This window comes from Lepisosteus oculatus, chromosome 23 (assembly GCF_040954835.1).
Source record: "Lepisosteus oculatus isolate fLepOcu1 chromosome 23, fLepOcu1.hap2, whole genome shotgun sequence".
Classification (NCBI taxonomy): domain Eukaryota; kingdom Metazoa; phylum Chordata; class Actinopteri; order Semionotiformes; family Lepisosteidae; genus Lepisosteus; species Lepisosteus oculatus.
The window spans coordinates 8,255,094-8,492,750 of record NC_090718.1 but is presented as its reverse complement, the minus strand read 5'-3'; the positions used below and the strand labels follow the sequence as shown (position 1 = coordinate 8,492,750).

Genomic DNA, 237,657 nt, shown 5'->3' with positions numbered 1-237,657 from the left:
GGCCCAAATTTTGGCTATCTCCCTGTTTGGGGAGGAGCCAGCCCTTCCCCATCTCCCGCCCTCTGCCTTCCTCGCTACCCTCCACCTATGTCCCTCCTGAAACGGGCCCAAATTTTGGCTATCTCCCTGTTTGGGGAGGAGCCAGCCCTTCCCCATCTCCCACCCTCTGCCTTCCTCGCTACCCTCCACCTATGTCCCTCCTGAAACGGGCCCAAATTTTGGCTATCTCCCTGTTTGGGGAGGAGCCAGACCCCACCCAATCCTGCCCTCCTCCCTCCCCCCCCATAACCCCACTACCACCAGAGGGCAGACCTGGAACAAAGCAGAGAAGCAGCCATTGAAATAAGACATCCATAACACCATAAGGAAGTGAAGCACTTTTGTTTATTAAAGCACCAAAGACAGACTCCGGTGTGTTCCCCCGGCAACAAGGCTCCTTGAGTCTTTGACACGGTCTGAAACAAGACATGAAAAAGATCAACATTAGTGACACCTCAAAGACAGCGTGTGAGAAAATTTCCCCCTTTCCCACAGCATTGAAGTGAAAAACGCCTGTTGACAAAAGAGGGAAGAAGAGTAATAATCTTAAACCTGATAGTCAAATTATTTTGCATACTTGTCAACAATTGGCTTTTTCACCAGCCGAGATTGAGACGCCAGGCAACTCAACACTTTGATTTCAAAAAGCCCCATTCATTAAAAAAAAATAGCAAGGTGAAAGACTGCACAGTTAATTTCCAACAACATACATTTCTCATCACAGGTAAAACTCTGGGCAAGCACAAAGTTCTTTTCCTTAAACACTTAAAATGAGTCTGTAGTCCTCAACTGTTAACATGCAGGCTGTTTGGAAATGCACATAAAAGCTAGGCAAGAAATGTGCCACCATAGCCAAAAGCACTTCAAATCTGACCAGGTTCAACACGGAAATCCCTCAGACACGTATGAACGATATAGCAGGATGACAGCTGTCACAGAGGCCTCTCTCTTTTGCCACAAACTGAAGAATCAGTCTGGCAAGAGCTTTGTGATTCTACAGGAGTTTCTTTTTCTTTTTCTACAGAACCAAACCAAGAACTTCCAGGCCAGGAAGACTATACCAACATTAGTTTTTTGCTGTAACTGTGTGGAATAATCTCTTACCTGGCTTAAAAGGTCTTGGGAATCATGTTGCTTCTCTTCGTGGTGAATCAAGCTTCAGGGGTGGGCTGCTCAACACTTTCTGCACCTTGAGAGGCAAAAGTAAACAGGGTGAAATTAAGGCAATGACCTCCATGTCATACCTGCTTGTTCCCAAGCTGAAAGAGTCCTCATGCCCTCACCCAAGGAAACACTGTTTCCACTTTAACAAGTGAAACTTAAAAACATTACACTAAAAATAAACATGTGGCTACAAAACCACTTCAAGCGCCTGTTTCTCTTCAATTATTTCCCATAATTAATGCATATTGTGGTCTGACTGGATGGCAGAACACATCCTCATATCACTATAGATACACCATAATATTCTATGTAATAGCAGTAATGTTAAAGTTCTTTACCTTCAATTATTTCTTAAGAGCAATATAACTTTTGGGGGTCCTGCTATTTCTAAAACCAAAAACACAAAACATATGCCTGGTTTCAAGAAAGCAAACCAAGAGCACAATGACAACACTTACCGGCTGTGGAAACAGAGTGAATCCCGCTGGAATGAGGCTTCAGCAACGGGCAGGCCGTGGCAAAACTGGACTTGCAGCAGTTGTGTTCATCAAGTACTGGCTCTCTTTGTTTAGGGCAGAAGACAACACATGCCATTTAGCATGCAAGTCTTACACAAAACATTTCAAGAGCTCTTTTACCCAGTTCACATGTACTGTTGCTCTGCATTACAGTCAATAAATATGATGCTTTTCTTCAGAATGTGTCAATAAAGAACTGCTTCTTAAAATACCAACATGATTTCACATGGACATGAAGCAGTGTCTCAAAGTGATGCATTTGGCGGGTAAGAAGAGAAACAATGGTGCACAGACAAGTCACTGATTCATGGCAAGATGAGTCCAGACCAATTCAGGTGGCTACAGCCAAGTGCAATATTGAGGATATTTAATCATCACTGCCTGTGCACACCCGGACCCGGGGTGCTATCGGCATGGAGTTTGTACCTTATCCCTGTGCTCATCTGGGTTCCCTCCGGGTTCCTCCCACAGTCCAAAAGCATGCTGGTAGGGTAACTGGCTTCTAGGGAAATCTGCCCTACATGTGGCTGTGAGTGTGAATGTGCCCTGCGATGGACTGGAGTCCTGTCACGGGTGTACCCTGCCTTGAGCCCATTTCTTGCAGATACAGACTCCAGCTCTACCTCGACCCTGAATTGGATGAAGCTGTAATAACATGGATGGGGCCTAAACACATCTGCACTTCACTTTGCACTACTGTGGCTGGCCTGAAGTCCCTTTACACCTGGAGTGCCACTCATTCAAGAATGAAGATCAAATTGTTAGCTCAGTGTTTATTATACTAAGCATCAAAGGAAACACTTTCATTAAATATGCATCAATATCATGAATAATGAGTAATGACACAAAAAAAATGATTTAATATGTTATCATGATTAGAGTGACTGTTGCATGAGCCCTAACTCACCTGTTCGTGGAGAGCGCTGGTCAGCTCACGACGTGGTGATCTGTCCTGTGGAATAACAAGCCTAGTGAAGATCAGGAAAGAAAAGCACAAATTAACCCATATGCCTTATACATCAAGACAATGCCTTCCTGTCACTGGTATGTGGAGGCCAGATTGTTCACTGTCTTCTACTGTTCAGTAATTTCTGTTCAACATCATTTTCTAACCCACCAAGACATCACAGACAAACACCATGAGGCCCGAGTGTTACAGTCTAGCTGCTATCAAACTCCTCTTGTAGTGCTTGATGGCACCCTGGCTGCACGGTGCTACATGCCCATGTCCTGGGTCCTCACTACCTGGCCTTTATGCAGACTCATCCTGAAGTGACAACATGCCACCAGGACAGTGCATGTTCTCCTGCTGCTCTGGTAAACCCAGCTGACGTGCAGGATGAGAACCAGACAGTCAAAGCCATGAAGGCCCTACTCACCAGACGAAAGCTCCGCTGAACACGTAGATTTCAGTGACCAGCGAACAGGCACGTGCTTGTCCAGGATCTGGGAGAGAGAACCGAATCCCTCCAGACAGTGACCACGGCACGCTGTAAGACAGGCACTGCAGATGTGCAGCTTGGAATGTGTGTCCACACACGACACTAGCATGCGCCTTTCAAAGGAGACCCCCTGTTGATGAGAAACATTCATCAGTAAGCATTAATCAGAATTGACCGATTATAAAGACAAAAAAAAAGTCAGTGCACCTGCTACACAGATCGCCACTTTCCTGACAACTATCTGCGGCAAAATAGCAGTTATGCACTATTCATTTTCATGCTCAGTACCATTTACAATGCTTAAGCTTTTTTTGTGCAATGTGTTAAGTAGAATATAGTTTTGTATGTAGTGCTAACGCTGACAATTCATATACAAAACCATAACTTACCACGTCAACAGATCCAATGAAAAAGACCACAACTCGATCTACACAGGATTTACACGAGAAACAATAAGAATAGTTAAACAAGTGGGGCACAAGAAAAGAGCAGAGTTGCAAAATCTCTAGGTAGGTCATATTCACCCTTTTATTTCACAACCGCCAGGTAAAATAAAGTGTATTTAGTGGATTCTAAAACGGAGATTTTCTTACCATTTTATATTTGAAAATCGCAACACGCCGGCAATTCCGAACAATGTCCAACAATTCCAAATAAATAATAATTAACTGGTTCCAACACCTTCAGGTCTCGGTTGCAGCAACTGGATGGGACACAGAAGTTCTGCAAAACGACACCAATAAAAATGCATTAATATTCAACAAGGTTTGGCTAAGAAAATAGTTTCAACTCCTTTCCTTGCCGAGGGAAACTTCACCCCCGTTCAAACAGCGCAGAAATACACTGTTCACTCAATAAAAGGACATCTTTCTGAAAAGTATCGTACCTGAATGAAACCTCAAAAACAAAAACACCGGATTCTAGCCCGTTTTGGGCAGAAAAATGATATTTTAAAGTGTTTCAAAAGAGAAACATTACCTCGCAAACTGCCAGCACCGCCATCTTGAATCAGACCCACGCGTGGAAGGGGAAGAGAGCCGCACGCACTCGTGGGGAAGTTATGCCAGGTGGCAGTGACGTAAAACGCCGCCAATATCTGCAATTACGTCAAATCTTCCATTTTTGGAACCCCCTTTTGCCTTAATCCCGTGCAATGTTCCCCATTCTTAGGGGTGTGACCTAGAATGGCCACCCCCCTAAAAATACCGGCCAGGTGCAGACCCGGCTGCTGGAAAACGCACTTCGCCGGTGGAGCGTGATCGGACCGTACCCGGGTTGGATTCGAACCCGCTCTGAGCGAAGAGGTGCCGGGGGGGCTCTAGGCTACTCTAAGCCACAGGGTTTAGAGCCTGGTTTCCAATAGCTGCAACACTGATTTTGCCCGCTACGCCACCTGGCCGGTGAACACGACCTGAATTTGATCTTATTTGAACTACACGCGGACATTTATTAACTAAAAAAAAAATAGAAACATTGGAATTACTGTAAATCTAATGCCTTATGAAACTGGGTGTTTTTTAAGCACGCCCCCCAAACCGAAGAAATGCTGTAATTTTGAGGAACAAATAAAACGTTTAAAAACATTATACGTTTCATCACGTTCTCCTATTGTAAAAAATAAATAGCGCTCTTTCAGCGTGATGATACAGTATATACAGTCCTATTCGGGGGGTAACCGCTGCATTCATAAAGTTGCACGCTACTGTAGGTTGTTAATCTTTATTCAAAATATTTTAATTCATAATTCCAGTTGGATTGCTTCCTATTAAACAATTTTTTACACAATTAAAAAACCTAAATTTGAAAGCCAATTCACAGCTTCATCTTAATCTTGGTGCCTTTTTCCAATAAAAACTGGATGGCCGATCTTTCAAGTGGAGAGCCATAATCCAGCAGGCCTTCAGGAGGATTTCAGGTAAACAAGAAATATATATAAACTTCTGGAAACTTGCATTATGTACAGTATCTTTCCAGTCTGGAGGCATTCATATGATATGAGAAACAGTAGTATTGGGGATTTCCATGCAGATTCTGGTCATCAGGAGTGACTAGGACGTCCTATTTGAACAAAACTGCACTCTCAGGTTAGATAAGCACCCATCACTGCAGAGTCTGTGTATTCTCCCCCAACACCTGCCACTCCTACTGACAGCCCAAGGATTCCTTGATCCATATATACAAGCTCCTGGGATAATTCTGCATTGCTTACTTTCTTGTAGTCTTGTGAATTACAGTACATTTGCTTGCTCTTATTTAGTATACATGGAAGCATTTTTTGTCTCTTGTATCATTTTATTACGCAAAATGTATTTAAGGCTCTGGGCCATTTCAGCCAGTGCTGACATTTCTTAGGGAACCTGCTTGTGTATTATTTGCCTACAAGGAAACTAATGGTTATTCCTGCATGAGAAACCAAATTGTACTGTACATTGATAGTTTCAAAGTTATCTGTTGGTTATTCCTACTCACACATACTGTATGTATTTAAATCTAGTAGTATGTATCGTATATAGATATCGATATTGATATCGTATATAGATAGGCAAACAACTTTTGAAAATGTTAGTGCTTAAAACCTCCAAGGATTTTTTTTTAATTATTAAAAAAACAAATTTTCAGCCCATAATGTATCCACCTAGCCAACAGCTACATATTGTATTAATGTATATTTTCAAAGACAGATCCAGTCATGTTGTATATTGACCTACTATTTAAATACGTCACACTTGTATGAGGAAGAGAGAAGTATAGTGTTGCATTGCCTTGAAATCCTGCAAATTGTTAAGGAATTATTCATTAGTTTTCTTAAATGTATTTAATCAGTAAGTTCAGTAACCCCATCTACTTATTGCACATAACTTAGTTTGTCCTACTTCATGGTAGAAACTGAGATTTCATGTTACTTTAGATAAAGATGTGATCAAAAGACATTAATCTGTAAATCTACTGTATTTCTTTTTAAGGAATTTTATAAAGGAAGCAAATGTCTTGAATTTGTATGCAATAACTGTAATTGTGAAAATAAATACCCTGAATTTGTCTGCAATTGTTGTAATCCCAAAAATAAAACTAGAGAATTTGTTAATAACTGCTGTAGTTTTGAAAACAAGTGCCTTGAATTTGTACACAATAGGTGTAATTGTGAAAACAAACATCCTGAATTTGTCCACATCTGTGGTAACCTCCCAAAAAACATATACAATGCATCTGTTCATAACATCTGTAGTTTTGAAACAAATTCAGGGAGTTTATATACAGTACAATCGTATTTCTTGCCAATTACAATGTCACGAGTGGCTAGCACTGCTAGATGTATTTGTCAAGTAAAACATCGCTCTTTAGGATTTGTAAAGAGATGCTTGAACTGGTGCTTGGTTTGTGTTGAAGCTCAGTATCAGATAAAAAAGAACTAGATTCCCAACACACATAATATTTACAGGAGTAATCCTTGCTTTTTATGGCCAACACTTACACAAATAAATATTCAGGATACTTAATACTTCTGAAAAAGTATCTCAGATTTGCTCCAAATCTTCCTTTGTCTTCAAGATGTAGTTGTTGGGAGCTGTACTAATCAGCTGTACTAATCTGTATAGAACCTTCCAGAGATTTGTGTGTGTAGCCTGAACAGCTTAATTGCACACGGGAGGAATCCATTCAACTAACTTCTAAAGGCCATTGGATGCACCAGAGAAAAGGGAGCGAATACATATGCAATCAGTTATATTCTGTTTCAAATTTATAATTAATTTTGGTGGAAATGCAGAATTATATCCTTTGACATACTGTAGTGTGTTTTGTGTTGATCAATGGCAAAAATAATCACAATTTATTACATCGTGATATCATATTGTAGCATAATAAAAAGTGAGAAAGTCCAAGGGGGGTGAATACTTCTCATAGCCACTGTATGTTGTCAGATGTGTTTTAGTAGTTTCAATTTTTAATTTCCTTAAATCCAGTATGATGAAGGGTTCAAATCCCAGGTGAGATTTGTATTCCTGAGCAAGGGACTCAGACAGATGGCTCCAGTAAAATACCCCGCTGTAAAATTGGGTGAACTCTGGAATAAGTGTCAGTCAAATAATCTAGGCCTATTTTAGCCCATAGTGCAATATCAATTTCTTTCTCTCTGTTCTTTTCTAACATCTTTTCTTCCTGTGCTTGTACAATTTATTGTACATCATGTGAGGAGAAGTTGATTGGACCAAGTACTGCATTGTCAGCCATGGCTGCTGTTGTAAGAGGCTTCTTTCTAAAGCACTTCAACATGTTCTCATGGCCCAGCAGTATCCATCCTCTTCAGAAACCTCTTCTTTAACTGGCCAAAATATGAGAAAACCTGAGTTAACATGTACAGTATTAATGCTGTTGGCTGTAGGGGTGAAGAACTTAAGCCAGACTTCTGCACTTTCCCTGTGCAGAGTGATCCCCAGGTCTCAGTCCTGTTGAGAACTGTATAAAGCTGAACTTAAAAAATAAAATCCAAAGAAATGAAAAAAAAATTAATTCCCTTTCTCTGCGTCCTTATATTTGTGTCGCTCCTCCTCACTCTCATTGATTTCCATTCCAGATGCTGCTGCCCTCATCAAAACCACAAATGAAGCCACTCCTGCTGGAAACATGGCACAGACCAGTGCTGCAATACAGGAATTACTGCATATGAGGGGGGCCGTGGCCCTGGGTTCAATTACTGGTGTTTTATCTGTGTGGAGCTTGTATGTTCTCCCTGTGTTCGTGCGTGTTTCCTCTGGGTGTTCCGGTTTCCTCCCACACTCCAAAGATGTAATGGTTCATTGATTGGCTTCTGGGAAAACTGGCTCTGGTGTGAGTGTGTCTGTCTGCACTGCAATGGGCTGATGTCCTGCCCAGAGAGCTCCCTGCCTTGCACCCACTGCTTGCTGGGATAGACCCCGACTCCCCAGAGACCTTGTCCTGGATAAGCCAATTAAATAAATGGATGGGCAATTGTTTATGTGGAAAACACACCATTTCTTGTTGAAACTGTTTGTGTAGTGAGCGTACTGGCACATTTTGGCTGCCGTTGCATCATCCGGGTGGGTGCTGCACACTGGTCCTCATTGCTTTGAGAGGAGTGTCCAGAAAAGCACTATATAAATGCAAGGAATTATTATACTTTAAGGGCATGTTGATTTTTACAGTGTAGAGATTTAGATGGCTATCTTTCAAGGGGATTTCAGTCAAATAAAAGCTAACATCTTCAGTTTTTATAATGAAGATGAATAACACTAAGTTTATTCCCCTTTCACTGATAAATGGCATTGCTATGGGGTTGATCTAATTTAGTTAACGGTAATAATGCTAAACGCTATGAGATAATCAATTTAATTACACACACAGAACATTAATGAAATTGGAAGCTCATAACAGTTTGGGTTTTGTTAAAACATGAGGTTGCTATAAAGAAACATTGCTACCTTCATCACTAATAATTCAGGGCCATTTTATTCCCCGGTAAATTAATTGTGTTGGTTATTAAAAGTGACAAGATTAATTAAACGGACTTGAATTAAAACATTAGGAATCCATCAAACAGAGAGTATGGTTTGATGGGATATAATTAACTGAAATAGAACTTAAATTGTATTGCATTCCATTTGCTTCTGTGGATCAGAAGAGAGTTTGGGTTTCTGAAGAAATGCACTGTCTATCTTTCTGAGATTTTTAGTTTTTCTTTGTCACTATCCTATTGGTTTATAGGATTTACAGGGCATATAATTATTGGAATGTATATAACATTTACAGTTCAGCTTCAATGAAACTAGAGACAGTTAAGAGAAATCATCCCTTTCGTTTTTATAATTCCCTAAAGTTTATATAACTGCTGAAAAAAGAAGCTCACCATCTTCTGCCAATTTATGAACCCCTCGGTCTTTTGCGGTGCCTGCTAGGCAATTTAAAATGAATTCAATCAACTCCTCTGTCACAGAAATGGGTTGCTTGGTCTGTGCAAAGAGGAAAATATTGACAAAATGTCTAATGGAAGGGAGTGCCCATCTTATTATCTCCACAAACATTACATTATCAGCTTTGTTACTGGGACACAAATGGAAGAACAGCACTGCTGGATTTAAACTCATACACCAGAAAATGTGCAGCTAACTAATCTGTAACACCACATGGAAATGCATCAGTTCGTGAAACATGGCATGTGTCAATGTGCAGAGGCTGTTTCTGATTTTGACAGGCAAGTGATGATGTGAGTATGGAAACAATCAGGAGCCTGGCTTTGAGATGGAATGCCATAGGCTTGTGTGTGACTTGCAGTCAATGCATAGATGAATGTATTCATGGTATCTGAAACTGAATTCAAATCTTTGTACTCATCAGCAAATGTATGAATTCCAGCTGAGATTCATACTTGCAGTATAGATGCTAAGGGTTGGGGGGCCATCTTTTATAAAAGCCACAGCTATCTGTGTTATAGGGAATCCCAATATGTAGTTAGAACACTGTAACTCTTAATCTTACTTATCAGCAGTTTGAAAAATCTCTTTTTCATGCTGCTCATTACTCATACACATATACTTGAGTATGCGCAATATGTCAAACGCAATAAATACAGAGATTCATATTCTGTAATAAAAATGAATTCTAGAAATTAAAAGATTTTTAACAGAGTAGTGTACATTAACAGTGTAGGCCCCTTCTTTTGTTCCCAGAACAAGCAGGCTGCTCAATAACTTGTAATGAATATATTATAAGTGCAGGTTATTGAGTATTTTGCTTGTTCTAGGAACAAAAGAACCTCATAAGGCCAGACAAGCTGCACAGGACATTTCATTAGGTTTTGGTCTGGATGGAAAAAAAGCTCAACGCACCTCCTCTTCACTAGCTAGCAATGTAGTGGCTGAGAGAGGGTTTCGACTGGGCGGAAGAAAGAGCCTACCAGCAAGAAAACATTGCCAGTTTGGGGCTTAGTATCCTCATGACGACAAAGGAGAATTTAAATGAAACAAATCAGAACTACCCAGGCTTTTAAGACACAGCTGTAAACTTAAAAAAAAACAACAACTACATCTGCCTCCTTTGTGTGTCAATGATCCCGAACGAAGATACTGTACAGAAACACACAAACAACAGCATAGAAGAAAAACAGTATTGTATAATTACGATACGCCAAAGGTCATATGTCAATGGTGTTAAAGCATTGACGATTCATACCTTATTTAAAAACACAGTCAATATGTCCTCAGCTATGTTTATTTACACTGTATAAGCATAACACTTTATACAAACATGAATCTGAACCTACAGTGTTGTTTCAGAAGTGCGTGTGTTAATATGGAGTGTCTTTGGAATCCCCACAGATTCAGATCAAATGAGAGTAGATGGTGAAATCATTCCTCTGTCCTGAATATGAAGGACACCGCCTGAAAGAATGCTAGTGTCAAAAGTGAAACACTTGAATTGCTTGAATTTCAAACTCTCTCCGTTGAACATTGTTTTCCAATTGTTTGTTTGAGCCAGTAAGAATTGTCAGTTTATGTATTCATGTTTCAGTTCACAGCTACTAACTGGTCATCTACACACAGGGAAAATGAGGAATATTTGACAGACTCCTCCAGCCTGACCACCTTCCAGTCATTTATAGCAAGGTAGACATGTAAGCTGGGTTTGATTTCCTTATCCAAAAACAGCTCTTTAAGATATAATTTCCCTCTCCTCTTTTAGCTCTGTGATAAAAAGTCTCCTAACTTCATATGAAACAAATTGATAGGCAGATTCATAAAAATGTCCTAGTTGTCACTGATCATTATTTACAGAATATACATTAAATTTGAAATCTAGGGCATCAGGATGAAACCATGAGAAAAAACACAGCCCAGTCTAAAAAATACATCCTGAGTCTGTTTCATCAACCAAGTCTTTACAAATCCTGTTTTCTTTGTAGTTGGTAATGGTAAAGACACTACACAGGTATGATTTGAAATATAAAGACAGGGATAAAGCCTGAAAATTGATTTGGTTTTTAAACATTAAAGTACTTAAAAACACAGCCTAAATTATCATGGTAGTGTTATGTGAGTCATACCATTTAAAAATCAACATCTGCTGTACTTTATTTAGACATGCAGTTTGATCTGAATGATAAAAAAAAGGATATTTTATTTTTCCAGCTGGAAACACTGTGGTTCAAATCAAGCTGCCTTTTAAAAGTAGGCAATAATGGGACGGCCTTGTTCAATATACCTTAATTATTTCTTTCTACATTAACTGCATTCCATTACAAATGTTAATTCGCATCTGGTAGGAAACCAATCTTGGTAAATTTTACTGAGAAACAAAGGTTCATAGATCCTTGCGATAAAATTGTCCGCCACTGCTTCAGTAGTTGCAGATGTATGGTGGTTTTTAAATGGGAATCAGACTGCATCATTGGTGAAGTTATTACAGTAAGTGGAATTAAATAATTGAAACAAATGGTGTTAATTAAATAATTGAAACAAATGGTGTTAGATGATAAGCAATTGGTTTTGTTCCAAGAGGTAGCAAAGATGACGAAATAAAACTTTTAAACATCTGAGCATACTGTAGGTGCGATCTTTTCTTTCTTTTTCCATTTTTTGCTACAGTTTGTTCATACAGTACCCAGATTCCTGTGAACATTCTCTAGTGTTTTTTTTATGTAAGGCATATACAGTAGATAGGAAGCTGTGCTTGCTAACACGGTAGTAATTAATCAGTAGATGTCTTACTGTAGGATACCCAGGTCAGCATGCAAAGAGCAAACCTGAATAAGAGCATATTACAGAAGCAAGAAGAGTCCTACTGCCAGACCAAAGCTCTATCCACTGCTGGTCTTCCTGTGTTAAAAAGGCTTTGTGTCAAATATATACTGGGTCTTCCAGAGTCACTCCCCCTGAGCATTGCTCTCCAACAGACTTGTCATTCATGGATAGTTCCTTAGTTCTGTAAGGATCTCTCTACTCTTGTAAGCTTGCAGTCTTTTTAATATTGGATTAGCGCTAATTAATAGATCAAAATTTAACAGATTTTTTGTGGGGTAAACTATCATTTGCAATTCCGTCTCACTTCAGTCTATCATTTCATGAACTCGTGAGATTAATTGGCATTCCAGACCGGCATTTTGCTTTCCAAAAATGTAAATGCAATGTAAAGTAGCAAGACAGCATAGCCTTCTCCTGTCTTAGCAAAGCAAGGCAGCATCGCTATGCACTGAAATAACTTAATAAGTGTTTGATTTGAGCACCTCCATTTGTAAAAGAATAAATACTGTTCAGATACCATTTACAAGCATAAATCAAATAAGTACAATAAAAAGTTGAGGACTTTCTGACTTTCTGGTATAGAGGTCAGTGCATTAGCCTCCAGTTTCTTTATCTGTAGTGATCTGCGTTTACATTTTTAATGGGTTTCCTTTTAATAGGTTTCAATTAAAATAACATAGCTTTGGGCCCGAGTGGGTAATATACAATTTGGCAATGTTTTGGCAGCCTTTTCATGGATGAAGTTCATTAGTTGGAGCAAAAAGTGTGTTGTGAGGGGAAGATCTCTTGATATTTGATGGCACAGTGCCTGCGTGTTCACACACACAAAAACTAAGTTGAAGAAAATTAAATTTTCTGTAATAAAGTACGGACTGCCAGCATGCAACTGATGTTGTTTACCCATGGACTTGCAAAACCCCTTTCAGGAACTGAAACAATGAAAGCATGTTTCTAGGTCCCCACTGCACACCACAGAGAGATAATTCTTTATGCAACAGATTGTATATTGCTGCAGCGCTAGACTGAATCCCTACCCCTGCACTCTAATATTGGAGGAGCTTTTGTAAGCCGTCCCTGAAGATGCAGGAGACAGGTTTATTCCTTTATTATTAATTGCAAAGTTGCCGGTGTAACATTACTTTTCAGACACAGTGAGAAACAAACAAATACAGCAAAGCAGAAAATGTAGTCAACTGCATAATTAATCAACTGAATGAGCTTTTGTGCCATTAAATGTACGTTCCCTTTTACAAATATGTAGATAGGACATGAGGATCAATAAGAAAAAGCAATAATTCCCTGCAGCTGGCAGAGCTTGTTTCATCTTTAAAGACCCCAAAGTGCTTTACATCCATTGCTTTAGTGCTGAACTCACATGGGTAACATGAGGCAGCCCTTCTTTCTTTCATTCATTCATTCAGCACATTCACCATCCAGCAGATCAAATGGAGAAGTGAGATATTGCTTCATCCATTGAATATTAGGAAGGCCAAGGTGTTCAGGGGCAGGGGAGAATTTATCAGGCACCGTCGCTCTCTCATTAAAAGTGCCGCAGGATTTCTAATAACAAAAGTATTCAGGATCTTGGCATAATTTCTCATCTGAAGGTGCCCCTACTGCTGCATTAGACATGGAAATTCTGCAATTGGAAATCTCAGGGGATTTCCACCTGCCAGTTTCCCAACAGCAACAGCAGCACTAGCCTGGTTTTCCCTGAAGCTCTCCCATCCCAGTAATGACCAGGGTCATCCTTCGGAGATCTGACGAGATCAGACCACGAGTGGCAATACTACTGCAGAATGGAAGGACTGACTCACGCTCCTGACAGAAGGGACATCATGGGTTCACTGCTTTGATAACTATCTCCTTTTGCAAACACACAGTATATTCGGTGAAAAACCCAGCTGACTGTTCAAAACTTGAAATTTGAAAAAGTGAAGAAGGAGAGGTAAATTGGGTCATTTCATATCTCCTTTGAACAGAAAATTACATTTCTCTTTGACAAAATAATATAATAAAATAAATGAGAGATGTATCCCAGAATAGATCACTTCATAAATTAAGACCCAAACACTTGAAATATCATTATAGAAGGATGGGGTGGAATATTCATTTTTCACTTTTGATCATTAAAAGTTCCTAGTTCTTGGTGCCAGAGTAGAAACTTTGTGTCTCTGAGAAATGAGTGTAATAATAATAAACTTTATTTTATATAGCCTCTCAAAGCGCTTTACAGAAAGACACCAACAATAAATAAAAAGAATGCACAAGATAAAACACAATTACAATATATAGAGGAGACCGTGGGTGGTGGTACTAAGAAAAGCAGAGGGGTGAAGAATGGAACCAGTTCAGTAAAGGCTTTTCTAAAGAAGAAGGTTTTGAGTCTGGATTTGAAGGAGTTTAGAGAAGGTGAAGCAAAGAACATAACATGTAAAAATAAAGATGTGAGCGCTCAGGTACACCCAGGTATATATTGATGTGCTATTCTCCAAAACAAGTACGGAAAGCTAATAAAAATTCACGGTCTTTGCTCATTAATTATTTTTTTTCCTGATCCACAATGCCTTTTAATTGAGATATATATGTTCCAAATCCTAAATCCTGAATCCAAAGGTTTAACCAAGTGTCTTGTATTCTATAGCTCAAAACAGTTTCCCCACAGTAAAACTCGAAGAGGAGAAAACGATAAAAACAACCAATATTTGCATGGTCTTTGACCAAACAGGCATCTAGACAACAGTCTGTATTTAATTCCCCAAATGTCCTTGTATCATTCAAACCATAAATGGGTGGCATCGACAGCCATTTATCTTTTAATACCGGACTTTTGTTCTGCCTGACAAATTACAGTAGCTTGGCAGGGAAAGCCTGCTGCAAGACTTAATCTCACTAAGTGTGGTAGTCATGTGATTTGAACATAACGTAAACAAACAAATTGATCAATACATAAACAAATGGATTAATTTCATTTGCTCAGGCAAATATCCTGGATTCAGGAGTAGGTACTTTATCATGGATGGCAAACAGGGCACAACCAATAATTAAGACTCTGTTTTACAAATTTCTGTGGTGCACTACTGGAACAGCTTGACACATTGGGCTGGGATAATGGCGTATTACTAATGCTATCAATCGTAGCAGAGTTCCAGCCTGTTTATCTCTGCCACATTTCCAGATCCAATGGAAAAAAAACACGGAGGCAAACTGGAACTGCTGACCCAGGTAATTCAAATTTCACAGTAGTTATCTCTGTTTAGGTCACTGTTTCAGAGCCTCTTGCTAAATACATTGAGCGCTTGGTTGTCACATTCCTGTTCAGTTCATTTGACTCTGCTTTCTAATGTTACAATTACTGTACTAATTATACCCTTCTGTGGTTCAAAAAGGAAAGGCTTGGCACACGCTCTGTCTAATTCTGCTTAGTTTACTCTAAGCCAACAGAAAGTAGCTTTCCATGATTTATTGTGTTTTCATATAATGTTCTGTGTATAAACTATGCTCATTATAATATAGCTTTATTTTTCTTTTTTTTTTTACCTTAAGCGAAGGGATAAAAAACGATTCAATCTGTTGACACTGACAGAGCTAAAGGATGCTGTTTTTTTTAATAAATTGCTATAATTTTACTAGACGTGCTGCGTGCAGCTGTTTGTAATATTGTTTTTTGCCTTGAAGCCACTGTGGTTAAGAGGTGCTCATGTAGGCTACTCATGAACAAGCAGATGAGGTTTTGCTGTCATGTGAACATGTGCTCAACAACTGCACATTCTGCAGTCATGACAATAATACCATTTGCTATACATTAACATTCCTCATTTGAGTTACAGTACGTTTGAATTATTCCTTCTCATTTCCAGAGTTCAGACCCATCAATTAGGTGGTTAATTAGCATACGCTATTCGAAACAGGTTGTAATGTGTAATTCATGAGTGGAAGATCCTAGATGTCCACAAACACATTTTAGACTTGTGTAGTGTTTCACAATGATTTTGATCCATATGTCTATTATAACTGTATATTCCTATATAAGGGCTGTGGACACTTAAAGTCTTGGAAGCGTGGGGCACAAAGTAAAACACACGCAATCTCACCAATAGTCTCAGAGACACCAGTTAGCTTTGTCTGTATGGAAACTGGGAAGAAATCCCACGGCAAAATGGGAGAACATGCAGAATCCATGCAGAAGGACCTACCTAGGCACAGAATCAAATTGAAGAGCAATGAGTAGTGTTGTGTCCAACAAAGGAGACACCTTACCTTTATGACATATGCATACGGGAGCAAAAGCCGATGAAGCACTGACTCAACTTATTGATACAAAAGGATGCTTTTTATACAAAATCACAAACAGAAAACCTACCCAGAACAGCTCCAGTACAATTCCATGCCATATATGGTGTAAAGCCAAGGCTGCTAGCCTTGGTATGTGATAAACTGTAAGAATTGTAAGAATATCCTTGGGTTCCTTTTAATTATTGTTTAAGCAGACATTATGTACTTCTAGATTCTGTTAATCGTGGCTTAAGCAGATATCGAAGTAGGAGTGCTATCCACCAAAACACGGTGTTGCCTACTTACCTTCCTGTATTTTTTTCAGCAAAACACTGTGAGGATAAAAATAATAATGGTGCCAATTCTTTAAGGCAGTATGAGCGTTTAAAGCCATGTTTGTCATTTAGTAACTTAAAATTTATGATACTGACCAGAAACCTTCAGAATCCTGATCACAATGACTCGAGGTAAACAATCCATGAACCGGCCGTATGAAGTATCAATGCACTCAACCCATCTCCCTGACATGCTGTCCAGACGCCCTCCTCAGTATTAACATCACTCCTCTCTACGCGACTGCATGACTACCAAATGGTGTCTCTTCATCAAGAAAGAAAACTCAAGAGTCAAAGAAAACTCTGAGTGAAACGATAAAGCAATGCAGGACGTCCAAGATTTTTTCTAATGCTGTATATTTTAAGGGATTCAAAATGCTAAGAGAGGAGAGAACTTTTTTCACTTTAAAAAGCGGAAAGAAAGTGAGTGTTTCTTTTTGCCACTATAAAAAGCTTGTTACTTTATAATATTTATTCATCTTTCATTTGTCTTTTTTTATTTTACATCAGCCTTGAAGCCTGTGTTAATGTAGTTTGATTTAATTGAATCTGATAAGTAAAAGGATTTGATCAATGAGCCTAATTATTTCACTGGGAGTAATAGTGCTGGATCAGTAGTTGAAATTTTAAATATCCCAGAGGAAGACTTCACACAGTTTTTTTTTCATTGAACCTATGCATATATATGCCTAAAGCAGAGTATCTTTTCCCTGTTACAGCAAGTTGTAATATAGATGTTGACATTCGATAGTATGTCTTGACTTCATAATACATTACTTGGTTGGTATCCATCAAAGGTGACAACTAGACTGACAGGGGAATGAAATGACGCCAGGATTTTTTTTTTCGTGGGTGGTTGAACAAAGCAATTCCGAGCAGATGACTTCAAAGGAGATCAAAGCAGAAATCTTTTGGAAACACTTGGAATGCTTAAAGAATAACTACCTGCAGATAACACTGCGCTTACTCTTTCAAAAAATATACTGTGCCTTGTCTATCTAACACAGCGGAGGAATTAGGAGGTTAATAATCTAAGAAGGCAGTTCTCACACTTAATATTGCAAAGTTTGAAACTGTCTTGTTAAGGCCAGGTAAAGAACAGAACCCAATGTAAGGAGATAGAAGATAAGAAGTTCCCATTTTAAGATAAAGCAAGACTGAAGGCTTAATGATAGTTACCGTTTTCCCAAATTATGTCAGAGGAAAAGGGATTGTAATTATCCAGAAATGCACAACTACAAATACTCAAAGCATGTCAGTGTACTGAGATTGTTACCATTATTTCAGCTTAACCTATTGTCTTTACAGCATAAAGGATTGTAGAAACTGGGAATCATGTGGTTAAAGTTGACATTGTGGTTTTCTTTAATTAAGGGACAGATAGAGATATTACATAACAAATGTGCAACATAAGCCAAATGGTCTCCACTCATTTGTAGCCTTCCTTACATTCTTATGGAACAGAAACAGGTGCAGGAATGACTAAATATACCCATTTCCATCTTGACAGACTGCAGGTGCTTCAAAGGCACCTGGAGATACTGCGTTTTCATACCATGTGAACTGTTAACCCAGAACAACGGGGAAACGACAATGCCAGCTTCAGCACAGACTCTGTCAGACCAGCCACATTGTTAAACCAATCAAGAGCACTTTAAAGTACCGTCACTTATCCCTGTGGATCCATCAGAGGACTGAAGCATTTTTGCTTTAAGGAGAAATTAAAGCATAGAAAGCTGTAAAATGGAAAAACACTGGCTGCAATTCAACCATCACAGTAACAGTACCTTGTACAGCTCACTTCACTTCATTAAGCTCCCTAAATACTGTACATAGCATAATGAAAGCCTCATAATGTGCAGCACCAAAACCAAGATGTTTTCAACAATCCAGAGTGCATTTTAAGATTTTGTAGGTAATCTATTAATTTAAATACTATAGAATAATAACAATAACAATAACAATAACAATAACAATAACAATAATAATAATAATAATAATAATAATAATCTGATGTATAGTCCAACATATTTCAACAGTATAGCTCCCCTGACAGAATGGAGTATTTTCTCATGGACTGGGCAGTTACTGTCCAGTGAGTCTTTGGGAAATGGGATGAAACTGAAGTACTCACCGAAAAGCTTCAGAAACATGAAGAGAACATAAAAACTGCAGAGAGGAGATGAACTGAACTCAGGAACAAAATGCTAACCACCATACCAATGTGCTGTCCATTATTGCAATTAGTAATATTGTTCACCGGTCATGCATTTTTTGTTTACATAATTTGATGTCTTTTGCATTAGTCAAATCCTAAGCTTTGTGGAAGGATTTTAATTCTCAAAATATCAAATGAGTTTTGCATGTAAATGTGATATTCCTTTGGAAGGCTCAAAACTGCAATTCATTATAAGGCTATCTATTATTGCATTATGACTGAACTCTCCAGTGCTTAGAAATTCCAGGGAACACTTATTGCGAAATAGTTCATGATTTACTGCATGCACAGTTTATCTTAATTAGTAAAATTCTCAGTTGTGTTTTTATTGGCCAATTAGGAATGTATATGTTAAAAAACTGTCACATAGTGACAGGCCGCAGTTAAGTGTTTTTTTATGGCATTAATATGTGTTTAATCAAGCAATTCAGATCTATTTTTAAATTCTACTGTTGTACAGTACCACATTTTCATATCAATAGTCCATATACAGTACAGTATGTAGTTATATAGTTCAGTACTGATTGTAAGTTGCATATTAAATCCCGTGAGGGTTTTCCCAAAACGTGTGTAATTTGGTCCTCTCTAGAACACATTTAGGCTCCAAGTGTCCTGCAGTTTCTTCTGGACTGAGTGACTCACAAGCAAAAAAGTGAGATCACCAGGTGCTGCTCACCTGAGCCAACCTCACACATCTATCGCTGGAAGCCTGCAGAATGCAGCCAATGAAATTGCCTTCAGTGCATGTAGTCCTTTTATTTTAAAACCATGATCAGATGGCAAGTGCAGGGGGTTTCTACAAGAGACATGCAGACTGGAGACGTGCTAAAGCATCTGTTTTGAAATGGTTCCTATTTGATAGATATTGCCTTTTTATTTATTTGCTCTTGCCATTTTGCTTCATTATGCTGTAACTCAAGTTGCAAATGAATTTCCTTCTCTTCCCTGTGCAACCCTTTACAGGGATAAGAAATGATTCATGATCAAGTTTGTCACACACTTGGAAATTGCACAAATTATTATTAAAATTCTTGGCTACTGAACAAAACTTTTTTTTTAGGGGGGGGGGGGGGGTTTACATACCAGAAGACCAGTTGACCAGCGTATTCTGTTTTAGGCTAATCTAGCATGCAGTGAGACAATCTAAAACCTGTCTTCCTCTCCTGCCATTATTTCTCTCAATTAACAGCTATAAAACTGACACTCTGGGCAGTGAAGACAGCCTGTTGATGATTTCAAAGAAGGGAGCTTTCAGTTCTAATAAGAAATGCAAGTGAAGCAGTCCCATTTACTGCTCCCTTTAACATGAATTTAATAAAAAAAAAACAACTTCAATTTAAATTAACATTAACTCACACTTGCATCTTATCTCAGAAAGAATTAAGAAGTCAGAATAGCATTAGGCTGATTTTTGGATGAGTGAACTTTCTGATGCAGGTAATATACTTGCCCATGGCAGCGTGAAGCTCATCTTTCTGACTGTCAGCCCAGAGAAGAAATGAGCTTTGAAGCATCAGAGCACTTTATTGTGTGGAACTTGGTGGTGCCACAAAGCATGTATTTTTAATGCGTGTTTTGTTGCTGTTGCTGGTGATAAGTGTTTTTTTTTTTTGTAACAGATTATCACAGTTTGATACGATAAAAAAAAGTTTTCAGGAAATAATTCATTAAAACATTTACACCACATTATACATTTCTTTGCTCAATACCCTTTTCTCAATATACTCTTGAAATGATAAATACATTAGCAAGTTCCTTTCAAATATAGTCCCTGTGTTTTCCCGAATATCAAATCTTATAATTCGCTACAGAGAGTTTTCCAAGTGGACCAGTTTTATAGGGGTTTTCTTGTAAATAGATTTTTTTCTCATTATTTCATGCCACAAAACCAAAGGGCCACAGGGAAAATCCTGTTTTCTACATGCTGTTGATGAAAGATTCAACCATGATCGCATTCATTAGTAGTTTGAGTAAATGTCAAAGAGATGTGATGTTTCATGTTGCCAAAAAGCGAAAATCCACTCATTAAGTTGGTAAATTCACACTTCTTATGCTCACCCCATGTTTCTGGTTGGAAGGTTAATAGTCCTAAAAGACACACATGAACATAAAACAGCTCTTCATTTAATGCCGACCCTGTGATGGGTATAAAGTAGATGATTCCAATTTTCATCTTGTCATTCTGGATGTGAAAGGTGAGGTGTTGGCTCTGCTAGTGTTTTTTTAATCATTCTGATGGCTTTGAGAGCTCTTTCCGAAGCTTTAATAGCGGGGGGGAAAAAGAAGAAAAAGAAAGGCACATCCTTTTGAAGTCTAATCTAATTCAGCTTATTTGGCCACAATGACAGCCTTGTATTACTAGAATTAAAAGAAGAATCAGCACTGCATTGTCTTGATGTTAGACGTGTCGAATTACAACAAGGCATAAATGAAACCAACCTATTCTGAAATGCGCGAGAAACTTCATGAAACTTTAACCCCTTAGTAAATCAAAGCAAACTTCCTGAACAAATAAGTGAGACCCTTCTACACTTTTCACAGCTTCACCATGAACATAGAGTATTAGTAGCTGCACAAATGACCTTCTTTAATAATATTAAGAGAAAAAATCTTCATTTCAGTTTAAGTCTTGTCACAGGAGAAGAATAATTTGTCTTTCACTGTTATCTGTGCTTAAAGGAATAGTATAAAAACTACTGTTAGAATTAACTTTAGCAGAAATTAACAATAGGTCACATGATACTCAACAGTTTGTATCTGCAGGTAAGTTTCTCTTACAGTTTATGAACCAGGGAAAATAAAACAAGTACAATATATGCAAACAAAAACTGTAAAACTTGAAGTATGCAGAGGGATTACATACATTTTGTTTCATTCGTCTTTACCAAGCACGGGTAAATCTTAAAAAATCTTAAATAATGGATCCAATGAAAATTCTTAATGAATTGCAAGGTAATATATTCTGTATGCGTATTTTTCTCTGCTACTTTCACGAACTGAAACAGATTTAAAGATTTATAGACGAGGTGAGAAATCATGTCCTTTTTATCCTTAGTCTAAAAGTTACTTTACAAAAAAACATGATTCCAGTTAGTATCTTGAGTCTGAAATGGTCTGGTGTGCTCCTTTAACTGCGATGGTATTAAAAAGTCAAGACTTTTTTTTTCTTTCTTCTTTAATATGTCTTGTGGAGTATTATCTTAGTTCAACACCTGTAGTTCTCACAAAAAGGCATCTTTGCCCATGCACCAAGTATCTGTCTTAATTGGCACTCAGAGGAGATTCAATTTGACTTTGTAGCTCTGCCACCTTCTGTAATCTCCCCCTTTTTACTTGGAAGTCTTGTCTTCTGACCCTCCTGGGTGCCTTTCTTTAATGTTGTGTAATCTCTGTGTTTGCAGCGTGTTTTATTTGAACCGCTTTAAATGATGGTCTCTTTTCCTTCAGGGCAGCTTGGGCTGTGTCATCTCCCTGGCTCACAAGGAAAGGAATTAAAATTTCCTTCTTACCTAAAGGGGAAATATACAGCTCCCTGGCTTCTTGTAAATTAAGGTGAAAATTTAATAAGCACAGAGCCGTCACCTCACTGTTGCTTTTCTTTGTCAAATTAAATTAATGTTAACTAGATGGGTTTCTGGTTCCTGTTTTTTTTCTCTCTGATTTTATTTTGGTAGCTCGTTGCTACAAAAACAGAAAAAAGCCACATCTTATTGCGAAACATATATGATGACCCTATAACTTTCGTGTCATTCTAAATAATTGTATTGATGGCTATTACATTTCTTTTATTATTTTGATTACATTTAGTTCCTGCTTATATAATAAGAACCTGTTTCACAGATCTGTTTAGGAAAGGAGAGCTATTCTATTGAAACACATTCATAGCACTGTGCATTCATTATTTAGGCTCAGATCTATGTTGTCATAAAATCAGCCTTATTGAAAAAGGAAAAGACAACAATTCAGATTACTAAATTTTATTGTACTAATTTTTCAAAATATCAAAATGCTGTTTACAGATAAAAAATAAAACTACAGAGATATTGTTATATACTCAGAAATGCTAAAGGATTTTTTCATAAAAGGAAAATTCAATTTCCTGTGTGATTTTCAGTTTATCTTTTTTAAATGGAATCCTGGCTTTGACCTTCTTACATCTTAGGAAACACACCTTTTAGACAAACGTAGAAAAAACAAATAAAGGTTTATTCTATGCTGAAAAGAGAAAAAAGGAAACACAATGTTTCAGTTCTGGAGCCTTCTTCAGTGTGAGCAAGAAAAAACAAGTGGCCTATCCTCTATCATATACTGTAGGTAAAACAGGTCTTATGATACAATGTATTAGGTAATTATGTAAGTATATAAGAACATTATATGAGAACTGATGGATTCATTTTGATAATTTAGGGCTGTCGTGCTGAATGTTTCAGTCAACATCACTATCATTAAATAACTGGCTAGATCACTAAAGTAATCTAATAAACTTATGTGTGTTCACAAAATTTAATATTTCAAATTATTACAACTCTCATTTACTTTAGACCTTTCTAGGGATGCAACTCTGTCAGTCAAATAAATAAACCATAAACTCATCCACTGTCTCACATTTTCTACTGAGAATGCTTTCAACTCTCTTGCCCTAAGTAAAGATCTTTGAGGGTATTTGATAGTCACAAAAGAAATGTGCTTTCTTTGAGACATAATAAAAGCTCAAGACTTCAGTACTCAGGCAAAGGCATGAAAACTGAATAGTACTGACAATTTTATTGTATATTCTGTCTTTAATTCAAGTGATAGACTAAAATGGAAATAAGAAACAGGCAACAGTTTGCTTCTCAGTAGTAGAAATTTGCTTTTATGAGCAATGCAGGAAAAAAAAACCAAGATGGTACAAATTTTATACATTGCTCTTATTTAAATCCCATACCAGAAATCCAAAAAAAAAGGCTTCAAAGCAAAAGGAAGAAAACAACTGAAACAGGTACATCTGTATAAAATGAAAAAATATTGTACATGTAAGAAGAAAAGGAAGGAGAAGTTTAAGGCAGGAAATCCCATGTGGACCAAAGAATGAATGATCAAATCAAGTTAACAATGCTTTGTAGCTCCTCTGTTCTTTTCATGTTTTGTTTAAGAAGCACAGATTTCCCCTACATCAATCCACTGTTTCTCTTTCATTCAGATTGTGACAAGGAGCATCCAGAAGTAGTGTCAATTCAACAGGGAAATGAAAGACACAACAAATCAGGCTTTTTAATCCAGTCCTTTGGGAGGATTTGTTGCTTTTAACCCCTCCTCTCTTATCTTGGTCGTATATGATCCAAAAAACAATTCTTATGTTGTTTTCACTTTGGAATCCTGTTTTGAAATGTTAACAGGTATACAAAGTATCTCAGAGAAGAAAAAATCAGCTAAGGAGAGTTAACTCAGCTAGAGTCAGCTAGGGGGTGTTAGTTTGGTAGTAGTCTGAGACTGATTTTTTAAAAATAATTGGAGACCAGAATGGTGGTGACCATATAATGTAGTTGACACTATAGTTTTTTTTTCTTTGTCTGCATAGACTGAAAAAAACGTTACTATTAGATTTGGCAATGCCACAGATTATATTTTTATAATAAAATGATTTGTTTGCAGAGGTGCCAGGCTTTCATATCCTCAGAGTTAACCAATGCTCTTTCTGTGTTCTTGCCCTGAAAAGAAAGAAAGAAAGAACACATTTCTGTGTCTAGCGCTCCACAGTGGTATTAGAACTTACAGCGACATGAAGTATTCAGCATTAGGGTGCTTACTCTGAATGCACTGTACAATGTCCCAAAGCAACTCGGCACGTCTGTATGGTTGAATCATTACTGAGATTGGGGCCATGAGCTTTCACATGTGTTGCATTGAATTAAAATCATCTTCTCCATCTGTTATCAGATGTAACTGAGGGTAGATGAAAAGACAGGGTTTTTGGACTGCAGCTTTTGAAAGGGGTAACAATGTCTATGCATTATACATATTCATTAAGTTCAATTTCATATTGGTAACTAAAAAGATAGATGGGCTGGGTGGCATAGTGATTTAATTAATATTCCTTTGAAACTTCACTCAAGGAAGTCTAAAGAACTTGCACTTATCAAAATCAATCAATCAATTAATCAATCATCTGTTTCTGATAAACAGGCCGACAATCCAGGAAATCATTTGCAAAGGCAGAATTTTACCTTCTGAATTCTTAACATCAAAAACTGCTTTGCTATGATCCTAAAACATGTAGTCTGACATTTATTATTAATCTAAACTTTGTTCATCCAGGAACACAGACCTACAGACATGCCATTCTATCAGCAGGTACTGAGGCATCACAGCACTGAAAAGCATTGTAGTGCTAATTGTTAAGAAAGGAGATGAAATAGATGTTTCCGAGACTCTTGTCAAAGAGGAACTGTCCTTGCATGAAAGCAATACCTGAGATGCTGTCAAGCTTGTTGAGATAAAGTGACAGAACCAAAAACTGAAGTGAACATACAGCAGCAAAAGAAGTTGGATGGGAAAGAAAGTTCACATAAAAAGGAACGCGGTACAGTAGATCTAGCCTTTCAGATAGTTAGCCCACAGAAGGAGGCAGGAGCTAGCCAAGGGGTGACTATGCTTCACAAAACAGCGATTGACGTCTTATTGCAAAATGACAAGTGTATTCTTATAAAATATATATATATAGTATGCAAAAGAACAAGTAATAGGTTTATTCCATGCTGAAAAAAAGAAGAAAGAAAACACAACGTTTTGGCCGTGGAGCCTTCTTCAGCTGTGAGGAAGACAGGACAGTAGGCAACGGTAATGTAGCGGGAGAACAAAGGCTGGGAGAGAGGAGGGGTAAGGGGCGGGAGCAGGGGACAGACAGAGAGGCCAATCAAGAGGTGTGAAGTCAGAATAGGTGTGGAGAGGTGTGAAATGAAACCTCCAATGAATGGAGAAAATTTAGGAAAAAGTCTGTCGTTAAGAGAAGGGGGAAGGTGTGATCCTAGCTGCAGGATAATTTTGGTTTCTGTAGTTGTTCTGATGTATGAGTTTGGAAAACCGTCTTTGAGAACACATACGGAGAGATTAGAGTGGTCATAGCCATCAGAGGTGGAATGGGAAACAATGGGCTTGGAGAGATCTATAATCTTCACTGCCCTAACACGTTCTCTGAAGAGAGAGAGTCTCCAAGTCTCCTTCCTGTTTCTCCACTTAAAAAATCAAATCGAAATGTATGAAGAATAATACAAAAATGAGGTAAAAAATTATGTTTTAGCAGCCAATCTCCTTAAGCACTGTCACAGCGGACAGTGGAGGCAAAACATTTCCCATTTGTTCTAGGGACCCTTCGGGCAGTGTTTGAGGATCAACTGGGGTCCCCAGAGTCTTAACTGAGTGTCCTACTCTAGACTACATCCTTCAGACACATTCCAACCTTAACACCTCTACTTCTTGTTCCATTCCAAGTCCTAACACTGAACGCCTGTGATTAAAATACTTTCTTACAACATCAAAGCTAATACATTTGGGTCGGATCTAATCGTTATCAAAAGTGCTGAAGAGATCCATAAAAATTGTTAATTATACTAAAATATCCTTAAAACATAATGCATTTAACTTTTTTTAATTTGAGAAATATTGAAGTATGTTACAATTATAAATATTGTTAGAGAAAAATAGCATAACTGCACCTCAGCTACTGTGTAATAGCACAGATGCCATTTAGTCACAGACTCATAACCATGTAGTGACCAATACACTAATGAGCAGTAGTTTTTTTCATTTTTTATGTTAAAAAAACTGAAAGTGTGTTCTACATTTTAAGGTTAAACCAAAGACTATTTAGCAATTCCAAAATTCACAATTTATTAAATTGACTTCTTTGTCACCACTCATTTCCAGAAAAGACCACACGATTCAGAACCTCAGCCTTCCTTACCCACTAACACAGCCAAAACATGACTATGTACTGTACCTGATTGAGTTATTCTAAGATAATAATGAGGGAATTGTGTCAGATTCTGCTTTTGGACTGTTCTGAGAAGTTAATGAATTATGATTTTAAGCTGGAAGCTCCTTGGCAAGAAAAATGAATCTGGCACATTTGTAGCATTCAGATTCAAATTTAAGTGGAGGAAACACGCTCAGGTTTTCTCGAGTGGCCGTGCATGTACCGCACTCAAAAAGGTTGAAGTGTTGCCTTTTTTGTTTCTTCTCATACAGTCTCAATGTACTGGTGACAGCTCTTAGCTTTCACTCTTTCACTCAGTTGATATAACAAATTCTGACTTCCACTCAGTCTGAGCAGGTGAAAGGACTGAAGAGACTGATGTTTTTTTACACCTTTGTTTCTCATTTATGTTTTATATATGTTCAACACGTACAGGTGTGTACACTGTATATAATATAAAGCAAAGACAAATGAAAAATTCATAGTGATAGCACGGTGTCAGTTTTAAATCAGGAAACCTTTCCCTTTCCTGCACATCTTCTTATAATCCAAAGAAAAACACCAAAAATATCTTTGGATGATCGTGAAAATATTAAAAAAGTGGGAGCGAACCATGGTCAAGAAGAAATTGTAGATGGCCCTGTTTCATTAGGTAAAATTAAAATAGTTTCTGTATAATAAAACATGGCTTTGAATTGTTCCTAACAATTGAAGTGTTTTCCGCTGGGAATACTGGACAAGAACCTACAGTAGCTAGAAGAGCTGCACCACAGACATGGGTGGAACAGACAATATCAGTAATTCAATAACAGCTTGTGGTATGAGGAGAGAAAGAAATCTAATCAAGAATATACTGTAGAATGCACAGAAATTATATTGGAAAGGTCTTTTTATCATTTGCATATGGCTTTAGCTCCCTGAAGGAGATTATATACCTATCTATCTATAAAAAAAATGTTGTACACAAGGTTTAAACGATTTCCTTTCAGGCCGCTTTGGATAAAACCCTCTTCTCATGCTGTTTAGAAAGCAGTGTAATGTGGCACATTCTTTTCAAAAAAGACTTTTGTCCAAAACATCCTGAAATAAATGGGTTTTAACTTTTTGAAACCTAGTGCACAATGAAAAAAAAAACTCCCTTTTCTCTTTCACTTTTATTTGTAGACACTGCGACGTACACAGAACAGTATTTTACAGGGAAGGTCTTGTAAGTCAGTTGCAGTTGTTCTACATTATAAAAATGAAATAAAGAGTGACTGCACGCTCTTAAAACACACCATAAACCTGGCCGTTTCTCCTTGCAAGATACACATACAGTACATCCGTTCCACTGTTCAAAGTTAGGCACGTCATGCTAATGAACCTTAATAAGGGGCAAAACAGTTATCTGTGGCTGCCAGCTTTTACTTTATACATGCACAAGACAGAATTAGAAGTCTTTTTAAATGATTACACTACCATCAGTGTTCTGAAATGGCAAGAGCCAATTAATATTCATTCCAAGCCTCCATATCTATAATCATTATTATGTTTTTTTTTCTCTTTTGTTTTACAATTTCTATTTAAAATCCTCTTGTTCTAGCCCATAAAATTGACCATTCTGACTAAATTATTAATTTTTGGAAAATGGCTTTATAAGGAGAATGGGAAATTTGAACTCATTTAAAATTGCAAATAGCCCCTTTCTCAAATACAGTAAGTATGGAATGTATAATTGATAAGAGGAAGCATATTCTGAGAAGGGGCTTGTTCTTTACAAAAATAGGTTTTATGCTTGGACACATCAAGACGACTGTGTGCACTGTGTAAATCACAATTGTGTCGCAGACAGCCATCCTGGTTTACTGCAGCTGCAGTTTGCTAAAATTACAAAAGGATGCCCTATCAGTGAGGCGGTAGTGGTATGACCTTCAGAGCACTGTAAGTGAAATCAAGCACCATTACTACGTGATTTGGTCCTTTTCTCCAACACAACAATGAAGAATGCAATTACAGAAGCCTGCTAATGGACAGCTTTTAGAAAAGCCGTGAAGTTAATGCATTGCAAAGCACGCTTTAGAACTGGGGCTTGCCATAAATTATGAATGTAATAGGACGAACGCATGTTTGGGAATGGTTCTTAATGAATGAAAGGCAACCTATTTCCCACTGAAGTGGAAATGCAGTGTGAAGACCAAAAATGAAAGTTAAACAACAGCATTGTGAGCTTTTAATATCAGGAACTGGAAGGCTGGTTAACCTAAAATAAATGAAGTCTAAAGCCAGGAGTGCCCAGTGAAACCAGGAACCCTCCAAGGAAGAATGAAGGTGGATACACTTTATAAGCGGTCTATGAAATTGGGCATAATATTTCAAGTCTCCAATCAACATAAGTGCTTTTCCTGAGTATCAGAATCCAAGATCTCCAAAGTCACCTTTTTACTGGATGAACTGCTATTATTATCCACTCACAAGTTACTTCCCAGACAGTCCTGGTGTAAGAGAACTGCACTTAGCACAGTGGCTTTGCACCGTTCAACACAGCCTGTCCTCAGTCTTGCTGTCTTGAAAGGATCTGAGCTCCATCTGTCTTTTCACACCTCTTTTTCTGTTTGTAAGGCTTCAGAGGCACTCAGTACATTTTACTATTTTGTGCAGTACACAAGGATTTCTGCTCTTATAGATTTATCTAGGCTTTATTTCCTAATGCCATTTCCATTTATAAGCTTTCTGTGTATCTCAGATGCTTAACCTCGCACTCCATGTGCTGAAAAGTTTAAAATACAATAGAGTTTATTGATTGTGGTGCTTTAAAGTGATCCTTTTCCATTCTGTTATGAGAACATGCATCAATGGGGAAAAAAGCTGACTATGTGAAATGGTACTACTGCTTACTAGAAATAAACAGAATTTGGAAGAGATAAAATTTTCTAACTCATACACAGAAAGTAAGAGCTGTTTATGGGTCCACAATTTTTCAGCTTGTTAATTTGTCTTAGTTGTGGAGCAAGATAATAAGATATCACTTGATATTCCATTGGCAAAGTTTTTGAAAGCCTTTTTTTAAGAGGCTGAATTGAGATGTAAAGCCATTAACTGATTGTGGTTACTCTGAAACTCTGATGTGATGTGTTACACTGTGATGATTGAATTATTTAATTAAGACATTCTATTTGTGTCTCCTGCCCTGATAAAAGACACCGCTGTGTCGAAACTTTGTTTTGGCAGAAAACAATAAAATGGCTTGGTTTTTGGCACATGGAATGAAAAGATTAATTCGGGAGGGTCCATGGACCTGGCTGTAGACACAGTGAAATTACCATTTGTAGCTGAACTATTACGGAAAACTGTGATTGGCATTTTCTTTTCTGCCGTTATGTTTCTACCCACATTGTCTATCTCTAGGTGAGCACTGCATTAAAAAAAGGACTAATGTTATTTCACTGTGAGATGAGCTGTAACAAATCTGAAGCAGCTGGTCGGTTTCTCTGCGTCCTTCAGGAATTGTCAACCTCTCGCTCGGAGTGGAGAGCAGGGTCTATGATGGCAGTGTAATGAGAGCTCCTCCACATTCTCGTGTCGGGCCACATTCAGGCTTCCCCAAAGGAGGCATTGTTTCAAAAAGAGCGGGATATCAGGGAGAATGGGTAATTAAATTTCTGCTAAGATTCGTTTATTTAATCATTTCTAACTTAGCATGTGGTAGGGCAACAAGCGGTGACACAGAAAGGGGATCTTGCAACAAGTAAAATGTCATACTGTTCCCACCCCCACCCCAACTCTGTTTGCTGCCTTACTTTTATACACAGAAGTACAGTAAATTGCTTACAATAGTCTGTTAGCCAGACCTGGGTTTCAGAGTTACATACTCCCATTTAGGGACTGTATAAGTCTAAGTGACCTAGTAAAAGAAATCTGGTATATTTGGTCCCTGCTAAATTGAGCCTTTGGTAAGTTTTGAAGGAATCATTTTTTTTTTATCCATATCATGGGAGTTTTCCATACAAAGCTCCTACAAAGTTCCTACTACTCATCAATTATTCACCCCAGAATTGAACTGAAGATGACAATTTCAAGTTGTACTTATAGTACTCAAATTCTAATACTATTCTTTAGCCTTTACTGTGTTTTTTACTCTGAGATACTAGATAAGAAAAGGGGGGAATTGAATTTGAATGCTACAACAGTGCCAAGTGTATTCTTCTTGACAAGTGACTTCTAGTATTTTAAATCACAATTCACTCACTTCAAGAAGCAAACTTTTCTCTCACAAGGTGGAGCTATATTAGCAAGCAGGCAATCTGACAAAGTTGGCTGTTACAGCTAATGGACCCCGTTCTTTCTATTGCAGAATCATAGATGAACTAGCTATATACATTTCAGAAAATGTGTGCATGTGTTCTTCAGCTCTCTAAGGTTGGTATCAGAGTTCCAGCAGTAGCTCAAAGTCTGTCAGCTTGTGTATCATCGCTATATTATATCCTCTCAACATCAAACGCAACACGCACAGGCTGCAGTATCTATGGCACAAAGCTTATTCCCCCACCTGCAAAGAACACCTGCTACTCTGTATTGTTAAACATCATTCAGTTTCCTAAAAGTTCGGTGATTCAATATTTTTATTTGTGGATAAATGGGATCTAAACAAGCTGAAAAATGTTTTACAGATGCTTTACACACTCCCAACAAGAAACCAATTACTAATCTGCAGACTCAATTCAAACTCATTTATTAATGCCTTAGCCATCTGGCTGAAACGATTATGTACAAGGAAACATCGGTCATTAATGAGAACTTGTGAGCCTTGTTTTTGCTTACTTTAATGGGCATTTTTTCACTGAACTGAAAACCCCAAAAAATGTTGCTGTACATACTGTAATTTCAGCTTTGTTTGCAAAGCAGATGAAGAAATTGATTAAAGGAAAATGTATACTTGTTATATATTTCAACTTGGCTTTCACTTTGCTTTCAAGTAATACACATGCAAATAAATATTTGATTATTTATTCTGCATTTGTCTTTTAATGGCAAATCACCATGTGTACGAATCTGATAATATTGTTTTGACAAAATAATTTTATTTAAAGGCTCTGAAAAAAGCAGATCTGGCCATACTTGAACATTATTTTGTCCTGACTGTGTAACTTATTAACTGGTTTAAAATATTTTCTGTTGCCCAAAGTGCTTTGTTTTTTTTTAAGCACTATATATCTTTTGTCACAATGTTATTGTTTATGTGGATCTTTACCTCTGGGACTCTGATTGATACATTGACCAGATGATAGAAATGTAAATTGTCAGCTGGTGAGTCAACTAATCAATAGGTCACCTGGGGTACTATCCCCTCTTCAAATCATAAAGAAAGACTCTCATTTAAGTCCATTTTGAATGAAGAATGAGTTCAGTGATTTATTGACATAAATCACTAACCAATATTTTCTCCATTGTAGAAAGCAACTAAATTGGCTGATTTAGACATTCAGACAATGTTTAGTTTGACGTGAAAGTGATTTTTGATGCTGATGTTCTGCCTCTGTTCTCCTGATAGGTTCATCACAATTTCCCACAAACACATCAGATCACTTAAACTGTTTGTCAATATTCAGCAAAAAAAAAACAATTGTCCTGCACTGACTTAACTTTCTGTTCAATGAAGTAATTGTGGTTAGAACACAATATAATGTTCAGCTCATTTGTCAGAAAAGCAGTTGTATTCTAGTCACGACTGCCCTTACCAGTGAGACATTGTGGAGTTCCAATAATTTTCTACCCAGGAGGCCAAAGGATTGAATGAATGTTGAATCCAAACAAGAAAAAAAAGCATTTTCTTTTTAATAAAAAAGCATTAAACATGATGAAAGAATAGAGGTGCTTCAGTACCTCAAGCTTGAACTCCTACGATCTGGGTGTATATTAGCATTCCCAATCAGCAAAGTGAAGCATGGTCTCTAGAGCAAACACAAGGCTTGCTGTAGCCTGGGGCAAAATGGCTTTTTAATGGCATGATTTGGGAGGCAAGTTGGCAAAGTGTCTAATCGATGTTGAGGTAATTGACAGTTTTGACAGAGACGATGACACGGCTCTAAATTAAAGAGCACACCGAGAACATCTTCCTCCTGGAAAGAAAAGGAGAGATGATTTCTCTGTTTCTACCAATTTACTGCGGGAGGGAGAGCCGTTGCACTGCCATCTTGCTCAGTCACTCCTGCCTCCAGTTTTCAGGAGGTTTTGAGGCTGTCAGCGGTGCCTTGGGGGTGCCCCTCAGCTTGTCAGTTTTGAAGGGTATTAAGCTGCATCTACCGGAAGCATCTTACCTACACACATGCTAAGGAGCTGACAGCCTTCAGACAACGGCAATTATTTCACCCCTGTTTTTAAATAAATAGAAAACAAGGTCCTTTTCTTGTTGCAAATTCCCACCAGATACTGCTGTACCACGAACAGGCTAGGAACCTCTAGTTACTCTGGCCACAAAAGTGATTATATTTCAAGAGGTATGCACATTCAAGTGTAGGGAATGTTGGAAGGCAGTTTGTGCGCGTGTGTCCGCAAGTTGCAACCCGCGTGTAAATACTCGCTCATTAGCAAGCTTTTAAAAAACGGGGCTCAGTTTGATCAAAGGCCAGTTCTTGACAGTAGGTGCCCTGGAAGAAACAGTATTGAAACTCGCGCAAAATAAAACATGCTGTTCCAGTTCATGTTGGTCCAAATTACATAACCATCAGAACCATATGATTTCTGGGACTTTTCACAGCAGAAGCCAGTACATTACAGTTTGGGTATTAGGATATCTTTACTTCATCTAGCAACGTATTGTACCTGAGTGGTACTGAAAAGTATTCGGTTTATGGAGAAAAAAAAAGTTGAGAAAAGGCAAATGTGCTCTTAAATCACCAGCTGTCACTTGTTAGAAGCCTTACTTATTTCTGAAGAACTCCACGCAGCTGAGGTCCCCCTGGCTAGCCTTATTATTATGTACAGCAGTATGCAGGGATGAGCTTCAAATAGAAATGATAAGCAACTTATAAAAACATTTCTGGAATGTGAAAATTGAGCTTGTACCTTGGCCCAGTACTTTGCAGATGAAAAGGCACTTCATTAGGAGTTCATTAGAACCATTAGAACAAAATGCATTTAGTACGTCCTTTAGACAATGTGTATTCTTTGTTATTTAGCCCCAGAATAATTAAATTTTTGCAAACCGGGCACTTCTGCTCGATTTTAAAACGATGTATGCATATAAACATTTTTGAATCATCAATTTAAATAAAATCCAAATAACACTGCAAAAGCACAGCTGGGTTTCTTATCAACACACACTTACCAATACCAGGCCACATCCTTTGATGTGAAATGGCAACACTTCATTTAAAAGTTGCTGCAGAGTGGCTGTATAATCCCGTCATAAATGCTATACAAGACATTACAATCACATGCAGGATGTTTTATAGGGACACGAGCCAATGACATAATGTGTGTGGATCAAGTGACATTGAACGAATGCATCATATCAAGCAGTAGAAACAATGCTTAGACAAATGTCATGATTGCTTACGCACACATTATGAAGGCATTATGAAGCCATTATGCAGCTTCATTTAAATAAAGCCTTATCCTTGAAATTCTTGTTTTGAGCTAGAATTTTGTTTCATACAGTACTTTGAAGTCTGCATAAAGCATATATGAAACGTGCCTAGATTCTGAGTTTTGTAGGTCTCCAGTGCAAGGGTAGCAATTTGTTTGTACTGGGTTAGCATTGACCCCAGTCTCACCATCACACATTTAGAGGATTCACTTCAATTGTTCAGTTTTATTAATACAGTATGAAACCTCAATTCACCAAAGACGCTTTGGCAATTAACGCAGGCAAACTATACTGTATGCTGCCACCTAAGAAGGATAATAAAAATGTCAAAATGGAGATTAATAAAAATACCAGGGACCATGTTTCTGGAAAGGAGTAGAAAGATGTTTGTTCAAAAATGTTTTCTGACATCAGTTTCCAGAACAAAGTTCAGTGTTTCAGAATGCAGAGATTCTTAGCAGAATACAGCAGTGGTAATTATAACTTTGCAAGCATTCCTTGAATTCACCTTCACCCTCTTGCTCTCATTAAAACACCTAACAAAAGAAATAAACCACCCACGATGAAATGTCAAACAATTGTGCTATTGACAGTGCACAGCTATTATTTTTGCTGCTCCCTTTTCACAAAAGAGATTCTACAAAAAAAAAATGACGGACATATTCTAAATGTCAGTAGTATTGCAGGCAAGAGCATTATTCACTTACGCTACACACACATAAAATATGCATTTAATTTATGTGCAGGTTAACATCCCAAAGCAGGGATGTATTTGCCTTTTAAATCTTCAAAGGACCACTCATACTATAAGAAATAACACCCTGTCAAAGAGCTTAGGGTTTGTAAGTCATTATCTTCTCCCGGGGTGGAGCTTTTGTTGTTGTTATTATGGTGTTTGCATTCTATAACATAAAAAAGTAAGAGAAAACTTGTATATACCTGTAGCTACAATAATCTTGAGCTTTTAGTGGATTAAAATCCTTAACAAACAATATATTACATACAAGCTTGCACATTCCTTTAATTCCTAAGGAAATCATGTGTAGTTACTGTATGTTTGCTGATAGGGTGTTACACTCTGTATTTAACAAAAATCAGCTGTTAAACATGAGAATGATAATAGCTGTATAATTCACCACCTTGAAACATAACTGCATACAAACTTCAAACAAATCCTTACATCAAACATACTTCAAAGCCTTATTACAGATACGATATGTATATTAGGCATGCATTAAGATAGTAGTACTGTAGAAGTGCAAAACTTTGTTTATTCTAGTCTTGTCAAGTTATCAAGACTTCCGATAACCTCAAAATATATATTTTTTATGTTTTTAAAAAAATGGTACCTGTCCTGTGGTATCACACACATACATGTCAATAGCAAAGGGAAAAAAACCTGTAAATATGAGACATTGCGTCTTGTGCTGCCAGACAGAATTTCCCCAGAAGTGAGAATTTTTGCAGGCAAAAAAACATTCCTGCATTCCTGATGGTCCCGGGTTCGGTTAACCTGCTAATGTGACAGCAGACTTTGTGCCTATAGCACATAAACAAAACACCCGGAGGAAATGACAGTCTTCAGAAAATTCTGTGTATCACTCTGCAATGGAGTTTGTATAAAACAATGGCACTGCAAGTCCCTGACAGCTGCTAAAAGCCTCTCATTCAGGCTGGATGGGGTACATATTGAGCAGCTCGTGGTGCATCTTTCCCCCACTCTCATTCCCATTCTCATTACAACTTCATTGTGTTTACCCCTGTGAAGTTCAAAGAAATTGTATGCATGGCTACAGTTAGACTCTCCCCTGAGACCATCACAAGACTTTATAACCTTGTGCAGTTGGTCCCATCAAAGCGGACTCTCACCAGTCTATGTCTTTTGTAGCTTTATTATTCCAATCACATTTTTATAGTTTATGGGTTGCACCACAAAGACACTGTGCAGCTTACATTTCAGAGTTAAACGCCTTTATTAAGTGATGAATAGTGGTCTTAAAAGGAGGGCTTGATCGTACACACTTAGAAGGTAGATTATATATTGTGCTCTTGACAAATTCCGGAAGGAAAAAGATATCAATCTTCTGTCTTCCAGAGACAAAGCTGAAAGCACTCGGGGGACTGAAATAGTAATGAAGACCAACATGGCAGAAATCAGTTTTCCACAGTGATGTACCTTTTGAGTTATTAGAAATGAAAAGTTGAATTAAACAACAAGAAGTAACCATAATTAGGGGTCAGAAACATATTTCAAGATCTTTCTTATTTCAACTTCAATTTCTATGACAGAATACACTGCAAAGACTAATAGATGAGTCAGCTCCCAGAATGCCCTGGCTGTTTTTAACAAATTCATAGAGTTAACCTATACATGATTGAAATTCTGGATTTGGCAGTAGTTAAAAAAAAGACATGAAAAATTAATCAAGCCATTATAATATTAATTCAGAGCAATGATTTGTCCATTATCTGATGTTGCTTGGAAATAACAACTGCTTGAAGTAAAATCCTTCAAAAAAGAAGCTTTAGACCTACCTTTTAAGAATGTGATAATCTTACTGTAATGATTATTAAAGAATATGTCTCTGGAGGTACATGAAATTTTGCTTTTTTTTGTAAACCTTTCCCTGTTTTTCTCCCAGAATCATCTGCCATCTTATGATGACTAATTCTTTTCAGGCTTTCAGAAACTATGTTAAAAGGCAAATATTCTACCTTTAAAACATGTTTTTTGATAAAAAAGACAAATGAAAGATGGGCCCTTTTATATCAATAAAAAGAGTTGCAGAAAGGTGAAAGCCTGTCTGCTGTTTTATGTTTTTACACTACTTCATTACTGAACACATCATGTCTACTCATTTATATTGTAGAAGCCATTGCCTTTCATCATTTTAATGCACTGTTTTAAAAATTGTCAGATGACAGCCCTGTGCTTCAGTTGTCAATGTCTATTTAACAAATAATTTTTTTACAGTACATTCAACATTTTGAAGTTCATACTGAAATTGGAAGCAATTTACATACAAGCTGCAATGGTATTGTTTAATACACCCCCATCATATAAATGAGCTGATCAACGAGGAGCAGCTGTCTGATCCATTAGGATCCAAAGTGTTGCAAATGACAAGTCTTTGAGAAAAGTATAAAAGCTGCACTTGGGGCACCAGTGGGGATCAGTTCTCCTGTGCTTGTAACCTTGAGGTTGTGGGTTCAAATCCCAGGTAAGAGACTGCTGTTATGCCATCAAGCAAGGAGTTTCACTCCTAGCTAGATAAATGGGTGGATGTTTAATTTGGTTTGTGCCTGCAAAATGTTAATTCTTTAAAATATAAAGAACCAATGGTAACAACTATCCAAAGAATTGTATTGTCTTTTAGTTTAGTATTGTATCTGCAAGAGAAGTACACCAACAGGCACAAAGGGAGAGCTTGCACTGTGCAGTATTTCAGTGCCTCTGCTGGTAAGATTAACAGAAATTAACCTATTTACCACAAAGATGTAAGATTAACTAGTAACCTGAAATTACAAGAAAGGAATGTTAATCCTGAATGTTTTAGCCATGTCACATGCTAATCATTCAATATAATTGAAAGCTTTTTGTTTATCCAAATACAGGACCATGTATCTAAGGGCAAGTACTGTTTGATTGCACTGTAAAGTTTGATCAAGCAGAAGTTAAATAGGATTTAAATGTCAGTAATGCTCAAATGTTAGCTCACTTTACATGAAGACAGATAATTGGGGAGAAAAAATAACATGGATTGTTTAAATATTTTGCAGGTTTGCCATAAGATGCTTATTCAGCAGGAGCAGAAGCTAAACACAGTATAGTAATGCCTATTTGAATGAATATTAATTCCTGACCACCTACAAAACACTGGAGCTTCTCAACCTTCCAAAATTCCCTTTCACAAGAAACAGCAGCATAATATTTTATAAAGTAGGAAATTCCTGCTATAGTTTCAGTTCTGTAGACTGAATCAAATTTTGTCCTCTTAGTGAAGTGAAAATGTAAGTTAACATTCACAATGGATTAATGCTGAAGAGATCTAGGGCCTGGAAAACAACTCTGACAGAGGTTCTGTGCATATACTCAGTGACATAGCTATCTTGCAGATCCCAGAGGCAAGCAATCATTACCTAGCATCTGTTTTCATTGGTAAACTGAAATAAGCCTTTAGCTTCTGGTTAACTCCGGATGTCAATCTTGCATTCAAGGAACTTACTCAGAATCCAAAATGAAGAATGAATGGCTGAATTTTAATTTAGGGTTTAAAAATTTCTGATGACTGTGGAATTTTTTTTTTTTAATGGTGTACATGGTTGCTCTATAATGTAGGAAAGAAAGCTAACTATAGTTAGAAGGCTGGATTTATTGACTGTAGCTTTACCAGTCTTCCATCCAGTAATGGCATAAATGGGATGACGCAGTTAGATATTTTGTTTGCAAAACTGACCATGTTTGTCTTCCCACATCCTGGGTTACATTCTTTCATTCACACAAAGTTTAAGAGCTGGATTGACCATCATAATCGCCCAGTATGGACCTGGTTGAAAACATGTGGGACAAACTGGCCCCTAATGATCAACGGTAACCTATTGAATCGCAAACCACTATGGACCTGTTGCTGGGTCTGAACCCTCATTGGACAGCTCTCCCACAAGACCTTGTGAGATGTCTGTGTTGGTGGAGGCCTTGTAGATTTCAGGTACTGTATGCATCACGGGGCAGGTACTCGCACATGGTTTGAGGTATCAGTGACCGTTTCATGCTTTCGAGGCATCTGTTACTTCAGTCAATTCATACCAACATCCTAAATCATGCATTCTGCAAACTGATAATTATTTATGTAATTTCTCATGAGTCCACGTGTTTAGTTCTAAACCAAATTCTTGTTGTACTTTGTTTCAGATTCCTGTCAGGAGGTACTGTACACCTATTTTTCATTACGATTTTTAGAAGGAAAAAACTTCTAATTTACAATAAGATTACATGTGTACCAATTAACCATAATCTTTAAATTGAGATACAATGTTCTCACAGGACCAATCCAGATATTAAAAACTGGGATGGTTTCCTTAAGGAAGGAGCAATAATGACAAATGGAATCCCTTTATGCACAAAAGCAATGTTCCCAACACCAAAAAGGCTATAAGGACAGTAGCCCACGTGAAAATCACACAACCATAAAATATTCCACTGTGGTTTATAAATGGTTTTAATTGCTGGCCTATTGATTGACATGAGAAATAACTGAACTGTTCATCTTATGCATCCATTCAAACTCCCTCTGTCACATCATAGATGGCTTTTCAACACCGCTCGAGCTGTGAACACAGAAATGTTCCTGATCGAAACAAGATCTTGATTTTTTTTTTAAGAGGAAAAATTAGTTGAAAATCATGCTGCAGTAAAGCCCTCTGACAGCTGCCAGCGAAGACACTTCAGAGACATATTTGTGTCAGTTAATCATCAAACCAGAATTATAAATAAATGTAACTAACAAGTGTTCAGAAGTCATTTGCAATTTCACGGATTGGGCCTGAACATGAGCTATTTCCTCTGCTAGTGAAGAGTTAGAGAGCAGCCCCCATTTCCTCCCTGTACTCGCAGCTGAGCAAGCTCACTCTCAGTGGATTACAGAGCCAGCCTGAGCACGCTCCCCTGTCGCCACAACTCACTTCATTCATCCTCCATTAATCCCTCTCCTAAATATGGGCAAGGAAAAAAAAAGTATGCTAGAAATAAGAGGAAGAACCAAAAAAAAAAGGTTCTCCCTGCAGTAACATTAACATACATTCTTGTACCTACTTATTAAAATGACAATAGACCCAGACATGATGTAAGAACAAAAATGTCACCGATAGGATCCCAAGACATCAGAAATGACCAAGAAGAAGACCTCCGGTAAAAGCGAGTCTGACAAGGACAGCTGAAGGCAGCAGCTCTCAGAAGAGGCAGGAAGACGTATATTCTGTGTGTGTGTATATATATATAAGGAAGCCTTTTCCAGTGAATGCCTTTTTGAACCAACCACCAGCTGGTAGAGTTAATGACATGTAACATCTACTACTCTGCTTTGAGTTGCTCCTCACTCTTCACTGCAGTCTCGAGAGAATGTAGTTTTACTGAATGAGATGGGCTGCATATCTGAATACAAAGACAGGAAAGGCAAAGGTAGACTGAAAGCCGAATTGCAAAGGCTACATGGGCAGAGTATTTAGGGGTTCTGCACAAAATGATTACGGTTTATAATGTGCAGTGTATATCTCAGTCAAGCTCACAATTATTTACTGTACAAAATAAAACGGAAAACAAAGAACAGCAACAGTTCTGGGTAAAAGCAAGCCCGATTTTCCAGGATGTTAAGAGTTTCCCTCTGTGAAGGAAAGGGCCCTGCATCTGGAGTGTTCATCAGCTTGGTCGCTGTTTTACCAAAGTTGTCATGGGAACAGAAGGACTAGATTTCTGTCTCTGATTGCAACTAATAATTATAAAGCTGAATATGATTCTGAAAAGCAGCCCCTAAAAAAAAAAAAAAAACAGTAGTGGTGTAATCTCACTAGATGTACATATTTTTTCTGAAGTGCTATAAAATGCCTCACAGATGTGGATTGACGGACCTGGCATTTTAAGTGGCTCTCCGCAAAATCCTCAAGTATTAAGTTTGGCACCATAGGTCATTCTCTGGAGGTGGACTTTGCGAGACCTTGATTAAATGATGATGATTTTGTTAATATGTTTTGAACTGAGGTTTTCCTTTCAGTTTAGGGAGGTGAAGTGCAGATAACTTTAAAGGATGCTTTGTGGGATGGTAGTCATACTTCATACGAAGATGGATCCACACCTCTCTCGCACTCTGTCAGAGAATTCGTTGAAAGCTTCATTAGCTTCATGAATCACACACTGAAATACAGTGCTTAACTCAAAGGGCATTTTAAGAAAAATTAGATTTTAAGGGAAAGTATAAAATAACACTGTTTAATTCTTTATTATTACTAATTATTTTTCAGAAATGAAGAAGAGGGACAGGCCACATGTTCCACACTCACGCAAAAATTGGCTTATTTCAAAATACAACCAGAACTTCACTACAAGATAATAAAAAGAAATGGGAAGAATATACTGAAGTGTAGCTTCTCCTGGTGCCCAGATGTTCTAGGTGTGTTTTAACAGTACTTATTGGGAAGATGCAGGTTTCTGGTAACGAGAGGATGGAAGAGTGAACTTACAAGTTCCAAAATTTCATATTGTTAAAATAAGACCAAAGAGATTACATGGTACAGTTAATTTGATCTAAGTTTAAAATAGCATGTACAGTAGTCCAATACAAGTTTGCGGTGAACTGGAACCTAACCTGGCAGTCAGTGGACACAAGGGAGGATATATCCAGGGTGGGACACACACACACCCTCGCAACCACATAAGCATCTATGGGGCAATTTAAAGAGGCCAATTAATAGTCTTTGGACTGTGGGAGGATGCTAAAAGACCCACAGAAGCCCCCACAGTCACGGGGTTAAACATGCAGGCTTCACACATAAGGCACTCCAAGTCAGATTCGAACCTGCAGAATAAGAGCTGGGAAGTAACAGCACTAACTGTCATGGCACTGTACCACCTTCAATCAATGTCAACTGCCCTCTAAGATAAGATCAATTTATTGGCTATATACAATTTCTTGCATTAGGAATTCATCTTTTCACATACCCCAGCTTGGAGTCAGAGCACAGGGTCAGCAATTGTACAGCACCCCTAGAGCAGTTGGGTTTAAGGGCCTTGCTCAGGGGCCCAATGGAGTAGGATTCCTCTGCCAGCCATGGGATTTGAGCCAGCGACCTCAATTGAGCAAGCCACCAGCACAGATCCTTAGCCACAGTGCCACCGCTCCGCCCAATAAACTCAGCTTCTCTTCGCCATCTTGATTTCTAAAATATGTTATTTGCGTGCCATTCCAACCATTTGAAGGGCATTCTCACATTTGAACTGTGTTTGAAACACACCAGATACATTTGATTGTAGAGGGAGCTGCACTGCCATCTTAATACTCAAAACGGGTTGGCAATTCGACAGTGTCAAATGTGTCAATGTGTTTAGAACTGAAACAGAGACACACATAATTAATGTCACCTGCTCCCTGGGGTGATGAATTTGTTCTCATGTTGGCTATACTGTGCTGGGATAAACACAATTTAACAGATTCTAAAAGTCAAATGGGACAGGAACAGCGATATCCACATGAAAGAGGTCAATGCAATACTGTCAGTACCTTGTGAAATGTAATGAAACACAACAGCTTGAACGCATCTGTTGTGATAGGAATTATAAATCATGGTTTTGTTTAAAAAAACAAAATATACAAATTACATGACATGCAAAGGGCTTTCTCCTTAAAGTTACTCGATATTTAATAACTCTGCTCTGCCTCAGAAAATGTTTTTTTTTTTGTCAAGGCTGGCAGGTCACAGGGATTTCAAGTTGTTTATTGTTTTTAACGCTAAGAAAATGTGTTTCTATAAGTGCTGGGTTAAAAGGCCTAATGATTTGATTTCCATACCACATAACCTCTGATTGCACATCTAGAGTCTAAATGAGAAGCAGAATGGTGCACTTGTTTCTGCTATTGAATACAGTTCAAAGGGGCTCATTCTGTAAAAGCACTTGTCATTAAAACTTAATTTGTCTGCTTGATTTTGTACCCTAATCACTTCAATAGTTGTTAAGGGTGATTACAGTGACCTTTCCAGTTCTGCCACGGTTGAAACTAGTTGAACAGGGGCCAGGTCTGTCTGAAGATCCACCATCTGAAGCAGCTGTTGACAGCTTATCGTCGTGGTTTGTCAGGGCTTCAAAGGCATGTCTCCTGTGAATGTTGCTGCTTTTACACCTCTGACCTTCAGCCTGACCCATTCCATTGAATATTGACAAACTGGAGTATTTATCAGTGGCGTTCAGGACTGGCTTTTACTGGACTTGACTTGAATTAAGAAGGACACATTGATATCTTGCTACATTCAGGGTACACCACCGATTGCCCACCTTACTCCCAAGAAATGATTCATAGAATATTCTTTGTGTGCACAGAGGAGGTACTGTAAAAGGAAGACAGATTCGTGCAGCAACTACAATTGTATGCTAATAACAAACACTTTCTCCCTCTGTCAGCCCACATCTTTATTTTTTAAGAACCGTAAACATCAAATGACATCGCCAAATAGTGTCTGCAGACTTCTTAAATACTAAAACTTAGTAGTGTCAAATTTAGTTTTTAGAAAAGTAGCATAATGATGTATTTCATGAGACACTGTAGTGTAAGAGGTTTTTTGGATGAAATGTTAAACCAAGGTCCTGAGGAAATGGTCATTGTCTGGAATTGTTCAAAATGTTGTCTGGTATTGCTTAATATATTAGATGAATTAACAGCAAATTCCACTTTGGGTTTATATAATCAGACCTACCTAAAGAACCCAGATAAGTCAATCTGTGAACCAAATCCTTACATTTTTCTACCTGATCTGTAGTGTAGTGGGGCGTCTGGTGCATAATCCATGCTTTGTGTCTCTCAGGTACCAGGCAGTAGCAGTGATGATAAAAGAAATACAGTAGGTTCCCAATATGTAATGTTTGTTGGGGTTCTTCAGAATGAAAACCACTATACTGTATATACCTCATTGCCAATTATCCAAGTGCAAAACATGAAGATCTTCGTACACTGCACACAAGACTTTCGCCTTCATAGATTACATTTTAGATTGTCCTGGAGAATGTCTTTTTCCTCAGTGCACTTTATTGGTCTTTTCCTTGCACACTGTAGCTAGGCAATCCCTCAGGCTATATTACATTTACAATATCTTTAACTGCACTGAAAAGTACTTTACTTACTGGTTCTTGCCAGACATTGTAGGATCTAAGAAATTCTAAGCACCAATCGCAAACTTCACAAGGAGTTCAGCAAAAATGTTGTCATTTTAATTCCAGATAGTTCAGAACATAATGAAGGTATCAGTAAAATTTAAAAATGATGTAGAAGAAAAAGGAACCTTAAATATACTTTTTTGAGCTTCATTCTGATAAAAAAACAATCCCCGAGTCCTTAACCTTTATTTTTGATCAGAACAATCTCAAAAGACACACACAGAAAACAACAGCTATGCATCACTCTTTGATTCAGGTAATGGAAAATGAGTCAAACCTACTGCAGTGTCTAATTGCTTATTACAGTAATTTAACTCAGCTCTGCTGAGCAGACTCCTCATTTTCCATGCATCCTAAGGTTTTGGCATGCCCTGGAGTGCACGCAATCAAATATTTTCTTCACACTTTTAACTCTTTTATAGAGCAGCGCAAATACTTAAAACAATAATAAAATGCCCTCTTGCATTTTAACAAAACCTGAGCCTTGCTTTAAAACTATACTTAGCTCTTCTGAAAGAATTACTTAATGAAATTGCATTTTTAATGGAACCGTGTGTCCTATGTTAAAATAAGCATTTCAGAACTTTTAAATCAAAAACTTTCTGTACAGATAAAAAAGTGAAGTCAGATCACGGGATAGACTATCTAGATGACAGGAGCCAGCCCTGAAGAGACTAAGAGTAGGCAGTTAATGCAGTCTGTTATCCTGAGAGAGCTGGAGCTGCACACTGTATGAGCAACCTCATACTGACCACCACTGCAGCGATGCAGCACACATGGTGAAATTTCATTTTGAAGCATTGAAATTGTTTTACATTCTCCTCCACAACAAGCATAACTCAATGTTAAACATGAGGCTTTTTTAACGCAAGATAAATCATTCATAATATCCTTGTTGGCTGAAATTGTTATGCATTTAGATGACTGCTGTCCAGACTGCCCTTACAAGCATAAGTGATCTGTAAATATTTATGTGCTTTATTATAAAATCATACATGTACTGTATCTATATATTTATATATGGATACATTTAGTAGAAGTAGGTTTTAGTTCTCTTAAGCCTATGTGAGACATTGTGTGCATATTCACATTGATTCTGGAAACAGTGTTAAACATGTAAAAAACATGAGTTTTTTCAAATGAAATCTGGTTTCTAAAATGCATTTTTGGCCTGAAATGCTCATCATCCCTATTAATTGCAAATATATAGACATTGGAAATAACTTATGTTCTAAATGTTTCCATTTCAGGTCTCAAAGTAATCCTTAAAAGCCATGGTTTGGAGATTGAGATCACAAGAGCTTATTCATTGTAGCTGCATTGCCCTTTGGATATTGGTAAACTTTATTATCCAGGATCTAGCCTTTTTTTCTCTCAATGAAATAATGCAGAGTATTTTAATATATAGTATAACAACTTACATAGCAAAATGCATTGTATAATGATATATCTGCCGAGTGCAGAGAAAATGTTTATTATTACCCTTTAGCATTCACATTCCTATTGTAATATTCAGACAGAATTTGTGCTGTTCCCTGGTAGACTGACTATACAGGTGGATGTACAGTATTGAACACTGGCCAATAAAATTTCAATAAAATTCCAGGGCATGCTACCATACACTATGCAATTCTGTAGAATAAAGGACAGGGGAGTTATTATTTCCAGCAGCAGCACTGAGGTACTTGAATATTAGGACTCACTTCGGTGGATATGGTAGATCTTTTTATTAAGTTCATAAGGAATAACAAAAACAGCAATAACAAGTATCTCTTTCAGATTTCATGCCATCAGTCTTTCAGTTTTATATCTTCCATATTGATATTAAAAGTCAACAAATGAAAAGGCCATGGTGGGGCACTTTTCAGTTTTGTAATACATTAATTAAAACGCAAGGGTGATTGAAATACATTACCTACAGTGCTGGTGTAATAAAGAACACAGTGCTGAGACTCCCTCCACACCAGCCTTGTACGATTCCGGTATGGGATACGTTAATTCCATCTCTGATAACACCACCGGAACATCTGCTGTGAAAGGCTGGTCAAATTAACATAATTCTTTTGAAAGATCAGCCCTTACCCCCGAGGCCCTCAGACGCAGTTTCCCAGACGATCAGTCTCTCAGATCTAATTAAATTCAGCCGAATTCGAGTACGTACTGATGGGTGTTATCTGCAGCTGTCGCTTTGCAGATCTGAAACCCCCATCTTTACAAAGCTTTGTCATAAAATCAATACAATCTTTTTTTTATTAGAAGTATTATGATTATGATTCATCAGCTGGCTGTGACTGGTTGAACTCATCAGAAGAAGCAGCAGCAGAAGGAGTGTAATCACTCAGCGTGTCTTTCTCCCCACCTTTCTGCATATTTTAGGCATTGACAGTGAAGGCTTGTAACACAAAGCCAGAATCCTGGACCACATTTGTACTGGCTTTTGCAAAGAAACCGTGCTACCTTTAAAGTATCCCCCCTACATTTACATAAAAAGCAAGGAAGACACAAGAGGTTGTATTTGAGATACTGGTACACCCTTCCACAACACAAATGGCTTAAACCTTTTTCCAAAAGACATCCTATGGTGTTTTGGCTGGGTTAACTTTACTTTTCCCCCACAGATTTTCAGTGCAGTTCTATGTCGCATAGTTTTGTAACATTTGACCCCTGGGTGTAGTACTGTATAAATACCGGAAGCCTGACTTTATGTAATCTAAGAAAGTAAAGAACAGTACAAGTGTGTACATAGAGTGTGACAAAAAAAGTGTCATCTTGCTGGCTGAGAGAGGACATTCAGCATGTCTCCAGAATGCAACTACAGATATTTAGGGGTGTTTGTCCATTATTTACTCATTTATATCAACTTCTGGTGTTTCAATTCTGCAACAGCTTAGGTTCAATATGAGGGAGTGAATTAATTTTCATCTTTTCCCATGAAGCTTTAAGAAGCCTGTTCCTCCCGCCAAGCAAAAGTAGATCTGATTGTGCAGAGGATCAAAATGTTTGGAAAAATGTCCCCTACAATTTTGGGCTGCCAAAAATTGTGTTAATGAAGACTTTACTTTCACACACTGCTTTGGGACTCAGATAAAAGCCAATACTGGATTAATTTATCTACTTCATTATTATGTGTCAAATGACAGTAAGTCAAATTACTGCTACTCCAAGTCTCCGAAGGCAAATATTAAAGTGATATGTCCAGAAAAATAAAATGGTATACATTTTATCTTTGAGCTAAAAGTCCTACATTACAAACTACAGTACTATAGTACAAAACTACAGTAACTACAGTACTGCAACAAAATATACAGTACTATATCTTTCCATAGTACTGTATATTTTATACCTTGTTAAGAACTAGAAATGTAATTATAAGGATATATCAAGAAATATAAAGGACAGATAAATGACAAAATATGCACAATATTATGAACATCATGTTACTTTGAAAAATTCCCACAAATAAAAGAGACAAAATGTTCATAATTAATGGGTGTAAGACGTGAACACATTCAAGTTAATGGAAAACTGAATGGGAGGCCCAAATAATTTTATTATATCCAGCTCTTAAGTAGTTCATTATAAACAAAGCTTACTATTTCATGATTAATATCATTTTGTGTGTTGGATACAGGTTTTCGAAACGCAATGACAGATTTTTTCCTTTATTTCTTATGTTTTTTTTTTCATTCTGAAAACACTTAAAAGAAACACCTGTGAACTATAATTAACTACTAGATTTCTGGCTAGACAATGACAGCATTCACTACCAATAAGAGGAATGTGGAGTTTAATTTACAGTATGAGCAAACAGATACCTGTTGAATTTCGGTACAAATGCCGACATGACAACAGAAATCAGAAATCACAAAGGCAGCCCTTTTGTAGGTAACAACAAAAAGACAAGGAGCAGTTTGAGCCATGAGACCAGATCATGGTCCAGAAAATATGAAATAGACTGAGACAAAAGGTATTCTACAGTTACATTGTACTGATCTAACTAATTCTGGCTTGGAAACAGGTCTCTGGGAGCATGTGATGGTGACAGAAACCCCTGAATGACCTAACAGGGTATACTCTCCTGTGAGGGGCATAGTAGCCTACCACTGCTGTAGAAAGGTGCTGTGTAACTCAGCGTAGAAAGAGTATGTTCACTCACTCAAAGATACATTTATACCACATCATTTCCCAATATTTTAATAGATTTAGAGACACCTCCAAGTCATTTAAGATACCTTTAAATGTTTAAAGATATAAACAAATAGTTACAGCTTTTTATAGTTATTTTAGATATAATTTAGAGACATTTCTAAATGATAGTTTGACTTGTCATAGAGATGGCAAGTGTGTCTCAGCTTGGGATGAACAGCACACACAGCAGCTAAATTTAGATGGTATTCGAGAGATCGGTAAAACCGCTAAATAAAGTCACGTTTCCAAACACATTGGAAGACAAAGTACAGTGTCTACCGAGATTATCAATGTTTCTCCTCTATAGTCTTATTTTCTGGTAAGTGCACTCCTCTTCATGCCCGTCATATTTTCTTCTTTTCTGGTCTTTGTTAATGAGCTTATGTTTTTAAAGATGGCAGAGGAATTTGTTCAGTCACGTCCTTTTAGATAACTTTTTATTTCACTGAAAGAAAGCTGTGGCTAAAATGGTACATAATTAATTGTACCCTCATGGAGTTGTTACGTTAATATTATACAATGCACTAGTACAGACTCAATTAGAATATTGTGTCCAATTTCAATTTTGGTCATCAGGATGCAATTAAGATATTGCTGCATTGGACTCAATCCAGAATAACAGCATTTTCATTTTCATACACTGACACGCTAAAAGGTCGTAATCTTTTTAGTCTTAAACATAGATGACTATGAGGGGACCTGATTCAGAAGCAACAGTAAAAATCGAACCAGAAAGATGAGCTGGAAACTACGGGGAAATACATTTTACACCAGAGGAAAAGAGGTACTTCTTTGTGTAAAGACCTGTGGGATTCTGGAACAGCTATCCAGCCATGTTGTTGAAGCTGACATACAGGCTCCTTTCAGTAAATGCCCAAATGAGATTCCCGACTCAATTAGCTACTAGCAATCAAATGAGCTAGATGGCTCAAATGGCCTCCTCTCATTTGTTACCTTTCTCATCTTCTTATTTTTGCTGAGAATTTCTTTAGAAAAGTAATGAATGTTGTGAGCAGGTGGTTGTCGTATAAATGCCCGAAACTAAATTTTTATCCATCACGTCCATTAATTGCCTGTCTCAAATATAACCTTTAGCCTTTACAATTCAGCCTTAAGACATGAGAAACGGTGAATACATCTATCTTACAAGGCTGGATAGAGAGCGATATAGCCTAAGATCATACTTGGCTGTGCTCATTTGCAAAAATTGCTTTTTTGGAAAAAAGTACAGCTACATATTGCTAGTGCAACACTTGTGACAGATGCCTCTTCTTATTTTAAAAACCCATTTATTTAGATGCCTTCTGCACTTTATCCCTTCAAGAGCAAATGGCGTATGAGATAATAAGGAATTAATAATAGAAGATGATGAAGATATCGTTAACATGCTAAATTAATATTTCACACAGGTTTTTACAATAGAAGACTTCAATAACATACCTGATGTTATAGAACAAGCTCCTTAACTGACACGGAAGTTCACCAAGGACTAGGACAGCTAAACCCCAAAGGACTCACCAGGTCCTGGGTATTTTCCAGTTATATCCAAGGAAATGAGGGATGTTATTCATAGATCCCTATCTAGGACATTTCAATTATTACTTAGACTTGGAACTGTACCCACAGACTGAACAATTGCAAATGTAGCACCACTTTATAAAAGGAGGACAGAACAGAACTAGGAAACTATAGACCAATTCAGTTTTACTTCTGTTACAGGTCACATCCACATTAGAAGATTAAATACTTAGAAACAATGGCATTCTAGGAGATTGCAAACATGAATTTAGAAAGTGAAGATCGTGTTTTAATAATCTGCGACAATTCCAGGAAGGAGAGCAGCTAAGTCTACAGCATCCTATGTAGATTTAGAGAAATCTTTTAATAAAATACCTTAAAAAAAAGGTTTATTTTCCCTGATATTTTGTCAAGTTTGGGTTCAAGTGTTCCTCATTGTACTCAGGACTCCATTGTATTCTGTGATGTCTTTTTCCCTTTTTCTGCTAGTATTTTACTGATAATACAGACATTTCTCATAAAGGGTTTATTCTTGAATAACTAAAAGAATACAAGAAATGCATGTGAATCAAGAACTGATTAACAAACAGGAAACAGTGCATCATCTTGAGGGGCTCAACATCTGGACAGATGTAAGCAGGAATGTGCTGCAGGGATCTGTTTTGGGTGCATTGCTCTTCCAGATCTATATCAATCATTTAGATTCTGATATATGCAGAAAACTAGTTATGTCGACAGGAGATCTAAAAATAGAGGGAGTGGCAAACAGAAATTGTTGCAAGGGAATTACAAAGAGACTCAGACAAAATTATGGAATGGGCAGACAGATGGCAAATTGAATTGAACATTAATAAGTGCAAAGTGCTCCACACTGGTAGCAGGAATATACACTTAACATATTGCATAGCTTTTTCAGAGCTATAGGAAGATACTGAACACGTGAAAAGGAATCTGGGTGTTGATTCAGATTCTCCTAGCTCTTCTCGAGACAAAGTGGGAAGTAAGAAAAACACAAACAGAATGACTAGGGATATACAGGTAGCATGGGATTTAAATGGATATGCTTACTACTGCTTTGGAAAACCTACAGTAAGTCAATTACAATATTGGGTTCAGTTTTGGTCACCACACTACAAAAAGTATGTGATATTACCCTTCTCACCATTCCTTCTCCCACCACAGTGTGTTAAGGAAGAAGCCTGGGGAATACTGGACTATTAGAACTCTATACATAAGTGATCATAAGTATTGAACACATTCCTTTTCAGAATCTAAACTATGACATGGAATATAGAGCTGCTCTCTGACATTAAAATAAAGTTTCCAAGGGTGTGCTTCATGCAACAAGAAGCAATATTGATCACAAGTTCTATTATTATATCATGCTTATAAATCTTTGTTATTGAAAAAGTGGCTCCAAGAAAAGAACCTTTTATATCCATACACTATAAATCCACTGACATTTCTCTTTTAACATCTTTTAACAGATTCTGCTGGGATTTGTTTTATTCTTAAGCAGCTGCTTAGTCACTGTTCAGAATGAAGCAGAATAAAGTCAGGTGCCCAGCAAAAAAAAAAAAAAACATGAACAACTCTTGTAGAAACATTTTGCTAGACTTTTTTTTTCACACTTTTCATAATGCAGATAGTGAAATGAAATGGAGAGTGCACCCATTTCATTTTTTAAATGAAGACTTTTCTGGTTTCTATGCCAATTTAAACGGAAATCTTATTTTCAGTTCTTTTAAAATTGCCTCCCTTTGTATCCCCTAGCAGAAAAGCAGCATCTTCTGGTTATCATAAAAGTATAGCACAAGTGCACCTTTTCAGAATTTTAATACACGTATGAATAAACAATAGATTGTCACTCCTCAGGGCAGTTTAATGAAGTGGCAGGATAAATTTCTGCAGCTCTGCCTTGCCAGGTAATCGTTTTTGCTCACCTGCTGTCTGGAAATGGATGACACGAGGGACCAAAATTGATCAAATGCATCTTTAGGCAAAACAGACATTAATAATGTTTTCAAGAATGGAGATGGTGGAGGCGGAGGAAGGGGGGGGGGGGGCGGACAGTGACTCTGCTAAAAACAAAAACACCCACAAGGTAACATATCCATATTCCAAGTTGCCCAGAGAAAGAGTCGGCTTAATTTAGTTAAAATGGCACGACAGGAAGAAAATGGAACAAGTGTATTATAATTCAGTTATATTAAAAACACAAATTAAACATCTCTGATGTCTAACTGTATCAATATGTACCCAGTCAGGAGGAGTTTAATAATAGTCACCTTACAAAACCCATTTATTAGCTTTTACCAGCTGTATAAAGCAATGTGAGGAAGAGTCTGAAATGGAATTGGCGACTGTTAAACCTAGAACATGAACATAAAGCAACACATTTAAAGAACCCACATTACAGAAAGCCCAAGAAGAATCCTCAAACTCAATAAGAATGAGTAGTATTTATTTTAGCACAAGACACGCTATATTTCATAACAGCAAAAAATAAATTAATAAAATGAACACCTTTATAACCCATACTACTTATTTCAAACTTCTAAATATGTCATGTTTAAAGAAAGCATTTCTGAGCACATTTGAGACACTGAGAAAGAGCAATATCCAAGGTGTTTTCTAAAGAGCCACTGTTAATAGCCTAAGGCTATTATTGGAAACCAAACAAAGAATGAATTATTCTCTACAGCCACTGGAAGATAGTCTCAGTAGATAAGGATATATTGGTTGAACAGTAGCTCTATACTGCCCTGTACAGTAATCATACTGTGAATTACAAAAGCCAGATAAAAGCAGACAGGCTGCCTTTGTTGATGATAATCCATCTCCTTTTAAGATTTATCATGACAAAAAATTAAAAAGAAGGATATCTGTCATAGCTGCCTCGAATGCAACAGTCCTCTGGCATCTTTTTGAATATTTATAACCAACAAACTTTTAACTTTTAAATGATGTGTTCCTTTACTTCAGTGAGCTGTCAGGATACAAATGAGGCACACAGCATCCCACGCGTTCAAGCACATCACCGGCATAATAAACTCATTTTACACAGCAAGGGATGAAACACAATTCCAAGTTCATATAATATATAATACATGTATAACTACATTTGAATGAGAAACCAGTCCTAAGAACAGGGAGTGTTGCACCAGGGTGTCTCAGCCAGGACATGTGAATGTACAGTAAAAGCTAGTGTGGTTATGAGTGTGTTTATGGGGGCTCTGTCAGTGTTGTGACAATAATAATTATAATTAATCTGAACTAGAATGGAGAAACACTTGTTGCCACACTGCATTCATAGCTGTGATGTTATTCTCCTGCTGTTGTGTATTATTCATTATCTGTCCACGTTTTTCAACCATTTTCAGCAAAACAAATGATTTAACATGCCTTCGCGTAGGTCAGTCTCGGAGAGCTCAGCTTTCTATTTTGTTGTCTTTCTTTCCACCTTGGTAATAAACATTAAAATGAAAAAGAGTATTATGGAAATGTTTTTATCATCTTTATGTCTTTTTTGGCAATGCTTGAATAATTTTGCATATTGCAAAATGCCTTTATACTTTGCAACAAGATTTATATAAGGTACTTTAAGTGTGTTTTAACTGCACGTTGCAGTGTCACATTGTGATGTTTTGTAAAAGACCTTGTAGATAATGGAGAGAAGTGCAAAAATGAATTGGTTCTAGTGCTTGAATTTGTACAGCAGCCAACATACAACAATAATATAGCCAAAGCTCTTTGACGGTGGAGAAAAAGAAAAGGTCAAGGTTTTGAAATCATGATTTAGACACTGAATAAAAACCTGTGGAGAATGCAGCTCTCAAAACTAATACTGAGCATTACAACACTGAAAACAAGCTTCAGTGGAATATCACCCAATTAACACCCAAGTAGCAGGCAAAACTACCTTTGCTTGCAAGGAACTAAAACTGTATGCTGTATTTCTGTTGGTATTTCAACCAGAACTTTCCCGGAGCATCTTTTGCTGTGCACAAGCAATACGGTGACAAAGCCATCAAGTGAATAACAATACTCCAGTTTGACTAGCAAGACATCCCATAAATAAAGCAAATCACCACATTCAAAACTGTCCATTTTTTGTCAGAATGGCCTAATAAGATGCCACTTAAACCTTTATCCAATCCCAATAATGTGCATTTCTCCTCACTTTAAGTGGAGGGGCTGTTAAAAATAATAATAACAGCTTTAAAATGGGATACAGCAGCCATGTCATCCACACAGTAGTCTTGTATTTTTAAGTTTGATAACTGCTCTGTAAATGTCAAAGCCTGCAGCCTTGATTACTGTAGGAAGCAACCACCATTCTTTTCTGCTGCGAAGTGCAACAGGCAATATTAATGCAGCACTCATAGTGGACAACAATGGAGGGAAGGGATACTCAGAGCTCTCACTGCAGCAAGCCAGTCGACGGCGCTGAAGCAACAGATTTTATCTTGAATGCTGCTGCGAGGAAAGAGTATGAGATGAAGGAAAATGAGATGGCTGTAAACCTTGCAGGTCATCACTACAGCTGCAGATAAGGGAAGGAGGCATCTGTACTGAAAGCATAAAACCCTGAGAAATGTTGAGATCTGTACCTTCCTCTTCCACCCAATTCTTACAGCATTCTAACATAATAAAGGTGAAGATGGCTATCCTTATTATTAGTGTCTTTGAAATACCTTTAGTCTCACAATTCCACAGGCAGTCTTATTGAGGTTTTTCTGAACAACACAAAGTCAGCACCTGGATTTTTTTTGCACGCAAAATGTTAGTATCAGAGCACAAAGACTCCAAGTAAGCTGTTGCTATAGAAACTGATTTTGTTTCAGAAGTGGTAGTTAGGCTCAACACACTACCATGAAAGTTATTACCAGTCATTTTCATTTCCGTATTTTTTTTTATTTCAGTTTTTCCTTAGCTGGGACACTCCACAAATAAATACCACAGGCAGGAAATACAGTAGATACATTTTCAAATTTCTCTCATATTCTGTAAGAATTCGGTATTAATTCAAATGCTTGAAATGTGTATATGATATTTTGTTTCATTGGGGAAAAAGCAGAGAATGTCCTGGCAATTACAGTTACCACACAATCAAAAATAACAAATGTAAAAATAAATACTGCAACATAAATAACTTGATCTAAACCAGGAATTCCCATGTTCAAGTTGGAGGCACACACTTTGGCACAGTGTCATGTCAGTCGAGCTCTCACGTGCCTGATTGATCCCTTAATTGAGTTAATAACAGGAATTACAAATCTTTCTTTTTCATTCCCCGACATGTTGGAGGCTGCCTTTTTATTTTGTCAATGGTTTCCCTTTGTTACATTTACGGTAACTAAGCTTTATCTTTCCAATTTGGGAATAGAAAAAAAAAGAGATCTCGAAAACGTCCATGTCAAGAAACCTGCCAGTTCGATGTAAGACTTATTTAAAGGGGTTCGGCTGGAACGAAAACAAGCAGGCCTGCGTAGAGCCACAGGACCAGGGTGAGGAACCCCTGTTCTAAAAAACAAAGACATACTCATGTAGTATCATTGCTCTTAAGTGTCTCCTCAAAACACAGTCACTTAGATTGGCCTTGTAGATCACTCAATCCCCAGTGTACTGCTCTTTCACACCTACTGACACATACAGTACCATTGTACTGTATATGTATGAGAGACTGTGTTTTTGTACTTATTTACATTGTATCTGACAGAGTACCGCAATATAGTACTCGAGTATTATTAGTATGTTGTCATTTCCTCATATAGATATTTGAAGGCCATGCAAGAGAAAAGGATCAGTGAAATGAATATACTGTATGGTAATGGCTATCTTTTACTGGAAACAAGACAGGAAACTAACCCATCATGGATTTGGGTACATATGTACATTCTGTTAACACACACTGCATGCTTTCTAGAGGTACATCCAGAATGTGTTGATGTTTGGTTGAAATCTTTCATAACTTTTAAGGTTGTACAAAGCACCACCAACCACAAACCTGTGTTAAGGACTCGTCTGAGATACTGTACTCAGAAGATCAGAATATATACTGTACTGTAGATCTTACCTTTGGGAATCTATATGTTCTTTATGTCTTATTCTGTGTCAGTACCACTGCACATTCCTCTGCAGCAAGTCCATAGCATGCGTTGCTCAAAACGCAGACTCTGCGAATCTATAGATAAGCACAGATATTTTTTTGTAGGCACTTGCCATATAAACAGTATTTTTTTTTATTTTCCTTAAGATGCATCTTTGCCCATTATAGTATTTATTCGTCTACTGCATGCTGCAGTCTTTAAAAGGAATGAGCGCATGTGAAGTAAGATTAAGTATCTGAACAGTTAACCACGGAACTAGCCAGCTGCGAAGAGCTGTGCCTTCATCATTAAAGTTTATGTAAAACAGATAGCTCTCACAAGTCTTGCCCAAACGGGAAAATAAATCTCTTCTCTTATACGACATCGCCCTCTGCTGCACTGAGCGCTGAAAAATTATTGGTAATAGTGATAGCAGGAAATAAAAAAAAAATGATTTGAGAAGTAAATGTGACCAAATTTAAGTACACATTTTGACATTAAACTTTTCTAATAGATATCTTCTATTCCCTAATGACAAAACTAATTTAAGTACGCTAAACAACGTTTTTACATTTGTAGAAGGGTCATGCAATTTCGAAAGTAGCGACGCACGTTCTTTTTTAATTCTAAATTCCTGAAACCCTCCCCCGATACATATGATTATTGGATAAAAAACTATAAATTCTTACTTTGATTGTATAATTACCCAACATTGGCTTCTTCATTCCGCTGAGAATTTTGCAATCAGAACACACGTGACTTCACAGGTGCAGGGTGAGTGGGCTAATTTATTTTGGCTGGTAGGGCCTGGAGTTGTTGCAAGCTGTTTTTCCATCAAATTTATTACACCGGTTTCTGCAGAACAACGTTCAACAAGGTTTTGCAAAGTTGAGTTGTGTGCGATTTTAGTTTTAGGCTGTGGAAATCGCGAAAGGACATCTCGTTTAACATGCTGTTCTTCCCTAAAAACTTTTTGTATTTTGTGGTTCACTTCCGAGTTAATCTCTTAACTCTTAAATTCTGTATTCTTCTGATCACCTAATGCCCCTTTTATTTACTTCTTTAGCTCGGACACCAGGGACATCATTTTGTTCTTTTTCTAACGAGCAGTGTATGAGATACATTTTTCATTAGGATGGCATATTTTCATAATGCTAACAATAGGAGCGTTTACATGCATATTAAATTCCTATTAGTATTCCGGATACTTAGTATTTGAACAATGTATCCAGAATACAGAATGACAACATTGTTTAATAAGTATCGTATTCTGTACAAGGGAGTTTTTTTTTCCTGTAGCAGAACCTTCAGAATTCAATATATACTCATATTTTATTACTTTGCTTTTCCAACACGCACGGTCTTTTCTTTGCCGTTTTGAATATTTATAAGTTGTTGCACAAACAGGCCATTACAGAAATCCCTCCTCATTTCCCACTTAACCTAACGTTAACTTGTTAGCTCTTTAAAGCAAGCTCCAAAAGAGTTTTGAGTACTTTTACTTTTTTTTATTTCCTTCAAAAGTTAGTTACTGGAGAAAGTAATGGAATTCACTATTATATAGATTTATACAATATTTGCTGCCTGATGTCTAAACGTCTGTGGACTGTACTCTGCATCTGGGAAAACATTAAGGTCTTTCAAAGAAAAATAAGAGCATACTGTAGTCAGGTGCATTATTTTAGTATCATAAATTCACAACGTTCTTGTCTAACAAGATAAAATTAATTTTGACCTACAGTATGTTATTTGGGTCTGCACAGTTCTTCCAATAACACAAATTGAACAGGATTCATAGTGTAGCCATTGTCCAATTTAATTTTCTTTTAGGAAATTGTTAAACGTTTTCTGCCAGTGATACATGACTAAAAAATCCAAAAGGTTGGAAGGAAGTGCTACTGCTAATATAGGCACTGTCTATAGACTGACCAGTCACTTCAGAGGTTTGCTTTAATCTTTCTTCTCCACAAATATTTCCTCAAATTTTCGCGTCTTCAACTTCCAAAACACACAGAGATATCAACGACAGCCACTTTGGTCCATATAGTACTTGCATGAAAACAAGCTTCAGCTTCAGAAACAAATATTACAGTACAATCTTTTTGGCACACACTAAAGACATCATTCCCAAGCCATCTTTGACATCTTCTTTTGTTATAGAAAAAGGGTATTTTTTAAAAAACAAACATCCCCTTCCAATAAATGTATTTCAAACTACAGTGATTTCATAAATTATTACATATCTTACAAAGTTATACAATTATGTTCAAAGTTTTCTTGAATTAGAGTTTTTGATAATTTGTCAAAAATCTTTAGATGAAGACAAACCTTTTTCTAGGCACAAAACTAAATCTTCTGACATCCAGGCAACATTTCGAGAATGGCAACAGTCATGTCACACTGACAACAACATAATAATGTAAAGCCAAGCACAATTTTCAGAAGAGGCAACAATAATGGTTACAGTATGATTGTTAATGATTCAACCAAGTATTTTTATTCTATTTAACTCTTGTTTTCACACCTTTATAGCAGCATTTTATAGAAACCTTCTGATAAATGTTCAGTTAAAAACTCAAAACAGTTCTTTTTTTTTTTAAGAGCCTTGTAGCTTGTTCTTATTTTTACCTCTTTTAAAAACTGTGCTGTGTTACACTGGTCTGCAATGAGAAAAATAACCATTATTCATTACTGTAGTCTCCATCTGGCGTTATACACCACATGAGATCCGGAGACCACCTGTTCCTAATTATTACCACATTTGTTCCATTTTATTTTCCTTTAAAAATCCTATAATCTGACAATGACACAAAAAACAAGTCTTAACGGATACATAAACAATCTGGAGAGAGCAGAGTTGAGCATTTCAATCATGTGCTAGGAACGACATCGGGGAAGCAAAGAGTAGGTATACCCGCACATTCTTACAGTTATGTTTTGTCTTTTTCGGGATTATTCCTTCTCAGGGTTACACAAAAGCATCTCCCATCTTCACAAAAGGCAATCATCAGATGAATTCCCCAACAATTTTTCTTACGATTACAAAGGTCCAGAGCTAAATGTTCAACCAACCCCTTTATCTTTTTCTGCAGTATTGTGCACTTGGATGTTTTTGGATGTGGTTGCTTCTATACAAGAAATAATTTCGCATCAACCAATTAAGGACACCCACATTTTCTGACACCCATAAAAATGTCCCAAGTGAGAAGCCATACTCTTCTCTTGATATTTTGTACATTTATTGGTGCCAATAACACTTCAGATAATCCTTTCCAAAGGCCTTTACTTTTACAGTTCAGATAATACACCTATATGTTTTTGTCCAGTCTACTAGAAATGTTAGTGATTCTCTTCTATTGAAATTCATATTTCTTCTGAAAGGACACACTATAGTCTATAGTATAGAAGATAAAATTGTTTCTTACTGCTGTCCTGCATCTAGTAAAACATATGTTTAGGTAACTAGATTGAGTTACGTTTTTATTCAGCGAAACTATATTGAAAATGTATATGGGTGTGAGAATCATCTGGAGTTTTGTATGGAATGACACACATCACTAGTGACTATGATCGGTGATAGTTGGCCAGCTCAGCAGTGACAAGGTGGACTGCGGAGAAGCAGGCAGAAGGAAGCATAGTTGCACTGTTTGCCGATTAAAGAATTCGATAAGAAAGAAATTGATCACAATGCTTCCCAGTACTGGTCCTTGATGCCCACACACCTGCTGGTTCGTGTTCCAGCCCAGCTCTTGGTTATTGAAACCTTGATAGACTAAAGATTAATCTGAAATATTTCATTGTTTTCAACTCTTGAAAATGTTGGGAGATTCTTTTCAATTATGGCAGTGTGCAAGTCACACATAGGATTCCCAATTTTCTTAACGGAACAAAACCAGTCAAGCAACTTACTTCATTTACATCTTCAATTGAGTAATTAAACCTGGTCGGGTAATGAAAACCAGCAGGTATCTAGGCCTCTTTACACTAGCATACCACAGCAGTCCACCTGAATACCCAAAAAGGCAACATCATGTATGAGGGGAAGGTCTACAAATTGGCCACACTGCTCCGCATTGACTAATGGAGCACAGTGCATTAAACCACTGGTACTATTTGTTTTTGTGGCTCATTGAGTCCCCATTTGAATGGCCACTGTTGCTACTGCCCAGTTTGCCTTCTCCTCTCAGCTTCCTGAGGACGTCATGAGGTCCTTTGCCCTGGTACGAGGAGGGGTGCCGGTAGGATCTCCCGATGCGGTCCCACAGGGTGAAGTACTGGCCGTAGTTGTAGTCAAAAAACAGGTGGTGGTCGGTATGATGGGCTGAGCCATTGATGATGGGCTGCAGGAGACTGGGGACGCGGTAGTCCCCATCGTGGATGGAAACAGTCCAGACATTCACAAACACGTACAGCCCCAGGTAGACCACCTTGTGCAAAGGGAAGAGGAAGGGGTAGATGTGGTAGGGCAGGCCCTGCAGAAACCCATCCACAGGGTGAAAGGCATGGCTGGCGAAAGGAGTAGGGATCTTCCATACGTGGTGGGGCTTATGGAAACACTGTAACGAATACAAATACAAAATGTGATAGAGCAGGACTGCCAACAGCAGAAGACCTGATGACCTGCTGTTTGAAACGCTTGGGAATTGTGAACTTTCTGGAGCTGTGGCATTGCTCAAAGCTAGGGAGGGGGACAACTAACCATCGCAAGGAATTCGCTTTGATGTTGTTGTTGTTGTTTTTAATGCATCTAATGCAACAAAAAAGAAGAAGCTTGGTCTCTTCGGGAAATTATGAAAGGAATGAAAACCGCAGATCAGTGTAAGAAATGCAGGCATACAGCAGGCATCGAGACAAAGGAAAAAGCTTTCTAAAGTCCAGTGGGATTTCCTGAGAGACAAAATGGTGATAGCTGATTGAGTGTTAGTTAAGAAGAAAACAAAATGGTCAATACAATACAGAGTCCCAAAGCTCTTTCATACTTGATCAACAAGGCATAAGCAGGATTTTATATATAGCTCTAGAGCAGATATTGTCATAACCTTTTATCAGACACAGATATATAACAGTATAATCACGTGACAGCACTCTTTTTGTCTCCACGCACTGCAGGCTTGCAGTCACCATTACCTTGTAAATGAGTTTGTGGTGTAGAAACCGATGGATCCAGTAGATGCACATATCCGTGAAAAACAAAAAAGAAATCATGCTGAGGATGACTCCAAACCAACCTGCAACACAGAGCAATAAAAAGCTTGTAAAAGTCTCTTTGTGAACATAACTCACAAGATCTTCACAGCACACGTCCTGCATGTTCGCGTGTTGGTTCAAAAAGGAATGCACCCCCCACCCCCCCAACATCCATTATAGCAGTATCCTACCATATGGAGAGTCGCTGATGTTGTCATAGAGCTTGCTGAAACCTCTGACCTCTGCAAAGAACAGGGCGACTGTGGGAATACTGATCCAGGGTAAGGAGCTCAGGGCATACTTGATCTCCCGGCACACCTGATTCTGCATGGAAATACACACAGGCTGTCAAACGTGCAGGCAAGAAAAAACAATTAAACACATCAAGATGATTCAAAATGTGTACTCCAGCTTCTCAGACCTCCCAGTGATTTGCTGCTTATCTCTCTTTGGCTATGCTCAACTGCCCATCCCATGACAAAAAGGAGTGGAGCCCTTTCCTCTATGGTCCACTTTGTACAGAGCAGCTCTCTTACAAACCCCCCCAGGGGTCAGGTGAAGAGGATTTTAAGAAGAATGTGCGGGGCAGTGACTCTCAAACAAAGGGCCATGAGCTCACATCCTGAGTGGGACACTACAGTCAGATCCAGTTTGCAAAGTACTTCACTCGATATTACCGACATTGCACCAGAACGCCCTGCTATGTTAAGCTGTACTCAATAGGTTATCACTCTGAGCAGTGGTCAGAGATCGGGGCTCATAACTAGCAGTTTGTGGGTTCTGGTACACTGCTGTCGGGCTCTTGTGCAAGATATCTTGCCTGAATTGCTCCAGTACGATACCCAGTTACATACAGTAAATGAATGCGAATCTAAGCTGCTTTGGATAAACACATCATTGTAACTAAGAATGCGTTCAGAACTCATTTGGATTAAATAAAGCATAAAGAATAAATAATTCAAAATAGTAACATTACAGCTAAACTAAAATCCGACTGTGGCACCTCACAAAGGGCAGCACTAATCTCTTCAGTTTTCTGATGATTAAATATTAGAGGCAAGAGGTGGCTTATTTAACTCTTTTAATAAAAGAAAGGTTTGACGTGACCAAGACTAAAACAGTAAGTGCTGTGCTTATGAATCAGAAAAAAAGATCATCTGTATGGAGGGGTTGGGGGTGTGTGACAGATCTTTTTTATCGTGTACCTCAAGAAACTGGGGGTGCTTCATCAGGCTGTGGTCAAAGATGAAGTAGAAACTCAGAGCCCCCAGAACCAGATAAAGGAGGGCGGCACCCAGGTTGGTCACCAACATCAGGCCAATGATCTGTCGAAGAGGCTCATCCTCTGGCCATGTACATGGGTAGATGTAAGGCGTGAAGAAATAATAGTCTGCATAATTCAGCACTAGATCCATTGCTTAACCTGTGAAAACAAACACGGAAAATACAACCTGCACAGTGCACAGAGAGATATACTTCACACGCCACACACACTGTATAGATATATACACCAGCTGTCCGTTTCGCATTATTGTATTGTATTGTCTCTAATGCCATTTTGTAGCAACAGGACGTACACTTATTACAGTGTGAACTAGTAAAAGCTAGTTTACGAAAAATAAAAAGGCACTGTTCTTTTGACAAAACTCTTACACAAGGCGGACAGAAAAATACTGGTGTAAAAAATTATAGCGCGGATATATAGAAAATGCACGTCTTCCTTACTTGCTTTTGTAAAAGATTTGTGTTAATGCACTTTTTGATTAGCTAATGAAATAAGGTCTCGTACTTTCAAATTTTCACGTTAAAAGGCGACATCGTCTTGCACTATCAATTATTCAATAGCAATAATTCAAAAGACCCGAATACTTTGATCTGAGCTTATAATAAAACACCAAAGGTATATTGTAAATACGCGAAGGCACAATATGGCTTAATAAACCAATGCACTGACAGTACCTTCGTAAATCTATCAAGCACTTTAATTTAACTTAAACTCCACTACTTACAGTAACACTGGTAAAAATATATTTCCAACAAAATGAACACCTACTATATCAACACTGCCTAACCTCTGAAGTTGAAATACTAGTCCGTAACTGCGCATCCAAAGCTCAGCAATCGAATAAGACTACTTAAAAGACTATAACGATCTTAATTGTCTCATTCATGTGAAGCGAAGGTTAGCTGACTTCGGTAACAGCATACTGTACAAACGATCCTTTAAATAGACAAAAAATAAACTTGCTCGGAAATTCAACTCTACCTGCTTAGGTGCATTAATCCACCATCACAGGAATACTGCGTGAGTGAAGTAACCAATCGCCACCCTCTGGCAGATTCAAGACCAAAGCACAATATTTTCTGCTACCCAATAAAAGTCCAGTGTAGGGAAACGCATGTTAGTTTACTCAATTTGATTGGATTACAGTCTGGTCTGACTGTGATGTAAAAACAGCACCATTGATTTAAAGAGCCATAGTTTCTGCGGTAGATAAAGTATCGATAAGGTAATATACAATAGGTGCATACGAAAGCATTGATCATGTGAATGATCTTGCACGGCTACATAATTTTCTGAAGGAGGAGCATATTCCACCACATTTCGTTAATATGCTGTATGTGTGCGAGCATGATATGGCCTTGAATATACGGAGACCTGGTATTTTAATGTAGATATAAATGGCATATTTAAATAAAAATACCACATGCAAAAATAAACCCTTAAAAATCCATTGTCGAGTCGTGTTGCTTTAAAAAATAAGCGTTCCCTCATTAAACGTTTCACAGTACCTTCACAGAAAATACAGGGAGTATAATTCTGCCATCTGAATAATTGTGCGCTTGAATCTTCATTTAAGGATACAGCCTATCCTGGTACCTTTGCAAGGGCGAAAACGCTGTAATGTTCAGAAAGATTATTCAAGAATTATTGTAAGACTTGTCCAAATACGCGTACTCTAAAACCAGAGTGAAATAAGATATTAAATTTACAGTCATCTGTAGTCTAGGAACCCTTTACTAGAAACGCACACATCCGGGGGGAGTATTTTGAAGGACATAAAGCAGTGACGTTCAAATAGAGCGACGAAGGAGGATGTGTTTGTCAAGTTGTCTTTAAACAGGAAAGGTGTAAGGTAAGCGTAAATTTAGACTCCACAGAATTAAATACTTGTGCCTTCTTGTAAAACGCAGTCACCAGATTAATACAACAAGTCGGGTCTGACTGTGGCTTTGCGCAGCGATGGACAGCGAAGTTCAGCGCGATGGAAGGGTGCTGGACCTGATCGATGATGCCTGGAGGGAAGATCGATTGCCTTATGAAGACGTCACCATCCCGCTGGTAAACTGGATCGTTTTTAAATACACAAGATTAAATAAATCTGGAGATATCCCGGTGGGAGTTTACTCCCACCTGAACCTGATATTCTGGCGTTTTATCTGTGGATGACCGTTTAAGAGCCTCCTAGGTTTTCAAGTAAAACAGATTAAGAATGAACTCATTGCACGTTTCCTTCTGAAGTGGACCCCTCGTTTGATGTGCAAATTACATAATCCTCGCGTTACAGACGATAAGTGTCGGTAAGGAAAGAAGAGAGCTGCAGATTTAATCACTGCAGTACAGTACGACGCCAAGCGGGTTAATTATTCGGATAGTTTAAAGTAGTTTGTCGGTGGAGAACGTGTAATGTGATCTTCATTTTTTTTTTCTGGTGCAGAGTGAACTTCCTGAGGCGGAACAGGACAATGGTGGGTCAACCGAGTCAGTTAAGGAGCAGGAGATGAAATGGTCAGACCTGGCTCTCCAGAGTCTTCACGAAAACACACCGAACACGGGCAGCTAGCGCACTGACCGTGCAGCTCGGAACTGTCCCGGTTGTCTTTTATCCCGGCTGGCTTTTTACCAAAAGCGAGAACAAAACAATCTTTATCAAGGGAATAGTTGGATTGTCTGTTCGACTTGTCTTTCACTGGTCCCTTCACAACAAAAATATACTCGATGTGTTTAGAATGTTATTTTGGTTACACGATTCACGCAGTGTTCTGTGACCTGTGGAATAATATAGAATTGTAAGTGTTACTGGTGTATGATGGGGGGAGTCTTCGCAAGTGTTGGTTTTCATTGCTGTGATCGCTGCAGTCTCCAGACAAAGTCCTAATTGCTGGGTATTTCAAAGGCCATAAATGACAAACTGACCCCAATGTAAAATGAAATTGCAACTGTGTGATGATCAATGTTTATAAACCAACTTGCAAATTAAAGGATTGAACTATGTAAAAGTGTAGATTCCTTGGAGCCTGGCCAGATGTCTTCCAAGCTTTGTGCATTTATTGAAATTAAAGATATATACTGATTGGGGGAAAAAAAGAAACACAACACCTCCTCCTCCACACTCTCTCCCTCCCGTCTGCGTGGAACAGGCTGAAGAGTGACTCATCCGTGAAGAGGACCCGATGCCACTGCTGACGAGTCCATTGCAGCCTCTGTGTGGCCCAAGCCAGTCGGGTGTGATGTCTAGGAGGTGTGAGCAGAGGGCCTCTGACAGGTCACTTTGTTCTAAGGCCAGCAGCATGGAGCCTCACTGTCCTGTCACTGAGGTGGGCATTGTGTCTGCCGGCAGGTTCAGCAGCAGTACGGGTGGCAGAGCTGAAACGATCTCTCAGATGACCAGTCTGATGTGTTGACCGTGCTCTGGTGTGGTCACTCAAGGACAACAGCTATCCTATTGTAAAAGTAGTGCTGTATAATGAAACACTGGAATAACAATTTCCACTAGTACAATTAAATTGCACACACACGTTGTGACTTTTTCCCATTGTTTTAATTTTTTGTCCATTCTTAATATTGTTTATCCAGATTACACTAGTACAGATTTTTAGAAGAGAACGTCAGTATTGTTGCCACACTGGCTGTTGAACAGATTCATAAATAGTTTTACAATGCAGTGTCCCTTTTTCAAATGGAAACCCCAATGTTTTAATACAAAAAGATCAGGGTGGCACTGGTTCTATTTTTAACAGTACATGAACTCTGCACTACAAGATACGACGACTCCAGCTACTGGTTGATGGAACAATTGCGCTGGCATATATGGACCAGTGTGGAAGAGAGATGTTCCTTTCCTAGCAAAAGTCTTTAGCATTTACAATGCAATCACTGTTTATAGGGAAATCAGTCTGTAATCCAACAAAGGCATAAGTCATTTTAACTTTGAACTACACCATGTGTTCTTTATATTAAAAATAACTGATTTTGATAAAAATTATTATATTTCAGATTTGTTAGAAAATACAGGTTTTCTGTTAAAAAATATGCTAGTTTTTGCAACAATGGCAAATAAATTAGCGATTGGCAACTAACACTCAGAAGATCTGCTTCTCCCTTCTAGCAAATTAGACATACTATGGTTTTGAAATGAAACATTTCTAACATAATACTATCGAGCTATTTGTATCTCTTCCTAAGTGCCAGTAATTTATATTCTAAATGGATTAAGACACTTTTTGCTTGCTCATTTTCAGTTATTGTTGAATGCAAAATAATGTAACTTCAAATACTTGGGAGTAATATACTGGAAACAGTTTTGATGCTGCAGCCAGGTGAAACTAACCATTCTGAAATAATGTACAACACAAATTTTACATTCAGGATTATTTGCTTTGCAGACACCTTTAAATAGGTAAGGTGACTGATAGTTGGCCACTACTGCATGATCTTAAGCATTTGCATTAAACTAAATGCATCGATCCCTTTTCATTTCTGAAACTGTGCGGACGTCCCAGTCAGTATCTGGACCAAAACGTTACTGTACCATGTATGGTGATGACAGCTAATTGAACAGTTTTCCTTTAACTTTCATGTCCCGTATCTGTCATTAAATCAATCCAAAATGGGCTGTTGTACTCGGCACTGTGCACTTTGTTATGTAATGCATACTGACAGAAGCAAAGACATTCGAATACATCTCTTAATCTGTAAATATGAAAAAAAAAACGGAACTTAAATTATATACTGTCAGAGTACATGACAGCAGGTAAGCGGCAACATAAAGATCTGGAGATGCCAGTGGACATTGAAGTTGAGGGTCTTTAAGACCACAGAAGATCTTTACAGAGTGATGTACAAATCTGATGCCAGCATTCAGGTCAGGGAACCATGTTGAAACCATGGGCTCATTTAAGTAGTAGACTTCTTATTGCATTAAACTACAAGGAACCAAACAAGGCAGGTGGGTCAGTTAGCTTCTTCTCATGAATAGCCTTAAGTTCTCAAGTTCTTTTGTTCACATTGAAAATAAAATCTTGCTTAGTTTTTACTGCTCTTTTTTTTCCTCCCCCATTATATATTTCTATACATAGGAATTCAGACTAATCCATTTTTTTTATCAAGTGCCACTGTACAATCAATGTATTTTGAATTGTCTGCTAGTCTAAGGTAATCTGAATTTGAAAAAGTAACACTGCATTCTTCCAACAAAATGCTTCAACAGTAAATATAAAAACAGCATAAATAAAATTTTAATTCACCGCAAATCAAGAACATTAAATTTCTTCATTTATGTATTCATATCCCACAATACAAGTTTTTAATATTTTCCAGTACATGAAACGAGATGTTTTCACATTGAGTACAGGACTATGTGGGTGTTTAGCCAGTCTCACCCTATTTTAGGGAACAAATAGTCTTAAATGTGGGTTGGGGGTGGGTTGCTTCCAAATTGTATAATGCCAAGGGATGCTTTCTGCTAGTCAGCAGACATCTTTATCTGATAACAGCAAAATTTAGAGGACTTCACATACATAAGACACACACACACAAATGTTAAGTAGAATATTAAAATTTAATTATGATCCTCTGCCGTAAAGTATTACCATTTTGTAGGTAGTGGCAAATGGTCAGGCTTATTATGCAAATGAAAATATAAGGGTGAAAACATAAAATCAAAATGTTAAAGCCAGTAAACACCTACCCCCCACAAAAAATGCACATTATACAGAAGCAATAACTTACAACTATGTTAACACAGCAAGGAATGCACTCGCTGCCTTTTTTAAGGGGCAGCGACTTAATGGATATTAATAAAAAGAAATTGTGAGTTTTTCCCCCCAAAAGGGAAAGCTAAAGAAAAGCAGAAAAAATAAGCTTAAAAATCATTTTGATAAACTATTATTTTAAGCCACAAGACCATCCACATACCTTACCTGGAGTCACAAGCATAACTTACACAAATATGTGGCTTGACCATTTTTGAAAAAAGACTGCATCTGACATGAATTAGAAACTCTTGTGATGTGATGAGCTCTCTTGAATTTTCACAGTGACGTACGAGCTGTATTCTAGATCATTGTGCATTGTCACTGGAATGCACAGAAGGATATAGGATATAGGAAATGAGAAGGGTTATCTTAGCGCTCCTAGCATTCACAATTACACAAAAGATTTTTAACCCTAAATCATCAAAGTCAAATTAGGAAAACCACAAGATCAATTCACTCATTAAGAGATCTTGGATGACAAAACCAAAACTAGATGATACTGGACTGGGGCCAAGTTCATGCAAAAAAAACAAGGATTTTAGGCTTTAGGGTCTAGTGCTACTGCTACTATAATGGCCACCAACATATCAAAAGTGAGAAATTACATACTGTTTTAGATGCAGATGCATGGTATACATTTTTATGACAGCACCTTCACAAGTGAAGAATAGTAAAATAAATGCACTTAAAAAAGTAACAAATGGCAGCCTTCCTTGTTAATAAATTGGGTTTACATGTATCAACACAATATAGCCAACTGATCATAAATGGATCAAAAGAACACACTACATTGTGATTTCAATCATCAATACGACTAATAATAATATTAATGCCAAAAATATTGTAAGTTAGGCTTTGCAACGCCCTTTCTATTTCCTTTTCTTATTCAACTAAATCAACCTCCTAACATTTGGTCCCTCTTGTTTAAAATGGTTTTGTAGTACACTCCCATAAACATTTCAGTTTATCTGTAGTCTTTTGCCAACCCCACAGAAAACAATGCACCAAGAACATGAAAGACTGTTGAACACATTGTGTTAAAACAGACCTTCCAGCAAGTGAAGGATTGCTGACTTTCTTAAGCATCTTGCATCCTCTTTTTAAAGAACTAGCTTTGAAATGGCAGATATCTTTACTGTAGGCCCCCAACCCAATGTGATGAAAGATTTAAAGACTGTCCTCCTTAAATACACCCCTTGGTCCTGTACACTGTAAAGGAGGGAGGTCACAATGAGTTATACAGATTACCTCCCTGAACACGTTGTAACATCCAGATGGTACACAATGGAAAGCAAGGTGGTACAAGGAACTGGTCTGTAATACAGACTGGACATGCATTTCTAAAATGCAAACCTTTTTTTCTCCCCCCACCCTCCCCCTTTTCTTAAAAAGGAAACAAACAAAACAACAGAAAAAACAAAAACCCCTTTAGCCAGTAGTTTGTTGTTTGCTCCCCCCTGTAAACTATACATAAACACCCCATTTTTTAGTAAGTCACAGCTGTGTGGCATTATAGACAACGGAAGAAACTATGGTACATTCGATTCATTATAAAGTCTTTTGCGTTTTTTTGGTGCTTTTTCCCCATTTCTTTAAAAAATACAAAAAGAAAAACGAACAGGTGACAGTCCACTGTCCTGCAGAGGCTGCTGATTTTTAATCTTTAAATTTCACCTAGTTTTATTTGTTAACTACCAGTTTCTTTAGGTCTTAAACTCCCTGCGTAGATCTCTTACTCGGCATGGATCTCTGCTTCGGGCCTCTGCAGGGACAACTCTGTCTGAATGAAGGCGCCCTGCCCCAGGGCGGTAGAGTATGTCCTGCTATTGTGGGAGGGTGCAAAACTAGGAGGGGCGAAGCTGCCAGCACCCACCACGAGGGTGCTGCCCCCTCGGGTGGGCACAGCAGCTGGCTGTGTTTGGGGCTGAGGTAAAGGATGATAGTCATCCAAGTTATCGTACTGGGACAGCACGGTCATGGTGCTGTGCCGCTTGCCGTGCGGCTGGTAAGTGTATGACACTCCATGGTCCCTATCTGCGTTGTCCTGGAGATGAGGAGCAGGGTTGGGGGGGTGATGGTAGTGCGGATGAGACCCTCGGAGGCTGTGAGAGCGCTCGGGCTTGGAAGGGGCCACAGGTTTCACAGGGACCACCTGTGGATCTTCCTCTGGGTAGCCGCCAGTGGTTTTGATCCTCACCATGTGCCTGTCTTGCTCAGGCCGCTCGTAGCGGGACTGGTAGCTTCTGGCCTCCGGGTGCTCCTGCCAGTGCCTACTGCTGTTGCTGCTACCGCCGCCGCCCATTTGGTCGTATTCCCCTTGCCCATTCTTGGGATCTGGGCGATTCAACTCTTGCTGCTGCTGCTGCTGCTGTTGCTGGGGAAGACTGCGCTGTGGTGGCTGTGGCTGATGTGGATGGTGCTGCAAGGTCTGGACATTCCTGGGCCCACTCTGCTTCTGCGAGACAGCCGTCTTGTCACTCAGTCCGTTGCCCTGGTAGTGCTTTTCGAGCTCAACACACGAGAGGACCTCGTTGTCGGACAGAGGGTGCCGCAGGGAATGCTGCGTCGCCATTGGCCCGCTGTACCGGCTGTCCTTCGCCTCTGCAGCCATCAGCACGGCTTTTCCGGGGTCTGACTTGCTTCGGAGGTGCAGGATCTCCACACCCCCCAGATCCCCTTGCAGGACCGGGCCCACGTTATCGTACTGCGACATCACCGGCGCCTTGGCCTTCTGCCGCGCTCTGCTCTCGCGCCGAATGGAGTGCATGCGAAGCTTCTCGGCTTCCTCTGGGTCCCAGGCCAGATAGACGGGCCCTCCCTTGACATCAGGAGACGGGGGCATGTCGCGACTTACAAAGCTGTGCTCTTTTCCTGGCGGCACAATATGCCTCGACAGGTAGTGGTAGCCCGATTTTCCACCCACCCTGCCTAAGTGCGGGGCCAGGTCACGGCTGGTGAGGGAGTGAAAGTGCCGCAGCCGAATGGTGCCGTAAGGGTCCACATCATAATAGGGAGCATCCAGAGGGTTAGCACCCGAATACGGGCTGTAGCGATAGTGCACCCGCCCATTCTCGAAATAGGGCTGCAGCTGGGTGACGTGGTAGTCTGACTGCGACGTCTGTGTGTAGGGTTTGTACTGGTAGACCGGGCGCTGGTAATAGAAAAGTTCGTCATCCGGGGGGACCTCGGTCCGGGAGATGGGCACCGAGCGGACAGCCGTCGGTGGCACGTGGAGAGAGTGAACTCTACGGATCGTCGGGTACGCCGCCGCCCCATCGCCGGGAGAGTAACCCAGCCCGCGATGGCCCGAGGGTCCTGCAGCGGGACTGTATTCTGCCCTGTGCGGAACCCGCGACTTGATGGACTGATGGAAGGACTTGGGACCCAGAGTGCTGTAGCGACCATCCGCCCGAGCGCTGTAGAGGACCTGGGGCTCCGGCTTGGAAGGGTAGGATAAGTGCGGCGGCACGCTCTCCGGCCGGTAGTGATACGGCGCGGAGGGCTGGCCGGTGGCGGCGGCGGCGGCGCGGTGATGGTAATAACCTTCCCCGACAGGCTCTGGGGCGGCCTCCGGTTTCGAGTGGTAGAGATAGACCTGCTGGAGGGCAGACGATTTCCGGGGGGGGGGCGGCGGCTGCGGCAGGGCTTCCTCCACCGAGGCCGGCATGGAGGCCTCCGTCAGGATGGTGTGAAAGTTGGAGGCGTTGGCGGCTTCGGTGCCGGAGAGGGCGGCGGCGGCCAGCCTGCTCTCGATGGAGCGCACGGGCGGGGCGGGCGGGGCGGGGCCACAGGAGTGATACAGAGGAAGAGACTCTGCCCGAGGGTGAGGGGCGGGGGGCTTGGCCGTCTCCCGAGACTTCTCCGCGGGGTGGGGGGGCCCGGGCGGGGCAGGGACTGAGCGGGCAGCCGGGGGGGTGGAGTGGGGCTGGGTCGCCTGGGCCGGAAGGTCAGCATGCTTTAGCTGAGGCTGAGGAGGAATCCCTCCTGCTGTCTGCATCTAGGAAGCAAAAGAGAACAAGACGCCTGTTACGTACACCGAGACCCGTTTAAGAAAGCAGGTTGGTTTCTACATTTGACCAATGTGAGTGAAGGTGAGGTGAGGCCAATTCAGATGCTGACATGGTATGAAGATTTGAAAGATTTATGCATCTAAAAGACAGGGGTGGGTATTCTGTTCTAACAAAACTGATGCTTTAATCAGATTAAAGCAGATGCTTTAACCTTTAATCTGATGCTTCTGATGCTTAAAAGGGAATGTTTTCTTTTTTGTGATATATCTGCATTACTTTCAGTTTCAGAAATGCCATCAGGAGGAAGAAACAAGCAGAGTACCCAACGAGCCGCAGTTTACAAAGGCACTTTGAAGATTGGAATTCAATTCGCATTTCCATTTCTGTTCACCTTAGAAAGTTTCGGCCGGCAAGGGAATAAACCTAAAAAGAAAACGACCCACTATCGGTTTGAAAAGTTTGTTTCAGTCATCGGGGAAAAAAACCAAACAATCAAAGGTTTCTCTTATAAAGGCATCGACAAAGGCACTGCGGGTTCATGCCTGGATCAGGTCACCAGCCGACTGGAACTGCAGCAGGAGGGCAGGACCAGCACCTCCCAGGTGCTTACTGAGGGACACACCTTCCCTCCAAGCGGCACCGAACCTCCGGCACGAGGCTGTGGTGCCTGGGACATGCTAAGGTTGGAAGGCTGGTGGGTCACTTCCTCATTCTCCCAGGTGTGGTTGTGTGGTTTGTAGCTGCGATCCAAGACGTGAAAAGCCCCCAACTGGCGAGTCCCAAATTGCGCGTGTATAGAAAGGAACAAAGCGTCTTTAGCTTCCTTCCTATTCTGCAATGTTTTCATAACCTTCTGCCCTCCAACACCTCTGATTTAGCCGCGCTCGTGTTAACGGACAAATCTCCATATTACAAGTGCTGTCCTCCATTACCTGCGGTGACAGCGTGGGAACTTCCTTGACGGCAGAGCCCGTGGTGGGGGCTGGGCTGCTGGTCCCCGGCACTTGGCCCATCGCAGGCTGCGGTCTCTCGGGGCTCCTGTGCGAGGGTGCCGCGGTGGCAGGGGGGCCGGGGGGCGCGGCAGGCTGGCTGGGCGTCGTCGAGACGGCGGCTGTGACACCGTCACGGCCTTGGCTGGCAGGGGACACGCTAGGCAGGTCGGCGCCGTGGGCAGTGCCAGAGCTCACGCCGGGGGCCGCGGCCTGGCTCTCCGTGGGCGTGCCGGCGAGGGCGGAAGAGGAGGCCGGCGCTGGAGGCGCGGCCCTCTCCGGCGGGTCGGCGGCAGCGTGGGACTGAAGGGGCGGCGGGGGAGGCCACTCGATGATGTCCAGTGGTTCCGGCACCCTGGGAGGGGAGGTGGGTGTCGGGGGCTCAGAGGGCCTCCTCTGGGACTGTATGGAGGCCTGCTGCGCGGACTCGGCCAGGGCCAGGGCAAGCATGCGGGCAGCGTTCTTCGGAGGGGGAGGGGGGGGGAGGAGGGTGACCGCGCTGACGGGGGCAGGGCCCTGCGGAGAGTCCAGAGCTACGGCTCCTGGAGGAGGACAAAACAGAGGGGGCTGAAGGTCAGGAGAGTGAAGGAAAGGCAAGCTGGTCTTCCAGAAAGGAGAGGCGACGGGGAAAAAAAAAATGAGCGCTTGGGTCTCGGTCTCGTTCATTTCCTAAAGAAGGGGTTCTGAAATCCCACCAGCCTGCCTAAGAAGAAATACCAGAAAAGGCCAAACATACGGTAAAGGGTGAAAAACAACATGAACTGTGGATATTTTAAAACAGGAAGAAATATAATGAACTGCAGTTTTTAAACAGTATGTAAAAAAGCTTAAAATCACAGCCTTTACTTGTGTAAGAGTATAAAAAAACAAGAGGACAAGCAGAAACTAATTCCATACCAAAAAGTCTAAAACAAAAATGGCTGAAGAGCTTTATTTGGGTTATTTCTTTTTACTTTTCAGTGTGGAGTTAACCTCTTGTGGTTCCTTTGCTGTTCTCAGGCTGGCACAGTTCCTCGCTCTGAAATCTAAAAGTTTGCAGGCACGGGGCACTAGGGAGGACTGCAGTACAGTCTGTGAAAGGACACGCGTTGTAAATAAGATTTGATTTGAAAAGATCCAAAGAGTTGAAAAATTCCAACACCCGTGTTAAAATACATCCATGTTTCATTATTGAATATTATTGAAATTTTGGAAGAGCATTTCAGATAACAGTGAAGTGAGTTTGGTTCTAACTGAGGAAATCCTGAGAGGCTGCAACTGAATCTACCTTTGACTCATCACACAGCTCGACTGACGAATGATTAAAGATGAACCGAATGATTTAGCAGAGTAATTTCCAAATTGTAACCAGCTGGCTGAGCTCATTCTTTCACCCTGGACTCCTGTGGGAATAATGCATGCTTTTAACCACCCACCTCCAGACAAGAAAGGACATGAAATTCGAATTTGCCATTAAATCTGCAAGAAATGGGCTATAATAAAAATAGGCGAACAAGACTAATTTATTTTATTAATTTCCTGAGCTTAGAAAGCAAGCACTGCTGTTCCAAAATGCCTTTGACTACATGTTCCCTGCCCGTAATTCTTACCACAGCTTCATTGTTGTCAATTACACTGCACTCTTTTCATGAATATTAATCTTATTTCTTTGTCTGTTCTGTCGACATCACTTTCCTGGTGACACGAGCATGAATCACAAAAATGCACCATTTCCAATGTAACTGAATTTTTCTTCAATGTATTTTTTGCTTTCTTAAGTTACAAGCTGCGTGAAATTCAGAAAAGAAAGTATTTTCCACCACGCATGATCAATATCAGCCCTGATTTTGGACTTCTGCAGGTCCTGTGGCTTTGAGGAAATTTATGTCTTTTAAGACGTTCAATACACTGGGTCTGAACTTTAAAAAAGCTCCTCAAACATTTTAGTTATGAGACAACTGCCTGCTTTCAGTAGAATTTAAATGCCTTGTGTCATAGTGTGCTTGCTTGTGATTGCATGAAGCTCTTTCCAGAATTATTTACTGCATCTGTGTTTGGAGAAAATTGTTTAAATAGCTGTAATATAAATACTTTTAATCTAAATGATCAACATAAAAAAGTACTGTGTTGAAGACCACTTTAAAACCCGAGTAAAAAGTTAAAAATTCAGAAAACTGAAACAGTCCGTAATTTTGATGCACTTGCTAACTGTTTCCATCAAGCTGGACATGGAGTCTTCACTCTGCACCACGAAGTGAAATATTTAGAAAACACTCAGAATAGTTTTTCGCAGGTCGAGTTGACGGAGTCGCCATCACTCTCTTCGTTCAACAACTCACCGCCAGAGGGCGGCATAGTCCACCAGTACTCCACACTCCCAATTCATTTCATAGCTCTATGCCCCCCCCAGAAAACCAGAAAACCCCCCACTGACCTGGCTGGGCGTGACTGCAGGCGGCCGGCTTGGCCTGCTCGGGTCGGTCTGTGATGGCCGAGCTCCGGGCCTCTGAGGCACAAGGGGCGGAGAGCTTGCTGGGGACGTCCGGCTGGCAGCCCCCCGCGGGACGCGGCTCGCCGCTCTTCAGCGGCATGGGGGGCGGGGAGGAGCGGCCCAGACCCTGCGAGATGGGGGGCGGGGAGGGGGGGAGCCCCCCGATGATTTCGGAGACCCGGCTGGGCACCGAGATGGCCACGGGCTCAGAAATCGTCAGCGGCGGGGGCGGCTTGGCGCACCTGCGACCGATTTTGGGGGAGAGGGCGTGGGCCACCTTTTCGGCAAAGGTGGAGGGAGGGGAGGAGGAGGAGGTGGGGGGGTATTTCTTGCCCCCCGCCCTGTCCTCCAGCGCTGGGCTGAGGTCCGGCGAGAGGAACGGGCTTGTGAATTTCTCTGGGGAAGGCGACATGGGCTCTGATCCACTGGCGCTGCCAGGGCTCCTCCCCAGTCCCGCCACGTCCCCCGCCTCCGGTGAGGGGAGGACAGGCTGCGGGGGGCTGCACTGGAAGGACATGGGGTCAAAGTCCAGGGTGGCCATGCCGATGTCCGGGGGGCTCAGGTCCACGTCCTCGGTGGAGCGCGGTGGAGAGATGAGAGCCGGGACCCGGACGGGCCCCTCGTCCCCGTCGCTGTCCTCCTGGGGGACATTGTCGTAGGAGTTGCAGTGGTGCCGGCTATCCAGCAGGTCTCCGTTGAAGGATGTGGAGAGAGCGTCACTGCTGGACCTCGGCCTGCGGGGCCTGTAGACCTTCGCCTCTCCTGGGTGGGGGGGACAGAAGCGTTTTGCCCTTTACAAGAGGGACAAGCCCAACCAAAACCCTATGTTCACTGAGTAAACACAAATAATAAATGAAAAAAAAATCTCATTTGTATTCTGTTACTGTTCACGTTTGACGCCGCTAGTTACTAATCTACATTTACATCAAGTCTTTCAGAGTGAATCATTCCCATCCTCATCTTGAAAAAAGATAATTTCATAGGTCTATTTTTACAAAGACACCAATGTCTACCATGCTATGAAATCACAATTATTAAGTGTCTTGAAATGCCCCAGTGTACCTCCCAGCCCTGCTGTTCTGCCGACTTCATTGAGAAATTCAGATACATGAAGATCGCGGCTCCCCAAAACAAGACACAACAGATGAGCAGACAGAGCAGAAAACACGTCTCATGTCTGGCTTCCAGGCCAGGCTGGGATGTGCGTGCTGTGTCAGCAGAGCAAGCATCCAAAGATGAAACAATAACTGCGAAACCGGTCGTTTACCTTCCACATTGTGCAGAGAGGTGAGCGACTCCTCGCTCTTGGCGGATCTCAGCGTACCCGTATCTCCTCTGCCGCCTGAATTGTGACGGAAACAAAACGAGGATGTTCAAAAGACATTTTTACAGTCAAAGGAAGAAAAAAACTGACCGAAAACCGAAACAAGAACCAAGCCAGTAAGTGTGTTCTACGCCACGTTCTTCGTTAAGAACCACGAGAGAAGGAACTGTACCGGCAAGAGCCATGGCCTTGATCTCATTGGGCTCGCTGGGGTTGCGGTGGAGCTTGCGTTTGGCCATGGAGGAGGACTTGCCCAGGTTGAAGAAGGATCGCCAGCTGCCCACTGGAGATTTCTTTGCCTTGGCGGGAGGCCTCTTCCTGTGGTAGGAAGAGTTGGTAGAGAAGATTAGCAGCACTCGATTGGGGAAAAAAAGGCAACTTTCACAGACCAAGGGTGGCTTAAGAAATAAAAGATGCTGTATGTACATTTTGGTGTGTGCCTATTTGCACACATACATCTTAGATAGATAAATAATGACAGTGGTATATTACACAGTGGAAATGATACATAATTCTCAGAAAATAGTATTTTATGCTTTTTTGCTCAATTACCCCAAGACACTTTCTCAGAAGCTGTTCCCCTACAACTGGAATTCTCAATCCTTCCCAGTTGTGCATCTATGCAACTCCAAATAACTATGTGTTTTGTAACAAGGAAATCTGAAAGGCAGTCATTTGTTCTACCTTTCTATTTTACAATTTCAAACTCAAACAGCTCAGAAATGACTTTCAATTCATGTAAGGCTTCCATATAATAAACACAGTGTGTTTTTTTGTTTTGTTTTAGGCTTCCCAGAAACTACCATAAAAGACAGAATACCAACATGCCAGCTGTTGCACAGTATGTTATGGCATTCTAAATTTTCTCAAAAAAAGACCGTTAGTGGTTGAGCATTTACTGCAGAAAAGTGCCCTCCTAATCAGTAATAAAAATTACAAGTCACCCTGGGATGATCAAGGAAATCTTACTAAATGAGATGATAATCTTGCACACTAATAAGCTTATTCATAAACCTAAATTAAAGGCACTTCATGTTTGTTTAGCTTGCTTTCACGAACTGCTATGAGAGCATTATAATTCTCGTTTGTTTCTCTCCTCTTTATAAAACACAGCAGAAGTCTGCAGGTGGAGGTTCAGGCTTGTCCCAGGAGGTTACCTCTCAGTGGGGAATTCTATGACAGTGTGGAATTTGCCCTGCAGAGCTGCTGGCCCTTCTCCCACTTCAATGTACTTGCTGTCGGCTGTGACAGGGGAGTTGATCTGGGCCTGGGTGCGAGCCTGGGCTTCCTCCAGTGTCAGCAGCTTAGTGGAGGGAGAGGAGACCAGCAGGGATTTGGGCCGAGACAGGGAGCTGTGGCCTGGACACCAGGAATGAGGACAACGGAGAACAAAAAAGGAAAGGGAGAGAAGGATTGTTTAACTTCAGGCACAGTTTTTTTTCCTCCCTCCAAAGTAACCACAAGCTAGCAACAAAGGCTACTCAAATGCTTCAACAAATGTTTTTCTTTTCACGACTAATCTTCTTGACAGTACAAGAGGAAAATGCAGTCTGATCAAACTGCAAACCTGGGCACTGGAGACAAGGTGGGGAAGGGGTTTATTTTGCTAGACTGGCATACGCCGTATTTCCATGGTGCAGATTCAGAATGAAAATGCTGCGTATGCTTGCAAAAGAAACAGGGAAGCAGCTGAAACCCAGAATTTACAGTCTCTCCCTCTGGCCAGACCTTTTTCTGCCTCTGCCATCATGAAATGTTTTGTTAAAAGGTGTGTTTTGCATTAACAAAACAATACGAAGATGTTTTAATGCGTTTTAAATTCTCAACAGTTTTAAGCCCAGATGTAAAACTCAGCATCACTGTTCCTAAGTAACTGACAGTTCTCGTGTTCTGATAAGTGGGAGAAGCGTCCAAGTGTGTGGGCAGCAAAGGAACAGGCAAAACTGAACGCTGAAGAGGAAAAAGGAGAAACACTCCAGGTGTTGACCTTCCTTCAGGTGTCGCCTCTTCAGCGTGGGACTAGTCAAGGTTAACTCACCTGCTCCTTCTCGGATGAGCGAGCTCAGCTTGGGGCTGAAAAGCACGTCCACGTGGTTCAGAATGAATTCCACCACAACCGACTGGATCCGCACCTCCATGAAGGCGGCAGTGCCGCTGAAGCACGCCGACTCGATCTGCTTGGACCTGAACAACAGAGAAACACACACCCATACCGACATGGGTCAGTAACGGGGCAGTGGTCAATGAAAACTCCATAGCGCAAGTATGCAAAGCACTCCACTGGAATTCTTTTACAGCCCTACCAGCAGCATTAATGACACTCCACATAGTGCAACACTCCCATGTTTAAAACTATTCAAGGTACGAAATGACACTTCTGTCCACATAATCTTGTCTTCCTCTCATTTAAAAAGTAACTCATAAACCTCATCAACAAAAACAAAACCAGACAATTAACTGAATGGTTCCGGGGAAAGACAGTAGGTTCTGCATCTGTTTCACCAAGGGCAATCTTCCAGCAAGCCAACCAAGGCAGCAATAATGACGAGAAGAGAAGAAATTAATTGCTCTCACAGGGCCCCAGGCGCAAAGCACAGCCCGTGATACCTGAGTAGGTTGGGAGCCCAGACAATGGCCAGATTCTTGCTGTGCATGTTGGTGACGTAGCTGAAGGCAGCCAAATGGGACAAATGTCTCATCAGAAACTCCAAAGTCCTAGAAGGAAAAAAAAAGCATGGTATAATTTTAAGAATATACTCAAAAGTCATCATCATAATGGCTTCAGAAAACCCAATTCAATACCTATTTTGTTCTGGAATTACTTAATTTTTCAGATTTTTCTCCCCCCTTCCCTCTGGTCAGCGTTATAGGAGCATAAAGGATTGAACTTCCAGACTCAGAGACCAGTTTCTTCCCACAAGCTGTCAGATTACTGGACTCTACCCCTGCCACTGGCTCACATGTTTTGATGTTTTGTTTTTAAGTTGTATGTTAAGTATGTTATTTAACTTGTTGTTGCTGCCGCTGCTGTTCTGTGTTTATGTTTTTGGTATTTCCTTAACTTCTTTTTCCTTTAGCATTCATGCAAATAAGCATTTAACTGCACTTGTGCATATGACAATAAACTGAACTGTGCTTACACCAGCTGAGGGCACTTCGGCACCATGTTAGAATAGAAAATACTTTTATTTCACAGCCTGGAAGCGATTCATTCATGTCCATGTACTGTACCTTTCTAATCTGCTGATTTGCCACTAAACTTATTTATTAAAAAAGTAATTATGCGTGTATCACACTGGGGCCTGCTAAATCCTGTCAGAAATCTGTCAAAGCCTAGGAATGTAGGAGGTTTAGTTCTCGTGCAGTCTCCCCTGTTACCCAGCAGAGGGCAGGCACTGCTGGCTCTGACCTGTAATGGGGAGGAGGGAGCTGCTGGATGACATCATGGATTTTAATCAGTCGTTCCTCATCTGTGGCGGCTGACACGGCCTCCTGTGGGGGGACAACACGAGAGAAGGTTCAGAAACAAAGGTTAGCCCCCTTTGCATTCAGAGGAAATGCTCAGTGCACCTACTCCTCAGGCTCGTGGCACAAATTCATTTCAGGCAGGGATACCGGAGGGACCGCATTCAGACCGCGCTACCGAGCCAAAAGCAGAAAACCTCAGTGCAGTTTCTATGGCGACCAGTAAACAACAGCATGGACCTCAGCCCATTCCCTAACAGCCTTCTTCCCCGAATGTGGTAAAATCTCATCGAGTACGTCCTCAAAGCAGCACTGCTGGGACTTAAACTCATTGCCTGTGGCCCTATGGCTTCAAAACCAAAAGAAGGATACAATCAAAAGCTTTCTGGAGAGTTAGATTTCAAAAATAACTTCAGTGAGGAGACCCAATTCCTGAACCAAAATGATAGATGGCATTGCAATGACAAAATGACTAGCGGGGAGGACATTTAAAATTTAGAAGAGAAGGCATTTATTTACACAAAAGAGCTGTGGGAGTTTGGAACAAGCTACCCAGGCAACCAATATCAACACTTCTTCACTTTCTTTTTTCATCAACACCTGTTTTTTTTTGCAAATAAAGCCGACTTCAGAGTGAAATGAAACGCTTTAAGCTCCCTGCAAAGTGTTCTGCGGCAAAGAACTCTTTCCGCAAAGAGTCACCAGATGCCCGAGTACTTCTAACTGAATTACACAAAGCATTCCTGACACTGTTAAGAAGTTTCGCCATCAGAGGTCTTTTGGAATCGGCGGTCATTCGGTCGAAAACATTCAAGAGTGAAGGCTTACGGAGAATTTCTCGTAGAGCTGGTAGGTGAGCAGGGGGTTGGGCAGCTCTCGGAAATACAGCTTGCACAGGGAGCCCACGCAGTGGATATCCTGGATGTACACATCCTTCGTCAGGTCTGGGATCTGCTCCGAGTCAAACTCGTGCCTGTTCAGCGAAGGGAATAGATCCCCCAAGTTCAATCTCTTACACCAGATTCATGCCCTTTAAGCTCCTGGTATTAAAAATGGCATCGAAAAAGGGGTCGTTGCACATGTGACATGTACTCCTGCATAGCAAGCAATAACTGTTATGTGTGTACGGTACATACTATGTATATACAGTGAGATGCATGAAATACACATGAATTCTACAGACTTATTCAGTCATTAGTGCGTTTTAAGTAATCTCCATGTCCCAATTAATGCTGAAGTATGCAATGCCACCTGCTTTTTAGATAGGTTTTACAAATCACCCAAACTATAAACTTTTCAATTTTTCATTTCAGGCAACATACAAGTGCATGGATATTTCCTACTGAACGAATCTTTTGTCAGCACGGGCAAAATTAGCTAAAAGGACAAAAAAAAAACATTGGGGGTAAAGCAGGTTATTGAAATCATTAAATCCATAACAAAAAAAGCATACATTCAATGGAGAAAAAAAGAAGTACAGGTACCACCTTTCCCGGTGTCTGTAAAAGCTATAATTAAACCTGGAATGTCATCTCTGAGTAGAGATGACAGTTTTATTTTTCTAGATAGGAAAACAAAATGTTGGAATTCCACTGATAGGAACAGCAGGGATTTCTGAACAAGTCTCAACTAGTCTAAAATGTCTAGGTAGTGGAGACATTGATGCTGCATTCCACCAAACAGATGGTGCAGAATACAAACATACACCTCTTCACAGCACAAAAGTGAGTTTATGACTACAGTACATCTAAAAATTTATCTCAGTATGGATCTTAAGAAGAAAAAAAGACATGCCTCTAAACACTGTCTCCCAGGTACTTTGCAGATTTATGCATAAACAGAAGTAACATTTGGTGTATAAATGGCATGACCCAGGCAAGTTTTCTACAATGGTTTAGCAGACATACAGTACATGTAGGCAAACAGGTTAAAAAAGGCAATGTAAGTGGATACTATAAACTGTATGTCACAGGACCCACTACATATTTTCTTAAAATGTATTTTTAAAGTTTTATACCTTCACCACACCACTTTGTCCTGCCCTGCTTCTGGGGTTACGTTTTTTGTCCTGCCTGGAAGAAACTACCTTTTTTTTGCTTTGTGTCATTTCCTGGTATTCTGCCGTTCACTGCTGGACCAATAAGAGGAATTCCCTCCCGTTTTAAAATCTAAACCCCACCCAGGGTAAGGTCTGAACGCAGGCCAATCTCCTCAAGAGCTGGGCAGAATTCTCGGGGTAAAGACATGATGGGTGTTGCAACAGCCCAAGACTTATGTCTCCATCTTTCAAGGACCACAGCTTAAAACCCCTGCATCACAGCAGTGGGAACCCTCTGCATACAGATCCCAGAAGCAACAATAATATGACATTTCATCTGGTCACTGAAATGTTCCTCCCCTGTAACCAAAAATTAGGAACACATGATGGATTCTGGAATGAGCATCACATATCAGGAACGCAATACATACATAAAATTACAAGATGAAAATCCTTTCAGTGCACTGCTCGTCTTGCACGGCAAATTTCTATTACAGTGTTTACCCTTCCCCCCTCTGTCTCCTACCGTAATTTCTGAATGTTGGAAGCAATTCCAGAGAGCCGATACATTCCATCCACCACCCCATGCTTCTCGATGAACTCTGTGCAACTCTTGAGGACCTGAGGGACTGGAGGGCACAGAAAGGACACTTAGAAGAGCAGCCAGAGTACCTGATGCTGCAAGATTGGAATAACCTACAATGCAGAACTTGAGGAGTACATGAGCAACATTACCCATTAACAGCAAAGAATACAGTGGAAGCTACTTCAACAAAATAACTGCCAAAATAAATCCCCCATATATTAAATTCATCACCTTCTAAACAGTAGGTTGTGACTTATTACTAATTCATCAATGTAAGCCATACCTACAGAGCATATATCTGAAATGTATTACTGTACATACAGTACAGTATAAAAGGTAATTAAGTACAGAGAAAGTCTTTATCATGCAATTGGCTTGATCTGTTAACTTGTGTAAACTTTAACCTTCAAAGCATATTTAAAATTTGAACACCTTGTTCATTAGAAAAAATAAAAAGGTCTTCTGCATTCTTGGTATTTGTAATTGTTTAATCCAGTCACAACCAGATGAAAGCTGTCCCACAATGAATGCTGACTTCTCTAATCTTTTATGAAGGTATTTTTCCATTCCAGAAATAAATAAAAATAGGCTAAAGGGAAATGTGTATCTACTGAATCTGTATTGGTGTACTTTGCGGAAAACAATCTCCAGAGGAGCTCTGGAACACCGTTTCTGCTTCAGCAGATCTCATGCTGGAACAAACCAGCAGATTCCAGCGACGGCAAGAGATTACAACAGTCTTCAAAACAGGTCCTATTCCATCAAGATTCCATCAACCATTCAAATATTTTCAATACAAATACATTTCATCCCTTTTAGCTTTTTTTAAAACATTTTAGATTTCAGAACTGTTAAGGAAATTACAGCACTGTTTTTTACAGGTTGTTGCCTATCACTGACCTTACTCCTAATAATACTCCGCTGTGCAGCCATCTAAACATTTGATTTCCAATGCTACACAAAAAAAAAGTATTAAAACAAACTCCAAATACACAATTAAAAAAATTGACATAATCGTTATCCAAATGAATTGTCATATGGTCTGAACTCAACTGTCTGGTCTAGTTTGTGTTCTAACCAAATTGTATGGACATGTCAAGAAAATGTAATTGCTCTAGTTCACATTTCAGATTCTATTTAAATTCGCTTCATATAAACATAAAGCCAATATCTGAACTCCTGACTTTCATATTTTTAATCTGCAAATTCCCTGTAATGTTAAATCTACATCTACAAGCTTCCTTCAAGAGAGACAGCTTCGGAGGGTCAGGTACTATGAATGCAACTCTGCTCTGAACTGAATGCTCTCTCCTCGAGTACATATGTCAGAGATAAGAACCTCCATACAGAAGCAGAGTCAACCCTCCCAGTAACTAGACCATCACACACGCAAAACGGTTCCACCAAATACCAAACATACCAGGAAAGGCAGCTTAGGCTGGGGCCCCTTTATATTTTGAAACAAAGAAATCCAACATGTCACGGAAGAATGGAGATAAGAAATTGGGAATCCTCAGGCTAGCTTGGTTTATATAAACTCTTCTCACTCGCCACTAAAAATCCTGATCTGCACCCGGCATTTCGTTTGCCGGTTTGGTTCAACAAGGGTTCTGAGAAGTTTCCACAATTTAAGATCTCAGGCCTTTTCCCACAACAAATCAGAATTGCAGCTCAGAACTGATATCTCGATATTCCGATGTTCTATATATTAAATCTAAACATTAAGATTTTGAATCATTGACACACAGCACACACACGCAGAGGAAAATCAAACTTTTAGAAACAGGCAACTTTAAAACATCCAGCTAAAGGAAATACGAAAATCTGTTCACTATGTGAGTTCACAAGTTACATGATACTGGACGGACTTATGGCATCATACCTGTACCACAATGTGTCACCAAGCGCAGGAGGCCCCACCCCTAACATACACATCACGTGCCTGCCAGGAAGAAAAGCGCTCTCACGACTGACTCTCAATAGCCTGTACCCGCTGACATCCAGGAAGGAGGTACACCGGAACAACACAGTCCATTGCACTAGCTTGAGGAAACCATTCAAAGCAGCTGGGAATGGTAAATGTATATGCCTAAGCAGAATGGATGATTATGATTAATGCAGTACTACAAAAATTGTACACAATGGTAAAAATAAAATGCTGCTACAACACTGGCAGATGCTTAATGTACTATTCATTGTCTAACTGAAGTCAGCAAGAGAACTTTCACGTGAAAGGCATGACTCTATAAGGTTGTATGTGGACCTTCATCAGAGCCCTGTTTATTAGCTTTAAAGCCCACTAAGTTACATTGCAGTAAGTATTGCAGGTATGCTTGATCGACCTTCATTGAGCTACAGTATTTGTAGGTCACAGACTGCTGCAATTACAACACTAAGTATAAGCACTGACCCACTGGAAATACTGTGCTCCACTGGCTGAAAAATGAGATGTCCGGGATCTTCCTACAACCAGTTCCTGCAATAACTTCTCCAGAGCTAAAGAACAGGATTGACCTGTGTTTCAACAACTCACCACTGTCTGGCTGTGAAAAGCTGCTCTGGCCAAGCCTTATCTATTTGCTGCAGAATACCCTGCTCTTATCACCCACAGCAGTTTTTCTTAACCTTTCCTGCAGCCTGAACCCTCTGGTTCCCATAATCTGCTCTCACACCCTAATCAAAAAATCACTGAAGTATAGTACATCATATCTTTTAAACTAAGATATATCATGAATAAATATGTCTCTTTCATTCTATGGTTATTTCAATTTAGCAGTAAAATTAAGCATTCTTAAAAAAACACTTTTTTTTTTAGAATTGTATATTTTAAATTCCCAGTAAATAAAGATCACGTGAATAATTCTAAAATTATTTTCCCAGAAAGGGCATCTTGTACCCCCAGGGGTGTGTGCACTCCAGGTTAAGAACCACTGCTCTAGAGAATACCTACTGTTGCATCAGTTGCATCCTGTGTAAGACCCATAGAATGATCTCAGTACCTGCTTCAGTTCCCAGAGTTAAAGCCCACAATTTCTGTGTTGCACCATAATATGAAGGATGATCATAATCAAGTATTTTTATATTTATATGTGATTATATGCAATTGAACTGACTGAAAGGTGTTATGGTGTTATGTGTTCACTCAGGGTCCCTTTATGTATCACTAGGGCCTACGTGAAGCTCTGATAACATTCAGTGGCGGAAACGTGCAGAAATTCAGAAAATCTGAAGGGGGGGTGAATACTTTTTCCACAAACTATACAAGTGATGTGGCATCTGTGTGGTTTATTGGCTCCGTGTCCAGTGACGACATCTTCCTTGCATCTCATAAAAACTGCCATGTTCAAAAACAAACCAAATAAAGGGGCCAGAACATTTTAAATCCCTAGATTTCTCTCAACATACGTAACTATTAATTACTGCTCATATGGGAAACTAAATAACTTACAACATTCCTGTGCTTTGGCACTACAAAACCACAGGGCAGCAAATCCCACAAGTGAACAATTTGATGTTCTGTAAGAGCCCAGCCTTGATGGGATACTGACACAAACACATTATGTTGTGGAAACTCCAAGCTGGCAGTGTATAAAAGTTATTTAGAAAAGACAGGGAGAAGGGGGAGGTCAGGGCGTAGCTCAGAGGGAATTAGAAGACACTCAGAGTGGTTAAAATGGAGGGCTGTCTCTGCTCAAGGATCCATGGAAGGGAAATCTTCAAATACAGCTTTCCAATGTGTGCTAATCATCCCACCTAACCTTTAAACCTTTTAAGCTCATTTGTCGCCATGGTGACGCTGGAGGGCTCTTAGGGAACTCTACCAGCTTCAGCTGTGGGGGTGGTCCCAGGCCGGGCTAAACCATCATCACCCCCCTCTCCACCTGCAGCAGAAAGCAGCCTGTGTCAGCTAAGGAGGTGAAGTGGGCTTTATTCAGTGCTTTTGGCTTCACAAATAATCAAAGAACTGACTTTACTAAAAATCAATTATAGCTGTAATTTAAATCTCTATATCTACAAAATATTTAAACGTTCCCCAGTGCTTCAGGCATTTGGTTGGTAGTAGGCATTTTGTAACTAATCCATAAACAACCTAATACTAATTATTCGAAACAGGAAAAAGTGAAACGCGCAGCACAAGGACTACAACGGGGTTACCAAATATTATATACATGTTCTTTCAGCAAAGGGGGCGGGTGAGGTTGTTATTGAGTATCAAAGCTGTTATGCTGAAGCCAAATGCATGCGTCAACAAAAAGCGTTTTGTCTTCATCAGGGAGACGTCATGTGTGAGGTGTGTACTGTGACAAGTAACGTGAAATAAAGGTTTTAATGAGCACAGTTCCTCTTTTATACACAACCACACGCTGTTCAATTGAGCAGCTGCTAATTACAAAATAATTCAGGGAACACATTGAGAGAAAAGGCCCTGCATGTGTTAACAGAAGGCCCAGAATGTTAAGTACTCCTAACCCAGATTAGCACTTCAGTGGAACAAGTAGAAAACAAGGAATGAGCAGCAAGAGTGTGTGCAAAGTGGAATAAGGCAAGCACTTAGAAATCAGTTCAAAATCTTGTATGAAAAAAGCCTGCAAAAACACTGTAATCTAGAGATGATTAATTTGAGCATTTCTTAGCGGTGACTGTTACACAGTTTCTCCTTCTCTGTCTATTTATATCACAGCTCAGTATTCACTACATTCCATATGGTTAAAGGATCACCACAAAGCAATTTTATTTCATTGGGTGCTAATTCAGCATCCCAATGCATTCATTGGTCTACTTATTCTTTACAAATAAGAACACTTGAAACAAATAAGATTGCTTTCTGCCCCCTTCTCCTCTGTGGTATGTGTGACAATTATACATTAGAAACAAAAAATATTATGTTTTTTTTTATTTCAGAAACTATATGTCACAACTGAATGCCACAAGAGATACGAGCACATTCTCTTCACGTCACAGAGGACTTTAAAAAGCAAGAGAAACTGTCACATGAGCCATAATTCACAGTTTGTGTTTTCGCTGCTAGCCCTGAGGATATACAGGGGCAGTACCAACAAGGGCCATTTCACACAAAGTACAAGAACGGAAAATCGAAAAATGCTTCGTTTCTACTTTTCTGAAGTGACCCCCAACACCTGGGTAAAGTATGAAAACGGGATATGCTCTCAGTATCGATTAGGGGAGCTCTCTTTCTCTCCGTTTTGCTTTGCCGAGATCCCACTGAGAGCTCGGAGCTGGGATATCGCGTAGGCTGAAACGCCATGTTACAGCTATGTCATGGCAACAGGGAAAAAGACGTCAGATCAGAAGCTCTGGCCAGCCTCCACTTTTCTCCCTGTTGTGGTGCACATTTACACATTCGCCACAGCCAGAGGAACTGGGCAGAACTGGGCCAGGTGGAAGTGCTGGTGAAGAAGCAGAAGGCCTCAAAAGCAGCTGAACCTGTTATTCGGGTTAAAACCGAAAAGAGAAACCTGTCCCAATTTCCTCCCTGGCAAACCCGTGGAGACCGGTATGTGTAAAAATATGTATTCATGATGGTCAACTCAAATGATGCTCATAAACACTCAACTAACCCCTTCTCCCTCCCCGCATGGCGAAGTGACGCAGTGCGTTATTGACACTGAACAAAACTTGCGCTAAAACAGCTGAGTGTGCCAACAGCCGACAACAGCGTCCAGTTGGGTGAATTATTGTTCCTAATTAGTCCACTGACAGACATCAACCCCTCTGCTTTGCCTCTGCGGCACACGCGAACAGAAATGACTCATTTTCCAATAAAAAGCTCTTACGCCAGAAAACTCAGCCAGTCCTACTTTTCCAGTAGATTTCCAGTTCCGGGTTTTGTGACTTCAATTTAAGTCTCAGAGTTTCTAGCTTCAGCGACTTGTTAAGGACTTCGATTAAGCCCAACAAAACAAAACCACACACACAAGCCTGCATAGAGGGCGGCGACGTCGGCTCTGCGGCCCGGACGGCGGCCCTCTGCGTTCTTCCGGCGGGTTAGCGGCTGTGACAGCGCCGGGCAGCTCACCGTCATGGCCGGAGTTGAGGAGGTGTTCGCCCAGGTCGCAGCCGAACACCCGCTCCCTCAGGATCCCGCGCTGCTTCAGCTTCTGCTTGGTGGGGCGGGACTTCATGAAGCTGCGCAGGAACGTGATGAGCTTGCCGTGCTTCTTGGACACTGTTCGGGGGGGGGGAGAGGGCAACACAAGCAACAACACAGGGGCAGGTCAGAGCAGAACCAGGGGACAGAGGGGCCTCAGAGAACCGAGAAAAAAGCAAGCCGACAAGACTTCCAAAATGTGGAATCGTAAAACACGTTGCTGCAACCTGAAAGATGGCTCATCCTTGCCATCCAGATCAAAACCACATCAGGCTACTTACCTTACACCTAGCAGTGATCGATTTCCAAATGCCCAACAAACTACTGTGTCATTTACGGAATGCTAACATCCGTAGTATGATGAAATATCAGGAGGATTCATCCACTTCAAGTTTGGAAATGAGCAATGAAATAAATTCTCCTGCAGGGTTCCAGTAGCACCGAGAAAAAAAACACAACTCTCCTACAGAGCTGCAGATTTCACTTCACTTCGCCCTTTTGGTTCCAACCTGAGACTCGCCAAACTGTGCCTCAAACATTTGACATATGACCTCAAACTTCAAACGGAGATCAAGAATAATTACGTTATAGCACAGGCTGGGTAAAAAAAAAAGCAAACAACCTGAAGCAAAAAGAAAGATCTCGCACTTGCATGAGATGTAATGTAAATACGAGGAAGAATCCACTTTGTGTCAAGTTCATGAGGGTTAGCCGCAAACCTGCCAGAATGCGTGTGAGCTCAGGAGAAAGAAAGTGGTTTGCTGATCAACTTTCTTCCCTCTGGCTATAAGAGTAATTTTTCAAAATCCTCCACTTTATATTGAAATGCTTATAGAAAATCCATATTTGCATAAATAGAATGGGGAAAGTCTCTTCATTGGAGCAACAGCAGTTTTTCCACCCAGCCACACCAGTCATTACTGAGCAGAAACTGAATATTCCCTGAAGATAGATGAAAACACGTATTCCCTCATTCCCCTCATGAAACAATATACAACTTTATCACTCTGCATTAAATGAAACTCACAAAATTCAATATTTTCACCAGTTCCTTTACCTCAGAATTACCATCAGAGAAATGTGCATGTCTGTAGGTTTCTATTACTCTGTGATGAATGGTGTTCTCATTCTTGGTGATCTAAGTCTTGAGGATAAGCTTGCTTGCTAATATTTAATGGGTTATGCTTCATTTTTAAAATTTTAATTAGGGTGATGCTCATGTTGTGCCAACTGTACTATACATAAAAAAGTTAACGATCATACTCAAACTTAAGAGTAAAGCCAAATGTTACTTAACACTCTTACAAAACACACTTGAATAAAAATTAAATTAAGCTGGCAGCGCTAACATAATGTGAAAAAATATTTTCAAATTTGTCATATTACAGTTTCTTATAATTCATGAAGAACAGTCACCCACGGTTCTTTATAAGAAAACACAAAAAAACCACCAGATTTTGGGGTCTTTAGTTATCCATATTACAGTACTCCACACACTGCCCAGCACACATCTGTCTTTCAATATACTAACTAAACACAGTAAGAAAATCTGCGTGTTATAGCATACCCTGAGACATCTATATAGTTGGTTTGCAGCAACCCAACAATTTCAATAACCAAAATGCTGACGCATTAAAAACTCTAAAACAAAAGCAGCATATAACATTTTTCAGGCTTGTCCCTGAGCTCACAGCACTTGCAGTCTGGGGCTGGTACTGATGCAGATATGCTACTTGAACGGCTGAACGCACGACAGATACAGATTTCAGACTTTCTTTGGAGGACTTTCTGAACTTTCAGGTCAGTAGAAACAGGTCCCCAGCAGTAAGGAGCAGTGTGCAGAGACCAGCAGCAGATCCAGCAAAGTCTCAGCCACACCAAGTCTCAGATTGCAGGAACACCAGGATTAACTGTTCAAACCATCTTCCGGAATGATTTTAAAACAATCAACCTGTAATCATTTCCATACATTTAACTGAGCAATATTACACTGTTAGTTAAATGCTTTATTGTACAAAAAGCCCAATACACATTCAAATAGGGTCATGCAATCTAGCTCTTTTTGAATACCATACACCCCATACAGAAGCTGCACCCAGCCTCTCCTTGTTCCATTGAAAAATTCACAAACCGAACTTACTTCAAACGGCTACAGAGGATGCTGATTGCGTATTCTGCAGGCGCTGGATGCTTTCTCAAAACCTGTTAGTATGACTATATTATTTCATTTGATTAAAAAAACTGTTGAAAAGAAGAAGAGTTTTATTCCAGTTTTTTTTTTTATGGCACAGATGCTTGTTGTAGCAGAGGGCTGACAGCAGCACCAGCAATGCAAATGAAAACCAGCAGCCCCTCCCTGGAATTTGCATGTGGAGTACTTGGATTCAGGGAAAGGGAAGCAGTTCAAAAGATGGCAGCAAAGTGTAGCCTGTGAGTCTGAAGTAACAAATCCATTATAGTCACTTTTCCCAACACTCCGAACCTTCTAGCAGTACATGCAGGTCTGCAATAGAATTGTTGGAAAAAACCCAAAGCAAATGACTCATCCTGCACCTAATTGTTTTGCATGTGCATGCTTCTTGGTTTGGTCAAATTAAATGGGAACGACAGTAAAATATCACATGACAAATCAAAAACTCCCACTGTAGAAAATAGGCATTGGGAAGCTTGACTCATATGTTGCTATAAGAATGCGAACGCTGGAGCTTTTCTAATCGTACAGATCACTTCTGTCACAGGAGGCCCAGAGGGGGAAATTAAATATCTAGTCTCCATACTGCATCAATGGATCCTCTTGTGTGTGTGTGTGTGTGTGTGTGTGTGTGTGTGTGTGTGTGTGTGTGTGTGTGTGTGTGTGCTTCACATTTAACAAAATGTTCTGAAACGCTTTCATGGTTCTACAGACACAGAAGGTTTCCCTTCTTATCTGAAGGAACAGAGTTCCATAACTTTTGATAACCCTTAAGTGAAGAGCTTGATTTCATCTAAAGCCAGGTAACATGCAGTATATTGAATTATAGTGATTCACCTATCTGAGAACAGATAGGTCTACTTTCTGTGCACCATTTTCTTCAGCTTATTGTATGATTTAGAGTCATTCACATTAAGCCAAACTGCATATCACAATCACCTATGCCTACATTTTGTAACAGCACTTAAGAGACAGGAAATACTAAAAGTAAGGGAGGGTTCAAAGCGAAGTGGCCGCTCTTAGCTCTGACAGGTTATTGGGCACAATTACCTACAGGTACGGGCTCCAGTCAAGAATGAACAGCCGTTAAGACCTCTCTACACAGAACCTTGGACTGTGTTGCAAGTACATATGGCAGGCACTGATTAAATGCAAAGAAAATCCCCCGAACTATACCTACTGCAATGGTTAAGCGCTATTTTTCTAGTCTTTTTTAAGACCATTGTGACACTGGAAATCCGATATGTTTCCTTTTTTGTGTCACAGATCAGATAACCTCTGATGCCTGTGCTACATTTTCTCTTGTAAAAAAAAGGGGGAAGTTTCTACCAGAGCCACTTTGGCTCCTGGTCCACAGAATATCCTGGTCTCCGTAGCTTTGAGCAGACCAGAGTGCATGTGATTTAACCCCTCTCCCATCCCCCAGATGGGACATTGGTCCATCACAAGGATTACTCCCAAACAAGACTGTTGCCCCTGATACAGCTGAGAGGACCAGATCAACTGAGGTAAAGTAGCTCAGTCAAGCTACAACAGCAGGGACATTAACCCACAACCTGTCATTCATGAATCCTGAGGCTTACCCACTACACCACCCCCAGTTCTTTACTTAGAGGTCTCAATATAAATAAGAGCCATCCATTGAGCCCAGTGCAGCAGGAGCACTATTTAATTCACTTTTACTTGACTGTGTTTTTCTTATTTCAAAAACTGCAGTAATGATCAGGGAAGCCTGTGTTCCAGTAAAAAAAAAAAAGAAAGAGGGAAGTGTGACATTTTGTAAAGAAAGAAAAACTTCTACATTATCCAAGTCATTACAGCTGTTGCTGGAGAACAGAGTTTTGAGACAAGGCCAATGCAGATTAATAACCTGGAGCTCTTAAACAGAGCTATCAAAACTGTTGTGATTTCCATGTCTGAAGCAACAGACTGTGTGAAAGATGACGTAATGGCAACACCACCAAGTATAATTTCAACCATCACACTTCATTATGAAACAACTGCAGATCATCTGATACTTTTAACCTTTTCTTCTCTATTGCTTAAAGCTGGTAAGACTATGTGAGCACAGTCTTAAAGGTTCTTAGTACTTCTTTGCAAACAACAGAACATTAGGTGAAATCACGACACCTCCCCTAACCTTAAAATTACTAATTGGGTACTTTTGAAAAACAGAATTTGCCTTCAAATTGATGAGTTAGACAATAACTCTGATTTTGTCTTGCTTTAGATTAAAATACACAATCCTTCCTTTCATGTGAAAACAAACTAGATTTAAAGGATTCATACTGTTACATTATAATTCTGTCTGCTCAACACGAGAAAAAAAAGACATGCATAATCATGTCAAAAACTCAAGTGCAGCATCTGTTTGCCACATATCAGAACATAAATCTATACTTAACTGACAAAACATGCTTTGTTCTGGTACTGGAACCACAATCCATGTGTCCCGAGAGCCAGTCACTTTGAACAGTCTTAAGAAACTTAAGTCTAATCTTCCTGAATCTCAGCCACATTTTCTTCCAGTCACAGGAACAGTTACTTGAAATTTGGAAATGTCTGTTGCAGTCAAATAAAAGAAGAGCACTCTGCAGAACGAATTAAGTTTTCATTGACTAGGCCAGAATTCCCGAGGAAGCTGGAGTTGACGTTCTGCTACACTATGGTTAGAAATGCACATAAGGATAGGTCGAGGTTCAAAGTGATCATAAGTAAACCCAACTTTTAAGGCATCTCATCCACTTTGTTTAGAAACAACAATTCCACAATCATAGCTAAACATGGTGAATTTTAAAGCCATAACATGTCTGACTTCAAGTAAAGATATAATTTATCCCCTTGTCATTCACACAAGAGCAATTCTGTTACTTTTTGCGTAACTCTTTATTTCCAGTAGTACGTAAAAAATACCCACAATGTTAAACAATAGTCTTCATTTACTGAATCTCCAAGCCCCCCAAAATAGGGCAGTAGCTTTGAAAGCCAAAAAAACTGAAGAATAAGGATATGTGTTAAGCTCGAGGATTAGACCACATCTGGATGAAGAACAATTTGATTCCAGGCAATAAAAAACTTAAACAGGTACTGTTATCAGGTACTGTCTGATTACATGTGCAAAATAATTTTTTTTTCCCCAATGGGTACAGGGAGCAGAGAGAACTGCCTTGGGCTACTGCTGGGCAATCTCCTCCTACCCAAACGTCCCAGAATAACTGCTTTTTGTTCCCCTGAAATGACTACCATTTTCCAACAAGATCAATCCAACCACCCTGCTGACTACATCTAAATTCTGCAAGCTACTTTATCTGGAACCAGTTAGCAAAAAGCCGTCTCCAAAAGCCAGAATCTATGAAACTTTGAAAAAAAAAACACTATCGACAGACTACCCCAAAAATACAACTGTACAAAGAGCCGTGCAGCTGTCTGCAAAACCCATTCTGGTTCGGCTCCCTTTCTGGGGTGAAACTGCAAAACCGCAGGTTTAACAAGCTCTAGAGGACTGATGTCAACAAACAGCTGCCAGTTATACGGCAGAGAATATTGCTAACTTTGTGAAAAACCAAGATGACTCCCAAGCCATAAAAACACTGCTCTCGCAAGCAACAGAGGGTTTGGGCTGTAAAATCTGTAGAGCCATCAGCTGAAGAAAATAAACCTCTAGAAATCAGGGAGTTGAGAACCTGCGAGATGACAGAAATGGGACTGGTGATGTATAAGAATAAAAAGAGACACAGAGCTGTGGCACAGTCAGGTTTGCTTTCCCTCCTTGGATCAAAATCACGCCTCACTGGGGAATTCTATTGCTTTTTCAGTTACAGAATCATATATATTTATTTTTTTGCTAATTTAATTCTAACATAAATGATTTCCTCTAATGACTCAAGGATCAAATGAAAGTACTGTATATAAGCTACAAAAGTATTCATTCATGAAGAATATAAATATACTATCTAATTGCAGAATGTGGACAGCTATCCACCTCTCTTCACAAAAATAATGTATAAACCATTTGAAGGAAATCACTTAATGTATGTGGTATGAATTGTTAGCAGAAGTAGAAACTTTATTTTGGTAAACTTCAGTTTGCTATGCTAAGGTTTATGATACCCTGTTGAGACAGAACAGCAATCGGTATGGCTACTAAACTGTAAAAAATCTGTTTTGATGTTCCATGTATAAACTTCCATGTGTTTGCCACCTTTAGGACTCACATGACTATGCCGACTTCTTGTGATTTCAATGGCTCTGATAGCATAAGTAGAGGCCCTTTAATGTCTGCAAAATGTGTGAAACTGTTTAACTCAAAAACTGAGGAGACACTTCAAGAAATCTGCAGCGCTGTCTCAAATGAACCTGATAAAAAAAAAACTAATAGTAATATCCACCTGCGGCAACTCGTGTCGAAGGACCCAAAATAACTGAAAGTGAAAAGAGACATCAGCAGACAGCGCTTAAATGTGAACAACACATCCTATTGCCATTACAAAATCACGGACACCTTCTGCACTGTACTATAACCGTTCTTAAAAATATATATTGGTAGCACAAAAAAGATTCCCCAACGAAATTGTAAAGCTTATTTAAAACAAAAGTAAAATATGAGTGACTGTAAAGATAAATTCTGGTGTAACTGGGAGCAAATAAATCCCCTTTTCCAAAAATGGTGACATTGAGCATTATCTCCAGAAACTGAAAGTAAGAACAATATTTACAATATTACGCCAAACAATAAAATCACAAAGGCTTAGATTCTAGTTAATAATTCTCTTAATTATGAGGCTAACTAGAAACTTACAAGCGTAATTCCTGTTTATAGCTTTGCAGCCAATCCATGTTCTGTTCAAGTATTTTTGAAAAAATACTTATCCTCCTCCAAACTGCTAAACATTTGTGAATCCGAAGTGCAGGCCTTTGTGCTTCTTCATATATTTCCACTCATTTTGTACACAAATAATCAACAATATAATATGATATAATATAATGAAAGTAGAGGGAATGCCTATTTGGAGACCATGGGAACCAACAGCAAGTAATGTTTTCATAATGGATGGCAGGACATGCTATAATCCAAGAGTGAGAGGTACTGTATCTGCCGCAGAACAGATTAGCAGCAGTTTTCAGGTATCTACAAATATTAAACTGTTGCTGAAAGGAAAAAAAAAACGCATGAAGTTGTCGTATTCTCACTTATACACTTTGGCCTAACCGTTAACTGTTTAACCAACCTCTATAACTGACCGAAAGGACGCCGCACTGAGTTCCCAATGTGAATTTCCACTTCATATTGGTTCCATGGATGAGGTAAGAGCTAAAACTCTGTGGGAGGTAAATTCCTCCTCTCAAGGTCAAGGGATTGCGAAGCAGTTTCTGTCCTGAAAACAATGTCTCACCTTCTGGGTCACAAGTAAGCCTTTTCTGTTGTCTCAGCAGAATGAAGTGCAAAAATGTGCTGAAATGAAATGGAAAAACCAGCCCACAACTTGTCCACTAAAATAACTGTGGCATAATGTCAACGAACTGACATGAACACCGTGACTCTTCAGTGCTTCCCTGCCTGTTCATTTACTAATCTTAATTCAAACATTGCTTATTTATCTTAAATTGTCTCAATCTATGGACAACTGAACAGTGCTTAAGGTGAGGTCAAAGCATATTGCTTAAATGAAAACCTTTACTAAATAAAGTGCAAAACATTCTTCAAACTTAACTCATGTGGCGTCCTGCTTCCTTTTTTACCAGTAGTAAATATGACTGGTATTATAACATAGTCATCCATTAATTGCAAACAATATGTAGCATTGAAACCTCTATTTGGTTAGCGCAGATCAAGAAATTTATGCATTGAACATGTTCCTTACACATCCTGCAAAACAAGGAACCATAAGACGTAGCAATTACATTCATTTGTTAATCTGATTTTAAATAGAATCAAAATATAAACATTTTCATTTTTAAAGAAAACTGAAAATTGAAAAATTGAGGTGGGAGGGAACTAGATTCCTTGCTTTAGCAAAATAACATATTCCGTAAACTTGATCCTAAAAAACTAAAGGAAAAACTCCTCGCACTCATTAACTTGAGCTGCAAGAGATGTGAATTTAAGCGGCATGGGCAACGCAGATATTTAATCTCTCCGTTGCAAACTTTTAAATTTAAGACATACACGTTTAAGACTTACAATCTTACCCCTGTCCTCCGGCGCAGCTCTCCCGTCTACTCCAAGACACAATACATACAGTGCGTAAAGTGGAAACTACTGTAAGTGGGTGCGTATTGAAATCCAATCTCGGCGCTGCACAGACCGCACTTCCAGGCTTTCAACTACGCGTGAAAAACAGCCCGTATTCTTAGCCGACTTTTCCGAGCTGACTCCCAGCTTAAGAGGCAACAGACGATGTCACCTAATCCCAAATTTGCCTGCTCACAGCCAAAGCGCAGACATTAAAAACAGAAGAGTGCAGGTGTCAAGCAAACGTGAGTGATTCAAGATCCCAGCGGCTCCGTGTCGGGATTCCTTAATCTCCATCCATGTCTACCGAGAAATTATAAACCCAGCAATTTCCGCGCAGCTGCTTCGGTATCTATTCCCCCCCTCCTTTTTTCTCTCTCTTTTTGTCTCTCCCTCCGTCTGTATGTCCAGCCCCTCGGGTGTCCGTTTACAACGAAACTGGCTGCGCCATATCCCGGTGTTCAAGTCAAAGCACCGCCCAGCCTGGATGGCGCAGGTGGTGACAGAGAGCTCAGTACCCGGCCGGATACCTGCGGCTCCGTCAGAGCTGTCACTCGGAGCCGCGCCTTGTTTTACAGGCTGAAGCTGTACTGCTCTACCTGTACAGTAACTGCGAGATGCTGTGAAATTAATTAATTTCACGATGTAATTGTTTTTATTACTTCAAGAAATTAAATAGGATGTCTAGCAGTACAAATTATCCGCCCCCCCAAACCTATTATTTTCAATTTTGTGTTACTTAAGATATGCAAAATAGTTATTTTCAATGTAATACTACGACTACTATTAATGCAAATGCGACTATTTGTACACATATCACTTGGCGATGTTACTGATGAAAAGTTATTCAAAAAGTATTCTGACTCACGCCGCTATAGTTAAAGCCCTGTTTTCAGGAAAGTTTTTTGTACTATAATTTTATCATTATTACTTAATTATATATTTTTTGTTGACAGCTTCTCTGGTGACGTAATCATGTTCAAAATCTTAAAAACATTTGTTATTCATCTCCTCTTGTGTACAATGCAGAAGAGAAACCGAAAGCTTTCAGTATGAAAGGTGACCTTCCAATTAAGTATAATACAAATAACAATACAAGTTTTTATACTCATAAAATTAATGACATGAAACAGTATGAAAGAATAACAAGGCATTTAATGGTGAGATAATTTCGTGGCTGAGAACTGGAACTGGTCCACACTAAACTAAATGTCTGGAATTATAGTGCCCCAGAAACCTGTCATCTGCGCTAAACAACATTACACTGTGCAGCTGGAATTGTCTTGGGGCCAACAACAGACCATTCTCTGTTTACTATGAAAAGGCTTATTCTGAGACAAAGCCAAATTCGCCTCAATAGAAGCTCTGAAAGGGTAAAGTAAGAGTAGTGTTATTACAGACTTGTACTGACAATCAAGGTTTTGTTCCACAGTCATTACAGTATGGACCGAAACGCAAATGTCGATGGCTCGATTTTATGTCATATGATCAGGGTTCTTATGGTTTCTCTCATTCATCGCTTGCTTCGTGTCTCACTGTAAGTGTCCTGCGCAATTGTTTTTTTTTTTTAACTTTTCATCTTAAATAAGCTCCAGTAAAATCTACGTTCCTCATTAAAAAAAAATATATCTGGTGTCAGGGTGTGCATCAATAGTGAGTATTGTACAAAGAGCAAATAGTCCTGAACCTGCACAAAAGTGATCAAATTCTGTAGATGAGCTATTTTTTCCAGCATTGTCTGACATTATACCTCACCTCAAGGTGAGGCATTGCCAGTAGTGAAACAGGCTCTATAAAAGCTTTTAAATATATTTGCATTTTGACTTTTGTAGCGCAGGCAGGCAGCAGAATATGTAGAGAAGCTCCCGACAGGCAAAAAAAATGCCTAAAAAAACTCAAAAGACATTAAAATCTGAAACAATTCCAAGGTTGACAAACAGGAACTTGCCGATCTTAATCACAATTTGTTAATCCTCAGCTTCTTCATTTTCTTATGGGACAACAGTGACTTCTCTGCCCTAGTTCTTTGTGTTATTTAACACAGCCATACACATTGTTATTTTCCTTCGTGTGTCTTCACATAGTTTTGCCCAATTCATCTTATACCAGACATTAGGGATCAGGTGTTCTTCTGACTTCTGCAGACAATCCCAGCATGAAGAATACAACATGTTCAATCCCCTGAGAGAATGAACAGCTGGATTAGGTGCTGATCCTGCTAGTAACATATGCCGCTCTCCAAGATTAAGCCATGCATGTTTAAGTACACAATGCTAATACAGTGAAACTGCAGATGGCTCATTAAGGGAACCCAAAGAAAAAGTTGTGTATATTTGGTTCCCTTTCACTTACAGAAGTATCTCAAAGCACTTTCTAAAGTACCCTCACAGACCGAAACAGTTCGCCCCCAACCCAATGAAATGGACAGACTCAGAGGCGGGCCGTGTGCGGCTGTGAAGACAGAATTTCCATCATCTTCCCATCCTGGAAGGTTTCCCAGAACCCAGTCCTGCTGACCAGGAATGTGCAGCTGAGTCCCTCAAGAATCATGGCAACCCCAACTGAGGGTGTCCCTTGTAGAAGAACAAGATTGCAACTCCTCTGCAAATCATATCCTGTTTAAGCAGTACAGGTACAGTACATGGGACCCTAGGGTACATGTTATTCACTGGGCAGTACTTATAATTTAGCTAAGTTCAATTAAGAGCACAGCTGGAATGAAAACCAGTACCAGGATTAAAAATCTCTTTTTAAGAAGATACTAAAATTAATTAGAATTTTACCTACAGTAGCACTGGAATATGGGTATATTTGGATCAAAGCAACAGCCCAGCAATAGGAGTCATCAATAAATCATATCCTAATAACAATCTACTTTGTTAGCAGGATCAGAATTCTAATTAAGAATAAATAACTCACTAATCTATTCTAAAATTACAATGGAAGTATTGAAACTGGCTCTAAATACATTTTCTCTCAATGCCTAGTTTACGGGGGACAATGTCTGTATCTGTATAAGGATCAATCCCACATTTTCAGATTAAATGTATCCAAATTAAATGGCACAAGAGGTGGTTCAGGCAGGTGCTAGTGCTACAGTAATTGGCTTTGGTGCAACAAGTGCCTAACAAGTGTCCTGTTTTTAATATAACACAATTCTAACACTTCCCTGCAATTACGGTTTATATAACGCACTCAGAATTACAGGGCACAAATGCATGTATATGCATAAACCCTGAATACAAATGACAACAAGAATTTTCCTGTGTTTTCTGTCTCAATATTTGAAGCAGTATGCTTTGATGCGTGCAGAATGTGGCTCTCGTAACAATAACAAAGTGTTTCTGGAATTATCCTTTGAAGGTGTTCTTGGTGGAAGAATCCCCAAGTTGTATATCAAAGAGATGTAATGTTTACTACATGATTCTTGTTTGAATAAAACAACCAGTATGAAGACGTGTCTATATGTAAACACACATGTAGAAGGACAAAACAAAAGATTTCATCAAGCCTTAACAAACAGGCAGGTCAAACTTGTGCAACCTGACCAGCTGGTACTTTGGCTAAAGCTCTCCCACCCATTCCCTGATGGACACTTTGTGCAAGACTGCTCTACGGGATGCTGCTGCTAAATAATGTCTAAATTCATGTTTCACAGGAAAGGTACAACATCTTGGTAGACATCATAGGATCTACAGAGAATTCCGACGATGTGAAGATTGTTCTTAGTTATTCTCTTCCTGCAGCTGCCTGACATCCCTTATGGGGCTGATGTACAAACACGGTTATAATCCCAGCTTTCCCCAGCTGTTTTTTCCCCCCCATTTTCCTGCTTATACGTCTTGCACTGGCATGCATGAAGCTGCAGCTGTCCGACATTCACACGGGAGGAAGACTGCTCAACCCAGGGACAGACAGACAGTCAAGGATGCAGATGTGGATGAAAGCAGTTTGCTCTATGTGGAGAATCACTGTGTTCAATAAGTGCAGAGTGCCTCTTTTCTCTCTGTTGTTCTAAGTGTTTTGTTAAGGAACATACTCTTCTGTCCTGTACCTCTGACAGTTTTTTAACTTTTTGACAAAACATTAAACAGATACCAAGCCTTTCTTCTTACTCTCACACAGAGTCATATAATCAACTCTTCTACGTTTAGGATACATGTGGGTAGTAGATGCTGGATGAATAAAAAACCTTAACAGTTCATTTTTTTGCCTTGATCAGCCTACAGTGCAGCAAACACTTAAGTCTGAAGAGATGTATGTGTTAATACCATGTAAGTGCTATGTATTACTGGCTTTAATTTGAAAGCATGTTGCAGAGAACTAAATGGAATTTTTGAAGGGCTCTTTGCATTAACTTTAAGAGCATAAACAAGAACATCCTGTCATTAAATCTCAGCACAGTATGATAACAGCATAATTTTAACTTTCAAATATTACGGGGTGAGTCATTCCACTCCCTTCTGGTATCCTTTTGATATTGCTGTAAATACAACTACAACTTAAAGGCACTTTGTTCAACCGCAGGCGAATAAAGTCTGAGAGACCTTCACTTGCTTCTTAAAAACACAAGAAGAAAAAGAAGAAAAACTAACTGAAGTATAAATTATACTTCTTAATTCATAGATTGATATTTCTAAGTTGGAGTATGTTGAACTGCACAGCGAGTGACAAGAACTTTTACCTAACTCAAGTGTCCTGAGCATAAGATACCCTTAAATCTGAACCATCACTTTGGCTTCAACAATCAGTTTAAAGGAGTTGAGTAAATATCAGTATCTCTCCCCGGATACAGATACAAGCCCTCAACGCCTTTCTTTGAGCAGGAAAGTGGCTTTATGTGGACACACCAGGGTTTCTTCAAAGGAATGTGACATTTAAATTCACTGAAGAGACTGCACATAATGTCATAATGTCCGAGCACAAAGACAACTTGGAAGAGGAATTCTGGTGTCACTAATTATTCGCCTTGAGGAAATGAATGGCGCAGACAAGTCTTTAAATTAAAACGCGGACACGAAGAAACACCATTGCATACTGGCTTGACTGAATCAGGTCTTGGAAACAGAGATCAACCTGTTAAATTAAACACCCTTACTGCTTTTGCATCTTCATTGGAGTTCACTGCACCACACGTAGGACAGAACACAATGCAAACTAACATTCCAAGCACAACAATTAAGTGATGTAATCCCACTGGACTTGTATAAAAAAATAAAATGCAAAAAAATCAAGAGCCAGTGCACCGCTGTGTGATGACTTAATGCATGCACAAGCAAGCAGAGCCACCTGACTATGCAGCTCTGCAGCTGCTTACTTATTAGATGTTGGTCTGAAGTCCAGCCAATAGTTTCTGTTTTGCAGGGTAAGCAAAGGTAACATATACAACATTGAACTATGAAAAAGAATGACCTTCTTCTAGCTAGTATTAGTAGATATAAATCATACTGAGTACAGGCCAGGATGATAAAGAAATTGATACCTTCACCAATATCACAACTGAGCTCCTTTTTTAAGCAGTTCCAGCTTTCATTTTCTCTCAGGCTTGTGAATTGTAAATTTTACATTCCACAGATCCCAGCAGAGATAGTCAGCCACGTATTTATCCAAAGCAATATACCTTACAATTGCTAACAGGCAAATATATGATATAACACACTTTAAAGCCTTGGACAAACCTACACATAGCGTTTTGTCATTTCACTCCACATCTTGTTTTTATACACAGCAAGATGTCAAAACCAAAGCATCAGCATCCTTTTCTGAGGAGGAGAACTGAATCAAGGCCTTACTCTTAGTCTGAAACAAACACATTCCCCACCTGTAATTCCCTCCTTCATAAAATACAGGTATGACTGTATTTTGCTGGCTGTGACATCATCCGAGGGGAAATAAGAAATTATTTTAGGTATTTAAGTTACAATGCAAAAGAGAAGATAGTGGTTTTAAATGAAATTCTAAGAAAAAAAAATCAATTAGAGCTTCATCTGTTGAATGTACATCAATTCTGAGAAAACCTGACATTGAGGGGAGTTCAGGTACATGTATCTAGAGAACTGAGAGAAATGTGGATGTTCCAGTGTGTCGGAGAACATGGAGAAGAGTTAAAAAAAACGGGTAAAGATTTGAAACAATGTAATGCGACACACTTGTGTGTCCTACGCCTAGCTTCTTTCCTTACTTAGAATCTCTCCTCATTACTATTCGGGAGGCCTAGAGAGCATGCGGAGAGGTTAGTGAAGGAGTTGTGCTATTGTTATAAAGTGTTAGACAGACAAGGCAGACGGCGGTACGGTAGGTGTTTAGTGTTGGGTTAGCTCTAGGTTAGATCACACAGATTCCAATGAACAGAGGTGTCTACCTGAGCTCAGTCTGTAGTGGTTTAGAGGGTCGGGCACCCATACATTATCTGCGTTTACACTCTCCATCTCCAAATCTGCATGCAAGTAACAGGGGCAGGGGGAGGAGGAAAAAAAGGGTTCAGTAAGACTCCATCATTGAACACGACAGGAACAGCAACAGCTACCTCACTGGCTACCAACCATCACACAGCAAGAACACACATCTAACAAGACCCAACACGTTACAAAAGTCCCCTAATACATTCTTGATAAAATGCACCGGTGTTTGCTTTGTTCTGTAAACAGTTAAGTAAAAGCATTATAGTGATCTAAATTAATTCAAACATACCCTTATACTATTTTTTTAATCCAGAATAACTTTTTTTATTGTGCTCATCTGCATGGGTTTATAGGCAAATAACCCTCTAAATCTCAGTGTGATATAATATCTGTATTTTAGATTCACTACGCAGAACATGTACATGTGAAAGATGCAAAACTTGTACTGTACATGTGAAAAGCGCATATATTCAGTCTTTAGGTTTTTATGTCTAAACACAAACAAATGCAATTTCTTCCTTAGATTCAATTCTTATTAAATTATTATTTTCATAATTCGAATTATGAAATTATTTATTACTTAAATGCAATTTATTCTTTACAAAAATGGAAAGCCCTGTAACACAACGGCATGGACAACAGCAGCCCTTTTATACCGACTGATTTTGGAACATTCAGCGACTCGCTCCCGGTCGAAACAGCAATGTGAAAAAAATAAAAACGATTATTAGGCAAAAGCGAGCCCCAATTAACAGAGCCACAGCATCGACACCCGACGTCGCTACGCCACCAGCACGTACAGGGAGGGAAGAAGCTCCAGGAGGCCGGCCGCAGACCAGAGCTGGGAGAGGCTGGGAAGAACACAGCAAAACAGAAACAACATCGACAAGAGTTAAACATGCAGTGGGGGGGCAAAGCAGATACGTGTGTAGCAGGTAATGGGCAGCAACGGCGCACTGAGTTGAGGTTTGTATCCTGACAGAGTGCGGAGCGGAGCACCAATGACACAGCAGTGGAAAGGGCTCAAGGAGCTCTTCCTAGCAGAGAGCTCTGATCCCGTGTTACAGATACTGTTGCCAGCTGTATCCTCTTAGCTGTGCTGAAATAAGTTTAAGCCCCCGGCGTCTATTCACTGTTTTAAACCAACTGTTCTTGACCCCTCGTATACATAATGGTTAGCAGCATCAACAAACGTCACTGAAATGACAGAATTCAGCTAAAACCACTCACTGGTGCAATCGTTTAAGTTGGTCTTTCTAACCATATAATCCTGTGCTATCGAATTCTCTGGTTCCTCCAGCATTCCCATTATTCTCCATGCTGAAATGATTTACCCCACACACCCAAAAGCCACACCAATGCTGAAAAATAAATCATAGCGATTCACTCGTTAGGGGCCAACGACAATAAATTGAACATTGAATGCATTTGAAAGGAAACTTGACAAACAGTGCCGTGGAAGATCTGAATACATTTGATTGTTTCACAGTCTCTGCAATCCAAAGATGACGTAAATAGTCTTGGAAACGGCTTATAATATAGTATCAATGTAAGAGGTCCAGCTCTAAGCATTATATTATTTTTCAATAAAGGCACATATTATCACTGCAATCACAAACTCTAACAATATCCTTTAAATTCTTTTATACATTTCTTGTGAAAATTGCCCTACAATAAATTCATTCTTTAGCACAGCTGCATATAATCATAAAATTCATAAAATCATATCATAAAACAATTGAGCTACATGACGTAGTCTAATGTGGTTAAAACCGATTTTGCTTCAATGGTTTCTAAAGCTTTCAGAAAAAAATGGCAACCAACACCACAATTCATCACAATTAAAATGGTGATTCCCTAAGTAACACAAGGATAATGCTCTACAACTGTTCCCATGTTGTTCAGTCCTTTGTCCACCTCACAACCATACAATCCTCATCTAATTTTCCCCCTAGCTGTCAACAAGTTGCCTAATAAAATTGGTTGATTAAAACGTTATCCATGTCTATAACTCTGTCCTGTCAACATTTCCTTCATTTCCCAAACACTGTAAAGATATGAAAAAACAAAGACTGCAAGTTTGGAGATCATCCAAGTTGCAGTCTTGTTGCAGCTCTGGATGATTTCCTTTACAAGCACATCTGTACTAGAAGAGATAAGAGCTTTAAATGAACATCTAATAGATGGATGTGATTCAAAGAACTATCCATTAATTGATCACACGTGCAAATATTCAATCACCACTTGTCGCCTGTAGCAGATGTGACAGGCTGTGCCACTGAAGGGCAGTTACTTCCATAGACATGCCACTAGAGGCCAGTAAATAGTGCCTCAAAAACTTGTAATGTACTTGTAATATACAGTAGTTCACTTGAGTGTAATCACTAATTGTATAATTGACTATATAATGTATAATTGTATAATTGTAATGCACATTCTCACATGGCTTTAATTAGTAGGTCACTTGCCTAAATAAAGGTTTGCATATGTTGTCCAATGAGACTGTGGACTAGTTTGGGTTGGTGTCTGGAGAACATCTTGTGAGATATCTTTTGTATATTGACAAAGAAATGTTTTGGTTGTCAAGCATAAAGCATCAAGGCCTGGAGCTTTGTGCTGAAGTGGAGTTTTCATGTGCAAAGCTCTCTGGACATGTTAGCCAAGAGGGGCATCTTTCACAAAGAAGCTCCATAATAATATTTCATACTGTATAATGGAGTGTCAATATGACACTGAGGGACTTTCTCTACACTCTGTCATATAGGCTATTTACAGTTAGAACTCCAAAGATAATGAAGATGATCTCTTTATTCCAATCACCTGCTACGTGGTAAGACAAGCTCTATGTTAATAATCTTATTTACAGTTGTTAAAATGGTAGCGCTTGTGTTAGAGGGATATCCATGTTCTAACTACTTTATCCCATAAAGGGTCACAGGGGAGCTGGAGTCTATCCCAGAAAGCAATAAGGTACAAGGCAGGATACATCCTGGACAGGATGCCAGTCTCTCGCAGGGTAGAGGGATACCACCTACAGTACAAAACAGAAGGGTCCATTTCTAATTTCTAGCAGGCATACTTTGGATTCTCTTTGGAATATCATTTGTCATTTGTATACTTTAAGACTTGGCTGAGAAAAATACAAAACAAAACCTTTCAGAAAACAATGTACACCTATGGGCGAGGGGGCAGCAGCAAAAAAACATTTGTTCCCAGCACGTTTGCACAGAAAGCTGTGTTATTTTAATACAACTTTAAATAATTAGTTCAATGTCCAGTGCATTAGTAAATAACAGATTCACTGCACATTTAGCCTATAGTACTACAGTTTCACTTTCTTTGCCTTTACATCCTAATGAGAACCTATACCAAATGTTACCATTCTATGACGTAAAACAGCCTGTCTTGAAGATATCCAAAGAGAAAAGGTCATTGGAGATTCTAAAGGTTTTGCTGTAAGAGATCATCTACATCAAGACACTTCAGGGCGCACAACTGGAACAGATAGTTCAACATGTAGTTATATTTCTTAAGTCTACGGGCCACGGGCTTTGATAAAAATGAATTTAGTGTTTTTAAAGCAAAACAGAGAAGCCAGGCTGAATTCTAAACACGATAACTGGAAACTGCCAACCAAGGCAAATGTAAAAGGCATTGCGGCTATCAGTGAAATATGATCAAGAGTAAAACTTACTCCTTTCAGAAAATATAAAAAGCTCTTAACAGGAATCAATCTTAAGCCCCACTGAGTGCTGTGGTTTGAATGAGGCACCAGCAAGTAATCTCATGCTACTGTAGCTCCAACGCTGAACACAGGTCATAGTATCAGAGATCAAACTCTACTGTCCATTTCCACGTCACTAGTTCTGCTCTTGGGCTATTTCCAACCCCGTGGGACACCATCACTGGTCACATGCAGGCCTCTGCGGAGGTCATCTGAGGTGTCTGCAGAACTGTATGATCTCCAATGCAAGAGGGAACGTTTCCAGTCATTCGTAATTTATTTGTCTGATGCTTATGCCAGCATTTATACTACCTAGAATTTTGCTGGCACCTCCATTTACAAATCCAGAGCTTCCAACTTTGCCACATCTCAGCAAGGCATCTGCAGAGTCCAGACATCACCAGTTCAAGTCTAGCCATAGGTCAGAACCCAGGCTGAATGGGATTCCCATTGTGAACCCATTTTTAAGCCCATGCACTGAAGCATTGAGCTCACTGGAGCAAAGTTCAGAGCAATGCTGTAGCGTTGCCTAATACCACTTTGGAAACTAAAGCATTCTGAAGCATGTGAAGGCTACCCTGAGGGGACACTGAACTTCTCACCTTTGGGGGATCAGACTAACATTTAGTCTGACTCTGGCCAGCAGATCTGAGCTGAAAAGCTTGGCAGGAAAAGAGTGTAACGAAATGCCGAGATAGTTCTTGCACCTACAGTATGCCTGCTCCCATGATCTTGTAGAATTGGAGGACGATGCAAGTTCCTAACACTATATCAAGGCAATTTATTCCTAGGCACACCATGTTACAAAAACAAAAATTCAAATAATCACAATAAATTGACAATAAAATGTGCACTGCTACTTTAAAGGAAAGTCTTGTGATTCGGGGCTTATGCATTATTTATCTTCTATCATTTAACCAATTTCTGGATAACCCCTTACATCAACAAAACATCGCCTTTTTTTTTCTTCTTGCTCAATCTGTTGTCCCTCAGCCATATGCTGTTTAATGGGCTGTATTCCACATGGACCCCTAAGTTTGCTCTCTGAAGCCAAGTATGTAACTCACAAGAAACAAGCCACAGCAGTCTGCACAGCATCTGTAACAATTGTGTCATGGTGATATCATCCAAAGCTTTGCTACATTCCAGCTCTGTGAACACCATGTATATCGCACTGCTCCCTTTCATTGTATGTATAGTAAAAACATTCTGATTCACCTGTACAGGTTCTCCAAATCCAAACGCCAACAATTCTTAGCTATCATGCAGGCACAGTTTTATGGTACAGCTTTATCTATTTCCACCTATATTTGAGAATAGGATTACTATATACTGTATGTTGGTGACCAATGTTTACCTATGTACGTACAATATGTACATTTAAATATATTTCCTATGTATATTTATGGTGTATTTTAAGAGCATGAAATCACAATTAAACTAATACACAAACTCAGATTAAAAAAACAATCTTACAATCTGCCACAGGAAAATGAAAGCTTTACCTGCCAAGATATGTTATCACTTGCTAAGATATGCATGTTGTTTAAACCTGTGTTGTTTTCCTTTTTAGTCGTAATCCATTAAAGATTAGTTTCACAAAGCAAATGCACACATGGTAAAAAGTGCACAGCAAAATTAGATATCCAAACAGAGAACCTGGTCAGTCTTGGGCCTTCTCTCATTTGCCCAAACCAGTTCAATGTGTGTCTAACATCTTTCATCAAACTAATGCCATTCTGTTTCTGAACCATAACATTAAAATACAACTTGAATTATACTGCACAATCTCACTTAGAGAGAAAAAAAAATATTGAAATACAAAAATCTTTGGAGCTGAATTAATATTAATGATAATGATACAATACATAGTATATAAAGTACAGAAAATTTCAGAGGGCACCAGCCCTTCAAGTCAATCTTGCACTATTCAATTAGTTTAAATTCCTTTTAATCCTGTTAAGTGGACCTTTTCCTTCCCAGAGGAGGTGTCTGTTTAGTAAGTTTGCATCGTAGGAAAGTTAATTTTTTACTGAAAGACCATACGGTACCTGGTTTTGGCACACAGTTGGTAACTGACTGAGGAACCTTGTCGTTTATTAGTTCCACACATTCACTAGGAAAGAAGCCAACCTGGGGAGAGAAAGGGAAAAAGAAAGTTTGGAAATTAAAACAAGAGCCAGATGTTAGAATACAATATTGGAAGTGTAGAAAATGGTTTGTTTTATTTATATGTCTGTCCAGGTTTGACTCTCCAATTGTTTATTACCTGGCTGTAGGATTAAAAGCTTTGCTATGTTGAGGAGAGAATGAGACATGAAGACATGTGTTTCTGACAGGCCGACCTACAGAGCCATTCATCTTCTGACAAGTTGTGGGGTTACAGCGCCTAACAAGACAGTTACTCCAACGGCAGAAGCATACATCTCTCCCTGACACTGCTGAAAGCCTTCAAGTGCCAATTAGGGATCACTGGTACTTTGTCAGCTCAGAGGATACTGGATGACTATAGCCCACCACGCACTGCTGGCACTCAGACAATTCAGCTCTCCCCCTTGGGTAATCCTGTTCTCACCTATGGCCTGGCTTGAACTGGTGATGTCTGCTGGAGCATGACTTGTAAAGTAGTCCTTGTAATAAATGTAAAGTTCCATAAAGGACAGTATTGTTATGCCAGGCCGCTTATTCGATTCATACAAACTACTGACGGTAGAACAACCAGTAACCCTGTTTCCCTTGTAAAATGCCCCTACAGGCAAATATGAATAGAAATCCTATTCCTATTCTCGCACCATTTTCTTTTAAAATGAAAATACAATGATCATTTATTTTTAACAAAATTAACATTGGACCCTTCCCTAGCTTTTTTCCTATTACATTTTTTATTATTTTTAGAATTGTCCTCATTTTCTAATCCTGTTATATGTCAGATAAAGGCATCTATCAAACTGATAAATATTAATATTGCTAGAGTGGCGCTGTAAAAAAAAACCCATCCTCTGTCCAAGAGTCTATTGTGAGATGGCAACCACATTGTTAGAGGAATCTCAGTAGCTGCCTAAACGTGAACTATCTTTCTAATCAGCAGTTTTCTAATAGTTCTCGAGCCAATTTCACAAAGCCTAAAGCCCACATCTGTAAAAAGGGCAACACAGCAGAATCCTCTAGGTCTAGGATAAGCAAACTTTTAAGGCTGAGAGTCTTAGCTTGAAGCTTTTGGCTGGTTTACTCGTTGCGTGCTGTAGACTGATACTGCTGATAAAAGCGCTGGCCCAGACCCAAATCTGCAGATTTTGAGAGACTTTGAAGGGAAATCTACTTGGCACCATTTTTACTCCAACTTAATCTCTGTCATGTGCCACAGGACCAGTCTGGTGCACGGCATTCACTGACTTTCTGAACGGATAATGTAAGAAACAAGGCTAAGCTCTTGCCCAGTTTTCAGGAAACATTCACCACTCCTGCATGTACCAAACACAGAAAGCCTGTTCAATTTCTTGAAAGAAACTGTTACAGACCTTACGAAGCTTGAATCTGTTTTCACGCAAGAGATCCAGAAAAACGTTTTAAGAACATTGCTCAAATCAACTAAAAAACTAAAAATACATCCATAAAGGATGACTTCATAAGTTATTGCTAAAAACTCTGTATCTCTATTGTTAATTTCACAGCTTAGAAAAACATTTAAAACTATCTGTAAATCTAGAAATCTTATTTCTGCCTATAACAAAACCGACTCTCCCCTAATTATCCATTAAAAACAAAAAGTTCCAAACAGTCTATATAGCAGCCTCTTAATAAGTACCAATCTTCTCTGGTATCTGTGGGCACCAGTACTTTGATCACAGGCCTGCTGAAGGAAAAATACGTTTTCCCTTCAGCTCTGAGCTAGTGTGCCTGACCTGCCTCTGTCCTGTACATGCACTGAGTCTGTCATGCCCGGTATCTGCAAGGCAAAATGTGAACAGACACACCTAAGGCATCTGGTCTTGCCTGAGTGTTCAATTTTCTCTTTAAAGACCATTTTTAGCCTCTGAGAATTTTACAAGAGAATGGATAAATATGATAGATCTGACTTGTGTTGCTCCCAAAAGCTGCTGAAGAATCAAATGTGAGAAAATGAAATACAACAGGCTTGACTGTGGCTGAGCTGTCACCAGAGGTTAACAGTATGTTTGTAACACAAGGGCTCAAAGACAAAAGAAAAGAGCACGTTTACAACACAGCTAAACCCTTCAGCTCCATTCTGCCTCAGTGCAAGAAACTCAATTCATGTGAAATACCACAACGTTCCATGTACACAAAAACCAAATTCAGCAAAATGTTTGCTACCTAAATGTCACCGTATCCATACAACTGTTTTCCATGCCAGTAAACCTGTGAGATGGTAGAACAGAACATACCTGGAAACCGTGTTTACCTCTCCACCATGTGGTGTCCTCTTTTGGGGGCATGTCAATCACAGAAACAATGTCTCCCACCTGACACAGGGACAGGACGAAAAGGAGGCTAAATTATCTTTGTCCTCCAAGAAAAAAATCACACCTGTGAATCTTACCTCCTCACTTTAAATATGCAGCACTGACAGGACACACCAGCAGACTGTTATTAGTGTGCATCTAAAAAGCAGTTCCTTTTTTAAATACAACAAACTCAGCTTTTTAAGATTAAAATCTGTTTAATTCTAATGTTGTTCATGTACAATACACCATTTTGAAAAAATCCTGTACTTCTTGCACACAATCAGGAGTTCTAAAACATTTAAGTTTACTCGAAGTCACAGCTACTGTTTGATTGTAGCAGCTATTATGGTTATTAAAGCAATCTCTAATTCATATTTATCTGAATATTCAAAACCTAGATCATAACAGCTCCAGGTAACCGACACAAGAGCAGCCAATCAACACTCAATGACTCATTAACGGGTATTGCTGGTCGTTTACATTATCTGTTCCTCTCTACACATTAATAAAGCTAAAAGGATGTCTGGTCCTAAAAAGATCCATCATGAAGAACTATAAGCTTATCACAAAACGGCTAACATTTTCATCACAGAATTGTGTTTTCGCATGATAACATGAAATGAGTAGAACAAAGCCAAGTTTCTGCACAGAAGTAAAACTTTACACTATTTAAATCATTATCAACACCCAAGTTATTGAGGTTGGCACATACAGACTATTTTTTACTCTTCTCTTTCTTGAAATGGTTACAAATGGGCAACATTCATGTCAACAGCATAAGATCACAAGAAAGGTTCCAGTCAAGAGGGGGCCATGCGGCCTATCCAGCTCCTGATGCACAATATATCCCAGACAGGACATGCAAAACCACAAGTTAACCGGGACACCGGCTGCCTGAATTACCTCAAAGGAGAGCTCGTCTGCGGCCTGCGCAATGTAGCGCTTGATGACATGAGCTGCCGCGATAGCGGGGACATTGATGGAGGACTCCTCGTGCACCAGCAGATGGTTCCCCTTGTTGTCAATCTAGTAGGAAAAGTCAATCAAATTGACTTCATCAATCAATTGACAAGACATGTCCAGTTGTGTAAAACTGTGACTGCACACTGCAAGATACTAAAGAATAACAGAAAGTAAATATGGAGGAGTAAATCCAAAGGAAATCTTTGGATTATTTCCTGAGAAATAAAAATGTTTTGCACTGCGTTTACGTGCAATTGCCATTACTCTCTATCACATCACATTTCCATACGATATGTTGCCCCGTCTATCTTTTCAGTATAGGAAAAAAAAAACATTTTGATTTTGGACATCATACTGAGAGTTTATCTGAAGAAATCAAAACACTGGTTACTTTTTTTTGCCTCGTTAATACTGCAATTTCAGAACATCATTCCTAACTCTTTTACTGTATTTCAAGCAGTACTGTATATAATGGGGTTATCAGTTCAGCCGAGGAACAATTCTGTTCATTTGGATTCTCTTTTGCGACGTGCGGCAATAAAAGATAAAAAAGGATCAAGGGAAGGAAACAGCCCTCTTGCCCTTTAAAACTCAGTCTGAAGTAGGGCAATTTAGACAGGCGCGGCTTTATTGATTCCTGCTGGTCTGAGCTCCAACCCCGGGGGCTTGGCGAGTTTTAAAATCCCACTGTAGTCAGAACCTGGGATTTAACATTCATTATGTATAAAGACACTAAAGACTGCAAGCGCTACTGAGGTCCTGGTTGTCGATTTCTTGTTTGTGCACAGGGAAAAGAGAACATTTATTGTAGATCAGGCAATTACTGTGTAGTGCCAGCAAACGTTTCATCTGCCTGCTGTACCGAAAGCATTTAACCCACCACAGCACGATCTCTAAGTCTACGGATTCTTTCCATTGTTTTCTGGTTCGGGTTTAAGAGAAGCTCCTTAACTGCGACAGGGGAATGGCGATTTCTCGCGCTGGTTCAGGTTCCATGTCGTGGCTCCCAGCAGCTCGGTTTTTTCAGACGATCGCTGTGTATTCCTGCTCTGCGTCATGTGCTTTCCCGTCGAAAGTTTCAAAGTTCACTTTCACTCTCTTTCATTCTCACTGCGCCCCTTTTGAAGCACAGCAAGACACATGCTCTTGCTCGGCACTGTAAAAAGCCTCTCTCTGCTGCTCCCCCTGGACCAAAGTATTAAATCCCATTACCACAAGTGCACAGACAACCGATGGGTCAGGCCTGCTCAGATGTCAATACAAAGCTGGCTTCTGGATGGTCTGCTGTCATAGCAAATGAACAAATTGCTCCACTGAAAGCTGGAGAAAAAACAAACAAACAATGCCGGTTACCTCCATCCATGTGAGCGCCGGGCCGCAGTTTATTTTGTTGTCTGCGATTGCCGAGAGGCGGGAGAGGTAAGCCATCAGCATTTGGGAAACTGCCTGTGGGGGAAAAAAAAAACAGAGAACGTTAGAAAAAAGTATAGCCTCACATTTGTTTTAATTTTAAATCAAGTATCTGGCTGTTGAAAGTAGCACCGCTGCAAATCTCTTATTAAAAAATAAGCATTTAAGAACTTTATATAACTTTTGAGTCATCTTGTCGTCGCTATAATTTATCTGCACTTGTCACTGTAATTTATCAAGCCTGCTAAATTTACTCTTTAATGTCTGGGCTGGGTACTGTTAACTCTAGTTTTATTTTAAAAAACCCCACTTCTGTCAGATATTTCATAAGATCACATCCTTGAATCCAAATCGAAATAATGTTTAACAGCAACTGTTGGTTCTTTCCTGCTTTATACATTTTTCATGTAATTTTTGTTTTTAAAACCACCCTTTTAACTGCAAATAATCTCCATTCCACCAGCAGCCTTTGGCTAAAGAAGTCCATCTCTCAGGCAAAACAAAAAAAAAAGAAATGACAAAAACAGCAGCCTTGGTTCAAATATTCTTTCAAACAAGGTATTGGTTATACATGTTTACCTCTCATGAGGTAGACAGACAGAAACATCTAAATTAACATTTTCAGCACGTTTTAAAAAGACAATTAAGATACTCATGGCCATGTGCCCTCAGAATGCACACTGTCAGATTTAGACAATTAATGCCGCCTTGCACACAGCTGACTGGATTAGTGAAGAGCTGCTCCATTTCTCCAAGGAAATTAATATTAAGAGGTGTACTACCATTGATGTGTTTGTGAACGTCTGCCTGTGTGGATGTATACTGTGTGCTCAGGGGGGAGTGGTGGGGGTGTGGAATAGTCCATATGGGATTTTTTTTAATTCCATCTATCATCCATAATACGAAACAGCGACCTCTTTCATCTGACCTGCCCAGTCCGGTTTCACCATTACTGCTCCAGCTCTCAGAGACTGCATGGAAAACGCTGATTAGACAAAGCTGAATGGAACCATAAGCCCAGGTGGGCATGGTTGTTTATATAATTGGCATAAATCCAATAAACTGCTGGCATAAATTACAAGTAATTCTCAATAAAGCACATGTTTGTTTTTTAATCAATTTTAATGAGGATGTCATTAGCAGTACATGGCTTCGGTGTGAAATGTCTATTGTGAACTCTTCTCATCCTGTTAACTTATTACTGCAGGTCCATGCTCTGGGAAAAGCTACCTTTTTTCTGTTTATTTCCTAGTTTGTAGTTATTAACAGCAGGGGCTGTGCGGCAGACTTTTGTTTACGTGGTTCAATCTGCGAGCTGGCCAAGGTGCATGAGATCTCATCCATTCCTCAGCATGTTTTTTTATCCTAAGCTGACGCTTGAAGGCATGTGGGGTGCATCAGCTCACACACTGCTTGTTGTGCTGAATATGAGCACCGTCCATAAGGAAGGTACTAAGCCTCCTACACAGATAAACACCTAGGCCTGGAATACAGATTTTGCTCTAATGGTTTCAAGCATTATTCTAAATTTGATTCTTCCACAAATCTACTGTACCACCCTCACTCTGCTGCTGAAGATTCTCAGCTCATTTCTCAAATCTGTGAGAATTAGTCCTAATGTACACGCTGCAAAGGCAATTTAAGGGAAATGGATTGGCCATGTTTGCAGACAAGAGCTTTTTGCACATTAAAGGCTCTGCAATTGGTCTTGTTTAGCTGAAATGTCATTTTATTTGCTTTAGCCTGGAACTGTAAGGGCTTAGATTTCTTAACTATTAATTAAAAATAGTCATTATTAATGTTATGCACATAACAATGTAATTAATCATTATGGGGTATGCCACTCAGTTTGTTTTATTGTCAAGAAATTGACAATATTGTCAATGACTGTCAATGTTTTAGATTTTGATACTGAATTAGCAAGGACAATTTAAAAGGGATTCAAGCTGTCTGTGTTTGGGAGTCTTGGTGGTGTCGCTATGGTAATTTTAACCATTTCACAAATGTCAGACTTAAATGATCAGAACTGTTCCTTCACTGCCCTGACAGGTGGAATAAAACCACAGAGGACAAATTCGGGGACAAGTCCTGGTGAGTGGTAGCCTGTAGTTTTGTCTCCATAATCTGCCGATTTACCTCAGCGAGCATCTGTAAATCATTTGTAGTGCCGTAATGTTACAAAAATGTAGCGCTCGCTTCTTGCATTGGAACTTGCTAGCTCTCTAGATCAAGAACATCTATTAAAAAAGCTCATTATATTTTAGCATTGGCTGAATGAGACTAAGGATGCCTCCGCACTGGAGAATTAAATGCTCCAGTGGAAACAGATTAGAAAGTACAGCTACTTATGAGACGGAGCTATTGGAGGAGCAGACCAGAGAGGCTTATCATTGGGCACCAGCCTATTTCCACATCAATTACAGTACATGTGTAGGTACTTAGCTTTGAAACAATTTAGCCCTAAAAATGAAAAGCAAGTGTAACCGAATGAATGTTCAATGAAGTGCAAGTTATGCAAATTGCAGTATGTGAAGGTCTTGCCTTCAGAGTACAAGAAGACATATTTGTAACTAATCTGTTTTTAGCAAACAATTGTGGATAAGGTAAGTTTATAACCCCTTGAATTGTAATTATATAGGAAAAAAAAACATCCTTTTTAATTAAAACGGGTACATTGGCTTTTCCATGTTTCTCCTTATGGGAGTGTCTTTGAGGATAAAAGGTCTGGCATGGATGCAAGCTTTCCCACAGGGCTTTCCCATTTCCTTGTGATAATCCGCAGACCACCGATTCATGTAATCGGGATTTGTGTCTCTCCACGGCAGAGACATTGTGTGAGACACTGTCCATCACATCCTACTGACTCGAGTCAAGTCTCCAAAGTGCACACACAGCCCCTTTGAAATGCAAGCAGGATTAAAAGAGACCTGTCTTTCCACTGAAGGACACAGATCTCGTTGACAAGTAACATCTCAGCCTTTTCATGGGCAAATCTGAGGTTTTAACCAAGGCAACAGTTTCTCATTTTTTTTCTCAGTAAGATGTTCAACTGTTTTCAGCAAAAACGTCAGACATTGAAGCAGGTACGGGAATGGCAGGGGCTGTGATGAAAATGACTATGATACAAACCTGAAAACCCTATTTTAGTTCAGCAAAGGTGGAGGGTTAAAGCAATTCCTGGGCTGAACTAATTTGGAATAGTTTCTCAACTGGTTCCTAATCGATTACAGATTTTAATGAATCCATGATTTTCACCCGAGAACACTGTGATCAGGCACAAAAGCTGTTTCCTTACAGAGAATATTATATAAAAAAGTCACCACTAAAGTGGGAAAGCCATTTACCCCCCCCAGGCAGTGTAAAATAGGAAAGTTATTGTCCCCCTCACCTCTACCCTTCCACTGCTTTACACAAAGTTCATGCATTCTCTTGTCTACATGCATACCTGTGTGGGCTTGTATCAGCACCGTCAGAAACCTTATCTTTTTAATGGAAGCTGAGATGATGTGGCTACTATGCCCAGGAAATGTGCATTTATGTGCTTTTCTGTCACCTACTACAATGGCTCCGAACAAGATGTAAGGTACTCTAGTACCACAGCTGAGCACAGTAACACGGTATAGTGGTAGGAATAACCCGTGACCTGTCATCTGACAACTGATCTGACCTTTGTCTGGCTCGGCCCACGAAAGTGAGATAATAAACATAAAAAACCACCGTGTAATGTGTGGGTGTCATCTGAGGTAATGGGCCCGCTAGCCAGTGATGTCATTTTCCAGTTTTAATCCTGCCAAGAATGGGATTAACAGCTTGGGTCCTGCAGCACACTGAAGTGGACAGGCCAACAGACTGCAGCAACAACACGGGGCCCTTTGATATGGGCATCATTTTGCCATAAAAATAGCTCGGTCACTCACATGTAAAGAGCCATATTAAAAGAAGCTGATGACATGTGGGTTTTGCAGATGGTACGTGCAGATTTGTCCAAAAGTCACGATGGCCAGAATGTCAGATTCAGTCAAGGACAATAACATATTTAAGAAAGCCGTACTGGACATTCTGTACTTATTCTGAAATGACCTCAACACATGGTCTTTGGGGGGAAAAGTACGCCTTTTGTTTTTCTTCCTCTGATTTCCTTAAATATGTGTTTTAACACTTAAGACAATATAGTACAGAACTCTAGGTAAGTGAGGAACGACAGATTTCAATCACTTCCTCACTTTACCCCTGACACTCTGTTCCATAGGCTGTGTAGCATCAAAGCACAGCAGACATGATTAAATAGAGGAGCTCTGAGCTAGAGATCCCAGGTGCTCTAATTAAACACTGAGAGGCTTACATTATTATCCATTACAGCAGGAATTAATGGCTACTCAATTCTCCAAAGCTGTTAGATTTTGTAGCTGAAATATTCAAAAGACCTAATGTGTCACACGCTTATTGAAAAAACAAATAGGAGAGTTATATATATATACCTAAGCGTATAAAACATCAGACATGATAAAAAAGGAGCTCACGATACATGTATACAACAGTGACAGAACACTGAGAAGCAAGTAATACATCAGTTCAAATGAGAACACTGACCTAAATCAATCATTTGCTCAATCAGGTAAGCAGTGCTACTTACAACATGGAAACAATCACATTTTGATTATAAAATTCAGTTTGTTCCACTTTGAGAAGTTCTAGAATTAAAAATGGCTCTAGTCTCCTCACATTTAACAGCTGTCCATCTGTTCTTTCTCTATGTACTCATCAGAACCTATCAATGCTTACAGGGGCACTAGTGAGCTTCTGTTCAAATACTTTATGTGTTTTCCTTTCATTTCTGCAAGGCATTGGGGTTCATTCTTAAAGCAGCAAGAAACACAACTGTCACACTGAGGACAGGGCTGGCCTTTGAGATAAAAAACAAAGTTGTCACTTTCGCAGTACAGCTGTGATATGGAAACAATGAATCCACTTGCAATAAAAACCATCATACTTAAATGTGCTTATTTACCATAAACCACATATTACATTTTCATCTTTTTTTAAACTTAATTCCGACTTGAGAAGAAACCAATTGTACGACACTGTCGACAAGGCTGCCTTGTTAAACAGCTCTGGAGAATTCTGTGTCCAGAGTAACAAGAAATGATGCTGGGTTTGTTTGCAAATATGTGGAAGCATATACTGTAGAAGCAGAGAACATTCGTACAGAAAAAATCTATAATGTTATACATTTCAAAATATATCGAATGGCAATTCGAAAACTGTTACGCTTCAAGAAGACACTGGCACATGTTTCTCATATAATAAATATTTGTTAAAGTATGCATTTGGGTTTGTTAACATATTTGTAAAATATGTTTCACTGTGCTGTATGTAGTTTTATATGTTTTATTCCATGTTGTATTTTTATAGCTTTATGGACACTTTTAAATTGCTTTATGTTTCTCCTCCAGATGAGGAAGGAATTTTATCATGTAACACAGAAACAGACAGCAGTATTCAGACAGCCCCTCATCTCCTCAGGATTTGACCAATGCGGTATGAGAACTAGTGCCCTGGTCAAACCGTCACACGGTCAGAGGAATCTGGCCCCACCTCTGCTCGGTCCCTCAGGCTGTCGAATCGTGGCAGCTCGGGAAGCTGAGAGAAGCGGCGGTCATAGATACACAGGTGGAGGTGCTTGTCGAGGACCCGAAAATCTTCATAACTGCGCTTTACAATCCAGCTCCGTCCCTGAGACACAGAAAGAGAGAGAAACACAGATCAGTGAGTGAAGGAACTACCCGACACGGTGCCCCTCTTTGCATTCTGACCGAGGGACTTGGCTGACCCGGCGGGCCCTTCAGCAAGAGCCACCATTTAAAATGGAGGAAACCCAGCACATCTTCAGCCAAAGGGTTGTGAGAGTACGAAACAAGCTACACAGACATGTTGCTGAAGCAAATACCCTGGTCTCTTCTAAGAAATGACTAGATGAAATCCAGAGATCAACTACTTACTATCAAATGGGCCAAAAAATGGCCTCCTTTCAAGACCCTCGAGAAAAGTTAACACCAGAGTACTAATTATTTGTTGTTCAAACTGTTAAGATTCTATTGTTGCAGAATAAATGAGTCTACACACATTGTTGTCATTATTTTATTTACTTCACACATCTTAAGTCACAGGAGGGTAACATCATGTATATATTTTACAAGCAAAAAGTAACAGAACGATATATATCCCTCTTGGTCAATTTAAATAGGTTTTATTGGAGCTTTACAGCAGCTTATACCTCATCCCCACCCAGACACATACTCCATTATTCAAAAAACAGAAAAGCTGTTAAAGTTGATCTCCTTGCAGAGTTCGTAGTTCCTGTGGTGTCTTTCCAAGTTACAATTGTTTTCACAGACTTCATACAGTACATATGTACATATTTCATTTGGGACAGGCTGAGAAAAAAAGGGTTCTCATAAAACGTGGTTGTGAATGGGAAGGTGTCATACAATACAAACCAAGAGCTTCATAGTCTTAAGTGACAGCTGAAAGATCGATTTTTTCTAGCACAATGTTACCGCTGAACATATTCACAGCAACTCAAGGAAACTGTTATTACTGCTCTGTTTTAGAGGCACCTATCCCGATACGCACTTGTCTAACTATAGAGGCACATCAGCACAGACATTAACATTCACTAGTAATTCACTAGTAATAACAAACCAAATATTTTTTGAAAGAGTAAACAGGGGAATTCCTGGACCATTTGTCTGGTTATTTTTACAGTTATGAACCCTGCAGAGTGAAGTACACGGTGAACGTGCTTCAGGTAGGTAGCTGTGTCAGCATGGAATAAACCTGCTATCTGTTCCATTGTGTACGTGTGCTACAAACTCGAACCCAGCTAGCCAGAATCTTGACACCTTAAAGCACGTTTATGTTTTTCCTTGTAGGCTTTAAATAAACATGAACCTGATATAGAAGCAGAAACAGTTTTGAAAAGCCATTCCTGACTTTCTTGTTTTGCCTGTCCTTCTCAGCTTCTGGAGCGCTGGCTTAGAGGTACAGTAGATGTGTTTTCTTTTCATTTGATATTATTCATAGTGCAATCCATAATTTATAGCAGTCAATAGTGGCAATCTAAATGCCTACATGCTTTCTTGATGCACAGCTGTGACAGGAATACCTTGGAATTTATTATTTTCCTTTCTGCAGAGCTTGCTGCAGGAAATCAAATTAGGATTGGGGACCAGTACCACCAGGACAATCTACACAAAGGTTGCTGCACACAAGGCAAGCTAAAGTGACATCATGGCAAACTTTATCAAGGTGACATGGGTATATATTCCCAAAATATCTCCTGTTTTATGCCAGTGTGGTTGTGTTCCAAATTTCCATTCACCTCAAAAGCATGTTGTAAGCTCCTTAAACATTTGGTTGCCTTTTAATGCCAACCTAGGGGAAGACTGAAATGTCTTTTAAAAGCATAAATATGCCCATTAGCCTAAATTCAGCTGTGCTGTAAGGATTTCGAATTAAAAAATAAACTTTTTTTTAAAAAAGGCAGCCTTAAAGAGAATAATTCAGTCTGTATTAAAGTAAAGAATGAAAAGAGACAAACTGGGCGAGGAGGTTCGGAAGAGAAACCACAAAGACTGTGAAAAAGACTGAAAATATAATGCAGTACATGTCATACATACCATACATGTTCAATTGTATTTACCAGTTACATTTAGATACATTATAGGTAAACACCAATTTATGCATGTTGAATATGTACAGTACTCATCATTAAAAGAAACCACTTAAAACAGAAACAAACTAGGTCATTATCGGGTTATAAACTAGGTGATTACAAAATCCTGTGTGTAGCAGATGCACTGACATTATATTGAATGAACTGCACAAAGGCAAATTCGGTCCGTTGATTAACACTTGTTATCAACAGCATTCATTGACAGGGGGTCTACACAGAAAGTTGCAAGCTGTAGCATACAGTATGTGTCCACCACTGCAAGGGATACAAGCTGAGCACCTGTAACATGCTTTGCACCGGGCTGCAGAAGCTGTGTTAGGGGATTCTGTTCCTTCCCTTTCGTTGATCCTAGACAAGGATCTGCCTGTTCACTGGTCTCTGAGCCCTACATCCATCATGCATTGTCCTTGGAGGGTAGGGCATCCAATGATTAACGCTGTCAGACATTATCTTAATATTCAAAACACTTACAATACACTTGATTTTTCTAAAGACGTGTATGCGTACATAGTGATACTGCATGGTCCTCCTGAGGCTCAGAGTCCATCCATCAAAATACCTTCAAAAACAGTGTCATCCATTTGATTTGGAACCGGAAGTCAATACAAATTTCCAATATTTGTTGTCAGAAACAGTGCAGTCGATATCTAAAATATTTTTTTCCAGAACATATTTTCTTTGAGATTTCTCTCCGTCCGGAGGAGGAGGGGGACCGAAGGGAAGTCCACAGCGGTTGTTTTTAATCTTCCCCAGCACTCCCGGAGCCGGCAATCAATGTGGCTGCATGCCGGCTGTATTGATTTCCACGTTCCTATCTCCGCCTGCAGCCCAGGAGCTGAGCGGCGTGGGCTAACGAGATTCCCTGAGCTCCGCACTGATATCTCCCTCCTGCATTAAAATAATCAGCGTGTTTCTGGCGGCTGTCCAGCTTCCCAGCTCCAGACCCATTTTACAGCAGCGGCTGATACCCAGATACAACCCCCTGTGGTCTCCGGTGTATCGTACTGCACCTCAGTGCCCCTTCCGACTGTACTGCTCTCCCTGTTTTCCTTTGCCTTGGTCCTTGAGCAGAGTAATCCCACTTATTACACGAACGTTTGCATTGCTTTGTATTTTAATTGCTGCTAAACATGGATTACTGAACCTCTAACGAACCTTCATGAACGGGAACATGTGCATAAGTACAGCAATTGTTTTCCAGAAAATGGTTTCTTGGTCTTGTGAATGTCAGTGGGAGACTTGCACTTTCAAACATGCAAGTTTGGCTTCATTGCTTCTATTCTTATTGATCTTACTTTGGGAGAGATGTGTTTTTTTCAGCGATCTGAATTGTTCCTTCAAATTGTCTTGCAGATCTCAGCTTTGAAATTTCTCAAAATGCTTCCAACACATTTTACAATGCTTGGTCCTTTCTTTCACCATCAGCTTCGAAAAAAACGTTTTCCATGTCAGTTTTCCATTGTTTTTTTTTCTTCACATTTTTTCTCACATGAGGGTTTCCAAAAAACAAAACCATTTCAAAAGAGAGAGCTATTACTTACTGTGCCTGTGGTTTAGCTGCCTTTTTTTAAAGTGTGTGTCTCACGACTTTTTTTTCCTAAAGTGGCTGTTTTCAGCAGTCACCAACATGACTGTAAAACATTATTTTCCTCTGCCAAGAGAGAACTCTCTCAATTGCAGCCAAGGCAACAGAGAGGCGGAAACACACCATACGATTCTTCACAAGTTCAATTTCCTCACTGGGAATGAGTCTCCTATTACACTAGATGCTCCTGAAACACATGCAGCACAATACAAACTTTACTTCTGTTGTGACCTCCATGCCACAGGTTTCAAGACACTTTCCACATGATGTCAAATAGGAAGAAATCAACAAAAAAAAAAGATTGAGAAAATAAAATCAACAGATGACAATGATACAGAGGAAAAAGATACATTCAAAAAGTTGAAAAAAAATTGCATGAAGAGATATAAGACTTAATGCAGGTATAAAATATCAATATAAAACCTGAAAGGCAAATTGTATTAATAGGTCTGAAGTCTAGATTTAAAAATGTTCCTGGTGGGTGAATCTCTGGTATGATCCGGCAGAGAATTTCAACTGCAGGGCCTGAACACAAGAGTAATTTCTCCTTTCTTTCTATGCCCCACCCAATCTATCGACCTCAAAGCATGCCAAAGTTGACAGCCAGACAAACATAATGCAAAAGATAGGCATTCTTTTACCCATTATTACTGCTAATGTGAAAATGCATTCAACATGCAGAAAAGGAAGTATGTGCTGGAGTCAAGTGAAACATTAAACGATAAGCCCATTTGCAAGTATGCTTACTTAGTCACACCCCCTTAAAGGCTTAGTATTTTTTGTGTTTGGGAGGCTTTTTACTTTCACTGTTACAGGCAGCATGTAAAGAGCCTCTTTAGAAGCTATGAACAGGAGTGGTGGGATCTGCAAGGAAGTGGTTATACTGTAAGCAGCTCCTTTCTCACTGAGATATTTAATGTCAGATTTCGGACCAAGATACCATGAAGGATACTTAAAAACAACACCACCAAGTCTTGAGGTTTTAGAGAAGATACATTTGTAAAATAAAATACTGACTTATTAGCGCTTGTGAATTTATTGTCCCATTCTATTTAGGTCCCCTAGTGTTCATTAACACGCATAATGTAAACAAAATAGTAGGAGAAACGACAACACTGCATTCTATTTGATAACAATAAGGCATCATTCATTCTATCACTTGTTTTCTACTACATAGAGAAACCTACAAACTATAATTGCATACTCCTGTTGACGCAAGGTAAAGTGTTCTGAATTACGGCCCCTTTCAATGTTTGTTTTCTCTCCTTTGGTAGATCTGATTTGTGCTGTAATTTGCATTTTCCCAGCAACATGACACCACTAAAGCTTGCTGGATTAAGCAAATTACCCTAATGCCCCAACACAAACTTCCTGTTTCCCATGTGAATTTATCGTTTCATAACGGCTTCAGTTTCGGTTTTGAATCTTTGGTTATTTGTCACTTAATTGTAATTATGCACTCTCGAATGTCTGTCTACTGGTAACTAACAATTATACAGAAGTTATCACTCCCAGGCCTCTTTTGCTCTGTGTGCACCCTCTTGTACTAATGAAAGACATCAGGGCGGCAGGTAGACCTTCTACATTTCTGTGAAGAAAAGTCCTATTGGATGTTGCTGACATTCATCTGATAACAGATAGGTGACCATACTGTATGCACTATACATAACACAATCAATGTCATGTCTTAAGTGTAAAAGCACTTCATCTTAATCACAGAAGCCTACCCACCTGTCTGTAGACTGTGTTTTGAAACTTCTGAATGCAACACATTGTCTTTGAAAGCCAATAGATTAGTTTTATTCCCTAAGATGAGATCAGTTCAGGTTTTACGAGCTGTGGGCTCTGCCATAAGCCAACAACATGTGCTGGATATTACAAAAGGTTTTTACCTCTCACTGGGAGAATGCATATTAAAAACAATGTAAGCTGTATTGCTGATCTGCAGATTGAGCACGAATATTCCCCAAAACGTCTAGCTCTGAAAATGAAATGTGAAATAGCTCAAACTTATATAATGAAACTCTCAGATGTGCAATACAGTATGTTTCACTTTCATGTCTGTTTTAAAGGACAGAGGAGTACCATTAGCCTGTTGACGCCTACCTGACAGCAAATTTGCACCAGGTACACCAGCTCCTTTGCTTCACAGCCATTTCGGGTCACTTCACTCTGCTCATCTGCCAGAGCTAGCTGTACACAGAGAGACGGAGAGAGTGGGCTTGAGGGAAACAATCAGCAGGAAGGTATTAAGACAACGAGAGAGAGAGAGACAGAGGCACACAAAAACCAAATAAAAATGACCAAGGGAACGAGAGGCAGAAAATCTGTCAGCTCAGTGATGTGCATGCACACAGTGAATAACAAATGAAAACAGTTCAATGGGCTTGCACAGAGACCCCAAACAGCAAGCAGGTGTCTCCCGTTCTCTGCTGTTAAAACAGGAAGTAACACAAATCTCCGTACTCGGGAGGCACTTGGAACTCAAAACTGAGATACCTCACACATACAGAACATCCCGACAGGAATTAATAACCCCTGCTCTTTAAAATCACAAAGAATGTACCTTCTTTCAGAGAAACCAGGATTCACTGTACAGTTTGCATTAATTCTGTAATAATGCTATTCTTGTGCTCTTCAGTATTAATTTTATATGTTCCATATTTATGACAGGCTATCTCACAGTATGCATGTGTGTAGTTACGTGTGTTTGCAAGTACTGTAGAAACACTGAATTACCAATTACACAGTCGTGACCTGCTGTACTCTGCACAACCTTTGGCATAAAACTTTCACATGCACTTTTCTGGACTGTGACTGATGAATTGGTCCCTCAGAAAATAAGCTCGAAGGCTGTCTCAACATGGCTTAAGGATGACTGAAAGTAACTTCGCTACTCACACTGTTAGTCACAATTATCAACAAAAACCATCTATGTACATAAAAATTAGACACGACAAAGCTCTTTTCTTATGCAAGTAACATCACAGGGATGTTATCTTCAGAGTTAACATCACTTAAATGCTGAAGTCTTTTATCATCTTCAACCCTTATATTTTACATCTTAAAATGAATCCGCTAGGGAGAGTTTCGCCCATGCTCTTTGTAGAAGCTCTGGCCACTTCTGCAAGCCACAACGCATTTCCGTTATACCTCCTAATTTGTTTTGAAGAGCCTATTGTTATGAATTATTAATTCATACTAAATGCTCTCTCATGAGAACTGGCAAGTTTAAAGGCAGGCAATGGCCTAGGCTGACCATTTTTATCACTTCTTGCTCTACAAGCAGTAAAATAAAAAAATGCCCCGTGCTGTTTAAGGACACATGCCATTGGCCTATTATACATGACACATCCCTCCGACTTCAGATGGGAGCAAGCACTTAGCATGATGGGGCAAAGCAAAGTGAGTGTTGACCTCAGTCTGGGAAAAAAATCAGTTTCTGTTCTCTGCCCCCAGACTGGAAATAAAGCCCCCCCCCCAACCAAAAATACAACCTCTAGCCCTCCATAACAGCTACAGAGACCCAAGCAAATTTAACTGTTTACTTGCCAGGCTTTGGCTAATTTTACAACACCAGTGAAATGAAAGCTACCTCTTGCCTATGTATCTCTATTAAACTGTCCTCTGTATGGTTTGAAAGGATCTATAATCATAACTGTTAGAATCTGCAACTTCTTGTTTGCGTTAGTCTGACAACATGAAAGCAGGATTTCCCTTCATTTTCTAATTTTAAATATTGTATAAGGTTAATAACATTTGGCTTCACAGTGCACGGGATTAATATTCCAAGATTCAGAAGGTTTCACCGAATATTACATTTGTTCATTGATCATCAAGGAAGTACACACCAGAAACTGGCTACTGAAACAGGCGAAAACATCTTGATGGAGAAAGCTGTATGACAATAGATACAACAAATTAATACTTCATAAAATCCACCAAATTGATCATTCCAACTCATCACATTTAAAATAAAAAACATAAGACACAAAGGACATTTTTTAGGGAAAATGATCTGATCTGAAATGATCTGAAAGACCTAATCTAATCAGACATCAGTACAAATTACACTACTGCTAGAAAAAAACAAAACATGATGAATAACAAAAAGTTAATGGCAGAGCTTTAAAACTGCGGTTTCCCTGACGACAATAGTGTAATTTACTGTACAGGCCTGGCTCAAAGCAATTTTTCTTAGTGTTTGAATAGCTTTGGATTGAATGGTAGTTTTCCAGTCCACAGATTTCTTTCCCTAATTACAGACAAAGACACACCCCGTATAAAATATCAAATAATGATGGATGATGCTCAGAATTTTTTATTGTACACTAAAAACCTTTATTTTTGTTCATAAACAAGAGCTCCTCGGCTACAACCACATAACACTACATTTATGCAGAGGGGAATAAGAAATGGAAAAAAAATATATTTCTTCTGTAGGAATCTTGTTTCATGTACCAATAAACAAATATCAAAACTGGGAAATACACATTTTCCAAACATGACTAACAGTTTTGAATCAGGCTTTTTACCCCAGGTCCCCACATAACTGCTGAAAAAAACAAACATGCTAAAATAAAATGCTTTGTAGCCCTCTGCTTGATTCTTGTTGTCACTGGAAGCTGTTTTATCAAATAAGCAATGCTGGATAGCCATTTACAATGGAACTATATGGAGGTGGCGAGTCCCTCAGCCCCACTAAAACAAGCACATTATATTGCTACTCCCTCTTTTTAAGGTCACCATAGAGAGCACAACTTATCCAAAAAGAATGATGACAAGCTTTCTCATAAGCTTTTCTTAAAGCCCTACAGCAATGCCAACAATAGCTATCCTTTTAGACTAGACCTGTCTCGCTACCTCTGCGTCTGGCATGTTCCTGAACTGTTCAATGAGGACTCCTCATCACAATGCATCCAAGACAAACGAAGGATCCCACACAAAAAGTGAAATGTGAAGAGCACATCAGAAGACTCTGTCTTTTTATACTGTGACATTACCCCCCTTGCAAAATTGTGAGAGGGATCATATTTATAGTAAATAAAACAGTGGCTACTATTAAGCCCATTTCATGGTCTGCTGCCTGCTTTTAAACTCTCTACCTTGTTCCTGCATTTTTTTAATCTTCCTTCCCTGCTCCTCTTATCACAGAGAACAAGACCAAAGTTAAAGATACTATGTTATTTTTTTCTGTGAGAAATACTGGAATATAATGCCCTCCAGGGCTTAATAAAGAGAGACTAAGAACATTTTCAAAAACTGGGAACTAAGGATAAAAAAGGTGGAAAAGCATACTGTCTCCCATAGTGACAGGGGAAAAAATATCCCAAAGGAACGCACGTTTTAAAATAGTTGAAGCAGTTTTTAAAACTGTGAGTGAAAATAATACAACGATATTCTCTATATTCGGAGTATGATGTGAAATAAAACAATGTTTCTATTTACATAACACAAGTAACTTGAGCACTAATGACCTAGTTATTCTGTGTTGCTCAATAACACTGCTGCTTCAAAGCTCACAGACTTTCCTTGCCACAGCACGAGGGAGATGAGTACACTAGAAAAAACATAATATTCTTTACCTCTGTGAGGTCAAACCAGTGATTAAGGCATTTTAGCTTGAGATACAAATAACAACTTAACAATAGAAGCATTAACAACTGCACAGAGATGAACAGAATCCAGCAAAGAACTGCACATATTTCAAGTCTAAGCTAAAAAGTCGAGTCACGGTGAGGGTATCAGCGTGCTAACATTTCATCTTTTTAAAAAGGAAGTGAAAGTTCAAGATGATGCAGTCTTGACCCTGGGTTCACACACAAAGTCAGGAAGATGGGGGGTGGGGGGGTGGAATTGGCTTTCAAAGTCATCAGAATTTCTGGACTCCAGCCATTCGTAAGAGATCGCAGTCAATACTCACGGAAGCTGCCCAATTCTCCTCTCCTGTGCCGTCAGCCTTTTGTTTACCTTGCGACGACGCTCGTTTCAAGAAACCAGAAAAAAAAAGAGCTGTCCTCCAGAAAGCCAGCTGACCTCCCCCCTCCCCCCTCTCCTCCTCCCCACTTTCCCCTTCAGCCTGTGTGGCGGACAACCTCCTTCTCCATCATCTCCGCGTGCTGAAATGGGGCCATCACAGCAGCCTCCTCCACCCCAGCTCCCACGATTTCCACACAGCGGGATACAGATGTCAACCCCGGCTGCCTCCTGCGCGTGCTGTCCCCCCTCCTGCAGTAACAGCACTGAGTGAAATCTCCCCCACCGCTCACAGCTGGATTTAGACCCGAGGGAGCAAGGGAGTCAGTGGATTTAAATGGATTTAAATAGATCTCGTTTCGCGGGTTTTGTTCTTTTTCTGGAGAAAGACCTCTCTCCCACTTTGCTCCATGTCCTGCTCTTGGCTAGCCTGGTTTTGCACTACCCATTTTACGCTCAATTTGCAGTGCCGGAAAAAAAACCAACACACACACACACTGGTTCCTATTAGTCTCTGTACTCTGTCTCTCTCGGCTAGCACAAGCTCCCTCTCGCTCGCTCTCTCTCTCTCATTGGTACAGTCCCCCAGGACAAAGCATGGAGCTCTTCATGAGCCAAAAGAAACAGCGAGGAGGGACAGCAGGCAGGCTGGCCCTCGCAGAGCAGCGTCTGTGTCTCCCGTCCCTCAACTTTCACGCTAGTCCCCCTCTTGTTAACCAGCACACGCCTGACGGACCTGGCGTGATGCAGGGGGGGGTGGGGGGGAGAACGCAGGCATTACGTTCACGGCCAGCATCTATCTTTTTATACACGCATGACAGCGGAGCCCCCTTGGAAACCCAGGCTGGTGTGCAAAGGGAGATTCCCCATGTCTGAGGCGCTAAAGGAATCCGTACTCATTCAGCCTACGGAAGCTTTTTTCTAGTTTATGTGAGTTCCCCCCCAAGCACATTAAGTAAATGAAATTTTCTGCATTTGCATCTTCACAGAGCTCTTTACAGTTCAAAGGCACAGATGGACAAAGTTACTACAGAGTCACTTCACACGCATATGTGCAGAGACAGAAGAAGCCTTAAAACTGGGTAGGCCAAATGAATGGCAACATATTAATCATACTACACTGCGGTCTCCTGCAGTGAGAGCGACCCCTGTTAAAGGTGTGGACATACCCACAGAGGTCACCCCCCCCCCCCCCCCCGTGTTCAACAATAGGCTTTACCTGGTAGGAAACTGAAAAGCAAAGAAGACCATCTCCGATGGTGTGTTACTCTGAGAATCCAGTTTCTGGTAAGACTGTACTTCTTGCTTAGAAGCAATCTCACTAGAGATAGACATTGGAATCAAATCCATGAGTTTTTGATGAGTTGTTGCTTATTTTTGTCTTTTGTGTTTCCATGTCTCTCAAAACAAGTATACGCGTCTCACAGTTCGTAGGGAAGAATGAAGTAGTACTCATCCTTTTAGATGTCATAGGAATCACAGTCCCGTACTGCAGGTCCAGCCCTGATTATAGGAGAGGCACATCCCTAACTGACTTAACCCCTTGCTGGCAGGCGACCAGGAAGCCACAGGGGTCCAGCCAACCCTAACCCAGTCAACTGGGCAGCGCTGCTCGGGGAGCCCTGAGAGCACTCACCTACAGGCCCGACCCAGGCTGGGTACCGTGATCACAGCACCCAGTCTGGTCTGTGGTTGGGCCACTCCCCAAACCCATAAAAGTGTTGCTGAATATGGCAGGGAACACCATAGATTCAGCTGACCTACTGCTAGACGTTAGTAAGGAAGGTACACACAAGACGCATGGCTTGATTCATTAGATCATTGATGAAGGGCTGAGGACCTCATTCAGCCCTCACCCTCAAAAATTTAGGCTGATGTTGGGGTGTTCCTTGTTTAGTGTGCCCCATACTATTTTGCATAAAATCCAAGACACTCTAAGACATTGAATGTAATCCAAAAACTGCATATTCCTCAAGCTACTGCAGTCTTAAACAATTGCAGTGAAAAGCTCAGACTTTATAAGACCTCACTATATGACAAAACTCATATAAAACTCAAACGCTTCCTCTGACTGAGTAGAAAGCAGAACTCCTAGGTGCGTTCCAGAGCAGACAATGAAAAGAGGTACTTATAAAAAAGATATGAAGACTAAAACACCACATGGGCATACACAGGCTGCCATACCAAGGTTTCAATTGAGTTCTGGGGTAGCAGCACAAATTACATCATCTTTGCAATCACATCTGAGGACAATTAAAACATTTTTCCTGGAGAAAACTCAAGAGGCTTGAGTGTGCACAAAAACCCACAAAGAGTGCCAAGTCAGAGAGAAAAAGCCGTGAGACATACAGACAGACAGAAATTAGTTTTTTCCCTCCCTTTGTTTAGTTTAGCCACAAGAAAACTATATTGTACATGTGCGGGTGGTGTTATCTGAAAGCAGTTCAAATACTACCCTTGGATGAAGTTGTAAGTTTGTTTTGTAAACTAACAGATTACAGAAAAAGCAGGCCTGTAACGGACCTGAAAATGAGTTGTTTGAATTCCCATTAACTCTCTGAAACAAACAGGTCCAAAAAGGATATTCTAAGAATTTACTGTTAAATATTCTTTCACTGCCAAAACGCTAGTGACATGAAGGAAACAGTCACACAGCAGAGCAAACTTCATTTTCAGAGACTGGAAAGCATTCAAAGGGTGAAATCTCAAACAATTATCCTTTGCATCTGTGAATTATTTGATATTCCACAGTGTTAGAAACCACTTATTGGTGATGACTAAGAGGTGGAGTACATGGAAAGGAAAACAGGCAAGTTCAACATATTCTACTGCAGACCCGTGGCTTTTAATACGTTTAATCATGAGATTGTCATGTACCAAAGCTTGCTGATGATGAATTGCATTTAATGAGTGATCCAGGTAGTAGATATGAATTTTATGTCTTTCTGTAGTTCCTTCAGACAGCCATCGTTAACTGGCCATCTCTGTAAGTTTTTATGGGCTATAAACTCAGCAAATAACAAGTACAGCAAATCCCTGATAATAATTTAGTGCCCATGTGAAAGTAACTAGTAATACAGTAGTCTCTCTACTGTCTCTAGTTGCTAGAAGATCAACAGTAATGCTAAAACACCAACGACATTAAAACGCGATGAGAATGTTAACCAGTACTGTGGGCAGAAGAAGGACTAATTAAGTAATTTAAATTAACCACTTAGAAAAGGAAAAACAAACAACCAAAATCCTTCACAGCCCATTGGGATCACAGCTGGTGAGTGTATCTTTCACCAATAGAGTATGGCCCCAACTATTAGCAGTCACAAACTTAAAAGACACATACAGAAAAGATCTGCTTCAGAGTGGCACTCATTTCCTTAAAGAAATGATCACAGTCTTGGAAAAACTTCAACAGGGAATAAAGTCTAGGAAAATACTGTAAATTGCAGTACTGGTCTTCAGTCAGTAAAACAGTACAATGCACAGGGGTCTTAAATGTTGCACAATGATTCTGAGGCTACAATTAGTGTCAGTTGTAACGTTAACTTTCTTGGCAATGTGGTTGTTGGCATAGTTCTCTCTAATGTGAGTTGAACCCCACACATCACTATACAACTCTGCACTACAGTGGTAGAATGCATTCTGTAATTACCTTTTCAGACTTTAAGGACTTTGTAGAGTGAGAAGGTATCACATTTTACTTAAACCTACATACTATGACCAAATTCTATATTGATTGCTAATTAAGAAGAATACAAATGATAAAGGTGATATATCTTTTACTTAGGAAACCCAATTCCCTTACTACATCAGAAATTTATCTGGTAGCACAAGTAGCTAAAAATATCATAAAATCATAATCCAAGTATGACCCAGTTTAGATGGGTTTGAGTGAGTGTAGTTTCCTTGCAATAAATATAGCTACAAACCCATTGCTGTTTCATTGCTACAAAATCCTTATGATTTCAGAGATGCTGAATATTCCACATAAAAAGCCTTTGGATGTTCCTTTCCATATTGACAAACCTTTAAATAGCACAAAACAGTCATGTTTTAAATTACAGCACACCCTGCTGAACATGGTTGGCATCATGGTACAATCACCCAGATATGACAATTCAATGCTCCAGGTTTTGTAAAGGTGAACGAGAATGCTGAATAAAAGCATGTGTAATTTTAGAAATATGGTTCTGTTCTGAGCTATTGCACTTTCCTCCCACCTATATACTTCAAACCTAATACCATTATGAGGCCGAGGAGTAATGTGGGAAGTAAAACAGCGAAAATAAATTAAATCTGCAGGAGGTGAATGAAGCTTTTCAGTGCACAGTAATGGACTAATTTAAAACAAAATGCCTGGTATGTGTTGGTAAATAGGGTTCTCCATTCTCACTACAAACTACAGCAGATTTCAACGAATACTCCTCATTACACCAAGCATTATTGCCAAGAGATCCAAATGATAATAATAGGATTAAAAAGTAAATGAAAAAAAAAACATAATATTAATCTCCAGTTGCAATTAAAACCAACTGTTACAGAATATTTCATAATTTCACTTTGTATGAATTATTTGCAACCACAGAGGCTCATAATAACATTACTATACAATATCAATAAATCACTTCTGAGCTTAAAACTCCACAAAACCAAATAAGATAACGCAAGATCAAAGATAGTCACTGTTAGCCTGTTCAGCAGAAGAAATGACGAAACTGTGCCATTTTGATGCAAGGCATGTAAATTGAAGTACTGGAAACACTAAAAGCACACTTGCTTCCTAATTGACAGCACACACACTACACAGGCTGAAACACGTGAAAAATGCAAGATGTGATTGTGCTCTTCGCTCCTATACATCACCATCCCACCACTCGACACATCTACGGGCTCTCCTATCCATCAGTCCGGCTTAAGTCATAACCTGCTGCTGACGATCAACCAGTCCCCTTCAAACAGAGCTCAACCAGTCCCCTTCAAACAGAGCTCAACCTGTCCCCCCTTCAAACAGAGATCAACCAGTCCCCCCTTCAAACAGAGATCAACCAGTCCCCCCTTCAAACAGAGCTCAACCAGCCCCCCCTTCAAACAGAGCTCAACCAGCCCCCCCTTCAAACAGAGCTCAACCAGTCCCCCCTTCAAACAGAGCTCAACCAGTCCCCCCTTCAAACAGAGCTCAACCAGTCCCCTTCAAACAGAGCTCAACCAGTCCCCTTCAAACACAGCTCAAACAGGCCCCTTCAAACACAACGCCAAAGACATTGCTGCTCAAGGAGGTGGCACCAGTTACAGAATGCAAGGTTTACATATGCACATGCACATATTTACTTTTGGATCACCATATGTCTTATCAGTTTTATTGGGTTGTTATTTTTTAATACGATGTTCATCTAATTACATTTTAGGTCTAAAATACACAAAAATACAGACCGACCTAGGGGCTCCACAAACCTTTTCTTGACACTCTTAGTCCGAAATAAATGTCAAAATACTCACAATAAGAAAATTCGCGAATCTCATTCATTCTTAATTTAACGGACAACAACGTTCAACAGCTAATTAGAACTTTTGATTTTGTGGAACGGAGCCAGAAACAAATGAGGTGGTGGCCTTTTAATAATGTGGAATCGCAGTGCAATTACAGTCGAAAATGTGACTGTTGACCAAGAAGCAACTGAGAGAGGAACTCATTTAAACTGCTGCTTAGAGACAATGTGCATAGATCTCAGCTGTTTAGTTACATTTTCCAGCAGCTTGAATACTCATAATAACTGTAAAGAGCCCCTGGAAATGCCAGTATTATTGTTTCTAAATTGGAGTGAAATAGAGCACCTTCGCTTAGTTTTGTCACCCTCTTTTCCAGTGCCAGAGCTCACCAGCCAGCACAGCTCGAAGCTGAGGCATATAGGCCTGGGAACCTGGCTGGTTCAAAGCAGCTCTTGTGTTTTACAGAGGAAAATAAAAATAGCTGCTGACTGTAAAACAACCAGCATCATAAATCAACCACCCTTCACCCACCCTCTTCCCTCAGCAAGTCCTACTTCAGCCATTCCAGTTTCACATTCCCGCATTTCCGGTCTCTTTCAGAGGGAATGTGGAATGCTGGCTCAGCAGAAAGACATATCAGCAGTGGGAGAATTGCTGGGGGGTGGGAATGGGGGGCAGAGCAGGTAATAGGAGCAGAAAGCTTTCATGTGCTGTGTAAAGCTAGACGGAATGAAAGGACATATACTGTGAAAAGAACTGAAATGAAGATTATTATGATGCTTATTATTTTTCACTAATCTAAATTAAGTCTTATCTTTAAGCATGATAATATTTTCAGCACACCCGCTGTAATTAATATTGATGATTCCCTATTCGGAAACACCCAGGTGTATCACATCCTGTGAGAACAAGTGTTAAACAGAGTAAAATGTAGCCCAAGATGCTCAATAAGATTCCCAAGCACAACAGGGAAATATTCAACATTGTAAAAGTACAAATTTTAAAATCGGTCTTTGTTTTTTTCATAATATTATAAAGCAGACACAAAACAAACCTTTTCTAAACTTTAAAGCGCTGGGTTTTCCAAAGGGGCCTTGTCAAATGTCTTTGTGAAGAACACTATCCTTAATTACGTGCAATTTCAAGACTTAAAATCATGACTCCTAAATCACAAACAGAACTGAAAAACATAAGTGTGGTATTATAAGTAAATGATTAATACACTAACATGAGATCTCTTACAGCAATATTCTCAATATCAACATCCACTCTTCAAATTAGGTTTTGATTCAGATGTATCAACAGGCCCACCATAATGAAGAGATAACTTCTATAACCATAGAAGGGCACAAACAAAATGTCAGGATGAGAATAAAAAACCTGACCCTTTTACAAAAATACAATAAAAAAGGTCTTCAGGAGTACACTATTTCACTCCAAGAACACACAATGGGAGCCCATTTTACTCTGGCCTGGTGTTAATACACATCAGCTGACTGACTCTGCCAGCTGTTAGGCCACGACAAGGGTCAGACCAGGACAGTGCTTATCTGTCTCTCCGTGTGTGTGAGACTGTATCTCTGGGAGCCTGCGATGGAGGGTGGGCTTGCTTGCACATGTAACAACAATGCGAAGAGACCCTGTCCTGCCTGAATTGAAAATGGAGAAGAAAAATGTTTTCGAAATCTGTGTTTCAGAACAAAGGCAGAAAGGGAGAACAGGACAGGACATTTTACCAAATGAACAAATTCACGTGTGCACGTTTCTGATGTTGGGTTTCAGAGCTATTCCTGGAAAAGTACCAAAAGAAATTGTCATTAACAAAAGGTCTGACGCCGGGGAAATGGATTGAGATACTCCTATTGAAATCCTCCTGCAACACCCCTGCTTTGTCTGAGAAGGGGGTGGGGGTTGTGAACATTAATGTACGAAAACACCAATGGGGGACAAAGAAAAGGGGTAGGAAGGAGACACAGCCCACCTGCTCACATCCACTGCCCCATTTCAACCAGCTGAGCCAGGAGACCTGGGTTAATGAACTGAGCCTGATTAATGACGCTATTTTGGAATAGATCACTAAACATTCATTACCTTGCCAGTCCCCTATACAAGGGGATCCCTTTCATTCTAAGTACTGTATTTTATGTACACTGTATATTTCTATAAATGCTTTAGTGAGTGGTTTTAACAAACTGTTAATACCATTCTGAATTTTGGCAAGAACAACAAAAACCGTATAGATTCTTCTCTGAAATAGTCCCATTTTAAAGCTGTGAGATCTGAATAACTCGGCTTCTTGTCCAGAACATCTTTAAATTGTTAAATTAAGTATCACACTCTTTTTTTATTTGTTAACCTGCTGTTTAAAAGACATTTTCAAATTGAGTTCTCAAATACATGCAATTATTTCATCACAACTGTTTACAGATTTCACAAGATTGTATAATTTGTGTCAGTGTTCACTAAGTGAGAAAAAAAGAACTGGAACCTGATATTGTCTGTTTATTTTGAGCTAAGAGGCTGTGTGTCAAGAGTTTAACAGTACATTCCAGCTCTAAAATTATTCTGCATCATTACTGAGAAATCTGAACTGATGTTGCTCAAGTGGATTAAAAAGCAGGGCCAATACTAAGCAGAACTACATTATATTATTGAGTTATATCTAATATTTGAGAAGGGTTCTACTCATAAAAGATTTGTCAATTCACCAATGTTTCTCAAAGTAATCAGAAACTTCATTGCGTCTTTATCTTCTTTCAAATACCCTAGTTACAACAGTAAGGCGATCTGGGCTTGGTCTTAACAAAGCCATTCTGTTAATGCCTTTGCTACTGCAGGTGATTCATGCCACGCAGGCCTCAAAATGTTCTATTTCTCTTAACCTGATGACACGTCCTGGGGTGCAAAGTACAGTAATCGCAGTGTGTCAGATTTAAGTTCATTTTGTGCTGAATTACATCTCACTGTCTGACAGCACAGTTTTCAAGAACTAGAAGAGCATCTATAATGGAAGTACATTTAGAGTTTACAATTTGCCTTGGTTCTACCAGATATTTGCAGTTATTCACTGTTGATTGCTTCTGTCTACAGCACTAAAAAATCAGTTTTAGTTGTTGACCAGTAGCTTGACTTTAGGTGCAACTTCTGCAAAATTGAGTCCCGTAACCATCGTTAAATCCAACAAGAAAAAAAGACTGTGAACTGGGGTATACAGAACAGCTAAGGGTAAGACTATAACTTTCTAATAGCAAGAAAAAAGGCCACTTTCACATCAGAAACAGAAAGAGAGAAAAATATAGAGTTCTGCCACTTCACTTCACGGGAGCCTGTCTACTAACCTGCTGGTAAAGTATGTGAGAAAACAAAGGGAAGAAATCAACTGATTCAAAAAATAAATCTTCCAGTGTGGCGAGCAGAAGAATTTTCTAGAAATCACTCCCAACTCTGGGTCATGCCCTTCAAAGAAAAATAAATGGAAGGAATGTCCTCAACTTTTAAGGTAAAGTAGAGATGAAATATTTTCCTAGACAGTCTCCATAACGTTTTATTATGTTGCGAGAGCTGTTTCCCCATAGCCTGCTCATACACACCAGATGGTTTTGATGAAAGGAATTATTTTCTCCCCTAAATATAAACAGCAGGCAGATTTGAAAAGGAGAAGGGATTCCAGGCTTCCCTGCCCTGCAGAGAATGGGGTGACTTGATAAGGATGATCACCATGGAAACTGAGAGCTGGGGACCAGAAAATAAAGGATTCACCTTCATGCTTCACACTCGTTCCTAAAACAACAGGAATACTGGATGTAGCATTAAGGTCCTGGAAAGGCCTTGTGTGTTGCCTAAGTTACTTATGTGTGTCATAGATCTTTACACGCATGGCTAGGAGTGGAAGGAATCAGTCACTGTGGTGAGGAGGCAGTAGAAATCTGTTCTGTATTTTCCACTGGTTACTGTGCACACTCTGCCTTTTGTTTTAGCTGCTATCAGACCTTTATACCGAGGTTCATACAGTATCTGCACATAGAAAACCGAGCTACCCTACTATCTCAACACCAGTGTTAATAAGTGTCTGTACTAAAGGATACCATCATGGCTGCACCGAGGAAAATGATTATGATTTTCTGACAAATGAAAAGACTTTGCAGTCCATACAAATCACTAGGTCACTGCCTGGGAACACACACACGACAGACACTCTGCAGACTCCTTTATCAGAACCTTTAAAAATGCGGCTCATTTCGCTGTCCATACAAAAAGCACTGGTAAATTTGCACAGGCAAATAAAAGTAAAACATCCATATCTATAATGCATACAGCATATAGTATGCAGCTCATGGAAAAACGTTTTGCAATGAAAGGGCTTATGGAAGAGTTAGTCACTTGTACCTATCCACCTTTCTTGATGGATAGCATGCTGCATGAGTCTCACCCTTCTGATTTATTATTGTTCTGCGCAGTTCCTCTTCCATCCATCCATCCTCTAACCACTTTATCCAAGACAGGGTGCAAGACATGGAAACACCCTGGATGGCATGCCCATTCATCGCAGGGAACACACAGACACAAACCCTCACGTCCAGTAAATTCACATCAGGGATAATTTTCTGAGGATCCAAGTAACTTATCTGTACGTCTTTGGACTGTGGGAGGAAACTGGAGCACCTGGAGGAAACCCATGCGAACACAGGGAGAACATGCAAACTCCACATAGATAGCACCTCAGACCTGGAATTGAACCCAGGGCCCCAGAGCTGGGAGACAGCGATGCTAAACACTGTGCCCCCATGCCATTCTGTAGTCACGCTTCTATTCCACAAAAAACAGCAATGAAGACGTCTGCACCACCATTCACTATGTGTCTTCTAATATTACTATTTCAATAATTGCACAGTACTTTTCTACCTTATTTTCAAACTTGGGACTCCTTACTCTTGCCAAGTTTAGTGGGATGTGAGACAGATAAAGCACTAAAACACACAGAAATCTTTTCTAATAACGAAAACATGAGAAGTGCCTCACCTGCAAATTAAACAAATAAATCGGCAGAGAGGATCTACAGCGAGAATGGGAAACTTGTAAATATGACAAGGCCAAACAGAAATTCTCAGACAACAGGTACAAAACAATCTATGCTGATGGAATATACAATAAACAAATGATTTAGAGAGTAATTATAATTTATGTAATATTAAGGAAGACACAAAATTCCTAAGCCTACCTGGATGCGTAAGGAAAAAATAAAAAGCATTGTCACAGAAAAAAAAGAACAAAACGAAAGGCCTATCAACTGAAAGCACATATTAAAAGTAAAGGTTACGTAAGCCACTTAGAAAGTCGGCACTTTTGTTTCCCAATAGCACTATTGGGAAGCACAGTAATATAGTCACCCTAGGGGCATAGCTAAAGATAACATCAATATGGGAGAGGGAAGAGACGGTCAGAAAAAAAAAAACACAACTGGATATTTTACTGCACATTATAAAAGGAGGAGAGTCACTGTTGCTCAACAAAGAAGCACCGTGGACACAAAATAAACTTGCGCGGCCGAGAGAATTCTCTGGTTTGCCCAAAAACATGTGGACTGCTAAGAAACATCCTGAATGCCGAACATGGATTCGTGCCAACAAGGTGTCGTCATGGCAATATGAACTCACGGCGCCTTCACCAGACACTGACTACGGTTTGGGCATTTCAAGACTGACGTGTTCCTGACTAGGCGTTAATGTCACATGTGGGAAATACTATCTTCTGCTCACGAATCGCCAAGGTTCTTTTTGCTCCTCCAGGGCCTCCGTAGAGGTGATGGAGAGGGCTACAGCAAAGCCCTGGGATTAGCCCGGTCCTGGGCGCTCTCATGGAAGTCACCAGGGGCGGCCACTGGGAAACACTGCCTGTGAAAGAGTGCTGCGGGGGGCAGGGACCCGCATATCACAGGAGTAGCTGGGAGTTAACGATGATGAATGGATGTACTCGGCAGGCGGCAATGGTTTTCAATCAGACAGGCCAGGGAGGGGAAGCTGCTTCAAACCTCCTCCTCGGGGACGATAATGCAATCACAGAAACCAAATGGCTGGGCACAGCGAGCAAGCGTCGCAGGGCCGTCTATTATTAAATGGCAATCTTCATTACGGCATTAGGCTACGGCGCAACCTCAGGGCATTGATTTTACATCATCTGCCTGCTGGTGCACCCTTTTTCGTTTAGCAAGAGGTCACCCTTGGGCTTGTTGTGGCAGAAGCCCCAGTTCTATTTCTGAATGGAAACGTAGGTATACTCTAGAAAGAAAGTGAAATTCTCGCTGATGGAGCCGAGCGCCTGTAAGACTCAGTTAAGCACGGGTTGTTTTTAAGGTGAGGAGGAGTGTTATGGCTGGATGAGAACTTTAGATCAATTAGCTACCGGGAACCAGACACGTTAAGGGGCTGAATGGTCTCGCAGCTCCTACTATGACCAAAGCTTATTTCTTTCAAAGAGCACTGACAGTCAGCAAGATCCTCCTTTGAAGTTTCAGAGGAGAAAATCACCACCTACAGCAAAACTGTCACAAAACATTCAAAAAAGGACGAGCAAGTTGTGGGGGAAACAAAACTGCCGATCCTTTCAACCCAGACTCCACATTTCCCAGTGCACGCCGCAGTTTTGCTGCAATTTTTTTTTTGAAGTGGATAGCAAATGCAGCTGTTCACACAGTACGTGCTGTAGGATCATCTGCGGATTTACTCTTTTACTGACTGGCCTATCAGCAGGCACGGGCACGAGGGGCCAATTTGTTTTACAAAAACCGAAGACAAAGCAAATGGGAAAGGGCTGCTCCTGATGCTGGGAAATACCGCTTGGTATTTCTTCCTGAACAAGCACTGCAGGAACCGAGCGGGAGCTCCACTCAGCAGGATGGAGGAAACACTTTAGAGGAACAACTTCCTCCCTAGCTGATATAGCTAGAGGGACAATAACTGACCCACTCCACGCCCAAACCCTGCAGCCTCCACGAACAACTTTCAAAGGCTGCTGTGACAAATACTTTAGTGAGATTAAGAAAGTCTGCAAACCCATCTAACTTGTTTGGCTTCTAGTAGCAAAGTAATCAGAGCATCTCATCCAGCTGTTCCCGAGAAGAACAAATGTTTGTAAAAAAGTTCCTCCTATTCTCAGTTTCATATGCTTTTCTCCTTAATCTCCATTGGTCTCACTTCTAATGTTCCCACTTCTGTTTTGGTTATGAGACAGTGGTACAATACCATGGATGTATCACATTCCTAAGAATTCTTATTCTAGAAAAAAAATAAATTCAAGAGAGAGTGACCTGCAGACTCTATCAAAACAAGTACTAGTGGAAGCTTTGTGCTTCTCATTTTAAAAGCTCCCTAAGGATTTTTAACCTGTTCATATTAAACAGTCAATATAAAAACACGGGAAGGCAGTAAATGACTCATCCAAGTTGCACTAAAAATCCTTTCTCTTTGTGGAATTTTGCCCTTTTCCATTTTGTTATATTGGATTTGATATCAAACATTACTGTTTTAACTGCAAAGATTTCTTTGAATAGTTATTCTTTATATAGCTCATTCATATTAAATGCATTCCATATATGTTCCAGAATTAGCCTTTTGACTAGAGGCATGACAGAGGATTCACATTAAGACATTCAAAGCACTGGGTTGACTAACTGGACTAGTTAAACATTTACAACAATAGCAATTCACAGTTTTTGATGACTCCAGTGCACATTTTAGCCATAGATTCAAACCACCAAGCAAAGCACAACCTACACGTTTCTTCTGAACCTGGGTTTATAGGTTTATATTAAAACTCAGGAAGTAAAATAAGTGCTGCTCAAGAGTTAGTCCTAGAAGTATTTACAAGATTCTAAAATTGGAGAATAAACCACAGTACTGTGAATAAGCAGTTAAGAGTTTGTCAGTAACAATAATTAATAATAAAAATTTCTTACACTTATATAGCGCTTATCTGGACACTCCACTCAAAGAGATTTACAGGTAATGGGGACTCCCCTCCACCACCACCAATGTGCAGCATCCACCTGGATGATGCGATGGCAGCCATAGTGTGCCAGAACGCTCACCACACACCAGCTATTAGTGGAGAGGAGAACAAATTAAGCCAATTCATAGATGGGGATTATTAGGAGGCCATGATTGGTAAAGGCCAGTGGGAAATTTGGCCAGGACACCGGGGTAACACCCCTACTCTTTTCGAGAAACGCCCTGGGATTTTTAATGAACACAGAGTCAGGACCTCAGTTTTATGTCTCATCCGAAAGGATGGCAATAACCGTGAACTTCAAAATGCTAAAACCCACGATCACAAAAGTAGCAGTGGGCTGCTATACCCAGCCAAGGACAGCACCACAGATTCACAGAACAGGAATGAGATGACAATAACAAGACGATTCGTAAACAAGATTCAGAAGAAAATGTCCTGAGATACGTCAGTGCATGTGACCCTATCAACCTTCACACTTCCTTCCCTGAACACAGTCCCATAAATCCCCAAATATCTGTAAACAACATCCACACTTTTTCATCCACTCCAGCTACCGAGCTACTGAATCCCTCTGCTCAAAATCTAGCATGACAAGGGACAAGCCCCGCGATTCACCACAACATCTGCCCAAATACACTGCCAGCTTTCAATAATATCCTGATTCAGAGACAGAAATGTTGAAAAAGAGACATTCCTCATCTTGTGAATCACATGAGCGGAGAAGACATATTATCTAATGTTTGCTTTTCAGCTGTAATACATGCAATTGCCTTGGCAAACAGAAAGTTATTTTTAAAGATATATCAGATGAACCAACTGGGTCAGTTATCTAATTTAAGTATTTGCTATAGCCTCTTTAGGGAGGTTGCCAAAGGGAAAATCACTGTTCAAAATCACAGCTTAACTACCATGTGAAGGTGCTGGAATTTCATTGACCTTGAGAGTTGATTTAGAGAGCAGAGGAGGGGCAGTAATGAGGCTCACTTGAGAAACACACAATAATGTTTCACACTGACAAGGCCCCAGCCTCCAGATATTAACACCCGACAGAATCAATCGCATGCAAGAATTAATCCAGGAGATTTCTTTGTCTCCTTTAACCCTTTTATGGTGACCAGCAATGATGGATATGTCAAGCCTTTCTCTCTCAAAATATCACCATTTCATCTCTTGATTAAATTTTTAGACTTCTTTGATGATGATCTTTTGCTCCTGACTGTAAATGGGCAACCCAAGCAAATATAGATTTGCTATCTTAGGCTAAGAAGAATGCACAAAGGTCAAAGCAACTTCAGAACAAGGGTAACAGGCATCCAGTTCACTGCAAATTAAATGAGGTTGATGAAGATGTTCAGATCGTTTCTCCACCACCACTAACTTATATTTAAATCTGCACCATGCACAAGAATTAAATCAACGCTTAGCCAAAGCAGCAAGGAGCAATCGGCAGTGAATGCTAAAGAATAATTATTTATTGCAGTAATAATGACCAGTATGACAGACTCAACAATATGGATGCAGTGTCCCATTATTTCATCAAGCCCAGCAAAGATACGGCCAAAGTCAATTTCAGATGAAAAACCTTTGCTTCATATAAACCCACGAAACACCCCTTGGTTTTGTTAATTCCTACCTTGTGACAATGTGGCCTTGGATTTATATCTTGTTTAACGGCTTCCAAATACCTTTATAATGTGATCAGGAAGCAATAATGTTACATGATAGCATAACATCACTTTATTGGCCATATACAATTTCTTGCATTAGGAATTTGTCTTTTCGCATACCCCAGCTTGCTCTCCATGAGACACAGACAGACAGACAGGGAGAGAGAAGCCTGGGGTCAGGGTGCGGGGTCAGCCATTGTACGGCACCCCTGGAGCAGCTGGGGTTAAGGGCCTTGCTCAGGGACCCAACAGAGTAGGATTTTGACAGCAGCTGGCTGAGAATAAAAAACATTTCTAAAATACCAAAATGACCTGGTTGGAATGCTTCCAACATCACACAACACAATCAATACACTTCATACTGGTGGGTGCCATCTCTTAAGTGCTTTACAATGAGTTATGCAACAGGAGGTCACAGAAAAAGAGGTACACTCTAAAAAATCAACACAGTACGTCAAATGTCAAGGACTCCAAAAATCAAGCATTTTCAAGAAGCATATGAACATCCACTAGGTTTTTTTTCTAAGCATGGCTAAAACACAAAAAACATCTCAGAACGGTTTGCTAAACAGGTAAACCAGCCCCCAAAACAATGAGTCTGTGTGAAAGACTGTACATTGAAAGAAAGAACAGATTGAGTGAAGTAGGCTCCAAATACTTTTGCAATCTATGATGGATACCAACTCAAAGCATACAAAGTCATGAGTAAGATCTGATAAGCACATCACAAGGGCCTGCATCATAGTAACTCACCAAGTTCCAAAGTAAGTGTGTGACAGAGCTGAAACAGCGCCCCTTTGTCAGCTATCTTAGTGAGTAGTGAAGAAACAGGGAGTCACACTTCCACAAAGAAACAAAGTCTGGAACATGATCACCTGACTCTTTTCAAGGAGCAGCTGGATGAGGCCCTCAGATCAATTAGTGACTACCAGGAAGCAAACAAGAAACAGTACATGACCTCAGTGGACACGTGTCATCCATAATCTCTCTTCCCTTCTTATGTTTGTAACTCTTTATGGAGTAGCATCTTTAAATTCAGCCCTAAGCCCTAAAATACAAGAATCTGCATGAAATTAAATGTAAACAAGTCCATCTAAACCCTATGGTGTCCATGTATTTGCTACATCACTCTGCTTTTTCCCTTTTATTTTCTACTAAAAGGCTGACAGTGACAACGGCGTAAGATCATAAGAAAGAATCGGAAAAAAAGGAACCCTGCTTTGGTTGGTAGAAGATAATTGAACCAATGATCTCAGCCAGACATTTCCTGAAAGAAGCCAAAGAAGCTTTTTTCAGACTCCAATTAGAAAAAAAAGACTGGATATTTGATCAATTATCCTTTTCATCTATACAGAAATGATCCACCATTAAGCATGTTTGTTATATAAGGGACAGTGGAGCTTGTCCTCCTGATTTACTCCTTTCCTGTGCCCTGAAGAGATTTATGACTTTTATTGTCCCTGCTTTCTTTCAACAATTGAATAGTTGGTCACTCTAATAAAGGCAGCTTTATTCAAATGCCTTTTGATCTGTCTAACACAGGAACTCTCCAATAAAGTATAAGCACAATCACAACATATTCTCCTAGATTATACCTGCATATAGTCAGAAACAGGAGATTTTCATTCACCAAACCGAAAGATCCTGCTCTGACATCTCCAATATATCCAATTCTGTATTACATCTGACTAAAATGACACAGCATTATAACTTTAGAACAAGACTGCCCAGTCCTGGTCCTGCATGATCTCTATGTCTGGGGTTTTCTGGGTTACTTTAAAGCTAAAACACCTTATGAGTTAGGAGAAGCTGCTGAATGGGTCCAATTAATTCAGTAGCTAGCTGATTTCACTAGCTAACCTGCACCAGCACTCCAAGATCAGGATTAGACATCCCTGCTTTAGCACAGAACATTCCTGTGAGGTTCTCTGTTTGACAATCATAGGCACAGGACAGCAGATTGCTGCCCTCTGTTGGATTAGATAAGAATAACACTTTTCCTAAAAGACCCCTGTTGGAAGCGTTTTGTAATTCTCCTTTTTATAATAACTGTTTGCTTTTGTGAAAAGCTGACAAGTTAACAAATACAACAACAATAAAGTAGAGTACTACTGTTTCAATTACACTGTTTATGTAACTTAACCTCAACTGAGCAAATGCATCCTTAAAGCATGATTAACATCAGCAAAGCGTTTGAGGAAATAAAGAAATATTATGTCCTCCTTGCAAGCTTTACAAAGCTGTCCTGCTGTGGCTTGATAACAATCAGCAGCTTTATTGCAATGAATTATAATTCAAAGCATACATCCCCTGTACAAACGTTTTTTTTCTTAATTCCAAATGTTCAAAAACATTATTTTTAGTTAATATCTTTATGAATCCTGATGTATTAAAGCAGTACTGTTCCCCAGACTTCAGTATTAATACTTGTGTGACCCCGGAACAAATTCTGTTTTTCATCATCTGATCTACCTGGAAAAAGAGATAACAGCACAGAGGCGCTGTGGAAAAAGTACTGTTTTCAACTGTTTTAGCAGTTCCTAAACAGAATGCCAGTTCCTGGGTTTTTGGTTGTTTCATAACACACATTATAATCATCGTCCCTTTTCATGCTGTGGCTAGCTAGCTACAAAATTGGAAATACAGTAATTCTCCTTCACATTAATATAGGTGAAAAGAGTACTGTTCATTTTACTGACCTCTTCTAAGAACTTTGAACCGCTATTCTTTATAGCCTGAGGGGCTGTCTCCAAACGTTCAACCACTAGGAATAGGACCTAATGCCTTATGAATAACTGCCATGAGAACTGGGTTTAACTCCACCACTTACTGCAATGTAATGTCTGTAGAGAGACCTACCAGCATGCAGTATGCAAGTTCAACCGTGCTCATGAAGTGAGTGAGTACTACCATTGAGAAAAGAGCTGTGATTGCAAAGAACACGAAACAAGAAGAGGGCATATCCATCAGGTTTGATCAATATAGCCGATCGATTTGTTCCAATGAAGTTAGGCATGGCCTCACTGTCCAATCCTTCAAAGCTACAGTATGTACTGTATATTTAATGGCCGCCCAATATCAAAGGAAGCTGAACAACCAATTTAAAAAAGAATACTTGTTAAGCTTTGAGAACAGGAAGCGGTTCTTTTAGTGAGAAACCTACCATTTTGTTTCTGCTTTCCTACGAGGGGAAAATGATGCCAGGCAGTTCCAAAGGAAATGTAAAAGTCCAGGTGGAATGCTGCAGCCTGGCTTTGAATTCTATTCCAGCAGTAACAAACCCCACTGCTCTCCACTGAGGTACAGTATACAAGCCTGAGCTGGCCTACTGATGAAGCACTGTGCCCCCTTCATTACATTACAAATCTGCTGTTAGCCTTCCTAGCATTCCCAATTTTAACCATAAAACAAATATAAACTCTACAGCAACAATGTATCCAATGATGTAAAAGACAGATCCATTCATGTAAAATAAATCCCTTCATTTTACACAAACTACTTTAGGCATTTACCAGTTCAAACAATGGATTCTTATTAACTTTTCACTGGTTTTTAAATTTAACCAACTGAACTACTGCTAAGATGAGACAAAAATGTGAGAAAAAGGTATGGGTCCTTCTCTGCATTATATTTAAAATCTCTGAACTAAGACATTTAATCCAATCTAAACCCTAATGTTGATCGTAAGGTGTGGTAACCTCAAACAACAGCTGTATGGAAGGAGGTCATGGACAAGTAGGTTACTTCCATGTAAAACAAGTGCTTAAATTAAATTATAATCCAGCCTGTTCCCTTGAGTCCCCCACCACCATCACACCCATCCATAAGTCTCTATCTGTTTTGAGCTCTTAAGTGCAAGGCAGCATAAATGGAGGACGTGATTTCCAAATCAACAGTAAAACACAGAAATTGGCACAACTGGCTGGGCGACACTGAGTGTAGGATGGAATTAGTCTGGCAGGGACCCCAGCAGGCAACCAAGGAACTTGCAGGCATGCAGTGCTGTCGGTGAAGAATGCACCTCTCCTCCAATCAGCCACGAACCTGCGGTACAGGGCTGTGGTGCCTGTGACACGCTACAATACACGTGGCTTGAGGTTCTGCCTATATTTCCCCATGATCCCTATACGCGGTCGCGGCGCTGAGAGCCGAGATGTGAAAAACACACAGTTCCAGAATTCACCCGGGGATAATAATAAGAACTGGCAATTCTAAATGTTGTGAAAAATAAAAAAACCCTTCCTTCTGGCTCTTACCTGCACGGTTCCAAAATCAACGTTTTCATAGTGGAAATGGGCACATTCAGCCAGCTTTGGAAAATGTCCCTTTGTAAAAGACAGCCTGAAAAACAAGACATACAATAATTGCAAAACATAAGACTTCTTCTTAACATTCCGTTCTTTAGTATGGATGGAGCCCCAGCACACAAGATCAGATATTGTTACTGACTGCTCTTGTCATTTTAATTTCAGTATAAGCCTGAATCAGGTTCTGGTTTTAAAAGCATATGCAGTAAAAGACTGAATACAGAAGAATTAAACTTACATGATGAAAAAAACAACTCAACACGTCTGTTCTTAACAGTCTTGGGAAACATTCAATAACTTCCAAGTTCGTCTGCTTTGCATGCTGTGTGTTGCTGGAGTATTTAACTTTCAAAGGCGTTGTCAAATAAAGAACCTGTCTTTCCGAATTCACTGTTACATCAGCTCTGCGAAAAGCTCCCAAAGGTGCCCTTTAAATTGCAGGCCAATATTGAAGTAGATATCTTCCTGTGTATACTGTTACTGTTTCAAATTCCTAACCAAAAGTAGGAGATAACTTTTTTGGTAAATTGTACATCACTGTACAAACTGGAATGTGGCTCTGAAGCTAGGTGTGGAAATAAAACACGTGTAGAACAATAGGAAATGTAACGACCCATCTTTATTGACATGCCCTGGGAGCTGAAATGATGGCAGTGATGCACAGTGCTTGCTCTCCACTCACAAGATTCTACTCTATTTTACTCCCCTTTACTTTAAATCTGAAAAACTGTAGTGACAGCTACAGACTTTCTATCGGCTATGGATGAGTTTGAGAGATAAAGACAAATTTCACCTGGTCCAATAACATGAGAGATCCCAACACAGATACTTCTCTACAGATCCAGTAGGTCAAGGAGGCACTCACACAAGCTACTGGCCGTGTGAGTAAGTGCACACTTGCTACACGATTACTTTGAACTGAATAACTCCCAATTAAAAATAACATACTGTACCCCAAAGCATTCTCTGAGATTAAATGAAAACATATTATGATGCCATCCAGCAAAATCACCTAGAAGGACTTTCACTTGCTGATCCTCTTTAGCAATTCAGTTCTACTGAATGGCAGCCCAGTAGACAACACTTAGATGTAATCTGAAACCATACACATTTGAGCTGGTCTATTTGCATTAAGGTTGGACTAAAAAACAAAGCTTCTTTAGAGTGAATACTATGAATGCACTCAAGAGCTCCTATGTGATTAAGAGCTGTATGGATGACCTACATGAGCAAATGTTACAGACTTGACTGGTACTGCAGTGCAGTGCACAGTAATGTTTTCTACTGCAGTGCATGCTGTTGTACTATATTGTAATGCAGGGCATTCTTTTATGCTGTACTGAAGAGCAGCACACTGTACTAGATGCATCTTCTATTGCATTACATGGCACTTTAGAAAACGCTGACTTACTTTTTGACATTTTTCACCTTCATGCTGGCGGTGCTGCCGCAGGATCGTAGCGGGGGATCTACTGACAGCTCGGGTATCTCTGCACTCCTCGCCTGTCCACACACACAGACACAGACGCGCACAGACAGCGATTAGCAAAGAGCACTCCGTCAGCACCACCTCTGAAACTCCTTTCTGCCTGCCTGCTGAGAACTAAAACCCCCAGAACTGGGAAGACAGTCAAAGGGAGAAGGGTGGGGTGACATATGCATCTGCAAAAGGACTCTGGGGACCCAGGCTGAGAACAAGTAGACAACAGTCACTAGATGAAAGAAAAAAAAGAAAAGGGGAAAGAAAGAAGAGCAGGAAATGATACAGTCAATCTGAAATTTTATACTGCAAATCTGGCAAAGACTAAAGATTATCTTCAGCAGTCCTCACAGTGAATACGCATATCTTTATCTGCTTACATACTATGATAAAAGATGTCAGCCCTGAAGAATCCTTTCATTACACAATTTCATAATGACATATTGAAGAAATGACACTTGAGTTTCAAAACGTGGATTTTGAAAAATTTGCCCCATTTTGAGTCCAACTTCTCTGCTCAGCGCTGAGATTTCAAAGTCGCACTCAGGAGGGAAAACAGATCTTTAAGGTCTCTCAGAGGCCAAGCGTATAAGTCACGTCAATGCTTATTCAAGCCAATGTTTTTACACAGGAATTTCACCCCCTAAAAATTCCAATGTTCACCATAAAATAAAAGAGCTCCTCGCAAAAGCTTGTTGAAAACCTCAGTTCTCAAGATGGAGGATTACAACAAAGTGGGCTTTTGTGAACTATTTCTGGTTAACTATAGTACCAAGAGAAAAGCCTATTTGAATACATATTTCTATACATAACAAGGAAAATTAATGCTTCCTCTCCCACAAGGAGGCATAGCAAGATCCTCTCTTGTGAAATACACTGCCTTCTTTCTAATTCATTTTCATTCTTTCTAATTTTCTGTAGGTTCTGGGTACTTCTCGTAAAGTATATAATCAGAGATGACTCCGCACCTTTTCAAGGTTTTGTTGCCTTTTATGCTTGTGAATCCAATGTGTCATTCTGTGTCATGATGTGTCATCATACTCTAGAAATATGACTTGGACAATCTTACAGAAGAAAAAAAAAAAGATTTGCTTTGTGAGTACTGCCCTCATTGCACAATTAGCCTACGTGTACAAAGACACAGAAGGTGAGAAGTGGAGTTATAGACCTTTCCTGAAGTGACTTTGTTCATTTTCACTATCTTCTAGGTCAGACATTAATGTGCTGATTAAATAATCTTTCAAGTCTGCATGACTTTTTTTATGACATGCTGTTAAAGAAAACATTGGTGAAAGCATTAAACACATAAAAACATTAAAATGGCTGTATTTAAAAGTCAATATTTTTCCAATTTGTAAATAGGCTTCAAATAATCAATGAGCCGTGCTCATCTTTGCTTACCAACATTCAACAGAAGGTGGCAGTATCTGGATACATCTCGAGAAAGAAAAATGAAATATTGATGTTTTGATCCCTATTTTGTTCTCTCTCTTTGTATGCTTATCTTACAATTGCATTTCAGTGCCAGTTCATTTTGTTTTAGTTTACTCACTAAAGAACGATTTTTGGAAGAATGCCTCATTCACAGTGCATATCTCTCAGAATGGCCTCTATTCTGAATGTATACCAATGTTGATGCCAGTAATGCTTAAAAAACAAGATAAGGTGGTTGTCATAGTGACCAGTTAATTCCAGTAAAGTATTCACCAGTGATCTGTAAATAACACTGACATGACAAGGAAATCAAACCCCTCTATTTTCAGGGAGGAGAAAAGAAGTGAACTTATGGTCCATTCCAAAAATATAACACATCTTTATTGAATTGTTGTATTTATTACTCTTGTGTAAACCCTATTTTTTATCGGTAATTTGTTCATTCTTGAGTCATTGGAACACTTCTATTTTCTTCTCAGAAATAGAAAAATCCTAACTTACAGCTTACAATACTTACAACACGATAAGGGAATAGTTATAATTCCGAGGATATTTATGGTTCAGGGCAAAAATAAAAAAGGTAGCTAAGCTACACGCCTGAAAATAAAGGACAGTAAAGAGGGACAAATATTTTACACAAGAATTCTCTCTGTTTTAGTGTCTGACAAAGACACTAATTTGAAATTTTGTTTGATCATTCATGTAAGAAAAACAGAAAGCTACTTCCATTGGTGAAATAAAACAATACATTTCTTATCTGTGAGTTATTTAATACTAAAGCAGGTAAGGATTACTCTTCTAGAGCAGATTCTAACCTCGTGAGAACAAGTGACATGATTCCCAAGAGCTTTTCCTACGTTTTCTAAAGTACAACATTCACAGACTTCTTTAAAAATAACAGTTTGTGTTTCTTCTAAACGGCGCACATAGCATGCGGGTGTGGGGGTGGGGTCCAAAGAAAAATGTCACCTGAACAGTTTCATCTTTTTTTATCCCTTATTATAAGAATCAAAAGCCCACAGGTAAGAGATGGCCTACTTTATTTCTTTCAAATTGTTCCATGTACCCCCCTCTTGAGGACTCTTCTAAAGTTAGTTAACCTCTGTTACTAACCAGCTGTTACTAGAAACAGAGCAGAAGGGAAATCTGGAACGTAAGCAAATCGTAAACACCTTCCCATGATCCTAAACAACAGCAACAGTGGCAATTAACACCACCATCGTCCAACAGAGGATAACTGCAAGCTTTGCTGGCCACATGGATGGTTCCCCATTTCCTTAATGTGAGTATGGACCAATCCCTACCATTGCACTGATGGTTTCCTCCCAGTCCGGCCTTTCTCTGGGGTGGATACTCCTGGTCAGCTCGGGAACAATGTCATCTTCCTCCGAGAGAAGACAAGGCCTCAGACCCCTGGAACATCTCCCAGGGAGAAAGAAAACAGATCTTTCAGCCACCTAGACACATGCAAGGCATCCGCACGTTGTGAAGGATATGTCCTATATCCAGCAACGAGTAAGAAGGCAGTATTCTCAGTTATGCTTTACTTTGCTGTTGCTTTTGAGGCAAAACATTCCTGTGCTGTTTTACATGTGAGCTGAAACAAACAGACAAGGTAATAAACAAAAAAACTATACCATTTGATGAAAACGGATGCATTGAGTATAAATACTGAAGGAAGCAGCAATAAAAAAAGATTAAGAAGGAATAACCAGTTTTCAAGTAATACCTGAATTCTGTGACCACATCAAGATTTCTAAAGTCTACAATTGTCAATTTCTGGAAAGCATGTCAAGGTGTAGGCGGGACTAATTTAGCCATTTAAAGAAAAAAAACAACTGCAAAACTGCACTATCGGACTGAAAAAAAAAATTGAAAATGGACGATGTGAAATGTCTTGTTCTCACAAAAGCCACCCAAGACTGTTTTTATACTACTATAATATTAGACAAAACAATTTCTTTCAGATTTTTGTTATTGCTTCTTATGTTTCACAAGGGATGTTTTCAGAGTGTACATTTGTACACTGTGCCTCATTCGTCGATCTTACAACATTTTGTAGGGCTTAGATTTTATAAGAAATAGTTTTTTTATTTAGCTGAGGTTTTCAAATCAATTATCACCTCTTAATAAGTTCCTTAATAAGAAATATATATTAATTGTTTAGCAGCACACAAAAAAAAGCAAAGGGGCTGAGAGAGCTTATATCGGCAAGAATGTTACAGGATCACTAATCAAAGTTTCCCTAAGGGCCGTATGAGTAGACATTGGGAGAAATTCACATTCTTGCTAGTCACTCGTCCAGGGGTAATGGACAGCCAGGAGAACATGATGTCATTAAAACATTGATGAGCTTGTCGGCGACTCTTAAATTTCATCTGTTCATCTCCTAAAGTGGAGCCAAGGACAGTGCTACTGTATAATCAAATCTAAAGTGCATGTCAGTCTGAGTATTTACAATTGTCACTGAACACAAAATGCTGACAATACCTGGACAAAATGCTAATGTTAGCCTCGTGACCTTCATTTTCATAATAAATGATGTATTTCTGTAAAACCATATTTCAAATCAGTTTCTGTACCCACTTTCATATTTCTGCGAGTCTGATCATTTTTGTCCTGTGAAAAATGGCTGGTAAGGCAAAGGGTGAAAACAAAGGTAAGATTACATTTGAAATCTATCAAAATGATTATGTTTTTTTAGATAATCCCAAGGAAACATCTCTTTGTTTCTTTGTAATGTAAATGTAAACATCTCATTAAACACAGGCAACAATCACAGCTTGTAAATCAACAGCTACCACTAATTTCCTGAAAAAACAAAATAAAAAGCAGTAAACAATCCCGACAAAACATTTCTTGTAGCAGAGATTTATTGTTATGGACATTTTCTTCTAAGATAGAGTGAACGTCATGAATGTTATAATAGTAATTTATTATTATTTATGAATTCAAAAACAAATAACATCTGCTGAAAGAAAATACCAACATTTAGAAACAAAATATATGGGAAATGAATGACCTCCTGTTTGTTCAGCAGTAGTAGATCTAATCTGGCATGCATAGTGAGACTTTCTCTTGTGTAACCCAATAAAATGAAATTCTTCTTCATGGTCCTGGATCACTCCACTCTATAGGGAGACCATGATAGGAGTTTCTTCTCCTGATTTAAAAACAAAACTGTATGAAACATCCAGTTCAGAACTGCCAGTGCAAACTCAAATGCTGAGAGGACACTGTCTTCTCTGACATGAGGTTCTACAGTTCCAAAGTGTTTGCATCCACTGTGGCATTAAAGGTCTGTGAATAACAGGTGAAAACTCTCGCTCACAATCTACACCACAGATACTGCATATTCATCAATATGTATTTATTCCTTTGACTTTGATACCTCATCTATTTGTCAGATTCCAGAAACCAACAGAACCACAGGATTAGACCTAGTTTAATCAGTGTTTTGAAATGGAGGATTCTTATGCTGACCGAAGAGAAAACAGAAGAAAAGGAAACAGCAGTTGTCATATGAAAATCAGATAAATAACAATGGTGCTTCAAATTCATTGAAAATAACCAGTAACAAATGGATTGCACAGCCTTTCATCCTGAGATTGCTCACAGGTTTAAGCACAGTTCAGTAATCTGAGTTGAAAACTGTGGAATGCTAGAGAGCCAGAGAAGTTTTTTTTCTGTTCACTTTCCCATTGAAAATCCAAGGTCAGCTAAAAAAAGCATTTCTCTCACTTTTGTCGATCATGCAGTAATTAACACAGTCAATATTGTTCTTAGGTCTATTACCTAAACTTTTATTTGCCCCAAGAATAAAAAGGGGATTTTTACCTGAACTCTCATTCACATACCCCTCCAAGGGTATTTATACATGTCCGACCTCAAACTGTCATCACCACCAGAGCAGCAGAACTGCAATGTTTGCATCCCTAATCAATTGCAACAGAGCAGCAAGCAGCTGTTGACCCAGAAAACAGTGTGAGGCAACATTAGAGAAGCTCCTAAGTTTCTGTGAACAACGGCATCAGGGTGAATCAGGTAGACAAGACAGATGGGCTGATCTGCGCTGACAACGTGTAGCACATGATCGCAAGTCTCTTACATCATCAGCTCTTACAGCAAAGCAGGGTTTTTTTTTAATTTCTTGTAAAACCAACATTTATCTTTTGGGCTGCTGAGAAAAGGAGGAAAAATCCTTGCTTAATCCAGAGAAGACAAAATAGAGATATTGCACACAATTTATCAACAGACAAAATATACTCCTCTGCACAGCAAGCTGCTGTATGCTTATGTTTATATCCTGCTTATTCATTCATTTTAACTGCCATGTCTTATTCATTTATTCATGTATTAGCTCAGTTTATTGCTTTTATTACTCCACTTCGACAAGGATAATCAAAAAGGATGCCTGTAGAAAAGGTATTATCCACAACCCAGCAGCCATAAACCAGGCTACACTAAATAATCAGGAGCGTTTGGAAGAGGAAAGCACAGGATTGCAATTGACTGCATCCTATTAGAATAATTCTCCGTCGGGGGTGGGGGTGGGGTGCCCTGTTCTGTCATAGGAGTGAAAATCAGTCAGTTTTTACAAAAGCTCGCTGTCTATGATTGGTCCCAGGAGAGGTTATTAAGCAGACCCGGGCAATAAAGGTCGTTAGGACAGTTAATAAATCACAGAGGACTGCCTGTAAATCTTATCAGCAAGCTGGTGGTAATTATCTTGCCAAAGCTTACAGATGGGACAGCTTGAGGGAAAACGTCAAAAACGCAGGGACAGGCTTACCAAAAAGTGTCCTGCACCTGCACAGCGCTCCTGACCTTGAGACTAAATGATCCTTTTTGCATGCTGAAAGTTTGTTTGGCACAAGATATACGGTACAATAATCACCCACCAACTTGAGACGGCGAAGAGTATGTTGTCTTCGGTAAGTGTCACCAGAAGAGGGACAGAAACGAGTAAAAGGAAGAAAGAAGGTGTGCAACTTCATATTTAATCACATGAAAACCAGTACCACTATTCCAATACCACTTATTATTTGCATTGTTATAGATTTTAGCTAGAGCACAAAATAAACTTATCTCTTCTGTAAACAATGTCTCCCTTTATTATACAGCTTACCTTTCCCTACAGTAAGATTTCCTAACTCTTTCCGCCATTCCATCAGTTCCCGCCTGTTTCTATTGGCTATCTTATTGCAGTTAAGAAGTTAAGGAGGCTGCAAGCTTAATCTCCATTCACTGAGCTGCGCAATAAACCTCAGCATCTATCTTTCCCTCACGTCTGCTGATACTCTCCCCCATACCCTGCAGCAATGGAGGCTCGCTGAGGAACTGCTGTTTCCACGTGTCAAAAACGCTCTGCTGAATGAAATGTCACCCATCCAGTATTTTAAAACTACCGTGCAAATCATCTTCAATCCCATCTGCACAGGTTTTCTGGGTCACGTTTAGTTCATTTTGTTTATATGCACAGTACTAGACCCTCAGGAGGTGGTGCAGCTAAACAATCCCATGGGATTGTCTTCTCATTTTGTAGCAAATGGTATTAATCAGGTGTGCATATTACGTGAAGTGAGGGGCAGAAAACATATGAATTTGCATGAATGCACAGCCTGTTATACTGTATGTGTCTATAAGCAGTGAACTATCTTAACCTTTACCAAGCCATAGATCTGCACTATATATTAAAGGTGAATAGCTAGTATCACATCATCTTTTAGCTTTGCAGGATGTAACATTCATTTTGTAACTTTTAACTGCCAGTAGAAATGGTGCTGTGCTTGGTAAGGAAAGGCTGTTTTGTAAAAACCTTTTTCTCGTTTTTAAGAGCCGAAACATTTGAAATCAAAGGTGAAGTAAATGACGCGGCATTGTGCCTTACAGATCACAGCTAAAGAAGAAACAAGATGTAAGAAAAATGCATTGTGGTTTTCTTATTAGGTTCATCTGTTTTCTTTTCCCAGAAAATACACAGAATAGGGGGTTGTGCTCAAAAACAGACACACAATGACTACACATTTATTGTGCACTAACAAGAGCACTTCCAGGCTTACACGTGAGACATAGCTCACCACAGAATTACGTGTGGTTTACTGTTCAAGTCATTTACATATAATTAATAATGTTGATAACCACACATCTATTCAAATGATCTCGCCGAATACCTGCCACGGAGAAGACCAGCAAAGAGGATTCAGTAAAAGGTGATAAATTTACAGTGTGTCTCAGTATGTGGTAAGACTGGAATACTAAAACCAGGCAGTGCTCATAAATCCACAGCAGCAAGTGGGAAAGATGGAGGTGGCCTTGTGTCACAAAACTAGAAGGAGCAAACGAAGGAACACAAACAACTGTTCTGCTGGAGTTCGCCTCCTGGTGTGCACTGGTGTTTTATGTTGTATTACTGTTTGGAATTCTTCCTCATTAAAAAAGTGGGAAGAGCTTAAGGAAGAGCAGAGAGAGGGAAAAGAACATTTACAACCCAGAAGACGTAAAGGTCTGTGTATAAAGTACGTAACAGAATGAAAATGAAAAAAGTGGAACATATCCATTGAGTTTAATACCAATTTCTTACAGTGCAATTTATTCACATGCTCAAGAATTCTAAATTTTTAAGAAAAAACAGAACAAAAATGAGAAGGCCAAATGATACTGTAAACACAGGGAAAACCAGTAATATAAAACGCACCTGTTTGTTACTTTCATACTCACTTACTTTCTCCCCTGTTCGTTTCAGAACTCACATTTCAGTTGCCATTTCCCACATATCAGATATTAGCAAGGAAATGTATATACTCACATTATTTATGTACACCGTTATCTGTCATTAAAGATCCCCGGGCATTTCTCGATAAGAGTAGGGAGTTCTCCTGGTGTCTGGGCCTAATTTCCCTACCTCGGTCTTTACCGTGGCCTCCAAATTGTCCCCATGTATGATTGGCTTGCACTTGCCCTGTGATGGACTGGCGTCCTGTCCAGGGTGTACCCTCCCTTGCGCTCGTTGCTTGCCGGGTAGTTTCCAGCTTCCCGCGACACCGTATGGTATAAAGCGGTTTGGTAAATGATGTGACATGACATAAATGTACACCGTTATCTCACACAATATAAGAAAAACTACCTACAGCAATTATTGCATTCAGTGCCCCCAACAAACCAGTAAGGAATGGAAATGTACTTGCTTTTAGCAAATGATGCCATAAGGATTCACTCTTCTAAAGAAAAAAGACTCAAGATATGAACCCTACATGGTAATAAGCACAGTGACAAGAGGAATTGACAAAATCTATTTAAAAAAAATAAAAATCCTGTGTGAGAATGTGTGCTGCTCCCTTGACTGCAAATGATACACGGTTATGATGAAAACCAACTGTGCATGCAAGCCCCTCGGGGGTTTATTTTGAATTTTTGTCATTGTTGGAGGAGTCAGTGAGTGTAAAGATCCAACTGAAGCAAGCTGGAGCCCCCCAGGCAGTGAAGAGGCGGAAGAGGACCGCGGCTGGGGAGACGAAAAACCTTCGGGAGGGCGAAATCTTGTGGCAGCTCTGCCTCGTCCAGACACGGGAGGTATCCTGAACCCCAGTGTGAAACCCCCCCAGCTCCAAGAGACCCCCTCAAGAGTTACTGCCAAGGTCCAGAGCTGCTTCGTGTTCCAGTACCCTGGCAGACACACTCTGGCTTCCAGGATTTACATTTTACGCCTTCATCCCAGTTACTGGGACCTCATCCAGGATGTAATCTCACCCTGAGCCCTGTGCTTCCGAGATAAGCATCACAACAGCCCAGAGCCGACCGGGAATAAGCACCTTTCTGATGCGCACAACACAGAACAGGCAACAGGACCACCTTAACCTTTACCGTGACCAAGATAGCAAGAGTATGTTCATGTTTTGGCAGTACATTCCACATCTTTGGTATCATTCCCAGTTCCTCAAAATCTTAGGGCAAATCCAAGTCTTTAGATCGATAAGGGAGGACAAAAGCTGTTTTGATGTTTCCATTCAGTGCTTGATATCGGCTCACTTTCAAACTTGTGCATGTCTCTTAATAATACATACTGTAGCTATCATCAGGTTTTCCTTAATAATATAGTGGTTGATGTCATCTATATTGTACATTCCATAGGCACTTGAGAGAACTGTATTACCTCAGTAATAACTGAAGCTGTTCAAGCAATATATCCAGTATTTTGCAGCTAGTGAACTATTATACATAAGTGGTTTATTTATACATTTTAAAAAGTTGTTTTATGTATATAGGGTGCTTAGATGTGGTTTCTAAATGCATTTACTCCAGTAAGAAATTTGCTTTCACAGAAGGGATCTAAGCCAGTTACAAATCAAATGCAGACAGAAGCAAAAAATGTGAATTATAATGATAGCTATATTTATTTTGAATCCAGCTCTTTTTTTCCCCTAAATTCAAGAGAGCAACGGGTGATTGATTTCACTGCAGGTCAGTTTTAAAAATCTGAGGGGTGGCTAAGGATCTGCTAGCTATTCATCTCCCCTGTAGTGCCTTATCTTCTTACTCTACTTCACGGTTACAGCCCTCTTAATTAGAAGCATATCTTTACTGTGTTCTTTCAGCAGGACGATCGATATGTTAATGAATGCTGAACAAGAAGGTAGATGTGGCCAGAAATTAATTTAAAGAATAAATCAACGAAACGTGAGAACCGGTGTGTCCGAAATGCCCTCTGAGCTGGAAATGAAGTACAACCTACAGTACCTGAACCAACGCAGGAGAGGTGAGCTGGACACCATGTGGAGAGTGGACTCCCAAGTGAACAGCTCGTGTGCTTGAAGAACGTGCTGGACAGTTTATTTTGAACAAGTTTGCATTTAATTTTATTTCCTCCCACTCTGTCAAATCAAAGAAATACTGTGTTTTAGTTTGGGTAGAAAGTCCAAAATGATTTGTTCACCTAGACTGGTAATAAGCAACACTCTGGACTAGTCTGGACTAGAATCTGACTCTTTCAACTAAAGGCAAACTTAATTTAAAACCTCGCAGATCACAACCAAAAAAGTGGATGAATTTTGGATATAAGACTATGAAAACATAGTAGCTAGAGGCTCGTGAACTCTTTGCCATCCCTAATGATGCAGCTTTTACAATCATTTACACTGTATTTTGATCTTTCAGAAGCGGCACTGGGTGATTCACAAAAGAAAAACTTCCGAGCGATTCTAAATCTTTGGTGCGCGGGGTATAAGAAACTGCCTCATTCAAGAAGGGCAATGTTTGAACTACAAATTCCTTAATACTGCACTGAAAACACCTACTGTTCGTCCCATGAAAAAAAAACAGCACATCTATCAATGAATGCCTGTTACATTGTTAAACCTGTTGCTTGGAAACCTACGTCATCCCTGATAACCAATTGTTACCCAACCACTTGCTCCCAAGGAATACTGCAGATTACTCTATAGAAAAAGGCAAGCTCAGCCCTGTGTTGTGAGAATGCTTTCATTGGCCTCTATTTACCGAAAGCATCACCCATTCCTGTGGGAATACAGTTGCCAGCTAGCTCAGAGGTGCTGCAGAGCTTGCTTGTTTAATCCCAGCACAAAGTGTCAGTTCCCATACTTGGCCCCAGACACAATCTTGTTCTACTGCTCTGTCTGCTCTTGGACTGGCATTAACATGAACCTGCTGCTTGTCTGATTAGTTATTGAGCATGCAAAATTAGTTTCTATTTTGAAGTCCCGATAAAAGAATTTTTGCATCAATGCAGTGAGCAGTGCAAATGTTACTCTCAAATTGGTAACTGAAATTTTGAACAGAATAAAACATTTGACCACTTTTGCTAGAATTCAGCACTAATGCATTATTAAATCATGCTTATTGCACCAAGCACAGAGGACTGCAGGCCTTCAATTGCACAGTGCTGAAAGCACAAACAGAGGCCCTCATGAAATTACACTGCAATCCATCACTTTGGCAGGCAGACTTTCTGATAATAAAATACTTTCTGAAACAGGCAGTCAACTACCCTCGGTGTATTACAGAGGACATCTTACGTGAACATGACACACTGGTAACTTTTAACCACTGCTCATGTGAGCTAATAAGTTTTTATACATCTCAGTTATCATTTTTTTTACTGCACTACAAGGGGCTGCCGAGGACTGCCATAATTATTGCTTGCATGGTCTTGTTATTCTGTTATTCTAATATTTTAATTCGATTTCCATTATACCTATGTCAGGTATTGCTGTCAGTCGGACAGGGAAGCCTTTAGAGTTGATATTTTCTTTATGTGTCCATGTGGGGTTTCTCCTGGTGCTCTGTTCTCCTCCCATCTGCCCAAGTTAAATTGTATCTCTGGATTGGCCCTACGAGTTTGTGTCCATATGCTCTGCAATGGAGCAGCATCCCATCCCAAGGCCATGATTGGTAAAGGACCCCAGGACGCTGGGGTAACACTCTTACTCTTTTCGAGAAAATCTCCTGGGATTTTTAATGACTACAGAGAGTCAAGACCTCGGTTTTACATCTCATCTGAAGGACCTTTTTACAGTATAGTGTCCCAATCACTATATTGGAGCCTTAGGACCAACACAGACTGTGCTGTAAGTGCCTCGTGCTGGCCCCACTAACACCTCTTTCAGCAGCAGCCTTAGCTTTCCCAGGAGGTCTCCCATCCAGGTACTGACCAGGCTCACACCAGCTGAGCTTCAGTGGGCTGCCAGTGGTGAGTTGCAGGGTGATATGGGTGCTGGCATATAAACATTCCAAGTGTAAATCACCAGAGTAATTCTGTTTATGTATTGTGTGGATCCTACTCAACTGAGGGGAACAGTCATAAAAGGAGGAATAAACTCTTTATGTTTCTCTAAGAGAATGGTTGAGATAGCACTTAGTGTATTGTATACAGTTTTACAGTGAAATGAGCAGGGCAGCTAGTAACATCATCCATGTGCAATAGCTATAGGTGTTTCTGGACTTTCTGCTTGCTTGTAGGCTACTGGTCACATGATCGTCATCTTTAATGCTTGCTTGAAATCCTGGCACGAGTGTGGGTGGTGTGTGTGCGTGTGTTTCCATAGTGCATGCAGAATTAATTGTTAGTTTCATTATACTATGCACAGTATTTGAGTATTTTTCCTCGTTTTCACACTGATACACCGATCACACTGATAAAGGATTGTTTAACCCTTTAATCAACAATGCAAATTACCCACTACTATTTCTAGAATAGGCCATTTCCAAAATACCTATTTAGGTCTTGACTAATGGGTAAAAGTTATAATGGTACTACTGTGCTGATAAGAGTATTATAGTATTAAAAAAGTAGTATTACCATATATTATATTACATTCAAGTCCTACACATTTCTTAACTCTTCCAACTCTCTATTCAAGACAAATTCAGACTTTGTATCATGATTACCCATAGACACAAGTATAAACAGCCACTGCTGCCCCACAACAGATACACAAGCAAGTAGCTTTTCTGCTTTCACACAGAGTTAAAGCTCAAGTCCAGAGGCTATGACACGCATTAATAACCATTAACCCCTGCACTGCGCGCCACACACATACCCACACACACAAACGCAAGCCTAAAGCCCTGCCAAGCTCTGTGTGCGGAGCCGTGCACCTCACCTGTCAGGAATGTCATGATTCCCAGCAGCCCCCAGCAGTCCCAGCGCCGCGCTCCCCACTGCCGTAGCCCCGCTGCCTGGCTCCATGTTGTCGACTCACTGCAGGAGCAGCCTGTCACAGGGAGCGGGAGAAGGAGAGAGAGGGAGAAGGAGAGAGAGAGAGGAGAGAGAGGATAAGGCTGCAGTTAGCAACAGATCTCAAAAGCACGGTGAAGAAGCACATCTCTCTGAACACACTAACCCTTTCCCTGCTGATCCCAACTTTGAGGCAATGCTCACTTCATCTCTTAACGTCCCTGCTGTGCAAGTCCACTGATAAGCATGGTTAACATGGTGATAAGGAAACATTTCTTTCACAGCTGCAGGGAAACCTAACTTCCATCCTTACCAACCACTTTTTTGGCAAAAGCAGGTCTCTTTCGCTCTACAAAGATATTTAATCTGTTGTAATACAACGTGTGTCAATAAAACTGTTTTGATCGTTTTATTCAGCATCATTGTTTAACATATTCAATACTTAAGATATTAAAATCAATACTCTTTCAACGTCATACCTTCACCTTCACAATGTGCAAGTCTGAGGATAACTCTTTTCAAGGCAAACAAGAAATGTTTTTCTTAGGCTTAGTTTTACTGTGCAGATTGCTTTTTGTGATTGCATTTCCACAAAATGCCATCAGAGGTATATAAAAAAGCATTGTCTTTAATGCTGCATCAATGCAAGTTTATCTTTAAGGGCATTTAAGGGCATTTAAGGAGCCAATGAACAGTGCTGGATGTGGCAGATGGAGATATCACCCATGCTTGTGATCCTCCACGTCACTGAACTGTCGCTGCGCCATTGAGAGGGGTCACACAGTTAACCAAAATGGGTCTCAAAGGCCTAATTAAACACAAGGTCATTACTAACTAAACATCTGGAGTCTTGCCATCGAGAAGACAGCTACAGTACAGAAGATCTCAGTCCAGCCATGCTCCTCCCCATTAGCCCAGACACTGGCCAGACATCTCCTGTCTGATTAACAGCTGGGAGCTTTTTGTTCTGTGATGCAAAGTTTGCCCCACTTTTTCAAGATGAACAGCAAGCAGGTAATGCATTAGAATGCCAAATTTAATGCAGGGCTCAGGAAGGGAAGAGGAGGGCAAGGGTATGTAGCTTTGGGACTGGTTGAGCTGCTATTAAGCTAGATTTTATACCTATCATAATGAAAGGCTCAATCTTACTGGTGAAATAACAAAAGATGAAAAAGAATGGAAATTTGATATAGCCTGAACAGATTTTGCTTTTAAAGCATCTCAGGTACCAATGCTGTATATATTGTAATGCACCGCCGAATTACTTATGTAACTAGACTTATAGAAGCATATTTAAGAAGGACAAGGAAACAAGAGTCACACCACGAAAGATCTAAACCAATGCCCTGGGGTATAAGAGATTCAATTACTCAAGCAGTCAAGGCAAGAGACTAATGAAAGAATAAAGGTTACACCATGCTCCATCAATTTAAAACAAAAGCAACATACACACACACCAAGAAAAATCAGCATTCTTTTGATTATGAAGCCGAATGTCACCGCTGAGCAGTTTGGCTCTTCTCTCTTAATGCAGAGCAATGAAATGAAAGGAAAGCAGCCAGGAAACAGCAGGAGGCGAGAAACGCCCACAGAGACATCTCAGAGCTGCCACTCTTAAATGGGATGAGAAGCAGGGAGGACTGATTTCATATTTCTGCTCCTAGCCAGCACCCCGGAAAGAACAGGCTGCAACCTGAGGTAGTGCATTCCTGTGCCAGCCCTATCTGAGGGCCTCTCACAGCAATCAGCTCCATCGTGAACTCAATACGCACAACCTGTGACATCGGCAGGAAGGGCACAGCCTGATGGGAAATCAGTTTCGACAGGGTATCTCAAACTTTGGGGCAGGTGATCATTTCGACTTGGTGGCATCACAGTTCTCCTCTTAAAAAGAAAAAGTTAAAATTTCACTCCTCATGTTCTTGATGTTTCTTTTGAACACATTATTCGTCTATATTATTGTATACTTCCTAGTCATCTTGTGACAAACTGTCTTAATAAAACACACCACTTTGCAAGGGCTAGAAATAGCGACTTTAGCTTCCAAATAACAAAATGTAATGCTATTTTATTTTGCTTTGAATTTTGTCTGCCTGTTATCAGAATGACAATGTTACTTAATTTCTTTCATCACGCATGAGTTTCACATTGCAATTGAACACTATTGACTGTATCTGTCCTGCTTCCTGACTGCTCTGTCAGAAGGCAAGAAGAGTATACAGTAAAACAACTTTAAAATTAAATATTAATATTCAAGAGTACAGTATGTACAAGTCACTTGTTTGTACTGTAATTATCAACAGGCAGCACCCTACAATATTTTTAGAAAATGTTCAAATGTATTTAAATGTATCTGTCACTGACAAAAGTGGCAAAAGTTGACTAAGCAGCTTCTGCTGTCAGAAAACGATCTCGAACAGAGTCATAGATTTATAATCAGAAAAGAAACTGCTTGAAGCCAGTTCAATGGAAATAAATAAAATACCAAGAAAATAACTTCAAAAGTGGTACACAGATGATACTCAATATTTTTTCCCTTTAAAAAGTGTTATGAAAGACCATGCTATTAACAGATATGAGGAAGTAAACTTATTTGAAAGCAAAACAACTGTCATCTTTTTTTCCTTCCCTAAAGGCAACTTCAGAAACCCAGTGTCAGTTCAAATGAGTGACATCACCGCCAAACAATGAACTGTGAAGTTACAATCTGCTCTATTTGGACACCTGCGTGGCATACAAGCCAAATCTCTCCGAATTTAACTAGAGAGCTGTTGAACAAACAAGCTACTATTTCTTTAAAGATGTTCAACAAAAAATTACCAACTACTTCGTAGGAAAAGAAGTTGGTCATGCACTTTTATATGGAAATTCAGCCTCTTTCCAACGGTTTTATCCAATCCAGGGTTGCAAGCAATGGATGCAATACCTTGCACAGCTCGGGATACACCCTAAACATGTCCCCAGGCCATTGCAGGTAAAACACAAACACACTCACACCAGGGCTGAATAACCTACCAGTACGTCTATGGACTGGGAGGAAACCAGAGCGTCTAGCAAAACCCCACATGAACACGGGGAGAACATGCAAACTCCACGCAGACAGCACCTCAGGAATTGATTGCAGGGCCCCAGCACTGCCCCATGTTTATACATATGACACGAAAACAAACACAGTGAACAAACACAGAAATACAAAGATTTGTCCTGTTTTTGTCACCTGTTTCATGCATTCAGCAACTGAACAAACCAGTAAACATAAACTGTTGCTAAAATTATTTTAAAAATAATAAACTCTTGTAATAATTTATAAATAATAATAAAATTATAATTCAAGGGATTAGCTCCCTTAAATAAACACCTTAAATAAAAGTGTATTGCATAAAGTAGACAGGCATTATTCATATTTTTCATTAATTTCATCAATCCAGAGAAAACTAACAAGGCAATGAGTGTGTAGCACTTGAAAGAGCATGTTGAATGCGCTGTATAAATCTTTGTCTATACGTGATGTTTGAGGCAGGAGCTGTCAGCAGTGCGAAGGAACAAATAATAATCATCATCCTTACACTTCTGTAGAGCTTTTCAGAATGTTGCGCTGGCAGCCAGAATGCACCAGTATGCCCATCACACACCAACTATCAGTGGGGAGGAGAGCAGAGTGATGAAGCCAGTTCAGAAATGGGGATTATTAGGAGGTCGTGATTGGTAAAGACCAAGAGGGGAATATTTCACCAGGACACTAGGGTAACAACCCTTTTTTCTGTCACTAAACTGGGGCATTAGGACCCACGCAGAATGCAAGGTGAGCTACCCCTACTGGCCCCTCTAATACCTCCCAACCAGGTACTGTCCAGGCTCACACCTGCTGAACTTCAGGGGGTTAGAGGTGAGCTGCAAGAGTGATATTGCTGCTGGCCAGAATGTGGAGGCATGAAGGCTGACTCCATGGTAGTGGAAAGTACAATCTGAAAAAATGCAGAAACAGAAACAAAAGAAGAAATAACACAATGTTTCTGTCACCGAGCTGTTCTCAGGGATTTCCAGCTCTTTCTCATCGGACACACGTTCTCACCCGCAGGCAGGACCCACTGTCACCTTCACTTTACTTGGTTTTCTTTATCTACCCCCTTTGCTTCATATTTCTACCCCCCCCCCCCTACAAGCGGAATCTCCTCTATAGATTCTAACATCCCTGAGACATCCACACTGCTCTGCATTTTCTCTTCTGTGTCTCAGGAACACTCTTTAATTAAAATCGAGGTATTTGGTGCAGAAAACGACACCACAGCAACAATCAACAAAGAAATGTTTTGTTCTCCTCTTTTTACACATCGGTCTGGGTGCCAAGAACATATCAGATTGAGATTCACGTGAAAACCTGATGCAGCACAATTCCGTGGGCTGGCTTACCCCTGGAGAAACACTGATAAGCCTTTGAGAAGGCTGAATTAACCTTGCGAAAGGATACCGTATCTGATGAATCCACAAATAATTTAATGAACTTAAAAAAATGCACTCATGTAGTAATGTCATATAGTGAATTCTCTAAAAGGAGCAATTGAATGCTTAAGAGTCTAATGAATAACGATTGGGATAAAAGCTCAAATATTTAGTAAAATAAATGAAGAGGTCCACATCATATTCCACTAGACTGGCACGGTCTTGTGAATGCTCATCTTTCTTCTTAATTCATTTTCTGCTTTTGAACATTATGCAATTAAATGCATTCAAACCAAACACTATTTCTGCTTCACAAAGTTGACCTTTTCACCCTGCACAAATTAAATCTGTATCAAGAGACTATGGGGACAGTGTTTCAGACATACAGCACTTTGTAATTCCTGTATCTGCCTCACAATTCCTTCTTCAATTCAGTATTTCTATGGCTTATATAACCACATTACAAAACAGATATTGCTGTTCTGTAGAGAGAAGGGTGAAAGATACAGTCTCAGGCTTACAGGAGAGTCCTATTCTGATTGACTGAAAGAACTGAATCTTTACAATGTTGAACAGAGAACACCAAAAGGGCAACTAATAAAGGTATTCAAAATCCTAAAAGGCATCAACAAAATCAAGCCAATAAGCTTCAACAGAAAGAAAAGTGAAATTCCCAAGTACTCACATGTTTAGCACAATTTACACAGGTTAAAATTTGCAAATGATCACAACCCCATTTGTAGGCCAGTGTTTCAACCTAACCTAAGATAAGGAGAAATGACAAAAAGGGGTGTTATTACTGAAAAGGCCTTCGGGAGGCCATGGGACCAGGTCTTCAGCAGTAATCATTCAATTGTTCTGAAGCACCTGTGTGTGTATTGTAACTGGAGGGCACCTACAGTAGATGCAGAGTCACGTCATTCTGGCATTTTCTAAGCAGTGTCTTCACCCAACAAGTCACTGCACTGATTTCCTAAGTTTGCCATCTTCTGAGACTTGGTTATCAGTATTTTCATAGCATAGATGTTGTAAATACTGTAGGCAAGGGAAATAGTACATGTGGTACATTAATACACTACTTATATACTCTTACAAACATTAACAAAACATTAATTGACCTCCTTTATATAGAGGAAATATTTACAAAAAGAAACTAATATCATTAAAGAAAACAGCAGACTCAAACCCAGGGTGACTACTACAATATTTCTCCCTGTAGCCAGGGGAGCATTTGAAAAATGTAAAGTGCCTCCATGATTTCTTTTTCCAGATTCACATATTTAGTACTTAACACTGCCGCAACATCTAAAATTCAATGAGAAGTGGTGTCGTTTGCTTTTGTTTCTCTTACTCTGGAGTTGTTTAACAGAATACCAGCTCCAGTCTTCTAGTGCCAAAGGAAATTTTCTATAAACCCATCTTTAAATGACTTAATTGACCAAATGACTATAGTGTACAGAAGTAATCTGTCAAAATAACAGTTTTTCTTCAGGATTTAGTCAGTCGCTGATTAAAGAAATACATACAAAGTCTGCAGGACTTTGACCAGAGTAGTACCCATGCTGATCACTCCTTGTCCATTACATAAATAGCAAACTTTCTTGTTTAGAAAGCAAATACTGTACATTTTTACTGACTCATTCTTTAAAATTCCAGGATTAGATATGATAAATAGGTTATCTATGGAGAAGTTTAGTTTTACAGAGAAATGTATCTTGAAAAAGTTATATTGCTACAGGGAAGTTGCCAAGCATCTTGGGATGCAGAGTAGCTGCTTTGCATCAATAAATAAATTTAAATAGTATGTGGCTTGTTTGCAATGGATTACATCATTGTACTGTTTACAAACTGGGTCCATAGTCCCTGAAGAGGATTACCTCATCTATGGTAACCTCAGGTCATCACAGAGCACACACACTGTGCACACCACACTCTGTAAAAGCTTCACTATGCAAAATGAACAATTGGATTTAAATGGATTCAAGTTCCCAAACATATATTGAGGTTTCTGAAAATATACCACAGCATCATCCTTAACCTCTTTTTGATTGTGCCAAATCACAGTACAGAAAGTTCATGAGATTCCCTAAATTACAGAGCCTTTAGTTCCTCCTTCACCTTCAATTCCCTGAAACTGTACCTGTTCTTAAGATAAATATTTACTGATATTATCAATATCATCAATATATCCATTCCCACACTTGTAAGCAAAGACAAAATAATTGATATCACCAATATAAATGAAATAAACCTTCGGGATTCTAGAGCTGAAAATTACTGGGCTTCTCCGATTCATCCTTGATTTGTCACTCAAGGCATTTTGGCATTCAAAGCCTATATTTTAATTCACTAGCAATATAAATAGTGACAGTTAAAATAAAATATAGTTTTGACTGCTGCACAGGGAACAAAATATGTAACCAACACAGGCATATCTCAAATTTTAACAGTGCTGAGCTTTTTCTTTGGCTGTTAAAAACAGGGTACTGTGGTTGGGAACTGAATAAATCGCAAACTCTATGTAATGTTTTTATTTTCTTATTTTGACTGTCCGTGTTAAGACAACCCAGCTATTGTGGTACATGCAACTTGTGACTTCTCTCTAGCAACAGTGACACCTCTTCTTATTAAGCAATCCTCTAAAAAGAATCTATTCAGCAAATTGGAAGAATTTTTTAAGTCAGGTTTTAGCTCTGTCTGAGTGACAGCATTCTTCAGACAACAACTGCAAAATTCTCTCCTCAGATTTTCTAAGATTCCTTAGAAAAACAATGATTTAATGAAAACCCCAGCCTTTCTGATGATGCAAACCAAATACCTGATGGCCATTTTCTATCGCATGGACATAAAGATCTGTTAGGGTAAAAAAAGCTAAATCAAGCACTGAGTTTGTCATCTGTGATTGGGAAGTGTGTCAAACATTTGACCTTATGCAGGCCTCGGTTGAAAAAAAAAGGCCAGCAACAGTCACAGAAAATACATCAAAGCTTAGTTTTTTATATATTGCAATCATTTGGAACAGCCTTCAACATCTAAAGTGCAAAGTAACTTTAAATGGATGTTTCAAATGAAGAGTATCCCTCTAATGCTAACGTACTTATTGCTACATCTTCACTGAATAGATGGCTTTTGCACTTAACAGCAATGTCAGTGTTTTAAATTTGGTTTCAGAGAGCAATGGTAACTTACACTGTGGTATCCAACTGAAATCACGTGCCACTAGAATCCCAAGAGGTTAAGATTCTTTTACCGGGGCTTAAATACCTGCAGACGTCAACCACACGTTGGTTGATTAAAACAAAACGTGATAGAAAATTTCTATTCTGCTCAGGGAGAGTTAATGGCTTTTACATGTGATGTGCTGTGGCTTAATGTGCATGTACTGTAACTTGCATTTAAACTTTAAAAATGCATAGCAGCAATATCACAGTTCATACATCTATGTCTCTTGAGGAAGAGTTAAGGAACATACAGTAAAACTGTGTCAATGTAACACAGTTACAGCTGTACCCACAGTTGTCTCCAGCTGAATGAGGACTTTTGGCCAGATTATAAGAACCAGAGTTATTCCTCTTCTACAACATGAGCAAGAGAAGGTGCTTCTTTGGTAAGAAAGCACAATTTAGGCAGATGAGTAACATCCACCTTTGTGTGAAAGCAATTTCCTCCAACCTACAGATGAGCAAGACGACATAAACACTAAATACAGTCAGAACTGAAGAGCAATGCAGAGCAGTCTAACGCCTCAGGGGAAACAGGAGAGCACGGAGGCAGAAGATGAAGCAATGTCTTGGAGAATTACACGCTCACAATTCAAGGCTTTGAGAGGATTTTATAGACACAGTCTCAAAACCGAGAAGAATCCATATCTGCTATGAGCTTCAGCAGCTGGGAATATTAAATAAGCTCAAATGTTGACTTCGAAGTACTTGGGCTTCATAAACCCAATCACTGGTGTGTCTGTCACATGACGCAACTTACTGTATCCCGTGATTGGGCAGCAAGATGAAAAATACAGTTTCATATAAGAGACGTCACTCATTACTTACTGTAGATGTAAAACACCTGGTTAACTCACATTAAATGTGAACTGCTCTTCATTAAATGTGTTATGTTGCTCATAAGAGATCCTATAGCATCAAAACATGAGAGAGATTGGAATCAACTTAAAATGATCAGGCCTTTAATAACTATATGCCAAGTGATCAAATCGATTAATTGAAAATCAAGACAGTAATAAGACAGATAACTAGCCTAGGTAGGATTCAATGTTTAAATGTTTACACACAAATAATCATCAATAAAATATTATGGTTTTAATCTAAAGGGTATGTGTTAATATGCTTATTTTACCCTGTTTAAGTATTCCAAACATACAAGCACAAAGCTTAAAATATGTTAACAACTGTTCTTCATATTTTATAACAAATATCCATTTTAAGATTTATAAAGACAATTAATTAATGGTAATTAAAAAAATACTTTAGGTCAATCCAAGAAATGCATTAGGTGTTAAAATTGGGTTAAACAGATACCTTTACAAGTTGAGTCCTTTGTAATGGTATTTTGTGAACACCAAACAAATAAATGTACAACTGTCCTAGCAAATCAACACATATATTTTATCATTAAAGTCATTGCTCCCCTAGCAAAAACATTTTCAAAAATAAAATGCAAAAACCAACAGCCGTACAGATCACTTTACCACCTACTGTGGAGCAGCAAAACACAATTAATAAAGCCATACAGATTCTACAGTGCTGCCGGTAAACATCTGAGGAACGGGAATGAGCAGCTCAATTTGGACTTCATAGGTCTTAATGGCATATTACATGTAAATGTGTTTTCCTGCATTACAAACCCATGTTCTCACTTTATACCCATAAAACCATGGAAATCTGGACTTGCTTCTTTGAAAACTGAGAAAACAAAGCAGGATTTCTCCCTGAAAAAATCTGCAATAAACCCAGTACTGTTAAATAAATGTATCGGAGGCTTAAACGAAATGCCAGATCATTTCCATGCAACAAAATGAAAAGAAAATGCAGACTTCCAGAAAAGTGTACCATTTACACTATATACTACTTAGGTATCAGCGTCATGATACTGTTCAATACGGTTAAAAGAATGTTGTAGCTACAGCTACAACTAAGCTACTGCACTTAGCCACATAAACTCACAGATATTGCTCTGGATGGAATAAAGTGTCTCTAAAAATAGCCTGCTCCATCTTAATGCAAATATTCTCAAATTTAAAAAAGTCCCAACGACGAAGCCTTTTGACAGCATTGTGGATCCCCTTATTGCAGCATATGCTTGTGTCTGAAGGGGAACATAAGCCATTTAATGTCTTAACTGTGGATGCAGACATCCACCAAACCACTTTCCAGCAGAAGGCTTGTGTGTAGGAGGAGTGTTTGTGGGCTGAGTCCTGCTGTTGCCTCCACTTCAAGAAAGGGCTCTCCCACATTCCTTTGACTGCAGACAGCTGAGACACACACACTAGCTGTCCCACTCTTCAACAGCTGCGCTCTCAGTTCCAGATATCTGAGAACGCATTCACACTTGAGCCTGCAGTGCCAGCTGGGGGCCCTACAGGCTAAATTCCTGAATTACTCGTCTGATTTTTTAAACAATGTATTATCACCTCAGCTGGACCTTCGCAACCCAGATCTTTATGTCCATTCCAGTGATGTTTTTTTCCAAGGGTTTGAGCTATGACCTCTACTGTATATTGCTGCCTGTTTATATCTAGTGTCTATGATTCAGTTTATAATTGTAAAGCCCCCAGTTACTGTAGTGGACTATATTATCAGACATCTTGTAAGACATTTTTTTCCCCCCTGAAAACAACTTTATATTGCTTTCACATTGCAATGTTGAAGTGATAAGAAATGAAAACCACAGGGTGTTTCCCGAACAGGTGGGTCTAAATTAGAAAATAATTAGAGATTCTGATTTTTTTTTAAAGATAATGGTTTCCATTAAATGGTTAGTGGTTGTCATTTATCTGTAAAATGACATTAAAAAATGCCAAAAAGCAACAAACACAGGCTGAGCAAGTCAGCATGTTTCTTGCGGAGTGGAATTGCACTGGAAGGGAAAGAGCTCATTTGATTGGTCCAGGGGGTAACTCCACATTCCACAGGATTTATTATTGGGTTGTATTAGTGCCAGGTGTGCAGACTGTAGGTTAGAGGCTGCTTCTAAACTCCCTGAGTACTGGGAGAGAGCGAGGAGGGAGTTCAGATAGCACAGGAATTAATAACGCACTCAACATGTAGAATTGATCCAAGTCTAAAGGATTTAAAAGATGAAGAATCTTGCAATTGCTTCTGAAATCCACTCTGAAATAAACTAGCGGAAGCATAAACTTAATATCTTTGCACCAGTATTTCTGTTTATAGTCGCAAACTGGATGCCTAAAGGGTTAGGCCAAGGGTGGTGCACCTGTAGGGGCATAGAGGTTCCTATTTAAGGGGCAGCCTGACCAGTTATTGGGGGGGCTGAGCTCAGTTCAGTGTGTCAGGGGCACCCCTGGGTGTGTGGGAAATAGCAGAAAGAGAAAGCAGTGGGTCAGGAACCCAGCTGTTCTGGCTCCTCCAGTGGATTACAGAGGACTAGAAGTAGTGGGTCTGTGTATGATGAAGAGGAAAGGAAGATATTTCATTTAATACCTCTGATTTTTGGGACTGAGCAGGCTTCTCCGAAAGTGGACCATCTGTACATCATAGGAGCCCATGGTGGTCCTGAAAGCCTCTAACCGCGACGGACCGCCGAGTCTCATCTTGTGGTCATGGGGGTCAGCATTCACAACCACACGATCCCGGAATTCATGGCTAATGCCAATTCGGAGTGTATTGGCAGACAATCATCTAGCTGCAGTCATAGTCGCATTACAGCACAATTGAGTGTTGAAGCAGTTTTTGCACACAACGTACTTGACCTTCCTGCTAAATAATTTATCTCGCTTAGTCCAGTCACCTATCTGCCTACAGAAGCTCGCACGCCAACATTTAATAATTGTTCCCATGTACTCTCAGGCATAGAGGACAATCTAAGCTGCTGCACTTTCTGTTACTGACTCCTGTTGTTTATTCTAGATTCGTTACACGTAATATCATTTAAATATCTTTATCCCATGTTTGTCTACCTGATTCAATTCAAGTCTGCTGTGAAATCCAGAATCGGCGGCAAGTACGATATTAATGAAATGTTGTTTAATATTTGAAAACCTGTTTTGTCCCATACCTTGTCATTTATTGACATTTTCAACAAAAGCTGGAGAATAAGTACTACCTCTCCACCACACTGAGCCAAGCAAAATGCATGGAACTGCTTCAGCCTTCCTTCCCTTTACGCGGCTACTACAGTTGTAATACATGTAAAAAATCACTTTATAACAACGAATTTCACCTGCATGATTTTTCTAGATCGCATCACATCCTCTTTAAATAACACTTTTCCAGTTCGGGTTTATAGTGGCACAGAGCCTGGATGCGACACCAGTCCATAGCCAGACAGGGTCAGACCCAGACACAAACACACGCTCACTCCAGAAGCCCATTAACCTACCTTTATATCTTTGGATAGTGGAAGGAAATTCGAAGCACCTGGGCTTGATACAAAGCACCAGAAACATGGGAACAACATGCAAACTCCATGCAGATGGAGCTCCGGTAATTGAACCCATGGCCCCAGAGCTTACAAGGCAGCAATTGCTAACCACTGCGCCACCCTGCCACCTATTCTCCTACAATATATGCAGATGCTAAAATAAAACTACTAAGTAATAAACTAGAAACAACTGTTCAGTTCTGAGGCTCCATCATGATTAAAATTCTTAAGAAGCAGCCCTGTAGCTGAAGTTCCTTCACTCCAATATCAGCCATTCCTCCGCCAACAGGGAGGTCCTGAGGACGGGGGGGGGGGGTGCAGGGTTGTTTTGATAAATTGAGTTAGAAGTGGTGCCGAGTTTCGGAGCCATGAATGATGCAAATAGAGCTTGCTGGGGAGTCTCCCAGGCGCTGACAAAGACAGGGGCTCAATGGACTATCACACAGGGCTTGCCACTGGAAACGGCACTCCTGGATCCCGGGGCTGAGCAGGGCTGAGACACAATGGGGCTGGAAGAAGGTCACCCTGCTACTCCCCCTCAGACAAAGCGACGACTGAAAGGGAACAGCACCAGACTGTGCACGCTGGCTGCCCACATGGCAGAAAAGGGGAACCATTTGGTTTCAGTCATCGGACCGCGATTCATTGCTACTGCAACTCTGCAAGTAGGTGCCTTCCAGTTCCTCATACACTGGGTTTCACCACCCACAAGATGATCTATGTGGCGTCCCAGTGTGCAGAAAAGAAGGGAGTACAGAGCCAAAGGACTAGCAACAATATTCTAATTATAGTTACGCATTCTTATGCAAAATTCAAACCTCCCCTGGCTACAGTACTTAAGGTTAAAATCAACCCAGTAATTTTCCTCTTTCCTACTTAATCATTAACTTACACCAGGTGCAGGACATCTACAGCTCTAACCGATGTGTTTTCCAGAAGCGAGGAAAAAAAGGATCATGTTGAGGAATGCCTTATTTATTGTCTTTTAAGGTAAAAAGCCTGAGCTCACTCCCTGTTCTATCTGCAAGCATTTTATAAAAATGAAAAACCGATTTGGGAAAATGTCAACAATACTTATTTAAGTATTAAACCCACCTTTAATTGTTAACAAGGCCGAAACAGTTCAATAGGACAAGCTTCTACTAAAACAATTTCCTGTCTCTTCTCATTTAGGTCTATATTGGCAGACTGGAACCATCATTGTTTCCCTTAAACACTACCAATTGATGTCTGACAGTATGCAGACAGATAATGATGTAAGGACAAGACCATGACTCCTTTTCATTAAGGCTAAGAAGACGCATGCCCATTCTTCTTAGCTTTGCCTCTGTAGACTCTTGTAATTGTTTGACGATTTCACTCATTACTGATCTACTCCAGTGTTGTCTCAGTATGGATTTAACATATAATTCTGCCCGTCGTGTTAAAATGACTAAATATCTTTATCCATTGCCATGACGTGGCACAGGAAGCTAACCCTCTAAACGTTTCATAATCCAAACTATGGGGGTGAACTGCACAAGAGAAACAGAAACGTTTGAAATTCTTAATAAACCTAAATGATCCATCACTAAAATAAAACAGACAGACTGCTAAAGGAAAGAAGCTTAAAAAGTTGATGCTTTTTTTATTTGTTACACATGCAAAATATATGGGACACAGTACTGCAAGTTTGAGAGGACAATTCCCAATTTCCCTCTGCCGACTGCATCCTCCAACTATCTGTCTTTCTTTCACTCTTTCCTGGTGGTGTTTTGGGGAGAAAGACTGCCATATGCACAGACTGCAGAAGTGGAAACAGTGCAGAAGCCTGGAGCCAGCCCTGAACAGTCGTCAGCTGTACAACCTCCCTAAGCCCCTCTTTCAATTCTCTGCCTCCTTCATGTCAGATTCTGGCAGAGCCCTGCGCATCTCAACCTCTGTGAGGAATGACATCAGGGACTGACTCATCCAACAGCTTGTGGGAAACGCATTCCAAGATGGTTTCCAGTGTATAACTCACCAAGACGCTAATGCAGGGTACAGAGAGGCTTTCAATTAATCATTAGTTCTGCCTCGAACCCCCCCACCACCCACATATTCCCACCCCCCATTCCATTCCTCCGTTCCCCAGACTCACAAAAACAGTTCAAACTTCCAGTGCGCTAAAGTAAGAGAATCTCTGCAGCTCTGTGAGAAAACGGCCCCCTTCACGCACAGTGTGGAGAACAGCAGGCAACCCAAGCAAAATCCGTACTCCCCACTAGCCAAAACTCTGAATTAACAACAAAACACACAAATATTTCACAAGGATTTGTCACAAGCAACTCCCTTGAGTAGCTGAAATAGGTTGCTGTATTCTAAAGTCTCCACAAATATTTTCCTACTGTAGCTAAACAACCTCAAATTGATTTGCATGCATCACACTGCGCACAGATTCCTTGCGCTAAGCATGACAGGGCAGGCACTCAGAAATGACACATTCTCCCGTATGTAAGGGAATAAAAACCTTAAACACGTTTTTTTTCCAATCGAACATCCAATTCAGAAGAAACAGGTAGGCCCCAAAATGCGAAAGAAACAGGGTTAATTAAAAGGTTTGGCTTTAAGTCGTTTGGTAGAGGATGAGTCTGTCCTGACCAAATGGAAAAAGAAGTGAGAAACCAACTAACATATAGCAAAGAGTCCCTGCGCTGGCTTTGGCCTCCACTGAGAGCTGAAGGGGAGGAATGCTAGCATGAAGAACACTGGGAAATAGCACTCGGCTTCTAGTTTTACCCTGGAGAGCCAAAGAAAAACAGGAATTGTGGGATTTGCCTTTCTCCCAAATGTTCTTTATTGAAATGCAAACTATGCAAGCCACACAGAAAACTAAATAAGCTATCTAGTCTTCTCGATTAAATCGGATTTCACCATCATTATCTGTCCCTCGCAACACCAGCATGGTGTGCAAAGGTAAAAACACCCAACAATAATGCTGCTATAATGGAGCACTGCTTGATGAGGAGGGCAGCTAATATTCATCCTCAATATTTTCTGATTCACAGAGTAGAGGCTGTTTAATAGAGGAGATACAAACTGTAACTTTGGATCCTGGATCCATAGATGACTCATTCGTGATGCTAATTAAATGTGATGGAAATGAACACCTGTTATAGCAGTCGTCCTTTACCTTCTCCATCTTTAAAGGGCTGCCTGTAGCCATCTTCCACTCCAGAAGCTTATGCGGTATTTAAAAATCCAGTTATTCGCTCTCTTATGACCCACATAAAAAAAACAGAGAAAAGTAGGGCAGCTGACATGAAGCTGTGTATACAGAACCTGTATTAATATTCATGGAGACAATGCTACTGCTTTTTAAAGAGCATTTGAAATAATGTGACTGGCTTGTTATTTAGTTTCATTTTCTATGTCTTTATTCCTTCAGGAATGAGAAATTGACATCAATGCAGAGTGATCCTAGAAAGAAGCACATTCCCCTGCCCACAATAAAAAGTGTTGAGCTCATATCGCTGATGGTAAAAGAAACATTTAACTAAACCATCTGAGGATTCTGCAGCCCATCGTGTTGGACTTATGGATGCACACTCTGGGTCTTTGAAACAAACATTTAATAATTCAAAAAGCGCCTGCCACATGTTTCAGGAAACAAAATGATATCCATGAGTACTGATCTAATGTGTCGTAGGCTTCAGAATCAAACTGCTTCCCTAACAATGAAATGTTTGTATCAGAACAAAGCTTTGGGAAAATAAATGAAAAAACAAAAATATTTATGCAGAGCATTTAAATTACCTGACACAATACTCCTCCTGTGAAAAACAGAAGACAATTGCAATTCCTGACTTTTTTAAAACCACTAATACAGCTCACAGTACCTTAAAAAAACATTTAATTAGAAAATAGCCTGTAGTCTTCATAATACCTTCATAAACGGTAACATTTGTAACCTTTTCTGACCTTTCTCCCAAACAAATCACAGGTATATTTGTGTCCATACCAGCCCCCCAAAAAACAAAATCCTTACTCTAACCGCAGACTTAACTCAATGGCAAACTAGAACATTTACTCTTACAAACTTATATACCCATTTTTTTAAACTAGTCATATGCTGTAGAATTCTGAATGTTGTTATAGCTTGTAGGAGGGGTTGTGATAGCCAGTAACCAAGAAAGATAACCACATCCAGAAACAACTGGTTAATATTTAATCAGGGTGGAAATAGGATAAGAATCATGAAAACAAAGGCATGGATGCAGTAAATATTGATTACAACTGGGCATCTGGAAACAAAACCATTTTAATATTCAAAGCACCATTCCCTTTTAACATCAACACTGTGTGAAATGAGCACATACAGCATGGAGCCTTACTCACTGCCCTACGAGAATTTCTTCCTGTGTATTTGATGGTTAATAGCCTAGCAATGGTGCAACACATTACATTACAAAAGGAGTGGATGCTAAGACTTAGGACACAATACTCTTGCTGCAGCAGTTAAAGTCACATGACGTATTAAATAAGAGGACAATGCGAGAAGCATCAGCAAATCAGATTTATCTTCCTGTTCAGTGCAATTACTACTCAGAGGAACTGCCCGATTTCATATTTAAACACTTTTTAAAAATTGCATTAAACATGCTTACACACTGGAAGAGTCGATTTATCTTTCAGTGATAACTGAATCATTAATTATGTTCTGACCACTTGAAAGATCATTTTCATTTTGTTTCCAGACCACAAGTAGTGCTTATTAGAAAAAGCCTCCCCTCTACTGTGGCTGCTTCTGGACTACAAAACTAGAAAGCAAATAGTGAGACACCTGTTCTCAAGCATTTTACTTTCAGAGGACAACTTGCTGCAACACAATAACAAAAGTCCTTGCTGCTATTAAAAGTTAGTTTCAGCTTTTATTTTAGATAAGATACAAATTGGGTAATGAAATACTAACAGTGATAAATGGCACAGCTGTTGACTACGCTCCGACACAAATTCAAATTATTATGATTTAAGGAACAAATGTGGAATGTTCCACTCTAATTACACAAAAAAATGCAGATGAAAGATTCAAGCAGCTCTGCTTGAAATGTTCTGGCATCGTTTTCCAAGCAGCACTGTCGTGACTAAGAAAACAACAAGAAATGAAAACAAAGTGAGACCACATCAATATCTGACCTCTGCTTGGTCTCCAAGGTTCAGCTGCGTACAGCTTGCACTCTGACATCACCGCAATGCTATTGTGTTGAGACTGAAATTTGCTGCCGGCTTTAAGCATTGCTCATAACTGTACCCCACCCCACCCAATCAGAGAGGCTGAGCCATGTCATCCCCCTAATCAGAACAAATCTCCCCTCGACTACACAGAATAGTGTCTTTTATCAATGGCCACCCCCATGCAACTATGCTACTACTGCCCCAGAGGGATCCATGCATTCATCCACCTAACCCTCTCTTTTGTGCTATTGTGTACCTGTTGCTTTCAGTAAGAAACCACGGAGGCAAAAAGAAAGACGCTGTTCTGAGTCAACTTCTAATTGCTCTACATTAAACAACAGTAAGAGATCAGACAGTAAGATCCCCGTTCTGCAGTAAATTCATCTAGTGAATTTGTTTTCAGTTGAAGGCTTGTGCAGAACTTGGAACAAAGCCCCCGGTATCAGATACACAGTATAAGAGCAGCACTTCCCAGTTTTGTCCCTGATGATCCCAATGTGATCCCAATGTCATTCCAGTTCCGTTCGGAGACTCGCGTCCGAAACCCTTTCTGAACCAACAATTTGATCAATTAGATCTTCATTAATTATTTTATCCTCCTAAAAAGCTTTCCTTTCTTTTAGTTTCTTCCAGCTTTTTTCAGATAAGTTTCAGTCATCAGTTCATTCAAAAATCTATACTGAGTACATTACTAGTTAAACATAGTTTAATGAAATAATTAGAAGCTCACTGGGGTGGAACACCAGCAGACCTTGGGTCATGAGGACCAAGGTTGGTGCCTGCACCTCGTAAAACGTGAAACGGATCAATGCGCTGTGCAACGGGACTCCTAATTGTTTCAATGGATGTGCACCTGCCAATAAGTGTTGGGTTTCAGATCCACTACACAGGGGGAGATTTTGTCTAGGGTAGGAGCAGACAGCCTGAACTAATGGCTTTTAATAATCGAATCCATTTCATTTTGTACTCGGTTTCGGTATCAACTGTGTCTCTCCAGCAGCTGAAGGCTGGAGGGGTGGGGGCTTCTGTACGGACACAGCATGCCCTCTTCTTTGTAAAGAGGAATCTCGGTAAAAGTAAAGGATACACTGTCATAGACTGTCCTCAAAAAGCTAAGAAAAAGATAAAGAAATGCATTTGCCTTTCATCAGTTTCTGTCACAAAACGCCCCCTCCTTTCACTGAAATACATTCAAATGAGCAACATGCAGCTCCATCGGGAAGCAAAAGTTGTGATATTACATTCTATCTGAACAGGGCTTTAATTAGGGGTCTGGAAAAAAGAAAGAGCATATTTTATAAAGCCTGCTATTAGGAAAATAGATAAGAAAAGTCACATATGCGTTTCGAGTGGACTTACAGTAAGTGATGCAGCTGCAGTTTAATGCACCAGTGATCTTTAAATAATCTTATATTCTCCTTCTCTTCAATAAACCGATTTAACTTGAACAAGGACCACACACTGTGCGGTTGGTCAGAGAGCTGAACAAATAGATGAAATGTTAGATATAAAGGACCAGGAAAATGTTGTGAGAAGCCAAATACACTAAAAGATTCAGTCTGAGGTATGTTTGATGTGAAGGTATACAGTTTTATCTAAATATAAAGGCTCTCGGTCCTCAGTGGCAGAGGAGCTGGTACAATAATGTGCGTTTTGATGAGTTACGTTTATTTAACAAGAAGCATGACTGGAATGAGAAACAGAAGACACAGGAGACTGAGAAATGGGTAATCCTAACCAAGAACCATTATTGTAAACAAAAAAATAGAGCTGAATTAAACAGAGCTCAAGGTGTTGTCATTGAAGTAAGGATTGATGGTAACATGCTCTTTTTCTGCAGTAGCTGAGACAAGGCCATCACTGTAAATGGAAAGCAAATTAAAGAAACACCTAAGTGGTGTCCTGTAGGTGTACAACATATGGCCCTCAATGTGAATGCTTATTTTTATAGGTATTTGTCACTTCAATAAACTGTTGCTTCCTTGGGTGTTTTTAGAGAAGCAGCATGTTTCTGATACAAATAAGAATCTCTTTCATAGATAAAGTGAAATTTCTGAATAGATTTTTCATAGAGCAGAAACTTCATATAAGGACATAAACAATTACTGCATATATGTGCATTCGATGACCACACCTTGAGCTCTGCTTCACTAGTCATTTTCACGATTCAGTTAACAAACGGTTAACTTGGAACGCTAGCATGAGTACTTCAGCTGATCACATTCATGAAAACTATCCACCACAAATTGCACTTTAGTACAAAATCTGAGCCTTGGGAAATCGCTGATAGAAAGAATTGGAGCTCCTCGGATTTATACCCTACTGAGAATAATGCCTGCCTATGAAGAGCTCGTATTCTACAACAAATCAATTGGGGGCAATAAAATGGAAGGCAAGAGAGACAGCAAGGCCAGGGCACACTCAGGCTCACTCACGGCACTTGTCTCTGTATACCGTATTGAGAGGTGTCAACGAGCACTTTGTGACTGACGGAGTGCTCAAAACAGTGCTGGTACTAAAGAAAAAGAAGCAAACAAGCCTTTGATACCGACACTACTACTCTAGTGTCAACTAAACTCAATCAATCAAAGGACTGAAATTTCTGACTCATAGCACGATTAAAAAAACAGCTGCTCTAGTGAAATAAAATCAGCTTTTGAAGATACAAAGCTGTATTGAGGGAGTCTTGATGAAAGTTCTGATGGCAGGTGTTAACAGTTCAATGCAGGTTTTAAATTTTTTTTCCCCCTTAAGTACTAATCAAAGCAAAGCACTCTGATTCTTCTCATTCACTGACCCTCAAGCCTAAAGAAAGAATACTAATTCTTGGTCTACATTACAGAGAAGAAGCTCAGGAAGCAAGCCAAACCCCACAGGACCGCATCTCGCCTCAACACCAGTACAGACAGCTCTGCGGATTCTAATCTCTCAGGTAAGAACACAATCTCAGCACAAAAGATTTCTCCTGGCTGCCACAAAATTGTTCACGTGACATGTAATGTTCAGGTCATCACACTGCCAAACAATGCCAACCTCTGTTCTTAATTGACAAAATGAGCTACTCTGCAAATGTGATCTGGGTGTCAAGCAAAAACGTTGCTCGAATCCTACTGTTATTGTTTGGATTTTGCCTGTGCCAAAAAAATAATCTGTCCGGATTATAAAGGTCTATGGGAAGGTGTATCAGAGCAAATGTTATCCAGGCAGGTGACATCATTCAGATGCCATACTGGATTTGCAACAACATTTCAGGAATGCTTTCAAACGTACCAAAAATGGCAGAGGTTAGAAACTTGTGGGTCATGTTATGCCGTGTCCATGTTAAGAAGGTGACCAGTCACAGGGTTCAGTCACTATCCCAAATATTAGAGAAAAACACCTGAACTGAATGGCTTCTCCTTTAAAACTGTAAGGCCTACAATAGAAAAATCTAGTATTGTACGCCTAAAAGCAAGGCTGCCATCAGCAAATCAAGGTACTCTGAATATATTAGGTGCTGATTGTATAGTGTGATAGAGTCCTGGAACTTCACAGACTCACGATTCACATAATGTCATCATCATTAAGCACAGGAGTCGCTTTCACTCCACAACGTAAAAGCAAAACCCAGGAACTACAATCACAACCACTAAATCCAAGAGCAGTGTTTACGTTCTTCAAATCGACCAAGGTATTCATGTTCCGATCTGTGCATTGATTACTGAATACCTGATTATACCGCTGAAGTGATTCAAGTCTTGATCTAGTGGCAGATTCAATCAAATGTTCCAAGTACCTGCTGATTGAAAAATACACAAGTGAGGTTGACAGTGCTTTTTTACTTTCCAGAGGCTCCTGGCTTCTGCAGTAAACTCCCCTGATCAAGAATTGGGTTTTTATTTTTACAAATGAAGGTTGAAAATGTGCACTATAGCCGGACTCTTCGTAGTGTTTGTCCCACACGTTAGACGTTAAAAATCAACTGACCTTTGAAACTACGTAGGTAACTTTAAGTTTTTAGCTGTGTCCACTGTAAGAAAACACCAATAACCACTTTTTCATAATCACTGTGATCACATCAGGCTTGGTATCTAATTTCCTTGAAATAAAATCACAGAACAGACCTCCAAGAGGCTCCTGACACTATTTTCTCTGGTCCATCGCATCCTCCACTCACCGACACCCAAACCGGCCTCACTAATTCAATTTCCCTCCTTTTTGTGCACATCCATAATCTTAACATCCCTCCTAGTCTCCCTGAAAGATGCACAAAGGAAAAACCCTGGCAGTCGCGTTCATCAATTACTCCCCCGCTCTGCTCCTGTGTGTGTCCATGTGGTTAGGACTGGGAGTCACCGAGGGCTGGCAGACTGCTGTACTGAAAGAGAGATAGTGTTGAGTACAGGAGATGTGATTTTTTCACAACATGGCAAATGCTCCTTGATATGCTCTTTAAAAAAGCTGAGCAGGGATTGTGAGGTATTGATGTTACTGAACAGACAGGGGGCATGTTGACTTAAGTCAACCTTCCTAAGTGCTGTTGACTCATCACAGAATTTTGCTTTGTATGTGAAAGATACAGGATGGACTTTACAAGTGAAGGATTGTTAAAATCTGAAAGATTGGTGACTTACACAAACTATTCTAAAAAGTTGTCACCTTTCTTTTTTTATTTGATCTCACAGAAAACATACATGTTATGGTCAGAAAATGGAAACCTATAGTATGGGGATAAATCATAAATACAATCGAGGCTGCAAAAAGGAGATCATTTGCAGGGAGGTCAAAATGCAAAATGAAAATGAATACATGTGTCCCAGGTTTCCATTGTTTCAATATTATGCAGCTGGAAAATATAAACAAAACAAAAAAAAACATTTCATTACATTATATGAAATGTAAGGGGACTGTCAACACAGGATTAAAGAAATTCTTAAATTCTTAGTCCTTCAAGATAATGTGTGAATTTAGACTGAGAGCTAGTTAGACTAAGTTTAGACTGAGAACTAGTAGAAAACAGTATAAATCATGGGAGATGAAAATAGTGGAGTACCACGGAGATGTGTATAAGGACCACTTGTCTTACTATTTCTAGACTGGGAAAGCACCTTGCAGTGAACATCTAGTGCGGAGTATTACATACAGAAGAAAAACATACAGTACTATATACTGTACTGTACATAAGACTGGAAGCATAGTCTGAAGTGCTTACTTGTGTAAAACAGTAGGTGACAACATTTCTAACTAGATAATGTGGGGAAACAACAGAAGTAAGCAGAAGGTCAGAATATATAGTTCAAAGCGTAGAAGTGAAATCAAGGAAAGGCAGACTTATATAATGGATTGGTAAGAGGTCAATTGAAAAACTGTACAAACCGTGATTTAAATCTGACTGTCAGCTGTCAACGCAGAGAGAGATGAACTCTAACTAATGTCAAAAGCGATGTAAGTCATACGTAGAAAACAATTTCCTTTATAGTTGTTCTTTGTTATTATTACTGTACTATTAAACAGGCATTTTGTGATACATTAATGTTTACTTTTCAATACATTTTTAAAAACATTTTCAAAGATCCAGATAGTGTTTTCTTACTGGAGCTTAATGTTGAATCAAAGTAGAAATACTTAATAAATAAGACTCACTCTACCCTTCATATATTTTGCAATATGTTTATTTTTTAGGTAATGTTTAACACTGTATCCTTCTATTTGTACAACAGGTTGCATAAGATAATATAAACCTCTTCTAAAACCAGTTATACATACTACTTAAAACACAACAATTTTCAGATGTAATATGTATTAAACAAATTACTTTGTATATTCATGTATTTCTCTACGGAAGAATACCTGTTTGACCTTCATCAGCCTGAAAGGCCACTGTCATGTAAATAACTGGAGACGGGAATGTTGACAATTTGAGTTGTAAATACTGTAAATGTAAGTTTACAGTATTGCATGAAGTAAGATTTTTTCAATCAAAATGTCTCTCACTTTTACACAGCTGTAAACAAAATGAAGCACACAATAAAGATGTTCTTTGTGCTGTTTTGGTGACGGCTCAAACTAATTATTTTCTCATTTTGAAATTCTATCAATCAATGTAATAGGAGTATCAGAACCTTTTTTTATACACTGTCTTTCCTGTAAGGTTTCATGTTGTTTGGTTAAATGACCACAGACTGGTATATACAGTGGTGTGAAAAAGTGTTTGCCCCCTTCCTGATTTCTTATTTTTTTGCATGTTTGTCCCACTGAAATGTTTCAGATCATCAAACAAATTGAAATATTAGACAAAAATAACACAAGTAAACACAAAATGCAGTTTTTAAATGAAGGTTTTTATTATTAAGGGAAAAAAAATCCAAACCTACATGGCCCTGTGTGAAAAAGTGATTGCCCTCCCGTTAAAACATAAATCAACCGTGGTTTATCACATTTTTGGAAAGCTGAGTTCAATTTCTCTAGCCACACCCAGGCCTAATTACTGCCACACCTGTTCTCAATCAAGAAATCACTTAAATAGGACCTGCCTGACAAAGTGAAGTAGACCAAAAGATCCTCAAAAGCTAGACATCATGCTGCGATCCAAAGAAATTCAGGAACAAATGAGAAACAGAGTAACTGAGATTTATCAGTCTGGAAAAGGTTATAAAGCCATTTCTAAAGCTTTGGGACTCCAGCAAACCACAGTGAGAGCCATTATCCACAAATGGCGAAAACATGGAATAGTGGTGAACCTTCCCAGGAGTAGCCGGCCAACCAAAATTACCCCAAGAGCGCAGCGACGACTCATCCAAGAGGTCGCAAAAAACCCCACAACAATATCCTAAGAACTGCAGGCTTCACTTGCCTCAGTTAAGGTCAGTGTTCATGACTCCACCATAAGAAAGAGACTGGGCAAAAATGGCCTGCATGGCAGAGTTCCAAGACAAAAACCACTGCTGAGCAAAAAGAACATAAAGGCTCGTTTCAGTTTTGCCAGAAAACATCTTGATGATCCCCAAGACTTTTGGGAAAATACTCTGTGGACTGACGAGACAAAAGTTGAACTTTTTGGAAGGTGTGTGTCCCATTACATCTGGCGTAAAAGTAACACAGCATTTCAGAAAAGGAACATCATACCAACAGTAAAATATGGTGGTGGTAGTGTGATGGTCTGGGGCTGTTTTGCTGCTTCAGGACCTGGAAGACTTGCTGTGGTGAATGGAACCATGAATTCTGCTGTCTACCTGAAGGAGAATGTCCGGCCATCTATTCATGACCTCAAGCTGAAGCGCACTTGGGTTCTGCAGCAGGACAATGATCCAAAACACACCAGCAAGTTCACCTCTGAATGGCTTAAGAAAAACAAAAAGACTTTGGAGTGGCCTGACCTGAATCCGATTGAGATGTTGTGGCATGACCTTAACAGCACTGTAAAAGACTCATTGCCAGTTATTGCAAACGCTTGATTGCAGTTGTTGCTGCGAAGGTTGGCCCAACCAGTTATTAGGTTTAGGGGGCAATCACTTTTTCACACAGGGCCATATAGGTTTGGATTTTTTTCCCTTAATAATAAAAACCTTCATTTAAAAACTGCATTTTGTGTGACTGATAAAACTATTAGCTGACAGTCCTGCAATGACCCATGGTAAATTTCTGTATACACCGGTTATATCTGTACAAGATGACCTACAGTATATCATTGTGCATGATATTTTCACTACATATCTTGATAAAATATGTGATCATTAGGTTGGCATTAACCCACCCCCCACTGAACCACTTTTTCACAATCAACAGAATGGGAACTCTTATCCTGTAATTTATCTTAGAGGACTTTTTCAGTCTAAAGGCAAAAGATGAAGAGGATTTAGATCCAATATATATAACTTTTACAGAGCTTACAATGGGCTTTATCCTGACAAACTATGGTTACTGATAAAAAGAGTCACGCTTTTGTATGGCAGCTTGGTTTTGGATAGTCATTAGGTACATTGTCATAAGGCACAGGATCATACTTCATCTGCGTTTCTAGGTGATTGTATAAAATGGAAATGAGACACAAACCTTGACTAGCTAGATAAGGGTAAAGTTAATTCACCAGTATAGATACTTTTTGTGAGTCCTCTACAGTTGTCAGTTTTCACACTTATTTCTCACTAGCTATTATCAGACAGATCTATCAGATGTACTGCATAAGGAAAGACATGGAATAAAAGAGTGAGGGCTGGGTGAGCTAGTGCTGAATTCAAATTAGGGAGCTGAACATTTAAAATAAGACAAAGAAACTTGTGGAAAAAAAACACACTGACTACATGGTGACAGGGGAGGGAGAGTGGGAGGCTCTTTAGAATCAAGGAAAGCAGTGAAAAAGTAAAGGAAACCCAACTGTTTTTAACAGCTCTTTTCATGACACTCAGGGGGTCACAGAAAAACTTCATTTCAAGCAAAAAGGCCCTTGAGAAGCTGTCTGCTTCATCAAATTTATTTTTCGTGATGCTCATCAGTTGTTTAAACTGCTGAAAAGTGGAGCAGAGAATAGAACAGCCTCCCACAGAGGACACTGCAAAAAAAAAAAAGAAAAATATTTTTCCTTTCCGGAACTGCTTGATAACATTGGTTTTGTCTTACATTACTACCATCCGAGAGGCAAGAAACGTGTCTGATAACATTGGTCATTATGACCAGGTCTTTCCAAATTACAGGCCCATAATACATTTCTGCCCCGGGACAGGCTGGAGGGAGATCTCTCCTGGGAGGAGCGGGACACTGTTGCCAGGGGGAACAGAGGTCTGCTCAGCTCTGCTCCGCTCGGCCTGTGACCACTGTGCCCCTTGCCCGGAGTAAGCAGTGAGAAAAACAGGCGGATGGATAATTAATTTCTATGAAAATGATAGGTGAGGTCGAGCAGTTTTCAGAATCGCCCTGCTTTGGCAAATAAGATGAGCCAGCCACAGGTTAATTTGCAAACTGACATTTTTTTTTTAAAGAATGTCCAGAGTGATGTAGGACTTTCCAGGAGGGGAAAAAAAAACAGCTAAAGGGAAATTAAGTTACCTGGGCAAATCCACTGTGATCCAAAAGAGTTCTGGTCCCTCTCAAAAATTAATGCTGTTTTATAGCATAGATGCAACATTTTTCATGATCAAGGATTAAAAGTGCTTCATATGTATCACACACCACACTATGCACCCTCCTCTGCCTGTGCTCTAAACCATATGAGAGGGGGTAAGTCTCAGGAATAAAGTCTCCCACATCCCCACTAATTTAAAATACTCAACCACAGGAAGAGACAGAAATGTTATTAGCCATGATACTCAGCATGGGGCAAACCATGGTCATTAACTTGCTTCACAAAAATTGGATATATATTGGATATATGTCTTTTGACACAGACTGACCCTCGTCAAGTTAATTTTTTATTTGATTAACCTCAAAAACGTGTTGGTTCTGCTTTTAAGAAGAATGTGGGTTGCACTGTACAAATTAGCAGCCCACTTCGTCTCTAGATCAGCTCTTAAGAAAGCTCTAAAGATTATGTTTTCTTAGAAATAAATGCTTTATTTGGGGAAATCCTTTAGGTTGCTGTTGAGTGTTTTATTTTTATTTTACATACTTCTAAATTCTTTCTTTTAAATAATTTACCTAATTCATCTGCCCCTTTTATTTTTCAAAACACTCTGATGTCTGCATGGGAGCCAGAAAATGTTGTTGTCCCTGCCAAACTGTGCACATGTCAATTATTTTTCTAACAAAGCTAATTTGCTTTGAAACCTAGCTCTGCTTCTCACATGACAATGGAAAAAGTCACAAGCTCACGCTTAACGGCTTGGAATGACGAGCAGTTCTTGAAGTTTGTTGACTGCTGTGTATTAGTGGAAAGTGTAATTGCACCTTTCTATGTTGAAAATAGTACAGGACTCATGCACAGCAGTCAGAAATAAGTAGTCAGGAAATACATTTGTAACTTATTACAGTGACTTGTTCCTTGTTTTTGGGAGGGACAGTAAGTACTGAAAAGAATGTAACAAAATGTTACAATGTAACAAAAGAATGTAACCTAATTAGCCTAATACCCATCCATACATTCATTAAACTGCTTTATGCATTACTGGGTCACAGGGGAAGCCAGAGTCCATGCTGGCAAGCAACGAGTGCAAGGCAGGACACACCTGGATGAGACGCCAGTCCATCGCAGGGCAAACACAGACACCGGGCCATATTTCCCAGAAACCAATTAACCTACCAGCACGTCTTTGGATTGTGGGAAGAAACCAGAGCACCAGGAGAAAACCTATGCAAACAGAGTGAGCATATACACGCCAGGCAGAAAGCATCCCAAGAACTGAACTCGGGGCCCCAGCATTGCAAAGCTGCAATGCTAGCCACTGTGCCACTATGTCACTGTGCCGCCCACAATTAGCCGAACAATGAACACTTCATTAGCTTATGTAGAGAAGTTGCATCATATGCTAACTTGGCTGTACAGGCTTTATGGAAACAGGTGGAAATGTACATGCAAAGTGCACTCTAATGTGACAGCACATAAAGCCACAGCACACCGGGGCCTCACTGTAAGATTGATCTGCTCTGCGTAAAGTCTTCCTGCACAAGCAACAGCAGGATCAGATTGGAGAAATGTGTTCTTCTCTCAGAGCAGGAAGTGAAAAGGGATCCGAAGCCCTGAGGCTGGCCTGGAGAAAAATGAAGACTGGCTCTCCTTGTCTGTATAAAACGATACCAACATGAACAGACAAGTCACCGCTGGTTCTGTTTTTTCCAAATCCCCAGTACAAGAGTGAAGAGAAAACCGCACAAACTGGAAGGTTCACCTCTGCTGTCTGGGAATAACTTAATACCCGTACTGAATCATGAAAGTTATTATCCTTGTGTCTCGATGTTTTTTACTGCTTAACCTGGTCAAAAATAACAACTTTTCTGAACCACTGTAATTCCTAAAAAAATCAAGAAACAACAATATTTCCTCAGCAAGTTTCATTTTCCTCAGTGATCTAGTCTGTGCTTGATTAGAAAAAGTCCTCTACCTCTGAAAACAGCTCCAAAATTTCCCTTTTCTGGAGGTGGGTGTTGTTGGTTTGCTAAATAAGAACCAATTTTCTAAAAGCTTGAGAAACAATTTCCTTTGCAGCGATATGTAGTATCGAGAAAATGTTCATTTTTTAAGAAGCGACTCATTTTTGTTTTTACTTTTACTTAATTTACAGTAACAAATGTAGCTGCTTTTTATTTAAAGAAGAAGATGTCAATTATTTTTTTGTGATACCCCCCGATTTTGAAGAACCAATGTGGTGTTTTGTCATGTTTTCTCAGCTGCCACGCCTGCAATCTCACACGGACGAGAAAACGGAAGTGTGGGCAGACTCCCCCAGCCCACCTACCTCTGAGCCACATGCTGTGTTTGCTGAGCCAAGTGGGTGCTGGCCAACTACGCCCAGCCAACCCTCTGTGACACACGAGCCAGGTGTGAGCTACTGCACCACCTGGGGAAGCGCAGTCACAGTCAGCTACATCCCAGCTGGGAACCAGGTGAGCCTGTTCTCAGGTTGAGCCACTTGGGAGGCTTGCTGCAAGTACATGTTTCACATAGCACAACAGAAAAAAAAAATCATATTTCAGGGTTAGTGAGCCATTGAAGCAAACGTACAGGTGACATTTCCTGACCTATACTTGAATCTTGCTCTTAAACGCCATCCTTCTAGACATGACTTCCCAAAGAGCAAAGGTTAAGGACATTTACACTCTGGTATTCTTGTTTCAAGCCATAAACCATCTTAAAGGAGTTCTGAGAAGTCACCTGCAGGGTTTTGTTACTGTAACACTTGTTGTGTTGCACTGGTATTTTAGCCTAGCAATACACTGTCCCATATTTCACCACACAATTCCTCTCCCGTACAAGGTCAAAAAAGTGATTAATGGCAGAGATCTACAAATATAACGTGCCTTTCCCGATATGTTCAATATCGGAGAAATATTCTTTCTTTACAAACGTGGATCCACAAACTTTGGAAAGCGCAGATTATTTCACAGATGGAAATACAAAAATCGAGTGAAAATCCAAACTCTAAACTTAGTGAAAAAGGATAAGGTGCATTTTTATAAGTATGGGTCTTTGCACTGTAACAACAAGAACCATCTGTTCTTTGCTCACACATTATGTTTAAGGGGTAATTTTTAATTTCTCTTAGTGCAAAGATATCATTAGTTGTATAGGCAAATTGTATTAAAAAGTAGATTCTGGGCATCAGCTATTCGAAGACAATTAATTACGCAAAGCAATGTCTGCAGAAGAAATTAGAAAATGCTGTGTAAGTGCCAATTAAAATTTGAAAAAAAGCAAGAATTATAAATGTGCTTTACTACAAGACACTAAAGGGTAATACAACTGTTCTATCCATAGCTAAGCACCAACAAACTTGTATCTGCAAAAGCCCCTGCTCCTTTAAAACTGAGAGGCAAGGCTGGTCTTAACGAAAGCAACACGCGACTCTGGAAGATGAACTGCAGGCATGTGGGTGGGCATCAGCTTGAATAATCGGAAATGGTGGCAAGTTCCATCCCCGTCTTGAGCAAAACAAATAAACGAAGGCTCTGTAGAGCGCTAAAAGAGAGGAAAGGAAGTTAACCGTCACACCTTGAATAATCCCTAATCTCCCATCCGTAGGTAGAACTGCCTTCAGCTAACCAACAGGGTGCCCAGCAGTTGCAGTTTCCATGGAAACCTCCTGGACCACAGCATTCTCACTGTCACACAGCAGCAGTGACGAAGGAGAAAGTCCACACAGGAGGCGGTGGGCTCGTGACGCCAGACGCGGTTGCCCCCTCCTGCTCTTCCTACAAACAGCGCATTTCGTTCGCACACCAGGTTTTTTCTTTTCATTTTCTAAGTGTTAATCAGCGTGATAAAACCGAGATGTCATCTTGATCCGCCACACAAAATCAGATTTGAATAGATCAATGAGATCTACTGGATGTTCGTGCCTTTCTGGTAATAATTCCAGCTCCCAAGCCTATGAAGCCCAGATAATAATCGGCTTTCTTGGAAAGGTTTACTGGATTTTTTTTTCCATGTCAAAGTTTTTTAATGACTATGTATGCAAATGCTGCACATGGACCACAACATGTTTTATTTTTGCAACATACTCACGAAAGTGTAAACCATGAGGAAAGAATCAGCGAAGAACTGTTTTGGCCTGCGCTGCTACATTTAATGAACATCATCTATCACCTCAGATCATCACAATTTTCTTGATATTTTTAACGTTACGTTACATTACATTGGCCAGTAGCCATATCACCCTGCAACTCACAGCTGGCAGCCCACTATTGCTCAGCAGGTGTGAGCCTGGCCAGACCCTGGATGGGAGACCTCCTGGGAAAAGCTAAGGTTGCTGCTGGAGGAGGTGTTAGTGGGACCAATAGGACCAAAATTACTTTGTGGTCTGTGTGGGTCCTAATGCCCCAGTATAGTGATGAGGACACTGTACTGTAAAAAGGCGCCATCCTTCGGATGAGACGTAAAACTGAAGTCCTGACTCTCTGTGGTCATTAAAAATCCCAGGGTGTTTCTCGAAAAGGATAATGGTATTACTCTGGCATCCTGGCCAAATTTTATATTGGCCTTTCCAAATCATGTCCTCCTAATGATCCCCATCTATAAATTAGCTTAATCGTTCTGTTCTCGTCCCCACTGTGAGCTGGTGTGTGGGGAGCATTCTGGCGCACTATGGCTGCCGTCGCATCATCCAGGTGGGGCTGCACACTGGTGGTGGTGGAGGGGAGTCCCTATTCCCTGTAAAGCGCTTTGAGTGGAGTGTCCAGAAAAGCGCTATATAAGTGTAAAGCATTCTTATTATAATTATTACATACTCAGATACTGAATCAAGTTAGTATGATAGGCTGGTTTTGCTTTACAAAAGATTGATCCTATTTCCCTTGACAAAGTGAAAAGCATTTTTATTAGGCAAATAAGACGCATGAATAATCTGCTTCTTTCACTGATTCACCTGGCAACCCTGATGTGATTCTCTTCGCAGCTGGTTTCTGACCACTGCAGAAGGGCAAGGGTGTGAAGACCAGGCCATGTGACTCAATGGAAGCTGAGCAGAAACATAAACTTGCTCAATCAGCAGAGAGTGTTAGAGGGGGGAATAGACAAAGAACTAAAAAACCCAAGAGCTGGCTAAAACCTTAAAGAAAAAGAAATCGGTGCTGCAGAGGATTAAAACAGCTGAAGAAATGACTGAAAAGGGGGGTTAGGGCAGAGGGGAACAGTACAATATCCCTGTGTATGACTGCAGCTGCAAAAAAGTCACAGGAGGTCACGCTGCACTGTGTCAAACGACAGAGCTGTAGGAGGGAAAGGATCCTGCCATAACCACAGGTTTTAAGTCCCCACCTGTAATGTGCATAAAAACAGCAGCCAGCCTACAAAAAGAGAAAAGCCTGAGGAACTGCTTAGCACTCTCCGACCATATGATGGTTCTCACCCTCCCAGGGTAGCAGGCTGGCTTGGATATAGAGACACAGAATGGTGACACAGAGTGCCAGCTCCTGAGGTGAGAACCGGGGACAGACCCTCACTCTGGGAAACCAGCCAGCACTGTTTAAAAAAAAAAGATACACACACACACGGACTGTTTCAGCACCTGGTATCAGCACAGGATGACCACAGACAAGAACACAGCGGTAGCGGACTGCTGGGAGTCTGCATATCGGCCGAGCAGAAATGAGAGGAACAAGGGCAGAGCCTCAGGTGTCCTGGGTCCCGTTAGTCCATGTGCTCAACCTGTTGCACTTCAGCCAAATACATTAGGCAACGCTCCAAAAGGGCTAGGCAGCTCAGGGACAACTGAGTAGCTTATAATGATTTTTTCCCCTTAATTTCATGTTAGAATATTCTATAAGTGCACGGACATATTGCAGAGAGGACATAAAGTAAAAGACTGCAAGCCCAGCTGGTGAGTCAGAGCCCTTGCCCGTACTGCGACACATCTCGAGTCTTCTGATGGAAAGCCCTGGCCTCTTATCACTGTGACCTTGAAGATCCACAAAGACGCCCCGTTCCCAGGGCTAATCTTTTGTTCCCGCTGTAAGGTAAATTTCCTGGAACACTGAACCCAAAAAAAAAGCGACGACTTACGCAACAAAAAAAGAACAAATTAATGTCAAAACAATTGCACCAAGCATTAAATTAATAAAAATGCTGAACAAAACAAAAATGAAGCTGTAACACACACCAGTCATACAGTAGTATATGGAGCATCAAAAAGTAACGTGTGAAAGTAAGGGAATTGTCATTGATGGCTGTCATTTTCTGAATGTGAAACCTAAATATTTAATAAGGTAAATCCTATCTTATGATTTTTTTATAAGCTAAAAATCCATCTTAACAATGTGACCCCTCAGGGAATTCCACATGATCTCATTGCGAGATTGAAAATGCGAGAAATACTGTATCGTAGTCTACGGATTGCGCACCATATGAAAACAGTTGAAGAGTTCTAACATCTCAAGAGTGACTGAGAAAGCAAGAAACATCACACTTGTTTAAGCAACAACCCCAAAACATTCTCATTTTGTATTTCTGGCACGAATGAGGAGCAGAAATCCATTCCTTATTCTAGATTGGACTGCTGACAAATGGTGTGCTTTAGCTCAGCACAACCCCTGAAGTACTACAGGGTTTAAAATATTTTTTTTTGGTATTATTTCCAAATACACAAAGTTCAATGTCACCACTTTGAATGGGCACCAAAACCTAAAATTCCAAACGTAAAGGCCAGCAACCCCCGATGTAGCAGGAGTGAGTAACAGAAATAAGCCCTCTGGCTTAAAGGCCTGCTCTTTTGGAGTGACGGAGTTATCCATTGTCTAGGGAGTGGCTCTGTGTCCAGAGACTGTGAGTGACTGGGATTTCATCCCGACAGGGACAGTGAGAGCCGCAACTGTCACAGACATGCCACTTCACTCCCGGCACAACTAAGGAAATTTCATTAGCTAATAAAGGAAATGTAAATAATGGGGAAAAGCCTGAGCTCTGTACTGTATATGCGCAACTGCTGATCAAAGATTTGAAGCCTACCATAAAAAGTGGGCTTCCAGCCCAGCAAGAAAATGAACAACCTCAGATGGCCGAAAGAACTTACACAACCTTCACAACAGGAGAGTGTCAACCTAGAAAGACAAATGTTTTCTATTGTGTGTCAAAACCCCTAAGCACATTTTATCTGCTCTGTGGATCATCGGACATAAAATTCAGCATCTGCCCAAATCATTGAAAGAGGTAATAGAGAACGGTTATAGATGAGCTCTTGAGCCATTTGTTTGCCTCTCCTTTGCAGTTAGATAAGATACTCATTTATCTCCGTGCTAGTCCTCTGTGGTTTGAAGCTCTTTGAAGCAGTCCAAATTGAAGAAACATTCATCCACGCTGCTGTTGAGTAACATTTACACAGGGATAACTTACACAATCTGCTATACTTCTTCCTCTTAGGTCACATATCAAGTAAATTCCTGACCTAGCCCTACTGCTACCCTGCCTTCTCCTGCACTTCATCTCAGAGCAGTCTCTGGCCCAATTCTGTCAACCGAAGTTCCTCTCAGCATTTTATGTGCTTTCGGGAAGCTTGCAATGAAACTACTCAGGAAACCTGTCCTACTGCGTTAATACACATTGAACCTATTTTAACTGAAACATAGCTCACTAGGACTTAATATCCCTGGGTCCTGTCTACAAAAACAGAAATGAAAGAAAAATAAAATTAATGTAATTGTACGTGGCACAGGCTTAAAGTATTGCAGTGAAGTGCATGCAAAGAAGATATTGAAAGTGTAACTTAAGCACTTCTGTGGGAATATTTGGCTTTTTCTCACATGGTTTCCAACTGTGTGTGTTTATATATGTATAACTCTATTCTTTTTTTTTCCATTTACCAATTTACAAAATAAAAGGGCATGGGTCTGATATATCAGCGGGGCTGAGACAGAAAAGCTGCACCCTCAAATCTGAATCCAAGGCTGCCTGTGTGTCAAAGGGAAATGCATTTTGCACAAAGACCTTGGCAGTCAAAAATGTTATTGCAGGACCTTCTCTTTTTTTCCTTGCTAAAGGAACACCAGTGGGTACTATTAAGAAAAGCGCTTTACTTAGTGCCCTGCCAGCAAAATAATTCACCAAAGTGACAGCTAAGTATCTCACAGCCAAAGGTGCAAACACTTAACAAAGACAGGACCAATTATGTAGCTGTAAATGTATGCCACAAACAGCGGATCAGAAAGTCAATACAGACAATCCATTTTAAAAGAAAACCTTAAGTTCTTGTTCTTTTTAGTTTAACATATTTAGGTACTGCAACTGATGCAATCAGATCCCTAGCTTTTAAAGAGGACACACTCCAAGTCATTATGAAAGTGCTGCTCTACTCCAAACTTAATTAATCTGAGCAAGGCTGGTACTTTTTATTGCACTCATCATCAGGACTCAGGATGCCAAAGAGCCCCACTGCACTGCGTCAGCCAAGCTAATGATTTATTCAGCTAATATGGTGTGACAATTTGCCAGCCTCAGCCATTTAGAATCTAGAATAGGAGACTGTTAATTTTTTACGTATACATTTTATAAAAAGAAATCCCCTTCACCGTCATTAACTTACGATAAAAGTCTAGGCACAACCCTGGACAGCATTGTAACCTAGACATACAAAGACAGGCTGTGAATATGAACTAGACTGTGGTGATAATCCAATGCATTGCCAAACTTGTTCACATGAATTAATAAACCCCCATCACATTGTGAGTAGTGCTGCGACTGCTCTAGTGTGCTGCTGTAAAATAAACCTTTAGACATACCCCCTAACCATGGAGATTGAGGTATTATTAGTATACTTCTTATATGAATAATTAATTTGATAAAATTATCATAGCTCCAAGGTCATGATGTTCCTATTCTGGAAAATATCTCACTCAGACATCAAAGTCACTTCTGCTTGTGTCAGAAACCATGGAGTTTTGTAAGCTGGCTCAAAGCTATTAATAACATTATTAGCACAGTAATACACTAACATTCTGCAGCACGGAGGAAGATTATGGCTACTCAAATCACATTCAGCTATGGTGTCCTACAAGAACATCATAATCCCTTTGGTTACAACAATGATAAGAGAAATGAGCTTGTCAGAAAATGTCATACTTAATCAGAGAAAGAAATATGAGTATGTTGTTTAACCCCTGCAATGATTAAATACGCCTATGTCTTATGTATGTGCCAAAAAAATACTTCCTGCTACACCACACACATTTCTAAGTGTTTCTGAGTATTTCTGGCAGGCATGCCTGATAGTCTTGAGATACACTACTACATTTACAATGCATGGAGGAGGATATTTTACTGCAGGTTTTCACAGTAGAGGAGGTGCATTTTAAAGTGCGTTTCAGTCAAAATGACACCTTTTATTTACCTTTAACCTTTTTTGTGCCCATAACAGAGATTTTGAAAATGACAGATTAATATATGGATGATATGGGGGCGCAGGAGTTAACATTGCTGCCTCACAGTGCAGGGACCCCAGGTTACATTCTGGTGCTATCTGTGTAACGTTTGTATGTTCTCCCTGTGTCCTTGTGGGTTTCCCTCTGCTGCTCTAGTGGCTTCCCACAGTCCAAATACATACTGCGAGGATAATAGGCCTTTGGGAAAACCGGCCCTGGTGTTGTCTATGGCTGTCTGTGTGTGCCCTGCGATGGACTGGCATCCTGTCCCGGGTGTAACCTGCCTTGTACCCACCACTTGCCACTGTGGCTCCCCTGCAACTCTGTTTTAGATACAAAAAATGCTTAGAAGACAGGTGGATTTACCCATTTAGACTAAATAAATTCCACTGAGGTTCGGGTTAGATTTCCAAATTACACTGCTGATTAGTGGTAGGAACATAGACCAGAATATGTTTCTTTAAGGAAATCCAATGAAACAAAAAAAAAGTTATAGAAAAGGGATCCAGATCCAATGTTTGTTGTTGCTGCATGGCAGATGTGTGATATCGAAATAGCATGCTGTAAATCCTCCTTCACTTGTCTTTAAATCCAATCGATTGTGATGCTTCCTGTAACTCACTGTAGGGCAACTGAAATTCCATTAGAACAATCATCAGTTCGGTTACTGTTCTCTGTTCATCATATGATCCTTGAAACTGAGGCAAGGCACAGAGCACGCTGCTCAGTTTTTCTCCATTAAAAACAGTTCACCACCCATTTTCTTTTGACAGCTCTGTTGGGCTATCAAGTTGAAGGAGGTAAAGATTCTTCATTTAAAATCTTTCAAACCTCTTACTGTAATGGAAGGATTAAGGATTCCGAAAAATAAAAAAAATCAAGCCCCAGAACAGAAATCTTAGAAATTGTTTTATTGAACCACCTATATTTATTTCACAATAGTTCAATTTACATTTCTTAATTAAGGTACTACCAATACTACAAAACACTTCATTTGTATCCTGAATATCTGGGTCTGATTATTGATAATATATAAACTGCACGTTATAAAGCTTCAAATGTCATTACAGATTAAGCTAGGAGGCCAGCTTTTATGTCCTTAAATAAATTGTGAATTTGAGTTTTCACTCTGGATTTATTTAAAGACTGCACTAGGTAATCTCAGCTGGAGAAAGAAAAGACTAAGGAAACTGTGCATTAGACTGATTCTCTGTGAACATCTGGCTATCTAGTATAATCCATTAAATAAGCATCTTTAAGGAGAGTGCTCCTGCTAATTACACAACAAGCTCAAGCCCAGATGGCAGAGCATGGCCTGTCTATGGACAGAGGACGGCAGAATGTGACAGGCAGATGAGAGGAAGGAGGAGATTCTATTTCTGCCTGGGGATCAGTCACATATCAGTCCTGGTTGCCCTCAACCAGGTCAACCACTGCAATTGGTCAACCACTTCACAAGTTAGCACATACTGATGCAGCATCAATGTTTGTGGGAATTACCTCAGCCAGACTAGTGATTCCACTCAAGTGGGAAACTACAGGGAACCTCATCTTAGAAGCAGATCCAGTATTCCTACCTGCCACTCAAAAGCCTTTAGTCTTTCCCCAGGGCAACTACAGCACAGTGCTCGCTGCTGTTAATCACATGCTCTGTCCTTTGGGGGAAAAAAAGAGTCATGTATAGAAGATGATCCCACAGTTGGTCTGTCAAATACCGTACATCTATCAAAACAAGTCAGCAGAAAAAAATGAAGGCACTTGTAACTAATGTCTTTTACTTTACATCATGGAATGGATGAGTTCTGCTGCTTGGTAAACACCATCCTGTGTTGCGGAAAAAAGAACGAATTCCAAAACAAAGCATCTACCTCTGTAGGGAAGAAAGGCAGCTTAGTGACTGTGGCCACTCCAATCTCCAAATCCCAATCCCATTAAGCCTGCATGGATTTGACTTGACCACCAAAATCCCCTGCTACTGAGACAGGGACCCAGATTTCACTACCGGAGAAGCTAATGATGCTTTAAGTACATAAACACTATTGAAAAAAGGAAAAGGCCATAAACTACATAACCTGCATATAGATCGCACTCAGATGCTGATAAAATCCACTACATATTTCACTAAATCAGCAAGATAACGGAAAAACGCACTCTATTTCACAATCTGGGCCTGAAGAAATTATTCACCTTATTACATCATTAATTCAGCAATTATGAGAGAAAATTATTTTAGATTTTTACCAGCTTTAAGAAACAGAAAGTCAAGGATGGGTATAAAGGAGCTTTCAATTTCAGGCAAACGAGCACAGCAATCAAGAGAGGAATCTGGACAGTTTCGGTCTGCACTGTCACCAAGGTATTCTTACCCGGTGAGGTTACCTGGTGAATAAGGTCTCTACACACAAAGGTTCTCAACCAGGTGACCATACCAAGCGCTCTGCTCCATCAGAAGCAAAGGCATCTATGTTAACTTGACCATGTCCTTGGGATGCAAGATCCCCATGTCCTCAAGGAGATCCTGTATGGTGTGCCAACTAATTTAAGAAGGCTGACATGAACAAACTATGAGGCACTGAGGCTGAAGACTGGATGACCAAGCATTCAAGAGACAGGTGTGCTCAAAGTTGACCTGGAGCTGACAACCTCCATTCCTGTCTATTTCCTCATGTACATCAACCAATTGTGGACACAACACAGAAACACAAGGATTTAAAGTTGAATATAAGTTATAATCAAAAGAGTTACACATTTTGATATACCAAGGCAAAAGTCATCTCATAACTATTTTTTCAAAGGAATAATAAAGAAGTGTGACATCTCCCTTTACAAGCTTTAGAACAATATTTTGTAATGTTTCTTAGTGATGAGGATATGGATGTCCTTTGGTATTGTGGGAGGTTAAAAAGAAGTCAATTACAGCACAACAATCACAATTATAGCTTTTAAAAGAGCCTCAGTTAATTTGAACTCTGAAACACAAATGACTAGGAGTGTCACTTTCCACAGCAGGCTAACATATAGCACATTATCACATAACGCACATCACTGACCTCTGCTTGGCCACCTGACCCCATCCCTTGTGATCTCACTCTTCCTATAAGGCTTACGTATGCTGTACTTGAAACTACTGAGACACCAGACACCAGAGTAGTAGTAAAGAGCAGCAGATATAATAACAATGCAGAAGAGCTTACAGGGTGGACTGTATGGGAGAAAAGGCTGTTAGCTCAATGAGCAAAGATGTCATGATAAAGATCTTCATTTCCTTTTTTTACAACATCTTGTTAAAAAATCAGAGTTTTTAAAGAAAAAGGATATTTCAATTATACAGACAATTGAATCCAGTGAGTAGGTGCAGGCTTTTTATATCTCCAGGTTTAGGAGGTCAAAAAAGCAAACAGAGCAATGCAAATAGTTTCACACCGAATACTGTGGGCCACATGTTGCTTGCACAGTTCTCCCTGCCTGAGACTCAGCCTCAAGCAGCTCTCAGACTGCACAGTACACAGATAGGAAGCCAAATCTGGTGAGTCAAACATGACTGGTCATACTCTCCCATGCGGTTACAATATCTTTCAAACTCACTGTAACAGACTTCAACCAGATCAGCTCCACTGCTTTCCTGCCCAGTTTCCCCTGTAATGGTGTTGACTGACAGGCATTTGTCTCAAAGACCGGAGTCACAGAACCATATTAAATGTGCACCCCCAGCCAGGATTCAAATCAGGCTATGTGCAGCACCTCCCAGTCTCCAGAAGCTACATGGTACACAGAAGCCTCTTGCAGACAAGTTAAGCATATGGTACTACAGAGGTTAGGAAGCAGCCCACAAGCCACTCTGGGCTTGATTCATTTCTCTTGCTCTTTTACACACTTAAATTACATGCTGCTGGTGCAATTTTTGTTTCGGCACTGTGGGCCTCTTGACTCACTTGCTGCTGGAAGATTTTGCAGCGCAAAAAACAAATAAGTCACTGGTTCCTACAATCTCTACTGGTAAGTCCTTGCCGTTTGTTGTCAGGTGACAAACTGCTAACTGGCACATTTGTCACAGCAGTATTCACGTGTTCACATAGCAGTGGACAGACTGCTAAACCCAGCCATTTGGTTAACTTGGGAAGAAAGACTGAAGAAATACTACCCACGCTTGCATTTATAATCCATGGCCAAGCTCAGTTTTGACAGCAGACAAGAGTGCCTGTGGTAGTCAAAATGGAAATATCAGAAAGACCTAAGAAGCTAAACAGTCCTGAATGAAAGAAGTTTGACTCAAGAAAAATACACATTTCAACAAAGGTGGAAAATATCTAATTCTTTATGGAGAGCAACGGAAAACAATGTGCCTTCTTTTGCACATATTTTTTATTTGCGTTCAATGTTAAAAGACATACAGAAATCACACATAACTTTTTAAAAAATAGCCAACTGAAAAGCCAAAACTCTGTAACCCAAGCAAGTTTACCAACAACGACAAGGCATTTTTCAAACGTTTTATGACCGACTCAGAACTGGTGATGGTGGCAAGTTGTGAAGTCAGTTGCATTCCTGAGAGGGGGGAAGAAGACATTTGGTAGACATTAGGAAAGAATGTTTGGTTTTGGGGTCTTGAAATCACTTCAGAAAACAATCTGATACCAAATGGGATGCAACTTGGCAGCTGTCAAGGAATGTTCCAATCTCTCTAGCAACAAATGTGTCACAAATGAAAAACAGCAGATATTTAAGAACACCAGCTTCAGACAGAATTCAAGTGCCTGTCATTCAAAACTCCATTGGATGAGTCAACATCAAATTTTTATCATGTATTAAGATTAGAAATTCGAAAGTTTTGCACTAATAGCATAGAAAGTTACCTTATGGAGCTCCACAGTCCAGAAATGAGAAACATTTGGCATTTCTGTGCAAACGGATCAACAGAGATTTTTTTTTATATATATATATCCATACATCCCATATCAAGAAGCCGCTTATTCCTGGAAACGGTCACAGTAACCCAGAGCTTATCTCAGAGCCATGCTGGAGGACCACCCTGATGGCCCATGATCACAGCACGGACAGCATTCGGTTATCAAAAGGCAGACCTTCAACCCATTTCGAAGTCAAAATAAATTTGATATTGTGGTCACAGTGTTTGAATACCACGCAGCTTGCAGCCATTTTCCTCATAAAATCTGTTGATCTTGAGCTAATCTTAAACAAACCAGATTAGACGAAACAGCATCTTCATTGCCATTCTAAATCATGACCATTTCGTACCTAGCAGCATGTCACTAATACACAAAGCAAAGCACGGCATTACATGGGATATGGGAGCAACTATTTTAATAGTACTATTTGAATTGACTCATTTTTTTAAAACGAGTACAAGTCCAAAAATGATACACCATTCTTTAAAAACAGAATCTTAACATGTGAACCACATGCAACGGTATAGGTTTTCTGGAAATCTGGTGCCTGATCTATGATCCCTCTACAGAGCGACATGAATATCAATAGCTTCCAAATCATTACTCTGTTGTAACTGGTTTGTTTCCTACACATAATGATTAAGACAGATAACACAGCTTACGTTAGACACAGAAAATGTATGAATGATTCCAGGGACAGTGGGTGTGCAGTGGTTCTTCACCAGATGGATTTCTCATTGATCAGTTCGCAAGGAAGCAGATCAGTGAATCTCCCCAGATATCAAAAAACAATCTTCCAGAACATGGACATGCAATTTTGTTGCCTTGTCTAGAGACACCAGCTGGCAGTTACTGAACACGTATTCACTTCTTTAAAGATAAAGCAGCTGTGGAGATTAAACCCTTCCTTGTTCTTGTCTCTTTGAGCTCTGTCTTAAACTGGGTTGGTAAAATGTTCAGTTTCACTCTTCTGTTTCCATTTTATTTTGGAAGCTCACGCTAGGTTTGTTATAACTTCGCAGTGCATGTCCAATTAGGCAGTCACCACAGCCTCATTAAATTAGATCTTCTCATCTTGAGCTCCAGACAATATAATGTCACAAACTGAAAAAATACACTCTAGTGGACTGAAGATAGCTATAGCTCAAATGACTTATTGGTTGTTGTACTGAAGTTACATGTAGGCACATAAAGCTATTAAGACTACATTAAATGTGCATGTATAAATATCAATACATATGCGCATTAAATTCAAATGAGTACTGCAGTGAGATAATAAGCTAACATAATGAGAAAACTGAAACTATGTATTCATTTATTTAGTAGGAGATTGCTGGTCCGTGATGTGGGTGTCACTTTTGATGGAATAATGTTAAAAATGCATACAAAAGTTAATATACTATCCTGTGCTGCCTCAGAACACTTCTACCTGTTAGAAAGGGGAGATGCACCAAGCCAGTGAGATGAAGAGCTGTTGGTAATCTGTGGTGTGTGAACAAGGCAGCGGCAAAAGTGTATTTTCTCTTGGACAAAAAAAAACAAGCCAATTATTTTGCTTTTGTTTTCTAGCACTCGGTTGAATCGCACTGAGCAAAACAGGGTGGCAACAAACGGTTAAAAATAGATTGTTGTCCCCACTTAACTATTGCAGACCAAATCAGATTTTTTTTTTCATGTTGGGAGATAGGATTCATTTTAAACTAACCTGCGTTTGGCTGTATGAACTGGACTCGAAGAAAACAAAATGGAAATACGACTCTGCAGACATTGCAGCAAAGAGAGCACACACTCAGGGCTAAAACAATGTTCGGTACTGCCTCCCAATTTCAATTGTTGCCTTCTGAACTTCAGAGAGCTGCGTCAGTGTGCCAAATGCCATCACTGAGCTCTCCTTAGTCTTTTACTCCTATCACAAAGGGTGAAACATTTGCATCCCTGCCTTTTTCATATTTGCATTGTAGTTAAATTTGTAGGAAGAATACCAAGACGTGGCCGTCAGAGTTTGAATTCCATTACATCTCTTTTGTACCGATGACTCATTGAAGTGCAGTCCTCTGTAGGCTTTAAGCAATGGTACGCTCATCTCACCACAGTACAATACAGTATGCCTTATATTACTGTATATGCTTTTTCTGTACTCATGACTGGCGTTGCTTGTTCAAAGAACTCCAACAAGTTGGCTGAGCAAGACCTACAGTTTCAAAATCCATATTGAGTATTTCCTAATATGTTTTCCAAATAGGTGATCCCTAATTTGGTTCTAATATTTGCTTTCATAACCTTCCATCACGTAATAGAAGTTAGGATTATTCTGTATTAGCAATTCTTAAATACAGGAGTACTACTCCTGTCTGGGGTGACTGTTGGGAGAATTGGGTCAGTGACCTCTCTCATTTCATTGAACAGCAACTGACCCACAGATACAGCTGTTGTACACGGATGCATGTCAATATGAGGGCAATACAATGACAATCTGCCACAGTCAATTTTGTCCCTATATGCTCCACTTCCCCTGATCTGCAGCTCGGCTGCAAGCAGGCGAGACAGAAAGAAAGCGTCACTTGGAGGGAAAACCTTTGCATAATTCACAAGGAGTTGTTTGGAGATGCATATGGGCCTATTATTCGGTGCTGAGCCGTCGTCGCGAAAATGAACAAAAGCAGCAGACAAAAAAACAGCTGTGCGGGTTTTCCTGACATAACACAATAAAGTTCTCATCATCTACCTGCTTCAGCCTATCGACGGAAAATTAAAACCGAAGCCATAAAAAGGTGGAATAATTTCATACTTTATTGCATTAAATGAAAAAGCAACAGTTTTTTTAAGAACTTACTTAATGCTATTCAGCTTCAATTCGGAAATCATCAAGAGTTCCATTTACTCATTTTTTTACATAAAGAAAACTTACCTAATAACAATTGATCAGTCTGCTTTCCTCCAACAACACTGATTTAGCCTTTAGCCTCAGACCAGGGCACTCATTTGAATGGACAAAAGGTATGACTGCGACAGATGATCAACTTTGCTCATTTAATTTAACCTTTTAACTGCCTCATTTACTTGACTTCAACAATAACCTGATACAGCCAGTGGTCATCTTGTGCAATTCAGAAGATCAGAGGCTGAGAAGACAGGGAAAGCTGCCAGAAAACAGCAGTCAGGAGTGGAATTCGCAAACTCATATAGTACATACTAAAGGACACACTGCACAGATATGTATTTTCAACACAATCATTACACCCATGGCGCCAAAATGCGTTTTTGGCAGAGGTAGAAGGTCACACCCCTGAAGAGGCTCCACAGTCTGGCACTCCAAGGTGCAGCAGCTGGCCACTCAGGGAGACCCAGAGAGAGAGTGGGGTTCACATCTGGCGCCTTCAGGGACTGGTCAAAGAGCTCTGATTATACAGCACGTTAACGAAGAACACTGTAATAAATGAGGAGAAACAGGAAACTTGCTGAAGGACCTTACAGTCAAGATTTTTTTATATAAGAGGGAATACCCGACATAACTTCCCCATAATTTCCATTTTTCCACATTCTTTTTAAAAAATTCAACTTAATTTTTGGGGTGTCGTGTCTCCAGAAGCACGCGGGGGCAATTAGTTTTTTCATTGTGGGAGAGTGCCTCTCTGGCTTGGTTGGGGCCAGCACCCTCACAAAATGTACATTGTTCTGTTTCTTAAACAGATTCATATCAAAATGACACAGAGGCACTTCAGAAATACACTATACACTGAAGTTGTCTAAACTTGATTTTTAGTTTCGAAAAATGTTGCTTGTTCCTTCTGTTTTTAACACATATTGCAAAGCCAACAGTTGTCAGGGATTCACACAACTGTCCACACAAGGCTCTCATTTAGGCCTGTGACCCACTTCACCAAACATTAGCCAACCTGGAATCTGCATACTGTACATGTTTGCAGCTTTTGTTTTTACTGAAGATGAATATCATACATGGTCTCAGTACGCTTAGATAAAGCTTAGATAAAAAATACCTTCTCTAGCTACTACTCAAATTCTGCCAAGAAAAAGAAAAGAAAAGGTGACAGCAGAAACCCACCATATACACCGTAAACATAGTAAATCACAGGGCAAATCGGGATACTAGAGTATCCTAGTAGCTGCATCTTTTTCAAATAGCATATTAGCCTGAATTAGGCTTTTTAATTACTAATTTCAACCCTAATAATATTACATTCCTAGACACAATTATAAAAAAATATGACACTGGAAGTTTGGTTCGTACAGACAATGAATCGATCAGTTACGCAGTGGAAGGGCATGTAACTGATTAGGGATGCTACAATAGAAAGACAAAGATAACTGTTATTAATTTAGTAATGCATAAAAGAAAAGGGTTTTAACACTGTCAATTTGTGAGGGTTGTTTTGTTTTTCAGGTCCTTATTATTTCCAGCCTGCTGGGAGTAATGTTTGGGTGTAGGTATGGAAGAGCTTCGTATTTCATGTCTATCATCTTGATCCTGTTGCAACTTCATAACGAGCCTGCTGTCAGCGGCAGGCTGGATCCCTCGCTCTCCTGTTCTTGTTGGGGTTTTAAAGGAGGTTTCATCAGCTTGCCATGCCTTTCATCCCAAACCCCAACCTGCTGCCAAAAACGATCTCACTCTGTTTCCTGTGGTGTCACTTTACGCCAAACGCTCTTCAAAGAGAAAAAAGCAACTTCTCCCAGGGAGACCGCGCTGAGAGTGACTTGCTCTCTCCAAATGCCTGGAAGTCAAGATATGGCACCAAATCCTACTGTGATGATTCAATCCCATACAATGTTGGGTTCCAGCAAAGGGTTTTATTTCTTCTCAAAAGGAACAATACGAACTTAATATAGAAGAAAACAAAATAAGGAGCAAAGCACAGATCTTCCTTAGTCGCTTTCTACTCCTCTCTGTCACGTTTATGTTATTTTGAAAATAAAAAACTCAACTCCACAAATAGAGGTCCACAAACAAAAGAATGCATTACAAAGCTGAGTCATGCACTGATTTTACTATGTGTACTTCTGGTGAATGGAGTGGATTTTGGTTTATTGTTTACTGCACTGGGAACACAATTAAGAGTTTCAGATTTCAGACTTAAAAATAGTTAATATTTCTGTACTCTATGTGGAATAGAGGAAGAAGACACAAAAGCTTACTATTTTGGACCCAGATCACTTCTAAATTTAATCTATACAAAAAGAATCAAAATATTTTAAGAAACAACAGGAGAGTTGCTTTGCTAGAGAACTGTGAAAACAGCCTTGTTCACAATGCACCGTATTCCTGTATGAAAAGCATTTACTTTATTGCTTTACTGATGCAAAACCCTTCACACATGGGATTTTAATCAGGTACCAAAGGTAACTGTTGTGAATGGCTTATGTTCTACTCATGTCCGGTATATTACAAGAATTTCTCAGGAAGGTAATGTCATTTGTTTTTTTAACACACACAAATACAGTATATTACATCATACAGTTATTCTGCTGTCAGGACAACTCATGCCTACAACACAAAAATTCACATTCTTGATTTCTTTAAAAAGAAAAAAAAACTTCAACCACCCGATTTCCTGACCAAAGCAAATGTTGTTTTTTTTTTTACGTTTTGTTTGGTTCCACCTCAGTTATCTCCACTGAGGCTCTTCTGTTCTTTTGTGGAAATTTACACATGGCTTTGGCAACCACAGTAAGCCTGAATGAGAATTTCTTTTGTCCGGGCTCCCTGATTATCCCCACTCTAGAAATGTCTTGGTCCCTTTCCAGTCATCCCTCTGAATATGGGAATAATTTATGGGGCTGGAATCTAGCAGGAAATTCTGCAGCACCTCACTAACCAGTGTTAATGGTGAAAGCAAGCCAAACTGACTGTTCTCCATGGTCGACACAATTTGGATAATTTTCCTAATGAGGCAGGGGGGCTGGGAGACAAATTGGGGACGGAATTTCTAGATGTTCCCTTAATTAACAAACGAGCAGTAAAGATAGCCAAGCCCCCTCTGTTTTACACAACAATACCCTCTTCAGATTCAGGGCCAAGGTCAGAGGTCATCTCGGTCTTTGTTCCCTGTGAAGCTCCGAGAACTAGTCAAACAAGGGCCCTTTGATGGGTCTGCACCCTTTTTCACATACAGAGCAGTTCATTCAAATTGCTACCAGCCCTATGGCAACATAAGGTGGAACAATGCATATGTAAAAATTACTTTCATTGTTTTTTTTTCTCTTGGCAGACAGAATCAAGTTCTCCAAACACAGAAACTGTGTATCCAAAATACTTTTAATAATTAGCAATTGTCACAACATTTCCATAATATGTATAGAGAAAGCAAGAGGGTTTACAGATGTAAAGAAAGATGCATCAAAGGTGGAAAATATAAACTGTAGGATCAACAATCAATAACCATAAAGTATATTCACACTGTTAAAACTTAACACACTTGATTTTATTTTTCTTCACCACTAACCACTATTTCTTGGAGGGAACTTTTAGCATTCTCTAATTGTGCACCTGAAAAGTTGAAATATTGGAATATTGTGATTGTTTAAGTGTTTCAAGTTAGAATGTAATTAAACCAGTTGTTGGTATCTAACCAAATCGATGAAGAAAACCCTAACAGGGAACATAAAAAATGGTTCATTATTTCTCTATCAGGATTAACAACAGAGCTTCTGAATCTCAACTTACCTGCAGGAAAAAAATAGACCACTGTATTATGCATAACAGCTGCTCTCGATGGACCAGGCAACCATAAAGGTAATCATGTCTGAGTGAAATGATCTAAGTGGTAACGGTACAAGAGACTTCTGTACTGAAAACACCTGGTACAGTATGTCACCTTATTTAGCTGCACTCTACAGCAATGTACCCCCAAGAAATAAAAACGCACAATAAGACTAACATTCCCAAGCCCTGTACTTGAACTGAGTAACAGGAAACATTTTAGACAGCTGTTACAATGACCTAAATGCCAAAAAAAAAAAGTTTTTCCAACAAGATGGACAGCCTGAATGAAAGAAGACAGGAGGAGAGGCTACTGCACTGCATCCCAGGTTTGCTCTCCTTCAGTGAGCCTGAAGGTGATCCCTCTCTCCTGTTGCAGCAGTTTTGTGCTGTCTCTTACTGTTCCTGCTCTCACTCTCCCTGCATCGCTTGTCTGTCAGGTCAGGCTGCAATGCGACAGGCACGCTCCCACATCTCCAGCTCTGGGAACCCCAGCCCCAGTCAACTGCCGGGATCCAAATTCCTCACCGACTCCGTAAATACAGCCCTTTGAACACTCACTCCACAAACTGCATTCTCTCGGGAAGGCCCGGAAAAACAAGGTAATTGAGGCGCATTGGAGAGGAAACTAGAACTGAGTCACCGGACTCAGGTACTTTTTCTGCGTACGGTGAAATACCACAAACCAAAAGCTCTTGGCAAGAGCTCACATCACCCTGCCACAGTATGCCAGTGACGGTGGTCTTCAAATTTTAAACTGACCCTAATCCGTGTAGACTTATGCCACAGAAGCTGAGCTATTCAGGTCTCCTTTCACAAGCTTTGGAGAGTTATTTTGCAAATCTGTCTCAGTATCAGTTCTAAAATAGGTGGATAGTTTCAATTCCTAAAGGTCCCCCTTTAACTGAGTGAGGCATTTGACACTTCTCTGCCTGGTCTCTTGTAACTGGGGCTGCTGGAGCAGAAACACCCAAGTAGGTGCTGCATTTCAGTGCTGGATGAAGTGGGCTCCTGCCCATATGTAAGGTCCTTTTGGAATTTACAAGCCATTTACAAGCCAGTAATCAAATTAACACTGAACAAAGTAAGTCAATCATTATTACAAAAAGCACACCCAAAGGACACTAAGTGCTCAGATGTCACGGTGCTTGCAAGAAGACTTTCTGCTATATGTATTCATCTCACTATCACAGTTCATTCATAAGGCTGACTGGAGTAACATTCATTGGGCTGCTGGCTGACATATAGAACACGGTATCTCCCACTATGATAATATTTTGTGTCAGTGGAAGAAGTGTCTGTTACACACATTACACATGCACAACTTCATTTTCTGCCGGGAGACACAAATTGTAAAATTTCATATCATATCCTGATAATGATGGTGGCAGCAACACCAATAATTATAAAGAGTATAACGATGATAACGGGTACCAGACAAAGAGAAAACATATTCATCCCTATGATTCTTCTCCAACTGCTATCTTAAAAACACACCTGGTACATTCCCGTGTTAAGCTACATGTAATTAAAAAGTGTTAGACTATCCTTTTCCTTAGCCAACTATACATTTTTTTTATATTAAATGTAATAGGTAAGCTACAAAGTAGATTTCAAGAAAAATGCTTTCAACAAAAACAAACTAACTTGAATCGGGGCTTTCCTTCAAACTGGAATGCCTGGCTTTCCAGCAAAGCCTCACAAAGGCTCTGGGTCTGAAACACTTTGTCAACAGCTATTTGAGGATCAACTTCTTTTTATGATCAGATGGATGATTTGCATAAATTTGCATCCTCGGCCAAACAGGGTTTCTCTCGGAGACAATTTACTTTCAGAAATTAACATGAGGTTAGCTGAAAGCTGCTTCCAATCCACTAAAGTTCACAATTTCTTTTAGGCTGTAAAATCTGCTATAGTGTGTTACTTGTTTTTTTAGATTTCAGCAAAAAAGGAGTTTTCTTCTTGAAACGTTAAGCTTAGAAGCTTGGTCCAGAGCACAAAGATGTCAGGGCTATTTTCCAAAGACCTAATCTAGCAGTAATCTTATAGAATTCCTATTCTTATTGTATTTTAATACAGTGCCAAATAAGCACAGTATAATGTTGGTAAAACGTGGTCAGACACTTGACAAATCCCGAAGGTCCAGTACGTGTATTTTGTTAACAGGTGTGCATTAAATTTCATACCTGCTTTCATCTGCTGCCCTCTAAATAGTGCGTGGATGGAGAAAAAAATATTTTGACAGGGAAAGATATTGATCAAGCTCAACGGGTTAGTTTCATGTATTCGGTGTCTCATTATTGCTCCTGTAAGAGACTCCCACAGCTTAAAAACAAAAAAAACTCTGTAGGGATAAATCCGGCAATGCATGCAAACACCGATACTTATCTGTCACTTACTGTATGGGGTATTATGAGTGAGGAAATAAACCACTAACAGACCTACACAGTAATTCTACCAGACAGAGACTGCTGCCTCACTAAAGGGAAATGCTTGGCTTGAACCACTACTACCGGGCTTTCTTTTTAACAAGAAATACAAATGGTCACGTTTGACACACTGCGTCCCCTCTCCCCAACAATATACTGTAAAAACAGATCAGTCAAATCTAGTCTGAAATTGTGGGGATGTTTTTTCTGCAATGTGCTGCGTTGACTGATTGATCTTGAGAGAATGCAGGGTCCTGGCTTTCTAAGCAAGGTCTATTGTGAAGGCCCTGCAGAATCAAGAGTGAATAGCACTAAGCCGTTGCCCATCTGCGTGGATGCGCTGTGTTGATGAACAAAAAATAATAAACAAAGCAGAGTCAGGCTTCTTTCTTGTTCGTCCATCTGTTTCATTTTTTTGTGGCATTTCCGTTTTTTCCTTGCACTGCGATAACAGGAGATTTGGATAAAGCCTCAGACAACCACCCAATTGGTGAGGTCTTACCGAATTAAGAGCCCACGTAACATCAATGTCTTCCTTCCTTTGCCATTTCAAATGCAGCCGTTCACAGATAACTTTCAACAAACGATCATTCCTGCACACATACAGCAAGGCACTGTCCAAATGGGAGCTACAGCAAATGCAAACAAAACAGTGTTCTGACTTGATTGCTCGTAATCTATTAACTAAGGACGCCAGTCAGAACCCTAGGACTTGTTCTCGAAAATGTTCTTGTGATGGGTAACTTGTTTGCACCCTTGTGATTTAAGTTTTTTTTTTTAAAAATAGAGCTTGCACAAGTTTCTGCAGGCTCTGCTTTTTCACACAGCAGTGTTACATCTGTAGGCACTTACCATGTAAATGAAGAAAAAAGCAAACAACTGCAAAATATAAAATGTGGAATACAAGCAAACCCTCTGCAGCTGCAGATAAGCTCACTCAAAAATGTCAATTTGGGAAAATAACAACTGCATAGATCTTTTTCAATCACTCTATCACCTCAATAAACCTTTTGTTTACACATATGCGCAAAATTAGTCCAGAATTCCTGCCCATTGCCATCACACTCTCTCTCCCAGATGTCACTTTGTACATCAGAAACTACCTGCTACCAATATAGCAGGTACCACATTCAATACCTTCAATACCACATTACGTTCTACCCCCATCAAACAGTTCAGTGCTGCATGTTATCATTAATCCTATATCATGCAAGACAGGCTTATGTTTCGTCATGTGTGAGACGTGCAGTATGAGGCAGGTGACAAGCTGTTAACAGAATGCACGTTAATGACATCATTTACTCTGATCTTTGCCTGTGCTGTGATATTTAATTAAGAACCAAGAGTGCTTTTAATTCATTAAGTGCATCAATTTCACCTGCTAATAGCAAGAGCAACATTTCATCTGAGCACAAAACATTTTTCCAGTCCTTAAATGCTCTTAGTTAAGATTTCCTTCACACATTAGAAGGCGACGCATGCATGAATCTCAACATTTTACTCTGTGTGACCAAGACACGTTTGCGTTAAGGCAGTCATGTAGGATTTTCATGTAGGATCAGCTGCTTGAATTCACAGTGGTGGAACCGTAAAAATCTTGTGAAGCAGAATGTGTTGAAGATATTTGTTTCAGTGTCACCCCACCACATTACAGTGGTAGAATTTGTGGCAGATGTCAATGTTACCTAAAGCCTTCGGGATCCAGCATATCTATGGTATAACAAATAAACTTAACTATGAGATCTCTGCTGTACATTAATTATACTGTGTTTTGGAATACAATGCATTATAAGGTGCGTTCCAAGAAGATTTCCTATATGCATGTTCCAACGTACACTAGTGGTGCAAGAAAAAGATCAGACTGAAAGCTATATTTCTTTTAGCAATCACAATCATAAATGAAATAAAACAAACAAACAAAACTGGCTCTTCGACAATCCATCTCCAGCTTTCTAGTGAAATAACTTACACAATATAGCAGGACGTTCATCTCTTGCTAGCTGGAAGTGTAACAAGTTTACCATGTACAATGAAATGCATGTTAACCGCATCACGAGCAGGAGAAATTTCCATCACTGTTTTGTAAGCCTCCCTGAAGATCCCTAAGATTTCTGCTTCCCTTAGGTCTTCCGCTATTACAGAGCTCAAATAACTGGTCTCTCTATCAGCAACCTCAGAGGTCAGCTGTCACCTAGGGAATGTTTTCTTTGCAGCTTCCAAAAACAAGAAGCAAAGTGAATAATTAGATTACACAGAACCATTTCCCTTTAAAACAATTCAGCCACAAACTTGAAACACTCCCTTATTTGAGCAGGCTAATACAAGTAGCCTTGATTGTTAAAATAATGCCTCAGTGCTGTGAAAGTGAAGACGTACTGTAGATGTCGCAGTGCCGTGTAATGAGTTCTGGATAAGCACAAAGCACTCCTCAGTCATTCATTTGTGAAACATTCATCCCAGAAAGAGACACGACAGCACTGCGAAGCACACTGCACATTCCTGCATTGCTCCACAGGGCAGACAAAGCTGAGTAAGTGCTAGAGGCTCTGCTGTCTGGAAGCTACATCCACAAGGCTCACAGCCTGCCTAGTCATGTTTCTGCTAATCTGTTTAGTGCCTTAAGGTGCCTTCTGGGATCACAGCTGCGCAAAGCAAGGGGGAGCTGGGATGTGGAGGGAAGTTAAAATCATAAAAGCCTTCGCTCCCTCCCCCCATCCCCAAAGGGTTAAAGTGAGTTCACACATTTACACTTGGTTTGGAGATGGAGCCGTTTACTCTCCCTCCAGTGAGGGGATGTGTCAACAGTTTAGAAGGTGTGCAAAGAATCCCGTTTAATAAGGACAGATTTGGATGAAAACAATCAGAAGGATAGCAAGGCAATTTCCCTCAGCCCACGGCTTGACTCTTGACTGCCCCAGGGGGCAGTAAGGCTTATAAATTATACTGACTCTGCTATATTGTGATGACAGCCCTGTCCTCTTTCCTTTAAAGCCTTTCAATGGGTAGGCAAGATCAAATTCAGCATGACCTACCTTATCAAGAAAAATATGTTTACATCAATTTTACATTTCATTCCATAGTAACGCCTGTAACAAAGGCATATGTACAACCTGTTGGACAGCCAGCTGAAAAATACAATATACTCTGGTCAAGAGACAGACCTACCTGTTTGGTATTTAGAAGGGAACCGATCTGAGGATCTAATTTCTTGAAAAATTGTTCCATACTCCCAAGTACAGTATGTTTCCCATACTCATAGCTGGGCCCTTGAGGGTACAGTGTCAGGGAGGGGCAGACATGGTTAATGGGGTGTGAGACAAACAGATCTATCAAGGATCAGGACATCTCTTACTTCAAGTGACATACAGGCCAGGTTCCAGAACATAGACTTTATTCCAGACCACAGAAAAACGTGATTAGTTCTGTTACTTTAAATAAATTCACAACCATAACGTCAAACTACATCACATTCACATTCTTTCCTTGGGTAAAGGAAGCTGTGGTTGGATTCCTAAAATATATTACTCAAAGTTTTAAAACCAGAAGTAAATTCTTGCTTCAGAAACAGTCAGAAGGAACCATAAAACAAGGTATCAAGTCTATGCATTCTTATGGGTCCACAATCATCTGTATGAACAGTGTGTTTTTTTTTTCAAATCAGTATTTTAAAATCAAACAGGATTATACCAGATAATGCACCAGAGTGCACTGTCTGAATGGTTGAATAAAAAAACCACAGTGCTCCTTTCCTACACTAACACTATAAGTCTTCTATTTTAAAGGGAAATTTGCTACATACAGTACAAGCTAAACACAAAAGAAAAATGACTTCAATGCATAATCCCAATCAGGAGTCATGGCACAACTCTGCAAAATATCCTCAACTCCCCCATGCAAGAAGAAAATGAAAAGTCAGAAACTGCTTGTTTTTTTTACACATTAATGTGCCCAATATACCATGAGAGCTGCTGTCTTCCAAAGGATGATCAGAAACCAGTCTTTGATCTCCCTAGCTCCTTAAGGGGTACTGCAGATACATATTTTACTGAAAATCGTGCAAAAACAACCCCACTCAAATACTCAAAATGGAAATGAATTTCAGCTTTAACCTGTCAACTAATGAAACAGCTTGAAATTTAGCTCGAGGTGCTCACCAGCACGCTGCGCTGAAGATCTGGTCTTTTCTTCAAACTCAGAATAATTCCTAGAGTTGGCAGAGCACTGAAAACTGCTAGGATCTCAGGTCTTGTACTCACTTCATCAAAACTCAGACTAAATTAGATTATGGGCCATTTTTTAAAAATCCTTAACCCTGTTATGACTAAAGAAAACAATTAATTTAAGAAATAAGAATAAAAAAGCTATGGTAGTCAAAATGATTATAGAAAAAAACATCTCTCTCTCTCTATTTCAATGCAATAGTCCTGATCATCTGGCCCATACGGGATCTCAGAAAAGAAAGCTACAGACATAAAAAAAAGATTTTCCTTGAGAATCCCCTAAGTACAGAATGATTACAAAATCCTGATACAAGTGTCAACTTATTCAAACTGTAATTTGGAACTATTAACTTTATACTAGGATAATTTAATGCTGACATTATGACCATTATGACATGATTTAAAAAAAAAACATCTTTCCTGGCTATAAGCCTGTAATCTGTATCTTTTTGTCTCAAAATCAATGTTAAAAATAAACAATGATTTAAACTTAAAATTTGTTGCCATGCTTATAATAATCAGCAATATTTGTTAATTACTTTTAGGGCTCATTATAAAGCCATTTCAAGCAGATGGCTAACACATAACATTCTGTAAACATCCTCTATCTGTAATGAGACCTTTGTGACAGTAAAAGACAGTGGACCAAATACAGTGCTTTTTCTGAACACACCAGAGTTTCTCCTAGAAAAAGTTTTTACAGTGCCTTACATAAGACACTTCCAATGGTGTCCCATTTTGTGAAATTACCGGTTATCTCAAAATGAGGTGGAAGCACATTTGGCAGCAATTATAACCACAAGTCTTTTGGGGTGAGTCTCTACCGTCTCTACACTGGCTTAGTGCAATGCTTGCCCATTCGTCTTGGCAGATCTGCTGAAGCTGTCCAAGGTTGCTTGGAGATCACTTACAGATAGTTGTTTTCAGCTCCTTCCACAGATTCCCCATCATCTCACTGGGCTGTTTAAACTGACTTTCTTAGTTGGAAGCCACTCCAGTATAGCTCTGGCCTTGAGCCTTGGATCATTCTTCTGCTGACAGTTGACGTTTCAGCCCAGTTTAGGTTTTAAGCAGGTTTGCCAGTTTAAATTAGGCTTGTCTGACGGCACCATTTTTTTCAGGGTCGCTCAGGTGCTTCGTTGTCAGTCCTTATTGTTAGCTATGGTTTCATTATGGTCACCCTGTCATACAGAGCACCTCAGCGAAGGGTTCTGGATATTGATTGATTTGCATTTTCTCACATCTCAGCCACTGAACCCTAGCTCTAGGAAAGTTGTGGGTCGCCTCACACAAGGATCTCTCCTCCCCAGTCTCCACAGTTTGGTTGGACAGTCTGCCCGAGCCGTATCTGGCTGATATGAAGCACCTTTGTTTTCTTGATGATGGAGTAAACGTGGATTTGCTTTAAAGGCATAATTGAGTCTTTGTGAAGTTCCTCTACTTCCTTCATGTAGAGATGGGAGGTCTTATTGAATACAGACAGAGGCCACTCAACTGATTGTGTGGCTCATTAAGGTATTTTAGTGCACCTAAATTAATTTAGATTTGCCACAGCAGAGGGTCTGAATACTGATGCAATCATGACTTTCTCTTTTTTCCTTTCATATTAATTAATCTTAACTTCTTAATTCTCTGCTTTGTGTGCAGTAGGTTATACACTTCAAAGGACTTCAAAGTATTGTGAGTGCAACTTTAAAACTACATAGTGTGAAAACTATGCAAGAGCTCGAATACTTTTGCAAGACACTGTGGGTTTGAAGGAGGTTTTATGCACAGATACCACTTTAAAAGGACATGTAAAATGAGGAGTGGGAAGACGTAAATATAAAATGTAAAAAAACCTCTCTCAATCCTACAACGGCAGACACTGTAGGTTTAAAGGTCAACGCAGACAAGCACAAGACCACTAAACAAATCACATGATGGGGATCGTCAGTAGTAGATGTTAATAGACCCAGGTGCAAAGCATTGTTTAGAAAAAGGCTCACATCATCTGTGGATGAGACACACTCCATAACAAAAGCAACACATCAGCTCATTAGCACGATGAAGTGCTGCACACTCTTTATCTCTCAGGCTCATTTATTTATTCATATACAGCCACTCAAAAAACTACAAAACAAATGGAGGCTCCCAAAGAGTGAAACTGAAAAAACAGTATGATGACTACTCAATGCACTGTTGTTATTACAAAGTAATCTTGGTTAGCCTTAAAGCACCCCATTATCATCTGCTCGACACAAAAGATCTACAGCAATCCATTCCAAGCTCTCCACATTGCATCTTAATAAGCAGCTAAAACATAATCTCCAGCCGGCTATCCTCTCTGATCACTTTCACCTCTCCAGGCGTAAAACAAAATGTACCATTGACTAGGGATGCAATTTGTAGCCCATGGGATGGTTTCTATAGTGTACTATACTGAGCTGAGCTGATCCTTATCACCTTTTAAAGACAGAGTCATATAGTATAACCTGGCCTTCTGCATTAAACGATATTATGTTTGATAAGAGTTCCTGTTTTTGTGATAAGAAGTATGATCAAAAAGGACTGAGTCATTAATCAGTACATTCATTCTTTTCAAAAATAGGTAGCCACTTTGCCCACACGGTACCACTATTTTCTATCCTATTTTGTCAAAACAATCAGGCATTTCCCTGGACAAGAAAAAACTACCGTCTCTTCTGTTTTCACTGACAGTTGGTGTCAGGTGATGTAAATCTGTTTGGAGTGTTTTAACGGAGATATTTGTTCCTGTACATTTAGCCCTGACCACTGCTACAGTACATTCTCTGCCTCTAAGCCACTTCCACACTTCCATGATTTCTGACTGTGTTGAGGCAGGCCCTCCATCTTCTTTCAAATGGCTGAAGCAGTAACAATACTACATGGCTAGGATAAAGTGAAAACAAACTGCAGTCCTAACCGCAGGTTCATTTAGACTCAACACAAGCTCAATTACAATCTCCGTGTAAGACGTAATTGACACATAGGGATTTTCATCAGACATAGCTGATGGAAGATAATAGCTTAGTAACAAAAATAAATTTAACCAACATAATGTGTGTGCCAATCTCTTCAAACTCTCTACAGTGGTCAGGAGTTTAAACTGTGTTCTGCTTTAAGATGATTAGATTAACTGCTTATTCTGTGGTTCTTGAATGATGAATTTAATTAATTCTCACAGCCTTTACATGACTCAACACTGCTGAATCATTCTTAATCTCCTGTGGACCCCTGCCCTACCTTTAGATTTAAACCCAGCAGCTTCTGCTTAATTTAAATCAGGAAGATCATGTTTAAGAAGTCACAATTTATAACCAGAAAAATAAAGAAGCCCTTACTTCCCCTAAGTATCTTTTTTTGTCAATTCATCCTCTTGAATAATAATTAAATGCGGTGAAGTAGACATCCCCTAGAGTCCTCACTTCAAGTTCAACATGACACTTCCTACAAACAGAAAGCAGGCGATGTCACCCCCAGCAGATCAGCAAACAAAGCCACCGCAGATGGCTCATTCCAAAAAAAAATGCCAAGCAGCAAACTTAGAAACAAGGTAGGAAGTCAGATGCGTGGGTTTCGTTCACTGAAGCCAGTTTTATCCACTTGAGCAAATGGTTCCGCAACGTAGAACACAGCCGGATTGAGACAGATGAGACAGGTCTGAAGGGATGGAACTCGGATACATACTTTATCGACGGTAAAATAAATAAGTGATCGGACAAGCTCAGTATAGAGCACGACAGCTCAGCTGACATGCAACTTAGGGAATCTGTGTCAAGGTATGGAGATGGTCTGCACCAGGAAACTGAAGTATAGGGTAATGGTAACCTTTCACAGTCAGCAAAATGTGCCATTTTAGGAGCACTTTAACTTGTCTGCGACAACTCAGCTGGTCCGTAGGTCTGTATTCAACCCCACTGATCTTATTAATCATGCCTTCTCCTCCAGCCACAATGAGCCCATCAGCACATGGAAGAACAATTTGCTTTTGACACTGACTGCTCCTCAGCTTCTGTCTAAACAGAATAATTCTCCAGCCTCTCAAGAGAAGCAGTGAATTCCTTTAGAATACAAGCAAAAGGAATAATACAACCATACTTGCTACCCGATGCACGTTTTATACTATAGTTGCAATATCATGCAGAACATCTGTCGTGCATAATTTAATACCAATTGTGTGAACTACAATAAAAATGTAAGGTCAGGTTCCTTAAGGATTTGCATAAGGAAACTCAGCTTTTGACGCCAGTTCATTTCCAGACCACTGTGCAGGGTATTTAAATTAGGTACAGTAGGGAATCGTGCAGCGATGGAGGAGGGATCAGTGAACGCCCTCTTCATCTCACCAGCGGTGCCACTTGAACAGCCAGGAGGCAAACACATAGCCACAGTGGCAAAGGATAAACTTTTGTGTTTAAAACGATTTCCCAGAGATTTCTCTAAAACTGACTGTGAGAAGCTGATTCCATGATTCCATGTAACCTTTCAAGAAATGGCTGGTTGAGATACAGATTACGTGGCTACAACCAAGACGGTTGACATGACTTCTTCTCTTTTCCATTCTTTTCACATCCTGTATTTTTACATGATTCACAGGTATCGGTTAAGAAACACCACGGAGAGCCTACATTCCATATGAGAGAAGCAATTGAACAAGTACAGCTGATGAAACGGTCTCCTCTAATTGACTTTGTTACTGCTTTTACAACAAACAAGACACTTAGCGTCGGCTAAGCTGACACACCACCTCGCAGAACTACTACAGTAAGTGGACACATTGCACAGGAATAGGTGTGATGTTGGCATGGAATGGGCAGGAAAACAGGAACTGGAAAATTGCACCTCCCATGTTTTGAAGATAAGAGAGGAAACTCATTTATAACCAAATGCTTTCCTGCAGCTTTACATGAAATAAGGCACAGGAACCAATTAAAGACAATATAAAGACATGTTTTACAGTGAGCATGGCTTCTATGATGCTGTGAAAGGCAGCTTCTTATTATTCAGAACTCGAAGCCTCTTTCCTAGATGGGCCTTTTCTCTTTTCACACATTGTACAGCCCCAGCACACCACCCACCGTGTCATTCAATTCTGATGGCTGCATTTCCACGGCAGAAAGCAAACCTAAAAACATAATTAACAACGCTAACAGCCAGAACAGAAATCACCTTAATTAATTGCAATCCTGATCAAACACTGTCACAGATTATTTGTCAGCGTAACACATTTTTCTGATGAGTCACTGCGGTTCACCAAGGGAAAGAGGCCCAACGCGGCACTAAAGAGTATGCAAACCTGGGCCATTTCAGGTGTCGTCATTCTGTGACATTAAATTGTTCGTCGCAGCTATTGTCGCGATAGAAGAACCATTTCTATCTTCAGCTGCCCAGGCCAAGGGAGCAAAATGTCAAAATGCTGAAGAGAAAAAGTAGACACGACCCCTGTTTACAGAAAGGATCCGCTTTAAAGCCCACGTCTCTCATTAAAATTAATTTCAGGGGAAAAACAAGCGGATAAAAAAGCTCTTGTGGAGAAGCTGTTGTGGAGCCTCCTGTTCTCTAAGGCCACGTGAGACAGTGACCTTTCAACCCTGCAGGCTCTGTTAGCTCTCTGGGCTGGGAAGCAGGTGCAGTCATTGTGAGGTAAAAGGTCACAGACTTTCTTAGGACTCTGAACTCCATCATGACATGACCTCATTAGTATATACTGTACATGCTCAGAAAAGTCATCATTTCTGCAATACGAGGTGCTTCATGTATCTTTCTCAAACATACACATAAGCATTTTGATGGTGGATGCATAATAGGGGTTTTTGAGTCCATGCCGAGTGTAAAGAACTGTTAAAATTCAAATATAACCTAGATTCTTACTGACGCAGTTGTATACTACATCTGGAATCCGCTAGCATCTTAAATTTACTAGAAATTATATAACTGTTTCCTCCTCTCCTCAGACTAATGATAATATCAGCCCTCATTAGATGCTTCAAACACTATAAATGCCTTGAGTAAAATGCACCATAAGCAAGGAAAAATCTGCATACTGAAAATAATCAAAACCGAGCAAGACCGTGGAATTTCAGACCAAGAAATCAGCTAACTAATGTAACAGGAGACCCCGCTATCAAGCAACAGATTCCATAACCTACCTGAGGACACGCAGTTTAAAGCCCTTAAAGCTGGAGCCTCTCATCATTACAATAACAATACCAATGAATCAAAACGTATGTCTATCTTTAAATGCTACGTTATCCAATGTCTATTTTGAACGATCGAATTAACATATTGCAAAGACTTTACTTCCTTTCAATGGACAGAAAACAGCTCCGATTTCCATGCCCGTCAACTGCTCTCTAAAACCATTCACTTTAATGATGCAATCAAACTCTTAAGTGTATTACAACGGCCTTGAAAGAGAACGTACTATATAGAGGTTCAACCATACTTCGTCAGTCCGGGGCAACACATACTGTAAGAACCCTTTAAATGCATAAAATGGATAAACTCACAACAACGTACAATAAATGTAAAAAATGGAACTCCATCACAAATCCTGCACATCCAGTGAGGGGATGTGTCAACAGTTAAGAAGGTATGCAAAGAATCCCGTTTAATAAGGACAGATTTGGATGAAAACAATCAGAAGGATAGCAAGGCAACGCAGCCTATGAACCAGAACATCATTATTGTAATCGGGAAATACTGTATGCACTGGTCTGATTCTGTAAAGGACTGGAAGCAACTTTCCTCTGGCACAGCGCAGACCAACTACGCGGCAGAAACTGCGCTACTGTCACCATGACTTGATGTGGCGCACGCCGGCTCTTCTGCAAAGCGAGCGAGCAGCGATTCATTTCACCCTCGCTTCCCGGGGGTGATTGGGAACTGTTAAACTGAGCTGCAGCGCTCCGGGGCCTGTGGTTACCGGCGAGTGAAAATACAATAATCAAGTGCGGGGTTTCCTAAATGACGGGGTTGCACTCCTCTGCCTGTGAAGATGCCCTGCGCATTATGCATTTATATGAAAACAAAACACCAAAACAACTAAAGGACAAAACAATTTCATGGACTTTTAAAATGCTACATGCGTATGTCCACCAAAGAGACGGTTCCAAAAAGTTACCTGGGTAAGAGGCGTGCACGTCTGCACATAACGAACGACATACTGTACTTCTGCGTCCGACTGAAGACAAAAAGTGACACTAGCTGTCAGGGTAAGCCACCTGGCAGGGCAATATGTAACTAGAATCAAAATAGGTTAAATGTCGGGGGTGTTTTTCCCCTCACACGCCTGGGTCTTACCTTCTGTCTGCGATTGCGCAATTTTGCATTCTCTTCACAACCCACAAGAGACCTATCCAATCCTCCCCCCAAAAAACTTTCTAAACGCAAATACCTCTTCAGAAAAAAAAAAGCAGCCGTGGTGTTCTAACACCGTATACAAAAAGTGCTCACTGGCATCAGTCTCTAAACTATGGAGACGAACGAACTATACGAGCAGAGAGGATAATTTCCTTGCATAATAATTTTATATACATATCCTAAATATATCCACCTAAAGTGTTTCCGTGCACGGCACAGACGTCATGTACAGTATAAGAACTCTTCTTCTTACCTGTTACTGTTGATATCAGCTTTTCACTCTTGCCTTTTTTTCAATAGTGCTGTGCTCTCCGGTCTTTCTCGGCAGCTGCAACAGCCCAGCCTGAACCTCCGCCTCCGAAACACCGCATTATAATAAAAATTAAGTAAAGGTGGAAAAGAGCTGACTCTGGAGACAACAAAGCCGGGGCAGACGAATATCCGGAGGGTGGCTCTTTAAATTATGAATATAATACATCCGTGTTAAATATCCCGGTTATGTGAGAAAGCAAATCCCGATTAAACACAGTCCGCAACCAGCTGTTACTGTTTTCCTTACAAAGCAAGTGGAGCAGCACGAACTGTATCCAAGAGTTCTTTCATTCAGTTGGACTCGCAACTGTCCGTGTTCGCGTTCTTATAGGCGAAATATTATTTTTTATGCCAAATCCTCCGTGCTGCGACTCCATGCGGACCTCCTGCTCTGTAATCCAGGAGTCCGCCGCCGTGTGCGCGCCGGAGAGTGCAGGGAGCGCGCTGGGAGGGATAATAGCGTCGCGCGCAGGGCAACGGGGACGTGCTCGAGAGGAAGGTGGGGGAGAACGCGCAGGAGAAAGTGACTGTAAGTTTGTTGCATGTTCTCTCCGTGTAGAGCAAGCTTAGGGGAGATATCTTCGTTTGTGCACATGCCCTTTTGAACAGACTGTTAAAAGTTTTGAAATTTTAAATCAAGTGTTAGGATAGGAAACGTACTTGCTTTGGTTATCCAAGCACTGCGCGCTGTCTCTCCAAAAATCAAATTATCGGTGTAAACTAACTATTGAAAGATTTTTAGGCTTTTTATTAACTTGTTGCTTCAAATGAGTAGATTAAGTTCAAGACAGTCATTGACTTTATTATTATGACTTTGCTGGTCAGTTACGTGAAGAATATTTGCCTTCATGCCAGTGTTAGTAACTTTTTAAGTTTTAAAAAGGCTTAAAGTAAATACGATATACGGAAAGAGTCCTCAATAAGTTGTGTGCCTCATTACAGTACTGCGTAATGCTTCGGGGGGAATTTCCGTACTTTGCAATAAACAGTGGAGTTATTAACTGAAGATCGGGAAGGACAGTAACGATAAGTCAGTCTCCCACAGCTGCATTTAATCACCATCACCACCACACTAGCTGCATGAACTGAACTCGAAACATCTCCCTTTGCTTTCGTCTCACGCATCGCTCCTCCGCCCCTGGGTTCACTCAGTCTGAATGGCGGTCGAGCCTCCTCGTCCTGTGGCCTGGAGGGTGCCCATGAACCAAAACTTTCTCAGTACTCCAAGCATTCGATCCTTGGCTATTGTAAGCAATAATAATACTTGCTTATTTCAATAATAATAATCACTTACTCATATATAGCACTTTTCTGGACACTCTACTCAAAGCGCTTTAGAGGTAATGGGGACTCCCCTCCACCATCACCAGTGTGCAGCCCCACCTGGCTGATGTGCTGGCAGCCATAGTGTGTCAGAACGCTCCCCACACACCAGCTCTCAGTGGGGAGGAGGGCAGAGTGATGGAGCCAGTTCAGAGATGGGGATTATTAGGAGGCCATGACTGGTAAAGGCCAGAGGGAAATTTGGCCAGGACACCAGGGTTACACCCCTACTCTTTTCGAGAAATGCCCTGGGATTTTTAATGACCACTGAGAGTCAGGACCTCGGTTTTACGTCTCATCCAAAAGACAGACCCTATTTTACAGTATAGAGTCACTGTTACTATACTGGGGCACTTGGACCCCCACAAACCACAGGGTGAGCACCCCCTATTGGCCCCACTAACACCACTTCTAGCAGTAACCTTAGTTTTTCCCCAGGAGGTCTCCCATCCAGGTACTGGCCAGGCTCACACCTGCTGAGCTTCAGTGGGCTGCCAGTGGCAAGCTGCAGGGTGATGTAGCTGCTGGCTTTGTGTCTCCCTGGAATCTCCTTTCTTTTATTGTGTTCAGACTGTAAAGCCAGCCCATGAAGTTGTAAAGCAATTCAGTGACATCACAGAGAACTGTACCATTCTGCAAACAAATCTCTGCTTCAGAACCAATTTCAGTGTAAGCGTTTTTAGAAATTGCATTCCAAACTGGGACAAAGCGTCCCTGGAAATTAAAATTGAGTTCCACATGAATTCAGATTAATCTCTCACTCCATAAGGACTTTTGTTTTTAGCTTGGCCTATTTGTAGGCCATGTGTCAAATCTCCCTGACAGGGACGTACCGGGAGTTTTTGCTCTAAAAATGTGTCTCCCAAGGGGGTATCCACAGTGCTCCATGTTCCATTAAAAAAGGGGTCTCCAACCTCAGTTCTGGGGACCCCCACGCTGCTGGTTTTCATTGCACCTGATCTCTGGATTTAATTGAATCCACATTGCTTGGTTTGAACCTTTGCAATTTTTTTTCTGTAGATAAGCAATATCCTTAGACAGTTACATATGAAATACATTTTTATATAGAGGTAGCTAAAATGCAAGTGTTTACTCTATTAATTAAATGCTAAAGTATATTATCATGTTTAAATACTTACTATATGTTTTTGTATAGTATAGAGGTGTAGATCTAATGACTTTAATGATAAAGAGATTTATTGAAGCTTTTAACCTTTCACTCCTTCAGTTCTTACTACATGACCACTTCAGCCGCTAAGACATGTCGATTGCTTATCATTTAGTTCTGTTAAATTGCCCTGCGACCTACTGTGGCAGTAGTTACCACAGAGGTTGACATTTCTCCCTTTCAGAGACAAAAGCTGCTGTGGATGCAATTATTTCACAATGCGTCCCCCTTCCGAATTCAGAGCAAGAGTGTGTATTGCACATCTCTAGTTATTTCTGTCTCGCTACTGCTGTTGTGTTGCAGTGAATTGATGTCATCCAATATCCTGTTTATGCGAGGACTGTGGAGGAGAGAGGGTGGGAGGGGGCATAGCTGGAATAAAGCTATTTCTAGCTGCTCTCCCTCAGTGAGCTTTGACCAGAGCATAGGCTACAGTGATCTTAACCTGCCTGCAGAGGAAGTGCACTGGAGAAGCTCAAAAGATGGGGAAATTATGCCCAGGCGCATATGATAGCACATCTCTATGATGTGCATAATGTAAGTAATGAGCTTCATACACTTCCTGAGAATGGCAACAAAAATTGTCCATTTCATCCAGTGGACCTTTATTCGTTGACTTGCAAGTTTGTTTTTCTATCGATTATCATGTGCTTCATGTAATGACATGTTTTGTTTCAATTGTTATCTACTTGTAGCACATAATTAACAAGCGAAATCAGGGCAACTGAGTGAGAAGGATCTTTTAAATGAGCCCCCTTTTTATTGGAGAGGGCAGAAGGTTTAGACTTTATGTATGGTTTCTGTAGCATCTGGCAATTCCAATAAAGATTTTAAAGCAAAATCAAAATATGGTTGATTTAGAAGAGACTATTATCTATTCTGGATAAATCCAATAACCTGGACCATGAGACTGAAACCTAACAGCTGTGAAACAAGACTAAAGCATTTTTATTAACGTTAATGCTGTTTTTTCACTGACCAAGCCTAGTGGCAGTTTTTTGACCAACACACAGATTGGTTGAATCAAGAGTTGTTAAATAATATACACCAGTGTCTGAAAATGCTGCAGGTAACAGTGAACACTGTGGTTGCCCAGACTCTTGATTAACGTTAATCATAGATTGACTAATATTGTTTCAGATAATTAATATGTCAGTATGTCTCTTGATGTGCCACACATTTAAAGACAGTGTGTCCATTCAAATCAATTATCATCCATTGATAATAAATTAAATGAAGGTCAAACAATCTCTTAAAACTTTTCTGTTATTTTCATAGACCTTCAGGTACTGTATATTCTTGACATCACTCTTCTCTGTGCTCTGTTTATAGTCTTTGCTCTGATAATTGTGTTTTGTATCTCAGTCATAACAACAAAATGACAATTTTCACTGCAAATTCTTCACTGATAACACAGAAGGCCATTTGTCTTGTCATCACCCATAAGATATAATACCAATAGGAATCAAATGCTTTAAATAAGGAAATGGGTCTTGTGTAACATACTCTAACACAGTTTAGAGCAAGACACCTTTGGAAGGTGTCCTGCAGCCAGCGGAACAACATACAAATACCACCCAGACATTCTTCATGGTCTCTCGTTTTTGACCATGTTTCATTGAGGTAGTGTGCACTAGCATGCTGAAGTGAGTCTTCACTTGATGTTGAAAAACAACAGCATCGTCACCTAGTGGAAAGAAACGTACATTACAGTTTTTTAGACCTTTAGTTGGTTAATTGCGGATTTGTTCAGTTTATGTAACATTGTAAAGCATTCCAAAGTTCTTACCATTTAAGAAGTGTGACCCCCCTTGTGACTCACAGCAGTTGTAATGTGTGAGCTGCGCCACTATGTAACCACTAGGCAAGTATGAATCATCTGGCTCTTTCTTAAAAGAGTTAACGGTATTGGCTTCAACAAAATATCTGGATAGCTTGTTCCAGTCTCCCACATCTCTTTGTGTAAAATAGTGCTTGCTGTTCTCAATTCTCCTCATTAGCCATTCGTGTCCAGCGGTTTGTATCACAATGTCCCCCACCCCGTAGTCTTTTGTGTTCCCAGTTCTTTTAATCTTTCAGAACAAGTTGTTCCTTTGAGTCCAATAACTTACATTGTTTGTCTCCTTTGGACTAGTTTAATCTCCTTTTTGTAGCACAGTGGCCAAAACTGTATTCTAATGAGATGTTGCCAAGGCATTGTACATTTTGAACATCAAATACCTCAATGTAAATTGTACATTTCCACCAATATATACTAACATCCAAACACTGTTTTTTTATTGCTTTGCAATATTGTCAAGAATGGCAACATATGGCAACATAAGGTTACAGTACTGTAGGTACAAATATTCCTGATTGTTCATAGGTTCCATCATCATTTCAGTGCAAGTCTGCATATATAAAGCACGTACATCATTTAACTTCAGTGGTGTATCGCTACATTTAAAATGGTCTAACATTGTATATACTTATGGAAAAATATAATAAATAATAAATTACATAAAACATTTCTTTTCAAAAGGAAGCAATGCATTTTTTTTGTCAGAGCAGTTATTCAATAAGGTGCCTAAAATGTGAAAAAGGGCTTTATTGTCTGTTGGCTACTGACATTTTTAAAATTTGTTTAAAAACTTTGATTTTCAAATAAAGCTTTTAGCGTATACATTTTTTAACTCTTGTTTTCAAATTGCTGTGTTTTTCTTTCCTGTTTTTTCTTTCTTTTTACTTCTGTGTTTTATTTATTTGTGCAACTATATAGCACTTTTAAATAAACTTCGACTACCAGAGACCAGGCACATCCCAAAATAATTTTTTATATGCTTTATATCCTCTACTGTCTATTTATAAACATGGCTCTAATACTGTTTTGGAGTAAAATCAACCACAAATGTAACATCCATTCATTTTAAAGCAGTTGTTTATATCATCCTTTAGTTTCTACTTCTACTGTTTGTTGCTCTTGTGTGTTGTGTTGACAGAAATGCTCTTAGATTGTTGTATCTTATATTGGTTTATGTTTAATGTATACATCACCTCTGTTTAATATGTGCGTTATAGCTTTGTTTAGGTCTGTTTAGAAAATGTATCAGTGGATATAAACAATTTAATAATAATAACAACAACAATAATAAATATTTTCAGTTCGTCATTTCTGCTTGTTAGAAGTTGCAATATTTAGGTTTTCAGTTGTAAGTGGAATTAATACTTTGTGTTGTGGTCATTTATCCTGTGGAAGAGTGTATTATTCCAACTATTTTATTGTAAAATAGCTTTTTTTAACTGAAATGTTCTATGAGAATACAGTGTAGTTTATGAAACCAGTTGCTATAAAGCAACATTTTATCTGAATGTGAGGAGTTGATCTATATTTTTTAAAAATGACAAGGTACCTATTTTGGTCAGATAATAGTGGATCTCTAAACCATTTAAAAATCTCTAACAGGGTTTTAAAGTATAGATATTATGTTTGAAATTAAATCAAAACTGTTTGGGAATGTAACTGGAAGTGCAAAAGTCATTCTGGGGGTTGCAGGTATTTTAGAAATGTACTCAAAAGTTGAAGTCTATTTTTTGTTTCCAGAAAAAACACCACAAGGTAAAATGATGCCTTGTGAAATGGAGTAAGCTGAGGTACTGTTAAAGCTTCTTCCTTCCCTGCAGTAATTGGACACACCTGCCCTGACTGAGTGATTGGACTCCTGTAGAATGGAATTCCACAGGCAGGGAAGGGATCAGCTGATTGGCCCTGTGCTTAATTGGACATTCCTCAGGAGCAGCAGCAGTCAGGTGCAGAGGGCAGGAGCTCTGTCTAAAGCCCTACAGTTCAGGCAGGGAGAGTGTGTTAGTGGTATCATGAACTGTAAAGTGTCTAGATAGTGAAGGAGGGTTTATTCAACTCCTGTACTTTAACATCAGTGGTAGGCTGGCAGTCCAGTTTTGGGTTTGAAGCAATAGGAAGAGATAGTGAAGACTTCCAAGGATTATGGATTGGATTTAGTAAAGAAAGAGGGATCCACAGAGAACCGAGGATTTGTTTCTCTAGTGTGCACTGCATTCCTGGTTTAACCTGAATTCTCCAGATTCTTTACTTAATTGGACATTCCTCAGGAACAGCAGCAGTCAGTATAACAGCAGTCTGCAGAGGGCAGGAACTCTGTCTATGCCCCTGCAGTTCAGGGAGTCCTCAATTGTAAAGACTTTAGATAGCAAAGGAGTCAAAGTTAGCTGGCAGCCTTAAGTCCAGTTCATGTTTAAGAAGTTGAAAAGGGATAAGAGTTGCAAGGATTTTGTCAGGCATTGGATTTAGTAAAGATGGATGGATCTGGAGAAAATTCACTAATTTTTCTAATGTGCATGGTATTCATGGATTGATTTGAGTTCTCAGTAGTCTTTATAGTGTAGTAGACTACTTTATACACTACTTTATAGTGGAAGGGATAGGGAACATGTGCCTTCCAGTGAAGGGAAGACTGACCCTGGACTGACTGCCACGGGCTCCAGGGAGTGAGAGGAAAGCTCTTTTGCAAGGAAGAGATGGAGAATGAAGATACCTTGATAGGATTTTGTCAGTAAAACAACTTTTTAGTCCTCAATTTCACAGAAAAGGAACTGAAAGTCAGTGGGAGATTGATACTTCTGTGGTGGACTTTTATTTTGGGGGGGGGGGGAACTGAGTAGACTTCACTGAAAGGGGACCAAGAGTATCTTAGGACACTGGAAGAGCTCCGCAAGTCAACAGTGATGGGACATCTAAACATCCTAATTAGTTTAAGTGCCATTTACCACACCTTGATTATAAACAAAATACCACAGTATCAGTGCTATTGGGTCTTAAAAGTGTTTAGAAACTAAACTTTTTATTGGGCTCAGTGAAAATAATGGCTTCTGTTTAAGGACAAGAGTGGTGCAGGAAGCTACTTATTTGTACATTTTTAGTTAAAAGTATTAACTAAATCATTATAATATTAATAATAATAATAAACAAGCATTTTTTATGTAGGATAGCTAAGCTGTGGTTGCCATCTGGTGGTGGGTGGAGGACACGGCAGGAGAGGAGGTTTGCTCTTTTGCAGATGAGCAGTCACAGATTAGAAGGCAGCTATCAGATTTCAAGATCTCTGAACCTACTGTAGTACAGCAAGAGCAGCCTCCACACCCACAAAGGCCACTTAGGGAATGTTTACATTGGCAGTACCTGATTGCACAGCCTGGGAGTGAGTGTACCTAATAAATAATACAACACTGGTTATACATTAACAAAGTCCTCAGACAGTGGCCCTAAACAAAGTCCAGTGGTCCATTATTGAGCTGGAGGTCCCTTGCAACAGAGCACCACCAAATTAATTTGTTCAATACATGTCATGAAACTGAGTCTCCTGGAGCCATACTGCCCTCAGCCTAGTAGATGAGTATCCTGATTAGCTCCAAGATGTCCTCTCTTTAGTTGCAGACTGATGGGATGTCTGGTTCTGGAGTTTGTAGTACTGGTGGGTCCTGAGCTAAGATTGTCTTGACTCAAGTTTTCCTCAGGGTGGACCCCTCTTTGGAAGTACATCCCTGCAGAGATGCCTTGACTCCTGGATCCTAGTTCTCATTCCTGGTACAGTTTTAGCTGATCTTTGGGGACAAAAACATTCTTTGGCCAACAAGCCTCACCCAGTGTACTCTCTTCAGGATCTTCGTTGTTCAAGGTTAAGGGTACATGCTCTTGCTAGCTGTGACTAAGCCCCTTCTTGCGTTGGAGTCTGTATACTCACACCTGCTTCTGGGGGTAAAAGAGACAGCCCTGAAATCGAAAGTCATTTTCTTCTTTTCTACAAGCAGATTTGTTTGTTGAGCATGTGGGGGACACCCAGCGTGTTCAAATTAAATGTATTCCCCTCTTAGAAATAGTCCACTTAGTGTAAGTACAAAAAGATGGTGAATTACTATAACAGCATTGAGCAGGAGTTACATTAAAGATCATGAATGTGAAGACTGTAACTCTTACTCTCCTATTCTAACACTTGTCTTTGACAAAGGAAAATGCGAGAATCTTTTTCTTTTTTTCAGTTAATGCAGAGACGCCCACCATGTGGCCCTCTTAAATTACACTATTGCAATATTATAGTGCGACTGGCATTTTAACTCCTATTCATAAATCCTTCGTATCAGAGGTGAGGAGCTGGTATTTGCAAAATGTACCTGTGGAATGGATTGGGAAGTCCAGAGGCTCAGCAGATTGTGTAGATATCACTCAGAATTTTCCCCAAACCTGTGCATGTATCTATTATGAAAAATAAAATGCAAAAATCCTGTCCAGTAAAACACCTCTTATTATCTTTTATATAATTCTTTGGATAGTTTTAAAGCAAAGCAACTATTAAAAAGATAAAGTAGTCTTAAAAACTTAAAATTATGCGGACACTTTATTAAGTATGGTGAACTAAAACATTGTTGCATTCTGTAGCATTTGCAGGCATGTGTTTGCTTGGTATTTGCCCCCCAGTAACTGGGTAGTGTATACAGGGAAAATAAACACAAATAACAAATGTTCAATCATCACTAATTATTGTATTTCATTTACTTGTAAATATAAAACACAATACAAGTTTCATTTCTGCATTCCGTAGTTTAGGCAGGATATGAGCAGCTTCCTAAGGTAACAGGAAACTTTGGAAGCAGCTTATTGTTTTCTAGTGCCTTTCTCAGGAACGTTTGTTTTATTTTTCACAAATAAAATAAATGGCTTTTTGTTCACTTCACTGATGTTAAGTAAGATGTCCGATAAAATGCGCAATTTTGTTGAGGCGGACAGAAAAGCTGTTTAGCTTTCTTCTCCACATTTTGCCACCGGAGGGCGACCTATAAAAAAGGAACTAGTTGTGTGTTTCAGCAGCGTGTGATTTTCTCACCAGGATTCTTCTTTTGTCGGGAATTTTGATACAGGAGCAATGAATGTTCACACGTAATTAACTGGCCAGGCAAGATTTTTTTTTTCGTTTTGAATGTTGCCAAGTAGCTTTCCAATGCTGAAGACGATATCATTTGAATCGACACTAAAACGTCAGTAAAGATTTGTGCTGCACCGTTAACTGTGGAAACTCCGATCTTAAACGTAACCTTAACAATTAAGTCCTCTTCAACCTAGGACATGGGCAATCTGCAGTACTCGAAATTAATAATGTCTCATGGTCCCGTATTAGATAAAATACACAACTGAGCAACACAGTTCTGTTCATAACGTTCTGGAATTCTGCAGCACTGCAGAGAGCTTGCGTGACGTCATTTCAGCACCATGGCTAGAGCACGTTTTATGTCAGGGGAGAAGGAGGTTTGTGAGTTAAACGGGCAACTGTACAGAATACTTAATTTTTACGTCTGTAGACTAGCATTAACCGTTTTTGGTATATTTAGTTGGAAAATAAGTCATAAAAACAGTGTAGGTGAAAACCTAATACCCCTTGGAACTCTCATCTATTCAAATTTAGTGTTTTATTTACAAAGCATTAGGTCATAAAACAAACTGTGATGTACATTTATCTGCGATTCAGCAGTTCTGTGGTTATTTGTAATGCATTTTCATTGATTACAAAAAACAAAACATAAAACTCAGTTTCATTTCAACTTATTTCTTCCTGATTCTTATGCACTAGAAAAGTGAACTTCTGTCCATGCAACAGAAATACTTTGACTTTGAAAATTGATTTATATTTTCACGATTGGTTGACGCAGAATAAAGGATTCACAAAGGATGTAGATGGAAACAGTGTTTCCTATTAAGTGGAGAAGTGCTGTATAATGAACACTTAAAAGGATCAGCAGGTATTGTTTACTTCTTACTCTTTATTTTGCTCTTCAACTTCAGAAAAGAGGCTTACATTTCTAATTGTGGAATATGAACACTCAGGTTTCACTGTGTTGTTTTGTATGGAAACGTCTGTAATTTATCATAAATTGAATGCATTTGTATTGAGTGATAGAGGAAGCTGAGGCATAGTTAAAGCCTCTTCCTCCCCTGCTGTAAATTGGACACACCTGCCCCGACTGAGTGATTGGACTCCTGTAGAATGGAATTCCACAGGCAGGGAAGGGATCAACTGATTGTGCTTAATTGGACATTCCTCAGGAGCAGCAGCAGTCTGGTGCAGAGGGCAGGAGCTCTGTCTGTGCTCCTGCAGTTCGGGGAGGGAGAATGTTCATGGATGCTTCACACTCCTGTGCTTAAACATCAGCCATCAGCTGGCAGTCCTAAATATAGTTTGGGTTTAAAAAGTTGGAAAGACATCATGAAGACTTGCGAGGATTTTGTTGGGCATCGGATTTAGTGAAGATAGATTCTCTTTCGATCCGTCACGTAGTTTTGTTCTAGTGTGTATGGTATTCCTGGATTGATTTGAGTTCGCTGTAGTCTTTATAGTGTGGTAAATTGGCATTTACTGTTGGAAACTGGGTGCCGGCGGTAAGGTGAGCAAGTAGGTCTCGGGAAAGACAGAATGTGTCCCTTCCAGTGAAGGGCAGAGTGGCCATGGAAGGGTGAGTCCTGCTGAGTGAGCCTGGGGATGAGGGGACAGTGGTGTATTGTGCAAGAAGAGAGATGGAGAAAGGAGGAGTTTGACAGGAATTTGTCAGTTCCTGCTCTTCTAGTGGACAGAAGAGTTCTTCCACAGAAGAGGAACTGAAGCTCTTTCACTGACCAACACCTGTGTGGGGGACTGAGCAGGATTCTTGGGAAAGGGACCACCAGTATGTTTTAGAAGACCAGAGGGGTTCTGCAAGCCAACAGTGACAGACTACCTAGACGTGCCTATGTCATCTAGGGATATGATGACCTTCGCCACTTTTTGTTAACTTCATGTAAAGGAGTCAACCCGTTATTTACACAGAAACCTTCGAAGATGAATTTTCTGTTAATCACATTTCAACATAACTTTAAACTATTTGGAGGGGTGACCAGAAAAGGCATTTTGTAGTTTACCCCAACCTCTCATGTCAGGTATTTCTGATATCTTAGAGTTGGTTCACAAAAAAATGAATCGCCTAAAATAGACGTTCTGGTTGTTCATGGTCTCCAGTGCACAGTAGAATATACACTTGAGAGTAAGTCAATAGAACCAGTGACAGCTGTTGCATGAAGGCAGGAAAGAGTGGTTGTTGGCCTCCCTCATAGGGTGTGGGGATGTAAGAGTTTGGTTACAGATGAGAAAACGGAGATTCTTCTCTGAGCCACATTTCCCAGAAACCAACGGGGAACCACCTGCCATCCTCAGGCACCTGACCGATCGATAGGGTGACAGTTCACACAAGGAAACGGGCTTCCAGTGGGATGTCAGCCTCTGCCATCAATCTGTGTGGGTCTCCTTTTCTGAGACCTGCATGTTAAACAATTACCACTGCTGAACCCTGTCCCCAGGTGTACCACACATCGCTTTGGCTAAATCTCAAAAAACAAGTGATTTGATGTCTATTGACTTGGTCAGGTGGATAAGAGGGATTTAAGTAAAAGTTTTATATTGGACTTTATGAGGTTCATAGTATAGATGGTTATTAGTTTATATTATAGGTCGGGATATTAG

At 39.9% G+C, this 237,657-nt stretch overlaps 3 protein-coding genes and 3 long non-coding RNA genes across 16 annotated transcripts; 3 read left to right on the top strand and 3 right to left on the bottom strand.

Moving 5' to 3' along the window:
• Nucleotides 1-364: 364 nt before the first annotated feature.
• LOC107075676 (uncharacterized) lies at nt 365-46,423 on the bottom strand. Of its 2 annotated transcripts, none has more exons than XR_011183097.1 (8): nt 46,094-46,423; nt 3,757-3,886; nt 3,553-3,590; nt 3,101-3,293; nt 2,629-2,689; nt 1,662-1,765; nt 1,144-1,228; nt 365-455 (listed from the first exon to the last, which is right to left on the bottom strand). It is a non-coding gene; the product is annotated as an uncharacterized lncRNA (long non-coding RNA). The 2 variants fall into 2 exon arrangements; XR_011183096.1 differs by lacking the exon at nt 46,094-46,423 and adding an exon at nt 4,142-4,519.
• Nucleotides 38,591-40,227, top strand: LOC107075684 (uncharacterized). Its single transcript, XR_001477198.2, has 3 exons — nt 38,591-38,971; nt 39,175-39,188; nt 40,131-40,227. It is a non-coding gene; the product is annotated as an uncharacterized lncRNA (long non-coding RNA).
• An 11,344-nt stretch (nt 46,424-57,767) lies between the features above and the next one.
• sc5d (sterol-C5-desaturase) lies at nt 57,768-63,980 on the bottom strand. 4 transcript variants are annotated; one of them, XM_069182407.1, is made up of 5 exons: nt 63,957-63,980; nt 62,369-62,586; nt 61,355-61,487; nt 61,104-61,204; nt 57,768-60,532 (listed from the first exon to the last, which is right to left on the bottom strand). In XM_069182407.1, the coding sequence occupies exons 2-5, from the start codon at nt 62,576-62,578 to the stop codon at nt 60,086-60,088; spliced, it is 891 nt and encodes a 296-aa protein (XP_069038508.1). In that variant the 5' UTR covers nt 62,579-62,586; nt 63,957-63,980; the 3' UTR covers nt 57,768-60,085. The 4 variants fall into 4 exon arrangements, with proteins under 4 accessions (XP_069038508.1, XP_006642354.1, XP_015193185.1 ...); XM_006642291.3 differs by lacking the exon at nt 63,957-63,980 and adding an exon at nt 63,430-63,533; XM_015337699.2 differs by lacking the exon at nt 63,957-63,980 and adding an exon at nt 63,217-63,410.
• A 212-nt stretch (nt 63,981-64,192) lies between these two features.
• On the top strand, nt 64,193-65,444 carry anapc13 (anaphase promoting complex subunit 13). 2 transcript variants are annotated; one of them, XM_015337710.2, is made up of 3 exons: nt 64,193-64,300; nt 64,406-64,506; nt 64,883-65,444. In XM_015337710.2, exons 2-3 carry the CDS (start codon nt 64,408-64,410, stop codon nt 65,006-65,008), a joined length of 225 nt encoding a protein of 74 aa, XP_015193196.1. In that variant the 5' UTR covers nt 64,193-64,300; nt 64,406-64,407; the 3' UTR covers nt 65,009-65,444. The 2 variants fall into 2 exon arrangements, with proteins under 2 accessions (XP_015193196.1, XP_006642328.1); XM_006642265.3 differs by having other exon boundaries at nt 64,230-64,506.
• A 520-nt stretch (nt 65,445-65,964) lies between these two features.
• arhgap32b (Rho GTPase activating protein 32b) lies at nt 65,965-226,045 on the bottom strand. Of its 6 annotated transcripts, none has more exons than XM_015337657.2 (25): nt 225,554-226,045; nt 163,867-163,977; nt 153,553-153,670; nt 150,746-150,837; nt 149,284-149,368; nt 126,003-126,089; nt 120,172-120,309; nt 114,520-114,612; nt 113,107-113,229; nt 112,144-112,221; nt 109,792-109,873; nt 104,817-104,867; nt 103,977-104,051; nt 89,121-89,270; nt 83,024-83,126; nt 81,288-81,432; nt 80,404-80,486; nt 79,602-79,709; nt 79,033-79,178; nt 78,152-78,353; nt 77,167-77,312; nt 76,938-77,012; nt 75,614-76,432; nt 73,144-73,742; nt 65,965-72,198 (listed from the first exon to the last, which is right to left on the bottom strand). In XM_015337657.2, the coding sequence occupies exons 2-25, from the start codon at nt 163,950-163,952 to the stop codon at nt 69,934-69,936; spliced, it is 5,949 nt and encodes a 1,982-aa protein (XP_015193143.2). In that variant the 5' UTR covers nt 163,953-163,977; nt 225,554-226,045; the 3' UTR covers nt 65,965-69,933. The 6 variants fall into 6 exon arrangements, with proteins under 6 accessions (XP_015193143.2, XP_015193144.2, XP_015193145.2 ...); XM_015337658.2 differs by having other exon boundaries at nt 153,553-153,661; XM_015337659.2 differs by lacking the exon at nt 104,817-104,867.
• LOC138224556 (uncharacterized) lies at nt 114,408-120,698 on the top strand. The gene is made up of 3 exons (XR_011183045.1): nt 114,408-114,585; nt 116,626-116,667; nt 120,030-120,698. It is a non-coding gene; the product is annotated as an uncharacterized lncRNA (long non-coding RNA).
• Nucleotides 226,046-237,657: the final 11,612 nt, after the last annotated feature.

What these genes read in the sequence shown, in the direction of transcription:
- arhgap32b (XM_015337657.2), bottom strand. Translation starts at nt 163,952, where the DNA reads ATGGAGCCAGGCAGCGGGGCTACGGCAGTGGGGAGCGCGGCGCTGGGA. An exon ending in ATAGAATTCCCCACTGAGAG is followed by an intron (nt 77,313 to 78,151) that starts GTAACCTCCTGG and finishes TTCCTACCACAG; the next exon opens with GAAGAGGCCTCCCGCCAAGG. An exon ending in TTCCCACGCTGTCACCGCAG is followed by an intron (nt 72,199 to 73,143) that starts GTAATGGAGGAC and finishes TTTGCTTCCTAG; the next exon opens with ATGCAGACAGCAGGAGGGAT.
- anapc13 (XM_015337710.2), top strand. Translation starts at nt 64,408, where the DNA reads ATGGACAGCGAAGTTCAGCGCGATGGAAGGGTGCTGGACCTGATCGAT. An exon ending in AAGACGTCACCATCCCGCTG is followed by an intron (nt 64,507 to 64,882) that starts GTAAACTGGATC and finishes TTTCTGGTGCAG; the next exon opens with AGTGAACTTCCTGAGGCGGA.
- sc5d (XM_069182407.1), bottom strand. Translation starts at nt 62,578, where the DNA reads ATGGATCTAGTGCTGAATTATGCAGACTATTATTTCTTCACGCCTTAC. An exon ending in AGCACCCCCAGTTTCTTGAG is followed by an intron (nt 61,488 to 62,368) that starts GTACACGATAAA and finishes ATTTCCATGCAG; the next exon opens with AATCAGGTGTGCCGGGAGAT. An exon ending in ACCACAAACTCATTTACAAG is followed by an intron (nt 60,533 to 61,103) that starts GTAATGGTGACT and finishes TATTCGTTACAG; the next exon opens with TGTTTCCATAAGCCCCACCA.